The 288,358-nt window shown below is 41.9% G+C and overlaps 1 long non-coding RNA gene across 1 annotated transcript; it reads right to left on the bottom strand.

The window, feature by feature from the left end:
* Positions 1–51,002: 51,002 nt before the first annotated feature.
* Positions 51,003–271,197, bottom strand: LOC134356494 (uncharacterized). The gene is made up of 3 exons (XR_010020368.1): positions 271,006–271,197; positions 71,098–71,234; positions 51,003–51,288 (listed from the first exon to the last, which is right to left on the bottom strand). It is a non-coding gene; the product is annotated as an uncharacterized LOC134356494 (long non-coding RNA).
* Between the last annotated feature and the right edge of the window lie 17,161 nt (positions 271,198–288,358).

The following is a 288,358-nucleotide window of genomic DNA, read 5'->3' as shown; positions in this document are numbered from 1 at the left end:
ATTAGACCGTTGATACTTATCTGCAGTGCACAGTGTTTGTACTTACAGTCAACCACTTGGTCAATTTTGCTCTATCAGCACACTTCTTAATTATTATATCTGAAGCATTTAATAGGTATACTAAGTTCAAATGGCTCAAATTGTAGTGTTCTTAAAAGTGATTCCTTCAGTCAAAGGAAAATGATCTTTCATTAAAAGAAGGTTCCTGTGCTTGTGGAAAGTAAGCGATTAAATCTGAACCTTGAGGAAGCCCAAGGAAAATGCCTTCCAGTCAGTAAAACTTACCAAAGATTGCACTCTGATTCCTACTAGTGAGTCAGTACCGAATACAAGATACATTTGGATCCTGGAGAGTTGAAGGCTGATAAAAGAAAATACTCATCAAATCTGCCCTGAATAATATATAAAAAAAACAAGATTTGCTTTTTAACAGCCTTTAACAAGAGGTAGTGCTTCTGATTCCAGTCACATCTAAATGGCTGAAAATTAATTACCATAGAGCATACAGATATGGGGAACAAGTTCTGTCAAATAAAACTCAATTATTCTTAACACCAATTAATTGTTCCAGAATATCACTTTTTTAAGCACTATGTTCAAAGTTCAAATTAAATTTATTCTCAAAGTACATACAGTATATGTTACTAAAACTAGACAAAGGTTGAAAAATGCCAATGTGCCAAAAAAGACAAACCGTGTTTTATAAAGATTCCTGCAAAATGAGTCTGTAGATTGGAGAATCAATTTAGAGTAGTGGTGAATAAAGTTATCCATGCCAGTTCAGATCCCTGATGGTTGTAGGGTAATTACTGTTCCTGAATCTGATGGGGTGGGACTTAAGGTTTTTGTAGCTCCTACCTGATGATAGTCGTGTGAAGAGGACATGGATGGATGGTACCGGGCTTTGATGATGTATGTTACTTTCTTGCGGCAGTGCTCCATGTAAATATACTCAAAGGTGGGGAGGGCTATGGTTGTGATGGAAAGTATCAGGGAAATTCAGTAAGCTGTTTCTTTTTCTCAGTCATCTCTTCATACTTCACTTCAAAAAAGGAATAGGAATACTTTCTCAACAGCTCCTCCTAACTGACCATCAACACAGGGCTACCTCGGTTCCCTGCTCTGCTATCCTTCCACCTACAACTGCATGGCTAAGCACAAATCCAAACCCATTTACAAATTCACTGACAACATCAGTGTTGTTGGCCGAATCACAAGTGGTGATGAGTTAGCACACAGGAGTGAGATGCCACACCTGGTTTTTCGAGCTCATCTGTGGAAACAGCTTAAATTCCTCTCTTCAACATCTCTTTTTCCCCTTTTCAAGGTACTTCGGGTTTTTTCGAGGTCCTGACCTGCAAGTGGCACTCAAACTGTGTTTTTTTTTACGGCAGATGAGTTCGCACTCTTGGAGCTCACCGGCAGAACGTTTTCCGACATTCCCGGGTACGGTTTGAAAGATGGCCCCTCCAGGGTGCGGCTTGTAGACGACCAATTCCAGGCCAGTGTTGCTGGCGTCGCAGGGTATAGAACATCAGGATTTCACTGCAGTGGATGAATGGGTGAGGTCTGTACCTGAACGGTCACACACACTCACTCTCTCGATGGTGGGAAAGTTTGCTGCCAATTCTCCATTTGGAGAATCTTGGAATAAAAAGCAATGCGGCAGACTGTAATATCGTAACAGTAATTGTCAGTCTCCCCTTTCACTGTGAAAAATGGGCGATAGCTATCTATCCCTTGTTAGTGAGACAGAGAGAGCGAGAGAGCTATGGCATGTCGAACTGTTGGGTAAACAATAGTTTTGTTGACTGTAGATTATGGTCTCTGTTGCTTGGTGGGTGCTGACGCTTTTTGCTGAAACGGGCGGGTTGGGGAGGCTGATGCTGCTGCTTGTGCGAGGGAGAGGAGAGGAGGTTTTGGGGTTCTAACATTCTTTTGTCAGTCATACTTTTGGAATTCTGTTTTTCATGGATGTCTGCGAAGACAAATATTCCAGGCTGTATACTGTGTATATTCTCCAATAATAAACAGAACCATTTGAACCTTCTGGTGCTGCAATAATAATACTAAACTCAATGTCAACAAAACCAAGGAAATATTGACTTCAGAAAGGGGAAATCAGGAGATCATGTGCTAGTTTTCATAAGTGGGTCAGAGTTTGAGAGAATAAGCTTCTTTAAATTCCTGAAAGTTAGCATCTTGGGTGAAGTGTCCCAAGCTCAGTACCGTTTTTCAACAATGAATATCTCTTAAAAACATTCACAGGTGAACAGAATGAATGTTTAGGGTGATAAATGAGTCATGTATGCATCTTTATTCTGGATGATGTCAAAATTCTGGAGAGTCAGTAAAGCTACATTCATCCTAGCAAGTGGAGAGTCTTCCATCTTTCTGACCTGACTCACAGGTAATTAAAGGACATTTGGGGAAATCATTGCCACAGGAACTCAACCATTGACCTGCTCTTGTAGACACAGTATTTATGTAGGTGGTCCATTTGAGTTTCTGGTTAGTGATAACCTGCAGGATATTGATGAACTGGCTACTATGAATGGGAGTGCCATTGATGGCCGTGGATAGGTAATCAGTCTCTTATTGGAGGTGATTATTGCATGACACATGCATTATGCATATGTTACTTAACAATCTGTACCTGAATGTTAGTGATTTTGAGCATACATTTTTCAGGACTTGAGGAAATGATGTATAAAACTTCAATTCCATACTGTTGGAGAAGTAATTAGCGATTTTTATTAACTTTAGGTCATTATAATGACAAAATTATGCATTTTTCATCATATTTTGCTTCATTGCCCAGAGTTTTCCAGTTTTAAGACTTGATTGGGACCTTTCCTTTCATCATAACCCAACTAAATTGTCCCCAACCTGGCCCAGATTTTCCAGGGAATTGCTGATGTCTATGTTACAAATGTTATTGATTAGATTTCTATTCATAGATGTGCAAATATGGAAGCCCAAATGTATTCATGCCGGATCACTGGCTTTTTGACAAATATTGTTCAGAGATTCTGTGGTGACCAATGACAGAGAAGAGAATTGTCCATCCACTCACACGAGACTGAACCTGGTAAACTAAATTCACTTTGATTGCTAAATAGGATTAAAATAAATGTATTTGAGATTTTTTAATTTCAGTTTATTCATTTTTATCTTAAATACTTTAGAATGATCTTAATTTCTCTATCATTCTTTTGACTTGCATTTGATTGAGGAAATTGGGAGTAGCTGATTGGTCGCTGTGGTTGTCATGGACTAGTTGGGCCGAAGGGCCTGTATCCATGCTGTATTGACCCATGACTCCTAATGAATGATTGCTGAATGTTTCTCACTACTATCATTGGATAGGAGGTACAGAAGCCTTAGATCCCACACGACCAATTCAGGAATAATGGTTACCCTACAACCATTAGGTTCCTGAATAACTTCATCCACCACTCTGAGTCTGAACTCTGATCTACAGAGACACTTTCAAGGAATATTTACAACCCATCATGTCAATATTATTTTTATTTGCACAGTTTGTCTTTTGCACATTGGTGTTTTTTTCAATTTATGTATAGTTTTTCATAAAATCAAGACAATCATTATGCTATTCTGAATCAGAGTAAATTCTGTTCCACAATGCCTTAATTAGCAAAATTTTCTCTTGTAGACAGATTTATTATTCATTAATGAAAGGCTATTGATTTGAAATATAGTAGTAGCTCATTCTTCTTCTAGCAATGTTTTCTCAATTTCTGATTATTTTCATGATTTTCCAGGATCTTCTGTTTTCACCCAACATTGCTATCTTCGTAGCTCAGCACATGGAACAAAGGTGTGAGTGATCCTGCTGCCTTAATATTTTTGAACTTCTCTCCTTTAGTTTCAATCTATACACTAACATCTTTTCAATGGAAAATACATTGCTATTGGGAATGCAATAATACTCTTTCACTCTTAACTCCCAAGGCTCTATATAGAAAGGCTAGGAGCAAGAACAGAGGAAAAACTCATTACTGATGCTGTCGACAGTATTTACGCATTAGTTATAAAAAGCATAAGAGCTACTAATGACAGGAGAACAAATTAAGTTCTGCCAGAATACTTCAATAAATGTTTTCTTTAATAATAAGATAGTTTTGAAAGACTGTTAAAAACCCAACTTTTACTCTTTACTACATGACCTTCAATGTTAGGATTTTTTTGACAAAGGATGCCTTACTTGTTTTTGTAAGACCCTGTTTAGAACTTACACATGTAATATGTATTTCCAAGTGGTTAAGCTTCGTGGCGACATAGCATAAAAACAGAGCTTACGCTGAAACAATTTGAATTCCTTTCTAAGTGAAGATACTACACTATGAAACAGAACTTGGCCAATGCTTCATTTCTTAGGGGAAGTAAATCTCGTGAGTTGATCCATTGTGTGATGGGCACACCAGTAGGAATCCGTTCTTGATCAAGGTAACAACTGCGTCAACGTTAATAAGTAATTAATTTTACAAATCTGGTCACATAAGCTAACTTCAGTCACCACTGACGATGGTAAACCAATTTCTACTGAAGCAGGTCCATATGCCTCATTCTGAAAAATTTTATGAATTTTAAGTTATGTATCTGGTCTTGATGCTGCAGTCCTAATGAATAGAGGGGCAGGTTTAGCTGACTAGTTGATCTTTTCTATTTTGTTTCATCAAACTGCTTTTCCCTTCTGTCAGGTGAGATAATATGCATCCAAATTGATACCAAAGGTTGACAAATCCTACTGTATATTCCATTTTCAAATGTGGTTTAAATAGATAGTGGAAAGAGAAAGCCTTTTGATGGAATGGCATGAAGAAAATTATTTAAATCTTTACAGTTTTAAATAGTGAAATAATCGTTGCAGCATTCATGATGTAACATTATTCCTACAGAAAAAATGTTTGGAAGGCATAATCAAAATTAAAAATGCTATAAGAAACTGATATTCCAATGAAATATTTTGGATTATGCATGCAAATCTAGCTCCAATTTGTTTGCATTGACAGTAGTCAAAATGAATAATGCCACAATTTGAATACAGACATACAATCGACACAATAATATTTTAGTAGGATGCGAGGTATGAACTTAATCACCTTCATTCCAAAGCAACATTACAGTAGATTCTATTCCATCAAAGAATTCCCTTTCTCAGTCAAATATAGGGTGGAACGGAAACTAATAATGAATTAGGAAAGGGCTGCTGTGTTAATTATCTGACATTTTGTTAGGAAACTGGTAGAGATACTTTTTTAAGATTACTAAACCCAGTGTAAAGTTTGAACATAATCGGCTAAAAAATTCAACTGTCTTTCTGGCATCACATAGCGATTATAAGTACTCAGGTCCAGAGGTGAATGCTGTGAACTGATTATAACAGAATATAATATTTGACGAGCATAGTACTGTCTATGTTAGAAACCATTTTCAGGGTCTTAAAGATACAGTAGAAAGGCTGCAGGTAAATAAAGTAAAAGACCACATCAATGATTAAGTTGAGGTTAGTGAGCAAACAGCACCTCATCTAATAGGTGATATTTTTTAATTATCCATCCAATTGGGTAATGCAGCAACACTAATATTCTGATAATGAGGCACCATTCAAACATAGAATCTTCAGACCGACTAACAAGGTGCTACAATGGAGCCATACTGCTGGCTTGTTGAAGTCCATGCATACGTGAGAAATATAAAACCCATTGCAATAAATAAGCTTAAAGACCTTGGCCTCAATAACTCCTTGTGCATTTAAAACCTTGATTTCCACACTTGCAGACCACATTCAGTTCAGGTTAGCAACATCTCCTCCACAATCTCCGTCTGTGCATAGCCTCCTGCTCTACTCTCTTTACAGTGATGACTGTGACCCTAAGCACAGCTCCAATGCCACATTTAAGTTTGCAGATGACACCACTGTCATTGGCTAAATCAAAGGTGGTAATGAATCAGCATATAGGAAGGAGATTCAAAATCTGGCTGAGTCGTGCCAAGACAACCTTTGACTCAGTGTTAGCAAGATCCAGAAGCTGATTACTGACTTCAGGAGGAGGAAACCGGAGGTCCGTGTGCCATTCCTCATTGGGTGATCAGAGGTGGAGAGGGTCAGCACCTTCAAATGCCTCAATGTTTTCACTTCAGAAGACCTGTCCTGGGTCCAGCATATGAGGAAAGCACAGTAGTGCCTCTGCTTCCTTAGGAGTTTATGAACATTCGGCATTACATCTAAAACTTCACCAAACTGCTGTAGATGTGCAGTAGAGAGTATATTGACTGGTTGCATTATAGCACAGTACGGAAACACCAATGCCCTTGAATGGAAAATCCTACAAAAAGTAGTGGATAAGACCCAGTACATCATGGATAAGGCCTTCCCCACAATTTAGCACCATTCAAATGGAGTGCTGTCACAGGAAAGCAGCATCCAACATCAAGGACCCACGCCACCCAGACTATGCTCTCTTCTCGCTGCTGCCGTCAGGAAGAAGGTACAGGAGCCTCAGGACCCATACACAACCAAGATCAGTTACACCCCTCAACCATCAGGTTCTCAAATCAGTGGGGATAACTACAATCAGTTTCACTTGGCATATCACTGAACTGTTCCCACAACCTATAGACTCACTTTCAAGGACTCTTCATCTCATGCTCTCGATATTTATTGGTTTTTTTTGCTTTTTGGATTCGCACAATTTGTTGTCTTTTGCACATTAGTTGCTTGTCTGTCCTGTTGGATGTGGTCTTTCACTGATGCTATTATGTTACTTGGATTTACTGTGTATGCCAGCAAGAAAACAAATCTCGGGGTTATATATGGTACTTTGCTAATAAATGTACTTTGACCTTTGAATTACATGAAAAGCATGAGTCAAACTGAGTCAAAATAATGCTTTTCTTTAAATGGTTTCCATGGTTTTCTTGGTTTTATGGCTGTCTGTGGGTAGATGAACCTCAGGGTTGTATACTGCAGTACACACAAAAAATGCTGGTGAATGCAGCAGGCCAGGCAGCATCTATAGGAAGAGGTACAATCGACTTTTCAGGCCGAGACCCTTCATTAGGACTAACTGAAAGAAGAGCTAGTAAGAGATTTGAAAGTGGGAGGGGGAGGGGGAGATCCGAAATGATAGGAGAAGACAGGAGGGGGAGGGATGGAGTTAAGAGCTGGAAATTTCCCTTCTCCAGCCTCGTATCCCTTTTGCCATTCAACTTTCCAGTTCTTAGCTCCATCTCTCCCCCGCCTATCTTCTCCTATCATTTCAGAACTCCCCCTCCCACTTTCAAATCTCTTACTATCTCTTCTTTCAGTTAGTCCCGACGAAGGGTCTCGGCTCCAAACGTCAGCTGTACCTCTTCCTATAGATGCTGCCGGGCCTGTTGCGTTCACCAACATTTTTTGTGTGTATTGCTTGAATTTCCAGCATCTGCAGATTTCCTTGTGTTTACATTGTATACTGCTGACATTCTTCGATAATAAATGCACTTCGAATCTTTGAAACAACATTATGATATTTCATCCTTATGTACATGAACACTACGTACTGAAGATGTTGTTAGCGATGGATATGTTTAACTATTTCCCCACATTACAAAAAGATTTTGTAAATGTTATGCCAAATATTAACTACATTCATATCATTGTAGAGACAAAAACTAACTTTTCTTGATGCATGTACAAAATCCTCACAAGTTGCCATCATAATCTACATCAGCATCAGTCTTTTTCAATCTAGTTAATCATTTCAGCTCAGAAAATGATACACTATCAATAATCATATTGCCTTCCTAACTGTAATTATATTTCTTTCACCTGGAGTATCAATATGTTCTACAGATGGCAATCACTGGGGAAAATAGTGATTTGAGGCTTTTTACCAAACTATGACAAAATGAGAGGCAGAAAGAATATGTATGGTTTTTCAACAGATTCTTAATGTTAAAATAAGAAAATGAAATATGACAGTGTTAAATGTCAAAATACTAAGTGTGAGATGTCAATGTAACATGACTTTATTATGTGTCCTGTTGAACTCTATCGTGGATACACAAAAGGCCAGCTTAAGTCAGCTAAGTTAGTACATTCTGTGAAAGCATCTGAAAATGTCAAAGTTTACTGCTTCAATTTTATCTTGCCATCTAGGGAATTATCAAATTATACACCACGAGATCTACAGTATCTTACGTTCTGCAGTTTTAATAACCGATGGCAGAAATGTTGTGATTGAGATATCGAGACTGATGTCAGTAAGCATTCAGCTAAATGGCTGTGGGAATCATAACACTGGTCTTGGTGAATCTAATGTTCATCCTTTCTGTAAATGCTCAGGCTCTACAGTTAGATGGCATAATAAAACAAAATAATGAGGAATAGTTGAAATTAATAAACTAGGGAATGTGTAAGCCTTCATAGAAAGCAATGCAAGCCCCGCTATTCACTACTATTAGTTAGGAGTATATAACATGACTTGTCTGGATGGCACACAAAATGAAGTTCTATACTGCATCTTCGTATATATGACAATAATAAATCAATACCAATAGCAATTTTGGCACTATTACTGCTATTACCCAATTATGCAGCTCGGGCAGCATAACAGTAAGCTTAACTTAAAAATACACTTATATTAGAACAACTAAGTATTGGTAGAATTTATTTCATTGAAAAGTTTTTCCGGTTTGCATATAAATAAGTTCATTTCTTTTGAGAACATTAAGAATATTCCAGCTCTTAAGAGATTGATCCCATTTAGAAACTGACATTTTCATTGCTAATATGTGATACACATGTATTTAAATTATTTGCTTTTAAGGGTATCTTGCTCTATTATGGTCTAATGTTTGAAAATAAAACCTATTAACTTCCTGGTGGATTTTTATCTCACTGTGCTGAATTTCGAAAATTATAAATAAAAATGAAAGAGCAAAATCTTACATTAAGAGAACTACTTTTTAAGACTAGATTTCCACATCATTACAATCTTCCAGCTATTTTTTCTAGCCCTATGTTTACTCAACTGTAGGCATTAATATTATGTCTGTCTCTTATGTAACAACATGAATGATTGTTTCATAATCTCACTATAACCACCAATATTGTTTTACAGTTTTAGTGCACTCAGTACTGAGAATCTGGTTGTCCATAATGAAAGTGTAAAATAAACATTGGTTTATTCTGATTAGTGTCCACACTTCCCAGTTTGAATTGTGCAATTATATACAAAAAATTATCAGTGACAGCACACTTTAAAAATAATATATAGCCTTGATTAAATGTATCTGCAAATATCTAGACGAGACACTCATAGTAAAGATGAGGAACAGTGAGACAGATCAACACACACAAGATGCCAGAGGAACTCAGCAAGGCAGGCAGCATCTAGAAAGAGGAATCAAATAGTTGGCTTTTCAGGCCGTGACCCTTCACCAGGACCAAATGCTGTCTGACTTGCGGACTTCTTCCAACATTTTGTGTATGTGTTGCTCAAGATTTCCGGCATCTGCAGAATCTCCTGTGTTAGTGATAGAAAGTATCACATTCAATGGAATCATTATTTTCAAGATACTAGAATGTCTTAGAGTTACAAGTACTTTATTTGCAAATATTACTATAGTGCATCTGGTTTAAATGGATGCATGTTTTCTAATATCATATTCCTAGCAATTCCTAGAGATCTATTTTCTAAACAACAGCTATCACTGAGTTAGAATAATTGCAACAGAACTTTATCCATTTAGATTTATTTGACTCTTTATATGCACGTTATAATAAAGGAAGAATCTTGGGTTTCGCTTATAGTGGAATTCTCAGATTGAATACTTGTACAGATCTGATATCCCTTTTCATATTTTCCAATTATGAGTAGTATTCCTATGTAACATCAAACAAAGCCCTCTTGATTACATACTTGTGAACAGTTGTAACATTGGACTCTTAAGACATTATTTGAAGCTTGGCTAAATTAGGTAAAGTTTAAAGAATTGTGTAAATAACTTTTAAACTACAGATGTGTTGGGGTATTTGTTAAGTCCCAGGTTTCATGGTTTTATAATTGCCTGAGGATATGCTGCAGAAATGATACAATATGTAAATCACTCCTTATTAAACCAACCTTCCTGTGCAGTTGTCAGTCAGATGACCAATCGCCTGATTGTTTTTTTTAAAGAACAATTGAAAGCAAGTACAAGCCAGACTAAAACTCTCTGGTCATTACATTGGGGGAGACGGGGAGCTTTGAGCTACTTTTAATGAGATCGGGTGTCTGCAGGAAGATTTGAATGAGGATGGGTTGTGGATATAGCACTGGAAAATCACAAACAGCTGAATGGAGAAAAGTTGTTACAATTTCTATATGAAGACTGGAGGGGAGGGGGCAGTTAAAACAGTGGAAAATAGCAATGTCTTGAAAAACTGACAGACCTCAGTCAAGTGAACAGTCAGGCTAGATTTAAAAACAGTGTCTCAGAGGATTTCAGGGTCACAGATTCTGGTGCCAAACTTTGGAGAGAATTCGTGCCATTATTGCCTTTGTATTACCTTAGGGAAAGGTAATCAACAATAGTTTGTGAAATTTGAATCAATATCTAAAAGGTCAAAGACAAAGTTTCTTTTCTCTTATATAAAGAGTAAAAGGAAGGTGAGAGTTGGTATTGGACCACTGAAAAATGATGTTGGTGAGAAAATAATGGGGGACAAAGAAATGGCAGATGATCTTAACAAGTACTTTGCATCAGTCTTCACAATAGAAGACACTAGCAGTGTGCCAGAGGTTCATGAGTGTCAGGGAGCAGGAGTGAGTGCCATTGGTATTACAGAGGAAAAGTGCTAGGTATAGGTGACTTATCCACCTCAAAGGTCTTAAGGTGGATAAGTCACCTGGACCAGATGGACTACATCCCAGAGTCCTGAGAGGTGTTGCTGAAGAGATAACAGATGCATTGGTCATGATCTTTCAAGAATTATTTGATTCTGGCATAGTCCTGGAGGACTGAGAAATTGCAAATGTCACTTCACTCTTTAAGAAGGGAGGAAGGGAAAAGGAAGAAAATTATAGGCCAGTTAGCCTAAACTCAGTGGTAGGGAAAGTGTTTCAGCCTATTTTAAAGGATGAGGATTCGGGATACTTGGAGATTAATGATGAAATAAGTCAATGTCAGCATGGTTTCTGTAAAGGTAAATCTTGCCTGTCAAATCTGTTAAAGTTCTTCCAGGAAGTAACAAGCAGGGTGGAGAAAGTGGATGTTATTTATTTGGATTTTCAGAATGCATTTGATAAGGTGCCACACATGAGGCTGCTTAACAAGATAAACTCCTGTGGTATTACAGAAAAGACATTGGCATGGATAGAGTATTGGCTGACAGGCAGGAGGCAGTGAGTGGGAATAAAGGGGGTCATTTCTGGTTGGTGGCCAGTGACTAGTGGTGTTCCTCAGGGGTCAGTATTGAGACCGATACTATTCACATAGTTTGTGAGTAACTTAGATAATGGAACTAATGGCTTTGAGGCAAAGTTTGCGGATGATATGATGATAGGTGGAGGGATAGTGTTGAGGAAGCAACGCAATTGCAGCAGGACTTAGACAAATTGGTAAAATGGGCAAAAAAGGGGCAGATGGAATGTATGATAATGCATTTTGATAAAAAGAACAACAGTGCAGACTATTATCCAAAAAGGGAGAAAACTCAAACATCAGAGGTGCAAAGGGAGTCCTCGTGTAGGACTCCCAGAAGGTTAGTTTACGGGTTGAGTCTTTGGTAAAGAAGGAAAACACAATGTTGGCATTTATTTCAAGGGAAATAGAATATAAATGCAAGGAGATAATGCTGGGCCTTTATAAGACACTTGTCAGGCTGTACGTGGAGTATTGTCAATGGTTTTGGGTCCCATATCTCAGAAAGGATGAGTTGTCATTGGAAAGAGTCCAGAGGAGGTTCAGGAGGATCATGACAGGAATGAAGATGTTGACATATGAGGAGCATTTGGCAACTTTGGGCCTGTACTCACTGGAATTTAGAAGAATGCAGGGGGATCTCATTGAAACCTACCAAATGTTAAATGGACTAGATAAGTTGGACGTGGAGAAGATGTTTCCTATGTTGAGGCTATCCAGAACTAGAGGGCACTGCCTCAAAATTGAGGAGTAACCTTTTAGAACAAAGGTAAGTAGGATTTTTTTAGCCAGAGGGTGGTGAATCAGTGAAATGCTCTGCTACAGACTGTGGTAGAGGCCAAGTCCGTGGATATATTTAAGGGGGAAGTTGATAGTTTCCTGATCAGTCAGGGCATCAAAGGATAAGGCGAGAAGGTAGGTGTATGGCGTTGAGTGGTATCTGGGATTAGCCGTGATGGAATAGTGGAGCAGACTCAATGGGCTGAATGGCCTAATTCAGCTTCTATGTCTTATGGTCTAACAGAATCTTTTAAATGTATTTTTCACATGTGCATTCCTTTTATATTTGAAGTTATTGTAATCCTGGGAGATATAGAATACTAAAATGATGATTAATCCTTAAAGGTGAAGGTGTTAAAGAACCCTATTAGAACCATATTTCAATATTACTAAACCAGACTAGAAATACATTTGTATTCCAACTGCAAGAGGTGTTGAATACAGAGCAAAAATCATGTAAAGGTCAAACAGTTCATGACAAGAGTGGCCAGCAGCTAAGCAAAAGTACCAGCCTATGAAATCAAAACCGAGTGATTTACCATAAGATTATAGAACTTGTCAAAATAAAACATACAAAGCACCCACATTCAGTGCAGTTATTTCAAGTGTGCTTCAAGGCTATGTATAGAATTGGATTGTATTCTAATTTTCATAACTTTGCAGTACTTGGCTACAATTACTTAACATTTGTGTTGTAAACAGCTGTGTAACTTATATCAATTATTTAAAGCATCTATATTATTTTCTTTTTTAAAATATTATTACTAACTGTGAGCATATTTTCTTTCACTCTTTAATTATGTCCCAAAGACTGACAACCCAACCGTACATTTAAATTATCTCAAGAACCAGAGAGAAAAATTAGCATCCAAATACATCTATTAAAATAATTTATTCTAATTTTTCCTTAAGTGTATGTAAAGGCGTGCAAGTAAATATTGGCTTAAAACAAACAAGGCTGAATGTGAAAAGATTGTTATTGTAGGTCACTAAATGGATAAATAGAATGGTGTTTTAGGGAAGGCATTTTGTGACACTGAATTACTACTTCGTGAAATGATCATGTCCATAGAAATCTGCAGATTCTAAAATGGACCAACTGCTTGAAATTACCTCTTGATTCTATAAAAATAAATTAGGCTATTCTTAGTTACCTAGACTCAAATTGTAAGGAGAGTTTTCCAAAGCAAGAACACTGTAAGTACTTATTCCATTTAATTTACATTTCTGCAGGTATTTTCTGCATCAGTACTTGCTCTGGAGATAGACATGGAGACTATAGAACTAAGGCAGAAGAGTAGTGAGGTCATGGACCATATCTGATTACAGAAGAGGAGATGCTGGCTGCCTTGAGGTGAATTAGAGTGAATAAATTCCCAGGACTGGATAAGGTGATCCCTCGGACCTTGCAGGACGTAGGGAAGAAATTGCAGGATCCACGGCACAGATATTTAAAACATCCTTAGCTACAGGTGAGGTGCTGGAACACTGGAAGATAGCTAATGTTACATTGTCATTCAGGTAAGGGCCTATGTATAAGCTGGGAAAGTATAAACCAATGAGCCTGACATCAGTCAAAAGTAAATTATAGGAAGGTATTCTCAGGGGGCCACCCCCCTTCACCATTTCCCAGTCCCATTTCCCTCTCTCACCTTATCTCTTTGCCTGCCCGTAACCTCTCTCTGATGCTCCTCCCCTTTTCCTTTCTTCCAGGGCCTTCTGCTCTCTCTTATCAGATTTCCCCCTTCTCCAGCCCTTTATCTTTTTCACTAATCGACTTCATAGTTTTTCACTTCACCCCTTCCCCCTTCCAGTTTCACATATCAACTTGTATGTCTTCCTCCCCTTCCCCCACCTTCTTACTCTGACCTCATCTTTTATCTCCAGTCCTGATGAAGGGTCTTGGTTTGAAACGTCGACTGTACTCTTTTCCATAGATGCTGCCTGGCCTGCTGAGCTCCCTCCAGCATTTTGTGTGTGTTGCTTGGATTTCCAGCATCTGCAGATTTCCTCTTGTTTGTAAATAATTATTTGGATGGGGATGGTCAACGTGACTTTATGCATGGTAGGTCATAAGTAACCAATGTAATAGAGTATTTCAAGGAAAATAACAATAAGGTTGAAGAAGGAAAGGCTCAGGGTATTGTCTATATGGACTTTAACAAGGCCTTTGAGAAACTCCCACATGGGAGAGTGGTCCAGAAGGTTCAGTTGCTGGGTATCCAGGATGTAGAGCCAATTAGATTCAGCATTGGCATAGTGAAAAAAAGCTAGAATGATGTAGTAGATGTGTGTCTCTCTTACTGGAAGCCACAGACTTGTTTCACATCTATATTAATGATTTTGATAATAATGTAGTAATCTGGATCAGTAAGTCTGCAGATAAGACCAAGATCGAGGGCGTAATGGACAGAGAGGAAGACTATCAAAGCTTACAAAGGGATCTGGACCAGCTAGGAAACTGGACTGAAAAATATCAGATGGAATTTTAATGCAGACAAGTATGAGGTGTGGCACTTTGGGAGAACAAACTAGGGTAGCAGTGAATGGTAAGATTCCGAGGTGTGAAATGGAACAAAAGGACCCAGGAATACAGACCATAATTCATTGTAAGTGCCACCTCAAGTAGAAAGGGTCATGCAGAGAGCTTTTGGCATATTGCCCTTCATTAATCAAGGCAATGAGTACAGGAGATGAGATGTTATGTCCAAGTTGTGAATAAGACCAGAACTAGAGGACATAGATTTAGGGTGAAAGGCAAACTATTTAAGAGGAATCTGGGGACAACTTCACTCAGAGGGTGGTACAAATGTGGAACAAGTTGCCAGTGGATCTGTAGGAGCAGGCTCATTTGTAACATTTAAGAGCAGTTTGGATAGGTACATAGATAGGAGGAGTTTAGAGAGATATGGTCCAGGTGCAGGTCGATGGGACTACGTAGAAGATCAGGTCTGTATGGTCTAGATGGGTTGAAGGGCCTGTTCCTGGCCTATAGTACTCCGTGATTATGTCTGCTGCTTCATTCTGCGCCACCAACGCATTATGTTAACAACACTAGTATACGGGGATGTCATGTTTGTTTCCTACAACATAATTTAAGGGTATGTTTATTATCCATTGTAAATTATTTTACTTCATTATTACTCACACCATCTATTAGCCATGGTGCAGTGTAAAAGAAAAGGACTTCCTTTGTAAATAGGCTTTATAATACATTACGTGAATAATCAAATAAGAATTGATGGTCTCATTATGGCCAATATGAGAAGAGTGTCACCCTCAGAACGCGGTTGACTAGACCTGCATAATGCAGTGTTAATGGATTTGGAAACAGTATTTTCTCTTTTTTTGAGGTAGCAGATTTTTTTGAAGTGTCACATAGATGATAAAGAGAGTAGAAATATACGCATGTGGTCTGAATAATCGCATGCCCCCAGAGGAAGCCAGGTCCTCATTTCCATAACTGATTTAAGGTATTACCCTCCACAGCCTACGCATCCATTTCACCAAGATTAATTTTAGGTTATAAGAGCTCTTGGTTACAAATACATGGTTAGGCAGGGTGGAGATGTGTGTGTGAGGAAAGGGCAATCTGAGAGGGTCTGCAGGAGTTCCAGTGAATTATTCAGATCCAAAAGGAGGACCACTTGTATTCTCAGTAAACCTGAAGACTCTTTTGTGATCACAGATAAAAAGTTTCTCACTTACTTAAACATGGCCCTTAAATTCACACAAACCATTCCACTGCACGTGATTTTCATAGATGTGTTTGCTTTACAGCTGAAAAAGAGGCGATACAATATTTATAGCGAAGAGAGTGGCGTACTTACTGTCTGTGGCAGAGTGTACATTTTGTAAAGAGCTTGATGGGTCAAGTGATTTGTTTGTTGTTCTACTGAAATTATTGTACAAGTTGAAACAGGTCAAATACTTTGATTAAGTACATCAATAAAAGAAGTGTTCTGATGTTATCACTCAATTGATGGACTCACCTTATTATTATTAAAATTGTAAGAATAAAAGAAATTACAATTCTACTTCATGGGAATCATTTAAGATATTGATTAATTAAATAGTTACATTTAGGAAAATGTAATTTACACATTATTATGACACTTAATTAGGTATTAATTTTGCCATTTCTAACCAGAAAACAAGTTGGAGTGGGGCTTTGGAGTTCTAATGCTTTAACCGTCATTCATTCTTTGGGGCACTCCTCGTTTCATGGATGTCTGTAAAGAAAAAAAAATCAAGATGTATATTGTATACATTTCCCTGACATTGAATGGAAACCTATTGAAGTGGATAGAAATGAGGAATCTGGTGTTTTTCAGGTGTAGCTGTGCTGCTGGAGATTCATTCAGAATATATCTGTTGTGACCATTTTAATTCTTGCTTGCAAGGCACCAACATCCTTTCCTGAATAATGCCGCAAAAACCCTTGTATCTCAAGATCTCTGTTTAGTGTTTAATTTTCCCTATGTTTTAAGATATTTCTGAGCAGATTTTAATAAAAGGCCTCTAGCTAGAGAAAATGCATAATTGTACCGTTATCATCCTAAGTAGGTTTCCTATCAGCAGTTGCCTGCAGCTTAACTTTCCGATTAAGCCCAAAAGCCCACACGCAGATTTCATTTTTGCTCCTGCAACCACTTTGATAAACTGACAGTGGCACTGCAGCTCTCCAAACATATTCTGTTTTCATTAAATGACTAATCTAAAACCAATCAAGCAAGCCACATGGAGCTACGGTCCTGAATAACAATTATTTTTCCTCCCACTCCATCACAGTAATTCAAATCCATGGTAATTGGTGGAGTCCAACTGACCCACTATTTCTGCACAAAACACTTGTTTCGGCTTGCATCCTCAGTCAAAGCACATCCTAGGCCAAAGCACAAGATGTTTCCCAGCAGCCTGCCTCAGGGTGTACATCCTGACCCTGGACACCAGTCAGTAGGAGCAAGTCACAAACATGAAGATCCAACATCGATAATTAGTTTTATCATTCATCCCAAGGTGTCACAACATTTGTATACCTGGGTGCAGACTGATGACTACAAATGAGATGAACGTATGGTATAAACAGTATGCTACGCAGCCAGCAGTGCGTCTCAACAGCTCTTACTGCATCAGCTTCCTGTATTAAAACCCAATTTGTCATTGTCATGCTGTGGTGAACATAAGCTCCCACTGTGGCTGACTGGTCTTTGAAGAAATAAGTTTAGCAAAGATGAATTGAAGGAGACTGTGCTCTGCTCTACTGCAAGATAATCCATTCTCCGACAGACAGCCCATTAGTTTTACTGGTGATTTTAGGCTCCAGGCTCTTGAAAGTTGTCACTACGTTTAGTCACTTTAATTGTTCTGTTAATGGATTCAAAGTCACTGCAGGGCTTCCTGAGATACCAATTTACACGTTAACCCATCATCATCAGAAATTGGTGAGGATGCTGCATGTACTAAGTTACCAAAACAGTATCTGATCAAAATACTATCAGGTTATAGCTGATCAAAAACAAAAACAGCTTGAAATTTCACTGTTTGTAGCAATAATTGCAACATACATGTTCATCATCTGCACATCAGGACTTCAACAGTCCACTGGATCTCTGCCAGAATTGTTTGTGTATCAAAATATTTCTCTAAGTACTTGATTATGAATATGAATAGTTATACCAGCTGTTTCAACTTCCCTCATATTATGGTAGATGAAAGCTAGCATCAAAAACCTGCAATCGTCTATTATTTGCTCTTTCTTGAATGTTAAGGGTTCTGATTAAAGATACAAGCATTTTCCACATGATAACAGGGAGCATAATCTGTGTGAAAACGAAAGCTCAAAAGAAGTATGAATTCACAGACATAACCTGCCATAATTCCATTACTAAAGATGGGGTTTCAGGGTACTTGGAGGCACATGATAAAATGGGTCATAGACAGTATGGTTTCCTCAAGGGGAAATCTTGCCTGACAAATCATTGGAATTCTTGGGGAAATAACAAGCAGGATAAACAAAGTCAGTAGATGTTGTTTACTTGGATTTTCAGAAGACCTTTAACAAGGTGTTGCATCTGAGGCTGCTAAGTAGATAATAGCCCATAGTATTAAAGGAAAAATGGAAAATTTGGGGACTGGCAGAAGGCAAAGAGTGGGAATAAAGGAGGGCTGTGGTAACTAGTGGTGTTCTGCAGAGTTCTTTGTTGGAACTGCTTCTTTTCATGTTATATGTCAATGATTTGTATAATGGATTTGATGAACTTGTGGCCGAGTTTGCAGATGATACAAAGATAGGTGGAGTTGAGGAAGCAAGGAGTTTGCAGAACAATTTGGACAGATGAAAAGAATGGGCAAGGAAGTGGCAGCTGGAGTATAATGTATAGTCATGCACTGCAGTAGAAGGAGAAAAGACAGACTATTTTCTAAACAGGAAGTAAATTTAGAAATTGAAGGTGCAAAAGGACTTGGGAGTCTTTGTGCAAGATTCCATAAAGGTTAATTTGCAGGTTGAGTCAGTTGTAAGGAAGCCAAATGCAATGTTAGCATTCATTCTGAGTGGGCTAGAATATAAAAGCAAGGATGTAATGCTGAGGCTTTATAAAGCATTGGCCAGACTGCACTTGGAATATTGCAAAAAGTTATCTAAGCAAGGCCCTTAAGCCATGCTGCCCAACAATTCCCGAATTTTAATCCTAGCCTAATCACAGGACAATTTACAATGACCAATTAACCTATCAGCCAGTACGCCTTCGGACTCGGGATGAAACTGGAGTGTCCGGAGGAATCCCACGCAGTCACAGTGAGAACGTATAAACTCCTCACAGGCAGCGCTCAGAGAGTGGAGGTTGAAAGGTTCGTGATCAGGAAGGGTGTCAAAGGTTATCGGGAGAAGGTACGTGAATAGGGTTGAGAGCAGTAATAAATCAGCCATGGTGGAATGGCGGAACAGACTTGCTGGGCCAAATGGCCTGTTTCTGCTCCTATGCCTTATGGCCTTATGGGCAAAGATACCAGGCAGACAGGAGAAAATATTCAAGGCATGTGACCCTTAAAAAATATGTTAAATTCCACCAACCTTAGGTCTTCCTAACCCCTGACTACTCCAAATGAAGGAGGAACATCTTGGACGGAAAAGAGAAACTTGATGCCACAGAATGACTGTGCAAATGGCAGAAGGAGTGCACCCCCTCGTAAACCACCAGATCCAATATGTAGCATCTGCTTTCTGAGATAGAGCTCGTGAGTCACATATTAGCATTTCCACCTCAGAACCCACCAAACCAGATTGGAAGCAAGTCATTCTCAATTCTAGTTGTAAAAGTCATCACGCAAAAGGAATTTCTTTTTCATATGTTAAAAAAGAGAGAGCAAGCTCATGGTATTGGGATGAAGGATATTTATGATCATAGTGAATAGCAAAGCCTGATGGGAGTAATGGCCTGTTCTAGCTCTTGTTTCTCTATGTGTTCTATCTTTTTATGATCCCAAGGGACTATCTAGGAAGCAGGAAGCATTTCATGATTTTTAAGCAAATTCTTGATTGAATGGATGGAAATGAATGCAATACTAGTGAATGCTTTACTCAAAGATGAAAAGACTGGTAAAGGGAGGTAATTTCTTTATTTTATTTCCATTTCCTGCTCATCACAGATGCAGACTGAAGTGTTACGATCCAGCAGAGAGCCAAAGCTTTCAGCAGCATTTGACAGGCCAGGTCTGCCAAAGGTGAGATATAAACCTGTCAAATTCCTGGGAGTAAAGCTTCCTGAAAGGGAGCTGATTTTTACATAGAGCAGCTGTCACATCAGTTTAATACTCATGTGGCAAAATAGTTGAGAAAATATTCCACCATTTCAGCTGTACTTTATTTTTTTAATGATGAACCTTTAATCTTTGAACTGTATAGAATTTCGTAACATCATAAAAGAAGAATTTTTAGACCATCAAGTCTGAAAGTTAGAGAAATCCCATCAACCCATTCTACCACCCCACCCCCAACTCCCCACTCTTTTTCCCTGTTATCCATTTTCACACACATGCAAGTTTAATACCCAGTCTGCAATTCTCCTCCTAACCACCTCCACTAGTGCAATATACATTTTAATTAACATACCACCATTTCATCTTTCATCCAGCATATCATTAGAATACCATAGAAAGCTGGAGTATTTGGAGTAAACTAACACACCAATTGGAAGAACATGCAAACTTTATACGTATAACTAGTACCAGAGATTGGAATTGAAAGGGAAAAATCAGTGGTATGACTTCTATTTTGAAGATGAAGTAGCAACAAATCTGCCTTAATTACTTCTAATAAGAACCTACAATAAAAGTTCTATCCTGTCAAAAAGATAGCTTCTCCACAAAGTACAAATTAAATAGGCATTTCAGTTCATTCGGCAGTAATGCTAAACAATCCCAGAATAGCAAAAAGAGCATGGCTCATTTTACTATGAGTTTTTAGAGGTAGAAATATAATAATGAAATACGATTAAGATCATTTCAATCTTCTTGGTATTGTGCCATTTTTCTATCCTATTTTTCAACAAAAGGAATTTCATTTCGCTCTTCTTATTGAGGCTGTTTCTGGAATATTCTGTTACATGTGTTCACCAATGTATATGTATATTGATATAAGATTCCCAGATTAATTATTCTATAGACAGAAATAACTGAAAGTGCAGGTCCTAGGTTTCTATTCTGAACAATTCACCTGGCAGTGAAATACAAACTGGATTTCTGAACACATTAGACAAGATAACACTGCAGGAAAAATCAATAATATGGCTTTACAAATCACCATAATCTAAATGTTTTGGTTTTATTAAGGATAGAAGCTGGTGGACTTGAATGCATGTTCAAGAATTCAAGAATGCGTGTTCTTGAATCTGCCAGTAGCATTCGATCTGTCTCATCTGTAATTTCTGGTACTGGTTAAGAATGATAAGGGATTGAAATCTGAGTTTTATTGAAAGCAACACAAACAAAATTCTGGAGGAACTCAGTAGGTCAGGCAGTATCTATGGAAATGAGTAAACAGTCAAACGTTTCAGGCTGAGACACTTCTTCCGGACTGGAAGGGAAGGGCAGAAGATGCCAGAATAAAAATGTGGAGGAAGGAGAAGGAGAATGAGCTAGAGAGTGAAGGTGATAGGTGAAGTCATGTGGGTGGGAAAGGTAAAGAGCTGGAAAACAAGGACTCTGATGAATAGTGGACAATGAGAGAAAAGAAGGAAGGACACCAGAGGGAGGTTGATAGGCAGATGGGAAGAGGTAAGAGGCCAGAATAGGGAATAGAAGCGGTGGGGTGGTGGAGGAGAAAAATTACCAGAAGGAAAAATCGATATTCATGCCATCAGGTTGCAGGCTATCTAGACAGAATATGAGGTGCTGCTCCTCCACCCTGAGAGTGGCCTCGTTGTGGCAAAAGAGTACACTATGGACTGACATGTAGGAACGGGAATGGCGATAGGAATTAAAATGGTTGGCCATCAGGAAATTTCACTTTTGGTGGATGGACTATTCCCTAATCTGGCCCTTTATCTCTTCTCCTCACCTGCCTATCAGCTCCACTTAGTGCCCCTCTTTCTTCCCTTTCTCCCCCACTCTCCTCTCCTATTAGATTACTTCTTCAGAGCTTTATATTACCCACTCACCTGGCTTCACCCGTCACCTTATAACTAGTTCTCCTTCCCCTCCCCCTACCTTTTCATTTTTGTGGCTTTCCCCCTTCCCTTCCAGTCCTGGTCTCGGCCCGAAACGTTGACCATTTATTCATTTCCACAGATGCTACCTGACTTTCTGAGTTCTTCCAGCACTGTGTGTGTGTTGCTCTGGATTTTCAGCATCTGCCAAATCTCTTGTGTTTGAAATTTATTGAAGTAGTTTCAAACTTGTACTACAATTGGTGAACTATATCACAAGGAACCACCATTGCTATAAGTGGAAGATAAAACTGGTAGCCAAATATCTCTGGGTCTAGTCCAATAAATACTTTCTTATACTTGCTCTAATGTTTTCCTAGTGGTAGTTTTGCTAATTTTATAGATGAATTGGACGGAATGATAAATTTACTTATGTTGTAACAATATTTTGCAAACATGAATATGTCAGCATATATTGTCCAAAATTTTGAAAGAGCAGGGCATTTCATGGAATAACGCATTAGTTAAATTCCCTTGATCTACAATTCACAAAGTTTTTGGACCCAATTTGCTATAAGTATGTCCTGACAATAGCACTGGGGCAACAGATCATCTGGGGCCATATTAAGCAGTTGGAATAAACATCTATATAAAGAAGTTTTGTTTTTATTATTAAAACTTTAGGAAGATTTAATAATAAAGTTTTGTTTTTATTATGGAGTTTAGTTTAATCACTTGACTGATACCAAAATTGGAAAACCTCCTGATTATTATGTTAGAGTAGAGTGTCCTCTGCTGGTTAAATTATAGTAGCCTAGAATGACTAGGTTTTTCTTACATCCATGTGAAACAAAAATGAACCAAACTATTTATCAATTACTGTGAAGACATCTTTGTCAGAAAAAATGTAAAATTTATGTAACTCAATGAGACAGAAGATCACCCCCCCCCTCCAATACTATCTAAGTGACTACTACAATTTTCCATTTGATTAATGAGTCCATTGCTATCTCAGCTATACAGTGCAGGTGATCATACAATGCTTTTGTAGTCTAACACATACTATTATTGAAAAAATCTAATTGAGCCATTTATCAAAACTAAATAAAATGGTTCCTTGAAGTATATAGTCGTCAATCATTTTCTATTATCTTCCAGTCATTAATAGTTATTTGAGACTTTCCACATGAGACAAGCAGCACTGATTCAATACCTTTCTCTGGTAACCTTTTGAGCAAGCAATGGGCTTTTATAACATGGGAATCAATTCTACTAATATTCATTGGCCAGCCTGTTTCAGGACTGTAGCGTTGAGCTACAAGCACTCTTTAACCATACAAAATTTAGTATTCTGGACAGTACTTGATATGAAACAATATCATGAAGTTGTCATATTTTACTATCATCCTTTTTGATTGGTTATGTAAATATCTTTAGAACCTTACAACACCATGACAACTAATAAGAGGTAGTATTGCAAGTTAATCCTACCATTCTGAACATCAAGGACAGATTCTTTGTTACAATTGGATAGGACACCTTTACAGGATTTTCTTTCCATTCTTCACATAATGTAGTGTTTTAGAAAATATTAAAGTAGTTTTCAAATACAGCACCTTCACAGTTCATGGCTAAGCAATGTCCTGATTCCATATTAATTTTCAGGGTTTGTCTCTGCTTCTGAACATCTTCACTAGCAGCAGGCAGTCTTAAACCAGATTTCCCAAGTAAGCTAAATGAAAAAGTAGGAGTACCCAGTACCTGGAATTAGAATTGGTTTATTATTATCACATATACAAATTACAATGCCTTGCAGGGGTGATTGATAAGTTCATGGCCTAAGGTAGAAGGAGTCAATTTTAGAAAACCTAGCACATTTATTTTTCCTACATTTACACACTTAGTCCAGCAGTCGTAGAGCATATGGATCCCTTCTTTGTAGAAGTCGCTACCTTGGACCTCCAGAAGTGGTCCACACCAGGGGTGATTGATAAATTTGTGGCCCAAGGTAGAAGGAGATGAGTTACTAACTTCAAACTTTCTGCATTTTCACTCAAAGAGTTGAACTGCACATGCATATAACGAGAGCTGTATAACTCATCTCCTTCTACCTTAGGCCATGAACTTATCAATCACCCCTGCTGTTGACCACCTGGAGGTCCAAGACGCTCTCGTTACATGCACGTGCAGTTCAACTCTTTGAGTGATAATGTAGAAAGTTTGAAGTTAATAACTCATCTCCTTCTACCTTAGGCCACGAACTGATCAATTACCCCAACTTATCAATAACCACTTCTACAAAGAAGAGATCGGTTTGCTCCACGACCACTGGACTAATTGTGTACATGTAGGAGGGGACTAGTTGAAAAATAAGTGTGCTAGGTTTTTTTAAAATTGACTCCTTCTAACTTAGGGCACGAACTTATCAATCACCCCTCGCAGATCAATTCATTGCACAGTGCATTGAGATAACATAACGAATGCAGAATAAAGTGTAACAGCTACAGGAAAAGTGCAGTGCAGGTTGACAATAAGGTGCAAGATCATAACGAGGTAGACTGTGAGGTCAAGATTACCTGCAGAATGGATGAGATTTTTTTTTCTAAAAATGCATCTGTCGATTTTTTGGGGTAAAAGTAGTTCCCACCTTTTCAAACTTCATCACATAAAAATAGCTGCAATCTTGAAGAGCAATAGAAAAGCAGGCTTTCTTCTTTTTTTCTGATGTAGAAAGCTCTATTGTCCTGGGTATGACTCTAAACTGCAACCGGTGATGAGGCTCCAACTGGGGGCTTTCAGAGCTTTGGGGAAAGTGGAGTTACCCCTTAGTCATTCATTGCTCCCGGGGACGCTCTGACCCAGAACGGTAGCACCTGCTCAGGATATGGGCGAAGGCCAACGGCAGATCTGGCAGGTTCAATAACTGAACTTATGACGGAGAAGGCAGATGAGCTAGGACCTCAAATGTCAACGGCTATAGTACAGGCAGATAAACATTTGGGAAGAGAAATAGCGATTTCCTTAGTTCGCTCAACGGTAGGCAATAGCAAACCACTGTTGCTAGATACTAGGTTTCCCAGAATCTATTTGCTAAGAAAACCATGGTCAAACTCACAAAATGTATCACACAACAACAGTGTCAAGAGGATCTTCAAGACAATTCTGAAGATGCTTCGATCGGTAAGGTTGATTCTGGCCAGCAGGGGATCCCTGACCGTCAACAAGCTACTGCTCATGAAATTTAAGTAACACAAAAGAAAGTTATTGCCACTTGGAATGTAAGAACCCTATATCAAGCAGGAATTTTGGACAACGTGATAAATGAAATAAAAAGACTAAATATTAATATCATGGGAATTAGCGAAGTTCGTTAGATAGGTGCTGGAACAAGTCAGAATAGAAATAAAACACTAGTTTATTCTTGTGGAACATCCCATACTAATGGAGTAGGAATTCTTTGGATGAAAACATGGCAAAAAGTGTTTTAGGACATTGGGCAATATCAGAAAGAGTGCTCCTTGTTAGATTCAGAGGACAACCATTTGATTTAGCAATTATACAGGTATATGCACTAACAACAGATGGCACAAATGAGGATATAGATAAATTCTAAGAAGAGCTGGAACAAGCAAAGAATGGATTCAAATCTCAAGATATTGTTATTGTCATGGGAGATCTAAATGCTAAAGTAGGACAAGATGCTGATGGAAATACCATAGGAAAATTTGGACTAGGGGAAAGAAATGAAGGAGGTGAGAAATGGGTAGAACGGTGCAAGATGAATAATCAGGTCATTATGAATACCTTCTTTAAAAACCATCCAAGACGCTTATCGACCTGGAGAAGTCCAGGTGACAACACTAGAAATCAAATAGACTTTATTACGATAAACCAAAGATTTAGCAACTCAGTGACTCAATGCAAAACATATCCAGGTGCAGACTGTAATAATGACCATCACCCAGTAGTATATCATTTGAAAGTAAAACCTAAAAAATTAAAGAAGCAAAAACCTTAACAATCCCTTGACTACTGGCAATTAATTAAAGAAGAAACATAAGACAAAAAATTACAATTGAAGTAAAGAATGGATTTCAAAGTCTAGAAATAGAATCTGTTGAAGATGACAGCAATCATGTAGAAATGAAATTTAACTCTCTAAAGGATGCCTTGGTAGATTCAGCAAAGTCAGTGACTCCTGAAAAAAGAAAAAAGCACAAAGAATAAATGGATGACAGATGAAATCAAAAATCTAATGGAAGAAAGGAGACGGAAGAAAGCAAATCCTATAGAAGCAACATATATCAAAGTTGCTGGTGAACGCAGCAGGCCAAGCAGCATCTATAGGAAGAGGTGCAGTCGGCGTTTCAGGCCGAGACCCTTCGTCAGGACTAACTGAAGGAAGAGTGAGTGAGGGATTTGAAAGCTGGAGGGGGAGGGGGAGATGCAAAATGATAGGAGAAGACAGGAGGGGGAGGGATAGAGCCGAGAGCTGGACAGGTGATAGGCAAAAGGGGATATGAGAGGATCATGGGACAGGAGGTCCGGGAAGAAAGACGGGGGGGGGGTGACCCAGAGGATGGGCAAGAGGTATATTCAGAGGGACAGAGGGAGAAAAAGGAGAGTGAGAGAAAGAATGTGTGCATAAAAATGAGTAACAGATGGGGTACGAGGGGGAGGTGGGGCCTTAGCAGAAGTTAGAGAAGTCAATGTTCATGCCATCAGGTTGGAGGCTACCCAGACGGAATATAAGGTGTTGTTCCTCCAACCTGAGTATGGCTTCATCTTTACAGTAGAGGAGGCCGTGGATAGACATGTCAGAATGGGAATGGGATGTGGAATTAAAATGTGTGTCCACTGGGAGATCCTGCTTTCTCTGGCGGACAGAGCGTAGATGTTCAGCAAAGCGGTCTCCCAGTCTGCGTCGGGTCTCACCAATATATAAAAGGCCACATCGGAAGCACCGGACGCAGTATATCACCCCAGTCGACTCACAGGTGAAGTGATGCCTCACCTGGAAGGACTGTTTGGGGCCCTGAATGGTGGTAAGGGAGGAAGTGTAAGGGCATGTGTAGCACTTGTTCCGCTTACACGGATAAGTGCCAGGAGGGAGATCAGTGGGGAGGGATGGGGGGGACGAATGGACAAGGGAGTTGTGTAGGGAGCGATCCCTGCGGAATGCAGAGAGAGGGGGGGAGGGAAAGATGTGCTTAGTGGTGGGATCCCGTTGGAGGTGGCGGAAGTTATGGAGAATAATATGTTGGACCCGGAGGCTGGTGGGGTGGTAGGTGAGGACCAGGGGAACCCTATTCCTAGTGGGGTGGTGGGAGGATGGAGTGAGAGCAGATGTACGTGAAATGGGGGAGATGCGTTTAAGGGCAGAGTTGATAGTGGAGGAAGGGAAGCCCCTTTCTTTAAAAAATGAAGACATCTCCCTCGTCCTAGAATGAAAAGCCTCATCCTGAGAGCAGATGCGGCGGAGACGGAGGAATTGCGAGAAGGGGATGGCGTTTTTGCAAGAGACAGGGTGAGAAGAGGAATAGTCCAGATCGCTCCCTACACAACTCCCTTGTCCATTCATCCCCCCCATCCCTCCCCACTGATCTCCCTCCTGGCACTTATCCGTGTAAGCGGAACAAGTGCTACACATGCCCTTACACTTCCTCCCTTACCACCATTCAGGGCCCCAAACAGTCCTTCCAGGTGAGGCATCACTTCACCTGTGAGTCGACTGGGGTGATATACTGCGTCCGGTGCTCCCGATGTGGCCTTTTATATATTGGTGAGACCCGACGCAGACTGGGAGACCGCTTTGCTGAACATCTACGCTCTGTCCGCCAGAGAAAGCAGGATCTCCCAGTGGACACACATTTTAATTCCACATCCCATTCCCATTCTGACATGTCTATCCACGGCCTCCTCTACTGTAAAGATGAAGCCACACTCAGGTTGGAGGAACAACACCTTATATTCCGTCTGGGTAGCCTCCAACCTGATGGCATGAACATTGACTTCTCTAACTTCCGCTAAGGCCCCACCTCCCCCTCGTACCCCATCTGTTACTCATTTTTATGCACACATTCTTTCTCTCACTCTCCTTTTTCTCCCTCTGTCCCTCTGAATATACCTCTTGCCCATCCTCTGGGTCACCCCGCCCCCCATCTTTCTTCCCGGACCTCCTGTCCCATGATCCTCTCGTATCCCCTTTTGCCTATCACCTGTCCAGCTCTCGGCTCTATCCCTCCCCCTCCTGTCTTCTCCTATCATTTTGCATCTCCCCCTCCCACTCCAGCTTTCAAATCCCTTACTCACTCTTCCTTCAGTTAGTCCTGACGAAGGGTCTCGGCCTGAAACGTCGACTGCACCTCTTCCTATAGATGCTGCTTGGCCTGCTGCGTTCACCAGCAACTTTGATGTATGTTGCTTGAATTTCCAGCATCTGCAGAATTCCTGTTGTTTGCGTTTAAAATCCTAGAGAATATAGGTCCTTAGATAAAAAAGTTAAAAGCTTATGTCAAAAAGCCAAAGAAGAATAGTTAAACCAGGAATGTGAGCAAATAGAAAGAATCCCTATTACTCATCCAAAAAGGTTACATCAATAAATCAAGAATATCACTGGTAAAAAGCTCCTCTGTTCTTCAGGTGGATGTTTGAAAGCAAAGGACGGTACCACTATCATGGAAGAAGATGAGATTATGAGCAGATGGACTGAGTATATTCAGGAATTGTTTGAAGACGATCGAGGAGAAAAACCAGAGATTAAGAAAAACATTGAAGGTCCAAGTATTTTAAAATCTGAAGTTCATAATGCAATAAATAAGATGAAGAAAGGAAAGGCAGCAGGTCCTGATGAATTAGTAAGAGAATAAATTATCGCCCTTGAAGATTATGGAATTGAAAAACTTACTGATTTAATCAATGACATTTATGAGACTGGAATAATACCAGAAGAGATGAAAAAAATCAGTACTTATCACTCTTCCTAAGAAACCTGGAGCAACAGAATGTGAATTACATAGGACCATAAGTTTAATGAGTCATAGCCCCAAGGTACTTCTAAGAATTTTGATGACAAGAGCTAAAAGTAAGATACCAGCTGAGATAGGCAAAGGACAATGTGGTTTTGTGAAAGACAAAGGTAAAAGACATGGCCTTAGAAAAGACGTGTGTGATTGGACTGCAGCCTGTGTGGAGTGCCAGTGGGCAAAAATTAACCATCATGTCTAGGTGCCATTGGTACCTTTTGCAGTCCCTGAGTAACAGTTTGACCAAGTCAATGTGGACCTGGTTGGTCCTCTTCACCCCCCCTCACCCCTTCCCACAACTTCATGCACTTCCTTACCATGGTGGATCGTATCACCAGGTGGCCAGAGGTCATTCCCCTAACATCGACGTCAGCCGTAGGCGTGGCTCGGGCGTTCATCAGCACCTGGGTTGCTCAGTTTGGCACCCCAGCTGATATTTCCTCTGACTGCGATCCCCAGTTCATTTCAGACCTCTGTGCTGGAATGGCCCAGAGCCTGGGGCGTTAGGCTATCACAGCATATAAGGCACAGTCCAATGGCCTAAGCAAAGGGTTTCGATGCTCCTTAAAGGCTGTTCTGAGGGCTTCCCTGACTGATGAGTGTTGGCATGATCATCTCCCAAGAGTCCTGCTGGGGCTCATAACAACTCCAAAAGAGGACGTGCAGAAGTCTGCAGCTGAATTGATATACAGTTAGCCATGATGAGTGCCAGGTCTTTATATTCCTGACCCCATGACCGCTTTGTCAGCCTCTCGACTGCGATGCACCCTCTTCAGTCAATTCAATTCCTTTGCACCTCTTTCTACCTCGCAGCATAACGTACAGCACTCTTGGGTTCCTGTTGACCTAAATACTGCCTTGGTTGTTTTCCTCTGCCATGATGCACACCAACGTCCCCTTAGGCCCTCTTACGATGACCCATTCTGTATTTTGGAATGGAGAGAAAAGACTTTTGTCATGGATAAGAGGGGTTAACCTGAATGTATTTCAGTAGTTCGCTTTAAACCAGCCCACCAAGCTTTGGAGGATTCTGTTACCTTGCCCCTGCTGTCATGACATGACCACGAGTGTGTCAACACACCTCTGGATGACCCAGAGGTACCTGCTGTTCCTCCACCCTTGTAACACAGGACCCAAGACGGTCAGCTCATCCAAGCTCCAGACAGGCTCACAATGCTGCTTTTAGGGAATTCTGGGGGCCCTGTGTAGGGTAACGTAATTGGTGGAAACATACATAATTCACAACCACCAACGTTGAGTCGGGGTTCCCTCTAAGGGGCCGATCAGATGTGATGACTTAATCATGTAAGGGATTTTTAGCACACTTTGTGTTCAGGTTTTGGAGTTTAATAAAATGTGTTACAGTTTTTTCTTAAACATAAAGTGCCTCACTTGATTTTATTTGCAGAAACCTACAGTATAACTTAATCTGCTGGGCATGGCCTACTGCCCTGCATTTCATGACCCTTTATGCCTGCCTGCTCAAATTCTGAATCTGTAACTCATCGACCAGATGACCTCAACAATTTGGCTTCACAGCAGTTCTCTCCTCATCCTGTCACTGATTTTCTCCTTGTCCTATCCATCCCTTCCACTACCTTATCTACTATTTAAAGCTAACCTGCTTTCTCTTTGACTTAGCACATTAACTTGATTTCTGTCTCCACAGATAACGCCTGACTTTTTGGGTGTTTTGTCATTGGTCTAACACTAGCTTGAACGAGATTTATGATGGTGGCCAAAATAAATGATTTTTCTGAATATTTTAATTCTTCTGCTCTTTTCAACGTTGTATTGTTTCTGAGTAATCTTTAGAGTATTATTCATTCTGACAGTGATAAAAAAACAAAAAATAATCATTTGCGTTGGTCACCAACTAAATGGATTCATAAGCATGGCTGAGTATATTTTCACACTCTACTAGATTATGAAATGATAATCAAATAAAAATAAACTTCAGCATAGATAGAAGCAGATTTACAGCCAATAAAAAGTGTGCCTTCTGCAGGATGACAAGCTATGAATATTACCTGTAATGCTAATGAAATTATTGGAACTACACTGAAACAGGTTCATCCACTGATAAATATCAGATGTTAGAACAATCTCCCTGGAGAAATACCTTCAGCGATGGCCAGCAGAATAGTTAACATTTAATGAACAGTGGATGTTTCTTTAATTTATTATTGAAGTTAGCAAATTCAACACTGTTCTTATTGATGTGAACTTGAAAAACCCTCAATGCTTCAGAACACTTTTGTTATTTTAGACCAAATGATATTTCACTAAATTAGCATTTTTTCATAAAGATTTCCTCCTTTTATATTTCAAGAGGATTCACGTGGCTGTCAACAATATGTGTAGGCTGACAGTGGCAAGTAACAGTCATGTCAATGACCAAGATGAAATCTAACATCCTATCCTTCTCACAGATTTCTCCTTCGCTTACAGTATATCCTGGGCGTCACCATTATTCAGAAACTCATCTGAAGCAAACACATAAATAGCACATCAGAGACTGAGTTTTCTACTTAACACCATCTATACAGGCATAACTCCAGTGTGAAGGAGCACTTTCCACTTGCCTGGCTAAGTCTAGTTCAAACATTTCTCAAGGGGCCCAACATCTAAGACAAAGTAACCTGCTTGACTGACACGCTATCCACTGCCCTAACCATTATTCCTATCATCACCAGGCCATAGTGGCTGCAATGTACGGTACACCACCAAGATGCACAAGAGTCACTTCCCCAGTCTTCTCCAACAGCATTTCCCAAATATATGACCTGTTATAAGAATTACCTCTTATAACAATAATCAGTGAGGTACAGAGAGATCTGTATTTACTGACAAGTACCTTTATTGTATAAACTAACAAGTATGTGAATTCATATAATAAATACCTTGCGTGCACACCCACAAAGTATCCTTGACTCTCCTGAATAGTCAAAGAATAGCAAAGGTATTAGCTGGGCACAGGAGTCTACGCTGGCCAGGTATTCCTTGTAGTCCTGATTCACTCACCATGTGTTTCACGCAGGGTCGCCCATGCTCGTATCTGCGATGGTTATTCTTCAAAGTTACCACTGCCAGCACACATGAAGCAACCACTTTTATATCCACTCCTTATCAATTCAAATATTGTATTCCAGTGTCATTGGCCGCAGGCCATGTGTCTGACCTTTAACACCTTTATATTGGATCTGCTCCATTTATTGCCCTCTTCCCATCAAGTGACAGTCGATAATTTATGGCTCTTTGTTCTAAATCCAGGCAGGCACCAACCCCAGCATTCACGAACCTGCATGTTATATCCAACCAAAGAACATCTCACAAATAATTTCTTATTTGGAAATTATCTCCAGTCCATCAGATTACCTGAACTATCATTGTGTCTTCTTTAAAACATTGATCGAGCCAAGCATGTCAATCTCACAAAATGGAGAAAAGGGAGTCTTCACAAAATGGCAGCCTCCATCCCAAGCATGCAGCAACAACATAGACAATTAGTCTATCAGCATTCACTGTCCTCGATTCATTCGAATTCACTGATTTCCAGACCGTTGTTCTTTCTAGCCAACAGACCGAAATCACCAGAAAGAAAAGGCAGCTAAAACATAGGAACCCAGTCACCTGAAGATTCTGCTCTAAGTTGACTTGAAAATATACTGCTGGACCTTCAGTATCTGTGGATGCAAGTCCTGGGATTCCCTACACAACCGCATTGGGGGCCTATCTTTACCATGGACTACAATGGTAAAAGAGCTGACTTACCACCATGTTCTTAAAGCAATTAGTGACAGGAAATAAACACTAAACTGACCTGCAACACCCAAATTCAGAAAATGAGGAAATCCATCTTTAGTGCTAACTTTAGCACAGTTGGTAGTAATTTCAGCGCCATGTTAAAGTTTGCAAAATCAAGTCTACACCAAAGACTAGAGCATATTAATATAGACCAGCACTCTAATACAACATTACTGCAATAGGTGGCACTTTTCAAGCAAGATGTTAAATTAATTTTTGCAAGTTATATCAGATGGATATCATAATACTATTTAAAAGAAAGAAGAACAATTCTCTTAATGTCCCAGCCAATACTTATCCTTTAATTAGTATTATTAAAAACTGATTATCTTGTCATTTTCATTGTATTGTTTGTGAGATCCTGCTGTGTACAAATGAGTTGTTTCTATATTAGAATAGTATCAACACTGATCACAGCTGTGGAAAGTTTGATATAAATGCAAATCTCTTTTTAGTGTTTTGAAATTGTACATGAGTTTGCATTCATTTTATTTTAAAGCCTTGAGCTACAAGCCAAGCTAATGCTAATTAACATTATTAACAATAATGATAGGCATTATATATGATCAAATTTGCTGTAAAGCATAGCTCATCATTATTGTCCATGTTTGCTCATTCTAAATTTAGGAATCAAATTTAACACAAAACCTGTAAATCATTCAAGTTCGAAGAAGTTAGTGAAAACTTAGAAAGCTACAATTTTTCATTATTTCATGAGGTTTATTATGATCTTTGCCATTTTGGAATATGCGTGACCTTTTTAATCTATGAGTAATGTCATGCACTGTTAACTTTTAATGTTATTTCTTAATACATGAAAGATGACAGCATATAGGAGATAGCTGATTAAAGAGCGTCTTATTGTGAAAAGTATAATTAAATAACTCCCAAATCCATTACTAGCAGTAAGGAGGATATATTTCAGACGAAATTAGGATCTCAAATGAAAAGGCCAGATAACCACTCAGCTAATTAACTATTTAATTATCATTGGTAGACTCTGCAACACACTGTCATTTTGTTTTAATCACTAAACTATTTAATATATTAAATGACAAATCAGTTTCTCAATGATTAGAGTTCACTTTATGGAATCTAAATATAGAGCACCGTGACTTCGTAAAAAGCTTCCTATCATATTTAGACAATAAAGTTAATTAGCATAATGCAGGACTTTTATAAATAATACTGACCACGCTCAGTATTGATGCGTATGAAACACTGAACTCAATTTTTGCTGTAAAATAACATCTAATAGAATTTCCTATCAACTTAGACTTGTTCTTGCATCCTTTGTCTCAAAATGATTTGCCATTATCTGCTAAAGGCCAAGCACAGTAAGTGAAAGTGGGCAAGCCAGGCTATGCACTGAATGAATGAGAAGGAAGACAAAGAAATAAATGCAGCAAGATTGAGACGCAATTCAAAGGCACATCAGACAAGGATAGAAAAATGAAGAGAAGAAAGGAAATAATAGAATAAGAGATTGAGAGAGAGAAACAAGCACAGACTAAATAAAAAATCAATTTGTCATTATTAAAACCTCAAAAATAATTAACACCCTCAAGGAAAATGATCACTTAATTAAAGAGGTAACTACTCTTCAAACAGAAGGGGTTGCAGGGGTAGTAATAGAGAGGGTTAAAAATTAGTAAAAGAGGATGCAGCTTGGACTGATGTAGTTACAAGGAATCAATGATAGAGAGAAGGGTTGATGCTGTAACTGCATCAAGATGCAGAAGCTTGTGGTTATGTGATAGCACACCACTATTGTTGGGCCTGAAACTTAGATTTGTTGTTAGCTAAGCTAGATTTATGGATAATTAAGTGTTTTATTCTGCAATCGAAACCTAGTTTTACCGTTATGTTTTTTTTGTGTAATGCTTTAATCAGAGAAATGTGACAACCAAATCTCAGCTAATTAAGTTTTCTGTGTAATAATGTATATGGAGAAGTGTTTAAGACTGTCCTCAAATGCTGTTTGGGTAGATGAGCTGGATCAGCGGAAATTTCAACAAACTCATGTTGTTTAGACACCAGTACTATGTTGTCTTTCTCATTCACCCCTACAGAAACACTTAACATTTGGTGGTGAATATAATTTGTACCTACAGTACAGTTACAATAAATTCATGATTATCAATGTGTGTTAACTTTCAATGCAACATGGTATTCAGTTGTGCATCTGGCCCTATTCTGAGATTACTACAGCATTTGTACTTCAGACCATAAGACATAAGAAACAGGAGCAAAGCTAGGCCATTTGTATTCTCAAGAGGGAGGGTGAGCAGCCAGATGTCATGGTCCATGTAGGGACCAATGATGTGGATAGGAAGAAGGAGGCGATCCTGCAAAGAGAATTTAGGGAGTTAAGTGCAAAGTTGAAGGACAGGACCTCCAGCATTGCAATCTCAGGATTGCTACCTGTGCCACGTGCTAGTGAGGCTAGAAATAGGAAGATAATGCAGCTAAATATGTGGCTAAGCAGTTGGTGCAGGAGGGAGGGCTTCATGTTTCTGGACAATTGGGCTTCATTCCAGGGAAGATGGGACCTGTTCCGATGGGACAGGTTGCACCTGAACTGGAGGGGGACAAACATCCTTGCAGGAAGGTTTGCTCATGCTGCTCCAGGGGGTTTAAACTAGATTTGCAGGGGGAGGGGAACCAGAGTGTCAGAACAGATAGTGAGGTGGAGGAGGATAAAGGTCATGCAAGAACTGCAAGTATAGTGCATGGAGTAAAGCCAGATCTAACATATAAAGAGGTTTTGAGGAAAGAGAAACAGAATAAAGGGTGTAAAGGTAGTAAGGTAAAAGGGCTAAAGTACATGTACTTCAATGCAAGAATAGTCATAGTCATAGTCATATTTTATTAATCCTGGGGGAAATTGGTTTTCGTTACAGTAGCTCCATAAATAATAAATAGTAATAGAACCACAAATAGTTAAATAGTAATATGTAAATTATGCCAGTAAATTATGAAATAAGTCCAGGACCAGCCTTTTGGCTCAGGGTGTCTGACCCTCCAAGGGAGGAGTTGTAAAGTTTGATGGCCACAGGCAGGAATGACTTCCTATGACGCTCTGTGTTGCATCTCGGTGGAATGAGTCTCTGGCTGAATGTACTCCTGTGCCCACCCAGTACATTATGTAGCAGATGGGAGACATTGACCAAGATGGCATGCAACTTAGACAGCATCCTCTTTTCAGACACCACCGGGAGAGAGTCCAGTTCCATCCCCACAACGTCACTGGCCTTACGAATGAGTTTGTTGATTCTGTTGGTGTCTGCTACCCTCAGCCTGCTGCCCCAGCACACAACAGCAAACATGATAGCACTGGCCACCACAGACTCGTAGAACATCCTCAGCATCGTCCGGCAGATGTTAAAGGACCACCGTCTCCTCAGGAAATAGAGACGGCTCTGACCCTTCTTGTAGACAGCCTCAGTGTTCTTTGACCAGTCCAGTTTATTGTCAATTCGTATCCCCAGGTATTTGTAATCCTCCACACTGACCCCCTGGACAGAAACAGGGGTCACCGGTACCTTAGCTCTCCTCAGCTCTACCACCAGCTCCTTAGTCTTTTTCACAGTAAGCTGCAGATAATTCTGCTCACACCATGTGACAAAGTTTCCTACCGTAGCTGTGTACTCAGCCTCATCTCCCTTACTGATGCATCCAACTATGGCAGAGTCGTCCGAAAACTTCTGAAGATGACAAGACTCTCTGCAGTAGTTGAAGTCCGAAGTGTAAATGGTGAAGAGAAAGGGAGACAAGACAGTCCCCTGTGGAGCCCCCGGTGCTGCTGATCACTCTGTCGGACACACAGTGTTGCAAGCACACGTACTGTGGTCTGCCAGTCAGGTAATCAAGAATCCATGACACCAGGAAAGCATCCAACTGCATCACTGTCAGCTTCTCCCCCAGCAGAGCAGGGCGGATGGTGTTGAACGCACTGGAGAAGTCAAAAAATATGACCCTCACAGTGCTCGCTGGCTTTTCCAGGTGGGCGTAAACACGGTTCAGCAGGGAGACGCATCAGGAACAAAGGTGATGAACTGAGAGCTTGGATACATACATGGAATTATGATGTAGTGGCCATTACAGAGACTTGGCTGGCACCAGGGCAGGAATGGATTCTCAATATTCCTGGATTTCAGTGCTTTAAAAGGGATAGAGAGGGGGGAAAGGGCAGGAGGGATGGCATTACTGGTCAGGGATACTATTACAGCTACAGAAAGGGTGGGTAATGTAGCAGGATCCTCTTTTGAGTCAGAATGGGTAGAAGTCAGGAACAGGAAGGGAGCAGTTACTCTATTGGGAGTATTCTATCGGCCCCCTGGTAGCAGCAGAGATACAGAGGAGCAGATTGGGAGGCAGATTTTGGAAAGGTGCAAAAATAACAAGGTTGTTATCATGGATGACTTTAACTTCCCTAATATTGATTGGAACCTGATCAGTTCCAATGGTTTAGACGGGGCAGAGTTTGTTAAGTGTGTCCAGGATGGATTCCTGTCACAGTATGTTGACAGGCCGACTAGGGGGAATGCCATACTAGATCTAGTATTAGGTAACAAACCGAGGCAGGTCACAGATCTCTCAGTGGGTGAGCATCTGGGGACAGTGACCACCGTTCCCTGGCCTTTAACTTTATCATGGAAAAGGATAGAATCAGAGAGAACAGGAAAATTTTTAATTGGGGAAGGGCAAATTATAAGGCTATAAGGCTAGAACTTGCGGGTGTGAATTGGGATGATGTTTTTGCAGGGAAATGTACTATGGACATGTGGTCGATGTTTAAAGATCTGTTGCAGGATGTTAGGGATAAATTTGTCCTGGTGAGGAAGCTAAAGAATGGTAGGGTGAAGGAACCATGAGTGACAAGTGAGGTGGAAAATCTAGTCAGGTGGAAGAAGGCAGCATACATGAGGTTTAGGAAGTGAGGATCAGATGGGTCTATTGAGGAATATAGGGAAGCAAGAAAGGAGCTTAAGAAGGGGCTGAGAAGAGCAAGAACGTGGCAGAGAAGGCCTTGGTGAGTAGGGTAAAGGAAAACCCCAAGGCATTCTTCAATTATGTAAAGAACAAAAGGATGACAGGAGTGAAGGTAGGACCGATTAGAGATAAAGGTAGGAAGATGTGCCTGGAGGCTATGGAAGTGAGCGAAGTCCTCAATGAATATTTCTCACCGGTATTCACCAATGAGAGAGAACTTGATGATGGTGAGGACAATATGAGCGAGATTGATGTTCTGGAGCATGTTGATATTAAGGGAGAGGAGATGTTGGAGTTGTTAAAATACATTAGGATGAATAAGTACCCAGGGTCAGACAGAATATTCCCCAGGCTGCTCCACAAGGCAAGGGAAGAGATTGCTGAGCCTCTGGCTAGGATCTTTATGTCCTCGTTGTCCACGGGAATGGTACCGGAGGATTAGAGGGAGGTGAATGCTATCCCCTTGTTCAAAAAAGGTAGTAGGGATTGTCCGGGTAATTATAGACCAGTGAGCCTTATGTCTGTGGTGGGAAAGCTGTTGGAAAAGATTCCAGAGATAGGATCTGTGGGCACTTAAAGAATCATGGTCTGATCAGGGACAGTCAGCATGGCTTTATGAAGGGCAGATCATGTCTAACAAGCCTGACAGAGTTCTTTGAGGAGGTGACCGGGCATATAGATGAGGGTGGTGCAGTGGATGTGATCTACATGGATTTTAGTAAGGCATTTGACAAGGTTCCACATGGTAGGCTTATTCAGAAAGTCAGAAGGCATGGAATCCAGGGAAGTTTGGCCAGGTGGATTCAGAATTGGCTTGCCTGCAGAAAGCAGAGGGTGGTGGTGGAGGGAGTACATTCAGATTGGAGGATTGTGACTAGTGGTGTCCCACAAGGATCGGTTCTGGGACCTCTACTTTTTGTGATTTTTATTAACGAGCTGGATATGGGGGTAGAAGGGTGGGTTGGAAAGTTTGCAGACGACACAAAGGCTGGTGGTGTTGTAGATAGTGTAGAGGATTGTCAAAGATTGCAGAGAGACATTGATAGGATGCAGAAGTGGGCTGAGAAGTGGCAGATGGAGTTCAACCCAGAGAAGTGTGAGGTGGTACACATTGGAGAGACAAACTCCAAGGCAGAGTACAAAGTAAATGGCAGCATACTTGGTAGTGTGGAGGAGCAGAGGGATCTCGGAGTACATGTCCACAGATCCCTGAAAGTTGCCTCACAGGTAGATAGGGTAGTTAAGAAAGCTTATGGGGTGTTAGCTTTCATAAGTCGAGGGATAGAGTTTAAGAGTCGCTGGGTAATGATGCAGCTCTATAAAACTCTGGTTAGGCCACACCTGGAGTACTGTGTCCAGTTCTGGTAGCCTCACTATATGAAGAATATGGAAGCATTGGAAAGGGTACAGAGAAGATTTACCAGGATGCTGCCTGGTTTAGACAGTATGCATTATGATCAGAGATTAAGGGAGCTAGGGCTTTACCTCTTTGGAGAGAAGAAGGATTAGAGGAGACATGATAGAGGTATACAAGATATTAAGAGGAATAGATAGAGTGGACAGCCAGCGCTTCTTCCCCAGGGCACCACTGCTCAATACAAGAGGACATGGCTTTAAGGTAAGGGGTGTTGAGGTTCAAGGATGGTATTAGAGGAAGATTTTTTACTCAGAGTGTTTGGTTCATGGAATGCACTGCCTGAGTCAGTGGTGGAGGCAGATACACTTGTGAAATTTAAGAGACTACTAGACAGGTAAATGGAGGAATTTAAGGTGGGTGGATACATGGAAGGCAGGGTTTAAGGCTCAGCACAACATTGTGGGCCAAAGGGCCTGTACTGTGCTGTACTGTTCTATGTTCCATTTGGCCCATTGTGTCTGATCTGCCAAAGTAGTAATGAACACCATAAACCTTAAAACCATATTCACAGCAAAATCTGGATCAGTATCACAACTTCTAATAAGGTTTATTATCACTATCTTATTTGACATGAAATTTGTTTTGAGACAAAAGTACTGTGCAAAGGCATAACAGTGATATAAATTAGAAAATAAATAAACGGTAAGAAATGGAATAATGAGGTAGTGTTCATGGGTTCACAGACTGTTTAGAAATCTGATGATGGAGGGGAACAAGTTATTCCTGAATCATTGAGTGTGGGCCTTCAGGATACTGCATCTCCTCTTTGATGTTTTTAAGATAAGAGGGCACGTCCCCGATGATGAGGGTCCATGATGATAGATGTTGACCTGAGGCACCACTACTTGAAGATGTCCTCGATGGTGAGGAACGCTGTGACTATGATGGAGCCTGCTGAGTCTATAACCTCTGTAGACTTTTGAAAACCCGCGTTCTGGAGCTTCTATATGCAACCAGTCAGAATGCTCTGTAGAAATTTGTAAGAGTCCTTGGTGACATACTAAATCTGCTCAAACTCTTAACAAAGTAGACCAACTGGTGTGCCTTCTTCATGATTGCATCAGTGTGTTGGGCCCAAGACAGGTCTTTGAAGATGTCTATATCCAGGAACTTAGAGCTGCTCACCACTGACCCCTCAATGAGGACTGGTGTGTGTTGTCTCGACTTCCTCTTCCTGAAGTTGATGATCAATTCCTTGATCTTGCTGATATTGACTGTGAGGTTGTCACTCAACCAGCCAATCCGTCTCACTACTGTAAGCCTCCTTGTTGCCATCTGAGAATTTGCCAACATCAATGGTGTCATCTGCAAATTTATAAATAGCTTGAGCTGTTTAGCCACACTATTGAGTGACTAAACACAATAGAATAGAATGGATGGGAGAGAGACAACTACTTACATGCAGCTCCCAAGAGAATCGTCAAATATTCCCATTTACAAGTACCACAGCTGAAATCTACAGCAGCACACTGCAGAAAGCAACATTGTTTAAAAGAACTGGCTTCTACAGAACTGACAGACTCAGGTCTCCGGACCACCATGGGGTGAGTGCAGCTAGAAGCTCAGGGGAGTTTTTCATCGTCTCAGAAAACGTGACTACTGGAGAGGACTACAAGAAAAACTGAAATACAGGCCCCAAAGGCAAACCCTCCTCCCAACCCCCACCACCATCGTTCTCCTGGCTAATGTACAGGCTTGGGAAAACAAAATTGAAGAGCTCAAATCAAGATTGCTGCACCATAGGATGTGTACTCTGCTTCACAGAGACTCTGCACTCCAGATACAGTGATCCAGCTAGGGGGCTTCACCATCCACTGGGTGAACGGGACAGCAGCATCAAGTAAAGGCAGTGCTGGCATTGTTTGCTTTATTGTTAACTTACCATAGTGCACAGATGTGGCGGCTTTATCTCAATCCTGCCCCACCACCTGGAAGACCTGACTGTCAAGTGTCGTCCGTTCTGTCTGCCTAGGGAGTTTTCCACCATCGCTTTGGTTGCAGAGTACATTCTACCCCTGGCCAACATCGGGCTGACGCTGAATAAGATCAGCACTGTGATCAACAGCCCCGAGACAGCACACGCTGATGCCTTCCCAATCACTGAGGGGTCTTCAACCAGGCCGGCTTCAAAATCTCCGACAAACTACCACCAACGTGGCACTTGCAGAACCACAGGAGCGATCATTACACCACCATCAAGAGCACTTACCAAACCCACACTTCGGCAATCCCATTCACATTTCTGCACTTCTTCTCTCAGTGTACAGGCAGAGACAGGAGGCTGCAGCTCCAGTGGTGAGGACTGTGATAGAGGAAGAGGAGTGCTTAGAGGACTGCACTGAATTGACTATATTCAGGGATTAACTTTCAGATCAGAAAGAAAATGCCATTGCCATCATCAATTTCACCAAGGCCGATGTGGGTATGTACTTTTGAGAACATACCAAGTTTTTCCAAACCAGGAGCCCTGGATTAACCAGAAGATTTGCAGTCTGCTCAGGTCTAGATTTGTGGTGTTCAAGACCAGTGATCCAGAATGCTACAAGTCTAAGGATGACCTGTGCAAGGTCATACTAAGGCCAAAAAAGGCATTTGTGTGTGAAATTATGGACACAATTAGATGCATGAGAGATGTGGCAGGATTTGCATCCCATTACTTTCTTTAAAACTAAACCTAACATTCCCCCCTTCCCCCTAACAGCATAAATGGCAGTGATGCTTCACCCCCCCCCCCCACAACAATGTGCTCAACATCTTTTATGCACAATTGGAAAGGTAGAGCAACATTATACCTGTGTGATTCCCCAGAGCATCAGGCAACCTCACTATCTCAGAGGCCAAAGTCAGAACATCCTTCAAGATGGGAACACTCTCAATGCACCAAGTCCTGATGGCGTACCTGCCTAGGTACTGACTCTGCCAACCAACTGGCTGGAGCGTTCAAGGACATCTTCAACCTCTGCCGACGGAGGTTCTCACCTGCTTTAAAAGGACATCAATCATACTGCTACCCAAGAGCAGCAGGGTGAGCTTCCTCATTGACTATCAACCAATAGCACTCAACCTACAACTATGAAGTGTTTCGAGAGGTTGGTTATTATTAGGATTAACATCTGCTGGGCAAAGATCTGGGCTGGCAGCCGTTTGCCTACCACCACAACAGATCTACAGTGGATGGAATCTCCCTAGCTCTCAACCCTGCTTTGGAGCACATAGACAAGAGCAAAACGTTCATCAGGCTGCTGTTTATCAATTACAGCTTGGTGTTTGATACCGTTGTCCCTTCAGTATTAGTCAACAAGCATCTATATCTGGGCCTCCGTAACACGCTCTGCAACTGGATCCTCGTCCTCCTCATCAGGAAACCACAGTCAGTACCAATGAGTGATAACATCTCCTCACTGACAATCTCCACAGCCATTGCATTGTACTGTTGCCACAAAGACAACAAATTTCATGACATATACCGGTGATATTAAACCTGATTCTGATTCAAGGATGCATGCTTAACCCACTGTTCTACTCTCTCTACAACCATGACTAAAATTAGACTTCTAGTTATGACCTTTGGTGAATTAATTGATAGTTTTCAACCAAATCACATCAAGTACAGGTACACACATAAAAAATGCTGATGATCACAGCAGGCCAGGTAGCACCTATAGGAAGAGGTACGGTCGACATTTCGGGCCGAGACATCGACTGTACCTCTTCCTATAGGTACTGCCTGGCCTGCTACGTTCACCAGTATTTTTTTATGTGTGTTGTTTGAAATTCCAGCATCTGCAGATTTCCTCATGTTCGCGTTTTTAAAGTACAGGTATAATCTAGTTAACAGCGTGCAATCCATTTTGTCACGTTTGTACTCTAGTAATAGTGATACTGCAAAAGATTTTACTGCAATGCTAAGGAGGATTGCCCTCATTTCTGGTCATTTTAGAAAAGATGTGGTATTTTAAAGAGGGTGCAGAAGAGACTCACCTAGATGCTGCCTGGATTAGAGAGCATGTCTTATGAGGAAAGGTTGAGCGAGCTATAGCTTTCCTCTTTGGAGGAAAGAAGGATGAGAGGCAACTTGATAGAAGTGTATAAGATCATAAGAGGCATAGATAAAGTTCACAGGCAGTGCCTTTTCTCTAGGGCAGCAATGGCTAATACCAGAGGATATCCAGTTAAGGTGAGTGGAGGAAAGTTTAGGGGAAGATGTCAGAGGTAGCTTTCCCCCCTACACAGAGGGTGCTAAATGTCTGGATTGCACTGCAGTGTTGAGGCTGATATATATTAGGCATGTTTAAGTGTCTTTTGGGCACATAGATGAAAGATAAATGGAGGGTTCTGGGCTGTGCAGGAGAGAAGTATTAGATTGATCTTGGAGTAGGTTAAGAGTTCAACACAACATTATGTGTACTGCACAAGAGTACAATGCTGTACTGTTCAATGTTCTGTATTGTATGATCTATGAGAAGTCATGGATATGAGAAGTACAGGTGATAAGGCAGAGAGTGTTTGGGGCAAAAACAAAAATGCCGGAAATGCCGGAGGAACCAGAGAAGTAGGGAGAGAACTGAGGTAGTATGAATCATTATCATACTTAGTCTGTTTGCGTACAGGAGCACCGTGCCCAGCTTTGCCCAATGAATTCTTTTTCTCAAAGGAGGCACAACAAGATGCACGGATCACTATCTACAGAAACATTTTATGTTTCATATATTCTCAGATAAGGATGGTAATAGTTACTTATAAACAAGGTGCCCACCGGGATGATTGAACCATTCCTTGAAAATTGAAGATGGCACAGAATGAGTTAGACGCAATTCTCAGATGGTGGAACATGGGCCAAAGCAGGGTAGGTCGTTGTTGACCAAGTTACTGAGCGGCACAGCAACTAAAAATCCAGAAGGTCAAATGCAAGTGGACGTGTTGCTGTGTGAGTCGAAGAGAGCATTGTTAGCCTCAAAAGGAAACCAGCGCAGCAAGACTGCAGAAAAACTGCAACGCGGTATCACATTGCATTCACAACATTGTGCACTTAGGTGTAAATGCAGAGGGAAATAGAAGAACTTAATAAAATGCCAAACTAAGGGTGCCCCCTCAATACCATAGATCAATAATAGTGCACATGAAAGAACGCACAATATTCAGTATCACCTGACACCCTGCTGCTCACATACAAGCCAATTATCCTTTTTTTATGAAATGCAAGAGGGCAGCAACTTTGTGCAGCTATGTCATGTTTATTATGGTATTCAGTGTCAAAGATATCCTGAAAATTTAACGAATTACAGATGCTGGAAACCTGGAGGAAAAAGAAGAGAAAATGCAGGAAACGCTCAAAAGATCAGGCAGCATCTGTAGAAAGTTGAACTTTTATAACAGTTGAAGTGTTTTGCACCTGGAAGTGCTAACTGTTCCTTCCCACACATGCTGCCTGACCTGCTGAGTTACACCCGTTTGTTTCTTTTTTTATTCCAAAGACATCCTATACAGAAATATATCAGTAACTTATTTCATTTTCCTGTTGGTAGATATTCTCTTGTTACAATGTAGTAGCATATCAAGAAAGAGGATGTCTCCATTAGTCTATTTACTTCATGTCACACCTCCAGCATAGAGATCTTTCCACACTATTTGCCAGGAACCTCTTTCATCATGCTCCAATGAAAAGAGTATCACTGAGTGGAAATCTCGTAAGGGTTTTCAGTGGAATAGCCTATAAAAACTAATTTCATTAATGCCAGTCTCTCTAATACTCAACTCTCTTATATTATCTACAAACCTCCCACTAATATTCTTGAATTATGACTGATGAAATCATTGTGTATTTATTTTCCCCAACAAGAAATTTCAGGTTCCATTTCCTGAATGTTAAAACATAAAATGCAATGGGTATGGCTTTTGATACAGTATATCTAGTGACACAAATGCACTAAGCACTCAGGTTAATGTATGAGGAGCTTATGCTGGCTCTGGGTCTGTACCCACTGGAGTTTAGAAAACTGAGGGGAGATCTCATTGAACCCGACTGAATATTGGAAGATCTAGATAGAGTGAAGGTGGAAAAGATGCTTCAAATAATGGGAGAGTCTAGGATCACAGGGCACAGCCTTAAATCAGAGATGAGGAGGAATTTTTTTAGCCAGAGGTGGTGAACCTGTGGAATTCATTGCCACAGATGGCTGTGAAGAGCAAGTTATTGTGTATATTTCATGCAGGTGGTGACACATTCCTGAATAGTAAGGGTGTGAGAGGTAATGTGGAGAAAGCAGGAGAATAAATCAGCAGTGATTGAATGGCAGAACAAACTCGATGGGCTGAATGGCCAAATTCTGCTTCTATGTCTTATGATCTTTATGATATGGTCACCTCTGAAGAGTCAACTCATCTTGATAATAAATACTGCCATTGACAGAAATGACTGAATGCCCAAAAAACGTTAGTATTTCTTCTAGCTTAGAGGCTGATTTTCATGATTGTAAAGATGTTCTCATAAACTTGAAATGGAGACATCTCTTTCTCCCTTATTAGGGGGAGAGAGAGAGAGAGAGAGAGAGAGAGAGAGAGAGCCTGTGGTGTGTCAGATACTGGGTGAATGAGTAGTCCTTGGGGTAATGCAAATCTGTGTCTTTCCTGTTGCTTTGCTGCATGCTTGAGTGCTCGGTGGTGGGTGCCGATGCTTTCTTTTGCTGGTGGGGGAGGTGGGGATTGTTGCTTGCTGCCGCTTACACATGGGAGGAAGGGGAACTGGGGGAGACTTTGGGGTTCTAACATTTAACTGTCATTCATTCTTTGGGGGGCACTCCTCTGTTTTCGTGGCAAACAAAAAGCATTTCAGGATGCAAATTAAATACACTTCTCTGGCATTAATTGTACCTTTGAAACAATAAATATTAACATAATAATAAATAAGTCTATACTTAGGTCACTTTCAGAGTCCCATCATGCTTTAGGCTCCAAATGAACGCATGGCTGCAATGGTTTCATGGTTACACTTGACTGAGTAACAATGTTATACACCATGTAACACAAATCATCTTGGGAGAATCCATGATGTTTTAAAGTTCCTGCTGTACACTCAATAATGAGGCTTCTGATTGAACGTAAAGTGTGAATAAATCACTAAATGACTGAGACATCAATTCTTGGCAGAAACCTGTGCAATGGCTGTAGAGTATGATAGATTATGCATACGTGCACTTTGATGCCATACAAGTAAATAGAACAAATGTATTTTTATTAAGAAATCTAGGACAAAATGCTACTAATCAATGAAAGGTAAGTTACAAGATACGGCAGGAATCTTTCAGCCTGCTGGTGGTTTTCACACATGATAGTCAGTATGAAGCTTCCATAAGAACTCAAAGCGATTTTGTGAACAGTTCTGTGTGGACAAAATTCATACATTACATTAAGCCATCAAGATTAATAATACTTGCTAAACTTGATTGTTTGATTTATTTTTGACAATAACACCAAGCAATATCTAAGAATATCACTTCATAATTTCCATCAATTCTCAGGAATGCTGAGTGGTTTACTAAATGGATCTAAAGGTATACTACATTATGAAAGTCTATTTTAAATATGTTTTCTTAAATGTTTCATACCAATACATAAAATTTCACATAGGCATATTGGCTTTGAAAAACTTGCAAGTACAAAAAGCAATTAATATGATTTTGACACTGCAATCATACACTGCCAAATCTCATTACGTGTAATAAGACTGAAAAACTACATCAATAGAATGGCATACAATGCAATTTTTCAATATAGACTAAGTGGCTCTACTTGTATATTACGAGGGGTGATTGATAAGTTCATGGCCTAAGGTAAAAGGAGTCAGTTTTAGAAAACCTAGTACATTTATTTTTCAATGTAGTCCACGCCTACATTTACACACTTAGTCCAGCAGTCGTGGACCATACGGATCCCTTCTTTGTAGAAGTCAGCGTCTTGGACCTCCAGAAAGTGGTCCACAGCAGGGGTGATTGATAAGTTCGTGGCCCAAGGTAGAAAGAGATGAGTTGTACAGCTTTTGTTACATGCACGTGCAGCCCAACTCTCTGAGTGATTATGCAGAAAGTTTGAAGTTAATAACTCATCTCCTTCTACCTTAGGCCACGAACTTATCAATCACCCCTGCTGTGGACCACTTCCTGGAGGTCCAAGATACCGACTTCTACAAAGAAGGGATCCGTATGCTCCACGACCGCTGGACTAAGTGTGTAAATGTAGGAGGGGACTATGTTGAAAAATAAATGTGCTAGGTTTTCTAAAATTGACTCCTTCTACCTTAGGCCACAAACTTAATCAGTCACCCCTTCTACATCAAATATGGCAGGCAAGGTACAGAAAAGACACAGATTTAATATTTAGGAGTAAATTGGTTTTGTGAATTTATTTCCATATCTCTTCAGAAACACATCTCAAGCATTTTCACCTTAATTGTGCTAATCAAAGGGAGTAGACCGTAAGACAAAGGAGCAGAAGTCGGCCATTCGGCCCATCGAGTCTGCTCTGCCATTTTATCATGAGCTGATCCATTCTCCCATTTAGTCCCACTCCCTGCCTTCTCACCATAACCTTTGATGCCCTGGCTACTCAGATACCTATCAATCTCTGCCTTAAATACACCCAATGACTTGGCCTCCACTGCTGCCCATGGCAGCAAATTCCATAGATTCACCACCCTCTGACTAAAAAAATTTCTTCGCACTTCTGTCCTGAATGGGCGCCCTTCAATCCTCAAGTCATGCCCTCTCGTACTAGACTCCCCCATCATGGGCAACAACTTTGCCATATCCACTCTGTCCATGCCTTTCAACATTCGAAATGTTTCTATGAGGTCTCCCCTCATTCTGCTAAACTCCAAGAAATACAGTCCAAGAGCGGACAAACGTTCCTCGTATGTTAACCCTCTCATTCCCGGAATCACTCTAGTGAATCTTCTCTGTATCTTCTCTAACGTCAGCACATCCTTTCTTAAATAAGGAGACCAAAACTGCCCACAGTACTCCAAGTGAGGACTCACCAGCGCCTTACAGAGCCTCAAAATCACATCCCTGCTCCTATACTCTATTCCTCTAGAAATGAATGCCAACATTGCATTCGCCTTCTTCACTACCGACTCAACCTGGAGGTTAACCTTAAGGGTATCCTGCACGAGGACTCCCAAGTCCCGTTGCATCTCAGAACTTTGAATTCTTTTCCCATTTAAATAATAGTCTGCCCGTTTATTTCTTCTGCCAAAGTGCATAACCATACACTTTCCAACATTGTATTTCATTTGCCACTTCTTTGCCCATTCTTCCAATTTATCCAAGTCTCTCTGCAGACTCTCCGTTTCCTCAGCACTACCGGCCCCTCCACCTATCTTCGTATCATCTGCAAACTTAGCCACAAAACCATCTATTCCAAAATCCAAATCGTTGATGTACAATGTAAAAAGAAGTGGCCCCAACACGGACCCCTGTGGAACACCACTGGTAACCGGCAGCCAACCAGAATAGGATCCCTTTATTCCTACTCTGTTTCCTGCCAATCAGCCAACGCTCTACCCACGTATGTAACTTTCCTGCAATTCCATGGGCTCTTGTCTTGTTAAGTAGCCTCATGTGTGGCACCTTATCAAAGGCCTTCTGAAAATCCAAATATACAACATCCACTGCATCTTCCTTGTCTAGCCTACTGGTAATTTCCTCAAAAGATTGTAATAGGTTAGTCAGGCAGGATTTTCCTTTAAGGAATCCATGCTGAGTTCTGCCTATCTTGTCATATGCCTCCAGGTACTCCGTAACCTCATCCTTGAGGATCGACTCCAACAACTTCCTAACCACCGATGTCAAGCTAACCGATCTATAATTTCCTTTTTGCTTCCTTGCCCCCTTCTTAAATAGCAGAGTGACATTTGCAATCTTCCAGTCCTCCGGAACCATGCCAGAATCTATCGACTTTTGAAAGATCATCGCTAATGCCTCCGCAGTCTCCACAGCTACTTCCTTCAGAACACGAGGGTGCATTCCTGAACTTGCACCAACAAACCTATTACTAGTGGTACTAGTCAGCAGAGACATATAGGCTTCCCAGTACAAATTCAGCACTGTTTTAGCAACAATCATTATTGTGGATGAGTCAATCCCTGCTTTGTCTGATACAGACAGTTTAATTACTTACGTAATCTTAAAGTGTCCTTAGTAAATGCATAAACTGTAATTGTTGGATTTAAATGCAAAATATAAATTGGTTTGGCATATTTTTCTTTCTTAGTTTCTCAAACTTGAGATGAGAGTAAGTAACAATTAAGTAAACTATCATGAAATTTTAGCCCTTAGTTGAAATGATAATTAATCACACCATACAAATATGTTGACAGTGAAATCCCATTACATTTAAATGCCTAGAATTTATATAAAGGTAAATAAGCAATAAAACACATACAAGTCAGTGCCCATTAAAGTGAGATCACATTTCATAAGAAAAATCAGTAAACATTGAATGGCTTTCAAACCAATAGATTCATAAGACATTCATCCTTTTACAAAAATATCCATTTTCAAGGTACATTTTTCTTCAAAATCTTGGCTTGTATGTAAATAATCTAAGTCAGGAAACACAATCACCTCCTCTTTTAGTAAATCCACCACTGAGAAAGATTTTAAACAAAGATTACATTGTTCCAAAAGGGATGCCAAAATGGAAACAACAGGAATTCTGCAGATGCTGGAAATTCAAGCAACATACATCAAAGTTGCTGGTGAACGCAGCAGGCCAAGCAGCATCTATAGGAAGAGGCGCAGTCGACGTTTCAGGCCGAGACCCTTCGTCAGGACTAACTGAAGGAAGAGTGAGTAAGGGATTTGAAAGCTGGAGGGGGAGGGGGAGATGCAAAATGATAGGAGAAGACAGGAGGGGGAGGGATAGAGCCGAGAGCTGGACAGGTGATAGGCAAAAGGGGATACGAGAGGATCATGGGACAGGAGGCCTAGGGAGAAAGACGGGGGGGGGGTGACCCAGAGGATGGGCAAGAGGTATATTCAGAGGGACAGAGGGAGAAAAAGGAGAGTGAGAGAAAGAATGTGTGCATAAAAAGGAGTAACAGCTGGGGTACGAGGGGGAGGTGGGGCCTAGCGGAAGTTAGAGAAGTCAATGTTCATGCCATCAGGTTGGAGGCTACCCAGACGGAATATAAGGTGTTGTTCCTCCAACCTGAGTGTGGCTTCATCTTTACAGTAGAGGAGGCCGTGGATAGACATGTCAGAATGGGAATGGGATGTGGAATTAATATGTGTGGCCACTGGGAGATCCTGCTTTCTCTGGCGGACAGAGCGTAGATGTTCAGCAAAGCGGTCTCCCAGTCTGCGTCGGGTCTCACCAATATATAAAAGGCCAAAATGGATTCCATTCTGTAATTTGCTATGTTGAATATTAATAGCCTCAGCAGAGGACAACTGAAATAGGGTTTTGGTGTAATGCACTCACAGGTCCAGTCTGAAAGATCAGAAACAAGGATGTGATAATTCTAGTAAACTGATAATCTCCCCTTTCCTGTACATAGTCCATATGGCTTTGTAGTATAGCTAGTCGAAGCAATCACCCATAATGCACTACAGATTTAGGAAATGAGTATTTATTCTCCCCAGAGACAGTTTAATCATTTAGGATGAGTTTGGACGATCTTCAGGATGTATCAAGCTGATATGATAATTTTAAGTACCTAATAGTACAACTACCAATGGATATACTGCATCAGCCTCACTGAATGTGGCATGCGATATACACTCAGTGGTCACATTATTAGGAACACGTGTACACCTGCTCGTTAATGCAAATCTCTAATCAGCTAATCATATTGCAGCAGCTCAATGCATAGCAGCATGCAGACATGGACAAGAGGACAGTTGTTGTTCAGACTAAATATCAGGATGGGGAAGAATATGATCTAAATAGATTTGACTGTGCGATGTTTGTTGGAGCCAAACGGGGTGGTTTGAGTATCTCAGAAACTGCTGACCTCCAGGGATTTTCATGCACAGCAGTCTCTACAGAGGATGGTACGAAAAGCAAATAAACATCCAGTGAGTAGCAGTTCTATGGGTGAAACTGTCTTGTTAATAAGGTCAGAGGAGAATGGCCATCCTGGTGACAGGAACGCGACAGTAACTCAAACAGGCACGCGTCACAACAGTGGTTTGCAGAAGAACATCTGTGAACATAAAACACATCGAACCTTGAAGTGGATGGATGATAGTAACATAAGATTGTGAACATACACTTAGTGGCCACTTTACTAGGCACAGGAGGTAGTACCTAATAAAGTGGTCAGAGTGTAATTTTATCAACATAGATGCGGTATTTCTTATCAATGTCAGTTAAGCATACAACCACCCATAAGAATAGGGGGAAAGAAATCACTAGTGGATAATTTCTTACATAACAAAAGAAACTCAGCTATGCAACACAAATGATTGGATGCAGACAAATTGGCATCAATTAATATTTAAAATTAGAAGTGCGATTGTTCAAGAAGTAATTTCATACCATATAAATTTCACTTAGGCTGCAACACTACTCATGATTCCAGTATAAATTGATACTGTTCACTTCCACAGCTCTGCAGAAAGTGCTCCAATTCAATTAGTAGATGCAATAATTACATTTCAAGTAATAGTATTAAATCATATTTTACTCTAGTACAAAGGCTATAGTGGACATCAATTATTTCAACTGTGCTTCTTTCTTGAATCAGTTCAGCCACTATGGTCAAACTTTAAGCCATCAGTTTGGCCTTTGTAAAGGAATAGTTTATATTTATAACTATTGTTCCAGTGTTGCCATCAGAATTAAAATAATAAATATATGGGGATAAGAAGAGATGTAGCAATGATATACTATAAACTAAAATAAGAATATGAGAATGAGAATTAGAAATTTAAATTTAAGATAGTGAAGGACTAGGAACCAAGCTAGATCAAAAATATGAAATGGTAGGAAAGCAGGATTTGTGGGAGGATGTGGGAGGACAGCTGAGATTTGAATAATCTGGAGTTTTCAGAAAGAAAATGATTCAAGTTGAACCTAAAATGACAAGAAATTTGTAGAATTTCAAGTGCAAGAGTTGTCAGAAATGGGTGGCATTACACTGGAGAAAACATGCAGTCTATCTGACCAAGAGTGCAGCTCTAAGATTCAAATGTTAAGAAGGGACTGAGGCTGGGAATGATCTAAGTGGCTGAGGCAGAGGGTAGGAGCAGTATGGAACCAATAGCAAGAGTATAGAGCTATGAGCTTGTTTAGAGGGTGTGGGATGTGTTGGGGCTAACTTTTTCAAATCGTTAACTAGAAGTTTGTGAACCACCAAAGAATGGATGGCCATCAAGCTGGCTGAAGACACAGAGGGAGTAAAATGTTCAAGCTTGCAGTGTTGGAGAGTGGGTCTATATGGAACATAACAGATCCTTTGGATGATGTTACCAAGGGGCAGAATGCCAGGAAAGAGAGGAGAGCGATGTGGTCAGATCCTCCGAGAGATACCGAAATTAACAGATGGGAGACTAGATGTTCATAGTTGAAGTTACTCTGTCTGTGATAGGATGGCTAACGCTGGTATATAACACAGAAGGAGGAAATAGAAAAAGTCACTGGAAGATCTGGAAATTGAGACTAATATTTCAGAAATAATGCTTTTATTTTGCAAAGTGGTTAGTTGTATATTGTTCCTGCACAGTGCATGAAGCTAATTAGAGAATTACAAATACCAATTTACAAAAAGTTGGGCACAGATTAGGTATGCAACAAAAGATTAGAGGTAAAACAGTGGGAAATAGGGTGATAATTCACAATGACAAAAGGATAAGTGGCAAGTTACCTCTTATTGAAGATTTTTACATCAGAGCTTTTGTGAAGATAGGACAAAGCACTTCAGTAGGTAGAGCAGTCTACAAGAGCAAGGATTAGAAATCTGCCTTCAGCAATCTCACAAGAATACAGTCATTCAAGCATGGACTGGGTCTCAGAAAGTGTAACTTGGGATAGGCACCAACATCCAAAAAACAATGGATATCCTTAAAATTACTAAAGAAGTTTTTCTTTTCAATCTCAGAAGAAGTTGACAGTGCAGCAGGTAAACTTAAGAACTGTTCAAAATAAGTAGCACACCAATTAACAACTGTCTTCATGGCAAACAGCAGTCAGATTATACCTTTAAAGCAACACATTTATATAGGTGTTATACAGGCAGAAATGGCTGTAAATTATTCACTAAGCACCCTGCTGAGTCAAAACCATAAATGAAAGAAATATCTAAGCTAATAAGATAGTCATAGAAAACCATGCACTATCAACACTTTACATTTCTCACCAATATTACACCTTTTATTTTGTTAATTCCTGATCTAACAACTTTAGCTTCAAAAATGTGGTTTCAAATAAATAATTACCTATCAATCAGCTTGCATTATCAGATATTGTAAAGATTTTAGTAACCTCTCACTGAACGTAATTATATTGAACTGCTAAATCATGCAATTATCATATTATTTAATTCAAAATGTATTGTTTAGAAGGTAGATTGTTTTACCTTGCTTTGGAATAAGATAAAATTGAAACGAAAAGGCATTATTTTATGAATGGATAACAAAGAAAAAAAATAAACATACAATTAGTTTAAAAAGATTCAGCCTGTAAATAATCCATAAGGAAGAGATTAATTTTGTCTTCAAAATTATATTTCTGCTTGCCTGTCTATAGAGGCCTCACAGCTAAATACATCACCATAGAATATAGAATTTTTAAAAAAATCAGCCAAAGTCAGTCAGCCAAGACATTATCCGATGGAACCCTCCTGAGAGTGCAGAGATATTAAGTGAGGATAAGATTGATCTCAACCCCAGCAGTCAAACCTTCAACAGATAAGAGAAAAAAAGGAAAGTGGAAGAATTAATAAAATTGATACATCTAAAGTCATTTGTGTGAAATATTGTGAGCCGCAGCATGGAGTATTGGATCCAATGGGATTTATGCCAGCATATTAGAGATCTTGATCAGACTCAATAGGATGGTTGCAGGCTGATCCCAGCTGCACATATTAAGATAAAAATATTGCTGCTGTCTACCCTCGTCTACAAAATGTTCCCAGTACCAGGAGCTAACAGTAACAGAAGGTCACCACAAATACATTCCAATGTCCATGTCAAAGTGCTGAGATGTCCACTGAAGACTAGTCTAGCTGCCATGAAGGTTCTGTGAGAAAAGGCCAGTGGCTAAGCCTCTGTGGCATTCCAGATTGATAGATTGGAACCAGATAAAAAAAAATGTCTGCTCAAAGAATGTATGTAAAGCAAATTTTATGTCACTCTGTTACAATGTGAATGGTTTTAGTGAGATTGGGAACATATCAGTACTTGTGATCTTGCAGTCTGCTTCAGTTACTCAATCCTACTTTAGTTCAATAAAAAGGGCAACTAAAAATCCAATTAACTCTAACAACTAGCACATATGTAGGGCTTTTAAAGTAGCAAAACAACCCAAGTTACCTCTCAGGAATAACATAGAACAGTACAGCACAGTACAAACTCTTTGGCTCACAATGTTATGCTAACCTTTTAACCTACTCCAAGATCAATCCAACTCTTCCCTCTTACGTAGCCCGCAATTTTTCTATCATCCATAAGCCTATCTAAGCAGATGTCCTAATTTATCTGCTTCTACCACCAACCCCAGCAGCAATGCCATGCGCTTTCTACTCTATGTAAAAATCCTACCTCTGACTTACCCCCTATGCCCACTCATAATTCACTCTGGTAGAAAAGTCCCTGGGCTGTCCACTCAATCTTCTACACCTCAATCAAAGAGCTGTTGGTCACTGACCTCCAGGCAGAATATGTTCTATCTATCACCTTCCTCTGCCTTATGAGGGCAAGCTAATTCGAAATCCATGCAACCAGTTTTCAATAGATTCCATGCCTCCTGATTTTCTGCACAAGTCTACCAAAGAGAAGCTTGTTGAACACCACACTGAAATCTATACATACCACATTAGCACTCTACCTTCATCAATTTGTTTTGTCACTTCTTCAAAAAGTCTATCTGATTTGTGAGTCATGAGCTACCCCTTACAAAGCCACATTGAGTATGCTTCTCCAAATACCCATAAATCCTGCCTCGAAAAATCCTCACCAATAGTTTGCCCACCATTAATCTATAGAGAATTAGAGAGATCTATAATTCACAAGATTATCCCTGTTACCTTGCTTGAACAAAGGAATAACATTTGCCTCCCTCCAATCTCCTGGTACTATTTCTATAGCAGTGAAGATGCAAAGATCATTCCCTTGCTCTCCTTATAAGGAAAAATACAACATTATACCAAATAACTAGAAGAACAAGATGGAGTTCAACCCGGAGAAGTGTGAGGTGCTACACTTTGGAAGGACAAACTCCAAGGCAGAGTACAAAGTAAATGGCAGGATACTTGGTAGTGTGGAGGAGCAGAGGATCTGGAGGTACATGTCCACAGATCCCTGAAAGTTGCCTCACAGGTGGATAAGGTAGTTAAGAAAGCTTATGGGGTGTTAGCTTTCATGAGTCAAGGGATAGAGTTGAAGAGTCGTGATGTAATGATGCAGCTCTATAAAACTCTGGTTAGGTCACACTTGGAGTACTATGTCCAAGTGTGGTCGCCTCACTATAGGAAGGATGTGGAAGCACTGGAAAGGGTACAGAGGAGATTTACCAAGATGCTGCCTGGTTTAGAGTATGCATTATGATCAGAGATTAAGGGAGCTAGGGCTTTACTCTTTGGAGAGAAGGAGGATGAGAGGAGACATGATAGAGGTGTACAAGATATTAAGAGGAATAGATAGAGTGGATAGCCAACGCCTCTTCCCCAGGGCACCACTACTCAATACAAGAGGACATGGCTTTAAGGTAAGGGGTGGGAAGTTCAAGGGGGATATTAGAGGAAGGTTTTTTTACTCAGAGTGGTTGGTGCGTGGAATGCACTGCCTGAGTCAGTGGTGGAGGCAGATACACTAGTGAAGTTTAGGAGATTACTAGACAGGTATATGGAGGAATTTAAGGTGGGGGGTTATATGGGAGGCAGGGTTTGAGAGTCGGCACAACATTGTGGGCCAAAGGAGCTGTACTGTGCTGTACTATTCTATGTTCTACATTCTTTGTTTTAACAAGAGCTGAGCCAAAGAGAAAGTTATGAACCAGAGATTGAAGGGTGTGAATGGAGAACCACAATGGGTAAATTCTAGAATTTGTTGCCAAGGCAGCTTAAATCTTAGTCACCAATAAGGGTTTAAATCAGAAATGTGTAGGAAGACGGAATTGAAGGAGGACACAGATCTTGGGAAATACATGGAATGAAGACATGAAGGGAGTTGGAAAGAGGAATGGACCCTTCAAGAAGCAAGACTCCTATATGGTTAGCGTACTGAAGGTGGCTAATCACCCTATGAAGTTTATATTGACTCCACCTAAGAGTGATCAAATTAGTTACACTCCCCTGTCCTTTCGCTGGAGCCCTGTGAATTCCTTCCTTTCAGATACATTACCATGCTACAATTGAACTTGTGTCCTGTTCCCCCATTTCCAAGTGACCCTGGTACTGATATCTGGGGACTAAGCTAAACACTCTCTTCACTCCGAAAAATACAACCTTTCTTTACTACACTCTGTTCAGCCACTTGGCTAATTTTCTTACTTGGCTGGAATATCTCCTTTCATTGTATAGACTTCAATCTTGAAAGCAAGGCCATAATGTAATACATTAACCAATGCTTTTGGAAATGTGTATACACCACATCAACTGCATTGTCCTTAATGACCATCTGGTGTTTAATCAAAATTATTCTGCGGTTAGTTAGATGGAGTTTGCCTTTTAATGAATCATGCTGGCTTTCTCAAGTCAATTCACGCTTGTCCAAGTGATTGCTAATTATGTCTGAGTTTATAGAACTTTCCCTATGACTGAACTAAAGTTCAGAATCAGATTTAATAACATTGGCATATTTCATGAACTTTGTTGTTTCGTAGCAGCAGTACATTGCAATACATAGTAACAAAAACCTATTAATTAGTAAGTATATATAAAAAAATAAATAAGTGCAAAATGAGAGAAAGAAATAGTGAGGCAGTATTCATGGATTCATTGTCCATTCAGATGGCAGAAGGGAGGAAGCTATTCCTGAAACCTTGAGTGCATCTTCAGGCTCCTGTACCTCCTCCTTGATGGTAGCAATGAGGAGAACATGAGAATATAGATGTTTGGAAAACAACGACCATGACCTCTACAATTCGTTCTGAATCCCTTCAGTAATCTTGGCTGCATTCCATCCAGACAAAGTCACTTATCCAATATTTCTAGTACATCTGAAACCTCTTCTTCCTCCCTCTGTTCTACTTCCTCATTAGCTGAACCTCCAGCAGTATCTTCTTCCATAGTGCAAAGCACTTTGTAACTCCTCTATACCCTCTGCCACCATGACACATTTATCGTCACTGGCTGAGCCGAGCTCAGCTTGAACCCCTGTTCTACTTGCTTTACAACACTTATGACCACATGGCTGGGCACAGGTCCAACACCATATTTAAGTTTGATGACAACATCACTGTCATTGGCCGAATCAAAGGTGGTGATAAATCAGCATATAGGAGGGAGATTGAAAATCTGGCTGACTGGTGCCACAACAACAACCTCTCTCTCTCTCAATGTCAGCAAGACCAAGGAGCTGTTATTGACCAGGAGAGAAAACTGGAGGTCCATAAGCCAGTCCTCATCAGGGAGGCAGAGGTGGAGAGTGTCAGCAACTTTTAATTCCTCAGTGTTATCATATCAGAGGATCTGCCCTGAGCCCAGTACGTAAGTGCAATTATGAAGAAAGCATAGCAGTGTCTCTACTTCCTAAGAGCTGCAAAAATTTGACATGACCACTAAAACTTTGACAAACTTCTGTAGATGGGTGGTGGAGAGTATACTGACTGGCTGCATCAAAGCCTGGTCTGCCAACACCAATGCCTTTGAACAGAAAACCCTACAAAAAGAAGCGGATACAGCCCAGTCCATCACAGATAAAGCCCTCCCCACCATTGAGCACATCTATACAGAGCGCTGTTGCAGGAAAGCAGAATCCATCATCACAGTCCCCCCACCACCAAGGTCATCCTCTTTTCTCACTGCTGCCATCGAGGTGGTGGCACAAGAGTCTCAGGACTCACCACCAGGCTCAGGACGAGTTATTATTCCCCAACCATCAGGCTCTTCGCCAGTGGAGATAACTTCCTTCAGCTTCACTTGCTCCATCACTGAACTGTCCACTCAACATATGGACTCACTTTTAAGGATGTTTCATCTCATGTTCTTGGTATTTATTGCTTACTTAATTATGATTATCATTTCTCTTATTTTTCTTTTGTATTTTTACAATCGGTCGCCTTTTGCCCATTGACTTATTTGCCTGCCCTGTTGGGTTCAGTCTCTGATTGATTCTATCATGGGTCTTGGATGTACTGAGTATGCCTGCAAGAAAGCGAATCTCAGGGTTGTATATAGTGACATATATGTCCTTTAATAATAAATTTACTTTGAACAAACTTTTCCTTGCTCGTATGCCAATAGACTATTTTCCCCCATTTCATTTTAAATTGCTTGACAGCTTTTTTTTTAATAATTACACCTTTGCCGCTCTTATTTCCTTTCTTAATTCCCATTGGAAGATAGTGTAATCAGCCTGGTTCCCACTCGTGCTGATAACTTGACAGCTGTCACACATTCCTCCTTCTGCTCTATTTCACTCAAACTTTTTGGTCATCTGAGTTTGATTCAGTTTCCTACTGATGAGAATGTACTTGATTACAGTTTTGCCTGCAAAGTCAAGATTCCAGTTTACCTGGGCCAGATCTGTTCTCACCTCCATGAAGATGGACCTTTTCCATTTGGCTTTACCTTGGAATATTCTACATCTTTTCCCGCAGTTATTCCTTTTTTTTTGGCGTGTGCCTGCTTGCGTGCAAGTCTGTGCTCGTGCGTCTGCATGTGCACATCCATGATGATGTCTTTTTCATGGCTTTTACAAGGCGCAGAGCGAGAGAGAGAGAGAGGGAGAGGGAGAGACTGTGTGACACGCCACTCCTCACAGACATTTTTGCAGTACTTTCCCTTTGTTTTTACGGGGCCGAGTTGCGATCTTGACACTCAACCCGGCACGGATGGAAAGCGTACTCGGGAGCGGACCCGACTGGTTTCGAACCCGGGAACCTCCGCTCCCGGGTCCGGCGCCGATGTCGTTGTGCCACCAGCCGGCCCACCCCCCGCAGTTATTCTAAACCGTATTATACTATGATTGCTCTTTCTGTGATGTTCTGCACTGATATGTGCTCCACTTCCGCTGCCTTCATTTCCCTTCATTACTGATGAAGGAGGCTGTCCTGAACATCTCAGAAATCATGCCCTTCTTCGCACCTGGTGGTTTTGTTATCTCAGTTAATATTTGATAGCAATTCTTCATTGCCTTCCATCTCTGATTTCCACAGTCTCCCTGCAAACGTGTTCCTCAATACATTCCCATCAATTACTGGCCAACAGAATCATCTCATTAAAATCATCACATCTCTTTTGTTTCTTTGGTCTAATCAGATGGATTCTGTCCTCATTTAATCCATGTTTCTCTGCAATATTCTCCCTAATCCACATGACTACTCACCATATTTCATCCCCATCTTTCCCGATCATCTAGTAGAACACATGGGAATTTTTAGAATCCATCCCAGCCTGATTTATTTATTTATTTATTTAAAGTTGGACAATTTTTGCTGTCAGAAAGTCAGATGACTTATTATGCCTGAACTCACCAATCTCATCTCATACTTCTTCACTGCAAACTAATTTTAGACCTTCTTGCTGAAGCCTAGATCCCTTCTGAATCTGGCCCCGTCTGAAAACTGTCTGTTTCTTGTTCTGGTGCTGTCCCATTCTTTGCAACCATTCTTTTTTCAACCCATTTTCAAAGTACTTTAAACCTCCCCAGACCAACCCATGAGGACATTGACCCCAATAAGACTCAGATTCATTTATTTCTCACATACACATCGAAACAGAATGAATTGCGTCATTTGCGTTAACAGCTAACACAAACTACGTAGGTGCTGACTGGTGTCACCACATATTCCGGTGCCAACATGGTATGCCTACAGAGCTCAGTAAAACAACACAGAATATAACAAAACAGATCAACACAACTAGCAACAGAACAGCAAAACAGGCCATTTTCCTCACTCCCACCCAACAACAGTACAGACCACCAGGCCTGCAGTCTCCAGGCTTTGGTTTCTGGACCTCTGATCGACCTTTGGGCTTTGAACTCTGGTATCAACCACTGGACTATACTGTCTGCTACAAACCTTCTGGCTTCAGGTCCCACAAAACTTGTTCCAGTGCCCAGCTGTTCAAAACCGTCTTCCTGTAGCGTCTCTCCAGCCATGGATGTATCTACATTTCCCTTCTATGTTTGTACTCAGTGGTACATGGTCATCATTATCATCATCATCAGGTGCCATGCCCAGTTTGAGCTTTGACTGCCATGGCCCACACACTCCTGTTTCGGGTCAAGTGGATCAGTTCATTGGTATTCATTTTCAGTTCTCCGGCTGCTGTCTCCATCATCATTTGTCTTTGTCTTCCTTTTGCTTTCTTCCCTTGAATCTTTCCCATAATTACTGTGCATTCTAACACCTCTTTCCTAATCAAATGTCCAATGAAGTTATGTTGCCTTTTCATGATCTCATACATTTCTCTTTTTGTGTCTGCTCTGTTCCTGACATCCTCATTAGATATTCATTTCATCCATGATATTCTTTCATTCCTCCTCAAAAACCACATCCCTGTTGCTTCAATTCGTTTCCTCATGTTACTAGATATTGTCCAACATTCTGAACTACATAACATAACTGGATAAACGTAACATTTCAGTACTCTGAGGCGGGTTGCCATGCCTAGCTTAGCAGGTGCGTGGTACAGGGGTAATCCAGAGATTACCACATATGAGGTTCTGTTTTGTCATCTTCTTCCTAGCTCCTCAAAATCTGCCTTCCAGGTTGCATCCTTATATCTGGCTGCCTCATTAACACGAATATGAAATGTGACTTCTGGCCATTCACTGCCCCTCCACAGGCACTCAATGATTGGCGGCACGGTAGTGTAGTTGTTACAGTATAGGTTACCTGGGTTAAATCAGGCGATTGCTGTGCAGTGCAACTCAAAGGGCGAAAAGGACCCATCTGCACTGTAATCTCAATAAAAGAAAAATCCTTAACGCATGGAGACAAGATATCACCCTGGAATCACGTCAGCAACTCTGCAAATGTCTAGCTGATCCGCTGTCTGTAGGATCCCCTATAACTATTGTTCCTCCCCTTCATTCCACTCTGCCTGTACTCTTTCGAGCTTTGCGATGACTAATTCCAGAAATTATGTGAAGAAAAAAAGAATTTCAGGATGTATATTGTATACATTTGTCTGACATTAATTGTACCTTTAAAACCTTTGAAATGTGCTATCCATGATACCCTCAGTCTCACAGTAGATCATGGTGATCAGATGCAAAACCAGAACTCAAGCTCCTCCAACTGTAATTCAACAAGATATAGAAAGCCCCCTGGGGTTCCCACCTCAACAGGACATCCACTCCTAGCATTTAAGGTAACCTATAAGACCATAAGATATAGGAGCAGAAGTCTGCTCTGCCTTTCAATCATGGGCTGGTCCAATTCTTCCAGTCATCCCTGCTTTCCTGCCTTCTCCCCATACCCTTTGATGCCCTGGCTAATCAAGAATCTCTTTGTATCACTACATTTGGAATTCTCTCCCCATCTAAAGAATAGTCTGCCCATTTATTTCTTTCACCAAAGTGCATGACCATACACTTTCCACATTGTATTTCATTTGCCACTTCTTTGCCCATTCCCCTAAACTATCCAAGTCTCTCTGCAGGCTCTCTGTTTCTTCAACACTACCCACTCTTCCACCTATCTTTGTATCATTGGCAAATTTAGACACAAAGCCATTAATCCCATAGTCCAAATCATTGACGTAACATTGTAAAAACAACAGTCCCAATACCGACCCCTGTGGAACTCCATTGGGAACCGGCAGCCAGCCAGAATAGGATCCCTTTATTCCCACTCTCTGTTTTCTGCCAATCAGCCAATTGACCTCTCACATGTCTATTGATTAGACCAACTAGATAGTGGCATTTCTTAACCAGAAGACATTGTAGAGCAGTGGCCATATAGATAATGGGTTAATGAAACTTGAGACACATAGGCAGCAGAGTTTCAGATGATCTTAAGTTTACGGAGTGTAGAAGGGAAAACAGTCACTTAAATCCAGGTTGATTCCAGAGATGAGAAGGTTAGACTATGAAGAGGGATTGAGTCACCTAGGACTGTGCTCGCTGGAATTCAAAAGGATGAGAGGAGATCTTGTAGAAACATATAAAATTATGAAAGGGATAGATAAGATAGAGGCAGGGATGTTGTTTCCCAAGGTAGTTGAGACTAGAACTAAGAGACATAGCCTCAAGATTCGGGGGGAGTAAATTTAAGACACATGAGGAGGAACTGCTTTTCCCAGCGAGTGCTGAATCTGTAGAATTCTCTGCCCAATGAGGCAGTGGAGGCTACCTCAGTAAATCTATTTAAGACAAGGTAGAATAGATTTTTGCATAGTAGGAGAACAAATGGTTTATGTGGAAGAGGCAGGTAGGTGGAGATGAGTCCATGGTCAGATCAGCCATGATCTTATTGAATGACAGGTCAGCTGACCTACTCCTGCTCCTATTTCTTATGTTCTTAAGGTTCCACCGAGACAAGTCTAGAGGTATAAAGGTGTGGATAGGGTTTTCAACAGCAGATTAGCAGAGGCAAAGATGAAAGGATCACCTTGAAGAGTTTTGTGATGGTATGGATTTTGCTAGAAACTGAAGCCAGAGGCGAATGAAACATCGAGCTTGCAAAAATGGACTTGTTCAGCTTCAGATAAATATCAGGGAGTGAAATGGATTCAATTATGGGAAATCGGAGTACGGATCAATGGCAGTGGCACCAGTCCTCCCAATATTTGGTTGGAGAAATTTCTTTTAACACTACACTGAATGCTGGACAAACTGATGATTAATTTGTGCTGAGGAGCTGAGAGGTGCAATTTGTCACTTTAGTAAAGGCAGAACAAAACTTAATTAAATGGATTCACACATGGAATTCCAGAAATAAGAAGCATGGATCTAAGAGAGAACAACACAGTTAGGTCGGCAGGGAAAGGGAGAGTGGAAATAGAACATCAGTGTTGAATAGAGATTATGAACACCTTTGTGTTCATTTTAAGGAACAAATAAAGCACAAATAGAACTGTTCCAGAAATAACTGTTTTCTTCAGTCTTCAAATTGCTAGGCAAGATATGTAACTTCATTAAGAACTGGAAGTATAATGTTTTGCATATTTGCATACAGGAACAATCAATGGACAGAGCCTGCACCAGAATCAGTATTAGATGTCTTAAATGCAAAGAGCCTAAAGGCATTTGGAGTCCAGTCTGGAATATTGTGAAGTATGGCTTTGCATACAGCTGACAACCATATCTTAAAGAGAATTGCATTCCAATGAGGTGAATATTTAATAATACCTCTCTGAGAATGGAGAAGGCAAGAGCAACAGGCCCTTCTTGACCTTGGTCATGATCACTGCTCTTTTCCTTCAAACTCCCTCAAGGAGTCACCCAGCACCTGCTATTAACAAGGCAGCAGCCTGGCCTTGCTGCCTTGAACCAACTGCATTCACTTATTAGGTGTTGGCTTCCTAGCGGCTGAACAATGAAAGGCAAAGTCACCTGATATTGAATTTTCATTCAGGGTGTTCCTGTTTTGAACTTTTTTGCTGTACATGCTGAGTTTCTACGGGCAACATATCTGTCTTTTTTGATTGTTGAATTCTTCATGTACCTTAAACTGTCTTATTAATGTATCTAAATTACTTTTTTTTTCTTTTCTTTCCTAAGGTACATTCCCAGAAAGTAATATGTAGATTAAATGAAATTTGATTTCTATGAAGCTCTTGAATTATCATACCATATGGTTACTCCAACAACCACTGATCCAATTTTATGTATAATTTATACACTTTGTGTTTAATCCAAGGGCCTGATTCATTTTATCAGCACACAGAAAATAAATAACCAATCTAATCTCATGGATAAGATCTTAAACCATGAACCTGTCTATTGTCTCAGCTGAACAGTAGTGATATTCAAAGAGCAGAGAATTCTGCTGGTGCCCTTGGCAATACATACCCTTCACCATGCTAAAATACATTATCAAGTTATTTAACTTGATGCTTTTCATTTCCATTTGGGCAACTTGGCTGCTGTGTTTCTGAACATTTTAGCAGTAGCGCAAGATTGAAATTATCAGCAAAGATTAACATTAAAGATGTGAACTGAGTGAAAAAAATAGCAAACTGTGCTTTGATGGGAAAATTTACACTTTCTGTGCAGCAATACTGGATATTACTGAAAATGTGACTATTTGAATTAGAGAAGATTATTGAGGCACAGTGCATATTTCAGAGATTTCTGCCCCACAATTAGAACTGAGGAATGCTCAGGGAGCAATTTAAGTCCATGCTCAATTTGTTTGTGCAGTAAAATATTCTGTACTGGATATAATTAAGTACTTTCAAGGTAGAGTGTAAAATACGAAAATTGAATTCTAGTAGGGAAGCGCCTGTGTTGCTTCATGCACCCATGCTGAGCTCGTCAATGTCATCAACTTTGCTTCCAACTTCCACTATGCCCTTAAATTCACTAGGTCCATTTAAGACTCCTCTCTCAGGGCACCAAACATTCCTTAGAGATAAGGCAACATTCCACCTGTGGATGTGTTAGGGTTGTCTGAAACCCTACGTAAATTGGGGAACCTCTTTGTTGAGCACTCTGCTCCATCCACCAAAAGTGGTATTTCCTGGTGACCAGCCATTTTGAATCCTATCCCCATTCCCATTCCAACATGTCGGCCATGACCTCCTCTTCAGCCACAATGAAGCCACCCCCAGGCTGGAGGAGCAACACCTTATATTCCATCAAGGTGATGGCACAAACATCGATTTCTCCTTGCGGTAATTGATTTTCTTTTTCCCTTCAGTCTTCACTCTTCTTCTATTCCCCACTGTAACCTCTTAACTCTTTTCCACCCTGCTATCACCCCACCTCTGGTGCCTCTCCTATCTCCTTTTCTCCCATGGTCCACTCTCCTCCTCTCTCAGACTCCTTCTCCAGCCCTTTACCTTTCCCACTCACCTAGCTTCACCTATCACATTCTAGCTAGTCCTCCTCCTTCACCCAACTTTATAGTCTGGCATCTTCCTCCCTCCTTTCCAGTCCTGATGAAGGGTCTCGGCCCGAAACATTGACCGTTTATTCATTCTCACAGATACTGCCTGAACTGCTGAGTTCCTCCGGCATTTTATAGAACATAGAATAATATAGCACATTACAGGCCCTTCGGCCCACAATGTTGTGCCAACCCTCAAACCCTGCCTCCCATATAACCCCCCACCTTAAGTTCCTCCATATACCTGTCTAGTAGTCTCTTAAACTTCACTAGTGTATATGCCTCCACCACTGACTCAGGAAGTGCATTCCACGCACCAACCACTGAGTAAAAAACCTTCCTCTAATATTCCCCTTGAACTTCCCACCCCTTACTTTAATGCCATGTCCTCTTGTATTGAGTAGTGGTGCCCTGGGGAAGAGGCGCTGGCTATCCACTCAATCTATTCCTCTTAATATCTTGTATACCTCTATCATGTCTCCTCTCATCCTCCTTCTCTCCAAAGAGTAAAGCCCTAGCTCCCTTAATCTCTGATCATAAGCATACGCTCTAAACCTGGCAACATCCTGGTAAATCTCCTCTGTACCCTTTCCAATGCTTCCACATCCTTCCTATAGTGAGGCGACCAGAACTGGACACAGTACTGCAAGTGCAGCCTAACCAGAGTTTCATAGAGCTGCATCATTACATCGCGACTTTTAAATTCTATCCCTCAACTTATGAAAGCTAACACCCCATAAGCTTTCTTAACTACCTTATCTACCTGTGAGGCAACTTTCAGGGATCTGTGGCCATGTACCACCAGATCCCTCTGCTCCTCCACACTACCAAGTATCCTGCCATTTACTTTGTACTCTGCCTTGGAGTTTGTCCTTCCAAAGTGTACCACCTCACACTTCTCCGGGTTGAACTCCATCTGCCACTTTTCAGCCCACTTCTGCATCCTATCAATGTCTCTCTGCAATCTTTGACAATCCTCTACACTATCCACAACACCACCAACTTTTGTGTCGTCTGCAAACTGGCCAACCCATCCTTCTAGCCCCACCCATTCCCATTCTGACATGTCTATCCACAGCCTCCTCTACTGTAAAGATGAAGCCACACTCAGGTTGGAGGAACAACACCTTATATTCCGTCTGGGTAGCCTCCAACCTGATGGCATGAACATTGACTTCTCTAACTTCCGCTAAGGCCCCACCTCCCCCTCGTACCCCATCTGTTACTCATTTTTATGCACACATTCTTTCTTTCACTCTCCTTTTTCTCCCTCTGTCCCTCTGAATATACCTCTTGCCCATCCTCTGGGTCACCCCCCCCCTTGTCTTTCTTCCAGGACCTCCTGTCCCATGATCCTCTCATATCCCCTTTTGCCTATCACCTGTCCAGCTCTCGGCTCTATCCCTCCCCCTCCTGTCTTCTCCTATCATTTTGCATCTCCCCCTCCCCCTCCAGCTTTCAAATCCCTTACTCACTCTTCCTTCAGTTAGTCCTGACGAAGGGTCTCGGCCTGAAACGTCGACTGCACCTCTTCCTATAGATGCTGCTTGGCCTGCTGCGTTCACCAGCAACTTTGATGTATGTTGCTTGAATTTCCAGCATCTGCAGAATTCCTGTTGTTTGCTTCTACCCCCACCTCCAGGTCGTTAATAAAAATCACGAAAAGTAGTGGTCCCAGAACAGATCCTTGTGGGACACCACTAGTCACAATCCTCCAATCTGAATGTACTCCCTCCACCACGACCCTCTGCCTTCTGCAGGAAAGCCAATTCTGAATCCACCTGGCCAAACTTCCCTGGATCCCATGCCTTCTGACTTTCTGAATAAGCCTACCATGTAGAACCTTGTCAAATGCCTTACTAAAATCCATATAGATCACATCCCCTGCACTACCCTCATCTATATGCCTGGTCACCTCCTCAAAGAACTCTGTCAGGCTTGTTAGACACGATCTGCCCTTCACAAAGCCATGCTGACTGTCCCTGATCAGACCATGATTCTCTAAATGCCCAGAAACCTATCTCTAAGAATCTTTTCCAACAGCTTTCCCACCACAGACGTAAGGCTCACTGGTCTATAATTACCCGGACTATCCCTACTACCTTTTTTGAACAAGGGGACAACATTCACCTCCCTCCAATCCTCCGGTACCATTCCCGTGGACAACGAGGACATAAAGATCCTAGCCAGAGGCTCAGCAATCTCTTCTCTCGGCTCGTGGAGCAGCCTGGGGAATATTCCATCAGGCCCCAGGGACCTAGCCATCCTAATGTATTTTAACAACTCCAACAGCTCCTCTCCCTTAATATCAACATGCTCCAGAACATCAATCTCACTTATATTTTCCTCACCATCATCAAGTTCCCTCTCATTGGTGAATACCGAAGAGAAGTATTCATTGAGGGCCTCGCTCACTTCCACACCCTCCAGGCACATCTTCCCACCTTTATCTCTAATCGGTCCTACCTTCACTCCTGTCATCCTTTTGTTCTTCACATAATTGAAGAATGCCTTGGGGTTTTCCTTTACCCTACTCACCAAGGCCTTCTCATGCCCCCTTCTTGCTCTTCTCAGCCCCTTCTTAAGCTCCTTTCTTGCTTCCCTATATTCCTCAATAGACCCATCTGATCCTTGCTTCCTAAACCTCATGTGTGCTGCCTTCTTCCACCTGACTAGATTTTCCACCTCACTTGTCACCCATGGTTCCTTCACCCTACCATTCTTTATCTTCTTCACCGGGACAAATTTATCCCTAACATCCTGCAAGAGATCTCTAAACATCGACCACATGTCCATAGTACATTTCCCTGCAAAAACATCATCCCAATTCACACCTGCAAGTTCTAGCCTTGTAGCCTCATAATTTGCCCTTCCCCAATTAAAACTTTTCCTGTCCTCTCTGATTCTGTGTGTTGCATTGACATATAAAGTTCAATTATTCACAGAAGGGGATACAGTTATTATCTACCAACTTCCGTGGCAGAAATTGGTCTAGCCTTTCCGTCGGCTCATTTTTCTTTCGATTTTTCCCCTTTTTACCAAATCCATTCTATGTAATGATTTAACATCAAAATGCCTTATAGAAATAGCAAGCTTAAATATTTATATAATAAAATAGTATGTTTAATTGTTTAAATGATAAAGTACCAATGTTTAAATCTGTTTAAATCTAAAATTCACACTGAACATAAGATTTTAGCAAAAAGATTCATATCAAAGAATATATAAATTATACAACATTTGAGACTTGTTTGCTTACAGGCAGCCACAATGGATGGAATATAAAATAATCCAATTAAAGAAAAAAATTAAAATGACTGTCACCGGATGTGCAAGAGAAAAGGAAAATAGAAAAGCACAAGATCACTCGAGCAATTGAACCAAACAATGACATTCCGAACCAAATTAAGCCCTCAGATGATTTGTATAAAGCAAGCAAAAACTAGTTTATGACTAATATGATTTTATTGCAAAATTAATTTTCCAATATATTTATTCATTTTTATTCCTATTCTTTTCTTCCTATAAGATAGAATCTTACTATTTCCTGTGAATCATTACTAGCTCTAATTTGGAAAAGAACAGAACCAGATAATTAAACTAAATAAAAATCAAATGATGACAAGCTAAAGGCTCTTGTACCTTAGGCAGATTTTATTCGCTGCAGTTTTGTTCACCATGAGGCAAGAAGAAAACTGACCACAGATATTGAAGACGTGTGTAATGAGGCAGAGCATCAAACTGAGCAAAAGTTTGAAAGGAGAGCTTTCTCCAAGTAAAGAGAGAAGAGTTTAAATTTCAGGTGCTTTGTTTTTTTAGGTATGCCTGGATGCTAAAATAAAGTGACAGGTGGTGAAAGGAAATTTTGACCAGACACCAAAAAGAACTTCACTACGTCGTAATTTTCTTTATGATATTGAATTAGAGATAAAGTTCTTTGACATGAATGGAATTGTGTGATTATTTTTAGTCTGGACATTTGAACCACAGAGTCCTGTGTATTTTCCCTCTGCGATATTGTGATAGTATGAAGAAAAAAATCATCAATGCAGGTGAGATCAATGAAGATTTTCGAGAGTAATGCTGGCAGAAATCTCTGGAGTTTTCTCTCATGTCAGGAAATTCATGACTCCAGCACAGACATACACATAGGTTCCAAACTTGCTGACAGATGTTTGTAGGGGCTTTATTGACTATGTGGCATGACAGGCAGCCTTAGCCACTGGAAGCATTGTTCATTATTTTCTGGTTCTTTTCATAAACTTGTGTAATCATATCAGTCACGGGAACTGGAATCATGGGAAATGTTCCAAACAATGGATAGATTATAGACCCCATTTTAATGAAAGCAATGTTGCACATTCTCTCAAGTATGCTTTCAATCTCAAATTACCATGGATCCAATCATTTTAGAGATATAGAGTAGTAAAGCATGATATAGGCCCTTAGCCCAGCTTGTACCAGATAAGATGGCCACCTAAACAAGTTGTATCTGTCTACCTTTGGAAGAACTGAAATGCAATTGGCCGGACTATTTAGCAGAGGCAGTGAAGAAAGCACTAGAACACACCTGAGCATAGAACGACCACCCACCCCCACCTTGCATTACAATTTTCCTGATTTCCAGGGGCACTCCTGGAAAGGTCTAGTCAATGTCATGATCATGTTCCTGGATGCAAGGCTGATGTGCAGGTTCTCAAAAACACTGTCTGAGCTCCAAAACAAGATCCAGTATACGTTACACTAGCATCTGCATAACTTAGACCACAAGACATGGGAGCAGAATTAGGCCATTCAGCCCATCCAGTCTGCTTTGCCATTCCATCATGGCTGATCCCGGGTCCCACCCAAGCCCATACACCTGCCTTCTCACCACATCCTTTGATGCCCTGACGGAACTTGTAGAAAATTGCCTGGTTACATTCTTTTCATACAAACCTGGCTAACTATCATGTAATCGGTCCGCTCTGAAATTTCAACAAACTGATATGAGATGTCACCTCAGCAGCAGTTCATCACCAATAAACTCAAACAATAAGCTAAGCTTCAGATCTCATGATAGATGTCGTGCAATTGACTTGATGAAGATGGCATAAAGGAGCCCAAGTAAAGCTGGTGAATAGACATCAAGAAAAAAAATGTCATATCCTATAAAAAGGAAGATAGGTGTGATTTAACTATCCCGGCTCCAAGGTATTACTGCAGGAGGTCCTCAGAGTAACATCTCAAGTCCAAACATCTCCAGCTGTGTCGAAGTTTAAATGAAATTTATTATCAAAGTGCATACATCTCACCATATAAAATCCTGGGATTCATTTTCTTCCGGGCAATCACAGTGAGTACAAGAAACAATATCGAATCAATGAAAGACTGCACCCAACAGGACAAACAACCAATGTGCAAAAAGAAACAACAAACTGTGCAAAGACAAAAATTAAGAGAACAAAAAAAAACATTCTTAGATAACTGTATTGTCTTCTATTCCACTCCCAGCCCCTCAGCAAATAAAGTACAGTATCCCACCATTGCATGCAGGAAAACTGTCAACATTTGGTAAGTAACACATGTGTGTATAACATAAAAGTATTAAACATCTCCAACGGAAGAGGAAGACAGACTAATCACTTACCCTTATAATCCAATGGCAGTATCATTGGTAAAATGCCCAATATCAAATTCTGGCAGACAGCATTGACTAGAAATTCTACTGGCTCAGCCACATACATGCTGTCATTACGAGAGAAGGTCAGAGTCTGTGGTGAGTGACTGCAATACAACAGATACACAAAAATTACTTCCACCTTTTGCAAGACACAAGTCAAGAATAAAATGGAACATTCTTCACTTGCCTGAATGATGGAACTCCAATGACACTTAAGAAGATTGATATCAAGAACCAGCAACCCCAACACCCTAAACATTCAATTTCCCCACCACCGGTCATGTATAATCCATACAATACAGTACCCCATTATTATTTACCGAGGCTCTTGTATCGTTGAAGCAGGCTCACGAGTCTGGCGAATGAGACAGAAGACACTGACCACGAATAAGTATATTACTCATTATTTACAAACAGTAAAAATTCAACCAGCCATTCATCTTCCCCAAGTTACAGAAACTACAAAGCTGAATATTCAAAAAACGTATTCAACAAACATCCTTAGCTAAAAGCGTGCGCAGAGCATACCTTTCCAATGATTACATACACCGCATGCCTTAAACAAAGGAAGAGAGGGCAAGCCCCTTCCACATGCTATTTGTACCTGGGACATTTGAAATGGGACACCTAGTCGCTAACCATTTGGGAAAGCAGCTACAGTTGCTAAACTAACCAATCACAATGGAAATGGCTTACAATGAGCAGAATAAGCCTTGCCTCCCACAGGACAACTCTGTCAACAGCTCTTTGACATACCTGAAATATCTATCACCAATTATCATATTGTCATCATATCAATAATTTGGATGATAATGTAATAAATTGGATGAGCAAGTATGCGAATATCACCGAGATTGGGTATGAAGTGAACAGCGAGGAAGGCTAATGAAGTCTGCAGCAGAATTCGGAACAGTTGGAAATATAGGCTGAAAAATGGCAGGTAGAATTTAGTGCAGACAAGTCTAAAGTGACGCACTTTTGTTGGACAAGTGTAGAATTTATATAGTGAATAGTAGGAGAAAGTAGAGTGTGGCAGAACAGAGGGACCAGGGAATATATATACATAATTCTTTGTAAGTAGCAACACAGGTAGGTAGGGTCATAAAGAATGTTTTTGGCACATTGGCCTTCAGAAATCAAAGTATTGAGTTGGGATGTCAGGCTGAAGTTGTATAAGATGTTGGTGAAGCCAAATTTAGAGGATTATGTGTAGTTCTGTTCTGAAAGGATACCAATAAGAATGAAAGAATACAGAACAAAATTACACGGATATTGTCGGGACTTGAGGAGTTACCTTACAGGGAAAGGCTGAACAGGCTAGGACTTTATTTCCTGGAGTAGGAGAGTGAGGAGAGATCTGCTATACAGTAGGTATACAAACTATGAGGGGATGAGGCATATAGATAGGTAAATGCAAGCAGACTTTTTCCAGTGAGGTTGTGTAAGACTAGTACTGAAGCTCGTGGGTTAAGGTTAAAAGGTGAAATTTTTAAGGGGACTTGATGTCATAGGGAGGGCGCTGATGGCAGACCCAAATGCAAGACAAAGACACTGAAGTACTAGGAACAGGAGTAGACTAGAGTTAGGGGCGGGCTAGGACTTTGGCTAGGAAAGCAGGACCAGTACAAGGAACTGGGAACTAGGAGCCTGGGCTAGGACTCCGAGCCAGAGACTGGACAGGGACCCAGAACCAGGTCTCATACACAGAACACAGAGACAGTTCCCAACATAAAGTAGCGGCAAACAGCCAGACCTACCTAGCAAAGGCGTGGACACAGAGACAGTTCCCAACACAAGGTAGCGGCAAACAGCCGGACCTACCTAGCGAAGGCGTGGACACAGACAGTTCCAAACAACAATAGACAGTTCCTTATCTAGACACAGCAAGGCTCCAGTCTTGCTCCTGCAGTAGAACTTGACAGCAATACAGGCGTGGACGCAGGCAAGACTTCAGGAGGAAGGTGAAGGGAAGAGAACAGTCCAGCAGATAAAGCTGAACCCAGGAGCTATTTATGTAGCCAGCCCAAAATGAGAATCAGGTGCCTCAATTAGAGCAGCCAAAAGAACAAGGAAAAACCGGGAAACTTGGAATAAGGAACAATGGACCGGATCGTGAACCGGAATGCGGAGTTCACAGACCGGACCATGACACTTGAGGGGAAACTCCTTCACTCAAAGGGTGGTGCAAGTGTGGAACAAGATGCCAGCGGAAATGGTGGATGTGGGTTCGATTGTTATAGTTTGGATAAATACACCAATGGAAGGGGTATGGAGGGCTATGGTCCAAGTGTCATTGATGGGATTGGGCAGAATAACAGTTTGGCACAGATTAGTTGGGCCAAAGAGCCTATTTCGTGCTGTCATGCTCTATGGTTCTATTACCACAAATGACAGGACTCATTACCGCCTGCCTGGCTAATCACAATAAACAGTAATGTAAGCAGCACAGCAGTACGTTTTGTGACGGTGGAAGAAAAAGGTCATGCCTTGGATCTTCAGTGGGGCTCTAATTCGATTTTACTAAGAAAGAGATTAACAAACCCTCTGGAACCACATGAAAAGGTGTACCTATTTGAAAAAATGTATTACCCCAACAATATACATTACAGCCATAGTAATTTACATTCCAGGGAATTTAAATTTCATTAACATTACAATGTTATTGATTTTTCTTTAATTTTTTATGTACATAATTTCCTTGCAACTGTGAAGGAGGCTATTTGTCCCAACAACTCTCTGCCAAGAATCCAATTTAATTCCTTCTCACCTCCTCTCTCCTGCAATCCCATCCACTGTTCCTGATTCTCCCATCACCTGAGTGGGCTAGGGACAGCTTGCAGTGACAGATTAACTAGTAATCATTGTGTCTTTGGGATGTCCTGAAACCAGAGCACCGAGAGAAACCCACAGATCACAGGTGAAACAATCAGGGACAACAGAAGAGCTGTTATACCACAGTGCCACTAAATGCACTAAGTGCAGGGAATCTCTTTGAATGAAGTGCCCAGACAGAATGAATGGCAACACAGAAGCACAGCTTGCAGAACTGAGGCCGCACAGGTGCATCAACTCAAATGCTAACCTGACTTCTGGGGCTGGATTTGAGGTGCTCATGGGCTGTTCTAATGGCTGATTGGATTCCCCCGAGCACCCTGGCTTCCTCCCACATCCAAAAAACATACTAGTGAGTTAATTGACCATCTTAACCCTAACCCTGGCATGTAGGAAGAGTTGCAAAACGTGCAAGTTTAAAACTTGGATTAGTGTTAATGCACGCTCAATAGTCAGCGTGGACTCAATAGGTTAGAGGGCCTGTTATTATGCTGCATTACTTTATACTTGCATGAAATGCAAGGACTGAAGAAAATCAATTCTTCACAAGACTTGCTTGAAACATAGTATGAAAAAAATAAAAAATGCTTTTTGTGAAATTTACCCTTCAGATGGATTCATAATTGGAATGAAAATCTGTCTGAACTTCAGTTAAAAAATTCAAATTGGATCTTAAGATGTTGGAAGTATATGATGGACATTAGGTAGATCACTATTTACATAAAATGCTGGAGGAATTACAGTCAATGTTCAGGCCAAGACCCTTCATCACAACAGAAAAGGAAGGGGAGAGAAGCCAAAATAATAATGTGGGGGGGGGGAATGATGTAAGAAGCTGGGATGTGATAGGTGGAAGAGGTAGAGGGCTGAAGAAGGAGGAACTTGATAGGAGAGAACAGTGGAGCAAATGGAAGCAGGTGATGGAGAGGTCATGAGGGAAGAGAAGGGGTGAGGGGTGACCAAAATTGGGAAGAAACAAACAAAACAGACAAATAATTCTCTTTTAAAAAACCAAACAAATTCACCTGGTCAGTAAGCGAGGAAATCATGGATTAAGTTGCACAGGAAGGTACCAAAGCCAAGGTCTTGGAACTTACTGATGAATTTCAAGGAGATGATACTATTGAATGCTGAGCTGTAGTTAATGAAGAGCACCATGACATATAAGAACATAAGAAATAGGAGCAGGAGTAGGCCATCCAGCCCATCGAGCCTGCCTGCCATTCAATAAGATCATGGCTGATCTATCCGTAAACTCAGCTCCATCTACCTGCCTTTTCCCCATAACCCTTAATTCCCTGACTATGTAAAAACCTATCTAACTGTTTCTCAAGTATATTGAGAGAGATAAGCCCCAGCTGCCTCCCTGGGCAGAGAATTCCACAGATAATGAAGAGACAATGCAAAGACATCTACTTTTGACCTGTTGAAACAGTTGGAAAATTGGAGCGGATCCAGGTCTCTCCACAGGCAGGAGTTGGTAAGCTTCATACCTGATCTCTCATACCACTTCATCATGGTGGATATAAGTACTACTGAGGATAGTCACAGAAGCAGGTCACCACACCTTGGGCAGGTTCTGACATTGAAGGTTCACGGACAGCATGTAGAATATCCACTTTGGATGCAACCGGATTTCAATTCCATCCCAAATTCTACCAAAAACTTTCCCCATTTTGAATTGTTATTCATTCCAAGGTTTGACTTCATATTAACAAAAAACAATTCAGCCATGAATCTAAGTCACTTGCAGCTTAAGGAAATAATGTTTGCAAAAGATATTCCTTGGCATATTTACAAGCAGTAACTCAATGTACTTGATTAATGCAACTGGAAGTGGGTGTGTACAAAAATCCATATTTAATCACTGTGTTAATCTACCACCTGTGTGGAAACTTGATTTTAAATGACTGAAAATAACATAAAAACATCAGATTTTCCAATTATATTTAAGTTAAGTAGTCAAATTCTTCACAACTCAGTCTTACAAGTCATTTAAAACTTCTTTTTTAAATGCACCTGTATCCTTGCAGTTAAAGGATCCGGCTTAATATTTGGAGTGTCTCTAAAGGCCTGTTAGAGGACACATTTAGCAGAAGTAAATCAGGCATAATTCATTCTGTTGAGTTGGGGGAGTTGACAGGGGTTGAGGTCTAAAAGATTTTGGATGTTGTTTAGATAAGGTTCACACCTATTGGACTCCCCTTTCTCCAGCCCTGGATCTCTTTCACCAATCAACTTCCCAGCTCTTCTCTTCATCTCTCTCCTCCCAGTTTTACCTATCACCATGTGTTTCTCTCTCTCTCTCCCCCCACCTTTTAAATCTGCTCCTCATCTTTTTTTTTCTCCAGTCCTGCTGAAGAGTCTCGACGTGAAACGTCGACGGTACTTTTTTTCCCATAGGTGCTGCCTGGCCCACTGAGATCCTCCAGCTTTTTGTGTGTGTTGCTTGGATTTCGAGCATCTGCAGATTTTCTCTTGTTTGTGATCTGATCACACCTAACATGATGGTTCCCAAGCCTTCAAATCCTACAGTAATTGGCCTAAAATTATACAATCCTTCGCTCCACTTATGCTGATGCAAGGCCCAAGAAAAGGATAGAAATAAACAAAAACTACAATCTAAAGTGTCTTTGCAAACAGAACTTGAAATGAATATTTAGTTGGCTAATTATGTTGGTGGTAATACTGATTACACAGAGTCTCATTATCTCTTGTGCCCTTTGACCCTTTGGCTCAGGTACATGACATTGAAACAGACACAGTAGGCCTGCAAGGAAGAAAATATTCTTCTGCATTATCTAATTTCAAGGACATGGGTCCATGCACATCTTCAACCATATTCCAAGATGACATCATTTTGAATTACACATTTTAGCATATACCAAAGAGGAGTCAAATTCAACTCTTTCCTTAGAGTGCCGAAGCTTGGGAAAACAAAAGTCCACTTCAAAAACACGTCAATTCTTTTGGGGCAAGTTTCTTGAGCTCCAGGGAATTCTGGAGTTAAGTTAAAGAAAAAATTCTGTGCTAACCTCATACTCAAATGGATCACTGCTTGCATCACTTCCATTACTGCAGATAGGTTTTACACCTTGTAGGTTTGTTCATATTAATTAACACATCCAACCTACTAGGCACAGTAGTTCATAATCATCAACTCAGCAATAGGTGGAAGTCCTTAAAGATTCATAAATGTCTCCTAAAGATCAGAGGAATTTAAAGACAATTTAAATGGACTGATATAAATAAAATCTTCAGTAAAGTTACCTAGAAAGATACCTCAAGAGCTTAAAAACACAAAACATTTAAGATAAAATTAAATTACAGAATCAGAATCAAGTTTATTATCACTGACATATGTCGTGAAATATGTTGTTTTGCATTTGCGGCTTGCAAGGCATAAAATTACTATAAGATACAAAAATAAATCAATAGTGCAAAAGATGAATAGTGAGCTAGTGTTCAAATTTCATGGACTGTTCAGAAATCTGATTGCAGAGGGGAAGAAGCTGTTCCTAAAATGTTGACTGTACACTCTGAGGCTCCTGCACCTCCTCCCTGATTGTAGCAATGAGAAGAGAGCATGTTCTCCATCTGAGGATCCTTAATAATGGATGCCACCTTCTGGAGGTATTACCTCTCGAAGATGTCTGGGGTAATGGGAGGGCTGTGCCCGTGATGGAGGTGACTGAGTTGTTTTATTTGCTAGAGGTATCATGTCAAACCCCCTAGACCATCAACTGCAAAGAGAATCCACTGCTTTTAACTTTGGTAACCACCACAAGGTAGGGAATCACATTTAAACGATCATACAACTCTCAAAGCAGCACATCACCACTGTACATGAAGATCTAAAACTCACCGGGTTACAGAGAATATACATACTGCACGTTGAGCACATACACATAGAGCTACTTAGTTGCATGTTTTCAAATACTGATAAATTCCTAGACTCAAATCTTTTTATATGAATATGAATAGATATATTTATGTTACACTATTTTCCAAAAATAAATGGATACCAACAACTCTGTTAAAATGCACAAAAGCAACAGCCTAGGAAATTTATTCAAGTTCTGAAATAGAAACCAAATCTTCATTTTTGTGAATCAAATGCAAATTGACACTATATCAGCAGTTGGTATTTTCATTATAGCACTAGTGCCAATGCCTGAAGTCTTCCCCTCCCCACCTGACATTTTCAAGATCCATTCCATGCCTTTAAATTATGGGATGAACCCACATTCATTTTTTTTCTATGTCACTTAACATTCCACTCACACCATTTGTTCCACTGCAAGCTAAAGCATTAATGGAATTTTAAACCAATGGATTGATTCATGAATTTTTTATTTACTTCTTGTGCTGCTCTCTCATAACCATTGCATTTTCCAGTTATAGTGATAAATGCCTAAAGCTGAAAATAAGTTCCTAATGTGCCCAAGTCATTAAAAGGATGTAAAGTAAATTACAAACTTTCCTCTTTAAAACACAGCTGAAAGTATTTCTACTTTGTACCACAAAGTGCAAAATTGGAGCATATACCAATTTCCTTCATTTTTCCCCTGTATCTGTTTTGCATTTAAACTTAATTTGCAGATAAATAGTGCCTGTATAGCAGAGCTGATGCTATCCAAAAATATCCTCCTGGTTTCTCAGGTCAGTATTTATTTTTAACTACAGAAAATATTTACATCTATTATCATTACTCTTATATCCACTGCTTTAATATCCTTAGCTTCACACTGAAATCCTTAGTTACCTCCACTCAGTGTTCATTTTATTAGGTACCTCCTGTACCTAATAAAGTGGCCACTGAGTATGTTTATGGTCTTCCGCTGCAGTAGCCCAACAACTTCAAGGTTTGATGTGTTGTGCATTCAGAGATACACTTCTGCACATCACTGTTTGTAATGTGTGGTTATTTTAGTTACTGTTGCCTTCCTGTCAGCTTGAACCAGGCTGGACATTCTCCTCTGACCTCTCTCACCAACAAAGTGGGTTCACCCACAGAACTGCTGCTCATTAGATTTCCTTTTTGTTTTTTTTTTGCACCATTCTCTATAAAGACTGTTTGTATGTGAAAATCCTAGGAGATCAGCAGTTTCTGAGATAAACCACCTCATCTGGCACCAATAATTATTCCATGGTCAAAGTCACTTAGATCACATTTCTTCCCTATTCTTACCAACAAGCACCTCTGCTCCGTCTGCCACAACAAGCAGGATCTCCCGGTAGCACCCACTTCAACTCTGCTTCCCATTCCCATTCGGATATGTCCATGCATGGCCTCCTCTACTGCCATGATGAGGCTAAGCTCAGGCTGGAGGAGCAACACCTCATATACCGTCTAGGTAGTCTCCAGCCCCTTGGTATGAACATAGAATTCTCCAACTTCCAGTAATTCCCTCCCCCCGCCTTCCTCTATCCCTATTTCACTCTCCCCCCTCCCTCAGCTGCCTATCACCTCCCTCATGGTTCCGCCTCCTTCTACTACCCATTGTGTTTTCCCCTATTCCTTCTTCACCTTTCCTGCCTATCACCTCCCTGCTTCCCCTCCCCCACCCCTTTATCTTTCCCCTTACTGGTTTTTCACCTGGAACCTACCAGCCTTCTCCTTCCCACCCTCCCCCCACCTTCGTAATAAGGCCTCTGCCCCTTCCCTCTTTAGTCCTGACGAAGGGTTCCAGCCCGAAACATTGACTGTTCGTTTCCACGGATGCTGCCCAACCTGCTGAGTTCCTCCAGCGTGTTGTGAGTGTTGCTTTGACCCCAGCATCTGCAAATTATTTTGTGCTTACCAACAACTGAACTTCTTGACCATGTCTACATGCTTTCATGCATTGAGTTGCTGCCACATAATTGGCTATTTAAATATTTGCATTAATGAGCAAGTGTACATGTGTATCTAATAAAAAGGCCTCAGTGTGTATATTTTCTTGTATTCTGTTTATTTTAGTAAATCACTGCAGCAATTTAAATGCTTAAATTCAGCCTGATTGATGGATCCCATCTTCCTAACACAACAATTTTCTGATTTCTCTTGAATGATGCACAATCTGATAGGCCCATTGTGTAATAGTAAAATACTTCATCAGAAAATTGATTCTTTACTTCTTGCAAACTTGAAAACAAAATTGAGGCAAACATCCAGGGAACTGAGGAAATAACCTTGGTAAAAAGAACTGACAAAAAATTGAAGCACAAGAGCGTCTGCAAATACTGGAAATCCAAAGTAACACAAACAAAGTCCTGGAGGAACTTAGATCAGGTAGTGTCCATGGAGAGGAATAATGGGCCGGTTTCAAGCTGGGATTTTGTTTGATATTCGAGCAGTAGCCATCAATTTCATATGACAGATCAGGAATGCCAATATTATTAATAAGCAATTACTATCCTGGTGATTATTTTTACAGACTAGAATGAACATCATTAGGAGCAACAGGAGTTATGAAGAGAAATGAAAGTGCTGGAAAAGCCTCAAGAGGTCAGACTTTTCAAGTGCTCCCATGTTTTCTGTTTTAATTCTAGATTTCCAAAACCTGCAGTATTTTAGTTTCTGAGAAGCATCCACCGAAAAGGACTTTGTGCTTTCTGACAGTTATAAATCGGTGTTTGCTGCAGGTATTCGCTCCGGTTGGCATTCTGGACGGAAGAGGCCTTTGATTATACCGGCTGCTTTGCCGAGGCAGTGAGAAGTACAGACAGCTACGGAGGAGACGTTGGAATTCAAACAAAACTGCTTGATGTGGTGCATGTAATGCATAATGGAGCATCCAGACTAGACAGCAGCATGGGGCTGGTGCTTAGAAACATGACAGATTTCCCAAGGTGCAAGTGAAGGAACATGGCTTCAGAACTGGTAATGGCAGGGAGGCCATTTTCTTCCTAACAGAGTCACAGGTGGCTTTGGGGGAAAACAAATGGGTCAGGTGAGCTCAAAATGTGGGAAGACTGGAAGTGTTATTGGTGTAGAAGGAGGGAGGTCTCGCGATAATGTTATTGGCACATTCATCTAAATGCCTTTTAACACACAAATGATTTAAAATCCAGGAGTTAGGATTACTGTTTGAAAAAACAAATGCTTTCTCGTGGGGAGTGAAAAGACTGAAATGATCCGAAGTTGTGATGGTAAATATGGTGACTAACAGAGGAATTGTAATTGATGAGCTGAGGTGAAACATTCCTAAAATTCTATTCCAGTGCATGTTTCCAAGTCTAAACTGTTCAGCTGTCAAAGACGATAAGGAGTGTGGCATTCTTTAATCATTGCTCTGGGAAGTTATAAAGACTCTACTACCAAGAATTATTCTATTTCACCTAACTGATACGCAAGGCATCAGCAACACTCAGAGGTCAAAGCTTCATTCTGAGAAAGAAAACACTAAAGCATTTTGAGTGATTACTATATGCTGTAGGGACTAGCAACAGTAAATCACCTTATCTTTCCAAGAGCACAAATAGATTACGGTTTCAAATTCCTACTGGATATATTTTTGTAATTATTACATTTAATTGTCTTACAAGTTTTGTCAGTCTGAAATCTGAAACTTTATGGAGGAGTATTGATAGCAGAAATAGCATTCTGATCAAATATAGCTCCCTTGATAACATTGCAGCACTCAATGCATATTCAGGCAATTAAAGACAAGCTGAGAAACAATTCAATGTCCTTTGATAATGAATAATAGTATATTAATTAGGCTTATGTATGTTTTTGTACTGAGTCATGTTGATTGTTAATATGCAAATGTCTCTCACTTATGTTCACATGACATCAGGAATTCTACCACCATAACGAATCTGAATGAAGAAGTTATGCAGTGGTATGTTGAGATGCCCGGTAGCCACTATCCTATAGACATCAGCATCAGTATTGTAATTGTTGCCATTGGGCTGAACCACACTTTTTTTTTTGACTGGATGTTTCAGAATTAGAATCATATTTATTTGCAAACTTTATTGTTTTGTGGCGGTAATATAATGCATTTTTTTTTGAAACTGTAAGCTGCAATAAGAAATACAGGTTTCCCCGCCATCCGAAGGTAGAGCGTTCCTATGAAACGGTTCGTAAGCCGAAATGTCGTAAAGCGAAGAAGCAATTACCATTTATTTATATGGGAAAATCTTGTGAGCGTTCGCAGACCCAAAAATAACCTACCAAATCATGCCAAATAACACATAAAACCTAAAACAACAGTAACATATAGTAAAAGCAGGAATGATATGATAAATACACTGCCTATATAAAGTAGAAATATTTTTCCACAATCATTACTGCACTGTTCTCCATACCGAAAATCTCACGCAAGCGCCGTCGGCAGAAAATCTCACGCAAGCGCTGTTTGCAAAAACACGGCGCAAGCGCTCTCCAGTAACCTTTAAGCCACGAAGCTGCCAAATCATACCAAATAACATGTAAAAATACACAGCCTATATAAAGTAGAAATAATGTATGTACAGGGTAGTAGCACTTACCGGAATTGGTTCAGCACCGAGCACACTGATGATGGTGTGTTAGACTGAGTCGTCACAGGCTGGGGTGGTGCAGTGGCCCCCATCCTCCAGGCTGCCGAGCAATACATTGCCGTGAAGCATGCAGGAGGGTGCAGCGGTAGCCGGGAGGCACACAGCACATCTTTAAGAAAAAAGACAAAACAAACATGCTAATTAATTAGGTGCCGATTTCCGATTGCGTCTTCTCTGATCTGGGCCGACAATTACATGTCGGCAGCACCTAATTAATTAGCGTGTTTATTTCGGCTTTTTTTCTTAAAGATGTGCTGTGTGCCTCCCAGCTACCGCTGCATTCACCGCGAATCAGTATCTGTCCGTGGCCTGGGAGTTGGGGTGGTGGGACATTGGGGTGTCATCTCATCATTGTCTGTTTCCGTTAGGGCAGGCAGGTCATCTTCTATCTCTGCCCGCCTTGATGTCGAAGGTCGAGGCTCGTCGTCTGCTGTGGCTGATGTGGAAGGCTTGCTTGACTGCTGACCCTCGTGCATTTTTCTATCACTCAGTTCTTTGTAAGGACTCAAACCATCTTACAAAATCCCCTAAACCGACGTACCCTTTCAAAATTAAAGTCGTACTTTATCATTGCAGCAAAAATCTCATGCAGTTGCTTCATGTTCAGTTCGCTATTGCATTCAGTTTCTATTGTTATCCTTTTTTCTTCCAATTGCATCAGCTCTTCATCTATCAGATCTTGGTCATGGGATGCCAAAACCTCTTCAACATCATCTTCATCAGCTTCCACAAGCCAAACTCACTTTGTCCTTACTTCGTTCACCACGATTGAAACGCTTAATTATGTCTAATTTTACGCTAAGTGTAACACCCTTACAAGCTCTTTATGGCTTTTTCCGATACCTTAAAACTCATCTTGCAGACGGCTGCTCACAGGCATGTGTTTAAGCAATGCCGGCGAGGATGCAGTTCCGAATCCGGGGAGAGCGGCTGCTCGGGGCACGCGCTGATTTTTTTATCGTGCGCTGCTTTTTTTCCGTAACAGTGAAAACACCTTCTGAAAGCGAAAACAGGGTACTAATGTAGGTCTTTTGTAACAGTGAGGTTTTGTAAAGCAAACGTTCGAAAAGCGGAGGACACCTGTATATAAAAAAAACACAGTGGATTTCAGTTAATTGGGCCATCGGTTGGTTATTTGAGGCAGCCACTTGCTTGGGACAACATTTAAAGAATAAAAGCTAATCGCCAGGATTCCCTTCATTTATCTGGGACACTATGCCACTGAAGCAGGGCAGGAGACTGTTGCTGAAGTTTCTAACTAGTGCCAGTCACGTGCATTTGTGTGGTTGTTAAACATTACACCGTGCTTAGACTGAGCAATTTTAATATGCGTCAGTTGAGTGTATTTGCGTTCAAAAAGCAGTGATTTTTGTCACTAATAGATGACGAGAAATAAAGAGCTGGACATTTCAGAATTGTTTTGCTCAATGCAGTTTCAAGCAATCCGGCTTGGAGAAGTCAGAAACCAGCAGGGAGCGAAAATGATACGATTTCACATCTTCAACAAGTTAGGGACTATGAAGAATTTGAAGGTATCGACCATCATCTTGAACATTAGAATGAAAATGAAGATTTGGAGGATGCAATCATCGAAGGCATTGTATGAAGGCAGTCCATTATTTGCATTAGGTGTGCACTGATTTTGTTTATTTATAGTCAACCAAAAGAACGTGGCAGTATACACTGGATGAATTCTTCCATCGATAATATTTGGAACCTCAGTTTTATAGTACTGTAGTTGTTAGTGTTCTAATTTCAACGATGCTAAGGTCCAATTTAATGTCAGAGAAATGCATACGATATACATCCTGAAATGCTTTTTGTTCGCAAATATTTCATTCTATATTTCATTTAAATGTATAATTTGTTACTTAGTTAAATGGTAGTTTGTCTTTTTTATACCTTTTCAACTGTTTTCATTGAACATCAGTGAATTGGGGCAGCCACTTAACTAGGGGAAAAAAACGCACCGTTCCCATTGTGTATCCACTGTAGTAAAGAGAACAAAATTGTGAGGTAGTATTCCTAGGTTCATGGACCATTCAGAAATCCGATGGCAGAGGGGAAGAAGCTGTTCCTAAAATGACGAGGGTGCATCCTCAGGGTCCTGTATCTCCTTCCTGATTTCAGTAATGAGAAGAGAGCTTGTCCTCGAAGGTGGTGGTCTTTAATGGTGGATGCCACCTTCTTACGGTGCTGCTTGTTCAAGATACTCTCACCTTTGAGTAGCATAGTTCCAATGACGGAGCTGAATGAGTTTAAGATCCCCTGCGGCTATGTTAGTCCTGTGCATATTGGACCTCCATACCAGACAGCGATGTAACATCAGAATGTTCTTCACAGTAAATCTGCAGAAATTTGCTAGTCTTTGGTGACCAATACCAGATGTTCTCACACTCCAGATGAAGTATATCCACTTGTGTGCCTTCTTCATGTTGCATCGGTATGTTGGGCACGGGATAATTCATGAGATGCTAATGCCCAGGAATCTGAAACTGTTCACTCTTTTCCACTTCTGATCTTCTGCTCCCTCAGTGAGGATCAATGAGCCTTCTCCTTCCTGAAGTCAACAATTAATTCCTTCATCTTACTGATGTGGAGTGCGAGGTTGTTGTTGCGACACCACTCAACTAGCCAAGCTCTCTCACTCCTGCATGCCTCTTTATCACTGTCTGAGATTCTACCAACAACAGCTGTGCTATCAGCAAATCTTTAGAAGGTGTTTGAGATGTGCCTAGCCTCCCAGTTGTAAGTATAGAGAGAGTATGGCAGTGGGCTAAGAACACATCCTTGATGCACACATTTATCGATTGTCAGCGATGAGAGGTTATCACCACTCTGTTCTCCCAATGAGGAAATCCAATATCCAGTTGCAGAGACCCGTGTTTTGAAGCCTGTTGATTAGTACTGAGGAGGTAATGGTGTTAAACACTGTCATGTAATCAATAGCAACATTGACGTTGGTACTGCTTGTATCCAGGTGGTCCGAGGCCGGGGGGGAGAGCCAGTGAGATTGTGTCTGTAGTAGGCAAATTACAGCAGGTCAAGGTCTTTTCTCAGGCAAGAGTTAATTCTAGCCATGACCAACCTCTCAAAGCATTTCATCACAGCAGATGTGAGTGCAACCAAGCAAACAACATTGAGGTAGCTCACCCTGCTGTTCTTTGTCACAACCTGCATGACTGAAGCCCTTTTGCAGCAGGTGAGACCTCCAACTGCAGCAGTGAGAGATTGAAGATGCCCTTGAACACTCCCACCAGTTGGTTGGCACAGACTTTCAGTGCCCTGCCAGGGACAGAATCTGGGCCTCACACCTGGCAAGGGTTTACCCACGTGAAAAATGTTCTGATGACAACCTCTAAGACAGAGATTACAGGCTTACCAAATGCTGCAGGTATTCACACAGATATAGTTTTATTTTCCCTTTCAAAACATGCTTAAAAGTCATTGAGCTGATTAGGGAGTGAGGCATCACAGCCATTTATAATGTTAGGTTTTGGATATAGGAAGTAAAATCATACAAACTTTACCACAGCTGATGTGCATCTGATTGTGTCTCTAAATTCATTCTTACAATAACCTTCTATAGGTTGTATCTGGACTTCTTGTAGATTTCCAGATTTGAATACCACAGATCTTGCCCTCAGCAAACTGCAAAACTCGTGGTTCGTCCACAGCTTCTGGTTTGGGTACGTCCAGTATGTTCTCAAAGGCATACACAGATCTTGAAATTGGTGACATCTGTGGCATGTTCATACAGATCCAAAGATATTCCCTGAATGTGGTCAGGTCCACTGATTCAAAGAAGTCCTGCAAGCATTATTCCATCTCCGTTAACCATTCCTTGACCATGCAGTTCATATAGAACTGTCACTGTGTTCTTTTTGTGAGCCAGTTCTCTGATTCTCGAGCCTGAGGAATGGGAGGTCAGAGGCCAACTGCATGGGACAAGAGACACTGGACCAACACTGAGACAAAAGCCAAATGTATTTTGCATCAAACTCCTTCACTTCACAACATAAATGATTGAATTTATGTGGTATATTTTCCCTGATTTTATTTACTTTTGTTTTAATTTATATCTGATACGTTGATAATTTAAAATAATTTATTACTTTTAAACATAAAAAAATTATTATTTATCATTAAAACATTAGAAATGTCCCATTGTCTTTTCAGGAAGGTTCATACTTGACTTGTATCCATTTGAGCTAAGAAAACCAAAAGGCAACTGATGGAAAAATATAATTTAGGTTAACAGGATGGCTGTTGAGAGGATATTTGATCTTGTGGGAGAATCTAGAACCAGGGACTCTACTGAAAATTCAGGTACCATCACTTTTTGGCATGAATGATACTGTTTTTTTGCTTTTCTTCACAGGATCACAAGTCTTTTAATGTTTCTTCCTGATAGAGCAGCGGAAAGGGATGAGGTAGTAGATTCTTGATATGCAAAGAGATTAGATTATTCAGAATCATATTGAATGGTGCAGCGAGCTCAGGAAGTTGGGTGGCCTAATTTGTATACATACCTGTTCACAATAGTGGTTCAAAGGCTTTTCGTAGCAGTGAAGAGTTAAAAGAGCTCTACAATACTGAGGGCTGGGCCTTGGGTTCTGCAGCCTGAGACTTACTTGTGACTCACAGATATTCCACCTTACTGGTAGGCTGCGGCAGCCAGATCTCCAACTCAATTGTGAGGGAAACACAGTCGGCAAGTGCGAGCCGTAGGTCACATCAAGCACAATCTAGCCCACTGTTTAGTTAACAGGGAGGGAAAATGTAACCTTCTTTCAGTCCTTCCCCAGCACTCATCCACTCCCATAACCAGCAGGTGACTGATTAAATAAAAATCTCAGATCAAACACCAGCCTAGATTAAATTCTAATAAAATCCTGCCATAAATTTAGAAGGATCTCCCATTTCTCAGTGTCACGAAGCCTCTGCCACATATAGTTGTGTGAAGCATTAATTAGTTTAATAGAAATAAACAGCATATTTAATACCTTGCTAGGTAACAACATCTAGCTAAAATATACATATACTAACCGTACCATTAGAAGATACCTTGAAAAGAAATAAAATTACAAGCAATGACATTTGGCATCAGCTCTAATAGGAAGCATTAGCCCACTTTTATTTGCATTGCCCAAGGCAATGACAACTGTAGCATTCAGCATAAACTGAGGCGATAGCAAGATAATGGCAGGAACGCCTTGCTGGTGTTGCATCTGTGCCAATATTCACAGAACAACACTAAAGACCTCAGTTATTCACGAAGCAGCTGTTACATTTTCTGTCCTCAAATCCAAAATCATTCATTGCAGGGATCTATCCATTTTAGTCATATAATGAGAACAAAGCATAAATGAAAAACTTTTTAGGCACAGATTTTCTAATAATGCATTGATATGAATTTATTATGAGATAATAAAGCTATGAAATAAGTTGCCTAATTAATTCCTTATTATTTACATTTCCATCATTATTTTTCTATAGTTCCCTTGCATTGGCCACAGAATCTACAGCCTTAGGTAGTTTTACTATTAAATTGGTAACTAGAGGTTCACAAAAAGTGCACTGTATGGTGTTGGTTGACTTACCTTGAGATTCATTTTCCACATAGAATAGTACAGGCCCTTCGGCCCATGATACTGTGCCGATATTTTATCCCGCTCTAATATCAATCTAACCCATCCTTCCCATATAGCCCTCAATTTTTCATTTGTCCATGTGTCTATGGAAGAGTCCCTAACATGGAGTATCTGTGTCTACCACCAACTATAGAATGTGGCACCTACCATTCTCTGTGCAAAAAATAACTACCTCTGACACCACCCCCCCCCCATATTTTCTTCCAATCACCTTAAAATTATTACTCCTCATTTTAGCTATTTCTACCCTGGAAGAAAGTTTCTGGCTATCCTCTGTAACTATGCCTCATCTCATCTTGTTCATTTCTATCCAATCACCTCTCTTCCCCCTTCACTCCAAAGAGAATAGCCCTAGCTCATTCAATCTATCCACATAATACATGCTCTCCAATGCAGGCAGCATCCTGGTAAATCTCCTCTGCACCCTCTCTAAAGCTTTTACATCCTTCCTAGAATGACGCAACCAGAACTTAAAAATATAACGCAAGTATAGTCTAACCAGAGTTTTATAGAGCTGCAACATTGCTTCACGGCTCTTGAAATCAATCTCACTACTAATGAAAGTCAACACACCATACGCCTCCTTAACAACCCTATCAAATTGTGCAGTAACTGATAGTAAAAAACTCCCGTGGGCATGCTAGAACAACAATTTACTGAAAAAAATCATCTTAGGTTCAAATTTGCAGGCAGCATTCAACAACAATTCAATACCATATGTTACACCCAGATTGAATTATTACAGTGTGCTTCTATATAGTTTAATTCCATTTATAATTGCTTATAGGGATGAAATTACAAAGAACAAAGTTCAAAGTAAATTTATTATCAAAGTACATATGCATCCCAACACTGCATACGCAGTAAATCTAAGAACCATAACAGAATCAATGAAAGACCACACCCTATAGGACAGTCAAGCAACCAAGGTGTAAAAGACAACAAATTGTGCAAATACAAAATACTAAATAAATAAATAAACAAACAAACAAACAAACAAACAAACAAACTATAAGTAGCGAACATGAGATGAGGTGTCCTTGAAAATGAGTCCATAGGTTCTGGGAACAATTCAGTGATGGGGGCAAGTAAAGTTGAATGAAGTTATCCCACAAGTTGAAGAGCCTGATGGTTGAGGGGTATTAACTGATCCTGAATCTGGTGGTGTGTGTCCTGAGGCTCCTGTACCTTCTTCCTGATGGCAGCTGTGAGAAAAGAGCATGGCCTGAGTGGTGGGGTCTCTGATAATGGATGCTGCTTTTCTGCAACTGCACTCCATGTAGATCTGCTCAATGGCCGGGAGGTCTTTACCCGTATTGGACTGGGCCATATCCACTATTTCTTGTGGGATTTTCCACTGATGCTTCCATAACAGGCCTGATGCAACCAATCAATATACTCTCCACCATGCATTTATAGAAGATTGTCAACGTTTTAGATATCGAGCCAAATTTTCGCAAACTCCTGAAGTAGTAATGGCTCTAATCATCATATATACTGAAGTCATGATTAAAAGTTTACCTGTTAGCAAGATCTCTGAATCAAGCAATGAAACATCAATGTGACTGAGATTTTCTACTTCTTGGCCTATCATAGTATACATAATAAATTGTGACATATAAACAACACACAGAAAATGCTGTAGGAACTCAACAGGTCAGGCAACATCTATGGCATTTCAGATTGACACCCTTCATCAGGACTGTTGACAACAGCTAACTATTTTGTCTTCATCTGGTAGTGAAACATTGTTGCCATTCATGCAATTGGCTTTTGCTTTGTAGGAGGTAATGGCTTGCAAACCTTGCCAGAGTTGTCGTGCATCTGATGTCACCTCCAACCTCGTTCGAAATTGTCTCTTCACCTTTTAAATAGCCCTCTGTAAATCATACCTGGTTTTCTGGTACAGGCCTGGATCACAGATCTAACCTTCAGCAGATGATGTACCTCCTGGTTCATCCACAGCTTTTGATTTGGGAATGTACAGTAAGTCTTTGTGGGCACACACTCATCCACACGGGCTTTAATGAAGTCAGTAACAACTGCAGCATACTCATCCAGATTCGAAGAGGAATCCCTGAATACAGTCCAGACCACCAATTCAAAGCAGTCCTGTAGGTGCTTCTGTGCTTTCCTTGTCTATACCTTCTTGGTCTTCACTGCTGGTGCTGCAGTCTTCAGTCTCTGTCTATGCTCAGGGAGTAGAAGTACAGCCAGGTGATCAGACTTCCCAAAGTGAGGGCGTGGATTAGCATGGTAGGCATTCTTGAAGATGGTGTAGCAATGGTCCACTGTGTTGTTTCCTCTGGTATTGCAAGTGATCTGTTGATGGTAGTTGCTTAATCATTTTTTCTGACTGGCCTGGTTATAATCTCCCAAAACAATGGTGAAGGCATTAGGGTGCGCTGTTTCATGCATGTTGATCCCATTGCTCAGATCATCTAAAGCCTGACTGATATTGGCCTGAGGTGGAGTGTTATACCACTACCAAAGTGTTCGTGGAAATCCCCCATGGTAGGTAAATTGGATGGCACTTATCTGTGAGATATTTCAGGTCTGGTGAGAAGAATTGGGACAACACTGATATATTTGTGCACCAAGAGGAGTTGATCATGAGGCATACTCCTCCCCCTCTGCTTTTGAGGGACTCTATAGATCTATCCTGACGGTGTATAGTAAACCCGTCGATCTGGATCGCTGCATCCGGTATGGAAGGGGTTAACCGGGATACTGTGAAACAAAGGACACACGCGGTCTTAATGTCCCTCATTGCTACTATTTCCAACTCTGGTTTTACTCAGTCACAAACATTTTCTTTGTCCTGTCTGTCCTCACTATAACTTAAAGCCAATTTTTTTTTTCTTTTCTCTTTCCCATTCAGAAGAAGGGACTTCAACTTTAAACTTTGGCCCTGAAGCTCTTTCCAGAGTTGCTGCCTGACCTGCTGAGTGGTTCCAGCAGTTTTTGTTGGTTGGCCATCATGCCCAAAGATGACTGGAGACCTGTGTGGAAGAGTTTTTAAAGTGGAAAAGCCACTGCACTGGGGCAGTTCCACTCTTTCAACCTCAGAAGTCTAGGTCCAGCGGTACAAGGGGTCATCACAACTGATATCTTCCTTGGTTGCAATTAACGACCATGACTTTTTCTGTGCCTTGTCATGCCCTTCACTCTCCATGGAGCGTTGCAGACCCACCTTCCTGGCCATTGGATCTCACCTGCCCTGTCGGCCAGAGCTGACTTTTCATGCTAGGACAGGCATGTCCCTGTCCTACCGGGGTACAAGCCAGCCAGATACTCTTACCTAGCTTAGTCCACCTGTTGAAATGATGTACCAGGGTGTGGGCACTGCCACATGCAAATAGCCACAGGTGAGAGCTGAGTGTCTGGTGGGGACCAAAGGTGAGCTAATTGCCCCAGAATGGACATAACAAGCCCCTTCACCAGTGGTGCTTCCCCTCCCTGGACACCCCATACACCCCTGTTTCTAGTAAAACTGATCTTAACTGCTATGTGTTTCTTTGTTGCACCTTATCACACATTCACACCACCAATTAACGACTTTGAATCTTTCCACAAGACACCAATTGGAAACCTCGTTCGCTATAATAACATACATAGAAGCAATTTTAAATGAGACATGTATTGATATTCTTTACCTATCACATAAAATACAGAAGAAAGCAAAGCTGACTGAGGAACATTGAGAATTTACAACTTCTGAGTCAATTTTCCAAACTTCAGATAATAAATGCCCTGACTATATTAATCGCAGCAGAGCGGCATACACAAGTGACAATGACTTGAGATATTGCAAATATAATGGAAAAATCGCCTACTTAAATGTTAATGATGAACCAATAATATTTTACAGCCATTAAACAAGCCAATTATTCATGCAACTCAAAGTGAAAGAAAAATTATTCTGCTAGGTGCAAATCACAATGAACGAATACAGTTCAAACAGGTTTAACCAAAGTGAAATCTTATCAAACGCCACGTCTAATTATCGCACCTATTGACCTGAGAAATGACCATAAAGATAGTTGTTGTATTCCATCTACCTAACCTCCACTCTGATGGCACGAACATCGATTTCTCCAACTTCCAATAATCTCTCCCCTCTTCTTCCTTCTCTCTTTTTCTATTCTCCATTCTGGTTACCCCCCCCCCCACCCCTTCTCTTCTCACCTCCCTCCAGTTCTCCCCCTCCTTCCCTTTCTTCTATGATCCACTGTCTTTTCCTTCCTTCTTCTTCAGCCCTTTATCTCTTCCTCCTATTCTCTGCCAGCTTCTTTCTTTATTCCCCCCCTACCCCACCCACCCAACCTCCTCCTCACCTGGTCTCACCTATCACCTGCTAGTCTGCACTCTTTCCCCTCATCTTTTTATTCTGTCTTCTACCCCCTTCCAGTCCAGTCCCGATGAAGGGGCTTGGCCAGAATCATTGACTGTTTAAAGAAAGATTGGCTTTATTTGTCACAAGTACATTGTAACTTACTAACACTTACTGAACTGCACATCTTTGAAGTATGGGCGGAAGCTGGAGCATCCTCAGGAAACCATCCCAGTTACGGGAAAAACAGACAAACTGCTAATAGACAGTGGCAGGAAATGAACCCCAGTCACTGGTGCTGTAAAGCGTTACACTAATTTCTACACTACCATGCCCCTACAAGGCTTTAACATTTCCAAAGATGCTGCCTGACTTGCTGAGTTCTTCCAGCATTTTGTGTGGATTGCTCAAGATTTCCAGTATCTACAGAAGCTCTTGTGTTTGTGTATGACTCAAAGTCATACTTGAGATTAGATTAGAATTATTAGTCACAAGTACATTCAAATGTACAGTGAAACACACCTTTTCACATTGACAACTAAAATAGTGAGAAGGTGCTGTGGGTAGCCGACAAGTGTCAGAATGCTTCCGTCGCCAATATAGGATGCCCACAATGATCAACAGAATAACATGCAAGACAACAGACCCAACAACAGCAAAACAAACCCCTTCCTACACCACCCTCCACGATAAGGATAACCGGCACTCATCCTTGGGGCCCACCGACACCGCAGTCCTTGACTCTGGAGATCACAGGTCTTTGCCCTCAGCACCTGCTGACCCGACCTCCATCCTCAGGGATTGCTGGAGTTCAATATCTGGATGTACTGACTGACCATGTGTCTCTGGACATTCCAAATGACCTTGGACCTCTGACCCCAGACCACACTGACTTTAGGCTCACCAGCCCTCGTCATCAAGGACTACCAACCTTGGTCCTTGACTATGAGGCATCCTCAGCCACTGCCCACCCTACCTCCATCCTCTGCCCTTTGACTCCAGAGCACTCCAACCTCGGGTTCCTTCCCCCAACTCTTAATTTACTGCTGCTAACCTCTAACATTCCCTTATCCGTGTCCCTAAACCCTAATTTGATCCCTAACTCCTGTGCTGTCCCCGAAGCCATCCCTACAAATCAAATGAGCAACACAACTGTCTGATTTCGACAACATTGTAACTCAGCACCATCTTGACTCAACAAATGTCCCTTCAGACTTTTTAGAAAGTTATTGCTTTTCACGGGATGTAATCTCATAAATAACTAAGAATACCATTATACAGTATGCCACCATTCAATTGCCAACATTTTGAAAACCAATTAATCAATTATGCCTCCAGGCCAAGAATAAGAGTCTAATTTAGTAAGATTTAGAATTGATAGGGTTTGACTTTCTTAACCTCAATAAATAACAATTTCACTGCAGGCTCCCAAGTCGGTGAAAATATATTTCCAGGATTGATAATTAGAATTCATCAATGTTTGTATAGGGGACACAGAAGACATTGGTTTGGGAAGGTGAGAATGAAAGAAAAAAAGCAATTGGACACACCCATCAGATCCCAGGATAAAGTGGCAATGCACAATCTCCCTGTACCTTGGCAAACTGCATGGCTTTGCTCCAAATTAACAGCACCAACTGATAAGAAGAACCATCTGAACTGCTTCTGGCCAAGGTCACCCACTCTCAAGTCATGCCTTCCCCTTCCCCACTTCCTCAGGAGGTGCTGAGGATCAAGTCCCTGCAATCCAGCAAAAGTTCAAAGGTTCATTTATTATCAAAGTTTACAACTCTGAAATACTTCTTTTTTCCGGGTAGCCATGAAACCAAAGAAGAAAGGAAAGACAGCATGATCATCAACCTGTCAAAAAAATGAACAAAACAGAACAGGCAAATTGACCCCCCCCCAACCCAAATCCTCCTCTCCACACAAAAAGGAAAATGAGAAAGATCAGGCGAAAACATAGAATATAAAAAATTATAAGACTGAGAAAAGTCTATAGTCCAAGTCCATATCCAAAACACAGAAAACCTGAGTAACATTCTCCAGGCATAACAGCAGGCGCTCACGTCTCCAGGTGCCTCTGGTGAAGAGTAAACCTGCAACCTCAAGGACAGTGAGGAAATGGTCGGAGGAGGCTTATGAGGCGCTCCAAGGTTGTTTTGAGGTGACAGACTGGCAGGCACTCTGTGAGCCACATGGAGAGGATATTGATGGGCTCACAGAATACATCATGGATTACATCAACTTCTGTGTGGACTGCAATGTTCCGACAAGAACTGTCCTTTGTTATTCAAATAACAAGCCATGGGTGACAAAGGGCACTAAGGACATCCTGAACGCTAAAAAGAGGGCGTTTAGAGATGGAAATAGGGAGGAGCTGAGGGCAATACAGAGGGGCCTGAAAGCCAGGATCAGGGAGGCTAAAGACAGGTACAGGAGGAAGCTTGAGTGGAACCTCCAGCAGAACAACATGAGAGAGTCTGGAGGGGGATGAGGACCATCACTGGGTTCCGGCAAACTAGCAACAGAGGAGCTGAGGGCAGTGTGGACAGGGCCAACGAACTTAACCTGTTCTTTAACAGATTTGACATTGTGACCCCTGCCCATCCCCACATGAGCCATCTGTTGTCAGCCCCCAATCAACACATGTTCCACTCTCCCCTCCTACTCCTCCTCACAGTCCCCCACCCTGCTCTCATGACTATACCCCTCCCCCACACAAAACCACCACGGTGAGCTTCACGGTTGAACAGGTGAGAAGACAGCTGAAACGTCTCAACCCAAGCAAGGCTGCAGGACTGGATGGTGTCAGTACCAGGGTGCTCAAAGCCTGTGCCCCTCAGCTATGTGGAGTACTTCACCATGTATTCAACCTGAGCCTGAGGCTCTGGAGGGTTCCTGTACTGTGGAAAACGTCCTGCCTCGTCCCTGTGCCGAAGACGCCGCACCCCAGCGGCCTCAATGACTACAGACCGGTGGCATTGACCTCCCACATCATGAAGACCCTGGAGAGACTTGTTCTGGAGCTGCTCCTGCCTATGGTCAGGCTACACTTAGATCCTCTCCAGTTCGCCTACCAGCCCCAACTAGGAGTTGAGGATGCCATCGTCTTCCTGCTGAATCGTGTCTACGCCCACCTGGACAAGCCAGCGAGCACTGTGAGGGTCATGTTTTTTGACTTCTCCAGTGCGTTCAACACCATCCGCCCTGCTCTGCTGGGGGAGAAGCTGACAGTGATGCAGGTGGATGCTTTCCTGGTATCATGGATTCTTGATTATCTGACTGGCAGACCACAGTACATTTGCTTGCAACACTGTGTGTCCGACAGAGTGATCAGCAGCACCGGGGCTCCACAGGGGACTGTCTTGTCTCCCTTTCTCTTCACCATTTACACCTCGGACTTCAACTACTGCACAGAGTCTTGTCATCTTCAGAAGTTTTCGGATGACTCTGCCATAGTTGGATGCATCAGTAAGGGAGATGGGGCTGAGTACAGGGCTACGGTAGGAAATTTTGTCACATGGTGTGAGCAGAATTATCTGCAGCTTAATGTGAAAAAGGCTAAGGAGCTGGTGGTAGAGCTGAGGAGAGCTAAGGTACCGGTGACCCCTGTTTCCATCCAGGGGGACAGTGTGGACGTGGTGGAGGATTACAAATACCTGGAGATACGAATTGACAATAAACTGGACTGGTCAAAGAACACTGAGGCTGTCTACAAGAAGGGTCAGAGCCGTGTCTATTTCCTGAGGAGACTGAGGTCCTTTAACATCTGCCGGACGATTCTGAGGATGTTCTATGAGTCTGTGGTGGCCAGTGCTATCATGTTTGCTGTTGTGTGCTGGGGCAGCAGACACCAACAGAATCAACAAACTTATTCGTCAGTCCAGTGATATTGTGGGGATGGAACTGGACTATCTCACGGTGGTGTCTGAAAAGAGGATGCTGTCTAAGTCGCATGCCATCTTGGACAATGTCTCCCATCCACTACATAATGTATTGGGTAGGCACAGGAGTACATTCAGCCAGAGACACATTCCTCCAAGATGCAACACAGAGCGTCATAGGAAGTCATTCCTGCCTGTGGCCATCAAACTTTACAACTCCTCCCTTGGAGGGTCAGACACCCTGTGCCAATAGGCTGGTCCTGGACTTATTTCATAATTTACTGGCATACTTTACATATTACTATTTAACTATTTAGGGTTCTATTACTATTTATTATTTATGGTGCAACTGTAACGAAAACCAATTTCCCCCTGGGATCAATAAAGTATGACTATGACTACGACTAGGAGCAGAGCGATCAAAAAGCAGGCAGCTGGCAACCTTCCCCCTTCTTAATTCAAACCATCACTAGTCACATAGACACACTGCAAATATGCATTCTGATTGATGTGAGCAATTTCCTAACCATAAACAACTATTTTATCTGTTGAAACTATTAACATATATAGCCAAATAAATGATGAGAGGAAACATAACCGAGGTGCATAAAATGATTGGTGAAATAAAAAAGGACTATTTCACTTTGCAGAGCTTTGGAAACATTTCAACTAATTAGCAGATGAATAGGTAGCAATGAAGATTTTTTTTTCTCACCAAAGGAGATGGTGGGAGTCTGGAACTCACTGGCTGAAAGGTTGTTGGAGGCAGAAATCACCATTAAAAATACTTGAGGACCTGTTACCCTAAGAATCCTGATCAAGTGCAGGAAGATGGAGAAGGCTGCATAGATTTTGATCAGCCTGAATACAATGGGCCAAATGGTTTCCTTCTGGTCATAAATTTTCTCTAATTCTGCATTCAGTTATGCAAGTATATCAGCAATATTCATTGTAAATATCAAGACATCTGTTGATCATGCCCTAGTGCAGTCATTGCTTTCAAACACTGGAGCACATTTACCAGCAGATTAGCTAAATCCTCCAGAAGGTATAAGTGGGGATAATAATCTATCTAATGATTTTCTGTGACAAGCCTTGAAGAGGTTTAAACCTTGCTTGTTTGCTTCTTTGAATAATTGCCCAATTTCCAGCCAAGTTTTCCATTAAACTGTTCATATGTAATCTTGTTATTGGGCAGATTAATGAAAATAGATCTAAATGTTGAATGATGTCTCAGAAAAAGAGGTTGCTACTAATTGTATAATTCCCTGCATTTTTACTTTGGTCATCACTTTCAGTTAATTAGACACAGAAGATTTATAATTACCACTAATTATGCAGTATTACTGCCGTGCTGGAAGGTATGAAATGGCTACAATTACAATGGGTGCCTGTCCCAGATGTCCATGATCTATTCATCCTTCACTGCATAACTGCCAAACTCCAATATTTGTATTAAATCTATTTCATATCCCGCCTTAATGACAAAAGTAATTAACACAAGTCATATGGAAATACTGAACAACAGGGCATTTTAATCATGCGCCAGATATTCAGCCCATTATAGGGTCATCGTAGTTATCAATATGTGACAAGTTAATGCTTCGTAATTATAAGAGCAGCAGTAAAGCAATTAAGGGAAAGTGTGGGATTAACATAATCCCTTGATTGCTGCAGTCTGTCTGGAAATATGTGCTGGATAGCTTTCCTGTATCACAAGATTTAATCAGTTTTGAATCAACAGTACTGAGTCAGATTTTTAGTGAATTCTGATTTTAAGAGTATAGATCCATGATGTGTGTTCACCACGATTAAGGAAAATGGAACCAAGAGTTAGAAATGAATCTATTTGATAAATTAGCAAGTCTTATTCTAATGTGAAAGATCAGAATTTTTATTTTTTTTAAGTTACCTACAATTTAAAATGTTATTTATTGCTACATAATTGCTCATCTCAGTTATTGCAGATTATGTTGCTGGCAGTAACACTATTCTTCACAGGACCGTATAAATTTAAGGCACAGGAAGAAATGATTCAGCCCATCAATTCCATGCCATGTGAAAGAGATTAGTTCTGATTATGGCACCTCCCAGTTCTTGGTCCCATTCCTGTTTCCCTCTCTCACCTCTTCTCCTTACCTGTCCATCACCTTCCTCTGGTGCTCCTCAACCTTCCCTTTCTTCCATGGTCTTCTACCCTCTCCTGTCAGATTCCCTGTTCTCCAGCCCTTTATCTCTTTCACCAATCAGCTTTCCAGCACTTTACTTCACTCCTCCCCCTCCCCTGGTTTCACCGATCACCTACCACTTTGTACTTCTTCTTCCCTCACCACCCCCGCCCCCGACTCTAACTTCCCATCTTTTTGTCCAGTCCTGGTGAAGGGTCTCAGCCCGAAACATTGACTGTATTCTTTTCCATAGATGCTGCCTGGCCGGCTGAGTTCCACCAGCATTTTGTGTGTAATGTCTGGATTTCCATCAACTGAAGACTTTCTTGTCTCAGTTCTTGGTCTGTTGCTTTGTAGCTCGTGGAGCACCTTTTGTTCACTGAGCGAGCGACTGGTTTAAAAACAAACCACCCTACCCATCACAATATTCACTGTTTCTTCATACTTTGCATACATTGCTTCTGACAGTGAAGTTAAAAAATCTTCACCCAGTGACATGCCCTTGCTTGTGCAGTACTAGAATTTTTTTTCCAGTCATGTTTAAACAAATTATCTATGAACTACACTGGTTATAAAGCCACAAAATATCCAGTTAATCAGCTTGAATTTTATTAATTCTGAGAATATTTCCCAGGAGGGAAAAATTGCATGCCATTTAATCCCATACTATTCAGTGTACCAACTACAATAGTTTCAATCGGTCAATTAAATTCTAAGTTTCTTAGTTCATTCAGAACTCACCACCCACACCAAATTATGATCACAAGCTAGGAGAGAAACAAGAGAAAAGATACTTAGCCAAAATGAAGACACAAAAGACTACAGATACATACTGCTGGAGGAAATCAGGAAAGCAAGCTGAATTGTAGGAAAAGGATGAGAGAGACTGTTTTGACATCGAGGCAGCATTTGTCTGGGTTTGCTGTTAAGGAGCTTCATTGAAAACAATGCTGATAGAGATCAGAGGAAAATGTCTCCATCAGCTTATCATAATGAGCACAGAGAACACTGCTGGAGATAAATCATCACAGCTCCAAGATAATTTCCTCTGATCTCTATCAACTTTGTTGGCAATGAAGCTCCCTAATGATACACCCAGACAAATGCTGACTTGATGTCAAAGCATTCCTCAGGACAATACCCTAGGGCCATCCATCTTCAGATACTTCATGAATGGGTTCATCATGAGATGAAAGCTCAGGGTTATCAAATGTTGTGTAACCTCCACGTTCGATTTGCATTTCCTCAGATAAATTAGTGGCCCACAACACATGAAAACAGATACAAAATGCTAGTGGAACCCAGCAGTTCAGGCAGCATCTATAGAAACATTAACTGTTTATTCTTTTCCATAGATGCTGCCAGAGCTGCTGAGTTCCTCCAGCATTTTGTGTCTGTTACCTTGGATGTCCAGCATCTGCAGAATCTCCAGTGTACATGCAAAACTACACAGTATTCAGTCATGGGCTTATACCTTGTAGGAGCCATACAAGTCACACAGTGATCACCTCCGAAAAGGGAGGGTTTCGCCTCCTCTCATCATTCAGTGGTTCAGTATTCCTACCAATCATTATCATTGACTGGAAACTAGAAATGTCTACACTAGACAGAAAACTATGCAGCTACTATTGTTACAAAGAACAGGTGAGAAGCTGGATGTCTTGCAATAAATGTCTCTCTGCCTGAAACCTTAAATTTCTTCTCTCATCTATAGATAGATAGATAGATCACTGATCCCAAAGGAAATTACAATGTCACAGCAGTATTACAAGTGCACAGATATACAGATATATAAACACTAGAACAGAAGTAATAATAAAGGCATCTGTTAGTCTTGCAAAGACCATGGATCTGCGCCTGGAAAGTCTTCACTCTCCAGGGCACAGGTCTGGGCAAGGTTGTATGGAAGACCAGCAGTTGCCCATGCTGCAAGTCTCCCCTCTCCACAACACCAATGTTGTCCAAGGGAAGGGCATTAGGACCCATACAGCTTGGCACCAGTGTCGTCGCAGGGCAATGTGTGATTAAGTGCCTTGCTCAAGGACACAACACGTTGCCTCGGCTGGGGCTCGAACTCACGACCTTCAGGTCGCTAGTCCAATGCCTTCACCACTTGGCCACGTGCCCACGCAGAAGAGAAGTAAGAGAGAATAAAAAATAAGTTAACTCAAACAGCCTAACAGGAGGGTTCATCACTTCCCCGGCTGTAGGTTGAATCATTACAGAGCCTAATGGTCAAGGGTAAGAATGACCTCATACAGTGCTCTTTGGAGCAGCGCAGTTGTCTTAGTCTATTACTAAAAGTGCTCCTCTGTTCAGCCAAGGTGGCACGCAGAGGGTGAGAAACATTGTGCAGAATTGCCAGGATTTTCCATCGGGGTCCTTCATTCTGCCACAGCCTCCAGTGTGTCCAGTTTGGCTCCTATAACAGAGCCAGCCTTTCTAATCAGTTTATTGAGCCTGTTGGCATCACCCATGTTGATGCCATTGCCCCAGCACACCACCACATAGAAGATTGTACTGGTGACAACAGGCTGGTAGAACATGTGAAGGAGGGGCCGGCACACTTCAAAGGACCTCAGGCTCCTCCGGAAGTGGAGCCAACTCTGGCTCTTCCTGAACACAGCCTCTGTGTTGGTGCTCCACTCAAGTCGGTCATCCAGAAAACAAGTCCTGTGATTGATGGAGCACTCTCCTTGGGTTAGATTAATGCAGCTCCAATAACATTGAGGAAGCATGATGTCACGTATAGAACCTGCTGGACTGGTAGTCCATCCATCCACTACCTCAATCATTCAGTACTTTTACTAATGGTACAAAGTTTGGGACCTCTGCCATCAAATGTGATACAAAGTTGGTAGCACTAAGGTAAAGTCTGAAAACAATACAAGTGGCCCCCTTGGGACAGGGAGTACAGGAGCTGGGATGTTTTGTTGAAGATATATAAGGCATTGGTGGGCCAAATTTAGAGTACCGTGTGTAGGTCACCTACCTACAGGGAAGGTATCAATAAGCTTAAAAGAGTGCAGAGAAAATTTATAGGGATGTTTCCAGGCTTTGAAGATCTGATTTATATAGAAAGGCTGAATAGGTTAGGACATGGGCAGAGTTAGGACAGTGCCCAGTGTCTGCCTCTACAAGCTCATCTGTGGAAACAGCTTAAATTCTTCTCTTTAATGTCTCTTTTTTAACTTTTCAAGGTGGTTGGTGTTCTATCAAGGTCCTGATCTGCATGTGGCACTCAAACTGTGTTTTTTTACGGTGGATGAGTTCTCGTTCCAGGAGCTCACCGGCCAATCATTCTCCAATATTGTACAAGCACGGCTTGGATGATGGTGCCTCCGGGGTATGACCCTGCAGACAACTGCTTCCAGGCTGGTGTTGCAGACCGAAGCGCCGCAGGAGATGGAACATTAAGATTTCATTGTAGTGGATGAATGGACAGAGGTCTCTGTAGTCAAGTTCGTTCTTTCTCTCCCTCTCTCTCTGTGGGAAATGTTTGCTGCCAATTTTCGAGTTGGAGAATCTTGGAATAAAAAGCGATGCAGCAGGCTGTAATATCGTAACAGTGACTGTCAGTCTCCCCTTTTACTGTGAAAAATGGGTGATATCTCTCGAGGGAGAGGGGGAAGGGGAGGAAGAGGGGAGAGGAGAGAGGGAGGGAGGAAGAGGGGGAAAGGGGGAGGGGGAGAGGGAGGGAGGGGGAGAGGGGAGGGAGGTAGAGTGAGGGGGAGAGGGGGAGAGGAAAAGAGGGAGAGAGGGGGATGGGAGAGTGGGAGAGGGGGGAGAGGGGGAGGGGGAGAGAGAGACACGCACACTGTGGCATGTCAAACTGTTAGGTGAACAGTAGTTTTTGTTGACTGCTGATCATGGTCTTTCTTTGGGTGCTATGCTCTTGCTTGCTGGGTGGTGGGCACTGATGCTTTTTACTGAAACGTGCCAGAGGAAGGGGGAAGTTGATGCGTTGAGGCTTGCTACTGCTTGTGTTTGTGAGGAGGAGAGAGATTTGGGGTTCTAATGTTTTTTTGCCATTCATTCTTTTGGGGCTCTTTTGTTTTTCATGGATGTCTGCGAAGACAAGTATTTTAGGTTGTATATTGTATACATCCTCTGATAACAAACAGAACCATTTGAACTTTATTCACTCGAGCACAGGAAAATGAGGAGAGATCATGTAGAGGTACACAAATTATGTTGGGTTTTGATAGGGTGAATGTATGCAAGCTTTTCATTTCAGGGTGGGTAAAGCTAGAACTAGAAGCCATAGATTTAGCTTGAAAGGGGAAAGGGGAATCTGAGGGGAAACTTCTTCACTCAGAGGATGGTACAACTGTGAAACGAGCTACCAGCAAAAGCGGTAGATGTGGGTTCAGATGTAAAATTTAAGAGAAGTTTGGATAGGTAAATGGATGAGGGGAATGAGGGGGTTTGGAGGGGTATTGTCTGGGTTCGGGAAGAGGGAGCTAAGCAAAAGATGGGGCAGCATGGTAGTGTAGCCGTAAGCATAACACATTAGAGCTCTGGCCTTCCACATTCCAAAAACATATGTGTTAGGGCTAGTAACTTGTGAGCGTGCAATGTTGGCACCAGAGGCATGGCAACACAGCTGTGCCCTCAGTGCATCTAGAACCACGTTGGTCATTGGCACAAACAACACCTTTCACTATATGTTTAGATGAATTGATACAAATGTTACAAATAAAGCTAATCTTTCAAGATCAAGACAGCATGGACCAGATGTGCTACAGTACTGCATGACTGATAAAGACACAAACTGATATTTATTTCGTTCAGGCCATGATCATTCTGCAGGCATAGAATGAAAACCCTTGATCCACTCTCAGTTCAGGAACATTGCAGCCAAAGTGCGGTCTGGAGGAAGGGCTGCACAATCTGCAAAAGTCTTAATATAAATCGAAGGTAATAGGAAGAAGACAAATTCAATCACTGTAATAGAACATAGTACAAATCATTCATTCATGATTCATACATTAAGTTGTTGTTTGCAGAAAGTGATTGTGAAGCAATCTGCTAACTCAGTGGTCCTAGATTTCCCGGCGTGATTTGCATTAAGAAGTATTACCTGTTTCCATTTACTCATACAAATGTTAGAACTAGAATATCAATTATTACTGCACCTAGTGCCTTCACTGTGCCCCGATGTTTGCAGCATTAAACTATATCATCTATTGAAGAATAACTGTGAATTTTATCTCTTATGGTGCAAGAAGCCAAGGGTTTCAAATGGATGACTGTGTATTTTCTACATTGTTACCATTTTGCAGGAACAATTAATCAAAATCAGATTTATTATCACCAGCATGTGTCATGAAATTTAAGTATTAACTTAGCAGCAGCAGTTCAATGCAATACAGAAGAAAAGAAACAATAAATAAATAAATAAATAACTGTATATGTATATTGAATAGATTAAAAATCATGCAAAGACAGAAATAACATATATTTTAAAAGTGAGGTAGTGTTCACGAGTTCAATGTCCATTTAGGAATTGGAAGAAGCTGTCCCTAAATCGCTGAGTGTGTGCCTTCAGCTTCTGTATCCCCTACCTGTTGGTTACAGTGAGAAAAGGACATGCCCTGGGTGCGGGGGGTCCTTAATAATGGATGCTGCCTTTCTGTTAACTTGGGACAATTGAGATAATAAAGGAATACGAGAACTGGAGCAGAGTCATAGATTTAGGATAGGGGTTTTTGTAGGGTCCGATATCAAGAAGAGCAGATTAAGTCAAATAGTTTCTTCCCATGCAAAACAAAATGCTGGAGTAACTCAGCATTTATGGAAATGAATAAGCAGTCGCTGTTTCAGGCCAAGGCCCTTCTTCAGAACTGGAGAAGAAGGAGGAAGATGACAGAATAAAAAGGTGGGTGTAGGTAGTTTCTGTAACTTTTTGTGCGAACAAAGGATTGCTATAGTTGAAGACAAAAGAGACCATCTAGCAAATCAATTAAATTTGAACAGTAACTGATAGCAATAACATCACATTATATATATAGATCTTTTAACAAAGCAAGATATCCCAAGGTTTCACAGCAGTATTAGTTCAACCTCAAGCTGGTCTAGGAGATAATATGGAAGATGACCAAGATAACAATGGAACTAGAGATGTGTAGTCTCAGATGCACAGGCAAAAGTGGAGAGGGTTTGAATGATGGTAGGATCAACCATTCGCTCCTACAGCCATGCTGAGAAGAGAACTACCTTTGGAAACAGTCAACAATAAGATATTGGACCAAATGGCTCAATTGGCAGACCAGAGATAAGTGGGTTACAATTAAATTCTGTGGCACTCTACTTGAATATGACTTCCTGCTCAATTTCTAAAGAATCACAAATCACCTACGAAAACTGGTGCTCCAAACCATGATGGTATGGTAGAAGCACGTAAGGGAAGAGAAGAGCAACCTAAAATTGAGCTCATAAAGAAGTACAAATTGTTAAAATTGATAAGCATAATCAAAACAGAAAACAGGCTCAGAAGGTGGAATAAATGTAATGAACAAATGTAATGCCTTCTATGCCCACTTTGGAAGGGAGAATATAACTGCAGCCGTGAAGATCCCTGCTGCACCTGGTGACTCTGTGATCTCTGTCTCAGAGGCCAATGTTCGGCTGTCTTTAAGGAGGATAAACCCTCGCAAGGCGAAAGGTCCCAATAGAATATCTGGTAACGCTCTGAAAACTTGTGCAAACCAACTGGCGGGAGTATTCAAGAAGATTTTCAACCTCTCACTGCTACGGGTGGAAGTTCCCACTCGCTTCAAAAAGGCAAAAATTATACCAGCGCCTAAGAAGAATAACGTAAGCTGCCTTAATGACTATAACCCAGTAGCACTCACATCTACAGTGATGAAATGCCTTGAGAGGTTGGTCATGACTAGACTGAACTCCTGCCTCAGCAAGGACCAGGACCCATTGCAATTTGCCCATCACCACAGTAGGTCAACAATAGATGCATCTCACTGGCTCTTCACACAGCTTTATACGACCTGGACAATACAAACACCTACATCAGGATGCTGTTCATCAACTATAGCTCAGCATTTAATACCATCATTCCCACAATCCTGATTGAGAAGCTGCAGAACCTGGGCCTCTGTACCTCTCTCTGCAATTGAATTCTCTACTTCCTAACCGGGAGACCACAATCTGTGTGGATTGGTGATAACACCTCCTCCTCGCTGATGATCAACACTGGTGCACCTCAGGGGTATGTGCTTAGCCCACTGCTCTACTTTCTCTATACCCATGACTGTATGTCTAGACATAGCTCAAATACCATCTATAAATTTGCTGATAATACCACCGTTGTTGGTAGAATCTCAGATGGAGATGAGGGGGTGTACAGGAGTGAGTTATGCCAGCTAGTTGAGTGGTGTCGCAGCAACAACCTTACATTCAATGACAGTAAGATGAAAAAGCTGATTGTGAACTTCAGGAAGGGTAAGATGAAAGAACACATATCAATCCTCATAGAGGGATCAGAAGAGAAGAGAGTGAGCAATTTCAAGTTCCTGGGTGTCAAGATCTCTGAGGACCTAACCTGGTCCCAACACAAGACAGCGACTATACTTCATTAGGAGTTTGAAGAGATTTGGTATGTCAACAAATACACTCAAAAACTTCTATAGACATAGCGTGGAGAGCATTCTGACAGACTGCATCACTGTTTGGTGGGGGTGAGGGGCTACTGCATGGGACCAAAAGAAGCTGCAGAGAGTTGTAAACATATTTGGCTCCATCTTGGGTCCTAGCCTACAAAGAACCCAGGACATCTTCAAGGAGTGATGTCTCAGAAAGGCAGCATTCATTATTAAGGGCTTCCAGCACCCAGGGCATGCCCTTTTCTCACTGTTTGCATCAGGTCGGAGGTACAGAAGCCTGAAGGCACACACTCAGCGATTCAGGAACAGCTTCTTCCCCTCTGCCACCCGATTCCTAAATGGACATTGAACTCGTGAACACTTCCTCACTTTTTTAATAAATATTATTTCTGTTTTTGCATGATTTTTAATCTATTCAATATATGTATACTGTGATTGATTTACTTTTTTTTGTCTTCTTCTGTATTATATATTGCATTGAACTGCTGCTGCTAGGCTAACAAATTTCATGACACATGCCGGTGATAATAAACCTGATTCTGACTCACATTGGCTACATCTGTTAATCAAGCAGTAAACACGATATAACTTCAGTATTGCCATATGCATCATGAACTGGTAGCTGATGAAGTGACTGGGAATTTTTATATTCTCTCTTAAGTACTGATGTACTATCATACTACATTAGAATTATTTCCTATCAGTAAGATGCAAAGTTTAGGTCATGTTGATTTGCAAGTGTACCCCTACTCTAGCTGCAGGTAATAATCGTAAAGGATTAGAGGTTGACGAAGTTGAACCTTTGGTTCCTGGTTCACTGTGAAAGTGATTCAATGTGATTGACTGCTTAAATAAATGAGGAGATCACAACTGCTGGACATCAGCAACCCCTTTGAGTTAATATCTGAAACTACCTGACCTTTGAAAAAGGGGGACTCCACATAGCAGAGATCTCCAGTCCTATGTGGCAGATCTTTTTAAAGTCAATAACGGGCATATTATGGCTGTTTAAGCTTTCTTGATGAACAAAGAATAGAAACCATAGCCCTACAAAAACTAAGACTGTTAATCAGAACATCAGTCTTTCTTATCCATTCTGGAGGCTCCAAACCTAAAGTTTACTAAAATATAACCCTATTCAGGCAAATTTTTCTTGCTAAAAGCAGTGAAGGATGGTGTTATTGTGAAGGATTGTTTTTGTAACTCCAAAAACTAATTACAAGAAAAACACGGGAGTCCAGGATAATGTTTCTACTTCGTTTTACTTCAGTGAGGCATGCACATATGATGTGGTAGCATAATTATGTGTGCCATTCACGTACTTTTACATATAGCCCATAATGAACTATGTAAACAAAGAATGCTTAATCAAACAATGCACTTACAACATTACTGAAATATTAAATACACAGCACTCCTCCCTGTTTATCTATGAACTGCAATGCAATATAGCAAGGGTCCCCAACCTTTTTCGCACTGCGGACCGGTTTCATATTGACAATATTCTTGTGGACCGGCCGACCGGGGGGGGGGGGGGGGGGTTGGTTTGCCAGCGAACAAGAGTAGCAGTCAAATACGTTGGGTTTACCCCAAGAAAGACTACAATGACCATGAAGCCTTGCGTGGGCACCAGTGCGCACGCGTGTACGTGCCGGTTTTTTTCTACAAATCATTTTTGGCGATTCTGTTCGGGGGGGGTGTTAATCACGAACACAATATAGGTGATAAGTGGCTAATACATTCAATTTTGTTTCTAAAAGGGTTTATCTAATGAATTTAATATTAAACACAGAGCGCATATTTTCCTCGCATGACTATAGCGATAAGTCAATTATCAGGGGAGCTTGAAGTAAGTGTTGAACGAACTTCCAGTAGAAGTGGTAGAGGCAAGTTCAGTATTATCATTCAAAGAAAAATTGGATAGGTATATGGACAGGAAAGGAACGGAGGCTTATGGGCTGAGTGCAGGTCGGTGGGACTACGTGAGAGTAGCGTTCGGCATGGACTAGAAGGGCAGAGATGGCCTGTTTCAGTGCTGTAATTGTTATATGGTTATATAAGTCAATAGCATCACAACATTTTAAGTAACGTTTGGATATTAAACACACAGCACATATTTTCCCCGTATGAACATATAAAATCATTGCAACACACCAATATCGCTGAATCAGTGGGAGCCCTGGCCTTGTTTTCCTGCAACAAGATGGTCCCATCGAGGGGTGATGGGAGACAGCGATACTCGAAGGAGGTTCCTTATGTCGAGTCTATTCCACAATTTAGTTTTCGTTGCATTTATTTCAGAGATATATTGGAAATGGAAGCAATGTTTTCAGTGCTTTCATGGCTATCTCAGGATATTTAGCCTTGATTTTGATCCAGAATGCCGACAGAGATGTTATGTCAAACATGCTTTTCAGCCTGCCGTCATTTGCAAGCTCAAGGAGTTGATCTCCTTCCTGCGCTGACATGGATGACACGTGTGTAATAACCTCGCATGCGTTCAAGCTCAACAGTGGGCGTTACAGGAAATGAAGAAAGGTGGAGCTGACTCCTATCGCCAAATCATATTGTTTCCTCACAGCCCGGTAGTGCATGCTTTGCAGCCCGGTGGTTGGGGACCGCTGCAATATAGAATACATCTCAACTTATATACATATATAGCATATATACAGGGTACTATATAATACAATCATTATATAGATATCCACAGCATAGTAAATATTAAATTATCATATTCAGGCCTAAAAATTTGATCACTATGGAGGATTTCTTATTCGTGAGATAGTGTCTTTCCAGACAAGGGGTGTCACTCTGCTTGGCAAGCAAGTCTTATGGTGTGAAGTAATCTTAGGTTCTGAAGCTTTCTCCCTGGTAGTTGTAGGAGCTGACTCTGGAACTGCAGGAAATAGTTCAAATGTTCCAATTATTTTATTCTGTTCCTACCAAATTTAATCTATTTTGAATTAAGGCTTCAGCATCTTAAGACCACAAGACATAGTAGCAGAATTAGGCCATTTGGCTCATCAGCTCTGGATCCGCCATATGATCATGACTGATTTATTATCCTTCTCAACCCCGTTCTCCCTCCTTCTCCCTGTAACCTTTGGCACCCTGACTAATTAGGAACATGCCAGCCTCTGTTTAAATATGCTCACTGACCTGGTCTCCACAGCCATCCCTGGCTTTGAATCCCATAGACTCACCACCCTCTGGCTAAAGAAATTCTTCCTCATCTCTGTTTGAAAAAGATGTCCGTCTATTCTGAGGCTATGCTCGCTGGTCCTAGACCCACCTACTACAGGAAATATCCACTCCACGTCCACCCTGTTTAGGCCTTTCAATATTCCATAGGTTTCAATGAGACCCCCCGCCCCCCCCCACAACTGTTCTAAACCCCAGCAAGTACTGGTCCAGAACCATAAAATGCAATTCATGTGTTAACCCTTTCACTCCCAGAAACATTCACGTGAGCCTCGTCTGGACCTTCTGCAATATCAGCGCAACCTTTCTTGCATAAGGAGCCCCAAATAGTTCACAGTACTCCCAATGGGCTATAACCAATGTCTTATAAAGTCTCAGAATTACATCCCTGCTCTTATATTCTAGTACTCTCAACGTGAATGTTAACATTGCATTTGCCTTCCTTACCACTGACTCAATCTACAAATTAACCTTTAGGAAATCCTGCACAAGAACGCCAAACTCCCTTTGCATCTCTGATTTTTGAATTTTCTCTATGATTAGAGAATAGTCTACACCTTTATTCCTTCTACCAAAGTGCATGAACATAATCCTCCCTACTCTATATTTGATCTGCTACTTCCTTGTCCATTCATCCAATATGTCCAAGTCCTTCTGCAGACTCCCTGCTTCCTCAACACTACCTGCTCCTCCATTATCTTTGTATCATTTGCAAACTTGGCCACAAAGCCATGAATTCTGCCATCCAGATCATTGACATGTAGTGTGAAAAAAGCAGTGCCAACACCATACCCTGCAGAACCCCACTTGGCACAGGCAGCTACCCAGAGTAGGTTCCCTTTATTCCAACTCTTTGCCTCCCACCAATCAGCCAATCTTCTCTAACAATTGACTCTGCTCTCCTCAGCTGATCGATGTGTCTTCTCCAGATGACATCAGATGCAACCTCCACTGTGTAGGAGAGTGCTCCGGTTGTGTCCTTAATATTTCTAAGTACCCACTTTTGATCACCTCTGTAGACCTTCACCAGGACTGCTTGTCCAGGAGTGAATTATCAAACCTCCTTAATTGAGAAGCCTTAAATTTGTCTCAGCTGTTTGTTCTGCATACTCCTTCTGAGATTGGGTTTGACAACTAGAAACAGCATAGCTGGTGAGTTGTTGGTTGTGCAGTGTAGTGAATTGCAATATACATTGCAATTTCATTCATGCTCACTTTCATTCCTGACTGCAACTCAATTGTGTCTCTGGCTGCTGTTTCCATTGATACAGGAGTTTCAACTACTCTTTTAAATACAAGTTGTGCTTTAGTCAGCAGCTATTTTTGAATGTTTTCTTGTAAAATTCCATAAACTAAGCAATCTCACAGTGCCTCATTAAACCCATCACAGAACTGACAATCTTAGTGACATTGGTTGAAATAGACCCACCTTCCTTTTGATTCCACTTATGAAACCTAATGCATTTTGCAATCAACAATGGTTCTAAATGTTCCTGCAATGCTTTCATGATATCAGCAAAGCTCATTTCGGCTGGATTGGTTGAAGCAGTCAAACTTCTAAGCAACCTGTATGCCTTTCCACCTATCACACTCAATAACACTGGCACTCACTGTCCATTGGCTATTTCTTTCACTTCAAAATACTGTTCAATTCATTCAGTATACATCACGCAATCAGTTGTACAATCAAACACATCTACCTTGCTGATACAGCCAGCCATTGCTGCTTTTCTGTATTTACTGTATCCTTATTATTACCCAGTACTCATTGTTTATGAATCTATGAATCTTGTCTTTCTGCCTTTTTTTTTTAAACTTAACAATCTCAATGTGCTCCCAAAGAAACACCTGCTGCCCTTTTTTAACTCAACAGTCTCTCCCCTTCTTCCGAAAAAGAAAGACATGCTACACTTCAACAGGTAGATAGTCATCTCAGGTTCGTTTCAAAACTACCTCTTCACCACTGTTATGTTTATAACTTCAAAAACTAATTAAAAGAAAAATATAGGTGCCCAAGATACACGTCTATATCATTTTACTTTACTGAGGTGCTGTTATGACATGATGGCGTAATGACTTACACCATTCAGATATTTTTTACATATAACCCATAATAAATTGTAAACAAACAGCATGCTCAATCAAACAATACTTTTACAATATTAACCAAATATTACTGAAATATTAAATATAAAACAGATGGTACAACTACACTAATTGAAAATGCAGGAGTATAAAAACATCCCTGTAATTCTCAATACATTTAATTGTCACCAAGGTGCTAGGCTTGCATGCAGTATGTATGTAATTTTTAAAACCTGTGCTGGGTATATATTTTATGAACACCTATACTTTACATAAGACCATAAGAGGAGCAGAATTAGGCCAATTCAGCCCACTGATTCTACTCCAGCATTCCATCCTGACTGTTTTATTATCCCTCTCAACCCCATTTTCTTTCTCCCCATAATCTTTGACGCCCTTACTAATCAAGAATCTATCAACCTCTGCTTTAAATATAGTCAATGGACTTAGCTTCCACAGCTGTCAGTTGTAACGAATTCCACAGATTCACTATCCTCTGGCTAAAGAAATTTCTCCTGGTCTCTATTGTCAATGGGCATCCATCTATTCTGAAGCTGTGCCATCTGGTCCTAGACTCACCCACTATACTTCATTACAAGTTTGCAAAGATTCCACATGACATCTAAAACTTTGACAAACTTCTAGAAGCGCAGAATCAAATATCGCTGTGATGATTGTGTGCTCTAGTATCAATTATTTGGCAACAATAAAGTATAATGTATATTGACTGGTTGTATTATGATCTTGTATAGATACACTAATGCCCTTGGATGGAAAATCCTATTCCATCGCAGGTAAAACCCTCCCCACAGCTAAGCACATCTATATGGAGCGTTATCACAGAAAACCAGAATCCAGCAAGTACCCCAGCATTCAGGCCATGCTCTGTTCTTGCTGCTGCCAGCAGGAAGAACGTACGAGAGCCACAGGACCCATACCACCACGTTCAGGAACTGTACCCCTCAACTAACAAGCTCTAGAACAAGTGAGGATACTTCACTTGCCCCATCAATGAACTTTTTCCACTACTTATGGACTCAATTTCAAGGACACTTCATCTCAGATTCTCAATATTTATTGTTTATTTATTTAGTATTATTATTAATTTTATTTTTTTATTTTGTATTTGCACAGTTTGTTGCCTTTTGCACTGTAGTTGCTTGTCCATCCTGTTGGATGGGTCTTTCATTGATTCTGTGATGTTTCTTGGATTTACTGAGCGTGTCCACAAGAAAGCAAATCCCAGGGTGGTATATGGTGACATACATGTACTTCCATAGTAAGTTTACTTTGAACTTTAAACTATAGGAAACATCCTCTCCACATCCACTCTACCTAGGCCTTTCAATATTTGATAAGTTTCAATGAGATCCACTGCATTCTTCTAAACCTCAGCAAATACAGGCTTTTTTCCACCCCAGAATCAGTCTTGTGAGCCACGTCTGGACCCTCTCCAATACCAGCATATCTTTTCTTATACAAGGGACCCAAAACTGCCCACAATACTCCAAGTGGGGTCTTACCAATGCCTTAAAAAGCCTCAGCATGATATCCTTGCTCTTATATTCTAGTCCTCTTAAAACAAACGCTAACATTGATTGGGCTTCCTTGCAATTGACTCAACTTGCAAGGTAACCTATAGGAAATCATTAACAAGGACCTCCAAGTTCCTCTGCACCTCTGATTTTTTTAAATTTTCTCCCTGTTCATAAAATAATCTATGCCTTTATTCCTTCCACCAAAGTGCATGACCATACACTTCCCTGCACTGTATTCCATCTGCCACTTCTTTGCCCATTATCCCAGTCTATCTAAGTCCTCCTGCAGAGTCCCAGCTTCCTCAACACTTCCTGCTCTTCCACCTATCTTTGTATCATCTGCAAACCTGGCCACAAAGCAATTAATTCCATCATCTAAATCATCGATACATAACATGTAAAGAAGCAACCCCAGCACCAACCCTTGCAGAACATCACTAGTTACCAGCAGTCAAGCAGTAAAGGTCCCCTATATTCCCTATCTTTGCCTCCTGCCAGTCAGTCAACTTTCCTGTAATACCATTGGCTCTTAACTTTTTAAGTAGCCTCATGTGCAGTACCTTGTCAAAGGCCTTCTGAAAATCCAGGTAAACATCCACTGACTCTCCTTTGCCTATCTTGCCTGTTATTTCCTCAAAGGTTTCCAAAAAAATTTGCCAGGCAAGATTTCCCTTTAAGGAAACCATGCTGACTTTGGCTTATTTCATCATGCGCCTCCAAATACCCCAAAACCTCAACCTTAATAATGGACTGCAACATCTTCCCAACCAGGCTAACTGGCCTGTAATTTCCTTTCTTCTGCCTTCCTCCCTTCTTAAAAGTGTGGACTGACATTTCCAATTTTCCAGTCCTCTGGAACCATTCCAGAATCTAATGGTTTTTGAATGCATTCACAATTTCTTCAGCTCTCTCATTCAGAACCCAGATTGTAACTTTCAGCTAAAATCTAGTTGGTCTCTGAATATTCTGCTTTAGTAATAAAGCAAGCTTCACAAAACAATTTCACAAGGATTGTTACACTAACCTATGCACAAAATGATTCCAGGAGAGATAACCTAACATAAGTAAGCAATGTTTAAAACGCAGATGAGAACTTATCTCACTTAAAGAAGTCAACTAACCCAATATTTCATGTGATGAACTTCTTATCTGGGATATTTTCTAGTGACTGGCTGCTGAACTGGCTGCCAAATGGCCTGATGGTAGCTAATCACAGATGGGAAACTTCACTTTTTCATATCATGGAACTCATAACTTCTTGAGCTGTCTTGGCCTAAATATCCCATGATGCAAAGAGACTCTATGTTTATTGAAACTTATTCCATATTTGACTGCAAACTGTAAGCTTCAGCTATTAATTTGCAAGTAGACAAAGTATCCAAGTTGTCTGAAACTGTATGAAATTATGTCAAGCACTGATGAAATTTGAGTTATTTTCACAAATTCCTACCCCTTCACCTCCTCCAGACTTGTTCATCACCACGCATAGATCAAAACCTTTGGCCAATATACCACTGCTTATAGGTTGGGAAAATAAATTACACCTTTTTATACCCACGTTATTTAGTTATGAGTACCAAGCAGTTTTCAGGAAATAAAATGAACAATCAAAATCTGAAAGCTGATTATAAATTCCTGTTTTGATGGAAATAAACATTTTGAACCCCAATCATTGTTTCTTTTGGCATTTAGCACTTGTATCTTTGTGGATTTTGTACTTTATCGTCTGTTAAAATAGCATTGCTAGACTCTTTGTGGCTGCTTATGACTTGCACTGCACAGATGGCATGTTACAGCGGTGTGCAATTTCAAAAGCTTTTGCAAATATTCTAAAAGCTCAGTGTGAAATATTGCAATAAACTATGCAACAGAATTGGAAACTGCAGTATATATATTCAGTCAAAAATGGTAACTCTTTTTAGCAAAGAATTCTACAGTTAAGTGAAGGTATCAATGAGATCCTGCTGGCCAAAATATCCTCTTGTCTTACATTACATGGAATTGATCTCATCATACTGAATTCTCCTGTGATGTTCTTTGGTAGAAAAGAGTCTGTTCAAAACACCACAGGAGGTCATATTCCATACTGATTCATGCACCTTTTCCAACAATATATTTTTCATGATCTTAAAATTAAATTATGCTCTGAATTTTTCTGATTTGAAGCAAGCATTTTGCACCTGATGACTTTTGGCACTGTGTTTTTGCTCTTGAGTGCTCATCATGATCATTTTTTTAAAATTAGAATTTATAATAATGTCTCTCAAATGTGTAATGACCAATTTTCCAATAAAGGTCTTTTTTAAGACCATAAGACATTGCAGCAGAATTGGGCCATTTAGGCCATTGAGTCTGCTCCGCCATTCAATCATAGCTGATCCTTTTACCCCCTCCTCAGCCCCACTCCCCAGCCTTCTCCCCATAACCTTTGATGCCCTGGTCAATCGAGAGCCTATCAATCTCTGCCTTAAATATACCCAAAGCCCTGACCTCCACAGCTGCCTGTGGTGACAAATTCCACAAATTCACCACTCTCTGGCTAAAGAAATTTATTTGCATCTGTTTTAAATGGACACTCCTCTAACCTGAAGTTGTTCCCTCTTGTCCTAGAACTTTATTACTGAATCATTTGGTGTGTTGTAATATTGTAGATCAGGTAGGCAGTAGCTCAATAGCCCATTCACTCTTAGCCCAGCATCACCTGGCCAGGAAGGATAAGATCCTAGTTAGATTTTGGCTTTACGAGGGGTGATTGATTAGTTCATGGCCTAAGGTAGAAGGAGTCAATTTTAGAAAACCTAACACATTTATGTTTCAACATAGTCCCCTCCTACATTTACACACTTAGTCCAGCGGTCGTGGAACATATGGATCTTGGACCTCCAGAAAGTGTCCACAGCAGGGATGATCGATAAGTTCATAGCCTAAAGTAGAAGGAGATAAGTTATTAACTTCAAACTTTCTGCATAACCACTCAAAGAGTTGAACTGCATGTGCATGTAACAAAAGCTGTATAACTCATCTCTTCTACCTTAGGCCACAAACTTATCAATCACCCTTGCAGTGGACACTTTCTGGAGGTCCAAGATCTGTATGCTCCACGACCGCTGAACTAAGTGTGTAAATGTAGGAGAGGACTATGTTGAAAAATAAATGTGCTAGGTTTCCTAAGATCGACTCCTTCTACCTTAGACCACGGACTTATCAATCACCCCTCGTATAATTCATACAGAAATATTCATTATACTTTGCTTACTGTTTTTATTCTGTTCAGATCATTGTGGGTTTTGAGATGAAATATAGAACATCTCTTTGCCTCTTTTTCTTTCCAAGAGTGTTTTGTTTTTCCTAACACAGATAAACCAGACATACTGATAAACTACCACATCAAGTATGTGGACAGCGATGAACAAAGGCAACAGTCAACAAACACCTTGAAGAAGTTTACTGATCTTCAGCATTTAACAATAGTTTAGGTTTTTGCACTTACCCACAGCATAAAATACTCCATTCAATTATCTAGCAATTTTAATTTAAAAACAGTGGAGAGAAAATTCAGATAACTACTACATTGTCAATCACAATGAAGCTGAATGTCCACAATGGCAAGTTGAAAATTTACTTCAAAATGTATAAAGAATATTCAATTTAATAGAAACAGTAAGTGCTGGAAATACTCCGCAGGCCAGACATCATCTATGAAGAGTTCTGATGAAAATTTATTGATGCAAAATGTTAATTCTATTTCCAAGTAAGAACTTTCAGTTTATATTTCAAAGTTGCAATTTTTACCTTTCAATTACCGAGAAATTTTCCAGTTAAATTGGCACCATTATACAAATAAGATAAGAAACTATATTTCAAAATAGTCATACTAGCAATGATCATTCATGGACATTTTAAATTTCAATTTGATCTAGTATCTATAAAACTTGTGATAGGTTGTAACATTAAATAGATCTGCTAAGTTATCATTTAGGAATCATGCAGAAAGAATTCTGCAATGAGTATCCAGCTGCAGTGAGATTGTTATACAGAAAGTGATATTGAGCATAGGATTTGGAATAAAGACTCATCATGACAGAGTTCATAATATTGAACAGAATGTTAAAGTGAATGAAAATCACACTATTTTAAAATTTTCTTTTAGAAAAATCACCAATGTAATGTTTTTTTGATTTATAATCATACAAAGTTTGCAAAATAATCATCAGTCATGGACCAAGTATTTTAATTCTTCTGAAGGCAATTCAAATACTCCTTTATGAGGAGATCTAAAATGCATTATTAATTTAGTTAATTAGAGCACTTTGAAAGCAATATCCAGCGTATTAAAAACCTGTCCCCTGTGTCCCAAGGATAGTATTCACAACTGAAATCTTGCAGAACTATGACTAAAGGTTACTGCTAGATGCAATCTACACAGGTTGTTATATTAAGCCCTTGATTTTAATTACCAGCACCTCTTAGGTAAAAGAGCCCAGTGAATCAGAAATGAAATTAAAAATCAATTCTCCCTTGATTAGCATTTGCCAGCCATTATTATTAGATGATGATTAATATGAAATGTGTCAGCATTCCATGAACCAGACTATTCAGTAAATTGAAAACCAATCAAATCACGTATAAATTTCAAGATCCTTCCAACCACAACAAATCAAGAGTCTATACTAAATGAAGTGAGCAAATGTTATCAAAAATAACAACCAAGCCCCTTTCAAAAGCAAAACTTTCAACCGATAGATTTTCCACTTATAGTATACAAGCACAAGCTAAAGGTTTCAAAATCATATTATAAAATTCCATCTTACACTATATCACAAGCAGCCTTCTCCAGAGAAAGAAGGATTAGTCTTTGTATTCTCATATTACCAATTTCACCTCCGATTCAGTCTGTCATAGAAACATAGACTTGCAGTTTCTTCAGAGCTATTGCCGTCAACTTCTGCTGAATTTGAGAGCCATACTTCAAAGTTTGATGAGGTTGTTGAATTAAGAGATTTAGCACAAAGGCTGACTGTTGTCTAATTGGACATATTAAGGGACTGAGGATAAGGATTTTAATAATTTATCATCAATCTCATTCAGCATGCTGAAGTAAAAGAACCCTATTTGAAATCAGTGCATGTCTGTTCAGGTCTCTGTTATACCCATGTAATCTCTGGGATGTTCAAAATACTCCTTCATAATTATAATCCACTATCAACAATATTTCCAAATTCTGACATCATGGCCTTCTGGGTAGACCCACACATTTTCTACCAGTGTCTCTCTCACATTCTGACACCTTCTGTGACAAGAGTCCTTGATGAAGATGAATTGGACACAAATGCTGGATATCCAAAACAAGGTTTGAGACATGGTATTACACTGGATCTGAGCTCAAAACAAACGCTAGACAATATCACAAGTAGGCTTGCAATTGAGCACCGAGCTACGGTCCAGATGTTGCTTAAATACTCAATTCTTGGCACTTGAAACATAAGACAAAAGACCATAGGAGCAGAATTAGGCCATCTGGTCCATCGAGTCTGCTCCGCCATTCAATCATGGATGATCGTTTTTTTTTAATCTCCTCCTCAACCCCAGTTCCCAGCCTTCTCCCCATAACCTTTGATGCCATGTCCAGTCAAGAACCTATCAATCTCTGCCTTAACTACACCCAACCTCCTGGCCTGCACAGCTGCATGTGGCAACAAATTCCACACATTCACCACCCTTTGGTGAAAGAAATTTCTCCGCATCTCTGTTTTGAAAGGGCGCCCCTCTATCCTGAGGCTGTGCATTCTTGCCCGAGACTCTCCCACCATGGGAAACATTATTACCAATTAGCAGGGCCACATCCAGGGAGTATGAACATCTAAATCCCGGAAGCTGGTGTGGTTGGGGGCATCCCATAACAAGAACCCGTCCCCAACAGCCGACTCCTGACAGCCCTGATTGCTGGTAGAGGCGGTGATGGTAATTGTGGACGAAAGATAGATCCAAGATGCCACTTTTAGGCACCCAGCACCTCTCCACAGCTCCAAATCCTTCCCAATCTATGAGATATTGCCAAACTCCTTGATCAGTCTGAGAGTCCAAAAGTCTATTCACTGTGAAGACCTGTTCCTCCTCGATAAACCTAGGTGGAGGTGTTGCTAAGGAGCTGGAGCAGACGGGTTTTACTTTAGAGTTGTGGAAAGTGGGATTGATCTTTAGGATCTTGGGGAGCTTCAAGGTGTAAGCCATCAGGTTTACTCTCCTCGGGATTTCAAAGGGTCCAATGAACTTAGACACCAACGTTCTAGATTCCACTTGGAGATGCAAATCACTGAGCAGACAGCCAGACCTGTCCCCAGGTTGTAAAGCAGGTCTTTGTCTTCTCTTTTCGTTTGCCTTGGTTCCGCTTTCAAGGTAGATTCCAGCAGAATCTTTCTTGGCCTAATCCATCTTTACTTGCAACGTTTGATGAGATCTTCGGCAGCAGAACCCCCAACGTCGGCCTCTTGTTCCGGAAAGAGAGGCGGAGGATAATCACACTGGCACGCAAACGGTGCCATCCCATGCGCCGAATGGTGTAAGGTGCTCTGGGCGACCTCTGCCCACATAAGTGGTCACACTACTTGTCTGGTCTTTCCAAGGTCAGGCAGCTTCGGGTACGTTCAGAATTCTGGTTGGTCTGCTCCATCTGGCCATTGGACTGCTGGTGAAACCCAGAGGAAATGCTTGTTGTTGACCCTATCAGTTTGCAGAACAACTTCCAGAAATGTGACATAAATTGTGGACCACGATCCAATACAATGTCCACCGGGAATCTGTGGATCCTGAAGACCTGGTCCAGGACAATCTCAGCCATCTCTGCCGCCGACAGTAGCTTCTTCAAGGCAATGAACTTGCAAGCTTTCAGAAACCTATCGACAACTACTATGATGACCAACTTCCCCTTAGATGGTGGGAGACCCATGACAAAGTCCATGGGGACGTGTGCCCAAGGTCTTCCTGGAGCAGGTAGGGAGTGGAGTAGCCTGTGAGGTCAGGTACAGGGTTCCTTGTTCTGGGCACACACCTCACATGTCTGCATGTACTTCCAAACCTCTTTCATCGTTCTGGGCCACCAATACCTCCTCTTGATAAATTCGAGGGTCCTGCCAATACCTGGGTGTGTGGTCAATCTTGACAAATGTCCCTATTGGAGTAAATGGGACCGGATTGAACTTGGGACAAACAGCTGACCGGGAGAACCATTCTTAGGAAACTCACTTTGTGCTTCAGCCTTGTGAACAAGAACGTCGATTCGCCAGTGAATTGGCACTACCACCCTGGCCAGAGGCAGAATGGTGGTAGGTTGTTCCTCTCATTCCGGTTCATCAAGCTGACAGGACAGGGCATCTGGCTTCCGGTCGGTAGGTCAGGATGAATTCAAAGCTGTTAAAGAACAAATCCCACCTGGCCTGCCTTGGATTCAGCCGCTTGGCCTCCTGAATATAAGCCAGGTTTGCGTGTAGTGTGTGTAGTCCAAACAAAAAAAGGGTTCTTGCCCCCCTCTAATCAGTGACGCCATTCCTCCAAAGCTAAATTAACCGTAAGAAGCTCCCGGTTCCCGATGTCATAGTTCCTCTCTGCCTGGATAGCCGCCTGGAGAAGAATGTGCACAAGTCCGGTTCACCAATCCGCTTCAATCATCCAGACAAAGGGGTACATGGATTTCTTAGTTAGCACCGTCAGCAGAGCTGCCACCGAGCTGAAACTCTTGATGAACTTCCAGTAGAAGTTAGCAAACCCCAGGAATCACTGGACCCGTTTGATACTGGATGGTGGTGGCCAGTCTCTGACTGCCTAGGTCTGGGTAGGGTCCATCTTGAGATTGCCATTGGAGATGATGAAACCCAAAAATGAAACAGTCGTCATGTGAAACTCTGACTGTGTCAACTTGACATAAAGTCCATGTTCTAGAAGCCTCTTTAAAATGTTGCTGATATGAGTGACATCCTCCGCTATGGACTTAGAGAAGATTAGGATACCATCCAGGTAGACAAAAACATACTTATGGAGAGTATTCTGGAGCACAAACATTTATAATAACTTGGAAAATGGGTGGAGTGTTTGTAAGGCCGAAGGGCATAACCAACTACTTCTAGTGCCCTGTTGGTATATTGAATGCAGTTTTTCACTCATTGCCTTCCCTAATATGGAGCAGATTGCATACACTCTGTAGGTTTAGTCTTGCAAATACCCTCGCTCCTTGGAGCGTCTCAAAAGCCATATTCATGAGTGGAAGGGGGTAGCGATTCTTGGCTGTTATGCGGTTTAATCCCCTATAATCAATGCACAGCCGCAGGCTTCCAATCTTACTTTTGTACAAAGAAGAAGCCTGCACTGGCGGATGAGTTGGAGGGCTGATTGAAGGCCATGGCAAGAGCTTCCTGTATATACTTTTCCATTCTGCTTCTCTCTGGGCCTGAGAGTGCGTACAATCGACACCATGGGGGACAAGTACTGGGCAGCAGGTCTATCGCACGGTTGTAGGGTCGGTGCGGAGGAAGAGTTGAGGCCTTTCCATTGCTGAAGACCTCTCCCAAGTCCTTGTACACAGAAGGGATTTCAACCAGCCTGGAAGTTACTATCTCCTTCTGCCTCTCTTCGAGGATGACTCCTGAGGCTTCTTAGTTGACAGGGGTGATTCAACAGACCTGCGAGTCCTCTCCCTATGCTCACAAAGTTCCTTCGTAAGAACAATGGCTGCAAGGCATTACAGAAGGTTCTTCCGCCCCCTCCCCCGGCCCTGGGAACAGGTTTCAAGGATCAGCGTATGGAAGGCTCTCCCTTCCTTAGGACCTAGCGAGTGGAAGCCATAAGTCACAGGAGAATCTGAGTGTCGGAAGACCATGCCGCAATGAACCTCTCTTACAATGACCGGATCACAGTCCACGGATGGGTAACGCTGGGACAGCCAGAGGTGCCTGAGGATCAGGGGTATGAGTGGAGAGTCAAAAATATGGAAACTAATGTCTTCCACATGACCCCCTATCCTCTGCTGGATCTGCCTGGAACCTAGCAGATGGCCGTCCAAGGCAGCGGTGGGCAACGATTAACTCAACTCTCGCAGTGGTATGTTGCTGCCCCCGAGTCCACAAAAACCTTCACCTACCTCAAGTTCTTACCCCAGGTGAGCTTCACCTTCAGCACGAAACCAGAATCTGTGGAACTGGGAATAGTGGCCATGACTGTAACAATCCTCCCCGACACTAGATGGTCCTCGTAGTTTCCCGATGGTTGCAGCCTGGGACATTAGACCTGCAGGTGACCCGTTTCCCTGCAGTAAAAGCAGCAACCTTGCCTCAGACACCAGGATGGGAAATGGAGAGGGGGTGAGGTTGGGGGGGTGGGGTGCTTTATTGGACATGTTCCCAGAAAGGATACATGGCTGTTGTAACACATGGTCAAGGAGTGGGAGAGCATCAGGGATCACAGCGGGGCAGCGGTGAGAAAGAGTTTCACTGAACTCCCACTCCTCAGCGTTCTTTCTCCAATCCTGCTGAAGGGTCTTGGCCCAAAACAGCAGCTGTACTTCTTTCCACAGATGCTGCCTGGCCTGCTGAGTTCCTCCAGCATTTTTTGTGTGTTGCTCAGATTTCCAGCACCTGCAGATTGTCTCTTGCTTGTGGTATGAATTTCCAAATGCTCATAAATCCTATCCCTAAGAAATCTCTCAAGTAACCTCCGTACCACTGGAACAACATTAGCTACTCACCAACCCCCCCGGGACCTCACCTGTGGCCTGTGAGAAGACACAAAATATAGGTCAAAGCCACAGCAATCTTTTTTCTTGCCTCCCTTAATAATCAGCAGTATACCCCATCAGGCCCTGGGGACATATCCACCTCAATACTCTTTAAGAGACCCAGCTCTACCTCCTCCTTCAGTTTGAAATGCTCCAGCATATTAATATGCTTAGCACTGATCTCCCTATCCTCCATATCTTTCTCTTTGGTAATTACTGACATGCAGTACTCTTTAAGAACCTCACCCACATCCTCTGCAGCCAAACTAATGTTCCTCTCTTTATCTTACCTTCTCCCTATCCTCTGAAAGAGTGGTCTACCCTCTCCCAAGTTATCCCTTTGCTCTTGATGCGTGTATAGAATGCGTTGTGATTCCCTTTAATCTACCTCCCACGGATTTTTCATAGCCCCTCCTGGCTTTCCTAATTCCCTCCTTGAGTTCCTTCCTGGCTTATCCTCAAGTGCTCTGTTTGATTCCAGCTTCCTAAACATTACATACTTCTCTTTTTCCTTCTTGACTAAATTCATCACCTCTCCAAACAAACAAGTTCATCTTACCTTGCCATCTTTGTCCTTCCTTCTGACTGGACCATACCTGTCCTGTACTCTGTGCAATCAGACTTTAAACACCGTGCACATGTCGGATGTGGACTTGATGAAATACAGCCATTTCCAATTAATTCTCCCTAGTTCAAAGTTTCCAATGTTCAAAGGTTCATTTATTATCAAAGTATACAACTCTGAAATTCTTCTTCTCCTGATAGCCACGAAATCAAGAAAGAAAAGAATGGCAGTACAATCATCAATCCCCAAATCCCTCCTCCTCACACAAAAAAAACAAAACAAACATCTCAGCCCCCAAATTCCCTCTCCCCTGCACACAGAAAATGAGAAAGGTTGGGCGAGAAACACAGAACATAAAAAACTATAAGACTGAAAAAAGGTCTATAGTCCAAGTACATATCCTAAAGGTAGAAAACCTGGGCAACATTCTCCAGGCACAGTGGCAGCCTCCCCTCTCTGAAGCTGAGCGATCCTACCAGCGATCAAAAGGCAGTCTCCCCTCTCCATAGCAGAACAATCCCAGCAGCGATCAAAAGGCAGCCTCTCCTCTCCGTAGCAGAGCGATCCCACCAGCGATCAAAGGCAGTCTTCCCTCTCTGAAGCTGAGCGATCCCACCAGCGATCAAAAGGCAGCCTCCCCTCTCCAGCAGTGATCTCACCAGTGATCAAAAGGCAGGCAGCCAACACTCACTTTCCACATTCACCTCGATATTCCAATCTCCCTCGTTGCTTTATTTGATGAAAACTGGAAGCTTTAATCACCAAAAATGAGTCGAACATTGGTTCGTGCCCCACAGCCGTCCTGCAGCATTCTTGCCACAAGGTTCACGCATGCTGCCTCTCAGACTGCCGAGTGCTGAAACATCCAAACGATCTCCAAACAGCAAATCACAGGCTCCAACAGTTCCAGAGTCACATTCAAGATGAAGAACAAATGTACGACGTAAAAGAAGTGAAATATATGGTTTCACGATCCATCCTGAAGATGTTGACCAAAGGAGCATTGTACGTAGGCGACATCTTGACCAGAAGTGCCTAATTCATACCTAATGCTTTTGTAGTTTGCCCTGTGTTATATACCCATAGGGTTCATTTTTTCTGTGGACTGTCACTTTAACACACTGAGAGAATGAGACTGACTTTTGGATTTCTACTGACTGCAAAATTGCTTTGTTACTATGGTGACAGAGGTGGAGTTATTTGATGGACAATGATGTTTATGGTTTCTCGCGGCTTGTTTTGAATAAGCAAGGTCAGATGATCCTCTTACAGACAGACACAGAGAGACACATGCTCAGAGTCAAGATGGATTCGGTCAATGGAAGACACCAGTGAGTCGGTATTTCACTGGAAGCTGGTACCCCTGTGGCAAATCACTGTTGGAGTTATTTTTGTATGTCGTGGAACTGGATGAGTGGCTATCACATTGGGGGTAACCTTGTGGAATCTACAGGTGTGTCTGCCCTTGCCTGGGTGGTAGTTTTCCCTGGAAGAGGGTCCCCTTTGTGATAAGCTACTGTTGGTGATAATCCATACGTGGACTCGGTTTGAGTATCCTGTGGCCACCACTGTAGGATGTCCCGTAGCTGAATTCGGGTGTGGTACCACTTGTGTTGAAAGGATATTCATTGAAGATCACTGTCGGTGATACTTCGTGTGTGGAGTGGAACAACTTCAGAGATAAAACCTACTGCTATTGTTATTTTGTATTGCTGTCGTGGAATCTGTGGAATAGCGACGTAATTGCCTTCTCACAACATTCGCCTTTGGATTACAAATACCTTGCATTAATTAACCTGAGGATTGAACTGAGCTTTCTTACCACACCACTGTAAGGCTGTAACTCTTGCCACCTGAGCTTGAATAAGTTTGGGAACTTTATCTATACACTATATATGCATAACACTGCTAACTTTTGATCACCTGGTTAAGTTACTATATTTAGTAGTTGCTAATAAGATAGTGATTGTTAACAGCAAAACCAGACTCCAGGTGTGTTCAATTGCTGCTGATACTTTTACAGGGTTGCGTGTACATGACACCTGCTCTAATTTAATACTCTCCCGCAAGGTCCATACTTATCCTTATCTATAACTATCTTAAAACTTCAGGAGTTGTGGCCACTGTTCCTAACTGTTCGCCCAATTCACCCACTTGTCAGTTACCTGTCTGAGCTCATTACCCAACACCAGTTCCAGAGCAACCCTTCCTCTTGTTGGACTATCTACACATTGATTTAAGAAAGCCTCCTGGATGCACCTAACAAAATCTGCCCCACCTAAACCACTTGCACTGTGAAGGTCCCAATTTATATTAGGAAAGTTGAAGTCACTATGACAACAACACTAATGTTTTTGCACCTTTCCTTAATCTGCCTGCATTTCTGTTCCTCACTATCCCAGTGGCTATTGAAGGGTCTGTAGTACAATTCCTTCAGAGTGATTACACCCTTCCTATTTTTGAGCTCTGCCCTTACCAACACAGTGGACGAGCCCTCAATTATGTCCCCGCTGAATGCAGTTGTGATATTGTCCCTGATTAGTAGTGCAACCTCCCCACTTCTTCTACCTTCCTCCTATCCTTTCTAAAACATTGAAACCCTGGTATATTAAGCACCCATTCCTGTCCCTCTCTCAACCAAGTCTCTGTAATTGCCACAACATCATAGTTCCATGTACTGATCCATGATCGAAGTTCTTTACCTTTACCCATAATACTCCTAGCATTAAAATCCACACACTTCCAACTGTCTATCCCATTGTATCTATTGCTTTGCTCATGCCTGTTTTTTTTTACTGGCTCTGACATCTACCTTCCTCTCCATCCACTTGGTGCTCGGGTTCCCATCCCATTGTCAAACTAGATTAAACCCTCCCGAGTAGCACTAGCGAACCTCCCAACCTCTGAAGCAGTTTCCTGCAATGCCTCAGCAGTAAAAGTGGCAAAGCTGGCCTCAGTGTTACTGGCCCCTCAATGCAGGTCACACTAAGGGCATGGGAGAGCAGAATGGCTGCAAATTTGGTCTCATTTCCATGTTATAATTAAGAAAATCTTTTTCCATCTCCATAAAATTCCCCTAATCTGCTTTATTTCAGCACACCTGTGGTGCAACTCTCATAAAGTCCTTTATTATCTCATGCCTTATTTTTCCAAAACACTTTTGGCTGCCTCCCCATCCTTCATTCCACTCAATTCAAACTTAAATTCATCTGAGCTTCTTTTGCCCATTTCCTAAACCTATTTTGAGATCCTAGAAAGTGCCAGAAATGTTTTTACAGTCTAGTAGCTTGTTCTAAATTATATCACGCAGAGAGATTCCATCATTTGTGGTGCTCCTGTGCTTTGATGTTTACCATCCTCATGAGCCAGATTTAGTAAGTAGCCCTTGTCCCAGAGTACCCATCCCTGAAATCTGGCTGAGTGATGAAGATACACTGCAAGATTGAGAAAGTATGGCTGTTGCCTTCCATCCAGCACAGTTCTGGAGATAAATGATCACCACTTCTCCAGACGTCATCAGCCCTGCATGGAAAGAGTGTGACTGTCTAAGGCTGTCAAGTAGTGCACAATGGATCAAGCCTCCTGCTACTAATTTTTACGGTGACATTGAACTAAATATTATCCCACTATTAACTCCCTGCTTAATGCAATTTTACAGGTGCAAGTCAATTTCATGCACACTAACATTCAGATTTTATATAAATACAAAACATGCACAATAAATTCAGTGGAAATGATGTTACATCAATATGAAGGATGTTTTATATAAATTCTTTATGCAAACGTTGATAATCAGTATACAAACATTGCTATGCAATAATTATACATCTAGGGGAAAGGATGTTAGCAACAAAAAAAGACAGTTTGCAAATTCTATTAGCTGAAAAGGGGTCTTAAAAAATCTAAGTTGATTGTGGTTACGTTCCTAATGGTGGCTTTTCAATCACAACAGAATCTATAAATACTACAAGAGAACTGTAGGTATAATCCTCCAGGATGTCAAGATACTCAAGGTGATTTACAACCAGATAGTTATAAGTGTTATTGAAATATAAGAGATACATCAGAGCACAGCAAATTCTCAGTTCCTTCATGAATGTGGCTAATGAGCTTAATACTAAAACCTGTATTATATGTTCAAATCACTGGATTGTGAACCTACAACCTTCTCCCTTACAGCTGAAAAAATCTTCTTCCTACCGGACATATTGCTCTTTTTGTGCTATATTAAATGTCACCATTGTTTCTGCTGTGCCACAGAAGCAGGAACAGAAATTCACGTGTACCTCTATGTGATACTTCCTCCCCCCACCCCCCTTTTCTTTCTTCTATGGCCTTCTGTCTTCCGCTATCAGACTCCCCCTTCTCCAGCCCTATATCTCTTTCACCAATCATCTTCCCAGCTCTTTACTTCACCCCTCCCCCTCCCAGTTTCACCTATCACCTTGTGCTTCTCTCTCCTCTCCCCCACCTTTTAAATCTACTCAACATCTTTTATTTTCCCTCCAGTCCTGCCGAAGTGTTTCAGCCTGAAATGTCAACTGTACTTTTTTTCCATAGATGCTGCCTGACCTGCTGAGCACCTCCAGCATTTTGTGCATGTTACAAAGTGTTATCTGGTCCTCACAAGTCACCATTTAATTCAACATATTCCATGCTGCAGTGAATGAATAATAAAGCCAAAGGTATTATTCATAAGGAATAGTAGAAACCAGATGAGCAACAGTTCTCTGCCCAACTGCTGCCCACAATGGTATGTAGCTGAAACTGAACAGTGTGTTAACAGTCACAAACAAGGGAAATCCGAGCAACACACACAAAATGCCGGAGGAACTCAACAGGCCAGAGAGCATCTAGGAAAAGAATACAGTCAATGTTTCAGGCCAAAGCCCACTGTCCTGCCGATAGGTTTTGGCCTGAAGCGTCAACAGTACTCTTTTCCTATATGCTGTCTAGCCTGCTGAGTTCCTCCAGCATATTGTGAGTGTGTTACCAGTGTTCGTGCACAATATTGTCACCTTCTACATCACTAATCAGCTTTCATTCTCACATGAATTATCACAGATATGAAATCCTGCTCTAGTTTTCGGCTTATTTCACATTTAGCAGATATGTTGGTCAAGGAGTCCATTAAAAAAGGAGCAGCAACAAATATGAATTTCCTGTGGTTCTGGTTCTATGAGCTTTATAGAATTACCTTATTCTCAAATTGGAATCAGCAGCTATTTTTATATTTATTATTGATCTGAACTTTCATTTGAGACGTTGCCATTTCCATAAATGACAACATGAAGTCTATGGATCTGAAGATACAGGAGGGGGATCTTACTGTTAAAGATCTCAGATGAGGGTTGAGTTTGTGCAAGGAAGAAGAATAATGCTCATTTGACATTCTGACTGAATACATTCTCTTTAAAAAAGATTGTCTATCAAATTAGTGGAGTAAGAATTTCATAAAAGTGTGTTTGTAACTAATATTATAGTATCATGTTATCCACTTAATGCTGGCAATAAGATTTATTATTTAATGAGTGGCTACAGACTAGTTTAAATTCATAAGGGATGTAACTAATGCAGAGTTTCATTCTGCACGCTTCTAACTGACTGTATCATGCATAATTATCATCTTACAACTGTGAAATATCTTAACTTTCTGATGAAGTGAGTGAGCACATTCATCCTATAAAGCAATTGCTTTTTAATAGACTGATGATTTAAAATTACCCTTAAAAAAACTAACACCAATGTGCCTCAAAATTACTCACAAGTATAAATGCAATCGTGACATCAAATTGTTTCAATCAAATGAACCCAGCAATCACTATAACTAATGATTGTTCTAAATTTATTATTTTTGGCAACTTCCAAGGATCCATTTACAACTGAAAATAAACTGGAAATCAGGAGCGTTCTTTTTTTCAAGGAGCAAGTGCGCTCAAAAATATAAAATGGTATTTTTCAACTATAAATGACTGGAGATATTTAATCAATCAATATGTCATTTTGAACAATAACCAAAGAATAAGGGAGCATTCAGACAAATTTGCTCAGAGTAATCTTGTACAGGTGTTCCTTTCTCAGCTGCATAAAAAAACCTCCCACAGCTTGTGCTCTGATTAGTAAACTGTGGATCTGATAAGAAATGGAGAAGAGACTCAGGAATAGAAGCTCTTCAGATAAACCATTCACATAATTTTACTTTTCATCATCTCATTCAAGAGCCCAAGTCATCCATTAGTTCCTGACAACATGGTCAAACAGTTCACTGCCTGAGATCTGCTTCAGCCAGCTACAATGTGCCTTTCCATTAACTGGAGGAGACCAAGGTCAGATGCTAATTTAAGCAGTGGTTACCCAACACTCATAGTTTCAGGAACAGTTTCTTCCCCTTTCCCATCAGATTTCTGAACCTGACCTCTACCCCCTTGTCATCTTTTGCAGTATTTATTTATTTTTGGAACTTACAGTAATTTTTATGTTCTTCGTCGTGTTGTTGCCATAAAACAAAAATTTTAATAACATATGTCACTGATTAGATTAGATTAGATTCAACTTTATTGTCATTGTGCCAAGTACAGATACAAAGCCAAAGAAATGCAGTTAGCATCTAACCAGAAATGCAAAGAATAGTGTTATTTGCAAAACAACTGCGAATAAAAAGTAAGTGCTACAGCACACAAATATAAAAGTACTGAGACAGTACAATATGGGTGCAATACTGCTTAACGCTGTGATGTGAGATTCAGCAGGGTCACAGCCTCAGGGAAGAAGCTCTTCCTGTGCCTGCTGGTGCGGGAATGGAGGCTCCTGTAGCGCCTACTGGATGGGAGGAGAGTAAAAGGTCCATGGTTAGGGTGAGATGCATCCCTGATAATGCTTTTCACCCTGCCCAGGCAGCGGTATGGTAGATGTTCTCAATGGTGGGCAATTGGGTGCCGGTAATCCGCTGGGCAGCTTTCACCACACGTTCGAGTGCTTTGCGGTCCGATACGGGACAATTGCATACGATGCAGTTGGTGAGTATGCTCTCAATGGTACAGTGGTAAAAGTCCGTCAGTATCCTGGGACAGAGGTGAGCCTGATTGTAAGATATTATGAGATCAATAAAGAAGGGATCCACACTGCCTTTCTCCTGATATACTTTGACCTTGCTGAACCTCATCTAATTTTGAAATGTTCAACAATTTTGTCAAGAATAGATTGAAATGTTCATTTTCATCTCATTCTAGTGTACCATGTTTTCTCAGAAAATCTGCTTTCATCAATAGTAGAAAAATGTCTCCCATTCCAGAACTGTAAGTGATTTATTCGGAACAAGATGCTTCATGTACTAATGGACATCCAGGCAGTAATATTCCAAGTGTCATGGAGAGGACGCCCAGATTTTTAGTGCTCTTCAACCTCGGTTGCTGTGGTCCCATTCTCACTATACAATATTTCCATTTCTCTTTATTAAACGAGAGACTTGTATGGCTTATGTTTTTCAGCAACAATTAAAACTGAATGTCAGAAAAATTATGTTCAATATAACTCCAAGATATCACAGAAATGAACAACTTTTAACATTTTCATTGGTAAAGAGAAGACAAAAAGATTAATCGTAAGATTACATCAAACACCATCCATGAATATGTATTTGCACAGCATGTTGCCATTTCTCAGCAATGGCCTGCACTCACCATGCCAACCAGGAAGCAGCAAAACATTTTCTTTCAGGCCAATTATTAAACTAATTATTCATTTCCATAGATGCTGCCTGACCTGCTGAGATCCCCCTGCATTTTGTGCGTATTACATTAAACTAAATTGATGTTTTTTACTTTTAGGTAATAGTCATAAAATAGAAAATCATCAGACATGGACGAACAATAAGCCAAGAATTAGGTATAAAATTCCTTGTTCAAGGCTGTAGGTATTATGGGGGACATTAAGTAAAGATAGGTATAGGCGGAAAATTCTGTAGCACTTGGTTTGTGAGGCTAAAGGCATCGATACTAACAGTGTAATGAATGCACAGGAGCTCAGAGAGTAATAAGTGTACACAGCAATATGGGATTGGAAGATATTGCACAGATCTGGACTGGCAACACCATCAAATTACATTATCGCTAAGAAGAGAATTTAAAATGTTATGCATTGGTGTATTTTGTACATGAAGGTCAGCAAGTGAGGTAAGTAAGTGATGCCTGTCAAGAAGTCTGGATAGCTGAAGTTTAAAGAAATTGGAGAATGGGATACTAGAAAGGAAAAGAAATATATATATATATAACAGTTCCAAGTGGCAATGAGAGAGCAGGAATGTGGTCATCAATCTGCTTGCAACTTTAAGAGGAAGAATCGGAATCAGATTTAATATCACCGGTATATGTCATGAAATTTGTTAGCTTTGTGGCGGCAGTACAATGCAATACATAATAGTACAGAGAAAGTGTGATTTACAGTAAATATATATTTAATAGTTAAATTAAATAAATAGTGCAAAAATATTAGTGAGATGGTGTTCATGGATTCAATGTCCATTTAGGAGTTGGATGGTAGAGGGAAGAAGCTGGTCCTGAATCATCGAGTGTGTGCCTTCAGGCTTCTGTACCTCTTTCCTGATGGTGGCAATGAAAATAAGGGTGATGGAGGTTCTTAATGATGGATGCCATCTTTTTGAAGCATCACTCCTTGAAGATGTCCTGGATACTACAGTGGCTAGTTCCCATGGAGCTGACTGAGTTTACGACTCTCTGCAGCTTATCTCGATCCTGTGCAGTAGCTCCCTCCTTCCCCCCACCCCCACCACCATACAAGATGGTGATGTAGCCAGTTAGAATGCTCTCCATGGTAAATCTGTAGAAACTTGCGAGTATCTTTGGTGACATACCAAATCTCCCCAAACTCCCAATGAAATATAGCCGCTGTTGTGCCTTCTTTGTAGCTGCATCAATACGATGGGTCCAGGATGGACCCTCAGAGATGTTGACACCCAGAAACTTTAAGTTTCTCACTCCGTCCACCTGATCCCTTTATGAGGTCTGGTGTGTGTTCCCTCGCCTTACCTTTTCTGAAGTCCACAATCAGCTCTTTGGCCTTACTGATGTTAGTGCAAGGTTGCTGCTGCGACACCCCTCAACTAACTGATACATCCCACTCCTGTACGCCCTCTCATCACCACCTGAATTTCTGTCAACAATAGTTGTATCACCAGCAAATTTATAGATGGTACTTGAGGAGTGCCTAGCCACACAGTCATGGGTATATAGAGAGTAGAGCAGAGGGCTATGCACACATCCCTGAGGTGTGCTAGTGTTGATTATCAGTCAGGTAGAGATGTTATTTCCAATCCGCACAGTTTGTGGTCTTCCAGTTGGGAAGCTGAGGACCTAGTTGCAGAGGAAGGTAAATAGTACCTCAGTTCGTACAAAGAAGGACACCAAAATTGAAAAGAGCCTTCCTACAACTCAGCTGACAAAAGCTGGCACTAAACAATGCCAGCGACCCAGGTAGAGTTTATGGAGCTGCTAAACAACGTGATATCTTATGAGAATTCATAATAATCGGCTCTAATTGTTAAAGAAGCTGGAGCTCATTTAGGTTATTTGAAAACCTTAGACAATCAAATCGGCCAGATCTTACTGATCCAGGCCCATACTTGAAACACATAGTTGTCACCCAAATTCACCCAGGCCAAATGCAGAGAACCACACTTGTATCAGCATTATATTAAAGATAAATTACTTCAAAATTACTTACCTTATTCTTTCTAAATCCTTGTCTAAGACTTCTCTCTCTCTTTTTGATGGAGAGTGAGAGCCTGCTGGTCCTTGAGAGGGGGTGCTTGGAGAAGCAACATGGAAAATTGTAACATTGGAGCAATAAGATGCTGGTCTCTGATTTTGTTGTTGCAGGGATGATGGAGGGAGAGAGAGAGAGCCTGTCTGAGATACCCGTCCTCGGTTATGGACTGTAGTTTTGATAGACTCTAGATTAAGCTCTTTTTGGGTGCTTCTTGCATTGTAGGGGGAGGGGGCATCGGGGCTACTGCTGGTGTAAGTGGGGGTGGGGAGGGGAGTTGCTGCTGTTGCTGCTGCTTGTGAGAATATTGGGGGGGAAGGGAGTCTTCGGGGCTTCAATATTTCTATCATTCATTCTATGGGGTCTCCGGTTTTGTGGATGCTTGTGAAGAGTACAAATTTCAGGATATATACTGTATACATTCTCTGATAGTAAATAAACCTTTGAGCCTTTGAAGTGAATGGAATTTCCAAGTTTGGCTGGAGCAAGACACAGAAGTTGACTCCCCAATGCAGCAAAGTGACAAAATCTAGAGGTAATTATGGCATCATTTGTCTCTCAGCAAGTCCCATCATTAGAGGGTCTGTACATGCTTGGTACTTACTTCCATTGAAGTGGCTGAGATTCAGCCATCGCCTTTGAAACTACCAGCCACAGCCATGAAGATTCACTCAAGCAATCTCCTTTTTTTTTTTGCTATGTGCCATCTATGTGATTTGGAGCACATTAGAAACCCAGAATACTTAGAGACTACAATCTCTAAAAAGGTCCACTGGCCAGAGGCCAGAGTGAATAGCAGGTACGTCCATGCAGTATTATTCAAACTTCCTTGTTACATCACATTAAAAATCACTTGCGGGGACCACAGCTCTTCATCAAACAGCTGTTAATCCATTTTCAATGAATGGAACTAAATTAGAGGGCACCAAATGTCATTTACTAATGCAAATTATGTACAGCTTCATAGTAATGGCGTAACATGTATACATGTAAAAGAAAAGGATCGGTTTTGTTATATAGTGATGCTTAACATAGTATTGTAGAATACTTAAAGTATAGAATAATACAATATATAGGTGGAGCTATAGTCATTTTAAATAATCCATTACTGGCAGCTCTAACTCAGATTCCAATTTTATTTTGAAATACTATAACCATATTGTACGATTTATGCTGTCTGGATCATCCTAACGATTTAACCAATGCTGAACCTGGTCATGTTGTTTGTAATGGACTAGGTTTACATTGCATTTGCTACATGTGTGTGCAACCCAGCAGTAAGTACAGTTATTTATTCAGAAACTAACAATATTTGCAAATATCACAAAGCAAATAATCTGTGACCTTGAATTTGTATAGACTGCTTACACCAGAGCAAGCTGCAAATTAATAAGCCTTCTGTATATTGAGGCACACCATGGTACATTTATTTAATCCTGTTTCATGATGCTCTCCAGCACAATAGAATGTTTTAAATAGATGTATAATAGGAGTTCTGGTGCACACTCATGCACAAAGCGCCACATCACAAAGGAGCAGTGGATGCCTGTAGCATGAGTAATCTCAAGAAATGCATGAAATAGAATTCATAATTTTTAACCAGATCATGTTTCTCATATTGCGAACAAGTGAAAAATCACATTGCAACATCTTTGAGAGTAGACAAAGGGCTATTATTAATACAAGGTCATTTTCTGACAGTCTCTGCAGCCTTATGTGAAGAAAAACAGATGAAAAGATGAAAATTCAGTTATCAGCATTAAGCAGCCCAGACCAGCATTTTAAAAATGATCATTTTGAGAAAGTTATTATATCTTTATTTTATAATTTGCTCCTATAATTAAGATGGCAGCAACTCAAAGGGACAAAACCAAACCAGTTTGCTGACAAAATTATTTTATTCACAATGAGAAAGTGATTAATGCAAAGTTCACATAAAATGTTAAAGCACAAACCCACCCAGGACACAACAATAAAGTGCAGCACACACAAAATGCTGGAGGAATTCAGCAGGTCAGGAAGCATCTATAGAAATGAATAAACAGTCAATGTTTCGGGCCCAGACCCTTCATCAGGACTGGACAGGAATGGAGAAGGATCCAGAATAGAAAAGCTAGATAGTGATATGTGAAGCCAGATGGGTAGGGGAGGGGGATGAAGTAAGAAGCAGGGTGATGATGGTGGAAAAGGCTAAGAGCTGGAGAAGGAGGAATCTGATGGGAGAGTAGAGTAGAGCATGAAAGAAAGGAAAGGAGGAGGAGAATATGCACAAAATTTTGAAGGAACTCAACAGGACTGGCAGCATCTATGGAAAAGAGTACAGTCGATGTTTTGGGCTGAGACCCGTCAGCAGAACTGGAGAGAGAAAAAAAAAGAAAAGAAGATCAAACAAGAGAAAATCTGCAGATGCTGGAAATCCAAGCAACACACAAAATGCTGGAGGAACTCAGCAGGCCAGGCAGAATCTATGGAGAAGAATGCAATCAGCATTTTGGGCCAAGTAGGACTGGAGAAAAAAAGATTTTCTCTTGTTTGAGGAGAGGCATGTGAGATGTTGCTCCTCCAACCTGTAAGTGGCCTCATCGTGGCAATAGACCGACATGTCAGAATGGGAAAAGCGATAGGAATTATAATGGTTGTCCATTGGGATATCCTGCTTTTTGTGGATGGAGCAAAGCTGTTTGACAAAGTGGTTCCCTAATCTTACCATTGTCAAGGAGGCCATATCGGGAGCACTAGATATAATAGACGACCTCAAAAGATTCATAGGTGAAGTGTTGCCTCACTTGGAAGGACTGTTAGGAGTCTTGAATGGAGGTGAGGGAGGAGGAGAATGGGCAGATGTAGCACTTCTTCTGCTTGCAGGGATGTGTGCCAGGAAGGAGAGGGAGAAATGGAAAAGGGAAACACAGAGGGAGCAATCCCTGCATAAAGCAGAGGATAGGGGGAGATCAAGATTTGTCTGGTAGTAGGACACCACTGAAGATGGCAGGAGTTGTAGAGAATAATATTCCAGATGCTGAGGCTCATGGGGCGGGGGCAAGAGGGAGAGAGGTGTCAGAAATGGATTAAGTGAATTTAAGGGCAGGGTGGCAGTTGGAGGCAAAGTTGATAAAATTGACGAGCTCAGCATGGGTGCATGAAGCAGCACCAATGCAGTCATCAATGTAATGCAGAAAGAGTTGCGGAGCATACCGGGGAAGGAACATGCCCAATGAAAAGGCAGGCCTAGCTAAGAGTCCATGCAAGTGTGCATGGTTACACCTTGAGTTTGGAGAAAGTAGAAGGAGCCCACAATAAAGTCACGCTTCTACTTTATGCACTAGTTTGGTTCCGTGGCATCCTTTGGATCTGAAAGCTTAAGATTCCAGAGATCTGACACAAATTCCAGACTGGCATTTCCAAGCAGCATAGAAGTAGTACTTTGTCACCAAACATACAGCACAGAGGAACCTCAGGACTCCCACAACCAAGTTCAGGAACAGTTACTACCCCTCAACCATAAGGCTCTTGAACCTAAGGAGATAACTTCACTCAACTTCTCTTGCCCCATTCCTGAAATGTTCCCACAGCCAATGTACACACTTTTAAGGATTCTTCATCTCCTGTTTTTAATATTAATTTCTCATTTATTTATTATTATTATTTCTTTTTGTATTTGCACAGATCATTGTCTTCTGCACTTTGGTTGACCACTAAAGTTAGGCAATCTTTCAAAGATTCTGTTTTGTTATTATTCTATGAATTTATTGAGTATGACCACAAGAAAATGAATCTCAGTGTTGCATACGATGACATATATTGTACGTACTTCAATAGTAAATTTACTTTGAACTTTCAGATGCCACATTAACACAGCTACCTATTCAATATCCAAGGTAAGATCTTCCAGACCATTACGTAGCTACACAATACACTAAAAAGAGGGATTTATTTTGTGGCATGCAGAAGCTGTGCACAAATTGGAAACCATGTCAGATTACACTGTAGGCATGGTTCAAAAACAATTAGTTGTAAATTTTTGAAATAGCCCAAAGCACGTACATTCTTCAAAAGGTGAAGCGAGGAATAAATTACATTTCAGAATAAATAACGTTAATGAGAAAAAATGCAGGTATAGCAAATTCTACTCACCTCTGAAATGTCATCTGAGCACAGTGGTATAGTAATATCTTTGCTTTATTGTGCTAAATGCACATAATAGCTTGCGTGTTAAACTTTGGTTCCGAAATAGAGTTCCATTGGTTTGAATGGAACCAAACTTCAGAAGCAGATTTCCATGCAGATGTTCCGCCATATCACATATTTAGTGCATGTGGCCCCAGATGACCTTTAACTACTGCATCATTGATAGTACAACAGTCACTCAGTAATGTACTAAAGGGTTAGTCTGGATTTTACATTCAGTTTTTCTTTTCATTGAACCTTTAACACACAACCTTCCAAATGGTTCAGGACTAATTTTTTTGAAAATGTCAAAGCAATAAATCTTGGCAGAATCTGTTTATTTTTGGCCTTTTTAATTTAGATGGCAATAATTTTGTGGAACAAGCAGAACACATAAAATCAGCAACAGTGCAAAGCAAAGACAATAGATTTTGTGCAGGTCATAATGGTTTAGAATGCAACTCCCAATCACCAGCATGCATTTTAGGTCTTATGTTGAGTAATATTACTTGAATGGGAAATTTAAGATACTCACAAAAAAACTCAAAATTAATTGAAGAATTTACAACTTGCATTTTTTGTTATCTTTATTAACCCCATCACCTATGGTCTTGCACACACAATCTACTCCAGACCCATTGGAGAAAGAGCAGTAAGATTAGCCCAGTCAGCCTTTCAGACCTGCTCTGTCACTCAAAAAGTTTACTGCTGTTCCTCTACCTGAATAGCATATTCCTGCTCTTTACTCACTTCCTTTGGTCCTTCCCTGTCCAGCAATCAACCTAAAGTATCTCATTTACATTCAGTGAGGATTTCCATAGACCTCCATAGGGTGAATTCTACTTCACTACCTTCTAGTTGAAGAAATTTTGCTCCTCTCAGTACTAAATATCTTACTCCATATCCTGAGAGAGTGATTCTTGTGTTAGACATGTATCCTATGCTCCAAAGGCAGGGCATAGATCATTCTTCCTTTATCCAGCCTATCAAAATACATCACAATTTTGTACGTATTCTGACCTATTTGCTCTTCATATGACAGTCTCAAATTCCCAGGAAGCAGGCTCATGAATCTTCATTAGACGCCCTCTGTGACAAGCCTATCTCTTCTTAAGGGTAAAAACCCCCATACCACTTACCTTCTCACCCAAATGTGTGCTTTCAATGCCTGTTGTACAAGAAAACCCAGCTCCCATTGTATATCAGGATCACTCAATTTGTCACTCTTTCAATAATACTAGTGAAACTAGTCTAAAATGTAACTGAAGGCTGGAAAGTGGCTGAAGACCAGAGGACACTAATGTAAAAGGGCTCCAAGGAAGAGTTAGGGAACAACTTGAATCTCACATCAATGGTGGGAAAGCTACTCAAGGAGATTCTGAAGGATAGGATCTACCAGCATCTGGAAAAGCAAAGTCTGATCAGAGATAATCAACATGGCATTGTGCATAGGAAATCGGATCTCTCAAATCTGTCTGATCAAGAGGATTGACTAGGAGGGAGTGATGGACATTTTCTACACGGGCTCTAGCAGGGTCTCTGATAAAGTCTGGAATATTAGATCACATGGATCCAGTTGGATACAAATTCAGCTGGTGGTAGGAGTCAGAGGGAGGCAGTGAAGAGTTATTTTCAGACTGAAAGCTTGTGCTCGGTGGTGTACAACAGGGATCGGTATTGGGTCATCTGTTTCAACAAGCTATATGAGAACACAGTTGTTGTGGTTTCTTAAGTCTGTGGTTGACAAGAAAATTTGTATTAGTTTACAGTGAAAGGGTTATCTAAGATTACAATCGGTTTAGATCAACTGGGGAAATGGGATAAAGAACATCAGATAGAATTTAAATCCGACAAGAGCAAGTTAAACCAGGCATAATTTGCACATTAAATTAGACCATAGGAGACAGGAGAAGAATTAGGCCATTTGTCCCATCGCGTCTGCTCCACTATTTCATCACGGTTGATCCAATTTTCCTCTCGGCCCCAATCTCCTGCCTTCTCCCCATATTCCTTCTTGCCCTGACCAATCAAGAATCTATCAAACTCTGCCTTAAATATACATAGAGACTTGGTCGCCACAACTGCTTGTGGCAGAGAATTCCACAGATTCGCCACTCTCTGGCTAAAGAAACGCCTCCTCATCTCCATTCTAAAAGGATGCCCCTCCATTCTGAGGCTGTGTCCTCTGGTCTTAGACTTCCTCACCATAGGAAATATCCTCTCCACATCCACTCGATCGAGGCCTTTCACCATTTGATAGGATTGAATGAGGTCACTCCTCACTTTTCAGAAGTCTAGTGAATAGAGGCCCAGAGCCATCAAATGTTCTTCATATGACAAGCCATTCACTCCTGGAATCATTTTCATGAACTCTCTCCAGTTTCAGCATATTCTTTCTAAGATAAGGGGCACAAAACTGCTCACAACACTCCACATGAAGCCTCAGCAGTGCTTTATAAAGTCTCAAAAAGTGGTAGGGTGTTTCAGAGTGTGTAGAAAAGAGTAAACTAGCAGCAAAGGTACATAGTTCATCGGAACACAGATAGAATGGATGATGAAGAAAGTGCTTGGCATGCTTGCCTTCACATGTCAGGGCAGTGATGACAGAAGGTAGAATGGCATGTTACAGGTGTACAAGTTATTGGTGAGACCACACTTAGAACAGTGTATGCAATTCTGGTCTCCCAGATATTGAAGAGACGTCAATAAGCTGGAATAGGTTCAGAAATAATTCACAAGGACGTTACTCGGATTTGAGATATGAGGAGAGACTAGGATGTTTTCCCTGCAGCATAGGAGGCTGAGCGGTGACCTTAGAGGTTTATAAAATCATGAAAGGCATAGGCAAGGTGAACAGTCACAGACCTTTTTATCCTAGGGAACAGGTGTTTAAAACTAGATGGCATACATTTATGTAAAAGATTTAAGAGAAATCTGAGAGACAACTTTATCCGCACAAATGGTGGTGGGTATATGGAATGAGCTGCCAGAGGAAGCTGTAGAGGTGGGTGCAATTACAATGTTTAAAGGACATGGATAGGAAAGATTGTGAGGGCCATGGATAAAACACAAGCAAGTAGGGCTAGCTCAGGAAGCTATCGTGCTTAGCACAGACGAGTTGTTCAGAAGCCTCAGTGTATAACTCCTTGACTCTATCCATAGAAGATGACTAACATGTTAGGAATCATCACTTTCGATATTAAGAGCATTCCTGCTTGCATGTGTAAACTTACAGTATTGGAATGAAGTGTAACACAAGGTCCTTGTGCAGGATTCCCTGAGGTTTCATTTGCAGGTTGAGTCAGAGGTGAAGAAGGCAAATGTGACATTAGCATTCATTTCAAGAGGACCAGAATATCAAAGCAAGGATGTAATGTTGAGGCTTTATAAAGCACTGGGGAGTCCTCATTTGGAGGATTCTTAGCAGTTTTGGGCCCCTTATCTGAGAAAGGATGTGCTGACATTGGGGAGGGTTAAAAGGAGGTTCACAAGGATGATTCTGGGATCGAAAGGTTTGTCATATGAGGAGCATTTGATGGCTCTGGGACTCTCCTCACTGGAATTCAGAACAGTCAGGGGTAACCACATTGAAACCTATCGAACGTTGAAAGGTCTCGATAGAGTGGATGTAGAGAGGATGTTTCCTATGCTGGGGAAGTCTTAGACCAGAGGACACAGCCTCAGAAAAGAAAGCATCCTTTTAAAAGGGAGATGAGGAGGAATTTCTTTGGCCAGAGAGTGGTGAATCTGTGGAATTTGTTGCCACTGGCAGCTGTGGAGGCCAAGTCACTGAGTATATTTAAGGCAGAAGCTGATAGATTGTTGCTTAGTCAGAGCATGAACAGATACAGGGAGAAGGCAGGAGATTGGGGCTGAGAGGAAAAATGGATCAGCCATGATGAAATGGTGGAGAAGATTCAATGGGCCAAATGGCCTAATTCTGCTCTTAAATGGTAAGGAAGAAAGTATACCAATGCAGAAAAAAAACACAAGATTGCTACAGATGAAGAAGACTTGACTCAATTAGCTCTCATCTCTGTCGGTATTACGATTATCACATTGCAGTATGTGGATACTACAGGACAGCAGGAGTGGGGTGGAGATGATAAAAATATTTATCAAGGCTTGGTTTAGTATTTGAGGTTTGATGAATTACAAAGCTTTTACTAAAAGTGTACAAGGATTTAACTGAATGTCTAAAAGTGAAGTATTTGATAACTACAAGCACGCCCTTGCCAAGATGTAATAACCTCTCCCAGGTATATTTCTCCAGAGAAGCTGCAATTTCTTTACATTTTCAGGAGTCCTCATCAATCGGATTGACATTGATCTCACAGCCTGAGCATTTTATCACTACATTTTCAATGACAGCAGAATCCATGGAAAATGACTTAACTTCATTGCATCTTTTGGCTGTTTAGTAGGAATTAATTGCTCTCGAGGTTTTGAAGTAACTCTTGGGAATACACGGCTAATACTACATCCCAAGAATTCAGAACAGAAACCTGCTGTGAAACATACTTTAACATAGTAAGTTCAGAGCTATCCTTATTATATTCCTTTCATTAAATATAATGTGCTGTTTTAATGCATTTAAATTGCAAATGAAATAATACAATTACATGACTCTAACTGGTAGCATTGCCATCCGGTTAGCCTAACGTCGGTGGTGGGGAAACTGCTGGAGTCAGTTATCAAAGATGTGATAACAGCACATTTGGAAAGCGGTGAAATCTTCGGACAAAGTCAGCATGGATTTGTGAAAGGAAAATCATGTCTGACGAATTTCATAGAATTTTTTGAGGATGTAACTAGTAGAGTGGATAGGGGAGAACCAGTGGATGTGGTATATTTGGATTTTCAAAAGGCTTTTGACAAGGTCCCACACAGGAGATCAGTGTGCAAACTTAAAGCACACGGTATTGGGGGTAAGGTATTGATGTGGATAGAGAATTGGTTAGCAGACAGGAAGCAAAGAGTGGGAATAAACGGGACCTTTTCAGAATGGCAGGCAGTGACTAGTGGGGTACCGCAAGGCTCAGTGCTGGGACCCCAGTTGTTTACAATATATATTAATGACTTGGATGAGGGAATTAAACGCAACATCTCCAAGTTTACGGATGACACGAAGCTGGGCAGCAGTGTTAGCTGTGAGGAGGATGCTAAGAGGATGCAGGGTGACTTGGATAGGTTGGGTGAGTGGGCAAATTCATGGCAGATGCAATTTAATGTGGATAAATGTGAAGTTATCCACTTTGGTGGCAAAAATAGGAAAACAGATTATTATCTGAATGGTGGCCGATTAGGAAAAGGGGAGGTGCAACGACACCTGGGTGTCATTATACACCAGTCATTGAAAGTGGGCATGCAGGTACAGCAGGCGGTGAAAAAGGCGAATGGTATGCTGGCATTTATAGCAAGAGGATTCGAGTACAGGAGCAGGGAGGTACTACTGCAGTTGTACAAGGCCTTGGTGAGACCACACCTGGAGTATTGTGTGCAGTTTTGGTCCCCTAATCTGAGGAAAGACATCCTTGCCATAGAGGGAGTACAAAGAATGTTCACCAGATTGATTCCTGGGATGGCAGGACTTTCATATGAAGAAAGACTGGATGAACTAAGCTTATACTCGTTGGAATTTACAAGATTGAGGGGGGATCTGATTGAAACGTATAAAATCCTAAAGGGATTGGACAGGCTAGATGCAGGAAGATCGTTCCCGATATTGGGGAAGTCCAGAACGAGGGTTCATGGTTTGAGGATAAAGGGGAAGCCTTTTAGGACCGAGATTAGGAAAAACTTCTTTACACAGAGAGTGGTGAATCTGTGGAATTCTCCGCCACAGGAAACAGTTGAGGCCAGTTCATTGGCTATATTTAAGAGGGAGTTAGATATGGCCCTTGTGGCTACGGGGATCAGGGGGTATGGAGGGAAGGCTGGTGCAGGGTTCTGAGTTGGATGATCAGCCATGATCATAATAAATGGCAGTGCAGGCTCGAAGGGCCGAATGGCCTACTCCTGCACCTATTTTCTATGTTTCTATGTTTCTATGTTTCTATGAAGGATTAGAAAAAGCTGCAGAGGGTTGCAGACTTAGCCAGCTCCATCATGGGCACTAGCTTTCCCAGCTAAGAGCATATCTTCTAAAAGCAATGCCTCAAAAAGGTGGCATCCATCATTAAGGACCCGCATTACCCAGGACATGCCCCTCTCTCATTGCTACCATCAGGGAGGAGGTACAGGAGACTGAAGACACACACTCAATGTTTTAGGAACAGCTTCTTCCCTCTGCCATCAGATTTCTGAATGGACAATGAATCAACCCTTGAGAACTGCATCTCTATGTCTGTACTATTTATTCTTTTAGATTAGATTATGAAGACACGCAGTCCTCTTTTATTGTTATTTAGTAATGCATGTAATTCATTTAGTAATTCCTCCGGTGTGATATCACAAAACACAGGACAGACCAAGACTGAAAAACTAACAAAACCACATAATTATGACATATAGTTACAACACTGCAACAATACCATAACTTGATGAAGAACAGTCCATGAGCACAGTAAAAAGTTCAAAGTCTCTCTAATGTCCCACATCTCACGCAGACGGGAGAAGGAAGAAAACTCTCCCTGCCATGCCCGACCACAGTCCAACTCTGAGTCGTCCGAAAACTTCGAGCTCCAATCAGCCCTCTGACACCGAGTACCAAGAGCCATCTCTGCCGAACGATTCGACCTCAGCCTCGGTCACCAGCAGCAGGCAAAGGCAGGGACTTTGGGGCCTTCCCTCCGGAAGATTCTCGATTGCACAGTAACAGCAGCAGCGAACTGGCGTTTCAGAAATTTATATATTTCTTATTGTGATTTATAATTTATAGTATTGTTATGCATTGCACTGTACTGTACTGTTGCCACAAAACAACAACTTTCATGACAAATGTCAGTGACATTAAACCTGATTCTGCTTCAGATTCTGGAACATACAGTAATTGACACAAAAGATCAACTAAGAACACAAATAGCCCAAGTGTTTTCTATTTGCTGCTGATTCAGTTATGTTTTCATTTGTCAGCACTGTCCTAGTCAGAAGCTCATGAACTCAAGGAAGGATGGGTGGTGAAAAGAGTCAAGGACAGGCAGCAAGCAGCTGATAAACACAACATGCATGGAGTCGTCAGTGCTCTCAAGGTAACCTATGACCCAATCACCCCAAAGAGCCATCCTACTTAGATCCACGAATCAAAGAAAGCTTATCAAGGATAGGCAGGCAGTTAGCACCCACTGAAAGGAGCACTTCAGACAACTCCTGAAAGGAGACTATCTTTGGAACAGGCGGCCTTGATGCCATCCAGTGTGCTATTAATAATTTTGATACTACTCAAACAAGGCAAGAGATTGAACAGCCAAGTCAACAGCCGAAAACCAACAAAGTCTCTGGAACAGAGAATTACCTGACAGAGTAACACACACAAATTGCTGGAGGAACTCAGCAGGTCAGGTAGCATTTATGAAAATAAATAAACAGTCGACGTTTTGAGCCGAGGGCCTTCATCAGGACTGGAAAGGAAGGCAGAAGATGCCAGAATAAGTTGGTGGGGGAGGGGAAGGAGTACAAGCTAGAAGGTGATAGATGAAGCCAAGTGGCTGAGGGAGGGGGAAAGAAATAAGAGGCTGGGAGGTGATAGGTGGGCAAGCTAAAGGGCTGGAGAAAAAGGAATCTAATAGGAAAGGATAATGGACCATCAGAGAAAGAGAAGAAAGAGGACTTTGAACACATTCTCCGCAATTTCTGCCATCTTCAATGGGACCCTTACCATCAAGCACGTCTTAATCTCCCCCCCACTCTCCACTTTCTGCAGGTATCGCACCCTCCATGATTCTATTTCCCTCAGCCCTGCAAGTGGCAGAAGTTCAACACATGCCCATTCACCTCCTCCCTCACCTCCATTCAGGGCCTCAAACAGTCCCTTCACGTGAGGCAGCAATTCACCTTTGAATCTGTTGGGGTCATCTATTACATCTGCAGGCTCCCCTACATATGTGAGACCCAGTGTAGACTGGGAGTCCGCTTTGTCGAACACCTTCCCTCCATCTGCAAAAAGCAGGGTTTCCCAATGGCCAACCATTTCATTTCCAATCCCCATTCACATTTTGACATCTTGGTTCATAGCCTCCTCGTCTACCATGATAAGGCCACTCTCCGGTTGGAGGAGCAACACCTTATTTAGGTAGCCTTCAACTGATGGCATGAACATCAATTTCTCCAACTTCCAGTAAATCCCTCTTCCATCCATTTCATTTCGCCGTTCTGTCCCCCTGACCTCTTCTCCTCATCACTTATTACCTCCCCAGAGGTCTCTGCTCCTTCCCTTTCTCACAGAGTCCACTCTCCTCTCCTATCAAATTCCTTCTTCTCTGGCCCTTTACCTTTTCTACTTATCGCCTCCCAGCTTCTTACTTCAGCCCTCTCCCCCCAGCCCCACCCACCTGGCTTCACCTATCACCTATCACCTTCTAGCTTGTCCTCCTTCCCCTCCACCCCACCTTCATATTCTGCTACCTCCCCATTCCTTTCCAGTCCTGATGAAGGGTCCCGACCCAAAATGAAACTAATTATTCATAGGTGCTGCCTGACCTTCTGAGTTCCTCCAGCATTTTGTGTGTGTTGCTCTGGATTTCCAGCATCTGCAGAATCTCTTGTGTTTATGAACTCCCGACAGAAGTATTTCGCGAGAGAATCCTTGCTTCCTCTGGAAAAAGGAAAGCATTCAGGGATCCAAGAGAAACAATAATCATGACCAATTTTAATAAAGTCTGATTGTAGTTTTACAGAGAAGCCTTCAGTCTGTTTTGTCACAGGAAAGTTAAGTGGAAGTACACTGCTAGATCTTATTCTTAGTTAACCTGCACCTCATGTGTTTCTTCCTGAAGGCAAATAATAATTTTAAATGAATCCTCCTCTGTTGTGTGTGAGAGTCTTGGCTGTCATGTGGTGTAATACATGAATGTCATTGTAACTTTAACCACTCAGTCTCCCACACTTTGAAATGAAGAATCAGATTGTTACAAGTAGAGCAATTTATTTGAGTACTGCATTCCTATTCTGAATACTATCTTACATATACATCAACAAGATTCAATTCCCACCGCTGTCTATAAGGGGCTTGTACGCTCTCTCTGTGACCACGAGTTCCACCCCACCCCCACCCCCACCCCCACAGTCCAAAGACTTAGGTGGGTTAATTGGATATTGGAAATTGTCCTGTGATTAGGCTAGGATTAAACTGGGAGATTGCTGGGTATTTAGAAAGGTATTCCAAGATGATGGGGCTCCTTAATGATGGAAGTCTTCCCCTCTTAAAGATGTCCTTGATGGTTGGGAGGGTTGTGGCTGTGATGGATTTGGCTCAGTCTAAAGCTATGTGTTGCCTCTTGGGATCCTGTGCATTGGAGGCTCCATACCAGGCTGTGATGCAACCAGTTGAAACATTCTCCATTGCATATCTGTAGGAATTTTTGGTGATATACCAAATCTCCTCCAACTCCTAATGCAGTAGAGCTATTGGCATGTCTTCTTTGTGATTGCATTCATGTATTTGGCCCAGGATAGATCCTCTGTGAAGTTAACACCCAAGAACTTGAAGCTACTCACCCTTTCCATCACTGACCCTTCAATGAGACTGGTATGTGTTCTCGCGACTTCCCCTTCCTGGAGTCCACAGTCGGCTCCTTGGTCTTGCTGATGTTGAGCGTGAGCTCGCTGTTGCAACACCACTCAGCCAGCTGATCTATTTTGCTCATATATGCCTCCTCGTTGCCATGTGAGATTCTACCAGCAAAAGTAATGAATTCGGCGAATCTAATTTGTGGAAAAAGTGATCACTAGCACAGTTCAAGGGTAAAATTGATTTTTTAAAAATAAATAAATAAATGTTGCTAAGCTGGAAAAGATGACTAGAGAAGTGTAACAACAATTCTACTTCGGACCAATCAGTAAGAACAATCAAGGTGCCATCACAATTATACCACAACTGTCCTTTCACCATTCCACACCTATTCTTAGTTGCAGTCTCACCTGTACCCCATATTCTGCTTCCTATGCAAGACAAATAATATTTTTCTTTCTTTCTTTTTAAATCTTTTTATTGAGTAAGTATACAAAAAAGGTAAGCCATATAAACATTAATACAATGTTAAAGTATAATAAAATTCCAAAAGATAATAATACCAAAAAGAAAATACTACAAACAATGTAATTTAAGCATAAGAAACCAAGATAACATAATAGTATACTAGATTTTATATATATCAATGGAAAAAAAGAAAAAAAAAACCCCAAAAAAAAACCCACCGTGCAACTAAAATAATATTTTTAAATTAAGCCACCTCTGTGAGAGTCTTGGCTTTCATGTGGTACACTGCATAAATATTGTAACATCAACACCTTAGGTCTCCCAGACTCTGAAATAAAGAGATTGTAACTAGGAGAGCAATTCATTTGAGTACTGTATTCCCATTCTGAATACCATCTTACATACACATCGTGTGAAACCAATGATTAATATGTTATATTTCAGTAGGTTGGAGGAGCTCACCAACACCTTGAATGCTAAGGCATCCAAAATGCCTCCGTCTGATAATTGCTTTACTATTCCAACAGTAGATTAACAACTGATTTGGTCCACCATCTATTTCATCTGTGCTCTAATCAAGCCTTGACAGCAGGAGAGCTGTATGAAAAACCCATAATCTTCCTATAATGTTTATTTTATGCTAAAATGGCATAAATAGCAATTTTGCACAATTCATATCCCATTACCACATTGACTGATATTTTTCTGCGTCAGCGATTGTATCAACACCATTTGTCTACAAGATTAACCATTAGAGTAAAATTCTGTTTATACTGATGGTTGAGATGAGCATAAAAGATTGCAATGTGGCAATAGAAAAGATTTTCTGTGTCTTGGACAATATTGTTGCAGCCTGAAATCATGATGTGATAGTAGTTACTGAGATTGTAAATATCATAAACACTGAAGTTCCAATTAATGTATTATTTCAGAATCAGTTTTGTATGTTTCCAATGGTTGCAAATACTTTAAGGTAACACATACACACATTCTTTCATAAGTTTATATCCATCTCTGGCTTTTTATTATCTTAACACCTGCAAATGACTTTGTTAGTTCAACTTTGCAACAAGGCTGCACAACTCATGTACTGTATTCCACCTTTTTTATAGTGTGTAGAAGCAGACCTAGCCTTCCACATCATTGTCAACCATTATCCCTAATCCAATTAATTATTAGTATTAGTAGTACATTAATTCTATCTCCTTCTATGCCTTGCTTATTCAAGTACCTGACCAGATGCAACTTAATTTTTCTTGCTGTTCCTACCTCCACCACCTCCTCTGGCAGCTCATTTCAGATACCAATTATTCAGTATGAAATATGTACCTTTCAGATCCTGTTCAAACCATCTCCTTCTCACCTCAAATCCATGCCTTCTAGTTTTAGATGCCTTTAAGATGGGAAGCAGATGTTGGCTCTCTACGTCACCAGGTTAGGGAAGTGACATAATGGAAGAGTTCTGCTATTTCTAGAACACTGATCAACAAAGAAAGGCGTGGGAAATTTTGAAAAATCTCTTTTTTTTAAACCTAACCACTCAATTATTTCCCCAACAATATTTTCAATCATATATTATTTAACCCATTTAAATTGCATAGTTAAGGGACAAACAAGAGAAAACCTGCAGATGCTGAAAATCCAAGCAACACGCACAGAATACTGGAGGAACTCGGCAGGCCAGGCAGCATCTATAGAAAAGAGTACAGTCAATGTTTCAGGACGAAACCCTTCAGCAGAACTGGAGAAAAAAGCTGAGGAGTAGATTTAAAAGGTGAGGGGAGTGGGAGGGGAGAGAGAAACACTAGGTGATAGATGAAACCTGGAGGGGGAGGGATGAAATAAAGAGCTAGGAAGTTGGTCAGTGAAAGAGACGGAAGCCATGGAAGGGAAATTTTTAAGGAAAATTTCTTACTGGCTGCATTTCCCTAAAGGCATACAAGAAATTTCAGATTTCAACACTGTCAGTTTTGATTAGTAGGCAGTTAGCTCAGAAAAAAAAATCAACTGAAGATAGAAAATAATTCCAAATTATTTGTATGAAATCATTTTGGAAAAATTTCAATATTATTTTTGCTTATAAAACAGTAAAAGACAAGCTAGAATTTAAAATTGTCTGGGAGTTAGATGCTAGTTAATTATCCTCATTTATGTCCCCCAGCTATAGAGCATGATGTAGTGTTTTCTGGCATGCTGATATACCCTGAAGCAGTAGGTTAAACCATCCAGTAAAACTCCTGGTGCAATCATGAAAATTAAACATCTTAACAACTGCAAATTAAACACTTAAGGACTTAACACTCCAACTTAAATTCTGCCATTAAAATTGAAACCAAATATAAAAATCTCATTGTTTAGGATTACTGAAATTCATAATTTAAATAAAACCAACTTATTAATCGCTGAGAAAACTTGAACTAGAAACCCCTATGAAGTTGAAATTTGGTTATCAAAATAGTTTATTTCAAGCTTCTAATTTAAAGAAACGAAAGAAAATCTGGAAATATACAAAGGCCTACAGGGCAAGTCTTGAGAAGGGGAATTGTGGTGTTGGTGGTTATTAGTAATAACCTCTTAAGGTTAAACTAGTTACCCCTGCAAAAGATCTTCTGACAGATAATCTATTTTCATTTAATATACATTCACCAAATGAAATTGAAATTTTTGTCATGTTAAGTTATAACAAAGATGCCTGGGGTAGATCAGCCATCATGGCCAAATATCCTGTGCCTAGATTTTCATGTTCTTCCTCTGCACTTGATGTTAATTTAATGACCAACACATCTTCAGGATGCGTAAGGAAACCACAGAACATGCCAAAGCACATAGTCATGCGAAGAATGTGCAAGTTCCACGTACTGAGCTTTGGAAGCCAGGTTCAAACCTGGAGCTAAGAAGAAACATTATGACTAACTACACCATTGAGACTCTGCATGAGCTACAAATGCCACAGGCACATCATATTTATAGGCAATGTGCAGTTCGAAATATGAATCAAGATGTCTGCAGTCATCTGTATTAGCTTAGTGTTGTGCTCACTGATTCAGCTGCAGTATCTAGTAGGTTAAGAATTAATTGGTTTCAGAAGTCACTTCCGATTTTACTTAACAAAGATTGCAGGTAATTTGAAACTAATTCACCAACAGGAAACTGGTGGAAATGAAAAGAACATTAAAATATAGAAGCAGGGAAAGGGCATTATTCCACAATGCTAACTCCACGGCAGCTGGACTTTTCTGCATTATTTCCATATCAGCAGATTCTTTTAAAATCTAAAAATCTGCCAGTCTCAGCCTTGAAATTGAGCCCCCACAGGCCTCATAATTCCAAAGATTCATTACCCCCTGGTTAAAGTTAATCGCTTTTCTTGGTGCCCAAGGTGACAGGCTTCTTTATCTTGTGAGGAGCAAGTGGCAGTGTGGCTGACAAGCTCCAAAAGGAATCATTAACTGTCATCAAAGACAGATCAAAGGGACATCTCAAGATGTGCAAACACTGTCACTATCACCTCCTCGCTTCTCACATCATTCCCTTCCCTGCCCACCTACCAACCGAGCATTCCCCTCACCTGGACTCAACCATTATCTATGAGTTTATGCTCCTCCCCCTTACCCCATCTTATTTCTCTGGCTCCTGCCCCTTTCCTTTCCAGTCTTGATGAAGGGTCTCTGTCCAAAATATTGACTGTTCATTTTCCTTCATAGATGCAGTACAAATTTACTTTTGGTATCAATAGTTCAAAAGCACCAAGACTTTCTAGACCATACTACAAATAGTATACTCACATATTCATATGAGCTGGGCTGCATGGATGTTTCAGTTTATCTAATGATCAGATAGGAATGGATGATCAGCTCTCCCTGTTCAATCCTCCAAGTACGTGATCAGAATTCTTCATTCCTTACCTAGCCAACTAGCATCTTGGGATTCTTTCCCTTATACCATACTTCGGGCATGCAGTCACCAACTGTTAACCCTTGTGCCTAATTCCTAGTCATTGGCCTCTTGACCTCTGGCAGCTGACATAAGATGAGAAAATAAGGAATAGGAGCAGGAGTAGGCTATCTGGCCCGTTGTAAGATCATGGCTGATCTGGCCATGGACTCATCTCCACCTACCTGTCTTTTCCCCATAACCCTTAATTCCCCTACTATGTAAAAATCTATCCGACCTTGTCTTAAATATATCTGCTGAGGTAGCCTCCTCTGCTTAATTGGGCAGAGAATTCCACAGATTTGCGACTCTCTGGGAAAAGCAGTTCCTCCTCATCTCTGTCCTAAGTCTACTCCCCTGAACCTTAAGGCTATGTCTCCTAGTTCTAGTCTCACCTACCAGTGGAAAACAACTTTCCTACCTCTACCTTATCCATCCCTTTCTTAATTTTATATGTTTCTATAAGATTTCCTCTCATTCTTCTGAATTCCAGCAAGTACAGTCCCAGGCAACTCAATCTCTCCTCACAGTATAACCCCCTCATCTCTGGAATCAACCTGGTGAGCCTCCTCTGCATCACCACCAAAGCCAGCATATCCTTCCTCAATTAAAGAGACCAGAACTGCACACAGTACTTCAGGTACAGCCTGAGATTGTCATGACAACCACAGTCATATTGACTTTTCATTATCCTGATCAGCTGCTTGTTTTTAGAGGGTCTCATTTTTCAGTTTTGACCACCCCTGGTAGCTAGCTGTCTTGTCCTTTGCATCTTAGGAAGGTAAGTGGGGATTGCCTTATCCTGTGTTCTCTTTACTCTCCAAGAAACCAATCTAATTCTATAATAATTTCATAGTTATTTTGCTTTCTTAATCCTTCACTCTTGCCCACAATTTGTAAGTTTGTCCAAATTTATTCTTATCCTGTTTCAATTTAGCTACGCATTATGTGTAGCTACCAAACTCTGCTTTCCTGGGGTACTTGTTTTGCTCAGATCTGTTTATGTATTCCCTCCAAACGTATGGGTCAGGTATAGTTCACATGTTCTAGAAATCCCTTAAAGAGATTGGGTTTGTAGGCTGTAAAAGTAACAGAATGGCTAATTGGAAGAGTTTGCCAGCAAGAAGGTTAAGTGACAATATGGCCAGAATTGGAATCATTGGGTTTGAATTTGGGGACAGTACTGAATTTAATGTCATTCAGCGAATCACACTGAGAGAAGATATTTAAAACCTGTAGTAAAGCCAAAGCCTGCAACATTTGAAAGTGGAAGGAGAGCAGGCTATGGCAGAGAAAGTCACAGTGTGGGCTCCTTCTGCAGTAATGTTGGACTTTTTTCCTCTGCACATTTTCCTATCATTTAATTCTGAAGAGACTGTGGATGTGAAAAAAAATGAGGATTTATTTCAGCCAGTGACCTCAACCATTCACATATTATTTTACAATAGTCAGGGAGTTGTACAACACTGAAGCAGGGTCTTCATCTCACCGAGTCTGCACTGGCCAAAAGCCTATTTACACAAACTATATTTTATTTTCCCCATCTTTCCATAAAAAATAGAAACATAGAAAACCTACAGCACAATACAGGCCCTTCAGCCCACAAAGCTGTGCCGAACATGTCCTTACCTTAGAAATTACCTAGGATTACCCATAGCCTCCTATTTTTCTAAGCTGCATGTACCTGTCCAGGAGTCTCTTAAATGACCCTATCGTATCCGCCTCCACCACCTCCAGCAGCCCATTCCACGCACTCACCACTGTCTGCGTAAAAAAACTTACCCCTGACATCTCCTGTGCACCTACTTCCAAGCACTTTAAAACTGTGCCCTCTCGTGCTAGCCATTTCGGCCCTAGGAAAAAGCCTCTGACTATCCACACGATCAATGCCTCTTATCATCTTATACACCTCTATCAGGTCACCTCTCATCCTCCAAGGAAAAAAGGCCAAGTTCACTCAGCCTATTCTCATAAGACATGCTCCCCAATCCAGGCAACATTCTTGTAAATCTCCTCTGCACCCTTTCTATGGTTTCCACGTCCTTCCTGTAGTGAGGTGACCAGAACTGAGCCAATACTCTAAGTGGGGTCTCACCAAGGTCCTATATAGCTGCAACATTACCTCTCGGCTCCTAAACTCAATCCCATGATTGATGAAGGCCAATGTACCATATGCTTTCTTAGCCACAGAGTCAACCTGTGCAGCAGCTTTGAGTGTCCTATGGACTCAGACCCTAAGATCCCTCTGATCCTCCACACTGCCAGGAGTCTTACCATTAATACTATATTCTGTCATCATATTGACCTACCAAAATGAACCACTTCACACTTATCTGGGTTGAACTCCATCTGCCACTTCTCAGCCCAGTTTTGCATCCTATCAATGTCCTGCTGTAGCCTCTGATAGCCCTCCACACTATCCACAACACCCCCAACTATTGTGTCATCAGCAAATTTACTAACCCATCCCTCCACTTCCTCATCCAGGTCATTTATAAAAATCACGAAGAGTAGGGGTCTCAGAACAGATCCCTGTGGCACATCACTGGTCACTGACCTCCATGCAGAATATGACCCATCTACCACGACTCTTTGCCTTCTGTAGGCAAGCCTGTTCTGAATCCACAAAGGAATGTTCCCTTGGATCCCATGCCTCCTTACTTTCTCAATAAGCCTTGCTTGGGGTACTTTGTCAAGTTCCTTGCTGAAATCCATATACACTACATCTACTGCTCTACCTTCATCAATGTGTTTAGACACATCCTCAAAAAAATTCTATCGGGGCCGGCTGGTGGCGCAATGATATCAGTGCCGGACTCTGGAACGGAGGTTCCCGAGTTCGAACCCAGCCGGGTCTGCTCCTGAGTACACTTTCCATCCGTGCCGGGTTGAGTGATGAGATTGCAACTTGACCTCGTAAAATAAAGTGGAAAATGTTGCGAAATGTTTGTGTGAGGAGTGGCACACCACACAGTCTCTGTCTCTCGCTCCGCACCTTGTAAAGGCATGAAAAAGACATCGTCTGGCCAACATCGCACACGCACGGACGCACACACGCGGACGCACAGAAGCACAAGCACGCGCCAAAAAAAAAATTCTATCCGTCTCGTAAGGCACGACCTACCTTTCACAAAGCCATGCTGACTATTCCTAATCATATTATGCCTCTCCAAATATTCATAAATCCTGCCCCTCAGGATCTTCTCCATCCACTTACCAACCATTGAAGTAAGACTCACTGGTCTATAATTTCCTGGGCTATCTCTACTTCCTTTCTTAAATAAGGGAACAACATCCACAACCCTCCAATCTTCTGGAACTTCTCCCGTCTCCATTGATGATGCAAAGATCATCGCCAGAGGCTCAGCAATCTCCTCCCTCGCCACCCACTGTAGCCTGGGGTACATCTCGTCCGGTCCTGGTGATTTATCCAACTTGATGCTTTCCAAAAGCTCCAACACATCCTCTTTCTTAATATCTACATGCTCAAGCTTTTCAGTCGGCTGAAGTCATCCGTACAATTGCCAAGATCCTTTTCCGTAGTGAATACTGAAGCAAAGTATTCATTAAGTACCTCTGCTATCTCCAAGTCCCATGAGATTCTACCATTCACCTGTGCTAAAGGCAATTTGAAGTGGCTAATTAGTGTACTAGCCTGCGTAAATTTGGTATTTTTTTTTGGAGATCATTCTAGCAAATGCTTACAGCCCATCCTTACCCTGCATTGTCAATTTCACACCTAAATCATCATCACAACATTTTGATAACCTGTTCATTTCTGCATAATTTTAGAAACACACAGATTCATGCAGCCTTTCATGATGGATATTTCTTGGTTTAAACACAGGTTTAATCATTTGCAGGCATTTGTTATGGTTTACCCTTTAAAGCTGTACAGAGAGAAGCTCACACATCTCAATTTCTCTTATTCCTCCTCATCTCTGGTCTCTCCCAGTCACCCAATCACTCCCAAGCCCAGGCTACTGCTAGCCCTCCTGATCTCTACCACTCCAAAGTGTAGCAGGGTACAGTTACTCTTAATTTACACGTTACCCTTGCTGCAAAACATATATCAGTGAGATACTTAAGTCAAAAATGTAAAATCTTTAATGAAACATTTTTTCAATATAGTCTAGAATTTCAGTTGGAATTCCACTGATAATTGTGTCCTGACTTCAGTAGATCATCAAATATGTATAAGAATATTTCATGTCCTCTCCATTATTTTCCATTTCAATTCCTTAAAATTCTAATAGTCAAAGCCTTTGAACAAACCATTTCCATGTTTATTCAACATTCAAAGATTCTGGTATCTTCCCTTTTCCTTTCCAGTCTTAAAGAAAGATCTCAGCCCAACAGGTCAACTGTTTATTCATTTTCATAGATGCTGCCTCACTTTCTGAGTTCCTCCAGCATTTTGTATGTATAAGTATTGCTTTGGATTTCCAGCATCAGCAGAATTTCTTGTGTTTAAAGAAACATTATTGATTTATGGCTCACTCACTAGACAGTAATGTTTAGTCACCAATCTCTGTGTAAAATCACCTTAATAGTTATGTGAATTAGTTCATTGGAGCTTTATATTCTTGCATGAGCAATCTCCTTGTCACACATACAAAATGCTGGAGGAACTCAGCAGGCCAGGCATCCTCTCTGGAAAAGAGGACAGGCAACGTTTCAGGCCAAGACCCTTCAGCAGGACTGGAGAAAGAAAGATGAGGAGTAGAGTTAAAAGCTGGGGGGAGTGGTGAAGCAAAGAGCTGGAAAGTTGATTAGTGAAAGAGATACAGGACTGGAGAAGGAGGAATCTAATAGGAGAGGACAGACGGCCGTGGAAGAGAGGGAAGCACCAGTGGGAGAAGATGAGCAGGCACAGAGATAAGGTGAGAGAGGTAAAAAGGGATGGCACCTTCCCCATCTACTCCTCATCTTCTTTTCTCCAGTCCTGCTGAACGGTCTTGGCCCGAAATGTCAGCTGTATCCTTTTCCGTAGATGCTGCCTGGCCTGCTGAGTTCCTCCGACAATTTGTGTGTGTTGCTCCTGATCAATTTCTTTTAGGAACCAGCCTCTCCTTACAAGCTAAAAGGGTAAACTCCAGTAACTTATTGAAAGTTATTGAAGTTATTACAGATAAGTATTATTTGCATTTTTGCTATTTTAGCTCCCAACTCAAGAGCACAATATTCAGTAAAACAAAGTATGCCACTTAAAACATGATATAGAAGTAATTTACTCACAACAATGTGACAGCAGAACCTAACCTGTGGTATTACTATTTCTCATTGTGTGGCTAATGTTTACAATTATTTAAGTGCACAGTGCTCCAGTTAATATTAAAATTTGAACCATCTGCATGGCACTAAAGTTAAAAGGGAAATTAAAAAGCAAAATGTAAAAAATATGCTTTTGTAAGATTAATGCTTCTGTAATTTTTTTTTAAATGGGGAGACAATTATGTTTATTAATCAACTTTGTGAAAGGTAATGATTTGGTAAAGGTACTAGTAAGAATGTTTGAGTGTTTTCCTGATCACTCCAGCATCCTGTCCACTCTATACCAGGTTACAATTTACATATTCTTCAAACTTTCATCACCACAAATTGTACTAATGTGTCAAATTCTAAGCAAGGTTGTGCTGTAGGCCTCCACAAGATGGGTTGCAATTGTCAAAGCTTATTTCGTGGGTGACCTTTCACGGTCATGAAGGGGAAGCCGCTGCTGATGAACATAAAACAGGACCTCTTATGAAGACAGGAGACAGATCCAAATATCCTTGGCGTAGGTTTTCAGTATCTGTCACCAAGTGGTTAATTTGCAGGATCACATAAGGAAGAAAAACAGACATGAATATCAACTGTAGTAACTGTTTTGATTTCGATATCAAAACTGGATCAATCACTCCAATATGCCTCCTAATCAAAGTATCAAAGGGGAGAGTGGGACACAACCCAATGGTCTGCCTTGCTTTTACAAATGATGCTGAAATTTGGCGTTTTAGAACGAGACTGAGCCTGAATTGTATCTTAATGTCACCAAGCGACACCGGTTGAATGAGTCGTTGAAGAACATCATCATTGAAGAGTTATTTCTCCTTTCATCGTGGAATACAAATCTGGGCCTCATTAGGTGAAAAGGCAGAGATAAGATGCACTTCACTCTTTAAGATCATGGAAGAAATGAACAGTTGCCTTATCTCTAACGTTAATAAGGTCAACGTTAATTGCTTGTCACGGCTTTGAAATAGCTAATAAGAAAAAATCAACTTCAAAGCATTTTGCTTTGATATTTGTGCAGTTTGTAAGGATCATGAATGAGGCACATTTAAATATGAATTTACGATTTTCCCTTAAAGTACTTCACCTGCAGTTGTTCCTGCCTAGCATCCAGTGCCAGGTCTTTGAATAAAAATATCCCCAGTAGCTGTCCGCTGGCAGCAGTGCTCAACCGGCAAACTAATCTACATATGGCTGCTGGTCCTGTTCGCAAAGTAACTCACAAAGACAAATTATAGTGTCAAAAATGAGCTCATTAAATATTCATATCAGATTGTTGTGCTACCCTTGGTTTCTTAAGTGCTCATCCCTCTTGCCACCTTCTGGCTTCAAGCCCTTAGGGTCCCTGCAGAATCTGAAGGTGGTGAGTACTACAATGATGATAAATGGTATATGCTTATTCTCACAGAGGAAAGACAAGTACAGCTTTGATCTGCGCTTGTGCATGTACAAAATGTATAGCTTTAATCGCTTCAGATAAGATAAGCTATTGAAATGAACCATGATATTTACCCATATACTTTCCTTTTGAAATAGCAAGATTATAAAATCAACCTTAATTTCTTCCCTGTTTTTGTTGACTCGACTGCACACCATTTTAATGATCTTGTATAGGCCACACATTTTCAGTCCTGGTGTTTGGCTTGTGAGGAGATATCTTTCCTATATGGGGGCTGTTGTCCCATATACACATTCACATTCAGTGTGACCTGTGTCAACTGAGAAAAGCTGAGGCTCTGGCTACTGGGGCACCGTGGAGGATGTTGTCATTTTACCAGCTCGGTCACCAGCATGTAAATAAAAATAACATTCATCAATTAAACTAACCATGAATATGTGTTTCTAATGCAACACAACACTAGATGTAAGTGCTCTGGGAATGGCGTGCTTTATTCATTTATCATCAAAGGTGTACTTCTGTCACTTCTCTGGATGTTTTACTCTGTTTGATTTTCTAGTGGTATTTTGCAATATAATTTTGAATATGGTTACAATCATGCTTAAAACATGAAATAACAAATTTTCCAAAAAAAATAGATTTGCTACCTTTTCAAATGCTATCTCAGTCTACCATGAATTAATCTGTGGCCTGAGGTTCACACTTAGTGTTGCGTCTAATGAAGCAACACACTGTTTTTTCTCTAACAAGTCGCCGTGTTAAATGAAATGGTTGGTTGAACAGTCAGCTAGTCCAATTCACCAGAATAGTTTACCAAAACAGGTGTTTAAAATGCTAGAAATGAATTAGTCTAATATTGTGCTATGAATTTCACATACTGTACCTAGAAATTCCAGAGGCTCTCAAAGAATATTGTTCTATAGCATAAAAAACTAGTTGCAATATGCCACCTAATCCTTCCATCCTGCAATCTTTCCTTTCTGGAGGATAGCCAAGACTTGAACTAGGTATTTGCTGGCAAAAGCAGTGCTCCAAAGTTGTGGTGGTGTAGGGGAAGGGAGAGATCTAGATACCTTGTTCCACTTTGAGCCAACTTGCATCGACTATGAAGAAGCCTTCCTGCTCTCTCCATCAGCAAGATCCAATTGTGAGATCCTCTCTTACTCCTCCCATTTCCTGGTTTCTTTTTACTGGCTATTACCACTCTCCACTCTCATTCCTGATGCAGGATCTCAGCCTAAAACACCCTTTCCCCAACCGATGCTACTCAACCTACTGAGTTCCTTGAGGACATTGTTTCTGGCCAAAGTTGATTGGAAGGGGACATTAGCAGGAATGACCACAGAACAGCAATGACTAGAATTCTGGAAACAATTCAGAAGGCACAGGATAGATTCATCCCAAAGAAAAAGTGAGGATGAGGCAATCATGGCTGACAAGGGAAGTCAAAGCCAACATAAAAGCAAAAGAGAGGAAATACGTATAATATATCAAGAATTAGTGAGAAGCTAGCGGAATGGAATATGTTTAAACACTAACAGAAGGCAACTAAAAAAGCAATAAGGAGAGAAAAGATGAAATATAAAGGTAAGCTCACCAATAGTATAAAAGAGAATATCAAAAGTTTTTTTCAGATATACTGTATAAAGAGTAAAAGACAGACAAGACTAGACATTGGACCACTGGAAAATGACGCTAGAGAGATAGGAATGGAGGACATTGAAATGGCGGACAGTGTCAATCTTCACTGTGAAAGATACCAGCAGTATGCCCAAAATTCGAAAGTCTCAGGGGATAGAAGTGAGTGTAATCACTATTACTAAGGAAAAGGTGTTTGGGAAGCTGAAAGGGCTGAAGATGGATAACTCAACTGGAATACACCCCAGGATTCTGAAAAAGGTATCTGAAGAGATTGTGGATCTTTTGAGAATCACTAGCTTTGGAATGGTTCAGGAGGATTGGAAAATTACAAATGTCATTCCACTCTTTCAGAAGGGAGGGGGCCAAAAGACATGAAATTATAGGCCAGTTAGGCAGACATCAGTGGTTGGTAAGATGTTGGAGCTCATTGTTAAGAATGAGGTTTTAGGCTACTTGGAAGTGTGTGATAAAATACACTGAAGTCAGCATGGTTTCCTTAAGGGAAAATCCTGTCTGACAAATTTGTTGGGATTCTTTGAGGAAATAAAAGGCAGGATCGACAAAGGCAAGTCAGTAGATTTTGTTTACTTGGATTTTCAGAAAACCTTCGACAAGGTGCCACACATGAGACAGCTAAACAAGATAAAAGCTCATGGTATTACAGGAAAGGTACTAACATGGGTATAAGATTGTATGACTGGCAGAAGGAAAAGTGTGGGAATAAGGGGGACCTTTTCTGGTTGACTGCTAGGGAAAAGTGGTATTCCACTATCGTTCACGTTATATGTTAATGGTCTGGATGATGGAATTGATGGCTTTGTGGCCATGCTTATGGATGATACAAAGATAGGTGAAGGGACAGGTGTATTGAGGAAGCAGGGAGTCTCCTGAAAGACTTGGACAGATTCAGAAAGTGGGCATAGAAGTACCAGATGGAACATGCACCTCGGCAGAAGGAATTAAGGTGTAGACTATTTTCTAAATATGGTGCAAATTCAAAAATCAAAGGTGCAAAGGGACCTAGGAGTCCTTGTGCAGGATTCCATAATGGATAAGTTGCAGATTGAGTAGAAGGCAAATGCAATGTTAGCATTCATATCCAGAGGACTAGAATATAAAAGCAAGAATGTAATGCTGAGGTTTTATAAGGCATTGGCCAGACTGTACTTGGTGTGTTGTGAGCAGTTTTGGGCTGGCATTGGAGAGGGTCTGGAGGATTCATTCCAAGAATCGCATGAATAATTCTGGGAATGAAGTGGTTAGCGTATGAGGGGCATTTGATGTCTCAGGGCCTGTACTCATTTGAATTTAGAAGAATAAGGGGAGATCTCATTTAAAACTATAGAATATTGAAAGGCCTAGATCAAGTGGATGTGGAGAGGATATTTCCTATGATGGGAAAGTCTAACACTATAGGTCGCAGCCACAGAGTTAAAGGATGTCCCTTCGGAACAGAGTTGAGGAGGAATTTCTTTAGCCAGTGGTAAATCTGTGGAATTCATTGTCATAAACTGCTGTGGAGGCTAAGTCAATGGGTATAATTAAAACTAAGGTTTTTAGTTTCCTGATTAGAAAGGGTGTTAAAGGTTATGGGGAGAAGGCAGGAGAATGGTGTTGAAAGAGAAAATAAATCAGCCATGATAGAATGACAGAGCAGAGTCGATGGGCCAAATGGCCTAATTCTTACATATTGTAGACTTATGGTTTTAATGTGCAAACAGTAAACTAAACCCTGCTGATAATCACAGCATCTGCTAATGTGGTATTATGACAAGTGCTAACATTTCAAACTGTTGATGCAGTCCAGCATCATTGTCAAATAAATCCAAATAAAATCTCTTTCCCCTAACGCAATGCATGGAAAATTGCAAAAAGTAATCCTACCCTGGCCAGCCTGCCGTCTTTCTCCTTGCGTAAGTGTGAGCATGTCCGAAACTCTGCTACTGTTGACTGATCACTGCATTCAATCTCACAATGTGCTCACATGTCCCTATTTTCTGCAATCTGCCCCACTCCTACATCTTTTGAAATAGCCATGATCCTTCCAATCTCGACTCTGTGCATCTTTCATCTGTATCAGGAGTTCCTAACCTGGGGTCCATGGCATAAAAATGTTGGGAACCCCTGATCCACATTAATGATGATTTCAGCTTCTACTATTGAGGCCTGAAACTCCAGTATTCTTTCCTGATTGTTTTTTTACATTTTTTTTGTAGTCTGCTTGCTATGTACCTCCCAAACTATACATCATCTGGAAAGGAGCTTAATCAGATCTTCACTGTAACTTAACTACATAGTTAGCAATCTTTCCCCTTTATCCTACCCATCTCTCCCCCACCTTCTCTGCAACCTAAAGTCAATGTGTTTTCTTCCTTTTCTAGTTATGATGAAGATTCCTGGACTTGATACATTAACTGTTTTGCTTCCACAAATGCTGCCTGCCCTTTCGAGCATTATTTGATATATTTTTTCATAATTCCACCATCCACGCATTTTTTTATTTTTATTCTTTCCCCAGACTGTTTTGTTTTCCTGAATTTGCTACTCTCATTTAAATACCCTGTTTAAAATCTGTTTTAAACAACTGTTTCCTCACCTGTCTCAATCTCTATTTTTTGGTTTGTGTCATTTTTTTTGTCTGATTATCTTTCTTGAAGTACATTGGGAAATTTTCCTTTGATAATGGTGCAGTATAATTGCAAGATGCCATCTTCTCTTCAAAGATCAGGCAGTCACGGTGCCAACTATTTAATAGGATTGTGAATTCTGACTCCATCAGCCTTGTGTAGCATAGAGCCAACTAAATCAGGTTGAGTTATTGATTTTTTGACCCTTTCTACTATAGACGCAGCGACCACCAATCCATAAATGTGGTTTACAAACTTCTCTTCAAGTCAGCCTCACTTGACCTGCTGAGTGTTTTCAGCAAACCCTTTTTGTATAACAGTTGCGATCTTAGTTTCAAAGTCCTTGGCCTTGCTGGGTGAGCTTCGTTAATTTACAAATAATCTATAGTATTTATCAGTCTAAAAGATTTATTTGAAAAAGAGAGTTTTTTTTGGTGTCAGCCCTGTTGATTGCCTTTGAACAAGTTTCAGTTGCACTCAAGTTCAGGTAACGCCTGTCTGGAGTCTGGATGAGAGGAAGCTGTATAGGGAATAGATTGTCTCTCTCATTAGGAGTGCCCCCACCCTTCTTACCTTGCTGAACTCTCCAGCACAAATGACATCTGAATGGGCTTAAAATGCGAGTGAAAGGCTGACAATGACTATTTATTGCCAACAGAACACTCAAATGGTCAAAGTCATTAACCCGGGCTGCCTCACTGATTATGTCACTGCAACAGAAGGCATTGGACAGGATTATGCTTCCATTTGGGCTGCATTCCATCCACCCTCTATTACTCAGGTCTGACTTCTGCATCTGTGCTCTGCCGTCTGGAAATAGTGACTGCGCCGCAGGTTACCTGACTTCCTGCCCCTTTGGTCGCAGAGCCATGTGGCTGGTATATCTTGTGCTCATCCTTTCAGCATTACACCTGCCAGGGCTGAATACTGTATATAGTGCACTTCCATTTATTTTTGCCAACCTTGATGGAAAAGGTAGATGGTTTGTTTTCTTCTTTGTCTCGAGTGATAATTAAGGTTTAAATTAATGTATATCAGTCAAATGTGTCTTTGAATGTGTTTATTTTTTAAATATTTTATTAGTTCATCTTTATTTATGTATCTCAGATCATCAGGGATGAATCACCTACTTGAAAAGGCTCCTGACATTTTTGAACTGTCAGAAAGCTGTCAGGGTGGTCCAGAGCAAAGAGTCTGTTTCAGTGATCAGAAACTCGGGCCCTTGCAGACTGCTGTTGTGGGCCTTGGGGCCATAGATAGTTAGGACAATCACAGGAGTGCATGGGAGTGAATGCAAGACAAGCTGGAACAAGGTGTTGTCTCAAATTAGTCCTGACAAGCCATTTAATTTCTAAGGGATTTATTGGGTTGCAGTGAAGGTTGATGAGAAAGTAAAGTCAATTTTAAGACTTTGTGTTTTGTTTACTGCTTTAATATTTAAGAGTGCTTGAAGGGATTGTCTATTTACAATAAATGAAATTTCAGAGACATTTTTTATTTAATGATTTTAGTTCCTCCACATATAATTCAAGTTCCTATTGCTATTCTGAGATTCATTGTTGAAATCTGGCCAGTAAGATAAGGTCTCCACACCCAAGTTAAGCAGGTTTGAAAACAAGATAATCACAGGCAGTCACAGACCAATATAGCTAATATATGGTGTGATACAGTGAAGCTTGAACTGATTGAATTTTTCTCTATGTACAAATAAAGTAGGTGTATATAGATAGGAGGCCCTCCTATAAAAAAGAATACTTTCTGAATAACCTTGAACTATTGATTCTCCTTAAAATTTCAGAGTAACCATATTGCCTTAAACTTATTATGATTTGCTTTGCTAGCTTGTTCACTTTCCGCTCCTCAGAACTCAGTCATCTTGAGATGGATTCCACCAGTCTGAAGTTCTCCAAAGATTTAACCTACCAGTGGTGCTTTGCATCTCAACAGGGAAGAGAGCAGATGTCAGGCTTTTGGACTGTGAGGTACCAGAATGGAACGCCAGTGGGGACTCTCACTTCCAAGAAGCATCTTCATATTGCGACCAACTGCAGTAAAAGTGATTCTTCTCTTTCCCAATGAGGTATCCTCTGCAAGACCTTTATAACTGTGTGCACATCATACACAGTAATGTAATGGATGGCCCAATTTGCAAAAATTAGCAACATTCTTCAATTTAGTTTCACTGTCATTCCTTTCACATTTCAAATCCTTCTTTAAACCCTTTCTTATTACCCAAGCTTTTAATCAAACGAATCAAGACACTTATGTAATTTACTGTCAATTTTGTTTGATTTATATTCTGGTGGAGCTCTTTGGAGATGATTTTCTATAATGGAGCTGCTATAGAAAGGCAAATTGCTATTGCTGAATCATGGTCTAATAACCCTTTTTCCCCAAGGACAATTCCCAGAAAAGGCCTCAGGTGGAATTGCTGCTTGGCAAAAACAGGAGTCAGGATGTGTCACGATAAAGGGCGCTCAGTCACATTCATTCATTTCACACTTCTTTTCATGACTAATTTTACTCCACCTCGGAAACTTCAACCAGGTCTTTTTCCCAATAAAGTAATAAGACTCAAATCTGAGGAAATTTACTCTTTCATCATTCACCGCCCTGGTACAGGGAGAACAGAGAGTCAATCTTTTTGAAAGACAATTCCACCGAAACAAGCCGGGCAGAAAATACTTTAGAAAATAATTAAGGTCATTACTGGTCATATGTATAGTGGTATTAGAGCAATAAGCCTGTTCTAAACAAAAGGTTCTGGTAGATTGTCTTGTGTCTGGTGCTGTCCCCACAGAATACTGATTCATTATAAGGCACTTGGCATGAAGGAGAAATATTTCACTAAACAAAAGTACTTGAAAAGAAACTACTACTACTACTACGTCGACTCAGGCCTAGGGGGCCGGCGTCGGGCACGATGACGGACTCTCCACTTCTCCCTCTCCCTCATCAGTGTGTTCAGTTCATCTACATTAGCCACGCCGCTGTCTTCTAGGAGCGTGTTGACCATAGTCTTGGGAGGACGCCCAGGGTTCATCCTCCCGTGCTTGGGCTCCCATATGATGACTAGGCTGGCAGGCAGCTCAGGGTGGCGTAGACAGTGCCCTGCTATTTGCAGTCTTCTCGCCTCAATTTTAGTGGTGGGCATCGGTACGTTATAGAGCTCGATATTCGTCATGTGCTGTTGCCAACTCACATCAAGAGCCATCCAGAGCATTCATGTATAGCAACCATCTATAGACTTTCGCATAGCCTTGGTGAATGTCCACGTCTCGCATCCGTACATGAGAATGGACTCTATGACTGCTATGAAAATCCTCTTTTTAAGCCCTCTGGTCAGGTACGACTTCCAGATTTCTTTCATGTCGTTCATAGCCCTCCACGCCAGCGCCTTCTGTATCTTTATGTCCTTCTCCGAACTCATCTTTCTTGACCCAAGGACTTGTAGTCAAAGACTTCCTTAATGGTATCATTCTCTACGGTCTTGAGAGTATCTTCGTTGCAGTTAAACGCCATGTCTTTTTAGCATTTAGAAAAGAAACAGAAAGACTAAAATCATCAAAACTAGCTAGTCTAATGATTCTGGGCAGTTGACTGATTATGATAAAATTGTGCTTGCTTACTGAGCCAATAAAAGTACATTATTGGCACTTGACTAATGACAGAGCAAAAGGTAGTGTCCTCTTTAGAGATCATTTTCATGGGAATGCATCCTGCATGAAGAACATGTGTTCCTGGTCATTGTCATTGTCATGATAAAGGTCATTAATGATGATTATAGTTTTAGATGAGGAGGGACATTAATACCCCAGGCAGCATATCAAAATATGCAGAAAATTCTTAAGGGTATCATAGCCAGGGGAGATAGTGGAGATAACCTCCCACTACCCATTAAATGCTTCCAATGGCATGTGTCTCAAATAGCCTTGACAACCAAGTCCAGCTCCTGACCTTCACATGTGACTTAGCTACTAAGCCTGACGGAACTGTTTCTGCTGACTGGTTACTGTCACCTTAAAACCAGTTACATCGAGTAGATGTGTCTCCTCAGCAACGGTTGGCAGCTCTTGCAGGCTTAAGGCTATACACATTTGTGGGGAAGGATTCAGAAATAAACTCAATGGAAAATCCAGAGCAGGAGTCCCTAAGGCAGTCCTATGTTGAGTTCAACGCTGACTGGCAACTCCTGCAACTCTGCTGGTGCAAAACTGCAACAGTCTTTGATGTTCCTTTGGATTTATCAGCTGCATGGAGATGGGGAGCCTGTTGTATGAACAGCAGCTTGTTCTCCATATTGTACTGCCATGGCCTGCATATCAAGTGGACAGCTAGGACACAATATCCATGGTCAACTCTGACCAATAAAGAGCCTCAACTATCGAAGTAGCTTCAATATCTCTTTTCCTTTAATTAAGCTATCTGTATTTCTAACAAATAACCTTTTTTTCACTATTTTTGATTAATTCTCAAATATTGATAGCTCCCTCCACCTCAGGTGACATTCATTAATTTTTAAACAATATATTTTGCTTTCCTTCCTCAATTGGGTGCGGTTCCTGAAGAGGCTAGGAGGTTTTTAACAGTTGTGTGGTTAGTTCCTGATATTCACTACATTACCACAGAAACATTATGGCACAGATAGAGACTCCTCAAAGCATCAGTCTGTGGAGCAATCTATCCAACCTCACCCCCTCACCCTTTCCACAGAGCCCTGTAAATTATTTACCTTGAACAACTTTCCAATTCTCTTGAGAAAGACCTGTTTGATTTAGCTTTCAATTTACCTTGAGGATTCTCAGATGATGGGGATATTGCATGACTATGGCAATAAATGGAGAAATAAATAATGAATTCTCCATCAGCTTTTATTCTCTACTTAATGAACATGATGAGCATAACTATTATTTCTTTTCTTTTAAAATGTGGAATACAAATTCAGTTTTAAACATTATAAAGGAGCCTGTTTTTTAACATCTGGTGCAGTATTTGTGTAGGAGTTTACAGTGGTGTGTGTACTTTCTAACAAGCCAGATGCTTTCTAGATACCTTAAAGAATTTCAATGTTCAAATAAAGGCTGAAATGCATGCAAATCATGATTTCTAGCCGCTTACAATCCAGTTATATTGGGCACTGTATCCTCCCATCTTAATGGCACCTTCCATGCTGTATGTAGAAAAGAGCTATTAAAGGGACAGATGTAAATGTAATGATCTTCCAGTAGTTGTTCACAGTTAAATTTTTAAATGTCTTTTTACTTTTGCTTTATGTCACACCTTTTCTTTAGTTATATCCATTTTTCTTGCAGCACAACCTATTGACTATACTGTTGGAAACAGAGGCAGCAAAATCAGCAAAGTTCCCAACTTTAATTGATGATTTCGAAGGGAAAATGGTTTAAGGATCAGGCATGAAAATCAATTAAATTATAAGCACTCACTCCAGCTTGATCCTTCCAGCAGCTCAAAGCAGAACCCTACACTGATTGGCATAGCAGTTTAATGTCAGTTTTACTCTCTAATTGCCCCAAGTGTACTATTTCATAGTTAACGTAGAAAAAGTGAAAAGCAGTAAGTTATCAAGGTAAACAAACATACTCACTGCACACCACACCTCACAACTGGAAGCCTTGGCATTTCTACCTGGCAATGAGTGGCAAGAACTTTGCTGACTCTATCTGATGGATAGATTCTGATTACAGAACTGCAGTACCAGAGAATAGGGAACAGTACAGCACAGGAATTGGCCTTTGAACCCCACGATGTTGTGTCAAACTAACTAAACTAGTAACTCCAATCTGCCTACACAAGGTCCATATCCGTCCATTCTCTGCACATTCAGTAAATTTTATTATCACAGTACATACATGTCACCATATGCAACCCTGAGATTGATTTTCCTGTGGGCATACTCAGCAAATCTATGGAATAGTAACTATTCCTGTAGTAACTATAACAAGATCAATGAAAGATCAACCAGAGTGCAGAAGACAACAGACTGTGCAAATGCAAATATAAATAAATAGCAATAAATAACGAGAACATGAGATAATGAGATAAAGAGTCCTTTTCGTGAGATGATGGTAGGAACATTTCAATGATGGGGGCAAGTGAGTGTAGTTATCCCCTTTTATTCAAAAGCCTGATAGGCAAGATCTTGAACGAATACTTCTCATCAATGGAAGCTAAAGAATTCAGAGAAAAGAATAGTGTTGTCTTGGAACACATCCACATTAAAAAGATGAGATGCTGGCAGTCTCTAAGTACATAGAGGTGGACTCCTGGAGTCTGACCAGCAGTATCCAAGGAGATTGGTGGAAGCTAGGGAAGAAATTACTGGAGCCCCAAGAGTTATTGGTATTGCCATAAGCCAAGGTGAGGTACCAGAAGATTGGAGGTTGGCTAATGTTGTGCCTTTACTTAAGAAGGGCAGCAAGGACAAGACTGGGAGCTACCGGCAATGAGTCCAACATCAGTGGTGGGAAAGTTACTGGAGGAGATTCTGTGCAATAGGATCTACTCGTATCTGGAAAGGAAAAGACTGATCAAGGATAATCAGAATGGCTTTATGCATAGTAAATAGGTCTCGCAAACCTGATTGAGGTTTTTGAAGAAGTGACCAGTGGTGTCTCACAGAGACTGGTGCAGAATCCACCATTGTTTGTCACACATATATATTATTTGGATGGGAACGTAAGTGGCATGATTAATAGGTTTGTGGATGACACCTAGATCACTAGCTTTGTGATTTAGTCCGGAAGAAGGGTCTTGGCCTGAGACGTCGCCTGTTTATTCATTTCCATAGATGCTGCCTGACTGGCTGAGCTCCTCCAGCTTTGTATGTGTGTTGTTTTGGATTTCCAGCATCTGCAGAATCTCTTTTTCTTTATCACTAGCATGGGTTTGGTTCAGTGAATTTGGATGATTCTACTTCTCTTTTCCTTTTACAGCCTCTCCACACCCAACAACCCCACCCCTCACGTACAATACCTAACTCCTAGCAACTAACTCAGTATCAACTACCAGGAATAATTAACCAATTTTTTTTTAGGCATCCATTAGTCTCATGAGACCATGGATTTGCACCTTGGAAGATTTCCAGGGCACAGGACTGGGCAAGGTTGCATTGCAGTTGCCCATACTGCAAGTCTCCCCTCTCCACGCACCAATGTTGTCCAAGGGAAGGGCATTAGGACCCATACAGCTTGGAACCGGTGTCGTCGCAGAGCAATGTGTGATTAAGTACCTTGCACAAGGACACACACGCTGCCTCAGCCAAGGCTCGAAATAACGACCTTCAAATGACTAGACAAACGCCTTAACCACTTGGCCACACGCCAATTATAAGCTTACAAAATTCCTATTGGTCAGTACGGTTGAAATTTAAATAACCATTTGGGTTCATTTCCCACTGTTAGGGTAGAAAATGGAGAATGTACCTTAGAAAGCAGCCAGTTTGAACTCATTTTACATTAGATTAGGAGAGCTTAAACCTAAGAGTCTAGGAGGAATGAATTGTGAGATCAGAGATTAGGTCTTTCTACCCTCTAGAGAAATATCACCCACTCCTTCAGTATTTTTAAAGCTGCATATGAATACCTACAGTAACATACAGAAGGAAAAGGGATTTCAATGAAATGGATATAATGAATGTATTATTTTCCTTTCAGATTTATAAGATAAACACATTGTTTTTTTTGCCACTAAAAGCAATCATTAAGAGGCTCACCTCAAGGTCCCCAATGTCCCTTCTCCCCACTTAAATTAATGTTCATGCAAGATAAAAATGGCAAATCTCTTGACGGAGCAGCACACATTAAAGTGTAGATCAAATTCAACTTAAATTAGCTCTATTTACCAACTAGGGGGAATGAGACAATTCTTTGCTGATTTACTTAGAGTTTGAAACAGGTGTAAACCATTCAAACAGAAGCCAGTGATTTGCAAAATAATTATGTTCTGAAGAAAGCAGCCGAGGAAGAGATTGGATTGATTATAACAAATTGTTTCCATGAATAGGAAACATATTCTGCCTTCCAAGTAGCTGAACAGCAACACTTAACTGAAAGTACATTACACTAATTTAAGAAAAATAAAGCATTTCTGATTTCTATTCAGTCTTTTCGAATAGCTTTTATTGTATGTCCAGTTGCATTTTACAGCTTTCAGAAAAGGATTCTTTATCTCAAGTTATGTTATCCTATCTTAGGGGACAGGCTACTATTTAGAAGACCTATCTGAAGGTAATTTATTTTTAGAAAAACGAAGCTAATATTATACATCATGCAAGGACTTACAGTACCTTTAATCTTTAGAATTTCGACTAACTCAATTTTGGCACCATAATTTTATAACAAGCTATTCTTTTAGTACTATGTTAGATTTTTTACATAAACTTCCCATCAAATATGCAGCTGTATTTAAAATATAATTAGTGACAATTTTTTATTTGCTCTAATGAATCTTCAATTATCTCCAAAAACCTTCTCTACACCCACTGCCACTTCTCCTCCTACCTCAGTAATTCTTCTCCTACCTCACTAATTGAGAGTTTGAGCTTCAAACTTCTTACAGATCTATTTGGAAAATTTTGCAAATAAAGGGTCAAAGGTTCATTGATTATCAAAGTTGCATCTCTGAAATTATTCTTGTCCAGGTAGCCTCGAAAACAAGAAAGGAAAGAATAGCAGAATGATCATCAACACCCAGTTCCCTCCTCCCCGCACGAAAAAAAATGAACAAAAACAGAACAGGCACACATCTAAAACAGAGAAAACCTGGGTAACATTCTTCGGGCACAGCAGCAAGCCTTTCCATCTCCGGCAGCAAGCGATCCTACCAGCGATCAAAAGGCAGTCTCCCCTTTCCCGTAGCAGAGCGATCCCCCCAGTGATTAAAAGGCAGTCTCCCCTCTCTGGTAGCAGGGTGATACCCTAGTGATTAAAAGGCAGTCTTTCCTCTCAGTAGCAGAGCAACTCCACCAGCGATCAAAAGGCAGGCAGCTGGTGCTCACCTTCTGCATTCGCCTCACTGTTTCTATGTCGCTTTAATCAGCAAACAATAGAAGATTTAATCAGTGAAACAGAGTTGAACATGGACTCATGTCCCCCACAGCCTTCACACCACGAGGTTCACGTATGCTGCCTCTGCCTCTCGGAGACAGTAGAGCAGTGAAATAACCAAACAATCTCCAAGCTGCAAACCACAGGCTCCAACAGTTCCAGAATCACATTCAAGACAAAAAACAAATGTAAAAGACATAAAAGAAGAGAAATATATGGTTTCATGATCTATCCAGAAGATGTCAACCGAAGGACCGTTGCACATTGACGCCACCTAGACCAGGGGTCCCCAACATTTTTGGCACCGCGGACCAGTTTATTATTAACAATATTCTTGCGGACCGGCCTACCCGGAGTGAGGGGGGGCGGTAAGGTTGCCAACTGACAAGAGTAGCAGTCAAGTACGTTGTGTTTACCCCGAGAAAGACTACCATGACCTTGAAGCCTTGCGTGGGCACCTATGTGCGCATGCGTGTACGTGCCGATTTTTTTCTACAAATCGTTTTTGGTGATTCTTTTCGGGAGGGGGGGTGTTAATCACGACCGGAATACAGCTGATAAGTGGCTAATACACTCAATTTTGTTTCTAAAAGGGTTTATCTAACGAATTTAATATTAAACACACAGTACATATTTTCCTCGCATGAATATAATGATAATTCAATTATCAGGGGAGGACGGGGAGCTTGAAGTAAGTGTTGAACAAACTTCCAGTAGAAGTGGTAGAGCCAGGTTCGATATTATCATTTAAAGAAAAATTGGATAGGTATATGGACAGGAAAGGAATGGAGGGTTATGGGCTGAGTGCAGATCGATGGGACTAGGTGAGAGTAGCGTTTTGCACAGACTAGAAGGGTCGAGATCGCCTGTTTCCGTGCTGTAATTGTTATATGGTTATATGGTTATATAAGTCACTTATAAGTCAATAGCATCACAACATTTTAAGTAACATTTGGATATTAAACACACAGCACATATTTCCCTGTATGAACATATAAAATCATTGCAACACACCAATATTGCTGAATCAGTGGGAGCCCTGGGCTTGTTTTCCTGCAACAAGATGGTCCTATCGAGGGGTGATGGGAGACAGCGATACTCGAAGGGACTTATGTCCAGTCTATTCTGCAATTTAGTTTTCGTTGCATTCGTTGCAGAGATATGTTGGAAATGGAAGCAACGTTTTCAATGCTTTCGTGGCTATCTCAGGATATTTAGCCTTGACTTTGATCCAGAATGCCGGCAGAGATGTTATGTCAAACATACTTTTCAGCCCGCCGTCATTTGCAAGCTCGAGGAGTTGATCTCCTTCCCCCACTGACATAGATGACACACGGGTAATGACCTCACATGCGTTCAAGCTCAACGGTGGGCGTGACAGGGAATGAGGAAAGGTGCAACTGACTCATATCGCCAAATCATATCATTTCCTCGCGGCTCGGTAGCACATGCTTTGCGGCCCGGTACCGGTCCGCGGACCAGTGGTTGGGGACCGCTGACCTAGACCGAAGTACGGTTCACCACTTTGAGCATGTATTACTCTTTGATATAGAGGGAAAGACAGCTGTTTATATCCTAGCATGGAGAACAACCAAGCAAAGACACTCAAAGCGTAACTAAATTCCGTTCCATTGGACAAACTGAGGAAGTCAAGAGTTTAATGCAAATGATGTTATTCTCACATTTTGAGGTTCAATTTCTGACATCTCATAGATTGAAGAGCAGATATGCTAAGAAGGAAATAGTTGTCCTTTCACAAGCAGTGACCTCCATTACTGATAATATTCGAAAGGAAAAGTAAAATCTTCCTTTACTATTTGTAAAACATCTGATGAATGCATTAGAGGAGCTAAAAGAAATTTTGTCAGTTAGCTCTGTGATACTTAGAAGAATTATAATCAGGTATTCGCGTTCTCCTTAGTCTCTAATTCAGAGGCTTTTACTGCACTCACATTTTTTATCTCTTCATTTTTTCCCCCAGATAACTCAATTTACTTTGTGTGTAATCTACAGTTTCTGAAGTAAAACACCCCAAACGTTTTTGAGATTTGTAATGTGTGCTGCCAATTGAACGTTGAGTGAGAGTGAAAGAGTAGATCAGGCTATGAGGACATGGATCTGTGTCTGTCAGATGATACTGGAGAGGCAATGAAGGAAAGGAATACACACCCAGGCCAGGGTAGAGTGGAAATTGTGAGGCAAGTGTTATGTTGTTTGTGGTTCTCTCTCATACACAGTCCTTCCAGGTTATTGTGGTCAGCATTTTACAAGGTACAATTAAAGAAGCTTTGGTGAGCTGATGTAGTATATCTTGCAGGCAGTTCACACTTGCACCACCAGGCAGGTGGTAGAGGTGATGAGTGTTTGTTTAATGGATAGAATACTAATTGAATCGGAATCAGAATTCTGATTTTGAATCCCTTTGCAGCTGCACACAATAGGTCACCACATTCTGACGCCACCTTGATTATCTTGATTGATCGAATGGGTTTATTTATCCTTCATATTGTTATTTGCCGTAAGTTTAGTTGGAACTCCACTCTAGGTAACTTCTCCATCATGCGCCTGCTCTGAGGTGAGGACCTCCGTCAGGCAGAGTTGACCATGGATATGGCATCCTGGTTGTCTAGGTATGCTAGCCTGGGGAGTACAATATGGAGAACAAACTATTGCCCGTGTAGCAAGCTCCCCCCTCTCCACCCATCTGATGAACCCAAAGGAATGGCAGAGACCGATACCGTTTGGTACCAGCAGCGTCGCAGGAGTTGCCAGTCAGTGTTGAACTTATGTAGGACTACCTTAGGGACTCCAGCTCTGGATTTTTTCCTTTGGGGTTTACTCCCGAAGCCTTCTCCATGAGTGGAGATTTGAGATCAGAGCTTTCCTTCTCCTAAATGAGCTGCCAACTACAGATGATGAGCCCCATCTGCCTGAAGCGACTGGTTTTAAAGCACCAGTGACCCTCCTTTGCCCCTTCTCTTGTCAGTAAAAGTTATTCTGCTGGGAACCACATGTGAAGGCCAGGAGCTGGACTTGGTTGTCAAAGGCTACTTGAGGCCTGATATGCATCATGTAGGTTGTCAAAGGCTACTTGAGGCCTGATATGCATCATGTAAATGGCAGAAAGATTTTGACACCTAAAATGGATTAAGTCAGCTCTTTTGTCTGGGCTATGAGGAGCCCAAACTGTGCAATGGGGAGCTGTCCTCACATACAGGTGCTGTTTGATAGGATTTTGCGGACAGGTTACATATGAGCAAGTTTTCACTGAGTCAGACTGATGTTAATAGTGTACTATGGTGTATCACATTTAACTAGAAATAGCTCTCAAGCACAGATCTTCCGCATTACAGACAAGGCGCATGTTCTTTGATGTGAACAGCATTCTGAAGTATTTCTTAATGTCAACATGAATAATAAATGCAGGTCTGGTAATGTTCGCATCCACTAAAAGGAGAAGCAAACTATACGGTGGTCATTCCATTCATCACTGTCGTGGGCAGATGCACGTCAAATCTCAGTCCTGAAGAAGCGTCTCGGCCCAAAACGTCAACTGTTTACTCTTCTACATAGATGCTGCCTGACCCATTGAGTCCCTCCAGCACTTTGTGTGTGTTACTTTAGAATATGGAAACTGAGGAACAATAAACAGAATGCTGATAGAACCCAACTGGTCAAGCAGCATCCTCCAGGAAATGTAGTGGAAGCTTGACCCAAAAGCAGAGAAGCAGGGATGATTTAGCAATAAACGATATTTTACTAATAAACTGCAAAATAACAATCCACAAGGGGCCGCAAAACAAGAGAGACTTCATGTGAGAAGACAACAATGTAACTGAAGACTAGAAGCAACTGGCTGAGGCTGGAGTTGGATGAGTGAACAAGGGACTGTGGACGAGAGCTGGGTTTAAGTAAGCTGCAGGTGATCAGTTGAAAACAAGTGACATGTCACAATGGGGAGCGTTGGGAGCAAGGGTGGACCCAAAGGCAAGACACATCTTGTGAGGTTAACGTAATTAAGTTAATTGCTCGATACAAGCAGAGCAAAGCAGAAGCAGGAATGGGGTACTGGACAAGAACTCAGGCCTTGGACTAGACTGGGATTAAAGGTCTGGGCTAGGACTCAGAATCACGGACCGCCAGGGCCAGGACTTGGCACTTGGATGCCGCCAGGGCCAGGACTTGGTACTTGGATGCTTCCGGGGCCAGGACTTGGTACTTGGAGCCTCCGGAGCCAGGAACTCTTCTTATTCACGGGACATACACAGACACAGGACATAAAATACTGAGCCGGGAATCCTCCTAAGACATAGAACGGAGTCGGGACTCTTCTTGACACAGGGTCAGGACCCTTCCAGGGTACAGGGCTGGGATCCTTTTTAGATGCACGACATGGATACAGAGACCACACAACAATGAACAGAACTATAATTGGGCTCAAGTACATAATGTACTGGTTAGGCTCAGGAGTACATTCAGCCAGAGACTCATTCCACCGAGATGCAACACAGAGCGTCATAGGAAGTCATTCCTGCCTGTAGCCATCAAACTTTACAGCTCCTCCCTTGGAGGGTCAGACACTCTGAACCAATAGGCTGGTCCTGGACTTATTTCCTGACATAATTTACATATTACTATTTAATTATTTATGGTTTTATTACTATTTATTTATGGTGCAACTGTAATGAAAATCAATTTTCCCCGGGATCAATAAAGTATTAACTATGACTATGACTATGACTAAGTACACTCTAAGCCACGGCGAGCTCTTGACTCACCACAGCGGGTTAACTTAGACTGACCCGTACTGACAAGGGAAGGCAGCTTGCTGGCACTTGTTCCGGGAGGAGACTAGGCTTGCTCTGGCCAGATGGCATTGGCTCGCAGTACCTTTGGCAACTTCGCAAACACTCTTGCATTGAACGGCAGAAAGCCATATAAACTGTCGGTTCAGCCAAGACTAAATTGCCTCCAATCACCAAGCCCGAGGGACACGGGAAAACAGGGAACCAAAGGTAAACACGGAGTCAACGGTCCGGATCGTAAGATAAACAAGGTAAATTTAAAGGGACCCTGATTCAGACCATGACATGGCAGGTGACTCCTGTTAGCTGGCTAGAGACTGAGAGGTGCCTGCTTATACAGTCCAGACAGGAACACCCCTCCCCCATTTTGGCCAGCTCCCAATGGCCGAGGTTGATCTGCATTAGGACAGCGGGACTCCTTGATGAACGATGGGTCCAAGGTGAAACTGGATAGCATCCAAGACCTCTCCTCTGGGCTGCACCCTTCCAAGTCGACGAGGTACTGCACACCCAATCCACGTTGACATAAATCCTTCAACCGCGAAACGCATACAATGGATCACCTTCCACCATTCTTGGTTCTGGGGATGCAGGCTCATGTGAGTTGAGCAGTCCAAGGACAATGGGCTAGAGGCAAGACACATGGAAGATAGGTATGGCCCTGAGGGATGGTAGCAGCTGGAGATGATAAATGACTGGGTCGATGCAATGGGTGACTTTGAAGGGAACAAATAAACCAGGGCAAGAGTTTGGGGAAGTTGGTGTGCAAGTGCAGATCTTCAGTTGACAGCCAGACACGGTCCCCAAGCTGGAGTACTCTGGCAGGGCGGTGATGGTGGTTAGCTTGGAGGCAATAGTGTGGTTGTCAGCCAGGTTGGCTCTTCATGAAGCACTTCAAATGGTGACAAATTTGTGGCAGAGGAGGTGTGTAGATTGAGGGGCAGTTCACCACAGAGCAGATATTTCTTCCATGTGGAAGTGTTAGAAGCCTCACAGAAACTTCTCCAATTGCTGATTGGCTCTGTCTGATTGAACATTGGTCTGCAGATGATAGCCAGAGAACAAGCTCACTGAGATGCAGACGAGGGAGAGAAGTGGGCCCAAGGCACACCAGAAGCAGGAGAAGTATTGTGGGCCCCAGTGTGATGCAAACCTGAAGGAAACCTGGAAGTGAACTACATATTGGAGAACCAGGTCTGCTATCTCAGCAGCTGACAGGCGTTTGGGGAGGGCACCTTGGAGAAATGGTCCACCACTGTAAGGATCACCATGGCCCCATTGGAAGATGTCAAACCATAATTAAATCTATAGCAATGTGGGACCATGGGCATCAGAGGACCATTAAGGAACACAGGAGCCCAGCAGACTACTGGTTGGAGGAATTGGACTAGGCACATTGAGGGCAGGCAACAACGAACTGACGTACATCTGGGATCATGGTGGGCCACTAGAACTGGCACTGCAGAAAATGCGGAGTCTGTCACATGCCTGGATAGCTGCAGAGGGGCGAGAAGTGGGCCCAAGGAAGTGCCTCAGAGTGCACGGCCATCGGCACATGCATGCAGTTGTGGAGTATGTCGGCTGGAGCACACTTGCAAGATCCCAGACTATCAGGCCGAGGATCTGCAAGGATGGAATGATGGGCCGAGGATCGATCTCCGTTTCAGCTAGATCGAACTGTCATGACAGGACGTCTGCCTCCACGTACTTGGAACTTGGTCAGTAAGAAGTGGTGAAGTTGAAAGGCTCAAAGAAGAGGGCGCAGTGAACATGATGTGGGTTGAGTCAGCGGGTCTGCTGAATGAATATGAGGTTCTTGTGGTCAGTACAGGTCAGGAAGGGCTCAGGGTTTCCCATAAGCCAATGTCTTTATTCCTTCAAGGCCCATTTGATGGCAAAGTGGCTCCCTGTCTCCTACTCCATGATGGCACTGTGTAGAGTTGACTTACCCACGAAGAAGGCACAGGGATGTGTCTTCTGATCCGGTACTCACTGGGAGAGGATGGCCATGTCAGCTGCATCCACCTCTACCACAAAAGGTCCAGAGGGTTTGGATGGCAGAGAATGGGATTGGTGGTGAAGCGTCTCTTGAGTTCCTCGAAAGCGTGGTCCATTGCAGCAGACCAGGTTATCCATGAGGTAGGTGATTTGCTAAGGGAGGTGAGAGCATAAGTCATTTGGCTGTAGTTCCTGGTGAAATGGTAGTAGAAGTTGGAAAAGCCAAAGAAATGCTTTAGCTCTTTGAGGAAGTATGGTCAGGGCCTTTCAATGACAGCGCACACTGTCACTGGGACCACAGAGTGAAAGGACGTAACCCAGGAACGAAATGACTGGGGTGTGGAACTGTCATTCTTCTAACTTGCAATTCAGCTGGTTTTGAAGAGATGCTGAATTACTGAACGAACAAGACTGATGTGGTCTTGCAGGTCCTTGCAACATATGAGGATATCGTCAAGGTAGATGAACAAATACCTGTGTAAAATGTCTCAGAGGATATCATCGATCAAGGCTTGGAAAGCAGGTGGACTGTTGGAAAGTCCAAAAGACATCACTATGTATTCATCGTGGCCAGTGGGTGAAATGAACACCATCTTCCACTCATCTCCCTGGATTTACATATTCCATAGATCTTATGTCTTATGCCTTAAGGCATAGATTTAATTTGGTGAAAATTCGGGCCCTGTGAAATGTTTTGAATGCATTGTCCATCAAGGGGAAGGGGTAGCAGTTCTCAATGGTGATTCCGTTGAATCCATGGTAGTCGATGCAGTGGGAGGAGGTCAATCTCACAGCCGTGTAGTCTGTGGAGTGGTAGGGTGCTGGTTTCACTTCTACTGAAGGCAATGGTTAAGTCACGGTATTCCTCTGGAAGGTTTTGTGAGGTTGACTCAGCTGACTTCACCTGGAAGTGGTCCAGCAGGTGGGTTCCCAACTCAGCCGCAAGCTGGATGATCAGGCAAAGTGAGGGTCATGAGTGGAGAGCCAGGGGTAACCCAGGATAAGAGGATGTTGGGTGAATCAATCCCGAGGAATTGGATGGATTTGCAGTGCTCTTTGATGCTTATATGTACATGTCGTGTGCGCATTCTGACCATCCCAGACACCAAGGACGTCTGTCAATAGCCATGATGCAGAAGTGGTGGGAGACTCTGTCGGGAGTCCAAGCCACAAAAACAGCATTTTGTCCAGAAAGTTGCCTGCTGTGCCGGGCTCCACCAGAGCCTCCCGTGTGCATTGAGCCATCAGGGCGTGGACGAGGACAGGGACAGTAAGTCAGGCTATGGTGCTGGAACAAAGGGCTGGGGGTGGGGTGGGGGGAACTTACCAGGTAATATGCCCCTCACCTCTCTCTAGTGGTGCTGTTTTCCCAGACATGTCGGCATTTGATGCGTGGGTGATCAGTTTGCAGTAAGCTCACAAGCTGTTTCTCCACTGACACTAACACACTCAGGGCATTAAGGGAGCTCTCCCTACCCGCATGGGTTCTGGGGCATTAATGATGAGGATCCTGAAGCCTGAAGTGGCTCTAGGAATGGAACTGGGTTCTAGTTGAGGATCTGGAGGCTTGTTCCACAAGACACTTGTCAATTTGGAGGTCCAGAGTGATGAGGCTTTGGAGGTCAGTGGACGTCACCCGGGTAGATAGCTTGCCTTTCAAGCGCTCCGAGAAGCCATGATGGTAATGGCCAGCAGCACATCTGCACTCCAGCCACTCTCCGCCATGACGGTCCTAAACCCTATGGTGTAGCCCAGCGCCAACCATGATCCTTGACGTAGGCAAAGCATCCAATCCATTGCCCCCTCTTCACTTCCCAGATGGTTGAAAACCCAGCACACCTCAGCAGTGAATTTCTCATATTTATTGCAAATGGTGCTTCTACTGTCTGCTGATTTCATGATTACATTCCATATGTTAGTTTTCAATTAAATTCCACATATTTTATTTTTTACTTTCATTTAATTTCCCTAGCTATTGTGACAGGTTTCAGACTCACTTCTCCTGATCAATGATCCGGTTCTATTATATAATCAGTTGAGTAATTTGACCCTTACGTTGCCATAGCCATCAAGTTGTCAGTAATCTCAAGTTTATTGTCAGTTAACTATATACTATACATGTATACCGTCAAACGAGACGATGTTCCCCTGAGCCAGGGTATAAAGCACAGTAGTACACATAACAGACATGTAACACACGATAACTCAGGAAAGTAAGGATAAAATCTACAGAGGAATTATTCATAAATAAATGAAGTAAAGTGCATTAAATAAATACCGTCAGGTACAGAACAGATGAACTGGTAACACTTTGAATGCGACACGGCAGGGAGCTCAGAAGTCTAATGGCCTGGGGGAAGAAAATGTTTCCCATCCTGACCATTCTTGTTTTTATGCATTGGATGGTAGAAAGTCAAAGAAGATGGGTGGGATCCTTGATAATACTAAGGGCCCTGTGCATGCAGCACTCCTGATAAATGTCCCCGATGGATGCAAGAGAGACTTCAATGATTCTCTCAGCCGTTCTCACAGTCCTTTGTAGGGACTTTTTAGATTATCAGGACACTCAGTCCTCGTTTATTGTCATTTAGAAATGCATGCATTAAAAAATGATACAATGTTCCTCCAGAATGATATCACAAGAAACACAGGACAAACCAAGACTAAAATTGACAAAACCATATAATTATAACATATAGTTACAGCAGTGCAAAGCAATACCATAATTTGATAAACAGCAAACCATGAGCACGGTTAACAAAAGTCTCAAAGTCCTGATAGCCTCATCATCTCACACAGACAGTAGAAGGGAGAAACTCTCCCTGCCATGAACCCCCAAGCACCGCAAACTTGCCGATACAGCACCATTGGAAGCACCCGACCGCAGCGGACTCTGAGTCCATCTGAAAACTTCGAACCTCTGACCAGCCCTTCGACGCCGAGCACCATCCTCTGCCAAGCACTTCGACCCCGCCCCGGCCACCGAGCAACAAGCCAAGGACTCGGGGCCTTCCCCTCCGGAGATTTCGGACCACACAGTAGCAGCAGCAGCGAAGCAGGTATTTCAGAAGTTTCACCAGATGTTCCTCCATGCTCTCACGTCTGTCTCCATCAAATCAGGATTGTGCACGGCACCCTACTTGACAAATAACAAACATCACCACCGGAATGGCCACTGCGAACTGCATCGTGCCACCATATTCTCCTTTCCTCCAGTCTGTAGTAACTAGTCTGATGGTCTGATGCTCGCCTGCTCCCATACCAGATGGAGATACAGCCTGTCAGGATGCTCTCAATGGTCCTCCTATAAAATTCAGTTAAGATGGAGGAGGGAGAGCCTTGCTAGCCTCAATCTTAGATTTCTTGTTCAGGGAGGTGACGTTAAAACACCAGGTGAGTTCTTCTGTGATGTGAACTCCCAGGAAACTGGTGCACTTAACTCTCTTTGGAGGAGCCATGTGTTCACAGAGGGGGATAGTTCTTCTGCACTTTCCTGAAGCCCACAATGATTTTCTTGGTCCTCTCCATGTTCTGACTTCGGTTGTTCTTCTCACACTAATCCACCAACTGCTCCCCTTTCTCTCTGTACTCCGACTCATCATCTTTGTTGATGAGGCCAACCACTGTTGTGTTATCCACAAGCTCGATGACACAGTTTGAGTTGAATCCTGCGACAGAGTCATGCATCAGCATTATGGACTGAGCATAGCCTTTGGGGAGTGCCAGTGATCAGCATAATGAGACTAGAGATTTTGCTGCCGACACAGACTGACTGTGGCCTTTTGGTTAAGAAGTCCAGGGTCCAGTTGCAGAGGGAGGTGTTGAGACCCAGTGAAGACAGTTTCCCCTTCAATTTCTGGGGTATGATGGTGTTAAATGCCAAACTGAAGTCTATGAACAGCAGACTGGTATATGAGACCGCATTTTGCAGGTGGGACAGGACAGAGGCTATTGCATCATCAGTGGATCAATTCAAGCAATAAGCAAACTGGAAAGGGTCCAATGTAGACCAGTCACTCAGAGGATTTCATAATGGTTGACGTTAGTGCCACCGGACAATAGTCATTTAGGCAGGTTACTGTCACCTTCTTTGGCAATGGAATGATGGTTGACTCCTTGAAAATCGAGGGAATAATGGACTGTTCCAGAGAGATGTTGAACATATTCATCAGCATCTCCATCAGCTGGGCTGTGCAGTCTTTCAGAACCCGAGCTGGTATATTATCGAGCACTGCTGCTTTGCATGTGTTGACTCTGGCCTCACCTCGTCTTCAGCCAGACTGAGTGTCTGCTCCCCTGAGGGGAGGGGTGCCTTCCTCACCAGCATTTTGCTCTGGTCATCAAACCAGGCGTAGAAGACAGTCAGCATTTTGGGCAGTGAGGCATCCTGGTCACTGACGTGTAGTCTGTAATCCCCTATGCTTCCATGCCATGGCTTCTGATTTGCCCTCACCCGGATGCGTTTCATGATGGTAACATCCTCAGTACACAGCTGGACACAGAATCCACATGTTCCTCAGTATTAACGTGGTTGCCATGGGTAGCAGTCTCCCTGAACATTCTGCAGTTCATGTTTTCAAAGCAGTCCTACAATGCTGAGATTGCCCCCTCAGGCCAGATTTTCACCATCTTTAGAACTGGTTTGGCCCATTTGATCACTGGTTTGTATGCTGGAATTAGCATTACAGATGAGTGATCTGACAGCCCAATGTGGGGTCGAGGAAATGCATTATATGCAGCTGGTATAGTAGTATAAACCAGGTCTATTGTACTTTCACCTCTGGTAGCAATGCCAGCATGCTGGTGGAATTTAGGCAGGACTGCTTTGGGGTTTGCATGGTAAAAATTACCAGCGACAATGAAGATACCATCAGAGTGTTTGGTTTGAAAGTCACTGATGGTGCTGTATGCCAGTCCCTCGATATATAAAAAGGTCTGCACTTCACAAAAATTAACTCACTCGTCAGTGAAAAATGGACTGTCACTGCTAAAGCGTCCACCAGTTCTTACTTATGTAAATACAGATATCGCCACCTTGCCTGAGATCACTGGATTCCTGGCAGGCTGGAACATGATAAGAACCTCCGGCCGGATGGCCACGTCCGGTATCAAGCCCTGAAGCCAAGTATCCATGAGAATGAGTGTGCAGATGTTCTTCATCTCTCACTGGTTCAGTCTCAGGCACAGGTAGTCCAGTTTATTTTCAAGTGAATGGACATTTGCCAGTAAGAATGATGGGAGGGCAGCCTGAAGTGCTCCAGTCTGAGCCCCTCCCAGATACCAGAGCACTCCCCCTCTCTTGCTTTCTTGCTCAATGCTTTCGATGGCAGCTCCCGCGGATGTCTGTAACAGGCAATAGCGTGCACAGTAAACCCAGGCTGCGGAGCTCATCTGTAGTCCAACAGCTCACTGGCGAGCTGGAATTGCTGTGCACGACATATTTAATAGCCAGTAGCACTTTCAGATCATAACAAAGACAAAAAGGACATGGATGAACTATTACAGCTGGAGACAGAGTGATTGCTTCTTCTAAATGCAACACCATCTGTGTAACCGTGCACCTGAATGTGTCACCATCTTTACTCTCCTCCAGCCGGTGAAGATCCAGATTCGGATAAAAATTGATGCCCATTATGTAGATATGGCCACTTTTGTTTCATCCTACTTTGTGGATATGTGAGAAATCCCTGAAAAAAAGCCTCTTTTAAGGAAACTGCCCCTAAGAAATTGTTCCTTATTGCAAATGTGTCCAGACATGTTGTAGAATAAATCATAACATGCATACCAAAGCAATGCGTGTTCTGCTGTGAAATTCCACAACCTTTAATTTTCAAAATATTTTGTTTCAGTTGGATAGACACTAATGAAAAGAATCTGTGCAGTAATATCATCTAATAGAACCAATATTATAACCCAAGTAAATTCCTCAACACTACTATTTTAGCGGTTCAGCTACCTTTAATACATTCTGTTTAGAAACCATCTTATCAATAGCCAAACTGCAATCAATTACTCCGCTTTTTCCATTAAGTCTAGTTATAGCAAAGTTTATTCAAAAACAAAGCACTTATTTTCTACTCCCTTTTTTAAAAATGGCATGAACGCAGTTGTGTAATGTCCACTCTCAAATTATAATGCCGGACTTGGCAAGCAGAATCACATGATCAGCAACGATACATCTTGACTGACATTATCTCTTGCTGGGCAGAAAGCAATTTATGAGAAAACTCTGCAATTTAGTACTCCAGGGATTTAAACATTTGAACAGCTAATTATTTTCTTTCCAAGTAACTGCAGGATTTGTCACTTGAGGAATTTAATTTTCCCGTTCAGTTTTTTTTCACCTTTCATTTACTACTGAGAACTGAAATTTTAATTGATGGTCTGCATTCCCTTTTGTTAATACAGCCCATAGCTTTTCAACAGTTGGTTATACTGGATCCTATTACAATCAAATGTTTGTTTTGTTTGCTGTCTTTCATTTCTTGCTGTGCTTTAAATGAGAACTTACCCAATTCTGAATGAAGCAATTTCACACAGGAAAATAGGTACGTGCTGGGCTGTGGTTGCATCTCCATAGAATTGAAGTTTCAAAATATCTGTGAGTACTTTACCCAGTGTCTTGATTGGTGTGTTTATTAGCTGGTTGGCATTTTTCAGATTTACCTTTAAGCCACATCCAAAATGTATCAGACTTCTGAATATCCAGCCCACAAATATTGAATTTTCATGCAATTATAAATTTAATAACCTAACTTCTCTTGAAAAGAATACTGTTTATGTAGTCTATGCAATGGAAAGGAGAGTGAATTTCCAACTGCGTGCTCTGAAAATGCTGAAACGTTTCAATTATGAAAGGGTGGTAAGGCACAAGTTCACCAATAACACCCCTCAGCAAACTGCAAATTTGCAGATGACAACACTCCATGCAACAGTCCTATCAGGAAGTTCTGGGAATATGCAGCAGGAGACTCCAATCTTTTTTGTGCATTTTTCATAATATTCCTACAGGCAGCAAATCGGTGTTGCAGACAGTGCATCTGTCTCACAACTCCAGCAGCACAGGTTCGGTTCTGACTTCCAGAGCTGACTGGATGGAGTTGGAACATTCTGTCTATGACCCACATGCTCCAGTTTCCTCCCACATGACAAATACATGCTGGGTCTTAGGCGAATTGGTCAGTGTAAATTGCACCCAGCAGTGGTCAGGTTAGGATAGATACCGGCATTGTATGAGAGAACAGCTGACAGGAAATAAATGGGGAGAATTGGGATTGCTTTGAAAACATCCTAGACTGAATGGGTCGATCAGCCTTCTTCTATATTCTAAGTAAGTATAAAGTGATAGATTCCACCTCAAGTACACCATTCTTTGGAAATCATATCAAATATTATAAAGGTGAGAGTATTGGCTAGAGCTTCATGAGTTTATGCTAGAAGAATGCAGAACAGGTGGGTTATACCATCAATCAGCAGGAAACACTGCACTAAATCACTGTTGCCAATGTTCTTTCTAGTTCCAACTCCAAAAGCGTTACTACTGAGCACACATCAGCATCAGGAAGCACAGACCACCAGAACTAAGAAAGTAACTTCTTGGCTCCTTTTAGCGTCGTTGTTGATTGGCCATTTCTGGCCATCCTGATTCTTAAAGCCTTTCCATTAATGTTCCAAGTTGTTGAATGTTACAAGGAGTGACAGGGGAGGTACCAGAGAATACTTTGGGATTTTGCGTAAACCAGTTACTCTCAGACATAGGTGCACCAGCAGGTATTCTCTTCGGCATACAGCATGGCTGGTGGAACAAGCAGAGGGGATAAATGGCAGGACCAGCTGCTGAAACAGGGAGGTGAAAGGAAACCATATCTATTCTTGAGTGTGCAAATCATCATCTTGTACTTGAGAGAGAAACAACATGTGAGGTACCTGCACTTTGCTGAAACCTACTTGCTGCTGTAATCAGAGTAGTGAAAGGATTGCCTGATAGTAAGCCTTCATGTAAGCTATTCTTTCCAGGATAATGCTGTAGAAACTGGGGTCACTAAATCTTCTTACTCAAAGGGAGTTGAGTTCATCATATAACCTCATGCCAGAAACCAACAAGAATAGAAGGTGCATGATAAAGGTCATAGACCTCCCCATCGTGCAACTATAATGCAGCTGGTTAGAAAAAAGATCACACTGTGGCGACCCACTTTCTGGCACCCACGAACCGGCTCACAACAGCGCGCGCAGGCAGAGGGCCGGCCCCAAAAAGGGCGCCAGGCCATCTTCACCAGCAGGGGGAAAATCCCGCGCGCGGAAAGGGTCTGGGAATATGCATTCCCCACAGCAATCCCGCCCAGGGAGGGCAGGAACGGGAAGGCTTTAAAGCAGGCCGCAAAGTCTGAATAAATCTCTTTCATCGCAACTCTAACTCACCGACTCCGTGTGGTTATTCTAGCGCTGTGTGTAGCACACCGCTACAATTGGTGACCCCGACGGCCCAAACGATATTTGGACCAGCGATGACCGACGCTGCATCTGTTCACGCAGTTTTGTTAAAACTGCCAAGCTTCTGCACGCTGCGACCCCAATTATGGTTCGAACAAGCAGAAGCACAATTCCACATTCGGCAGATAACCTCGGAGTCCACTCGCTACTACTACGTGCTGAGCTCACTCAATCAGGAGACAGCTGCACAAGTTGAGGAGTTTATACAGTCGCCCCCGGAGGACGGCAAATACACAGCATTCAAAGCCCTGCTCATAAGGACTTTCGGACTCTCACGGCGCGAACGAGCTGCCCGCTTAATGCACCTGGATAGTTTGGGAGACAGGCCGCCGTCAGCATTAATGAACGAGATGCTGGCCCTGGCTGAAGGACACAAACCCTGCCTCATGTTTGAGCAGGCGTTCCTAGAGCAACTGCCTGAGGACATATGCCTGCTGCTGTCCAACACAGATTTCAGCAACCCCCGGGAGGTGGTGGCCCGAGCAGATGTGGTGTGGAATGCCAGGAAAGAGAGAGGGGCATCCGTCGCACAGATCACCAAGCCGCGTGCCCAACGACAGACCAGACCAGGCCCGGCAGCAGAGCCTACAAAACCCGGCGACGGGAGTGAGGAGCCCAACGAACAATGGTGTTTCTACCACCAGCGGTGGGGCACAGAGGCCCGCTGCTGCAGACCACCCTGCAAATTCCCGGGAAACGCCAGGGCCAGCCACCGCTGATGGCTACGGCGGCTGGCCATCAGGACAGCCTCCTGTACGTCTGGGACAAGCAGTCAGGACGCCACTTTTTGGTCGACACCGGAGCGGAGATCAGCGTCATACCTCCAACGAGTTACGACACCCGCAACAGAGAACCGGGACCCACCCTGAGGGCCGCAAATGGCAGCACAACACGAACCTACGGCACCCGCACGGTGCAGCTACAGTTCAGCTCCAGCCGGTTCACGTGGGACTTCACACTGGCCGCCGTGGCCCAACCACTCCTGGGGCGGATTTTCTGCGAGCCCACAGCCTGCTGGTCGACCTGCAAGGGAAGCGATTAGCCCATGCCAAGACTTTTCAAACGTTCTCCCTGGGTGAAGCCAAGTTGCCAGCCCCACACCTGGACTCCATCACGCTGTCCGACGATGAATTCACCAGGGTCCTGGCGGATTTCCCATCAGTACTGACACCGCAGTTCATGGCAGCCATGCCCAGACACGGAGTACAGCACCACATCCCGACCCAGGGACCACCCCTCCACGCCCGTGCTCGAAGGCTTCTCCCGGACAAGCTCCGACTGGCGAAGGAGGAGTTCAAGAAGATGGAGGAATTGGGGATCATACGACGGTCCGACAGCCCATGGGCCTCCCCCCTTCACATGGTGCCCAAGGCAACGAGGGGCTGGAGACCATGCGGTGACTACCGCAGACTGAATGAGGCTACAACGCCAGACCGCTACCCTGTGCCACACATTCAAGACTTCGCAGCAAACCCACACGGCGCAAGGATCTTTTCCAAGGTAGACCTCACCCGGGGATACCATCAAATCCCTGTACATCCGAACGACATCCTCAAAACAGCACTTATCACCCCGTTTGGACTTTTCGAATTCCTCCGAATGCCGTTTGGTCTAAAGAATGCCGCACAGACTTTCCAGCGGCTAATGGACGCGGTGGGACTCGGCCTTACAATCAACCCAGCCAAATGCCAGTTCGGACTCGACACCATCGACTTCCTGGGCCACAGGATTACTAAAGACGGGGCAACCCCGCTGTCCGCCAAGGTAGACGCGGTCTGCAACTTCCCCCGACCCAACACAATCAAAGGCCTGCAGGAATTCGTGGGTATGGTGAATTTCTACCACCGTTTCCTCCCCTCAGCAGCCCGAACTATGCGACCCCTGTTCACTCTAATGTCGGGTAAGGGCAAGGACATTACCTGGGACGAAGAGGCCGCAACCGCTTTCATTAAAACCAAAGAGGCCTTGGCAAACGCCGCGATGCTAGTGCACCCCAGAACGGACGTTCCTACTGCCCTCACGGTGGATGCATCCAACACAGTGGTCGGTGGAGTGCTGGAACAACTCATTGAGGGCCGCTGGCAACCCCTGGCGTTCTTCAGCAAACACCTACGACCACCTGAACTCAAATACAGTGCTTTCAACCGGGAGCTATTGGCACTATACCTGGCAATCCGGAATTTCAGGTACTTCATAGAAGGTAGGTCCTTCACCGCGTTCACAGACCACAAACCGCTTACCTTTGCGTTCATGAAGGTGTCCGACCCCTGGTCGTCCCACCAGCAGCGACATCTGTCCTACATCTCCGAGTACACGACGGACATCCGGCATGTCTCTGGAAAGGACAATGTCGTAGCGGACGCACTTTCCATACCTACCATACAGGCCCTGTCCCAGGGGGTGGACTATGCAGCGCTGGCAGAGGCACAGCAGGCAGACACTGAGATCCACAGTTACAGGACTGCAGTCTCCGGTTTGCAGCTCCAAGACCTCCCCGTAGGTCCAGGTGAGAGGACCCTACTGTGTGACGTAGCTACCGGCCAACCCCGCCCCGTCGTCCGAGCAGCCTGGCGCTGGCGGGTTTTCGAGTCCATTCACAACTTAGCACACCCCTCCATCAGGACAACCGTCCGGCTGGTCGCCAACAGGTTCGTGTGGCATGGACTGCGTAAACAGGTCAGTGAATGGGCCAAAACGTGCATGCAGTGCCAAATGGCCAAGGTGCAGCGGCACACCAAGGCTCCACCGCAGCGGTTCGAACCCACCCGCCGGAGGTTCGACCACATCCATGTGGATATCGTGGGGCCCCTGCCAGTGTCACGAGGAGCGTAGTACCTCCTAACTATGATAGACCACTTCACCAGATGGCCAGAGGCAGTCCCGCTCACTGACACCACCTCCGAATCCTGCGCCCGAGCACTGATCGCAACCTGGGTAGCCCGCTTCGGGGTACCGGCCCACATTACCTCCGACAGGGGCGCCCAGTTCACCTCCAGTCTGTGGTCAGGTATGGCCAACCTTTTAGGATCTCAGCTACACCACACAACTGCCTACCACCCACAGTCGAATGGACTAGTGGAGCGCTTCCACCGTCACCTGAAATCGGCTCTCATGGCCCGCCGGGAGGGGCCTAACTGGGTGGACGAACTTCCCTGGGTCCTGCTCGGAATCCGCACGGCGCCCAAGGAGGATCTGCACACCTCGTCGGCCGAGTTGGTGTACAGCGCACCCCTGGTCGTCCCAGGAGAGTTCATACCAGCCCCAAGGGGGCAAGAGGAAGAACCCACAGCAGTCCTGGACAGACTACGGGAGAGGCTTGGTAACCTGGCCCCCAAACCCACTTCACAGCACGGACAGAGCCCGACCTGCGTACCCAAAGACCTGCAGAACTGTAAGTTTCTTTTTGTACGACGGGGCGGACACCGGGCACCGCTACAGCGGCCCTACGAGGGGCCGTTTAAGGTGATCAGGAACAACGGGTCCACGTTCGTGCTGGACATTGGGGGGAGAGAGGAGGTTTTCATGGTGGACCGACTCAAACCGGCCCATGTGGACTTGGCGCAGCCGGTCCAGGCTCAGGCACTGCGGCGCAGGGGCAGACCTCCCAAACAGAGGCCGATCCAGACTGTGGACATTGGGGGAGGTATCACCGGTTCTGGGGGGGGGTTATGTGGCGACCCACTTTCTGGCACCCACGAACCAGCTCACAACAGCACGTGCAGGCAGAGGGCTGGCCCCAAAAAGTGCGCCAGGCCATCTTCACCAGCAGGGGGAAAATCCCGCACACAGAAAGGGTCTGGGAATATGCATTCCCCACAGCAGTCCAGCCCCAGGGAGGGCGGGAACGGGAAGGCTTTAAAGCAGGCCGCGAAGTCTGAATAAATCTCTTTCATCGCAACTCTAACTCACTGACTCCGTGTGGTTATTCTAGCGCTGTGTGTAGCACACCGCTACAACACTTGTCTTTCACTGATAAACAAAATAATGGAGGCTGTTGACGATATTCACTGTCTTCAAAGACAGCAGCTTCAGTCATTCAATGCAGATGCTCTGTCCTTTATCCAGTCCAAGCATCACTTCAGGAAAGCTAGAAATGTTATGTCCTCCAAAAGAGATTGCAAATGATTAGACAGTGTTTCATATTCTGAATAAGCTATTCAAGACAGGCAATTATTATCCCTTCAGCTGCCCAGGCAAGTGTATAGCAGAGAGATTGGAGAGTAGATCACAGAATATAATTTACAGAAGTGAGTTCATTTTAGAGTACATCAGGAAGAATCCATAAAGCAATAATAAGTGACCTGGCAAATTACCCATAATACCTCAGTCAGACCCAATTTTCAAGGCAAATGTATTTATTTTAAGAATATTTTACGAATGTCTTTATTCATTCTAGAAAGTGATATTTCAAGCATTCCAGTCTCCCCAATTTCCCGCATCACTTTGTAGGTCACTGAGAATGTATAACTAAAATATGTGTTCCTTTGTGTCTGCTCTGCCATTCAACCAAGGTCGCTGGTGCTTTAGTAGTATTACACTACCTGCTATCATACTGCGCTACCCCCACTAGCTCACACTAGTTCAGTGGACTAGCAACCTAAATATAATTCCATCTGTGAAACTCTTTTATGTACTGCATAGAATACATTGTGCAGTGAAAATATTTTCAGTCCAAGACCTACTTCAAATCTTTGCTATTAGTTAGGAGGAGTGCCTGCAATAATCTTTCATTCCCTTCCAGATATTTTCCTCTTTATTTTTCATTTCTCTCTCAGTTGTTTTGCCTTTCCTAAGAGATTACACAGCTACTGAGGAAGGAAAGGAAGCATGTTTGTGATGTTCCATGAATGGGAAATACTTTCTATGGACCTGGCTGCCCATCATTGTCAAATGACCAAGGTACGCTTTAGCTAGGTCGGCACTGCCTGTTTCTGAATTTATAATTTAACAATGAAGGTGAAGAGATATCCAAGGGTTTAAACCAAGATTGTGAGGTGTAATTGTGATTTTGGTGTGACAAGATTCAACAATTCCAGAAATAGGACTCAGGAAGGATAAGTACTGCCACGAATGTGTATTGCTATGAATGAAAAGGCCCATTACTTGCTACTCATTCTTTTTTCAAAAGAAACAATATTGTGTGAAAAGAAACTGATACTTGTTATTATCATCACAAGTCATAAACATTTAGTACACATCTGCCCTGTCATACCAACAGTTATTCATTCCTCCTTTAAAAACATTGCAAAAGTGCACAGAAAGGGAAGAGGAAATTTATCACTGCATTAAATGGGTATAAGATGACCTGGAGCTTGTTACAGGGAGGATATAGTTATTCTCATTTTATGAGAGTATCTATAACTTGGAGATCATCCATTTAAGACAGAAATGAGGCAAAATCCTTTCTCTCAGAGGATGAAAGGCTAGAGAGCAGTGGAAACAGAATCTTTGCGTATTCCTTTGACAAATAAATTTTCGACAGGTAAGTGGGTAAAGAGTTTTCAGAGGTAAGCACAAATGGAGAATTGAGCCAAGAGTTGAGTTGGCCATGTCATTAACGCTGGTCACCAAAGCCAAACGGATCAATTCTAAGCCTAGCTCAGGGTGAGATTACCAGACATAAAGGAAAATGTTCAAAGATGTATTCAAAGCTTCCTTGAAGAAGAGCAACATCTCCAGTGTCACCTGGGATCCTCTGGCCCAATGGCCACTCAAACTACAGAAAAGGTGAGATTGAGAATCTTGATTCCATGCATAGGAAGTACACGAAACCCTGCTAATCAGCAAATCTACCCACATTGTGTGCCATTTCTTTCCCCACTGGCGAAAAATTCTGAAGTTCCTACAGTGGCCTCATCAGTCACGTCAGGACCCACATCAGTATAGAAGCAAGCCTTCCTCAATGCCTTCAGACTACCTAAGAAGAAGGACAATCAGAAGAAGTCACATTTGCAGGCCTTCAGTACCTGCTGGAACTTACAACCTGACAACATTGCAACTACATTTAAACAGTTTCTTGCCACCTGTGGTCACATCTTTTTACTCCAAATTGGGATACTTAAAATATTGTTAATCTAGACTAAACTATGAATGAATATCTACAAGGCAATTCTGTAGCAACTCTTTGCCTTTAAATTAAATGAGTGTGGATTCAAAGCACTCCTGAGACTCAAGGACACAACTAAGATAAAACCTAAGTTGTGTAGCAGCAGAACTGATCTGTCCAAGTTTCATTCTGTAAGATTAAGAAATTTTTAAAAAAACCTTCGTCTGCTATGTCAGTTTAAATACGTCCATGAAATTATTTAAAGATGGGACTTTCTCCCTATACCTGGCTAATATTTACCTCTCAACCAGCTACTAAAACCAAATCATTAAGGCATCCGTTAGTCTTGAGAGACCATGGATCTGCGCCTGGAAAGTCTTCACTCTCCAGGGCGCAGGCCTGGGCAAGGTTGTGTGGAAGACAGGCAGTTGCCCATGCTGCAAGTCTCCCCTCTCCACGACACTGATGTTGTCCAAGGGAAGGGCATTAGGACTCATACAGTTTGGCACCAGTGTCATCGCAGAGCACTGTGTGATTAAGTGCCTTGCTCAAAGACACAACACGCTGGCTCGGCTGGGGCTCGAACTCACAACCTTCAGATCGCTAGTCGAATGCCCTAACCACTTGGCCACGTGGTTATTTGATTACTTATCTCACTGCTGTCATGCGAACCTTACTCTGCACAGCTTGCCATATTTTCGTACAACACAACAATGAATAAACTTTCAAAATTATTTCAGTTGATGTGACCTCTGAGACTACAAAAGGATTTCCATTGTTTAATTTCTATATGGCCGGTGAATGCTTCATTGATTTTTTATTAAGAAGATTAACAAAATCTTAACAAGGATACAAGCAGTTTCCTTGTTGTGGCACCTGCCTTCTCTAATGTAGTGTAAAGCATTAAAGTAAAATTGTTGTTTACTCCGAAGACCCTTCCAATATAATTCTGAAAGCCTCTACAAAAATGGCACTACTCAGAGGCAGTGAAGCACAAAACAGTGTACACAAAAACAACACCGACACCTTCACAACCAAAATTATGTTTGCATTTTATGCTGCTATTTACCCCTTCACAATACAAATTCAGGCAGATTAGCATTTTCTCTTAACTCAATATTTTCCCAACATCCAAATAACAAACAAAAAGGCATGTTAAACTAATCTGGGAATAAAAGTGCCAAATGACACAGGAAAAGGTCATATTCCCTTACAAACATAGAAGGGAGCCATTTCAGATCATCATGTCTATGCCAACTCATAGAACAATCCCTGTCGCCAATTTTTTCCTTTAACCTATTTATCCCACATTCCTATCATCTCCACCCCCCGTTCTACCACGCAACTCATCAACCAACCAACCTATATGTCTTGGAGATGGGAGTGGAAACTGGAGACCCATAGGATATGCATACGATCACAGGAAGAACTAGCAAACGGGACACAGAAAGCAACAGAGTTCAGGATTGAACACTGCCCTATTGTATCTTTTATTAGAAGAATGCTTAATAATTTTAAACAGTGATGATTTTAAACAGCAATAATTTTAAACAGTAATAATTTAAGCAGTAATTTTCAATCCAGTGACTAAATCATCAAAAATCTCTGAACTGCTGCAGACAAACTATTGTTTCTGACCAACAGTTGAACTCTGGCATTTCTGAAATAACATGTTATTCAAATTCCAAGATTATTTCTTATGTATGTCATAAAATTCCAGTCTTTGATGATATTCCTGATACGTAACAACCATATAACTATATAACCATATAACAATTACAGCACGGAAACAAGCCATCTCGGCCCTTCTAGTCCGTGCCAAACTCTTACTCTCACGTAGTCCCACCGACCTGCACTCAGCCCATAACCCTCCATTCCTTTCCTGTCCATATAGCTATCCAATTTAACTTTAAACGACAACATCAAACCTGCCTCAACCACTTCTGCTGGAAGCTCGTTCCACACAGCTGCCACTCTCTGAGTAAAGAAGTTCCCCCTCATGTTACCCCTAAGCTTTTGTCCTTTAACTCTCAACTCACGTCCTCTTGTTTGAATCTCCCCCACTCTCAATGGAAAAAAGCCTATCCACATCAACTCTATCTATCCCCCTCATAATTTTAAATACCTCTATCAAGACCCCCCTCAACCTTCTACGCTCCAAAGAATAAAGACCCAACTTTTTCAACCTTTCTCTGTAACCTAGGAGATGAAACCCAGGTAATATTCTAGTAAATCTTCTCTGTACTCTCTCAAGTTTGTTGACATCTTTCCTATAATTTGGTGACCAGAACTGTACACAATACTCCAAATTTGGCCTTACCAATGCCTTGTACAATTTCAACATTACATCCCAACTCCTATACTCAATGCTCTGATTTATAAAGGCCAGCATACCAAAAGCTTTCTTCACCACCCTAACCACATGAGATTCCACCTTCAGGGAACTATGCACCATTATTCCTAGATCCTTCTGTTCTTCTGCATTCTTCAATGCCCTACCATTTACCATCTATGTCCTATTTTGATTAGTCCTACCAAAATGTAGCTCCTCACATTTATCAGCATTAAACTCCATCTACCATCTTCCAGCCCACTCTTCTAACTGGCCTAAATCTCTCTGCAAGCTTTGAAAACCTACTTCATTATCCACAACTCCACCTATCTTAGTATCATCTGCATACATACTAATCCAATTTACCACCCCATCATCCAGATCATTATTATATATGACAAACAACATTGGACCCAGTACAGATCCCTGAGGCACACCACTAGACACCAGCCTCCAATCTGACTAACAGTTATCCACCACTACTCTCTGGCGTCTCCCATCCAGCCACTGCTGAATCCATTTTACTACTTCAATATTAATACCTAACGATTGAATCTTCCTAATTAACCTTCCGTGTGGAACCTTGTCAAAGGCCTTACTGAAGTCCATATAGACAACATCCACTGCTTTACCCTCGTCAACTCTCTTAGTAACCTCTTCAAAAAATTCAATAAGATTTGTCAAACATGACCTTCCATGCACAAATCCATGTTGACTGTTCCTAAGCAGACCCTGTCTGTCCAGATAATTATATAGACCATCTCTAAGAATACTTTCCATCAATTTACCTACCACTGATGTCAAACTCACAGGCCGGTAATTGCTAGGTTTTTTCTTAGAACCCTTTTTAAACAATAGAATAACATGAGCAATACACCAATCCTCCAGCGCCATCCCCGTTTCTAATGACATTTGAAATATTTCTGTCAGAGCCCCCGCTATTTCCACACTAACTTCCCTCAAGGTCCCAGGGAATATCCTGTCAGGACCTGAAGACTTATCCACTTTTATATTCCTTAAAAGTGCCAGTACTTCCTCTTCTTTAACCATCATAGATTCCATCACTACCCTACTTGTTTCCCTTACCTTACACAATTCAATATCCTTCTCCTTAGTGAATACCGAAGAAAAGAAATTGTTCAAAATCTGCCCCATCTCTTTTGGCTCCGCACATAGCCGTCCACTCTGATTCTCTAAGGGACCAATTTTATCCCTCACTATCCTTTTGCTATTAATATAACTGTAGAAACCCTTTGGATTTATTTTCACTTTTCTTGCCAAAGCAACCTCATATCTTGGAGGGAGGAGAAGATGGTGACGCGACACGGCGCGCGCGGCCCTTCCGAATTGATATTGATATGTGTTAACTAGGGGGCCATGCACAATCCTGATTTGATGGAGACAGCCGTGAGAAGCACAGAGGAACACCTGGAGAACCTTCTGAAATGCCCGCTTCCCTGACGCTGCTACTGTGCGATCAAGAATCTCCGGAGGGGAAGGCCCCAAATCCTCGGCCTTGCCTATTGCCTGTTGCTGGGGCTGGGGTCAAAGCGCTCGGCAGAGATGGTACTCGGTGCTCGGTGTCGGAGAGCTGGTCGGAGGCTCGGAGTTTTCGGATGGACTCGGAGTCGGACTGTGGTCAGATGCTTCCAGGATGCTGCATCGGCAAGTTTGCGGCGCTGGAGGTTCACTGTCTGCATGAGATGATGGGACTTCCGAGAGACTTTGAGACTTTTATCGTGCCCATGGTCTGTTCTTATCAAGTTACTGTATTGCTTTGCGCTGTTGTAACTATATGTTATAATTATGTGGTTTTTGTCAGTTTTTAAGTCGGTTTGTCATGTGTTTCTGTGATATCATTCTGGAAAAACATTGTATCATTTCTTAATGCATGCATCACTAAATGACAATAAAAGAGGACTGTGTGCCCTAATAATCTAATCTAATCTTCTTTTAGCTTTTCTAATTTCTTTCTTAAGATTCTTTTTACATTCTTTATATTCCTCAAGCACCTCTTTTACTCCAAGCTGCCTATATTTATTGTAGATCTCTCTCTTTTTCCGAAGCAAGTTTCCAATATCCCTTGAAAACCATGGCTCTTTCAAACTTTTAACCTTTCCTTCCAACCTAACAGGTACATAAAGATTCTGTACCTTCAACATTTCACCTTTAAATGACCTCCACTTCTCTATTACATCCTTCTTATAAAACAAATTGTCCCAATCCACTCCTTCTAAATCCTTTTGCATCTCCTCAAAGTTAGCCTTTCTCCAATCAAAAATCTCAACCTTGGGTCCTGTCCTATCCTTCTCCATAATTATATTGAAACTAATGGCATTGTGATCACTGGACCCGAAGTGCTCCCCAACACTAACCTCCGTCACCTGACCTATCTCGTTCCGTAACAGGAGATCCAACACTGCCCCTTCTCTAGTTGGTACCTCTATGTATTGCTGCAAAAAACTATCCTGCACATATTTTACAAACTCCAAACCATCCAGCCCTTTTACGGAATGGGCTTCCCAGTCTATGTGTGGAAAATTAAAATCTCCCACAATCACAACCTTGTGCTTACTACGAATATCTGCTATCTCCTTACAAATTTGCTCCTCCAGTTCTCGGTCTCCATTAGGTGTTCTATAATACACCCCTATAAGCATTACTACACCTTCCCCATTCCTCAATTCCACCCAAATAGCCTCCCTAGACGAGTTCTCTAATCTATCCTGCCAAAGCACCACTGTAATATTTTCTCTGACAAGCAATGCAACACCTCCCCCTCTTGCTCCTCCAATTCTATCACACCTGAAGCAACGAAATCTAGGAATATTTGGTTGCCAATCACACCCCTCCTGCAACCATGTTTCACTAATAGCTACAACATCATATTTCCAGGTATCAATCCATGCTCTAAGCTCATCCACCTTTCTTACAAAGCTCCTAGCATTAAAATAGATGCATTTAAGAAACTCTCCACCTCTTACTCTCTGTTTATCCCTAATGGTGCAAACAACTTTGTTATCTTTTTCTTCCTTCTCCCCTACATCTTGGGTCTGAGTGCTCCCGTTCTCTGTCCCCTGTCTATCCTCCCTCACACACTGTCAACTAGCTTTCTCTATTTGCGAACTAACCTCCTTTCTCCTAGTCTCTTCAATTTGATTCCCACCCCCTAACCATTCTATTTTACAGTCTCCCCAGTAGCCTTCGCAAATCTCCCCGCCAGGATATTGGTCCCCCTAGGATTCAAGGGCAACCCGTCCTTTTTGAACAGGTCACACCTGCGCCAAAAGAGGTCCCAATGACCCAGAAACTTGAATCCCTGCCCCCTGCTCCAATCCCTCAGCCACGCATTTATTCTTCACCTCATTACATTCCTACTCTCACTGTCGCATGGCACAGGCAGTAATCCCAAGATTACTACCTTTGCGGTCCTTCTTTTCAACACCCTTCCTAACTCCCTATATTCTCCTTTCAGGACCTCTTCCCTTTTCCTATCTATGTCATTGGTATCTATATGTACCATGACCTCTGGCTCCTCTCCCTCCCACTTCAGGATATCTTGAACACAATCAGAAACATCCTGGACCCTGGCACCGGGGAGGCAAACTACCATCCGGGTCTCCTGACTGCATCCACAGAATCGCCTATCTGATCCCCTGCCTATCTGATCCCCTAACTATCGAGTCCCCTATTACAACTTCCCTCCTCTTCCTTTCCCTACCCTTCTGAGCTACGGGGCCGGACTCTGTGCCGGAGGCGCGGCCACTGTTGCTTCCCCCAGGTAAGCTGTCCCCCCCCAACAGTACTCAAACAGGAGTGCTTATTGTCAAGGGGCACAGCCACTGGGGTACTCTCTAGTACCTGACTCTTCCCCTTCCTCCTCCTAACCGTGACCCACTTGTCTGCCTCCCATGGCCCGGGTGTGACCACCTGCCTGTAACTCCTCTCTCTCCCTGACCAGATGAAGGTCATCAAGCTGCAGCTCCAGTTCCCTAACGCGGTCCCTTAGGAGCTGCATCTCGGCGCACCTGGCGCAGATGTGGACGTACAGGAGGCTAAGAGACTCCAGGACCTCCCACATCTGACACCGAGAACAGCAAGCTGCCCTCACACTCATACTTCCCCTCTCCTCGAATAACAGAGAAAATTGAAAACCAGACCTACTTTGCCTCGTCCGGTTCTGCCTAAGCTCGCTGAGCCAAAGCCCTTAAGCCTTCACTCTGCTCCTGGCTCACTCCGCCGCCCACAAACAACGCTGCCCACTGTATAAGGCTGTGTTCCTTTTAAATCTTCCGCGCTCCACTGCCCGACGTCACAGGCCTGCGCAGTCTCGCCTCTCTGAACTCCAATGAGAAAAAGAAAAAATCAAAATGGCTTCTGCCACATTCTCGCTCCAATTCTCAGGCTTCTTTCCCCGAATTAAACCCGAATCAGGATTTCTGACCTTTTAAATCTTCCGCACTTCACTGCCCAACGTCATACGCCTGTGCAGTCCCGCCTCTCTTAACTCCGATGAGAAAAAGAAAAAATCAAGATGGCTTCCGCCACACTCCCACTCTGATTCTCAGACTTCCTTCTCTGAATGTACTCTTCTGTATTCTGAAGATGAATTATTTTTAATATTTTATTCTCCTTTTATTTTTAGTATTTAGATAAAATATTTTACTTCTTTTTATTTATTTAGAGATACAGCACAGAAAAGGTCCTTCTGACTCAACACGGCACAGCACCCAGCAACTCGCATATTTAACGCTAGCCTAATCACAGGACAATTTAGAATAACTAATTAACCTACAAATTGATACATCTTTGGACTGTAGGAGGAAATCAGAGCATTAGGAAGAAACCCACGCAGTCACAGGGAGAAGGTATAAGCTCCTTACAAGTGTACACTCTATTGTTAGATTTGGATTTGCTATGGAGAAAGACAAGTTGACATTTTTACATTTATATTCTCAAAAACTGCATGATTAAATATCACAAATTAGAACTGTAGCTATTACAAAAAAGGAACTAATACCAACATGGTCAAATCCTCACTCTGGTGAATGAGAGGCCTCAGCCCAATACCTGCCATGTCTTAAGAATTCATGAGAAACATCCATGAAGGGCAAATTCAGTGAATGGGTCATCAGGTAGTTCATAGCATACTGACTATAAAAAGATGCTATTATGCATGAGAAGCTTGGGACTTTGATCAAATCTCCCACCTCCATAGCTCATTTAAACCATCACACCTTGCAGTGTCCTTCTGATGCAGAACATCATACAGGTGTTGATCAGTTAAGACCACCACAAATTCCATACAGTGCCAATCATCTATTACAAGCCCTTGTTGTCAGCCTTGTTATATTCTTCTAAAGCTCCACAATCTTGGTGTTGATGCAGCCATCATTAACACAACCTGTGGCATCATGCCACTTGTGCACAAGGTAGTTTCTTCTATCTCTCTAACTCCTGCACAATGTGGCCATGGTACCTGCTATGACCTCTTACAGGCTTTGCTGCTACTTTAGAACTATCCCTGGCAGATGTCTTCCTCTCATCAGTGAGTAATATAACATTGCTACAGGACTTTGTGGCTGCCAGTGTGATTTCAAATGATGTGTCACTGAAGCAGAAGGTGGTTTTAATGCTTCTGCCATTCATTTTCTCCATTGTGCAGCCAGCTCTAGAATTCATTGAACGTCAGGCTTGTAATGTGTCTTTAAATAATGGAGTTGAATCGCACATAATGTTGTCACAGCCGTTCACCCGAATTGGTTGGTAACACCATGACTGACAAACATACTGTAGTAAATGGTTCTCCCACTCATAGCAGGCTCCTGTATACCCTACCCCGTCAATTCCACACACAGGAAAATTAAAGATTGGTGTTTATTTTATAACTTTATAGTTGGTATACCAAGTCGCATGCTTCAAAAGAAAACTGAAAACTACAATTGCATTGATAAATTTTTGCAAACTTTGTTTTGCTTCTAAGTCTGACTTTCCAATTATGCCCAGCAAATCTTTACCTAATGAAATGACAGATCAATTTATTGAACAATGTAGTGTTCTAAATATTGGCTTATTAATTGAAAATAATTAAACAATCTAGTTTGCTACATCAGACCAAGATGATAAGAAATTAAACCATAGTGCGTTGTTCTTTTCTCAAATGCAATATAATCAAACTCATCAAATAAATAGTTAAACCAAGCAAGCCACAACAGTACATCAGAACATGGAGGATCCAGATGTAATTGCCAAGGTTTTTGGATTAGTACATTGGCTCAGCCAGATCCCTCTGCATTTTCCCATTCACTGTTACTTATGACCCTATTCCTCATTTTGCCCATTATTTCATATTCTTGTCAAATCCTAAGTGATAGGCTGGCTTGCAGTCAAGTGTTTCTTTTGTATTAATTATAGAGTCATAGAAAAGTATAGCACAATGAAACAAGCCCTTCGGCCCATCTAGTCCATGCCGAAACATTTAAAATGCCCAGTCCCATCAACCTGCACCCGGACTATAGCACTCTATACCTTCCCATCCAGAATCAGAATCAGAATCAGGTTTATTATCACTGGCATGTGACGTGAAATTTGTTAACTTAACAGCAGCAGTTCAATGCAATACATAATCTAGCAGAGAGAGAAAATAATAATAATAAATAAAATACTGTATAATAATAAATAAACAAGTAAATCAATTACATATATTGAATAGATTTTTTTAAATATAAAAAAACAGAAATACTGTATATTAAAAAAAGTGAGGTAGTGTCCAAAGCTTCAATGTCCATTTAGGAATTGGAAGGCAGAGGGGAAGAAGCTGTTCCTGAATCGCTGAGTGTGTGCCTTCAGGCTTCTGTATCTCTTACCTGATGATAACAGTGAGAAAAGGGCATGCCCTGGGTGCTGGAAGTCCTTAATAATGGACGCTGCCTTTCCGCTCCCTAAAGATGTCCTGGGTACTTTGTTTGTAGGCTAGTGCCCAAAATGGAGATGACTAGATTTGCAACCTTCTGCAGCTTCTTTCGGTCCTGTGCAGTAGCCCCTCCATACCAGACAGTGATGCGGCCTGTCAGAATGCTCTCTACTGTACAACTATACAAGTGTTTGAGTGTATTTGTTGACATGCCAACCTCTCAAAACCTTTCATCACTGTCGACGTGAGTGCTACCAGGCAATAGTCATTAAGGTAGCCCACATTATTCTTCTTAGGCACTAGTATAACTGTTGCCTTTTTGAAGCAAGTGGGAAATTCTGCCCATAGCAGTGAGAAGTTGAAAATGTCCTTGAATATACCTGCTAGTTGGTTGGCACAGTTTTTCACAGCCTTACCAGGTACACCATCGGGACCTTCTGCCTTGTGAGGGTTCTCCCTCTTTAAAGACAGCCTAACATCAGCCTCTGAGACAGAGATCACAGGGTCATCAGGTGCAGCAGGGATCTTCACAGCTGTAGTTGTGTTCTTCCTTTCAAAGCGTGCATAGAAGCATGTACCTATCCAAACTTCTCAAACATAGAAATCAAAATCACATCCATCACTTGTGTTGGCAACACACATCAAAGTTGCTGGTGAACGCAGCAGGCCAAGCAGCATCTATAGGAAGAGGCGCAGTCGACGTTTCAGGCCGAGACCCTTCGTCAGGACTAACTGAAGGAAGAGTGAGTAAGGGATTTGAAAGCTGGAGGGGGAGGGGGAGATGCAGCTTTCAAATCCCTTACTCACTCTTCCTTCAGTTAGTCCTGACGAAGGGTCTCGGCCTGAAACGTCGACTGCGCCTCTTCCTATAGATGCTGCTTGGCCTGCTGCATTCACCAGCAACTTTGATGTGTGTTGCTTGAATTTCCAGCATCTGCAGAATTCCTGTTACTTGTGTTGGCAGTTCGTTCCACAGACTCACCACCCTCTGAGTGAAGAATTTTCCTCTCATGTTCCCCTCAAGTATTTCACCTTACACCCTTAACCTATGACCTCTGCTGCTTTGCATTCCCCACAAGCTGATAACTGTTGAGATTTACCACGCCGAAAGCTGAATCATAGTTTAAAATATGAATGCTTTTAATTCATTTGTTTTAATTACATTGGCTAGGTTTGCAGAGAAAGAAAACCAGAAGGAAAGTGAAGTAAATTGTTCCTTTGCCATCTTGCAAAATATTCTATCACCACAGTACATCCAACACATTATAATGAATAATTATAGGCTTTTATGGATATGGAGTTAACTCTGTTTGCAACACAGAATTTTTCACCTTCTTGAGAGTTCAAGAGTGGCTCCACAAAATGGCCTTAACTTTTATAGATTATATAGGAAAGGAAAGGTACGTTGCATCTGGAGTTTCTTCGGTTAGTGGATAATTTCCCTCCACACCTCTCTGACATAGTGGGGAACCATGTACGAGACAAGATATGGCAGTGGTTTGCCATCGCCTTCTGCAAGATGAGTTTCCAAAGAGATCACCAGCTTGTAACCCTGCAGGGAGCCGGCTGGATTCCAACTCGGGACCTTTTGTCCCGAAGTCCAGTGCTGATGCCACTACGCCACCAGTATGGAGAGCAGAAATTTGAAGTCATTATGAAGGGCCTTGGTCTGAAATGTCAATTCTTTATTCATTTTCATCGATGCTGCTTGACTTGCTGAGCTCCTCTGGCATTTTATGGGTGTTACTCTGGATTTCAGGATCTCTTGTGTTTAGAGTGTGAAATTCAGCGGAGTGGGAATTCTTTGCAGAGAGGGAAGGAAGTGTTGCTTCTTGTCTCTAACAGCAACAATAATTAATTTAATCCATTTACCCTGAAATAATGCAATTTACACATAGATACAAAAATGGAAGCAGGCCAGCTGACCTTCGAACCTGGTGTTTCATTCAATATAGGCGATTACCTGTCTCAATGTCATATTCTTTCTCTCTTCCAATACTTGATGATTTTTACATTGGAATTTATCTATCTTATTCTTAAATATAATCAGAAACTTGGCCTCCACTGCTCTCTGTGGGAGACAGTTCAGTAGGTCATTATTCACCAGTGTGAAGAAATTTCTCCTGAAATCATTCCTACATCTCTTGGTCTGTAACTTGAGATAGCAACTTCTCCTTCTAGAGTCTTATCTGGGATAAAAAAAAACCTCTCCAAATCAAGACTGCTTAGCCCTCTCAGAGAATTTTGTAAGTACTAATTAGATATCCCAAACCTTTTGTTCTATGCTCCAGTGAATACAAACCTGATCAACTTCACCTCCCCTCATGCAATAACCCTGCCATCTCAGGAATCAATCTAGTGAGCCTTTACTACACATTTTCCACAGTGCATATATATCTTTTCTTACATAAGGGGACCAAAGCCACACAGTGTAGTCCCACCATAGCCCTGGATAATTGTAGCAAGACAATCTTACTCTTCCACTCAAATCCTGACGCAATGAGAATTTATTCTTCCACCATCATGATCCTGAAGGTGTGGTCACTGTTGACCAGAAAGGCAGTTGAATCAGTATATACGTAACTTAGTAACAAGAGGGTCAAGGGCTGTATACTCAATAGTGTGTGGCTCATCTTCTAGCTCCAAAATCGGTTTCCACTCTCTTCTGAGGATGTGATACAATGCTTCACTTGAATGGCTGAAAGCAGCTGCAATGTTGTTCAAGGACAATACCAATACTCAGAAATGAACCTTTCATTAACACCCCTCCTTCATTCCCAGGGCTCCCTAGTGGAGACATTTGCAGCAACAAATCCCAGAAGCCCTAGCCATCCCGAAGGATAAGGGCAACAGGCAGATGGAAATGCCATCGTCTCAAAGTTCCCAACTTTCCTAATGTAAACATATTTCCTCATTTCTTCATCATCACAGGGTCTAAATATAGAACTCCCTGCCTAATAACTCTGTGGGATGATCTTTACTCACTGCTCACTGCATTTTCTCAAGAGCTTTTAGGGACAGGCATTCAGAGCTGCCCTTGCCACTGATATCCACATCCCATGTTTGACATCATAACTGAAGAGCTCTGTAGAATCAATCAGTCCTATTTGCTGGCTCAACAGGCCATAAGCTAAGACTGATCAGCTGCAGTTCTTGGGATGTCATATAAGAAAGATATTTCTTCCTTTCATTTCAAGCAGTCTGAAAATTTTTGCAAATATCATCTTTTCAGTGATAGAGTTCCTTTTGTCCCATCCCATGAGCCTTTGCATCCAACACATCATGCTCTGCAAATTCCACCATCTCCAAAGGGATTCTACCACCAAACTTATCTTTACCTTCCCCTTCTCTCTGCTTTTTGCAGAGATTGCTACCTTTGTGATTCCCTTGATTATTTGTCCCTCCCCACTAATCTCCTTCCTGGCACTTATCCCTGCAAGCAGCAAAAATGCGACACCTGCCAATCCACCTGCTCCCTCACCTCTATTCAGGGCCCCAAACAGTCCATCCAGTTGAGGTAACACTTAACCTGTAAATCTGTTGGGATCATCAATTGTATCAGATGTTCCCGATGCAGCCTCCTCTACATTGATGAGACCCATCGTAAATTGGGGGACTGCATTGTCAAGCACTACCGCTCCATCCACCAAAAACAGAATTTCCTGATGGCCAAACATTTTAATTCCTATCCCCATTCCCGTTTCAACATGGAAGTCCATGGCCTCCTCTTGTGCCACAATGAGGCCACTCTCAGGATGGAGTAGCAACACTTTATATGCTATCTGGGCAGCCTCCAACGTGATAGCATGAACGTTGATTTCTCCTTCTGGTAAAAAAAGAGCTTCCCTCCCTCTTCCCTTTTCTTCTATTCCCATTCTGGCCTCTTACTTCTTCTCACCTGCCTATTAGCTCCTCCTGGTCCCCCTCCTTCACTTTCTCCCATGGTCCACTCTCCTGTCCTATCAGATTCCTTCTTCTCCGGCCTTTTACTCTCCCCATCCACCTAGAATCACCCATCACCTTCTAGCTGGTCCTCCTTCCCCTTCCACCACCTTTTTATTCTGGTGTCTTCCCCTTTCATTTTCAGTCTTAGAGAAGGGTCTCAGCCTGAAACATCGATTCTTTATTCCCTTCCATTGATGCTCCCTGACCTGCTGAGTTCCTCCAGCATTTTGCACTTGTTGCTTTGGATTTCCAGCATCTGCAGAATTTCTTGTATTAAAAATTCATAAGTGTGTTTTTAAATGCCAACCTTATCATCAAGTAAACTTTCAATACTATTCAGATTAAAACAATCGTGTTACTTTAACATGAAAATATCAGTTCATATGGATTGAGGTAGTGCCTAACCTGTCATTTCTTCCCCATTTCAGTCAATATGTTTTACATAAAAGCAGGTTAGTGAAAGATTACCAAGTACAACAGAGGAAATTACAACATAGCTTGGAATAGACATCATTCATACATTCCTTGCTTTTATAGTTTTGTTTCATTCTTCAGAAAAACATACGTTTTGCAAAGTCATTCTAGAGTTTAATTGCACAGAATTTAGTAGGGGTGTGTTTGTGAATCCTGCTTGTGGAAAATCAAGGACATTTGGCAATGGTCTCCAGAATTCAGTTGCACCAAATGAAATCTATATTTTGGCTCAGTTAACTGTATGTTTGAATGGAAGCCATTAAAAATGTTGACAAGGAGACAGATTCTGGAAAGGAGTAATAATAACAGGGTTGTCGTGGTGAGAGATTTTAAGTTCCCAAATATCGATTGGCATCTTCCTAGAGCAAGGGGTTTAGATGGGGTGGAGTTTATTAGGTGTGTTCAGGAAGGGTTCTTGACACAATATGGAGATAAGCCTACAAGAGGAATGGCTGTACTTGATCTGGTATTGGGAAATGAACCTGGTCCGGTGTCAGGTCTCTCAGTGGGAGAGCATTTTGGAGATAGCAATCACAATTCTATCTCCTTTACCGTAGCATTGGAGAGGGATAGGAACAGACAAGTTAGGAAAGTGTTTAATTGGAGTCAGGGGAAATATGAAGCTATCAGGCAGAAACTTGGAAGCATAAATTGGGAACAGATGTTCTCAGGAAAATGTACGGCAGAAATGTGCCAAATGTTCAGGGCATATTTGAGTGGTGTCCTGCATTGGTACGTTCCAATGAGACAGGGAAAGGATGGTAGGGCACAGGAAACATTATGTACAAAGGCTATTGAAAATCTAGTCAAGAAGAAAAGAAAAGCTTATGAAAGGTTCAAAAAGCTAGATAATGATAGAGATCCAGAGGATTATAAGGCTAGCAGAATGAAATTAGGAGAGCCGGAAGGGGCCATGAGAAGGCCTTGATTAGCAGGATTAAAGAAAACTGCAAGGCATTCTGCAAGTATGTAAAGAGCAAGAGGATAAAACATGAGAGAATAGGACCAATCAAGTGTGACAGTGGAAAAGTGTGAATGAAATCGGAAGAGATAGCAGAGGTACTTAATGAATACTTTGCTTCAGTATTCACTGTGGAAAAGGACCTTGGTGATTGTAGGGATAATTTATAGCGGATTGAAAAGCTTGAGCATATAGACATTAAGAAAGAGGATGTGCTGGAGCTTTTGGAAAGCATCAATTTGGATAAGTCTCCAGGACCGGACGAAATATACCCCAGGCTACTGTGGGAGGTGAGGGAGGAGATTGCTGAGCCTCTGGCGATGATCTTTGCATCATCAATGGAGACGAGGGAAGTTCCAGAAGAATAGAGGGTTGTGGATGTTGTTCCCTTATTCAAGAAAGGGAGTAGAGATAGCCCAGGAAATTATAGACCAGTGAGTCTTACTTCAGTGGTTGGTAAGTGGATGGAGAAGATCCTGAGAGGCAGGATTTATGAACATTTGGAGAGGCATAATATGATTAGGAATAGTCAGCATGGTTTTGTGAAAGGCAGGTTGTGCCTTACAAGCCTGATTGGATTTTTTGAGGATGTGACTAAACACATTGATGAAAGTAGAGCAGTAAATGTAGTGTATATGGATTTCAGCAAGGCACTTGATAAGGTAAGACTCATTGAGAAAGTAAGGAAGCATAGGATCCATGGGGACCATGCTTTGTGGATCCGGAATTGGCTTGCCCACAGAAGGCAAAGAGTGGTTGTAGACAGGTCATATTCTGCATGGAGGTCGGTCACCAGTGGTGTGCCTCAGGGATCTGTTTTGGGACCCCTTCTCTTCGTGATTTTTATAAATCACCTGGATGAGGAAGTGGAGGGATGGGTTAGTAAATTTGCTGACAACACAAAGATTGAGGGTGTTGGAGGGCTGTCAGAGGTTATAGCAGGCATTGATCGAATGCAAAACTGGGCTGAGAAGTGGCAGATGGAGTTCAACCCAGATAAGTGTTGGGTAGTCCTGACGAAGGGTTCTGGCCCGAAACGTCGACCGATATTTTCCACAGATGCTGCACGACCTGCTGAGTTCCTCCAGCGTGTTGTGAGGGTGGTTCTTTTTGGTAGGTCAAATATGATGGCAGAATATAGTATTCATGGTAAGACTCTTGGCAGGGTGGAAGATCAGAGGGATATTGGGATCCAAGTACATAGGGCACTTAAAGCTGCTGTGCAGGTTGACTCTATGGTTAAGAAGGCATATGGTGCATTGGCCCTCATTAACCGTGGGATTGGGTTTAAGAGCCGAGAGGTAATGTTACAGCTATATAGGACCCTGGTCAGACCCCACTTGGAGTACTGTACTCAGTTCTGGTCACCTCACTACAGGAAGGACGTGGAAACTATAGAAAAGGTGCAGAGGAGATTTGCAAGAATGTTGCCTGGATTGGGGAGCATGCCTTATGAGAATAGGTTGAGTGAACTCGGCCTTTTCTCCTTGGAGCGATGAAGGATGAGAGGTGACCTGATGGAGGTGTACAAGATAATGAGAGGCATTGATCAGGTAGATAGTCAAAGGCTTTTTCCCAGCACTGAAATGGCTAACACGAGAGGGCACAGTTTTAAAGTGTTTGGAAGTAGGTACAGAGGAGATGTCAGGGGTAAGTTTTTTATGCAGGAAGTGGTAAGTGCGTAAAATGGGCTGCCGGCGACAGTGGTAGAGGTGGATACAATAGGGTCTTTTAGGAGAATCCTGGATAGGTATTTGCAGCTTAGAAAAATAGAGGGCTATGGGTAACCCGAGGTAACTTCTAAAGTAAGTACATGCTCGGCACAGCATTGTGGGCCGGTGGGCCTGCATTGTGCTGTAGGTTTTCTATGTTTCTACGTAACATTTGTTGATCCAGTTCTGATGTAGATGTTAGTACAGGATTGTAAATGTTGCTGAAAATTAATTCAGCCATCTTTGTTGTGCCATCGTTTTGGGATTGAATTTGTCAAGATTTAAAATCGTTCCTTCACATTATGCAAAACTCTATTTAATCCATAATTGATCCAATTGTCTACTTTTGGACCATCTGTTCTGTAAATTGGAACATCTAGGACTCTGATTTATACCATTGCATTTAGTTCTTCTATCCCGGCCCTTGCACAAAAAAAGTCATCCTTGTCACTAGGTTCCATTTATTTCCATTCCATTTTCAGTAAATTTAGCTTCCTTAAAGTCACAGACTTGTGATCAAAAACTAATATTCAACACCTTTTAAAGGAGTTATATGGAAAGTGAGGACTGGACCGTAGGGGTAGGGGTAGAAGATTTGGAGGTAACAAAATCAAGAATGAGATTTCAGCAACAGATAGCCTAAGGCAAGGTCGAATTACAGAAGGGATACATATATATATATATATATATATACACACACACATAATAATACAAAGATGGGGAGAAGGCAAGCAATGAGGAAAATACAGTTATGTGAGTGGACCAAAGGTTGGCAATTGGAGTATTAATGGGAATTATGCAAAGCTTTTCACTTGAGGAAAAGAATAAGAAATAATTCGGAAAGTTTCTGTACAAAAGGGATTTAGGAGTTCTCATTCATAAGCATGGAGAGTTAGCAAAGACAAGCTTTCTGTACAGTAAGGATTCAGGAAGGTAAATAGATTGCTGGCTTCTATCTCAAAAGGGCTGGGCAGTCAAAGTAGGAAAGTCTTAACAAGTAGCCAAAGCTACTTCTAGAGAACTGTGAACAGTTTAGGTCTACTTATTTAAGGAAAGATATATTATCAATGGAAACCATTCAGAACGGTTTCACTTGGATAATCCCAGATAAGATTTGATTTTTTTTTTGAGGAAAGATTGAACAGATTGCTCCTTACTCGTTAGAGAGTATAAGAATGAGAAGTGATCTAATTAAAAAGTATAATATTTTTAATGAGTTTGAGTGGGTAAATTCTACGAGATTGCTTTCCTTTGTAGGATCAGAGGACACGGACAGCATCCATATAAGACTGAAATGAGGTGGGATTTCTTCTTCCAAAGAGCTGTGCGACTTCAAAATTCTTAGCCTCAAAAAAAATCTGTGAATGGTAAATATTTGAATTTCTTCTTTTTTGGGATCTAAGGGTTGTGGGGAGAAGCAGCAATCAAGACTTGAAAAAGTTGTATCAGCCTCGATCTTATGGAATGGCAGGGCCAGTACTGTTCCTACATCCTGTGGTCTTAGGTTAATTGAGAAGGTGCTTCAGCTCATACCATAATGGCATATAATCGTTGTGCTTCCACCATATCTTTGCTGAAGGCCAAGATAATACAGCTGTTTTAGACAACCATTAAGGACATCAAAACATAGAGTCAAGTTCAAGTTCAAATTTAATTGTCATTCAACCAAACATCAATCCCCTCTCAGAGGGTGGAGCTTAGTTATGACGGCACTAAACAGCGATTCCTTTGTTGCATCTTTGGAAACAGCTCTATTTCTATCTTTGATATTTTTTTTCCCTTTCAAAGTCCTTTTGAAGACCCTGACCTGGAATTACACCCTGACTTTGGTTCTTTGCACGAATGGGACCCGCTTTCAGGGCCTCACAACCGACTGCTTTTCGATATCTCAAGGACGCGGCCTGGAAGGCGAGCGCGCCTTCAGGGTTCCGGGCTTTCGTGGCTCTGGAGCTGGGCTGATTCAAGGCTGGTGCTGCCACCTGATGCATCGCAGGAGAACATGGAAGATCGGAAGCAGCGGGCTGACTGCCCGCTGTGAGCCCAGAGACCCGAGTTCTTTCCACAAAAGGCTCATAAAAAATGAAGCAACAGACTTTTAACATCATAAATCAGCGAGTTGTTTGTGCTGTCTCCCCTCTCACTGTGAAACGGGAACACCTCTCTTTCCCTTATTAGGGAGAGAGAGAGCCTGTGGTATGTTGAATACCGGGTGAATGAGTAGTCTTTGGGGTACTGCAAGTCTGTGTCTTTATTGATGCTTTGCTGCACGCTTGCGTGTTCGGTGGGGGCTGCTGATATTTTTTTGCTGGTGGGGGTGGGGGGATGGTTGCCTTGCTGCTGCTTGTGCGTGGGAGGGGGGAGCTGGGGTGAGGGGGGCTTTAGGGTTCTAACATTTAACTGCCATTCATTCTTTGGGGTACTCCTCTGTTTTCGTGGATGTTTGCAAAGAAAAAGAATTTCAGGATGTATATTGTATACATTTCTCTGACATTAAATGTAGCTACTGAACCTATTGAATACAGCCAGATGGAAGAGTGTTATTCCAGGGCCAAGGTGCAGAGCATAGTACCAACAGTCACATACAGCACAAGGTACATATAGTAAATGTAAGATATCAATAATATACAGTCACACAAAAACACATATAGTCAAAGACCTTGAGTCCATGAATGTTGCAGGAGTCTGCACTCAAACAAAATACAGCTGGTGTTCTGCCGAGCAAAGACTCAGGAGCAGTACTGAACTCAGCTTGGATGCTGTGCCACACTGGTTCTGGTGGAGTGGGCCGACTCTGACACCTCTCTCCTGGGCAGCCGCAAACAGGAGATACCACGGCTTGAGGCCTATCCTCACTACAACCAAGGCCACGCAGCTCCCCTGCCATCGGCCAATAAATCAGCAAATCAGACTTGCAGCATTCCACATTAACAATGTCCAGCAGGGTCTTGTGATCACAAGAAAAGCGACTGAGATCCCCTGCTGCTAGACTGCACACTGCCTTCACATACTGACTCCTCCGATGTCTCTCTGACGCAGGCAGCAGTATGGTCTGCACCGTCCAGCTCGTTCACTTTCCCCGCCCGTGAGCAACTTGATGCTGAGTAAACCTGCAGTACTTTAAGTTTTTAATATCCAACAGGGTTTTGTGATCATAAAAAATAAGTTTAAAAGGGGCAATAACACAGTTGGTTGACCCCATAGAGACCACTGCAATCAAACGCACCGCCATTTTACTGGAAGAGAGTCATAAAACACTACAGCACAGAAACAGGTCCTTCAGCCCATCTAGACCATGCTGAACTATTATGATGCCTAATTCCATTGACCTGCAGCTGGATCATGGACCCATCTCCACTCATTCTCATTCATGTACCTGTCCAACTTTCTCTTAAGTGTTGAAATCAAATCTACATCCACCACTTCCACTGCAGTTCATTCCAATGAGTGAAGCTTCCATTCTGTTCTCCTTAAATACATCACTTTTCACCCTTCTAACCTCAGTGGAAAAGGCATGCTTGCATTACCCTATCTATACCCTGCATAATTTTGTATACCTTTGTCAAATCTTCCCTCATTCTCCTATGCTTCAGGCAATAAAACCCTAACATATTCAACCTGTCCTTATAACTCAGGCCCACAAGTCCCGGCAAAATCCTTGTGACTTCTCTCCGCACTATTTCAATCTTGGTGATATTTTTCCTATTGTTTGATGACCATAACTGAACATAATACTCCAGATTAGGCCTCATCATTGTCCTGTACAACATTAAGCTGGAAGGGCCTGTTCCATGTTGCGTCTCTAAATAAATAAATAACATCCCAATTCCTCTACTCATGACTTGGATCTGTGTTAAAACTTCTCTTTATGACCCTAACCACCTGTGTTCAGGGATAATGGATCCTCTTTCCCCACTTTCCTCTGTTCTCCTCACACTTGTTTGCATTAAATTCCAACTGCCATTTTTCAGTCCATTTTTCCAGCTGGTCCAGATTTTGCTGCAAACTTTGTTAGCCTTCCCTGCTGTCCATGATGCCCCCAATCTTGGTGCCAACCATAAATTTGCTGCCCCAGTTTACCACATTATCACCCAGATCATTGATAGAGATGACAAACAACAAACAGGCCTAACATCGATCCCTGCAGCACTCCACTGGTCACAAGCCTCTAGTCAGAGAGGCAACCAACTTCTACCAATCTCTGGCTTCTCCCAGAAAGCCAATATTTAACCCAGTTTACTATTTCATCCTCAATGCCAAGCGACTTAACCTTCTTGATCAACCTCCCATGCAGAACTTTGTCAAAGGCTTTCCTAAAGTCCATGTAGACAACATCCACCCCTTTTCTTCATCAACTTTCCTGGTAACTTCCATGAAAAGCTCTCTAAGATTGGTTAGATATGACCTACCATGCATAAAGCCATGTTGTCTATCTTTATTCAGTTCCTGTCTATCCAAATACTTATATATTCATCCCTTAGAATACCGTCCAATATCCCTTAGAATACCGTCCAATAAGTTACCCACTACTGCTGTCAGGCTTATTAGCTAATACTTTCCTAGTTTATCCTTAGAGCCTTTCTTAAACAACGGAGCATCATTAGCTGCCCTCCAATCCTCCGGGGCATCTCCTGTGGCTAAGGACGTTTTAAATACCAATGCTGGGGTTGCTGCAATTTCTGCACTAACCTCCCACAAAGTCCAAAGGTATACCTTGTCAGGTTCTGGGGATTTATTCATCCTAATTTACCTCAAAACGGCAAGCACTTCCTCCTTTGTCATCCATATGCGGTCCATGATCCCACTGCTGTGCAACCTCATTTCTATGAACTCTATGTCTGCCTCCCAAGTAAGTACAAATGCAAATATCCATTTAATATCTCTCCATCTCTTTCAGCTCCGTGCATAGACAATGCCCAAAAACTAAGTTTAGAAAGTATACTCACATAAAAACGCTCAATTCACATTTTAACTTTAATTTCTTTTTTTGCTGTTTAGGCGAATGAGAAGTGGTTTTATGGTTAATATTCACTTTCTATGCCTTTTGCTCATGTTTGCTGGGCTTGTTTTCTAAACACACAGCAAGTGCCACTTGTAAAATCAGAAGTATTTCTTAGTAAACTTCCAACTATTGTTTAACTTCCAGTCACAAATGGAAGTCAGTCTGCAGTTCTTAAAATGTAAATGGCAAGCAGTAATCAGCTTGAAGTTAAAACAAGGTATTGACCATAGAACAGCTTTGAAGATGGTCTGTTTGCAAAAGCAGATGCTAGTCACTGCACCTGCTTTATTATTGATTAAGAGTAAAGTATAAGACAATGGGTTGTTTAATTTGAGATGTTTCAAATAGACTAGCTGACTGTTAGGTTGCTTAGTTCAAAGATTAGCTTCACAACATTTACAGCATTAACTGAGATCTGTGTCTCCAAAAATCTTCTTAGACCATTTGTGTTTAAATGATCTCTGAGGAAATACTATATACAGTATGTTTGAAGTAACCAAAGTGGGAGAAAATGGATATAAAAGTAGAGAGCAGTTCAAGCTTATTAGGAATGGGGTAAGGAACAACAAAAAGCAACATCATAGAAAGATGGGGTGAACTAGCATCCATTCCTCTGGCTTAGATTTCTACAATGGATGACTTCTTCAGCTTCATTAAGGTATGTTGGTATAGTTTATAGGAATTGTACTTGTGTTCTGCAAATCCTTTGTATTTTAGAAATACTTTGTGCTTTGTGATTTATGTTTAAGAAGAGTTTTGTATTTTGCAAATGTTTTGTGATTTGGAAATCTTTTGTAAGATAGAAACCCTCTGCAGGTTTGAAATGCATTTTAGAATGTTGTTTGGATTTAAATGCACATTACTGAAAATAAACCAGCTGTGTTTTGAACAATTTTGTTAGCTGGAAGTCTCTTCTCCTTGGTAGGGAGAGGAAAACCACCAATTGACTAGTGGATATTGGCAGCAAAACTCACCATGGAGAATAAACAGGGAAGTAAACTAGTTTTTGAAGATTAGGTAATTACAGTATAAACAACAGGAATTCTGCAGATGCTGGAAATTCAAGCAACACACATCAAAGTTGCTGGTGAACGCAGCAGGCCAAGCAGCATCTGTAGGAAGAGGTTCAGTCCACGTTTCAGGCCGAGACCCTTCGTCAGGACTAACTGAAGGAAGTAAGGGATTTGAAAGTTGGAGGGGGAGGGGGAGATCCAAAATGATAGGAGAAGACAGGAGGGGGAGAGATGGAGCCAAGAGCTGGACAGGTGATAGGCAAAAGGGGATACGAGAGGATCATGGGACAGGAGGTCCGGGAAGAAAGACAAGGGGGGGGACCCAGAGGATGGGCAAGAGGTATATTCAGAGGGACAGAGGGAGAAAAAGGAGAGTGAGAGAAAGAATGTGTGCATAAAAATAAGTAACAGATGGGGTACAAGGGGGAGGTGGGGCCTAGCGGAAGTTAGAGAAGTCGATGTTCATGCCATCAGGTTGGAGGCTACCCAGACGGAATATAAGGTGTTGTTCCTCCAACCTGAGTGTGGCTTCATCTTTACAGTATAGGAGGCCGTGGATAGACATGTCAGAATGGGAATGAGATGTGGAATTAAAATGTGTGGCCACTGGCAGATCCTGCTTTCTCTGGCGAACAGAGCGTAGATGTTCAGCAAAGTGGTCTCCCAGTCTGCGTCGGGTCTCGCCAATATATAAAAGGCCACATCGGGAGCACCGGACGCAGTATATCACCCCAGTCGACTCACAGGTGAAGTGTTGCCTCACCTGGAAGGACTGTTTGGGGCCCTGAGTGGTGGTAAGGGAGGAAGTGTAAGGGCATGTGTAGCACTTGTTCCGCTTACACGGCTAAGTGCCAGGAGGGAGATCAGTGGGGAGGGATGGGGGGAACGAATGGACAAGGGAGTTGTGTAGGGAGCGATCCCTGCGGAATGCAGAGAGGGGGGGGGGAGGGAAAGATGTGCTTAGTGGTGGGATCCCGTTGGAGGTGGCGGAAGTTACGGAGAATAATATGTTGGACCCGGAGGCTGGTGGGGTGGTAGGTGAGGACCAGGGGAACCCTATTCCTAGTGGGGTGGCGGGAAGATGGAGTGAGAGCAGATGTACGTGAAATGGGGGAGATGCTTTTAAGAGCAGAGTTGATAGTGGGGGAAGGGAAGCCCCTTTCTTTAGAAAAGGAAGACATCTCCCTCATCCTAGAATGAAAAGCCTCATCCCGAGAGCAGATGCGGCGGAGACGGAGGAATTGCGAGAAGGGGATGGCGTTTTTGCAAGAGACAGGGTGAGCAGAGGAATAGTCCAGATAGCTGTGAGAGTCAGTAGGCTTATAGTAGACATCAGTGGATAAGCTGTCTCCAGAGACAGAGACAGAAAGATCTAGAAAGGGGAGGGAGGTGTCGGAAATTGACCAGGTAAACTTGAGGGCAGGGTGAAAGTTGGAGGCAAAGTTAATAAAGTCAACGAGTTCCGCATGCGTGCAGGAAGCAGCGCCAATGCAGTCGTCGATGTAGCGAAGGAAAAGTGGGGGACAGATACCAGAATAGGCACGGAACATAGATTGTTCCACAAACCCAACAAAAAGGCAGGCATAGCTACGACCCATACGGGTGACCATAGCTACACCTTTAGTTTGGAGGAAGTGGGAGGAGCCAAAGGAGAAATTATTAAGAGTAAGGACTAATTCCGCTAGACGGAGCAGAGTGGTGATAGAGGGGAACTGATTAGGTCTGGAATCCAAAAAGAAGCGTAGAGCTTTGAGACCTTCCTGATGGGGGATGGAAGTATATAAGGACTGGACATCCATGGTGAAAATAAAGCGGTGGGGGCCAGGGAACTTAAAATCATCGAAAAGTTTAAGAGCGTGAGAAGTGTCACGAACATAGGTCGGAAGGGATTGAACAAGGGGTGATAAAACAGTGTCGAGGTATGCAGAAATGAGTTCGGTGGGGCAGGAGCAAGCTGAGACAATAGGTCGGCCAGGACAGGCAGGTTTGTGGATCTTGGGTAGGAGGTAGAAACGGGAAGTGCGGGGTATGGGAACTATAAGGTTGGTAGCAGTGGATGGGAGATCCCCTGAGCGGATAAAGTCGGTGATGGTGTGGGAGACAATGGCCTGGTGCTCCTTAGTGGGGTCACGATCGAGGGGTAAATAAGAGGAGGTATCTGCGAGTTGTCGCTGTGCCTCGGCAAGGTAGAGGTCAGTACGCCAGACTACAACAGCACCCCCCTTATCGGCGGGTTTAATAATAAGGTTAGGATTAGTGCGGAGGGAGTGGAGAGCAGAGCGTTCTGAAGGAGTGAGGTTGGAATGGGGACAAGGTGCGGTGAAGTCGAGACGGTTGATGTCCCGTCGGCAGTTAGCAATAAAGAGATCCAGAGCAGGCAGAAGACCAGAGCAGGGTGTCTATGAAGAAGAGGAGGGTTGAAGACGGGAGAAGGGGTCATCGGTGGGGGTGGAGGAGCCCTTGCCGAAGAAGTAGGCTCGGAGACGGAGGAAGAAATTACAGTATAATCTCCCTTTGGTGACAGTACTTGTGGCTATTTTTATCTGACAGGGCTTAAGGACTTCATTTGAGTTTAGAACTTTGCGGTCAGCAAACCCAATAGCATCGCAATTTTATTGAAACACTTAAGTTCCATAGGGGGCGGTCATTTAAAACTGAATTGCATAGGAGTTTCTCACAGAGGGCAGGGAATATCTGGAATTCTCTGTTCCGGGGGTGTTGAGGGTACGGCTCTGAGAGTACTAAAAAGGTGGATTTTTGTTTGAAAAAGATCAGAGAACTGAAGGAGATGGGAACAAGCACATGCAGAGGGATGAGACCTAGGATAGATCAGCCATTAACGTATGGAATGGTGGGACAGATTTCAGGGATAAGGTAGTTTTTTTCTTGCTTCTGTTTTTCGTGTTCTTAATTTAGCACTATTCTTTCCTTTGCTTTGCAAAAGGGATTTAAATTGTTAGTCACTTTCTAAATGAATATTTTTAATGTAATTTAGAATATGTACATAACTCACTCTATGGCAATTGAGTGTGTCTATAACTTAAACAATTTTCTGCAAGTTATCCAAGTTCAGCACATAAAAAGTTTTGAAATTCAGAACTTGTTGACTCAGGTCATGTCAATATTGATTTTCTTAAATAATTATTGATCTGATGGAACAAACAGTCACTTCTGGTGCATCTGAGCTCGCCAATTCGATGTAATTCCCCGGGAAATTTTAGAGTAAGTAGCATTGGAAAAATGAAATTTCCAAAATTTGCAGATTACACCTTCTAAGAAATTCTTCGGTGATCCAAAATGTTTTCCAGTAATGAGAAAAGATATGAGGAAATGTTTTACACCACTCCTCTCCGGGACCGCATTAAATCTACAAATGTACCATAAATGGCAGAGTTCCAAAGGATATGCAGGAACCTGAGTAATTTGTGCAGAAATCACTGCAAGTGAGAGGGGACGTTGAGAATATGCTCTCTTTTCAGAAAGATTTAGGCATTGCTGGCAAATCTGGCATTTATCTCCAAATGCTCTTAAGAAATTGATGGTGTGCCACCTTCTTGAACTACTGCAGTCACTCTGAGGAAGAAACTGTGCCACCATGTGGTGGAGGAGGTAATTGCAGGACATGGGCCAAGTGATGATGAAGGAATTGTGATATATTTCCAAGGCAGGATAGACTGCAACTTGGAGGGGTACACACTTTCTTTGTCTTGGTGATAGAGATTGGGCATTTGGGAAATGCTGCTGGAGCAGCTTCAGTGACTAACTTTGTAAATAATGAACACTGCAGCCACCAGTCTCAAAGGCATAAACACTCAGCGGGGTGCATCGCATACCAAAACAGGTTGTTTTACCTCAGACGGTGATGCAAGAGACTGCAGCACCCGTATTCTGGAGCAACAAACAGCCTACTGGAAGACGTCAGTTGGTTAGGACTGATGCAGGGATTCAGCCCAAAATATAGACAATTCCTCTCCCCCCACAGATGTTGCTTGAACTGCTGAGTTCTTCGAGCAGTTGGTTTTTATCCCAGATGTTGTCAAGCTCCTTGGGTGCTATTGGAGCTGCATTCAGCCAGGCAAGTGGAGACTATTCCACCACATCCTTTTCTGATGATGGAAAGGCTTTGAAGTTTCCCAGCCTCTGATCTATTCTTGCGACACATTGTATGCATGGTTGGACAACTTTAGTTAGGTGAGTGACTCACTGAAGGTAATTCCATTAAATGTGAAGAGAAGGTAGTTAGATTCTCAGCTGTTGAAACTGTTCATTGCCTGGCATTTCTGTGGCATAAATGTTACCAATTGCCTATCAGGCTGTGAATGAATATTGCCCAGGTCTTGCTAAATGCAGGTATGGGCTAGTCCATTTGCTTAGGAAGATGCAAATGAAAGTGAACATTGGTCAATTATTAATAATTGTCCTCAAGCCATTGTTCCTTTGTCACTTCCACTGGCTGCAAAGTTGATCCCACCACAAGCCACATCTTTCCCTCACCACCTCTCTCTGCTTTCCACAGGAACCACTCTCCCCATGATTTCCCTAGTTCACTTTTCCCTCTGTACCCTAATCCTTTCTATCCCCAGAATCTTTCTTCCACAACCTTTGGACACATTACATCTATCCCTATGCTTCTTACCTCGTCACCATCCAACGACCTAAACAGTTCTTGGAGATTCATATGTACCTCCTCCTACCTTGTCTCTTGAACTGGAACTCCCAATATGGCTTTTCTAAGCCCAGACAAGGCAACCACTTAGCTGAACACCTGTGCTCAATGTACAATGCAACATCCAATTGCAAGCTATTTCAAATACCCCATATCCCCAAACTAACGTGTCTGTCCTCACTCCCTCTGTTTCTTTCACTCACTTGATCCCAGGTCTTCTCACATACCCTATCTTTCAAAGTCACCCATTCCCCTGTTTTCCAGTTTCTTTTCTTTCCTCTCCTCTGCCTGGTTCCATCTGCCTATTACCCCACACTCACCTCACCAGATCCCCAATCTCCTCGTCCTCCTATTTCCATCCTCCCACCAAGCCTGCTTCACACATCAGCTTCCTTCTACGTCAGATTCTATAATTTGCTGCCCTTTGTTGCCTCCAATTACATCAACCAGCATTTATTGTTAATTGCACCTTTCCACAAAATCAATCATCCACATAATATACACACACACACACAGATATCGGTCTGTATCTGTTAGAACTTTTGACTCTCTCTTTCACAGGCTCTCACTCTTCTCACCTGTCTCTTCTCCTCTCCCACTCTGTATCCTTACTCTCTCTCTCTTTTCTGTTCCCCCCCTCTCTCTGCCTCCTTTCTCTCTCTCATTCCCCTCTCTCCCAATTTCCCTCCCAGCTGACTCCATCTGGCCATCAACCCCTCCTGACCCAGATCCACCTATCACTTGCTAGCTTCTGCCTAACTCCTCCTTCTTACCTCCTCCACTTTATATTCTGAGTCTTAATGCATGGAAGCAGCCCAAAATGTTGACTTGCCCTTGGCCTCTGCAGATGCTGCCTGACCCATCAAATTCCTCCGGGAGTTTGTTTTTGTCCAGATTCCAGACTCCTGTGTCTCTGTTGCATCTCCAAATCTAACTTTATGATGGAAGAAAGGTCATCAAAAGAGCAGCTAAAGGAGGCTGGGCTCAGGACTCAGCCATAAGAAAATCCTCCAGTGATGTCCCAGAGCTGACATGACCGACTTCCAACAACCAGAACCATCTCAGCTTGTTAGTAATGCATCTGGGAGCCTGTGATGCAAAATTAGAGGCCTCAGGTATATAATCAGGAAGTTGTGCTAAACTGTCACCAACAGTTAAAATGCACTTAATGGCTGTTTGGACACAATACGAACACTGGGTCCACTTAATTCTGGGAAGCATGCGGGTGCAGTGAAGACTTCTCAGGCAAGTCCGGGAATGAGTGATTTCAGGCATAAGCATAGAGTGGAGAAAATAAGTTTATTCTCATTTAGCGTAAAGAAGATTGAAGCGAGGGTTCATGGAAGTGTCCGTGATCATGTCTGAGTTAGACAGGGTGAGTAGAAAGAAGATATTCCCATTATCAGATGATTCAATGTAAGGGGGCATAGATTCGAAATTTTAGCCAAAAGATATAATGGATGTATGAAGAAAAAGGGATTATTTAAACAGATGGTAATTTGAACTTGAGCACTCTGCCCATACGGGTGGTAGAGTCAAAATAAATGTGGCTTAAGTGGAACTGGAGATATGCCGGAGAGAAAATAATTTATAGGACTGTCAGGAAAGAATGTGGACTTGAAACTGATAGGGTTGCCCTTCTTGGGGCCAGTCAGCACAATGGTAGCAGACTGACTGGTGTCTCTCTGTGCTGTAGATGATTCAATGTAATATTGTCTTGGAACTCTCCTTCTGAGCAGATTGGGTACTCAAATCCGGGTGTGCAAGTTGAACTAAGGATCTTCGAAGTCAAAAGTTAGATTAATTCCAGCTGAGAAAGAAAGAAAACAATTGAAAATTACTAAAGACTTCTGAAAATACACAATAAAGGAAAGAAGGCAAATTGAATCAAAATGGTCTCATCTGGCTGTCATCTATGAAACAATATTTTAATCAATATTACGGATCATTTAGCCATTTTAGAAATGATCCAGTTTTCGATTTCATTGATTTCCTAGGCAAGTGCACATTTTTTCACTCGGGCCCTCAGTTTTAGAGGCAGGCTTTCCCAAAATGGAAGTGTTCAGGGAATCAACACAAAGTGGGGAGAGTATAGCAGGCAGAGAGAATCCTTACCCCCATTCTCAAATACCTAGAGGATATGACAAAAAGAAGACAAGTTTTGGAAACTTCTCAGGCAAACATTAAACAATGATTATAATCATCGATATTTTTGAGTTATAGAAACTACACTTATTTTAAACACAACTTTAAAATGCAAATCATACAAACATATAAAATCTTTTAAAACATGCTACTTCTAACTCTGAAGTAGATATGAGCCAGGAATGCTGATAGTAGGAAAAAGAGCCATTGCTCAAGGCAATCAGTCTGACAAGTTGGGTATTTCGTAGCGCAGTTCTGAGTGACTTAAAATTTGCCAGTCATTCTATATCTATTTCAATTTGGATTTTTCAGTGTTAGGTAAGGTTCGTGATTCATGGTCTCTCCAACTGTTCACAGCAAGAAGATCGTTTCTATAAGTAGACCGTCGTATTCTACAAGAAGCACGTACATCCTTTGCACAACATGAAGAAAGTAGAATGCCATGGGGCTAACAATTATCATTTGTCATGGCGTTTCATATCAAAGGCCACAGTACATTTTATTAGAGAGAAATCAGCATACCGCTGAAGGGTAGCATTTAAGGTAAACTAATAGTCTAATTTGTTCGCCAGAAATAAGTAGGTTGCTGTCGCACTCAAGTGTGTAATTGTGCTGATGCAGAAAGTAGGGATTAGCAAATTGTGCAGATAGACCTGGGGCATGCGTTGCACCCAATCCAGCCTGTCAATTTTCCAGCCAAATGCACTTGTGTCCTAGAACCCTTGAGCACATTACATGCCATCATCTCATTAACACAGCAGATTGCATGCAAAAGTATTGAAATAAATATTTGGCTTTAAAACAGTGGCAACATTTTTCACTTTAAAGCTGCAGGAAGTTCCGAGCAAATAATAAAGTGTGGCAGATCAGCTAATGAAGACAGGTTTCAGATATTGCTTCCACACTGCAATGCTTACATTGATTGCAAAAACATATTAGTGAATGCTTCTGAAACAAAGATAATTAGGAAATATTTATTTATTCATCGTTGCTAAGAAAGGCTAATGGCTTGATGCACATTCAGTAAGACACCGTGTAGAAATGAGAAGGTGGCCTTGGGAGGGCAGAGTGCTTGGAGAGGGTGCATGAGAGCCTATTAAATACGCGAAACCTGGAGATTATTGCAGTCGAGATATTAAAATGTGATTTGTTTGTTTGCCAGCTAATTAGTGTGAAAAGTTGTGATAGTATGTAGGGCAACTTACCTTGATCTGTCCAATTTAAAGAAACGATGTCAGATGAGGGGCCCTGATCCAAAATATTGACCGTCTATTTGCCTCTGTCGATGCTGATTGACCTGCTCTAATGCTTTATGTGTTGTTACAAAGTCAAAGATTCCAGCATCTGCAGTCTCTTATGGCTCCATTGTCAGCTGCGGTTCAGTCAACAGTACCCTCATCTCCGAAATTCCAAAGTCTGTATCCCACTGTAAAGATGTCTGGTCAAATATCTCGGCTACCACTTCTGGACAGAACTGACAGGGGTTGCCATTGCTCAAGGCAGTCATCAAAGTACTAAAAGGCTGCTGCACTGCCAAACAGAGCAAGTATTACTGACAGAATGTTACAGAGCTGGAAGTATTGACTACAGTACTCAGTGTGTGCTGCCAAGCTAGAGATATTGATTACAATACTGAGTGTGTGTGCAGAGCTGGAGGTATTGACTACAGTACTCAGTGTGTGCTGCCAAGCTAGAGATATTGATTACAATACTGAGTGTGTGTGCAGAGCTGGAGATATTGACTACAGTACTGAGTGTGTGTGCAGAGCTGGAGATATTGACTACAGTACTGAGTGTGTGTGCAGAGCTGGACATATTGACCACAGTACTGAGTGTGAGCTGCAGAGCTGGACATATTGACCACAGTACTGAGTGTGAGCTGCAGAGCTGGAGATATTGACTACAGTACTGAGTGTGTGTGCAGAGCTGGAGATATTGACTACAGTACTGAGTGTGTGCGCAGAGCTGGAGATATTGACTACAGTACTGAGTGTGTTTGCAGAGCTGGAGATATTGACTACAGTACAGAGTGTGTTTGCAGAGCTGGAGGTATTGACTACAGTACTGAGTGTGTGTGCAGAGCTGGAGATATTGACTACAGTACTGAGTGTGTGTGCAGAGCTGGAGGTATTGACTACAGTACTGAATGTGTGCGCAGAGCTGGAGATATTGACTACAGTACTGAGTGTGTTTGCAGAGCTGGAGATATTGACTACAGTACTGAGTGTGTGTGCAGAGCTGAAGACATTGACTACAGTACTGAGTGTGTGTGCCAAGCTGGAGATATTGACTACAGTACTGAGTGTGTGTGCAGAGCTGGAGATATTGACTACAGTACTGAGTGTGTGTGCAGAGCTGGAGATATTGACTACAGTACTGAGTGCGTGTGCAGAGCTGGAGATATTGACCACAGTACTGAGTGTGTGTGCAGAGCTGGAGATATTGACCACAGTACTGAGTGTGTGTGCAGAGCTGGAGATATTGACTACAGTACTGAGTGTGTCTGCAGAGCTGGAGATATTGACTACAGTACTCAGTGTGTGCTGCCAAGCTAGAGATATTGATTACAATACTGAGTGTGTGTGCAGAGCTGGAGATATTGACTACAGTACTGAGTGTGTGTGCAGAGCTGGAGATATTGACTACAGTACTGAGTGTGTGTGCAGAGCTGGACATATTGACCACAGTACTGAGTGTGAGCTGCAGAGCTGGACATATTGACCACAGTACTGAGTGTGAGCTGCAGAGCTGGAGATATTGACTACAGTACTGAGTGTGTGTGCAGAGCTGGAGATATTGACTACAGTACTGAGTGTGTGCGCAGAGCTGGAGATATTGACTACAGTACTGAGTGTGTTTGCAGAGCTGGAGATATTGACTACAGTACAGAGTGTGTTTGCAGAGCTGGAGGTATTGACTACAGTACTGAGTGTGTGTGCAGAGCTGGAGATATTGACTACAGTACTGAGTGTGTGTGCAGAGCTGGAGGTATTGACTACAGTACTGAATGTGTGCGCAGAGCTGGAGATATTGACTACAGTACTGAGTGTGTTTGCAGAGCTGGAGATATTGACTACAGTACTGAGTGTGTGTGCAGAGCTGAAGACATTGACTACAGTACTGAGTGTGTGTGCCAAGCTGGAGATATTGACTACAGTACTGAGTGTGTGTGCAGAGCTGGAGATATTGACTACAGTACTGAGTGTGTGTGCAGAGCTGGAGATATTGACTACAGTACTGAGTGCGTGTGCAGAGCTGGAGATATTGACCACAGTACTGAGTGTGTGTGCAGAGCTGGAGATATTGACCACAGTACTGAGTGTGTGTGCAGAGCTGGAGATATTGACTACAGTACTGAGTGTGTCTGCAGAGCTGGAGATATTGACTACAGTACTCAGTGTGTGTGCAGAGCTGGAGATATTGACCACAGTACTGAGTGTGTTTGCAGAGCTGGAGATATTGACTACAGTACTGAGTGTGTGTGCAGAGCTGGAGATATTGACTACAGTACTGAGTGTGTGTGCAGAGCTGGAGATAATTGACCACAGTACTGAGTGTGTTTGCAGAGCTGGAGATATTGATTACAGTACTGAGTGTGAGCTGCAGAGCTGGAGATATTGACTACAGTACTGAGTGTGTGTGCCGAGCTGGAGTTATTGACTACAGTACTGAGTGTGTGTGCAGAGCTGGAGATATTGATTACAGTACTGAGTGTATGCGCAGAGCTGGAGATATTGACTACAGTACTGTGTGCGCAGAGCTGGAGGTATTGACTACAGTACTGAGTGTGTGTGCAGAGCTGAAGATATTGACTACAGTACTGAGTGTGTGTGCCAAGCTGGAGATATTGACTACAGTACTGAGTGTGTGTGCAGAGCTGGAGATATTGACTACAGTACTGTGTGCGCAGAGCTGGAGGTATTGACTACAGTACTGAGTGTGTGTGCAGAGCTGGAGGTATTGACTACAGTACTGAGTGTGTGTGCAGAGCTGGAGATAATTGACCACAGTACTGAGTGTGTTTGCAGAGCTGGAGATATTGATTACAGTACTGAGTGTGAGCTGCAGAGCTGGAGATATTGACTACAGTACTGAGTGTGTGTGCAGAGCTGGAGGTATTGATTACAGTACTGAGTGTGTGTGCAGAGCTGGAGATATTGTCTACAGTACTGAGTGTGAGCTGCAGAGCTGGAGATATTGATTACAGTACTGAGTGAGTGTGCAGAGCTGGAGGTATTGATTACAGTATTGCGTGTGTTTGCAGAGCTGGAGATATTGATTACAGTACTGAGTGTGTGAGCAGAGGTGGACATATTGACCACAGTACTGAGTGTGTGTGCAGAGCCGGAGGTATTGACTACAGTACTGAGTGTGTGCGCAGAGCTGGAGATATTGATTACAGTACTGAGTGTGTGTGCAGAGCTGGAGATATTGACTACAGTACTGAGTGTGTGTGCAGAGCTGGAGATATTGACTACAGTACTGAGTGTGTGTGCAGAGCTGGAGGTATTGACTACAGTACTGAGTGTGTGTGTAGAGTTGGAGATATTGACTACAGTACTGTGTGCGCAGAGCTGGAGGTATTGACTACAGTACTGAGTGTATGTGCAGAGCTGGAGTTATTGACTACAGTACTGAGTGTGTCTGCAGAGCTGGAGATATTGACTACAGTACTGAGTGTGTGTGCACAGCTGGAGGTATTGACTACAGTACTGAGTGTGAGCTGCAGAGCTGGAGTTATTGACTACGGTACTGAGTGTGTGTGCAGAGCTGGAGGTACTGGCTACAGTACTGAGTGTGTGTGCAGAGCTGGAGGTATTGACGACAGTACTGAGTGTGTGTGCAGAGCTGGAGATATTGACTACAGTACTGAGTGTGTGTGCAGAGCTGGAGATATTGACTACAGTACTGAGTGTGTCTGCAGAGCTGGAGATATTGACTACAGTACTGAGTGTGTGCGCAGAGCTGGAGGTATTGACTACAGTACTGAGTGTGTGTGCAGAGCTGGAGATATTGACTACAGTACTGAGTGTGTGTGCAGAGCTGGAGATATTGACTACAGTACTGAGTGTGTTTGCAGAGCTGGAGTTATTGACTACAGTACTGAGTGTATGCGCAGAGCTGGAGATATTGACTACAGTACTGTGTGCGCAGAGCTGGAGGTATTGACTACAGTACTGAGTGTGTGTGCAGAGCTGAAGATATTGACTACAGTACTGAGTGTGTGTGCCAAGCTGGAGATATTGACTACAGTACTGAGTGTGTGTGCAGAGCTGGAGATATTGACTACAGTACTGTGTGCGCAGAGCTGGAGGTATTGACTACAGTACTGAGTGTGTGTGCAGAGCTGGAGGTATTGACTACAGTACTGAGTGTGTGTGCAGAGCTGGAGATAATTGACCACAGTACTGAGTGTGTTTGCAGAGCTGGAGATATTGATTACAGTACTGAGTGTGAGCTGCAGAGCTGGAGATATTGACTACAGTACTGAGTGTGTGTGCAGAGCTGGAGGTATTGACTACAGTACTGAGTGTGTGTGCAGAGCTGGAGATATTGTCTACAGTACTGAGTGTGAGCTGCAGAGCTGGAGATATTGATTACAGTACTGAGTGAGTGTGCAGAGCTGGAGGTATTGATTACAGTATTGCGTGTGTTTGCAGAGCTGGAGATATTGATTACAGTACTGAGTGTGTGAGCAGAGGTGGACATATTGACCACAGTACTGAGTGTGTGTGCAGAGCCGGAGGTATTGACTACAGTACTGAGTGTGTGCGCAGAGCTGGAGATATTGATTACAGTACTGAGTGTGTGTGCAGAGCTGGAGATATTGACTACAGTACTGAGTGTGTGTGCAGAGCTGGAGATATTGACTACAGTACTGAGTGTGTGTGCAGAGCTGGAGGTATTGACTACAGTACTGAGTGTGTGTGTAGAGTTGGAGATATTGACTACAGTACTGTGTGCGCAGAGCTGGAGGTATTGACTACAGTACTGAGTGTATGTGCAGAGCTGGAGTTATTGACTACAGTACTGAGTGTGTGTGCAGAGCTGGAGATATTGACTACAGTACTGAGTGTGTGTGCAGAGCTGGAGATATTGACTACAGTACTGAGTGTGTGCGCAGAGCTGGAGGTATTGACTACAGTACTGAGTGTGTGCGCAGAGCTGGAGATATTGACTACAGTACTGAGTGTGTGTGCAGAGCTGGAGATATTGACTACAGTACTGAGTGTGTTTGCAGAGCTGGAGTTATTGACTACAGTACTGAGTGTGTTTGCAGAGCTGGAGTTATTGACTACAGGACTGAGTGTCTGTTTCATGCTAGGTTAACGAATCACTGCACTGAGGGAATGGTGCAAAGCTGGAGGGAGAAAACACCATTCTGATGGGGTGCCACAGTGCAGGGAGCAATCCCACCATCTAACTAATGGAAAACATCACACCCTGCAGCAAATCTGTCATTATTATGCTTCAAGGGATCTTCTTAATAACATGATAATCATAATACAACTCTGAGTTGGATTGTGCTTGTTGCAGGAAAAATCTTTAAGCAGCATGACCATCGTCAGTGAATTTGTAAATGGCCTTCTGGTTTATAATAATATAATTTATATTTAATAAGGGGATTCAAAAAATGTTATGTACCTCTAATACCCATGTTGAAGTACAATAGTCAAAATCAAAATCAGCGAAAATTTATTATCAATGTATGAAATTGTTACCATGTGCTAATTTGAGATTCATTTTCTTGCAGGCATTTACAGGAAAATAAAGAAGTATAATGAAAGTTATGAAAATAAAGAAATATAATGGAAGTTATGAAAAGCTATGCATAAAAGAAGGCAAACAGCCAATGAGGAATAGGGTATATACAATCCTCGTTTGAAATAGACTGATGCTTCAGACTAAAGAAATTTCACCAAGAGTCAAAATTAATATCAAGAAATGTGATTATAAGCTCAACAAAGTGATCCCCATCAACAGGGATCACCTCCAGAGCACGCACACAGCTACTGCTGGAGCTCAGCAGAGCGTTGCCAAACAGCTGCTATAGCAACCAACACAGTCCAATAAAAACAAAGACACAGATGTACATTATCATCGCCACTGCGCCCTGTATTAACATATTCACACACATCCACTCACAAATGGTCGATGAGAATGATTATATCTCTGCATTTTAATTCTTGTAATGAATCACAGTCAAGTGCAAATCCAATGGGACTGCGCCCTGAATAACCCTTTAAAGATGATGACTATATTCCATGCACATAATTAGGTTAACCGTCAAGCCTCTGCAGGTTAGCAACAGCATCAGTCCACGTGATTAACATAGTCTTGAATGAGTGCATTTATTCATCTATCCATGTATTCATATTGATTCGACTTTGTAGAAAATCACCAATAGTATGACTTACAATAACTTTCAATCACCTAATGCTAATTATACTGAGCTTAAGTGTCTCATTTTAAAGGATCTACTTGTGTCTCTTATGTTCCAGATTTGGCTTTAAATGGAAGACCAGTAGCAATAAAAGAGAATGTTTGACACCCGAAAATATTTTCATGCAGATTACATTCTCTTTCCCTCCATTTCATTGCCTCCTATTTGTCTCTGCAACTTGCTTGCGTTCACGAGCCTCTGTGTAATGATTAAGTCTATTGGTACATACCTTTAAGGGTTCCCATTTTTCTTCCATACACAAGGATCCTGTGCTGCTTTATAGTAATTTTCATCTCTTTCCTTTATGCACATTTTTAAATAAGACAGCTATTTATGGATTCCTTCTGGTTTAAAAAAAATCCTTCCCCCTCCTATTTCCCACTCTGTCCTCTTACCTCTTCTCACCTGCCTATTACCTCTCCTCCTCCTTCCCTTTCTCCTATGGTCCACTCTCCTCTCCTGTCAAATTCCTTTCTCTCCAGCCCTTTTATTTTCCTGTCCACCTGGCTTCACCTCTCACCTTCTGGCTATCCTCCTTCCCCTCGTTTCCGCAGATGCAGCCTAACCTGTTGAGTTCCTCCAGCAATTTGTGTTTGTTTGCTATTCATGTATTTTCCACCAAATCCTGTTGTTTTCAATATAGAGTTCTGTAAACCTTCAACAAGATCATTCTTGGTCTTTGGTAAATTTTCATCTTGTTTTTGTTTAGTTTGACCTTCATTCATTCAAGATTGATAATTGTCAGTCTCCGGTGCCCAAGTGTTCAGAAAACAAAATGACTGCTACTCTGGATCCAACGCAGCATAAAAAATATAATAAGCATAAACAACAAAACAAAAGAAACACAATAAATGTAACTACATAAGTTTAGCATATGTTAAATAGACCAATTATATGTAAATAAGGTGACACTAGGCACAGGAGTGTCTGTACATAAGGTGACTCTGACAGGAAATCATAAAGCAGTGGTGGGGGGGGGGTGAGTCACGGTGGGCTGGGTTAATGGTGGAGATGTTGATCAGCCTGATGGGAGAGTAACTGTTTTTGACTCTAGTGATCCTGGCACGGATTCTGCGTGATATCTTCCCTCATGGGACAAGGATAGATCTGGTCCTAGGGTTGAGGTTCTTAACTGGAAGAAGGCCAAATTTGAAGAAATGAGAAAGGATCTAAAAAGCATGGATTGGGATAGGTTGTTCTCTGGCATGGATGTGATCGGTAGGTGGGAAGCCTTCAAAGGAGAAATTTTGAGATTGCAGAATTTTTATGTTCCTGTCAGGATTAAGGGCAAAGTGAATAGGAATAAGGAACCTTGGTTCTCAAGGGATATTGCAACTCTGATAAAGAAGAAGAGGGAATTTTATGACATGTATAGGAAGCAGGGAATAAATAAGGTGCTTGAGGAGTATAAGGAGTGCAAGAAAATACTTAAGAAAGAAATCAGGAGGGCTAAAAGAAGACATGAGGTTGCCTTGGCAGTCAAAGTGAAGGATAATCCGAAGAGCTTTTACGGGTATATTAAGAGCAAAAGGATTGTAAGGGATAAAATTGGTCCTCTTGAAGATCAGAGTGGTCGGCTATGTGTGGAACCAAAGGAAATGGGGGAGATCTTAAATAGGTTTTTTGCATCTGTATTTACTAAGGAAACTGGCATGAAGTCTATGGAATTAAGGGAAACAAGTAGTGAGATCATGGAAACTGTACAGATCGAAAAGGAGGAGGTCCTTGCTGTCTTGAGGAAAATTAAAGTGGATAAATCCCCGGGACCTGACAGGGTGTTTCCCTCGGACCTTGAAGGAGACAAGTGTTGAAATTGCAGGGGCCCTGGCAGAAATATTTAAAATGTCGCTGTCTACAGGTGAGGTGCCGGAGAATTGGAGAGTGGCTCATGTTGTTCCGTTGTTTAAAAAAGGATCGAAAAGTAATCCGGGAAATTATAGGCCAGTAAGTTTAACGTCAGTAGTAGGTAAGTTATTGGAGGGAGTACTAAGAGACAGAATCTACAAGCATTTGGATAGAAAGGGACTTATTAGGGAGAGTCAACATGGCTTTGTGCGTGGTAGGTCATGTTTGACCAATCTATTGGAGTTTTTCGAGGAGGTTACCAGGAAAGTGGATGAAGGGAAGGCAGTGGATATTGTCTACATGGACTTCAGTAAGGCCTTTGACAAGGTCCCGCGTGGGAGGTTAGTTAGGAAAATTCAGTCGTTAGGTATAGAAACATAGAAAACAGGTGCAGGAGTAGGCCATTCGGCCCTTCGAGCCTGCACCGCTATTTATTATGATCATGGCTGATCATCCAACTCAGAACCCCGCCCCAGCCTTCCCTCCATACCCCCTGATCCCTGTAGCCACAAGGGCCATATCTAACTCCCTCTTAAATATAGCCAATGAACTGGCCTCAACTGTTTCCTGTGGCAGAGAATTCCACAGATTCACCACTCTCTGTGTGAAGAAGTTTTTCCTAATCTCAGTCCTAAAAGGCTTCCCCTTTATCCTCAAACTGTGACCCCTTGTTCTGGACTTCCCCAACATCGGGAACAATCTTCCTGCATCTAGCCTGTCCAATCCCTTTAGGATTTTATACGTTTCAATCAGATCCTCCCTCAATCTTCTAAATTCCAACGAGTACAAGCCCAGTTCATCCAGTCTTTCTTCATATGAAAGTCCTGCCATCCCAGGAATCAATCTGGTGAACCTTCTTTGTACTCCCTCTACAGAGAGGTGGTAAATTGGATTAGACATTGGCTCAATGGAAGAACCCAAAGAGTGGTAGTAGAGAATTGCTTCTCCGAGTGGAGGCCTGTGACTAGTGGTGTGCCACAGGGATCAGTGCTGGGTCCATTGTTATTTGTCATCTATAATGATCTGGATGATAATGTGGTAAATTGGATCAGCAAATTTGCTGATGATACAAAGATTGGAGGTGTAGTAGACAGTGAGGAAGGTTTTCAGAGCCTGCAGAAGGATTTGGACCAGTTGGAAAAATGGGCTGAAAAATAGCAGATGGAGTTTAATACAGACAACTGTGAGGTATTGCACGTTGGAAGGACAAACCAAGGTAGAACATACAGGGTTAATGGTAAGGCACTGAGGAGTGCAGTGGAACAGAGGGATCTGGGATCTGGGAATTCCCTAAAAGTGGCATCACAGGTAGATAGGGTCGTAAAGAGACCTTTTGGTACATTGGCCTTTATTAATCAAAGTATTGAGTATAAGAGCTGGAATGTTATGATGAGGTTGTATAAGGCATTGGTGAGGCCGAATCTGGAGTATTGTGTTCAGTTTTGGTCACCAAATTACAGGAAGGATATAAATAAGGTTGAAAGAGTGCAGAGAAGGTTTACAAGGATGTGCCGGGACTTGAGAAACTGAGTTACAGAGAAAGGTTGAATAGGTTAGGACTTTATTCCCTGGAGCGTAGAAGAATGAGGGGAGATTTGATAGAGGTATATAAAATTATGATGGGTATGGAGTGAATGCAAGCAGGCTTTTTCCACTGAGGCAAGGGGAGAAAAAAACCAGAGAACATGGGTCAAGGGTGAGGGGGGAAAAGTTTAAAGGGAACATTAGGGGGGGCTTCTTCACACAGAGAGTGGTGGGAGTATGGAATGAGCTGCCAGACGAGGTGGTAAATGCGGGTTCTTTTTTAACATTTAAGAATAAATTGGACAGATACATGGATGGGAGGTGTATGGAGGGATATGGTCCGTGTGCAGGTCAGTGGGACTAGGCAGAAAATGGTTCGGCACAGCCAAGAAGGGCCAAAAGGCCTGTTTCTGTGCTGTAGTTTCTATGGTTCTATGGTTCTATGGTTCTATAGGAGTGAGACGTACAGTCGATGAACAGGGTGGGATCCTTCATGCTATTACTGGCCTTTTCCCAGCACTTTCTGTATTTACTGCATGTCCTTGATGTTGGGTAGATGGGCAGTTTACTGCATTGGGCAGTTTTAACAATCCATTGTAGAGACCTCCTGTCCTATGCCTTGTGTATAGTAACTACAGAGCACTATCGAATAATTAGGCTTTCTCATTTTCTGCAGTGCCCTTTTTCACACCTGGCAATTGGATTAACCATCTTTGATATAACTATAAGAAATAGAATTCTCTCCCGCCTGGTTTCACTCCATGCATTCTCATTATTTTGATAGCAACTCAGTAATTACAAAAGTGTTTCTTTCTCATTTCTTGAATTTAGGAAATTACTTACCAATCTGACAGACCCAGTTGCTAAAGTTAAAATTTCAAAGGACGTCTCTGCCTGCCACTTAATGATAAAGATAGGGGGGAAAAAATCATCAAAATTTGCAGATAATCCTCAAAATGTTATTTTCTGTATTTCTTATAACCTTAATTTCTGTATAAATACCTCAGTGAATACAGTAATTTTCCTTTCAGTAGTGATATTCTTACAACTCATTCCATGCACTGAGGTATGGTAATTCTACAATCAATTTTTTATTTCTATTTACTACGTAATGTCCAATTGTATTGTTCCAGTTTTGCACTAGCATTTTTAAAGCTTATTATTTTGACACTTAAAAATTTAGTAAGGGGGAATTACTGACTTCAATGAGTGGCAAAACTATAGTTTTGATTGAAGTACCTTTTTATCTTCACTAAAGTTTAGCTCCCTCTGTTACTACTTCGATCCTCAGCAATGTCACTGTGATAAAAGAGAGACTTCATGTATTTTTCAGATGACTTGTTTTATAATACATTTATGTATCATGATGTTTATCCAATCTCATTTATCTGCAGTCAAATCTGTTAAAATAATTTTAAATAATATATATACAGGTGGAGTTTTCATATCATTGATGTCCCTGGAAGAATTTAGGAAATTACTTACCAATCTGACAGACCCAGTTGCTAAAGTTAAAATTTCTATAGACATCTCTGCCTGCTACTTAATGATAGACAGAGGAAAAAAACTCATCAAAATTTACAGATAATCCTCAAAAATGTTATTTTCTGTATTTCTTATAACCTTAATTTCTGTGTAAATACCTCAGTGAATACAGTTTATTTCCATCACCCATAATGAATAGATTGATAGAACACTGAGCAATTATTTTGCTTAATTTTAAAGTATATTTAGACTAGTTAATATAAACAGGGTAAAAGATGGAGAAAAGCAATGAAATATTATACAGAAAAGGAGAGGGTAAAAAACTTCAAATTTCTCGGTGTTTTCATTTCAGAGGATCTGTCCTGGCTCCAGCACGCGTGCCATTACAAAGAAGGCAGGTCAGCGCCTCTACTTTCTTAGAGGTTTTTGAAAATTCTGGTTGTCATTTAAAACTTTGACAAACTTCTAGAGATGCACAGCAGAGAAGTATACTGACTGGTTGCATCATGGTCCGACATGGAGACACTAATTCTCTTGAACAGAAAAGCCTACAAAAAGTGGTGGGATACAGCCCTGTCCATCACGGATAAAGCCCTCCTCAGCATTGAGCACATCTTCAAAGAGCACTGTCGCAGGAAAGCAGCATCCATCATCAAGGACTCCCACCATCCAGGCCATCAGGAAGAAGGTATAGGAGCCTTAGGTCCCTCATCACCAGGTTCAGGAACAGTTATTAACCCTCAACCATCAGGCTCCTGAACCTGAGTGGATAACTTCACTCACTCCAACACTGAAATGATTCCACATGCTAGGGACTCACTTTCAAAGTCTTTAAAACTCATGTTCTCAATATTTATTAATTGTTTATTATTATTAATATTTTGGGTTTTTGTATTTGCACATTTTGTTGTTTTTTGCACATAGGCTGTTCTTTGTGTGCAATTTTTTTTATTCTATTGTGTTTCTTTGTATGTACTGTAAATGCCTGCAAGAAAATAAATCCAGGGGTAGGTAATATATACGGTTAAATATATGCACTTTGATAATAAATATACTTTGAACTTTGGTTACCAGAATAAAGTTAAATTCCTTAAAAAGATTTGTAGAAGTATCAGTACATTTTTTATTTAAACTGCTAACATTAGAAGCTTGTCCCTATACTTTTCTGAGTAAATCTTAGACATGATAGCATTGTTGCGAGCTTATATAATTGATCATAATTCCTAAAAGAAGGAATTTAAACAAAACATAGCCATCTTGGGAGCTCTTGGTTTCAATTGAGCTGTTAGGGAAAAATGCTAAGGTATTTCACTGAGAGGGATCAAGGTGGAAGGGAAGAATTAGATATCACATTCTTGTACCATCTGGGATCTGCTCGATCATCATTCATTTAATGATCCATGATTTACCAAAATGCAAATAAAATAGGTAATCCTGCTTCACAAATATTAGATTTGTGTCTAACAATTCTTTGGCCTTAATGTTTTTGGTCACCTTCAAATATTTCATATCCATGTTCTTTCCCTTTTCTTGAATTGAGGTATAATTTTAACACAAGACTAGTTCTTTTTAAAATGCTTCAGTAACTTAAATATAACATTAACCCACTGTGTTTTTTAACTAGTTCCAGATCAGGATGGTTGATTCCACCACAGTGCTGGGCCAAATGAAGTTCTCAGCCTAAACATCAAACTCCCCATTTCCTCCACAGATGTTGCCTGACCCACCAAGTTCTTCCAGCTTTTTTTTTTGCTCCATACTTCAGCACACTACAGCCTCTTGTATCTCTGCTATCTATCCTATTGGTTTGTTCTATTCTGCTCACTCTTTAATCTTATAAGTAACCAGGAATAAAGCACTTGTGTAATCACTCTTCATGACTTTATTATTGGGTCCTGATATAATTCAGAGCAAACTTGCTTCTGAAGTAACACACATCAAAGTTGCTGGTGAACGCAGCAGGCCAAGCAGCATCAGGAAGAGGTGCAGTCGACGTTTCAGGCCGAGACCCTGGCAGACAGAGCGCAGTAGGTGATATACTGCGTCCGGTGCTCCCGATGTGGCCTTTTATATATTGGCGAGACCCGACGCAGACTGGGAGACCGCTTTGCTGAACATCTACGCTCTGCCCGCCAGAGAAAGCAGGATCTCCCAGTGGCCACACATTTTAATTCCACATCCCATTCCCATTCTGACATGTCTATCCACAGCCTCCTCTACTGTAAAGATGAAGCCACACTCAGGTTGGAGGAACGACACCTTATATTCCGTTTGGGTAGCCTCCAACCTGATGGCATGAACATCGACTTCTCTAACTTCCGCTAAGGCCCCACCTCCCCCTCGTACCCCATCTGTTACTTATTTTTATGCACACATTCTTTCTCTCACTCTCCTTTTTCTCCCTCTGTCCCTCTGAATATACCTCTTGCCCATCCTCTGGGTCACCCCCCCCCTTGTCTTTCTTCCCAGACCTCCTGTCCCATGATCCTCTCGTATCCCCTTTTGCCTATCACCTGTCCAGCTCTTGGCTCTATCCCTCCCCCTCCTGTCTTCTCCTATCATTTTGGATCTCCCCCTCCCCCTCCAACTTTCAAATCCCTTACTCACTCTTCCTTCAGTTAGTCCTGACGAAGGGTCTCGGCCTGAAACGTCGACTGCACCTCTTCCTAGAGATGCTGCCTGGCCTGCTGCGTTCACCAGCAACTTTGATGTGTGTTGCTCGAATTTCCAGCATCTGCAGAATTCCTGTTGTTTGCTTCTGAAGTGCCTTTGGAGTGCTTGTACAAAGATTGCATATTTGGCTGACACATCACAACCTATCCTTCTGTTCTACTGTTTGTTTTCCCTCTTTCTTTTCTTATTCACACTTCTGTGGAGCAGGTACCAGAATGTTTGTTGTCCCTTTTCTGTCCCTGGTGGGATCGTGTTGACCAGTGTCAGAACCGTTCAAGTGTCAACTTTCAAAATGTTTTACACAGTGAAATAAATTTAACTCATCATGACAGCTCTGGCAGTTTGGTCAGAAACCCAGAATAAAAGTTTAATCCTCTGGTGTGTTAAGCAGGTAAACATCCTGCAGGAAATATCAGCACTGATACCTACAAATCATGCTCACAGTGCATTGAGAAGTTATACCTAGCCCCAAGGGAAACATCCTTTTTTTTTTACGTCCTTGTTTCAGGGGTGCATACATGGCCCAGCAAAGACACTCACATGACCTCCATCTGCTGCTTATCTGTTGTGGCACTACTAAGATCTTACGGCAAAAGGAGTCTTGCCAGCTGTCTGAGGCAGCAGCAGTAATGGACCGCTGCCAAATGCTGCTTCATAATTGAATATGTACTCAACCTAACTCCCTGTGAAGTCACGTTTTCATATGTAATCATTTATACCAGTATAATTAGAGGTTGAGCATTCTACACCCAGTGGCCACTTTATTAGGTACACCTGCTCATTAATGCAAAATATCTATTCAGCCAATCATGTGGTAGCAAATCAATCCATAAAAGCATGCAGATATGGTTAAAAAGTTCAGTTGTTGATCATACCAAACATCAGAATGGGGAAGGAAAATGGCCTAAGTGACTTGGTGCCAGACAGGGTGGAGTTCAAGGTACACTCATTATTAAAGTATGTACATGATAGACAACCTTGAGATTCGTCTTCTTACAGGCAGTCCCAAATCGAAGAAACACAATGGAATCCAGTAAAAACACACACAACGAAGACCATCAAACAGCCAGTATGTGAAAAAAAGAACAGTTTATGTGAACAATAAAAGAAGTAAACAAAAAGCACACAGAACATGAACCGCAGAGTCCCCGGAAGTGATTCCACAGCCACGGAGCCAGTTCAGCGCTGAAGGGAGTGAAGCCGGTAGAGAAGTCCAATAGCTACAGGCCTCTGCCACAGAGCCAGTTCTATGCTGAGGCAAGTGCCACTGGTTGCAGGCCAAAGCTGCCAAGGTGAGCAAACCCTGCAGAGCAGTAAGCTGAACAGCCGCCCATCCCCTGCCCTCGGCCCCAACTCCTCGATCCTCCCAATCTGGCTAGCTGTTTAAATAGGCCAACCATCAGTTCGTTTTAGGCTGTCGGGCCCTGGCCCCGCCAAGGCTGCTCCAACAATGGCTGTCACAGCCACACCTGCACTCTCAAGGGTCCAGGCTGCCAAATCCCCCACGACACCACAAAAATGCCCAGTCGTTCAGGCAGTTCAAAAGGCTGTGGAATGCAGAAATCATAGTCCAGAAAAAGTGTAATTAATAGAATAGTTAGTAGTTTTGCTTACTGCCTATAAAGCATTGCTGTGTCTCACCTGCGATCTCTTTACCCATCAAGTTCAATGAAGGCAACACTAAATCACTTAACCATGTTTTACAACAGTGGTGGGCAGAAATGCATTGCTGAATGCACGATGCATTCAAACCTCGGAACGAATGGGCTACCGAAGCAGAAGACCACGGACGTGCATGTGTTTCCATACGACAAATATTAAATTCAGTTCACCACCTCTGATATCTGTATTCTGTACTTTATACTTCTACATGGGGATAATAGGCACGTGAAGTTTTCACATTTCGTTAACATTCTATACAACAAGTTCTCTCCAAGGTCATTTCTTTGCCATGAAATTAGAAGGTATCTCTGTGGTATTCTTCTAATTACATTATACATGCTACAGTTGGTTTCTACGTCTATACATGTGGGAGACGGAAATTATCCATGATGGATACTCCTAGTAATCATCGAGCAACCCCAGCTGGGAGGTATTTCCACATAACAATAGAATAGCCATCTGAAGTGATCGAAAGCTGAGAGAAAGATCAGCGCTGGTAAAGAAAATGGAGGGCCCAGTGAAGAGATCACATCATTACCTTAAAACAATTAAAAACTAAGTAGAGAAATTGACAGAAATTGAGCTTACGGCACCGACAGTTCAAATTTAGTTTCTTGTCATTCAACTGTGCACGTGTATACTGACAAATGAAGCAACATTCCCCCAGACCAAAGTGCACAAAACAGTACATGTAACTCACACCCACAACACATGAAGTGATATTACCACAGATAAATTAACAAATAATAAGGTGCATTTATGAAAGGAAAACTGTTAATCAGAGGAACTAATAGAGAAGAGTTGGGGATAAAGAAACATAGATGGATTCAGAATTCAGAATCAGAATCAGGTTTATTATCACAGGCATGTGTCATGAAATTTGTTAACTTAGCAGCAGCAGTTCAATGCAATACATGATATAGAAGAAGAAAAAAATAAATAAATAAATAAATAAATAAGTGAGTCAATTACAGTACACTTATATTGAATAGATTAAAAATCATGCAAAACCCAGAAATAATATATATTAAAAAAGTGAAGTACTGTTCAAGGGTTCAATGTCCTTTTAGGAATCAGATGGCAGAGAGGAAGAAGCTGTTCCTGAATCGCTGAGTGTGTGCCTTCAGGCTTCTGCACCTCCTACTTGATGGTAACAGTGAGAAAAGACCATGCCCTGGGTGCTGGAGGTCCTTAATAAGGGATGCTGCCTTTCTGAGACACCGCTCCCTGAAGATATCCTGGGCACTTTGTAGGCTAGTACCCAAGATGGAGCCGACTAAATTTACAACCTTCTGCAGCTTCTTTCAGTCCTGTGCAGTAACCCCCTCCCCACCCCACCCCATACCAGACAGTGATGCCGCCTGTCATTGGATTGGTTGCAATGTAAGCATTATAGGTAGCCTGCATTAACGTTCTTTGTATAAATATCCTGAAGACATTTTAGCTGTAATTCTGCTTAGAATGTTACATGGCTCATAGTGGTAAAATTATGAGGAGAGATTACAGAAGAAAGTATTCTATTCCTTGCTAATTAAAAGTTTAAGGAGTGATTTGAATAAAACAAACTAAATTAATGTTTTCAGGGGTTGGAGAATCAAGTATTCTTAAACATAGAGCCAGACCTCTGAGGAGTAAGCATTTTTTTTAAAGCTGTGGGTACTAGAAATGTAGAATTTTATAAATGCTGTAAGTACTCAACAGTTAAGGTGGTGTAAAGAAAAACTGTTAGGGTTTGGGGTCCAAGACGCTTCATCAGAACTTAGAAAGAGAGAAAACAAATGGGTTTCCTGTTGCAGAGAATGTTGGAGAACAAGGGAATATCTCTTTCAGATCAACTATGACTGAGGAATCCTATGTACTATGGGTGATGTTTGACATTGAAGAAGTGAAAAGCCATTATTGCTCTTTACAGTAAATCTCCAGCAATATGCTGCATGATTGTTTGGAAATCCCACTATTTCGACATCTGACCCACCAGGTGATGTTTGCCATGCTCACCTCCAACTAAATGGATTCTTGGTTCTAAATTTTCCTTCCAGCTCACCAGAGCCCAGATTCCCATGCTCCCATCCAACTCACTGGGGCCCCCATTCCCACTCTCATTCTATTCCTCGGTCCTGTTTCTTGTGCTCCCTTTAAATATCAGCTGGAACATATATTATCATATTGCAAAACATCTAAAAGTTGAATTAAAGTTGTTCAGGAATATCAAAATATCAAACAAGAATCTTGAAATTTTAACAGTTCACCGCCACCAAAGTCTCAAGCATGCACGCTTACTGGTGTTCTATACTTCTGCCTAAATATTTTCATGAAAGGCTCTACATTATGCAGACAATCAATTTCAATGAAGATAAACATGCACAAGATTCAAGATTCAAGATTATTTAATGTCATTTTCAGTACACGAGTGCAAAGCAGAACAAAATAATTGTTAGTCTGGAACCAGTGCAACACAAAAAAACCAATAAGATAAAGAACACAAAAATTTAAAAAACAATAAATATAAGTACATAAGATTGCGTATGCAAAGATTGATTGTCCATGAAGTGATGGCAGGCGCAGGAATGCCTGCATATAAGGTGACTCTGCCAGGAAATGATAAAGTAGTGGTGGTTGGGGTGTGGAGGGGTGGGTTAGTAGGTGGGTGGTGTTGATCAGCCTTCCTTCTTGGAGAAAGTAACTGTTTTTGAATCTGGTGGTCCAGGTGTGTACACTACATGGATCAAACAGTCCATGAGCAGGGTGGGTGGGATCCTTCATGATGTTACTGGCACTTTGCCAACACCTTTCTGTATATATGTCTTTGATGGCAGGTAGCCTGGTGCCGATGATGCATTGGGCAGTTTCGCCTACCCGACTTAGAGCTTTCCTGTCCACTGCAATGTAGTTTCCAAACCATGCAGTGATGCAGCTTGCGAGGGAGCACTCTGTCGTGCATCTGCAGAAGCACATGAGTATAGATGTGCAAAGTCCAGCTCTCTACAGCCTCCTCAGAACGTAGAGGCATTGGTGAGCTTTGCTGAGTGTGTATAATGAGTTCTGGAACCATGTGAGGTTGTGTGAGGTGTGCGCTCCCCGGAGATGTCATAAAAGGGGGCGCTGGGAACGGACCCAAATGCAAGACACAGACACTGAAGTACAAGGAACAGGACTGGACTAGAGTTAGGGACTGGACAGGACATAGACTAGGAGCTGGGACTTTGATTAGGAAAGCGGAACCAGGACAAGGAACTAGAAACTAGGAGCCTGGGCTAGGACTCCGAGCCAGAGGCTGTTCAGGGACCCAGAACCTGGATCTAGACTCGGGCTCAGACTCCAGATTTAGGCTCGGACAAGATGTGGCTACAGGACGAGGAGTGGCAAAAGGACTGAACGTGGGACTCCTGGACAGAATGAGGGAACCCCAGCACTGGGCTGGGCGAGGTATCCTGGGCTGGGCGAAGTACTCCTGGGCTGGGCGAGGCACATGGACAGGACGAGAACACGAAGCTTTGACTTGGTCGAGGGAGAACAGCAACGCAGAGCCTTGGTCGAGAGAGAACAGGAACACAGAGCCTTGGTCGAGGGAGAGACAGGAACATGGAACACAGAGCCTTGGTCGAGGGAGAGACAAGAACATGGAACACAGAGCCTTGGTCTTGAGAGACAGGAACATGGAGCACAGAGCCGGGACTCCTCCTTGGGAACAGGACGTGGGGCCGGGACTCATTCACAGAATGCTGAACACGACGAGGTGGTTCCCAATACAAGGTAGTGGCAAATGGCTGGACCTACCTAGTGAAGGCATGGACACAGAGATGGTTCCCAACACTAGTTAGCGGCAAACAGCCGGACCTAGCTAGCAAAGGCGTGGACACAAGAGACAGTTCCCAACACAAGGCAGCAGCAAACGGCCAGACCTACCTAGTGAAGGTGAGGACACAAAGAGACAGTTCCAAACAATGAAAGACAGTTCCTTACCTAGACACGGCAAGGCCCCGATCTTTCCCTGGTGTTTGAACCTGACGGCGTTACAGGCGAGGACACAGGTGAAGGTAGCAGGCAAGGCTTCAGAAGGAAGGGGAAGGGAAGGGAACAGTCCAGCAACTGAAGCTGAACCCAGGAGCTGTTTATGTAGCCAGCCCCAAAATGAGAATCATGTGCCTCAATTAAGGCACACAACAGGACAAGGGAAAACTAGAAAACCTGGAATTAGGATCGACGGACCGGACTGTGAACTGGAATGCGGACTTCACGGACCGAACCATGACAGGAAATGGAACTGCTCTCAGTTTCCACTGCTGTGCTACCGATGTAAAGAGGGGTGTGAGTGGTGTGAGTTCTCCTGAAGTCAAAAATGATCTCCTTTGTCTTGTTGAAATTGAGTAAGAGGTTATTTGCCTGGTACTAGGCCCTGAGCTCTTCTACCTGCTGCCTGGAGGCTGCCTCATTGTTGTTGGTGATAAGCCACACCACAGTCATGTCATCGGCAAACTTGACAATGTGATTACTCTGGTATCTGGCCGTGCGGCCATGTGTGAGCAGAGTGCACAGCAGTGGGCTCAGGTCATAGGCCTGGGGCACTCCTGTATTGAGGATGATGAGGAGGGAGGAGTGGTTGTGTATCCTGACTATCTGAGGTCTGTTGCTTAGGAAGTCCATCACCTGTTTTTAAGTGGTGTATTTAAACGAGGACTAGGAGCTTGTTCACCAAGGTCTGCGGGACAATAGTATTGAACACCAAACTGAAATCTAGAAATCACATTCTGACATCAGTGTCCTTGATTTCTAGGTGTGTTAGGGCCAGGTGAATGTCAGATGCTATGGTACCTGTTGTAGAGTGGTTCTGTTGGTAAGCATACAGGTAAGTGTTCAACATGGCAGGAATGGAGTTTTTGATATTGCCATTATCACATGAGCACAAGGACAGCTACAGAGAGCTTCTCCATTGCCTTGATTCTTATCTTGACCATAACTTACACTCTGATTTTCCACAGGCTTTCCTTAAGCAGAACCAACTTACCGGAACTGAGAACTGAAATAGAGACAAATGCAGGAGGCTCTTAAAACATACGGGAAATGGAAGGGTATAGATGTTGTAGAGGCAGAAGCAATTAGTTCAGTTGGGTACTTGAGTACTAATTCAATTAGTTCAATATAACATTGTGGGCTGAAAGGCCTGTCCTGTGCTTTACTGATCTCTGTTCTATGCTCCCTATATTCTAACTCCTACACTACAAATTAAGTCTTTAGTCAGTAAGCGAAAATAGTCTGGATCTGATTATATATCACTTGATTGGACTGTCCTTCTATGCGTACTTCATTAGTAAACATAAAATTTTGTTCAAAACAAAAATATCTTCATAACAAAAGTAGAAGTTTCTTGTTTCTACTTAGAAGTCCACAACCACACGCTGTCTTAGATGACTGCTGCTACTAGGACAACCATAATTCTTGACAGCAGAATAAATTGAAGGAGGCACTTGGTAGCATAATGGTTAGCACAACACTATTACAGCTCAGGGTACCCTGGAGTTTGGAGTTCAGTTCCAGTCCTGTTCTGTAAGGACTCTCTGTATGTCCTCCCTGTGGAATATGTTGTGTCTGTGCACAACTAGATACCAATTAAGTAAAAGCACGCATGTGGGAGATGGCTTTAACTGGTATAATCACATTGCAGCGAGAGAGAGAACAATGTGCATGCGTAGATAACAGTGCATGCACAAACAAATGATCAATATGCAGTGCTAAGGGGGGAGTATTCATTGCTCTAATAGAAATAGATCGATACATTACACTTCCTCCCCCTTTAGGTTAATGCAACATAAACTCTATATGTACAAAACATTCTATTTCTCCTTCATAAGCCCATAGTCCAAATAAATATGCTTTCACAATAACAGTCCATAACTAACTTCACCATTCTAAAGGTTCAACCTTTTGGGGTGACACTCCGTTTCTTTCAAAATAGTGCCTCTGTTCTGGACCTGTGGAGTGGCATCAGGTTTGGCAGGTGTCTTGTCCACGATAACGTTCTCATCACGCCTCTGGACCTATGGACAGGCAACAGTTTGGTGGGTGTCTTGCCTAAGACAATATTCTCGGTTTCTGGTGTCATGTTGCTGTCAGTGATGTCATCTCTGAGAGGTATGTCCAGAGACTGTAATGTTTCTATCTTGTTAGATGCAGTCGACTCAAGTGTGTTCTTTGGTTGAGCATCCAGTACCTGGTCCACACGTCTAATCTCCACCAGCCACTTTGCTTTTTAGCAAAGTCTGTGGATGATATGATGATAGGTGAAGGGGTAGGTAGTGCTGAGGAAACAATACAATTGCAGCAGGACATAGACAAAGTGAAAGAATGGGCAAAAAAGTGGCAGATGGAATACAGTGTTGGGAAATGTGCAATAATTCATTTTGGTAAAAGGAATAATAATGCATATGATTATCTAAATGGGGAGAAAACTCAAACATCAGAGGTGCAAAGGGGCTTAGGGGTTCTTGTGCAAGGCTCCCAGAAGATTAATTTACAGGTTGAGCCTGTGATAAAGAAGGCAAATGCAATGTTGGCATTTATTTCAAGGTGAATAGAATATAAAAGCAAGGAGATAATGTTGAGCCTTTATAAGACACTGGTCAGGCAGCATTTGGAGTATTGTCAACCGTTTGGGGTCCCATATCTCAGAAAGGACGTGTTGTCATTGGAGAGAGTCCAGAGGAGGTTCATGAGGATGATTCCTGGAAAGAAAGGTCTAACATATGAGGAACATGTGGCTGCCTCGGGACTGTACTCACTGGAATTTAGAAGAATGTGGGAGGATCTCATTGAAACCTACTGAATGTTGAAAGGACTAGATAAGGTAGATGTGGAGAGGATGTTGCCTTTGGTGGGAGTATCCAGAACTGGGGATAGTCTCAAAAACAGAGGTAACATAGAACATAGAATAGTACAGCACAATACAGGCCCTTCGGCCCACAGTGTTGTGCCGACCCTCAAACCCTGCCTTCTATATAACTCCCACCTTAAATTCCTCCACATACCTGTCTAGTAATCTCTTTAACTTCACTAGTGTATCTGCCTCTACCACTGACTCAGGCAGTGCATTCCACGCACCAACCACTCTCTGAGTAAAAAACCTTCCTCTAATATCCCCCTTGAACTTCCCACCCCTTACCTTAAAGCCATGTCCTCTTGTATTGAGCAGTGGTGCCCTGGGGAAGAGGCGCTGGCTATCTACTCTATTTATTCCTCTTATTATCTTGTACACCTCTATCATGTCTCCTCTCATCCTCCTTCTTTCCAAAGAGTAAAGCTCTAGCTCCTTTAATCTCTGATCATAAAGCATTCTCTCTAAACCAGGCAGCATTCTGGTAAATCTCCTCCTTTCCAATGCTTCCACATCCTTCCTATAGTGAGGCGACCAGAACTGGACACAGCACTCCAAGTATGGCCTTACCAGACTTCTATAGAGCTGCATCATTACATCGCGACTCTTAAACACTATCCCTTGACTTATGAAAGCTAACACCCCATAAGCTTTCTTAACTACCCTATCCACCTGTGAGGCAACTTTCAGTGATCTGTGGACATGTACCCCCAGATCCCTCTGCTCCTCCACACTACCAAGTATCCTGCCATTTACTTTGTACTCTGCCTTGAAGTTTGTCCTTTCAAAGTGTACCACCTCACACTTCTCCGGGTTGAACTCCATCTGCCACTTCTCAGCCCACTTCTGCATCCTATCAATGTCTCTCTGCAATCTTCGACAAGGCAAGGAGGATTTTTTTTTAGCCAGAGGTTAGTGAATCTGTGGAATGCTCTGCCACAGACTGCGGTAGAAGCCAAGTTTGTTGGTATATTTAAAGTGGAAGTTGATTGTTTCCTGATTGGTCAAGGCATCAAAGAATATGGCAAGAAGGCAGGTGTATGGGGTTGAGTGGGAACCGGGATCAGCCATGATGGAACGGTAAAGCAGACTCGATATGCTGAATGGCCTAGTTCTGCTCCTATGTCTTATGGTCTTATGAACTCCTCAATCTCCATTTGCAGACAGGCCTGTGACAAGTCAATCTTTGAAAACCTCTCCCCACCTGCCAAAGATGCAAAAATGTCTTCTATTCATGGCAGGGGATACTGCACAGTACACAGCACTGCACTGATGCTCACCTTGAAATCCCCACATACGTGAACAGCTCTGACCTTCCCTTTCTTGATCACCGGGACAATGGATATGGCCCAATGCTCCACTCAACCTTGGAGAGAATTCCAGATGCCTCCAAGCTCTGCATTTCAACATCTACTTTAGCACATAGTGCATAAGGCACTGAATGTGCTTTATGGTATCTTGGTGTTGCTGTTTCATCCAGTTCAAGTCTGGCCTTCATGCCTTTGGGTTTACCAATCCCTTTCTCAAACACCTTCTCATTAGCATTAAGCAGTTATGCCAGTCTATGGTTAGTATTACCATTTCTGACAGTGCTGCCTGTTAATGTTACACTGACAGCTTTGATTGAGTGCCAGTCTAGTTGGTTTTTTCTCAACCATTCACATCTAAAAAGTACTGGCCCTCCACGTTTCAATACATAAAGCTCTAACTGTAGTGTTGGCCTCCATATGTCACATTTACTTTCAGCTTGCCTTTGGGAGTCACTTTTTTTGCCTGTGTAATTCTTTTGCATCACTGATGTCTTCTCTAATGATATCTTAGAAAACAGTCTGTGGTAGTCAGGCTCTGGAACTATGGACAAAGCTGGCCCTATATCCAACTCCACTTTCACTTTTAATCCAGACACATCTATCATGATCCAGATGATTCTGTGTTCTGCTTCAGTTATACTATGCAGTTTTAGGCATGACAGTTCACCTTTGTCAGACTCTATGTTGTCTGATTCTGTTTTACATTCAGTAACCTTATGCATTTGCTTAGTTTTGTGATTGAGACTTTTCACTCGGTTGTGCATTTTGTCTGCCTTGCACACTGTCTCTATGTGACCCTGTCTGTGATGCTTTCTGCAGACTTTTTCTTTGAACCAACAGTCATTTGCATTATGGGTGGATTTGCCTGATCAGCAACATCTTTGGCTTTTTGCAACATTCAGGGCCATTTTCTACATTTCACATTGGAAACCTTTTTTCTGTAGTTCTACTGCAACCTTTGCTGCAGTCTCGAATGATATTGCAATAGTCAATGCTCATTCTAACTTTAGCTCTTTTTCTGCCGGTAGCCCGTTTTGAGTGCTTTGACTATGCAGGCCACATACAAGCCTGTCCCTTAATGCATCAGAAAGTTCATCTCTGAAGTCACAGTACTGGGAAAGTTTGCACAGTTCTGCAATGTATTCAGAAGTACTTTCATCTTTTGACTGGTTCCTTCTGTAAAATCTAAATTTCTCATCCATCGGTTTAAGGCTCAAGAGATTTTGTAAAATTGTAACAATTTTGTCAAACCTCTTGCTTGCTAGCTTTGCAGGGGTTACTAAGTTACATAAGAGACTGTACATTCTTGCGCCCATTAAGCTAAGAAGTGCAGAGGCTTTTTTTTGCTCCTCCACATTGTTTGCATTACAATACTGTTTAACTTTCTCAATATGCAACTCCCAGCCTTCATTAGTGCTATCAAATTTGTCAACTTTCCTGACTGAAGCCATCGCCATTATATTGTCACATTAAACTCACGCATTCCTTTGTTAGTGTCCATGATGGCTTTCTCGGACTGTTTTGTCTCACAACTGTCGGTGAAGTTCGTGATACCTTCTGACAGTCAGGTTCGTAGTCATCATCAATTTGTTGTAATGGTGCACAACTACATATCAATTAAATAAAAGCACCACATGGGAGATGGCTTTAACTGGTGTATTCACGATGGATGGATAGAGAGGGAGAGAGGGAGAGAGGGAGAGAGGGAGAGAGGGAGAGAGGGAGAGAGGGAGAGAGGGAGAGAGGGAGAGAGGGAGAGAGGGAGAGAGGGAGAGAGGGAGAGAGGGAGAGAGGGAGAGAGGGAGAGAGGGAGAGAGGGAGAGAGGGAGAGAGGGAGAGAGGGAGAGAGGGAGAGAGGGAGAGAGGGAGAGAGGGAGAGAGGGAGAGAGGGAGAGAGGGAGAGAGGGAGAGAGGGAGAGAGGGAGAGAGGGAGAGAGGGAGAGAGGGAGAGAGAACGAAGCACATGTGCAGACAACAGATCAATATGTACTGCTAAGGGGAGGGGGGCATCATTACTATAAAAGAAATAGATCCATACATTACAGAATGTATGAGTTTTTCCCGGTTCCTCCAGTTTCCTCCCACAGTCCAAAGACATACTGGGTAGGTTTATTTGTCAGAGTAAGTTGCCCTGTGGTTAGTTTAGGGTTAATCGGGCTTGTCAGGAGTTCCTGGGGCGGCGAGGCTCGAAGGGCTGTAAAGGCTGTATCACTGAATAAAAAAAAATAAACCTGGAGGAATTTATAATGCAAGGAAAAGGGTCCAAAAAAAAAGCAGTTACCTTTATGCTTTTTCGTGATGTCTCCCAAGATATTCAAATAATTATGAAAAAAATAATTCTATTTGTGCACTGCAAATATGCTTCACACTTGGTGACAAGCAAAGCCTGATATGGTGTACCTTTTATGCAGGATTTATAAAATCATGAACAGAAATGGAGCATTTTTCTCTGCCAACAATCTCCAAATAAAACCTAAGAATAGAATTAGCAGCAATCCATATTCCAACCAAGCTAAACCGAATTAAAGAATCAATCACAATCAAATTTTATGAGTGGTTTCAATTTTTCTGCCCTCCAAAGCTTAGCTGTTAATTGGCATGTACGTGTGTAAATCAGTTGAAAAGGACAATATAGCACTGGTGTTCGTGCTGCTGTCCCACAGCTTGAGTGATCCAGGCTCAATCCAGACTTGGTATGTTGCCTGTGTGGTGTGTGCACGTTCTCCCTATGAATACATGCTCCTGTTTCCTCTCACTGTGAGGCTAACTGAATACTGTAAATTGTCCTTGGTGCAGGAGAACCAAAGGGTATTAGTGAGAAAATGTGAGAGAGGGAGACAGAAGCGAGAAGATGGATGGGGACACACAGTGAGACCCAGCATAAACTTAATAGGCAAATTGTCCGCATCCCTTGCTGTAAGGAATTATGTCTAAAACCTCTATTAAATCCCAGAAAAATGCCCCCTTCTGCCTTACCACTATTATTCAGTTTAGAAAACAAGATTTTTGGTTCAGAGCGTTTGCTCAGGGCTGAACTGACCAACCTGCATGGCAAATACAAATACAACTGAAGCAAAAAAGAAACTGCAGGTGCCAGAAATCCAAAACAAAATCAGAAAATTATGGAAGCACCCAGCAAGTCAGGCTGCTTCACAGTTCTGACTCATACTTCACTGATTGCAGTTTTTCATCAAAAAAAATCCTTTCTTTCAGATGTCAAAAGATGTAAATTTTGATAACACTTCAATTCAAAAATTGCTCTGATTAAGAACACTAAAGATGCCAGGTTCTGGCACAACAGAAATTAGACTGAGAAGGAAAGAAAATGCAGGTGACCACAAGTTGTGGGCAACAGCAATACTAAATAAGTTAATGAATCTTCTTTAAGAACTTTCTGATTGAGAACATTTGGTCTATAAAAGTAGCAATGAGTGAAATCAAGAACTAACAGTTTGATTCTTTATCTGGGCATTGGTTACAAAAAAGGCCCTTGGCAACCGATGGATCAGGAGTTCCTTCTGTGTATTACAGGCCTCGCACTGCAGAATTATATTCTGGTGGAGCCAGAGTCTGAGTTACATACCTCAAACATGAAAGGAGCAGATGGATGCTTGACAGAGGTGCAAAAGCGAACAACCAGTTGGAGAGAAGTGTGGTTTAGGAACTGGGAGAGAAGTCAAGATGCAAGACAGCAAGAGAAGGCAACTTAAGAACATAGAACATAGAATAGTACAGCACAGTATAGGCCCTTCAGCCCACAATGTTGTGCCGACCCTCAAACCCTGCCTCCCATAAAAGCTCCCAACTTAAATTCCTCCATATACCTGTCTAGTAATCTCTTAAACTTCACTAGTGTATCTGCCTCCACCACTGACTCAGGCGGTGCATTCCACTCACCAACCACTCTCTGAGTAAAAAACCTTCCTCTAATATCCCCCTTGAACTACCCACCCCTTACCTTAAAGCCATGTCCTCTTGTATTGAGCAATGGTGCCCTGGGGAAGAGGCGTTGGCTATCCACTCATTTATTCCTCTTATTATCTTGTACACCTCCATCATGTCTCCTCTCATCCTCCTTCTCTCCAAAGAGTAAAGCCCTAGCTCCCTTAATCTCTGATCATAATGTATACTCTCTAAACCAGGCAGCATCCTGGTAAGTCTCCTCTGTACTCTTTCCAGTGTTTCCACAACCTTCCTATAGTGAGGTGATCAGAACTGGACACAGAACTCCAAGTGTGGCCTAACCAGACTTTTACAGAGCTGCATCATTACCTCGCAACTCTTAAACTCTATCCCTCGACTTATGAAAGCTAACACCCCATAAGCTTTCTTAACTACCCTATCCACCCGTGAGGCAACTTTCAGGGATCTGTGGACATGTACCCCCAGATCCCTCTGCTCCTCCACACTACCAAGTATCCTGCCATTTACTTTGTACTCTGCCTTGGAGTTTGTCTTTCCAAAGTGTACTACCTCACACTTCTCCGGGTTGAACTCCATCTGCCACTTCTCAGCCCACTTCTGCGTCCTATCAATGTCTCTCTGCAACCTTTGACAATCCTCTACACTATCTACAACACCACCAACCTTTGTGTCGTCTGCAAACTTGCTAACTCACCCTTCTACCCCCACATCCAGGTCATTAATAAAAATCACGAAAAGTAGAGGTCCCAGAACAGATTTTTGTGGGACACCACTAGTCACAATCCTCCAATCTGAATGTACTCCCTCCACCACGACCCTCTGCCTTCTGCAGGCAAGCCAATTCTGAATCCACCTGGCCAAACTTCCCTGGATCCCATGCCTTCTGACTTTCTGAATAAGCCTACCTTATGGAACCTTGTCAAATGCCTTACTAAAATCCATATAGATCACATCCACTGCACTACCCTCATCTATATGCCTAGTCACCTCCTCAAAGAACTCTATCAGGCTTGTTAGACACGATCTGCCCTTCACAAAGCCATGCTGACTGTCCCTGATCAGACCATGATTCTCTAATTGCCCAGAAATCCTATCTCTAAGAATCTTTTCCAACAGTATTCCCACCACAGACGTAAGGCTCACTGGTCTATAATTACCCAGACTATCCCTACTACCTTTTTTGAACAAGGGGACAATATTCGCCTCCCTCCAATCCTCCAGTACCATTCCTGTGGACAACGAGGACATAAAGATCCGAGCCAGAGGCTCAGCAATCTCTTCCCTCATCTCGTGGAGCAGCCTGGGGAATATTCCGTCAGGCCCCGGGGACTTATCCGTCCTAATGTATTTTAACAACTCCAACACCTCCTCTCCCTTAATATCAGCATGCTCCAGAACAACAACCTCACTCATATGTCTTCACCATCATCAAGTTCTCTCTCATTGGTGAATACCGAAGAGAAGTATTCATTGAGGACCTCGCTCACTTCCACAGCCTCCAGGCACATCTTCCCACCTTTATCGCTAATCAGTCCTACCTTCACTCCTGTCATCCTTTTTTTCTTCACATAATTGAGGAATGCCTTGGGGTTTTCCTTTACCCTACTTGCCAAGGCCTTCTCATGCCCCCTTCTTGCTCTCCTCAGCCCTTTCTTAAGCTCCTTTCTTGCTTCCCTATATTCCTCAAAAGACCCATCTGATCCTTGCTTCCTAAACCTCATGTATGATGCCTTCTTCCACCTGACTAGATTTTCCACCTCACTTGTCACCCATGGTTCCTTCACCCTATCATTCCTTATCTTCCTCACCGGGACAAATTTATCCCTAACATCCTGCAAGAGATCGCTAAACATCCACCACATGTCCATTGTACATTTCCCTGCAAAAACATCATCCCAATTAAATTCATTTTTATGCACACATTCTTCCTCTCACTCTCCTTTTTCTCCCTCTGTCCCTCTGAATATACCTCTTGCCCATCCTCTGGGTCACCCCCCCCCCGTCTTTCTTCCCGGACCTCCTGTCCCATGATCCTCTCGTATCCCCTTTTGCCTATCACCTGTCCAGCTCTCGGCTCCATCCCTCCCCCTCCTGTCTTCTCCTATCATTTTGCATCTCCCCCTCCAGCTTTCAAATCCCTTACTCACTCTTCCTTCAGTTAGTCCTGACGAAGGGTCTCGGCCTGAAACGTCAACTGCACCTCTTCCTATAGATGCTGCTTGGCCTGCTGCGTTCACCAGCAACTTTGATGTATCATCCCAATTAAGTTGGAGTTTAAGATACCTTAGTAGTGAAATAAATGCCTTGCATAATTAATAACTGTTTGCGTTATTACAGTTATCATGCATTTCCATTGAGGTATACATAAACTGGGCACTGCAGGCAGAAGGGTGACATTAAGAGGACAATGACCTAGAGTAAGTAAAACAATGTGTTCAGATTTGCAGGCAATTCTGCAAATCCAACAATTACAGAGCAGATGCTAGATCAAAGGTGTATGAGTTGACATGAAGAGATGAGTTATTGGAAACACTAATGATTCCAGCCACAGAATGATTTAAGAAATGCTTGTCGTGAAAGGTTTGGTACATAAAGAGACTTGAGTAAGTTTAAAATCAAACATGTAGGGGTTAGCATAATGCTTTACAGTATCAGCAACCTAGGTTCATTTCCCACTGCTGTCTGTAAGGATCTTGTTCATTCTCCCTGTAACTGGGTGGATTTCCTCCGGGTGCTCTGGTTTCCTCCCACAGTCTAAAGATGTACTGGTTGGTAGGTTAATTGGTCATTGTAAATTGTCCCATGATTAGGCTAGAGTTAAATCAGAGGTTGCTGGTGGCTCGAATTGAAGGGTCTATTCCACGCTGTATCCCAATCAATCGATCAGTTAAGTGAGTAGGCTCATATACTATAAGTGATGAGCTATTTGGGTGAATGAGACTTATTTCCTTGTGAAAAGGAGCATAGTGTGATGTACAAGTATAAGTGGACCATTAAGAATTAGCTGTATCATCTAGTGTGACATTAAAGTCTTTGTTACCATGTCCTGACCTCCATCTCCACAATATACAGCGCAGTATTGGATAAGTCAATTGTTCACTCCCTTCCCCATCTGGGAGTGAGCTGTATTGCCCAGAAATAGGCCGCTTGGCCCACCACATCCATACCAATTCTTACACCTGCTAACACTCATCCCATTTGTCTGCAGTAGGTCAGTATCCTTCTGGGACTTAACAGTTCAATGTCTATCCGAATCCTTCTTCAGAACAGTGCTTCCCAGGCATAGTGTTCCAGAAATTAACAACTGTGTCCAAAATTTACCCCTCAGAGCCCCTTTAAAGCTCCTTTCTCTCAACTTGAAACTGAACCCTATTGTTCTGTACTATCATAGGAAAGAAATCTGATTATCTATAAGCTAGAACAATAGAGAACTGCTGTGCCCATTGAAGGATATTTTGTTGTTAGAACCACCTCAATCTGAGAGAAAGGACAGAGAAATACAGAAACTGTAAGCAATGCTGTGCCTAGCTCACCAATAAAGCACAGTAATTCAAAGAGGCATGTGTGGAGTACTGACATACCTACACACTGAGGGGGGCATTCAACAGGAACAGAAATGAAGCAAAATGAAGCAAAATTTGGAAAATGGAAAATTTTCCAAAAAATGGGAAAAAGCAAAATGGAAGAAATGAAGCAAAATTTGAGGCACCTCATGCTAAAACTGTTGGTGGGGAAGGGAGTGGACAATTGACTTATCCAACACTGTGCTGGATATTGTGGAGATGGAGGTCAGGACATGGTAACAAAAACTGAAGAGTTCATGGGGCCTCCCCAGAGGAAGTAGAAGCTTCCTTGTGTGGGATTACTGAGAAACCCTTGCTCACCAGTGCATTGAATAACAATCCACTGTTGCCTCCTATGGCTGAGAAAAACAGTTATGGAAAGGCCTGCCCTCCAAATGAGCACACAAGTAGGCCGCCTTCACCCTGTATGGGCCAACTTCCCCAGTCGTGCCACACAATTTCATTGTTAACCAGCAATGTTAAACGTGTTACACAAGTACTTGATGCTAATGCTACCTGCCCGGTGGCCTTTGTGTATGGGTGCAGCACGAACACAGATTCTTCATTCAACTGCATTCAGAATGCATCAGGTGTGCTTGTAAACTTCTGTCAAATTTATCAATCAACTTCATTTCAATGGCTATATCATGAAAAAGATTCTCCAATGCAGTTTGGACACATGACATTCTATCATTGATTATCTCATTCTTTTTGCCAAACTGGGCGAATGTTAAATATGCAGTTTATAAGCAGAACTAACATCATGCATGGCAGCAATGCCTCAATGATTCCCAGATGAGCTGAAAGACTTTGAAAAGGAGAATAAAACTACTTCTATGCAATTCCCTGCAGGATCCATGACCCCGTGATCTCTGCCTCAGAGGCCATCATCAAAACACCTTTTCAGAGGATGAACCCCTGCAAAGTATCAGGCCCTGATGGCGTACCTGGTGGCATTCTGAAAACCTGTGCCAACCAACTGGTGGGAGTGTTCAAGGGCATCTTCACTCTTCCACTGTTGTAGGCAGTTTCCCACCTGCTTCAAAAGGCCGACAATCATACCAGAGCCCAAGAAGAGCAGTGTGAGCTGCCCCAACAATTACCACCCAGTAACACTCAGATCTGCTGTGATGAAGTGCTTTAAGAGGGTGGTCATGGCTTGAATCAACTCAGACCTAAGCAAAGGCCTGGACCCCCTGCAATTTGCCTACAATAGATCTACAACAGATACGAACTTCACTGGCTTTCCACTCGGCCTTGGATCACCTGGACAATAGGAATACCTACGACAGGCTGCTGTTTATTGGCCACAGTTCAGCATTCACACAATCATGCCCTCAGTTCTAATCAAAGAGCTCCAAAGCCTGCGCCTCTGTACCTCCCTCTGCAATTGGATTCTTGACTTCCTCACTGGGAGACCACGGTCTGTGCAGATCAGAAATAACCTCCCCTCCTCGCTGACAATCAACACTGGTGCACCTCAAGGATGTGTGTTAGCCCACTGCTCCACACCCAGGCTAGGCACAGCTCAAACGCCATCTACAAATTTGCAGACATCACAAATATTGTTGGCAGAATTTCATATGGTGAAGAGGAGGCATATAGGAGTGAGACAGATCAGCTGGTTGAGTGGTGTCACAGCAACCATTTTGTATTCAACATCAGTAAGACCAAAGAATTGACTGGGAACTTCAGGAAGGGAAAATCGAGGGAACACACACCAGTCCTCATCGAGGGATCAGAAGTGGAAAAGGTGAGCAGTTTCCCTTTCTTCAGTATTAACATCTCTATGGATCTAACCTGGACCCAACATATTGATGCAATTACAAAGAAGGCATGACAGAGGCTATATTTCATGAGGAGAATTGGTTTATCACCAAAGACGTTCATAAATTTCTACAGATGTACCGTAGAGAGCATTAATTGCCTGCGTCACCATCTGTATCGAGGGGCTACTCCACAGGATCAGAAAAAAGCTGCAGAGAGTTGTAAACTCAGTCAGCTCCATCATGGGCACTAGTCTCCTAACATCCAGGAAACCTTCATAAGGCAATGTCTTAGAAGGCGGTATCCATCATTAAGAACATCCATCACCACACAGGGTGCCCTCTTCTCATTGCTACCATCAGAGAGGAGGTATAGGAGCCAGAAGACACACACTCAATGTTTCAGGAACAACTTCAAAGTTCAGAGTATATTTATTATCAAAGTATGTATACATTACACAGCCTTGAGATTTGACTCCTAACAGGCAGCCACGAAACAAATAAACCCAAAAGAACTCATAAAAAAGACTGTCAAAATCCCAATGTGCAGAGACAAAAACAATAAACGCAAGCAAACAGCGTTCTGAACTGATCCACAGAGAGTCCGTCCCCAGACCCTTAGTTCAGCATGGAGCAGAGCAGCGAGCTGAATCAGCCTGACCCTCATTTTGGGCCCTAACACCCTGACCTTTTCAATCTGGCCCAGCGCCTAAATCATCGTCCAGACATCGGGTTCAGTTGCCTCAGTACGCTCTGGGGCCTGGACCTCGCTGCCTCGATTCACCCTGTACCCGACCTTTCCAATTCAGCCTGTTGCTTAACTCGGCATCTGTGCATCGGGTTATGTTGTTTCAGTACGTTCTGGGGCCTGGACCTCTCCGCCTCGACTCACCCAGTACCCGACCTTTCCAATTCAGCCTGTTGCTTAAATCAATCGAACCTCTGGTCTTCCTCGCTCTCGGCAACGGGCCCGCTGCCTCACCTTGCCTCAGTTCTGCCACATCAAACTGCCTCCAAGTCTGAAGGTAAGTTACAGACTATTGCTAGCAATGATCATTTACTAGAAAAAAAGAGCGATTAACAAAGTATTTACTGTAGTTGTTCTCCTTGCTTCATCTGCCACCAGCCAGAAATTGCTGAGATTCGCCTGCTCAATCTTAAACTGGAAGGCCCTTCACCATCGGATTTCTGAATGGGCAATGATCCACGAACACTTCCTCAGTATTTGACCCCCTTTGTTTTTGCACTACTTATTTAATTTAATTTTATTTATTATAATTTATTGGTTTTACTACTTGGTATTACAATGTTCTGCTGCCGCAAAGCAACAAATTTCGTGGCATATGCTGGTGATATTAAACCTGATTCTGATTATTATTTATATCACTTGCATTGATTTTTAAAGATAACTTCACACTTGACAGGATGTAAGGTCAATTCACTCAGTTTTTGACAGTCTGACTTCCACAGAGCAAGTATATAATGCAGCAGTGCTTCAAACTGTAGCAAGCTTCTGCACATAAGAAATGTCATTGGAGTAGCTCATGTGAATTGTGTCCAACCAATTCACATTTCAAGTTTATTCTTCAATAAAATTGCACTGACTCGGATTTTCTCACATTGGAATTAATGTTAGTCACAAGGTAAGGTAATCAACAAGGTACTTGGCTTCTAAATTCAACTTTTAACTCACAAACATGAAGAAACAATGGGTTAGAAGTAATTTCATAACAGGGATTCATAAAGGTAAACAAATTGTAATTTTTAAAGTATAGCATAAACAAAATTGGGACAGCTTAGAATGCTTTCCACTCTAAAATCTATTTTATGTATTATTAAATATACACATACAATATACCAAAAGTGTAATTTAAACTAGTTTATTTCCATTTCATTCATCTAACTTTTCATTGTTTCCACTAATTCCTTAAATTTTGTTAAAATTATACCGGGCAGTGGCATGATGAATAATTTTGCAGTAATATAATTTACCGTGATTGAGAAATGAGTGTTAAATCATTGTTGTTACCAATCTGCAGCAATATAAAATGATTGCTCTGGCTGCTGTGCTCCCTGCTTGTTAATATGATGAGCCAAGGCTTTGGGCCTACTCTGGGCTGCTCTGGGGTTCGGACCTGAGGAATCAATTTGGGTTCAGAATATTGTTTGATTGCTTCAATTGTTTGCCTGATTTCCTGATTTGTTGGGGAGGGGGGGTCCCTCCTCTTGCGCATCAGGTGTTGGTCTTTTATTTTTCTCTATTTTTTTTTCTTTAGTTGGGTTCTTTAGGGTTCCTTGCTTTGTGACTAACAGTAAGCAAATAAATCTCAAAGTTGTACATTCTTTGATAATAAGTGTACTTTGAATCTTTGATCAGGAAACGTAGAATTAGCAACAAACTACTGGTAGATAATGATCAATCATGTAGAATTTCATCCCCGTTATTAGTACGAAAGGCATCAATATATTTAGATTAGCACTCTTCTGGCTTTTCTGAATGTAGCTTCTCGCTTTTAAAACTGGAGACAATAGAGGCTTTATTTTTGCAGCATTATTTCCAAGTTGATATTTCTCTTATTAAACTGCTCTTGGGCCTCTCCCTATCAGATTATAAATGGCAAAATTAGTAAAGTTATTTTGGGTGTGTATGCCTGAGTGAGGAAAGAAATATCCAATTCCTTCAGAGAGCGATCTCAACATCATGAGCTGGGAGAAGGTATGAAAAAGCTTTTGTTATTTGTGCTTTTGGAATTTATGTGGCACAAAAACAACTATAACAGAAATGTTGACAAATTCATCATTTCCTCATTCCTCACAGTCCTTTCATGTAGACTCTAGAGATGAAATGTAATGCAACACTATGTGACTATAAATCCTTCTTATTAAGTCTGTGAAAATAATAAAAAGAGATTTTGAGCACATTCTGTATCTGTGATATATACTAACCATGTATCGCTGACTAACACATAAAGAACTTGCGTTAAAATGTGCCCTTTGGGGAGAAATTGATGTTGTCCTCATTGTTTCCTAGAGGCAAGAAGGTATTTGTAGAATGTAAGAAAAGAAAGCAACAAGGACAAAGTGGATATAAAAGCACTATTTGGTCCAGCTGGATCATTAGCTGCCCAGAATGGCTGGAAGACCAAGATTTTCCCTGTAGAAGTGGGATGCGGGGGATTTGTTGCTACATCTACAACCAGCCTATTGAAGAAGATGGGGGTGAGGGGTCACTCCTTCCAACAAGCAATCAAGTCCTTGTCAAATGCAGCAGAATAAAGCAGCAACTGGATTTGAATTAAAAGGAAAGACAACAACTGGGCTGCAAGATGAAGACAGGAGGGTACGGAACTGAGGGGGGTGTATTTGGGCGCCAGGTAGCACCGTTGAGCCCTCTGGAGACGTTGTGGGCTTATTAACGAAACGTCAAAGAAGGAGGGTGCCCACCTGATGACACCGATGACATACCTACCCTCCCTCCTCGTCACCACTCCAAGCCCACTGCCAACATCGAGAGTGCCAACTTACCATAGGGATTGAAACATCAAGTCCTAGTAGCTCTACTATCAAATAGTGGAGACAATACAGCATCTACAATCAAGAAAAGCACAAACATGCATTCAGTAAGTGTCAGAGAGGAGCTGATCATTTCTTGATTCTGGGTGCAGTGTACATCCACTCCAGGTTAAGACGGAGTTCATTTCCAGAGAACTCTTTGTAACCTGAACAGTTCACAAGGCAGATTAGCAGCTGCCTGGGGGTTAAAATGCAAGTTGTCTAAGGGAAACACATAGTTAAACAAAGGCATTTAACTCAACTATTCAGCTTTCTCTGCAAAAAGCAATAATATTGCTGCAACCATCAGGCCAGGCAGCATCTCTAGGAAGAGGTGCAGTCGACGTCCTGACGAAGGGTCTCGGCCTGAAACGTCGACTGTACCTCTTCCTAGAGATGCTGCCTGGCCTGCTGCATTCACCAGCAACTTCTATGTGTGTTGCTTGAATTTCCAGCATCTGCAGAATTCCTGTTGTTTGCGTTTAAATATTGCTGCAAGCTCGGTTCCCACATGGCAAAAGATCCCTGCAAATTCACAGCAACCAACAAACCCATCCCAGTGGGTCTGCCAGACACTTGTTCATATGTACAAATGTCCATAATTCAGGCATTTGTAACCTGGTGAGGACCTGTACTGTTCAAACAATACTGATATTTACTTAGCTGCTGATTTTGTCAGTAAACTTAGTCACTGACTTTCAATAGATTCTATCGTAAAAAATACTTTGTGCGGTTAAGTGTTCATTTTTGTTTTGAAATTGCAAATAAAAAGAAAATTACTTTTTGTACTGGTGTTTGCATTTTTCATTCATTTCAAATGCTTATTAAAGTTGAACTTCAACAAGTTAATGAGAAAAGCCTTTCTAAGTCAAAGCCTGAATATATCCAATAAGCCAGCCATTCCAACATAATGGTATCACTACTTAATGTGAGATCTCTTAATATTTTCTGTACATAAATTTAGAGTAGTTTAATTGTCCTGTTATTTACTTTGATCAAAAGATGAATCATACTTCAATATATATTTGGTATAGTGTAAAACCCCATACTGAAGATAGGATTTATAGTAATAATGAGATTGCTACTCATATTTTGCAGCATATTGACTTATTTATTTAAGCCCATCACTTCTACTGGGTCATAGGCCACTGACAGCAGCTTGCCAGAGCCCTTTGTCCTAGGTGAAGATCCTTCCTCTCCAAAGGGATGAGTTCTTTGGAGCTTCTGTTGGTAGTTGTGTACCACTGAGTTTTTGTGGGGTAGGTTGCTAACCCCATGGCCAACTCTCTTCGTTTATAGCTGGGCTTGCTTTTGTCTGTGCCCGAGTTATGTTATACAGCATCCCTAACTTAAAAGTTCAGAAGAAGGGATAATCACTTGATGAATGTAATGCTTCAGTTTCTCTATCATGAATGGTGACTAACTCTAGGGAGGTGAGAACACAGCTAAAATTCCTTCTGTTCTTGTTCATTCATTAACAGCATATCTGATAGCGCTATGCATCTATGTAGTAAAATAGTTGCATTTAGATTAATATACTTCTAATTAAGACATCACTAGTTGAGTGTCCCTACAAAATCCTTCAGAGGAGTGATAATCTACACAGTTTTTCAAAAATTAACTAATATTACATTTGAAAGAAATCAACGAATAACATTTCTCACTTCCCAGGTGGCTATTCTCATTAATGAAACTATCAGAGAAGATAAATTGCTGGCAGTCCATAAGTGACATTTCACACAGGTAGGGATGCACTATCTTTAAACAAACTGGAAATTTAGTGTATTAGGCTAGGGCATTAATAGCTGGCCGTGGCTATATGCAGGCTGTTATTTTACTTCCAATGTTAAACCAAACCAACACTGTTCTACATTTTTTAAATCAGAAAAGAATTATATAGTTGAAATGTTTATCATCAGTAAAATCTAGATTAGGCCATTGCATAATCAGGTTTGCTCACCTAGTATGCTTTCTGTTCTTTCCCATGGCTATTTTACCCTACAGCTTGTGCTCCTGTGGACTGAATGACCCTCCAGACCTTAATACCACGGCTAGGATCAAGCAGCCCTAGCCTGAGAGAGAAAATATTGTGGTTTACTCTCTTTTGACATGTGACAATTGTCAAAGGCCTTCACACCTTTTCAAAATGTACCCAGTGTTCAGAGGCTTGTAAAAATGACTCAAAATTAGAAGTTAATAAATATAATTAAAACATGTTGAAGTGACAGATTTCTAAAAACATTACAATTTAAGAAAAAATAACTGCATCACAGCTCTGCACAACTGATCTCTCCTCCTTGATTCTTTGCTAAGTCCACCTGTGCAACAAGATAGCACATGACCAATAATGACTAACAGCAAGATCCAACTCTGATGAATATTCACTGTCCAGGGCTGGGGGCTCTTCTTGTCAAGATCAGCATTCTAGCATAGCAGTTGACACTTGTAGAGATCAAAGAGATGTTTTGAGTAGGTTAAACTTCCAACCAATATTCTTTGTTCAGCTTCATATAATAAACAGGATTCAGCCTTCAGTTCTTAATATAAATGGAAAGTAGTAATGAGTCTGAAGTTAAAAGGAGAGCTTTGGAAACAAACAACGCCATCTATAGAGCATAAGCCAATGACCCACAGTGCAAAGCTGTTTGCTTAAGAGATGCAGTGTAAGACAATGGAGTTGTGTTAATTGGGCTTGTATTAAACCAGACAACACTGCCTAAGTTATTTAGTCAAGGACATTTGCAGATCAGATTGATACTATCACTGAGCACATCAAATAGCTGATCTATCGAAAGTTGGAGAATTTGAGCACTCAGAGGGTCAGCATTCACAGCATTAATTTTGGGGGTGTTTAGGAACTCTGTTGCCAGAAGTTTTTGGGCCAACTGTTTGAAAAGGTATCTGAAAAAATATCATATGAGTGTGACATCACCTAAGGGCAAAAAAACAACAGTATAGATATTAGACAGCAGTCAGGCTTGTTAGGAATGGTTAAGTAACAGAAAGAAGAATGACAGAAAGAAAGGGTGACTAGAATCCATTCCTCTGCATTCAATTTCTGCAATGGACTACCCATTCTCTGAAAATTGTTGGTATGTCTTTTTAACTCATAGGAATTGTACCTGTCTTTTGGAAATCTATTGTGTTTCAGAAATAATTTTTAATGTGGTAATCTTTTATAAAATGGAAAACCTCTGTGAATTTTAAATCCGCAAACACAAGGAAATCTGCAGATGCGGGAATTTCAAGCAACACACATAAAAGTTGCTGGTGAACGCAGCAGACCAGGCAGCATCTCAAGGAAGAGGTACAGTCGACGTTAAATGTTTTTTTAAGAATTTTGTCTGGATTTAAACATGTATCACTAAAAATAAATTAACTGTGTTTAAACCACTTTGTTAGCTGGAAGTATCTCTTCCTTGATGGGGAGGAGGATGCCACTCAGATAGTGGGTAGTGGCAGCTAAACTCAACATAGAGAATAAACAGGGAAGTGACCTAGCCTTTGAAGACTAGTGAGGGTAACCATAGCTACCTATATCAGATAGAGCTTAAGATCTAATTTCAGTTTAGAATTTTACAGACAGCAAATCCAATATCATCACACAACTCATTGCATCAATGGTGAAATCTAATTCTGGATAGAGTTACTAGTACATAATAATTTTAAAGTTAATTAATTCTAGGAAGAGAAAGATATTCAGAAACATATTGTAAATTATGTCTTCCATAAAATGTGAACAAATTGCTTCAAGCTGCCTTGGCTCTACCAGCCATGATCTCAGCACATTCGTCATTTATTAGAGTCAGTGAGAGGAAGTTGATCAACCCTACCATCATTCCTGAGGCGAGGCTTCAGGAGTAAAATGGTGTAAGGCCCCAAAGCATTGTGCTGAGTTCCTATCTCTGGCTTCCTCTGGCAACTTTTCAAAATTATAACAATATTTCAATATCTCTGATATGCAGACATTTAAAAACTGTAGATTGCTTTAATAATCATTTAATAAGATTTTTTTTTAATTAAAAGTAACAAAAATCAAAATAAAATAAAATAGTAATAATAATCCATCCCTTTCTTCTCCTAATGTCCAGACCAGTAATTTTAATTCAAATGTTTATGTAAAGCTAGGGAATCCCATCAAGACTAGGCTCTACTATTGGAGCCCAACAATAGAGTAAAAAGATCAATACATTAGTATCTTTCTCACACTTACAGGCAAGTTCAAGATTTACTTCCCCAGGAGCAGTAGAACACCAGCAATTCACTTGAGGGCTGATGGCCACTTATCAACTTATTTTAGCTCTTTGTAATACACAGTCATTAAGGGTTTTTAAAAATCTTCAGAAATTAATTCATATCATGGATTCAAGGCAATGTTCCTGGTCTTATAAATCAACCAATTTCACAGGCTGTGGAGCTGAATCAGTGAGGATTAGCAGATAGCATCTGTTAAAATCGGCACAAATCAACAGTGTTAACAATAAGATCATCAATTTAGTAACTTCTCATTATTGTCTTCTTAGCTCTAAGACTTCAAAGATTGATAATCTGGATAATTTGAATATTTCGCAAATAGCCACAGCAGCAAAGATGGTCTCTCTCTTAATCTCCACTGAGGAATTCCAATGATCAGTAATGCACAGCTAAATTTTTCCACTGCCAACCAGAAAGTCCTCTTGTTGAAAAGCAGCTTTTATCTCTGCAGTATGCAACACAGTAAGAGAAATACTTCAATTTTTCCTGATAATCCAGTATTTAGTGTGTATTTTGGAAAAAGTATGACAAATGCAAATTATGGAACCATGAAACACACACAAAATGGTGGTGGAATTCAGCAGGCCAGGCAGCATCTATAGGAAGAAGTACAGCTGACATTTTGGGCAAGACCCTTCGTCAGGACTAACTGAAAGAAAAGATAGAAAGAGATTTGAAAGTGGGAGGGGGAGGAGGAGATCTGAAATGATAGGAGACAGAAGGGGGAGGGATGGAACTAAGAGCTAGAAAGTTGATTGGCAAAAGGGGTACAAGGCTGGAGAAGGAGAGGATCATGGGACAGGAGGCCTAGTGAGAAAGAAAAGGGGAAGGGAGCCCAGAGGAAGGTGGAGAGCAGGCAAGGAGAGATTGTGAGAGAGAGAACAAAAGAAAGGGGGGAAATAAAAATAAATAAGGGATGGGGTAAGAAGGGAGGAGGGGCATTAACAGAAGTTAGAGAAATCAATGTTCATGCCATCAGGTTGGAGGCTACCCAGAAGAAATATAAGGTGCTGTTCCTCCAACCTGAGTGTGGCTTCATCTTGACAGTAGGGAAGGCCACAGATTGACATATCAGAATGGGAATGGGACGTGGAATTAAAATGTGTGGCCACTGGAAGATCCTGCTTTACCTGGCGGACAGAGCGTAGGTGTTCAGCGAAACAGTCTCCCAGCCTGCGCCAGGTCTCACCAATATATAGAAAGCCGCACTGGGAGCACCAGACACAGTATATCACACCAGCCGACTCACAGGTGAAGTGTCACCTCACCTGGAAGGACTGTCTGGGGCCCTGAATGGTGGTGAGGGAGGAAGTGTAAGGGCAGGTGTAGCACTTGTTCCGCTTACAAGGATAAGTGCCGGGAGGCAGTGGCATATCTAAGGTACGGCAGGTATGGCACGTGACCTGGGTGCCACTTGAAGGGGGGGCGCCACTGAGCAGTTTCTACTAAAGTCAGACAAGCCATCCTCGGATAGTGAAAAAAGAATTTTCTTCAGATGTATGATCTGTCTTTGATTATCATGGGTGAGAAGCACTAGGATGGCCTTATTTCAGAGCATTGTGTAAGAAGACCATGAAATGTTTCTTCACGAAGAAGGAAAGTAGAGCTGAAGGACAGAAGAGACGAAGGTTGAAGGCGAAGGAAGCCATGAGGTCGAGCAAGTTCTTCATGCCCTTCTTTGAAAAGCCCGGAACAAGTAGTTCGACACATTCCATGGAGTCACCTGCACCTGCTACAAGTTTGTTAGAATCCCAAAGCGGATCAAGCACAAATGTGTCACAAGTCGAGGAGGAAGTCAAGTCAGGTAAATCCGAGTATGACGAGATTCAGAGTGAGGCTGCCACAGAGAGCGTGGACGTGACGTGGGGAGGACGATGGTGGTGGTGGTGATGTTGAGTTTATTGACGAGATTTTACCTGACAAGATTGAACCTGACGACACTGAACCTCGTGAACTGGATGGTGTCGAAGAGCCTTGAACTTTCATACCAGAAGTGATTGAACAGCATGACATTGGGCTTCTGAAGTTCGACAAGGATACTGGAAAAGCAATTCTGCCTGACGTGTTGAGAACAGAAATAATAAAGCTGGGTTCGAAGTATTTCCAGAACAGTGAGGGGCCTTTCCTAACAACAAATAACTGGTCAATGAACAAAACTTGGTTCAAGAGGAAATTGGGAAATGGTCGTGGTGAGGGAGCGACTCGCTCATGGCTGGTCTATTCCCCTTCTAAAAAGTCTGCATTTTGTATCTATTGTCTTCTCTATTCCCAGTCAGACCATCAATCCTGAATGGAGCAGGAAAGTGCATTCAACCAGTGGAAAGCACCTGAAAGGATTAGTGTTCATGAAAATGACAAGAATCATCGGGAATGCTTCACACAGTGGAAAGAAATGGAAAGCAATTTAGCTGGAAACAGAGGAGTTATTGACGCGGTATTTCAGTCACAGATTGAGGAGGAAAAGCAGAAGTGGCGTGATATCTTGACGAGAATCCTTCACTGCATAAAATCCCTTGCGACTCAGAACCTGGATTTGCGAGGACACAGGGAGTCACTTCAGCTAGACGATGACTCCAATGTGGGAAATTTCCTTGGCTTACTGAAACTAATGGCCATCTTTAACCCTGTCATGAAAGAACACCTCACTCATTCGGAAAGTCATCCTGGATCCACGTCTTATCTTTCACCGGGTATCCAGAACGAATTCATCTACATGTTGGCATTCACTGTTCACCAGAGTTTACTGAGAAGCAGTTGTAAAGCCAAGTACTATGGTCTCATGTTCGACTCGACTCCTGATCAGGCACACCGTGAGCAGATGTCAGAAGTAGTGAGGTTTGTGGAAGTTGATTTTGAGAGGAAAACAGTCCATGTTAGACAGTCCTTCCTTGGTTTTATCGAGATAAGCCAGAAGGATGTTGAGAGCCTGGTTGAAGACATCTTGAAACAGCTAGAGAAGGAGGAAATGGAGCTACAAGATTGCCCGTCACAGTGCTATGACCACGCTGCTGTGATGGCTGGACACAGAAGTGGTATTCATCAAAGAATAAGTAAGAAAAACAACCTGGCAGTGTTTGTGAATTGCGACAATCACTCACTCAACTTGGTGGGTGTACATGCAGCCAAGCAGGATACAATGATGGTCACATTTTTTGGAACCATCGAAGCTCTCTACATGTTTTTCTCTCATTCAACACAGCACTGGGAAAAACTCAAAAACGCTGTGCCTGTAGTTGTTAAGTCAGAGTCCAAAACCAGGTGGAGTGCAAGGACAGAAGCAGTGAAGCCCATCAACAAGTACCTTGAGGAGATACTTCAAGTTCTCCAGGACATGATAGACAATGAAAACGAGACCAGTGAAACAAGAAGTGATACAAGGCAGCTGTACAATCGCATGTTGAGTTACGATTTTCTGATTTTGCTAGGATTTTGGAACAAAGTACTCATTCGCATTGACAGTATTCAAAAGAGGATGCAGGATCCTAGCATGATCTTCCATGATGCTGCCCTGGATTTGAAAACCCTTTGAGATCATTTTTATGATGAAAGAGAAGTGTTGGTCAGTGAGTCACTCAAAGAAGGAGTCAGTCTCTGTCTAGAATGGAATATTGAAGTTGAAAGATGTCAGAGACGAAAAAAATGAATGGCTGTTGAGAACTCGAGAGACGCTGGGTTAACAGCTAAGGAGGAAATGGAAAGAGTCATGAAGGGAACACTCGACCGTCTTCACAGAGAAATGGACGAAAGGTTCGCTCCTTTGCACGACACTGACACCAAGTTTGGGTTCCTTCTCAATGTCGAGGGACTGTGTTATGGCGCTGACAGTAATGATCTTAAGAAGAAGTGCAAAAATTTGGGCAAATTGTACAGCTCTGATGTTGATGGACAGCAGCTATATGAAGAAATTTTGAATTGCAGAATGTTGCTATCAAGGCGGGTCAACATGAGAATATCAAGACTTGAAGAGCTTCTTGAATTTATTGTTCAGTATGGAGATGAGAGCGTCTTCCCCAATCTTCGCATTGCTGTTCAGATAATGCTAACCATCTCCAGCTGTGAGAGATCATTCAGCAAGTTAAAACTAATACTTTCGTATTTGAGAGCCTCCATGCGTCAAGGCAGACTCTGTGATCTTGCTCTGCTGAGTGTAGTAAGAGAAGAAACTGAAAAAAACTGACTTTGATCATATCATAGACCAATTTGCCTCAGTGAAAGCAGGGAAGGTGCAGTTATAATTTTCATGTAGCGCCATAATTTGTTAATTAAAAGATTAGCGAGCTTGACTTGTATTTTTGAGCTGATATTATGGTAAAGTTATCTAAAAGATGGGTGTCAGATATTTGGACAGTGGCGCAATTTCAGTGCTTGCCATAGGCACTATTTTCCGTAGATACGCCCCTGCCGAGAGGGAGAACGGTGGGAAGCGATGGCGGGGGACGAGTGGCGAGGGAGTTGCGTAGGGAGCGATCCCCGTGGAAAGCAGAAGGAGGGGGGAAGGTGTGCTTGGTGGTGGGATCCCATTGGCAGTGGCGGAAGTTACAGAGAATTATATGTTGGACCCAGAAGCTGTTGGGGTGGTAGGTGAGGACAAGGGGAACCCTATCCCTAGTGGGGTGGCGGGAGGATGGGGTGAGAGCAGATGTGCATGAAATGGGAGAGATATTAAACCATGATTTCATTTGCTCTAGAAAGAAAGAGGCTATAGATGAATGGTATGTCAAAAATTGGCTCTTCATCATTAAAAACATTCTTTTAAATGAAACCACTTTTTACCAGGCATCACTAGAAACATGGCTGGTTAGCTCCTCACTAATGACAAAACCACCTTTCTCGAATTCCATACATCTAGGGGCAATATGACTTGGATCCCATCAGACCAGGAGAGCCGGGATATTTCAACCACCTGCACCCAATCTAAGTGAATACTGTGTAAAAGCTGCCCACTTGAAATTACCCGTCGGCAAGTAGTAACAGATTGTACACCACATACGGTTATAAAGTATATTTACAAATTTCAGCTTTATCAAACAGTTAGTAGGAAAAGCAAAAGAAAAAAAATAAAAAGGGACCATTACAGTTAACCCAGTCCAAATGTGCACGTAAGTTGGAGCTCATCTTGGAGTTGTCTTTAACCCACGCGCTGGACACACAGTCTGTGTGAAAGCACACACCGCCTTCTGAATGTCGCTCAAAATCCATCTCGAATGAATGGGCTCCCCATGGGAGTATTGGTCCTTCCTGTTTGAAGCCATTCATCTGCACAAAGCACCTTGTGCAACAGGGACAGCATCCTCAGCCATCTTCCCTCCAGTCTTTTCCCATCTCCCGCCAAAAAGACCTTGACACACACCTGTGTCCATCACAAAAACTTCTCCGTCCAGCATTCTCTAGAACCTTCTCCCAATTCCACCATCCTGATTGGATGACCCTACATTCTTAAGCATGAACATCACATCCCCTTATCTTTAGCTTAAACCAAAACAGGCTGAAAGCAGAACAGACTGCTCTTACAGAAATGCTAAAATTAAATACCTACAGCATAGCAGTAAAAATCTTAACCAGGGCATTACACTCTCCCCCCCCCCCGCCCCCACCAAAAGTAGTGACATCTTCATGACTTTGATGTTTATCAACCCGACATTAATAATACAATTTTCAAAAGAATTTCATAATATCCAGATCTCCAATCCATTTGTAAATGGAAGTGACATATCTAGGGGGATAGATGCAGCACTCTACTCCATTGGTATGTCATAGGTCAGCCTATCTGGGGTTTCCTGACTCTTTGAGACCTCCTTATACCATCTTTGGCTCATCCAATTTCAACCATCACTTGTGACCCTTCCTGTCTATCACTCGTGTCTTCCGGTGGCTCTGGTCCCACTGTTCCATACCTGAACTTAATTTCCTTCAGTTTAAGCAAGTGCTGCCAAACACCTTCAACCTCCCCTGATGCCAGCCAATGAGACCTCTCTCAGAAAGGTGAGTCCTCAGTCGTTCTGATAGTGTGGCAAGTTCTCTTGAAGTAATCAGCGTCAGTCGTATCAGTAGAACAGGCATCTTCGCATCCCAGCATCTTCTCAGGTAATCTCCTTTTCCATTTTCCTGGCATTTCGGCAAACTTGGGGTTCCTGTCACTCTAGCTACTCCTCCAGGATGTAGTGTGACAGGTTTAGACTGGGTGTACCACACAGTTCCTTGTTTCTGCTCATCATCCCTCTTAGAAGGAACTTGCACCTTCTCAAAAGCAGCTCTGAACACAGGGTGAATGAACAAGATTTTCTAAAGGTTCTCCCCATCTCTCTACTTGCACACTCCCATGAGCCTTCTCACAATGGAAGTATTTGTTCCCACAAGAATGGAAGATCCACCCTTTTCAACTGGATCTGAGCAGATCAACACTGATATTTCAATAGTCTCAGTTACTCCAACATCTGCTTCCGAAAACTCCAGTTTCAACGACAGGTAACCTGTCATGGGTATGCCCCTGAATCTCAAAGGCATCGAGTGGGTGTGCCAAATACCGGATGCAAAAGGATCTATAAAGCAAAGTAACTTGAGAACCTGTGTCAAGTATGGTTCTAGCATAAACACCTTTAATCCATATGGATACATCAGAACTTGGTCCCACTAAACCTCCGAAATAGTGTTCCGCACTTTAGCATTTCCCTTGATACACTGATAGGAACATATCCTCTCCGAAACGCCTGCCCATTCCTTTACTGGGTCTCTCCATAGTTTTACCTCCTTTCTTCGCCGTTAGATTAACCATTGATTTACCTTCCAAAGATTTTCCTGTCTTTCACACTCTCGCTTGAAATGTCCGCCATCTCCACAGTTGTAACAGAAAATACCAGTCACTTCCCTGGTCAAGGGATCCCGCTCAGTAGCGGCCTTCATCCTGCTACATCCCACCAGTGGGTCCAGCTTCCTAACGGCCTTATCATGCTTGGTGGCAGCACCAGCCAATATCATCTGAAATACCTCAGCCCTCAGATCGTTCACGACATCCTGCAAAAACCCCACTTGTGTGGCTTCAGGGGCCTTTTTAGCAACAGAGATTACTACCGAGGGCTTTGCCCTGCTGGCGGAGCCTCTTGCTCCTCCATCACGTTTTCCTTCTAACTTCTGAGTAACTTGGTAAAAGATGGAGGATGGCACATCTTGCGGGTCACGCAAATATGTACAGCAATCGTGTCATGTGACAGCATGCCCTTCACAACTTGCCCCACCCTCAAACAATTTCTCTCAGACAATTGAATGCCCCCTTTGTGGCACAAACAGTGCAGCAGCTTCTCCAACCTGAAAATGAAGGCAACTTCTCTTCCTCCTGAAATGTGTCATTCTAAGATCGGCAGCACTTCCAGCGGGGCCAAAAGCATCTTCCAGAGCTTGCAGCTAGTTAGCTGACATGGCTAATGAAATTTCTGCCTATATGAGCCGCTGGACCCTTTAAGCCAGGGGTCCCCAACCTTTTTTGCACTGCGGACCGGTTTAATATTGACAATATTCTTCCGGACCGTCCGACCGGGGCGGGGGGGTAGGGTTGCCAAAGAACAAGAGTAGCAGTCAAATGTGTTTACCCAAAAGACTACAATGACCATGAAGCCTTGCGCGGGCACCAATGCGCATGCGCGTCGTGACCTGCCGCTCTTCTCACACACCCCCCCCCCCCCAAGCAAATCCTTTTTGGCGATTCTGTTCGGCGGGGCGGGGATGTTAATCAGTACCGGAATATAGGTGATAGGTGGGTAATACACTCAATTTTGTTTCTAAAAAGGTTTATCTAACGAATTTAATATTAAACACAGAGCGCACATTTTCCTTGCATGGATATAATGATAAGTCAATTATCAGGGGAGCTTGAAGTATTGAACGAACTTCCAGTAGAAGTGGCAAAAGCAGGTGCGATATGATCATTTAAAGAAATATTGGATAGGCATATGGACAGGAAAGGAATGGACGGTTATGGACTGAGTGCAGGTCGGTGGGACTAGGTGAGAATAGCTTTCGGCACGGACTAGAAGGGCCGAGATCGGTTATTTCCGTGCTGTAATTGTTATATGGTTATATAAGTCAGTTATCAGTCAATAGCATCATAACATTTTAAGTAACGTTTGTATATTAAACGCACAGCACATATTTTCTCCTTATGAATATATAAAATCATTGCAACACACCAATATCGCTGAATCAGTGGGAGCCCTGGGCTTGTTTTCCTGCAACAACGCCGTCCTATCGAGGGGTGATGGGAGACAGCGATACTCGAAGGGGGTTCCTTATGTCCAGTCTGTTCCGCAATTTAGTTTTCGTTGCATTCATTGCAGAAAACTCCGCAGAAAAATGTTGGAAATAGAAGCAACGTTTTCAGTGCTTTCGTGGCTATCTCAGGATATTTAGCCTTGACTTTGATCCAAAATGCCGACAGAGATGTTATGTCAAACATACTTTTCAGCCCGTCGTCATTTGCAAGCTCGAGGAGTTGATCGCCTTCCCGCCCTGACACGGATGACGCGCGGGTCATGACCTCGCATGTGTAATGTCTGATCAGTGGCCGTGACAGGGAATGAGGAAAGGTGCAGCCGACCAAATCATATCGCTTCCTCGCGGCCCGGTAGCGCATGCTCTACGGCCCGGTGGTTGGGGACAGCTGCTTTAAGCTCTCTACCTGTCTCTATTTTTTCATATTATCCGAGCACTGCCATTCATTCAGTGACTGGAATGTCTGTTCGCCCAAGCCTCATATTCTTCTTTTCCATTGGGTGTGGGCTTGGCCCCAGAGAACACTCTCAGTCTACAATACCTTTGACTCTCTTCAGATACGTATACTTCTGCATTATCAACCTGTGACGTAATAGCTGAAACGAACTCAGATTTTAAATCAACTGCTAAAGGACTCATTAGACCATTCACATCAGACAACTCCTTCCTCTCACTCCGCAGAAATGACAGCAACTTGTCTTTGACGTCTCTGCCCCCAGCTACGGGAAATGGACCCAATTCAGCACCCTCTTCTCTAAAAGTATGGATGGACAATGGCCCTGCTTATCCAGGTACCCCAGGCATAATAGGCAGATCACTCCCATCACATCATCACTGGTCTGAACTAAAATGACAACTTTGCCTGCTGTTTCATCAAGCTGCCGTTCCTTGATCATGGCTTTCCCTAAGTATTTCAACACTACGTAAAACCCTGATCAACAATTCATCTGGGCTGCAAATATCCACCCCACTCCGAACACAAGCCTTAGTTACAGGTAGTCTGTTTGAATCGTGCGGCATCCATAATCACGTACCTTAATCATTGTCTCAGACAAGACACAGGCTTAAACACACAAACTACTTAATCAATTCTCAGAGCAATCACACAGTATTCAGTGAATCATCTCCCAGATGAGCCCCCATAATGAAGCCCCTTTTTACCGGGCATCTCTAGAAGCTCGGCTGGTTAGCTCCTCACTAACAAGCCAATGGACTCAGTGATGAGAAAATCACCTTTCTCAAATTCCATACATCTAGGTAGGGTCAATATGATTTGGGTCCCACCAGACCAGGAGAGCTGGGCTATTTCAACCACCAGCACCCCAGTCTGAGTAAATACTGTGTAAATGGGGCTCCCTTGCAATTACCCATCAGCAAGTAGTAACAGATTGTACACCGCGTACAATTATAAAGAAAGTTTCTTTATAAATTTCAGCTTTATCGAACAGTTAGTAGGAAAAGAAAAAGATAAAACTGAAAAGGGCCCATTACAGTTAATCCAGTCCAAATGTACACATAAGTTGGAGCTCATCTTGAAGTTGTCTTTAACTCACGTGCTAGACCTACGAGCTGTGTAGGAACACAAACTGCCTTCTGAATGTTGCTCAAAATCCATCTTGAACAAATGGACTTCACCCACAGGAGTATTGGTCCTTCCTCCTTGAAGCCATTCATATGCACAAAGCACCTTGTGCGACAGGATCAGCATCCTCAGCCACGTTCCCTCCTGTCTTCTCCCATCGCCCGCCAAAAAGACCTTGACCCACACCAGTGTCCGCCACAAAAACCTCTCCACTTAGCATTCTCTAGAACCTTCTCCCAATTCCACCAACTTGATTGGATGACACTACATTCCTAAGCATGAACATCACAACCCCTTATCTTTAGCTTAAACCAAAGCAGGCTGAAAGCAGAACAGCATAGAAGTGTGAGATATTAAAAATATTCTACCAACTCAATCTCCTGATGAAGGAATTTGAGGTGCCTGTGTGTTGCTTGTGACCTTTAAGTTTGGACACCCTGACACTGTGGCATTTTTTCCAGCTGGCTTGTTTGAAGCCAGAATACCTCAGTAAGGAGAAATGAGGAGAACTGCAATCATCAGCATTTCTGTAGATCTACCTCAGGACTAGTATTTTGTATAATAACCATTTAAGTATAATGCATAAGCCCCTTATTCATCATCTGATTAAAAACCTGGGATATATTTCAGATTAGATCTGCCACATTCAGAGCAATTATTATGCTGTCCAAAAGTGATATTTTTTAATGTGTTCCCTTTCAAAATGATGCTACTGCCAAGAAGGATTAGCTTTCTGTTTGAGGTCTTATCTCCACTACAGCTTCAGGTGAAGAAGCTGCTACGGGGGCAAGCTGAACAATAAAAAAGTTTCCTGGACAATGTTTGAATGACATCACAGTCTCAGACAGGAATTCCCTGATCATTAGGTACTTAAATTAAAATGCACTTTTTGTGAAATTATCAGCATCAGAGATCACTAACCAAACCACAACTTCAATTTATTTTCAGTGTGGAAGCAACTGCTCTACAATGGTAATAGTTTACAACATCTTGTATTCCCACTGTCATGGTTCCAATTGACAACACAGCAAAATCTTGCTTACTTGATGCCACGATTAGTAGATGTCAGACTGTTGATAAGACTTGCAGTATCTTAAGGAGCCTGATACCCTTTCCACAGACACATTGCGATGTGAACTAGTTGACTATTTTGACAATCACTGCTACAAGTGATCTTTGCTTCCAATCAATCCCCAACCATAATGTCTCATTACAGGCAAGGCAGTCAAGGCCAGGAAGGGAAAGGGAAATTGTTCTCATTTTCAGGTGCCGGGTTATACACTAGAAGAGTCCAGAGTTCAGTGATATTTAACTGGAAGAAGAAGTAGGCTTCTGAGAGCTCATGTACTGTACAGAGAAATGTGAAGAGTTAGAATAAGCATCTGTCACAGGAAAACAGCCACAGAATTTATAACAAAATATCCAGCCAGCCACTAGCTTGACACAACTACCAGTAACTAAATTAAAACATTGTGAACCATTAGTCTAAAATATACAAGAAATCTCCAAGTATAGTCAATATTAAAAGTTGAACAATACAAAATAACTCCTCAAGTATGTAAAAGTACCTACTTTTGAAAACATGAAAGGAAACAATATAAAGTAGAAATATAAAATTGTTCACAGGCATTACAGTAGTTATATTTAAAAAGGATTTTATTTGCTGTAAAATATTCTAGCTTGGTTTAATATTGTGCAATGTGCATGCATGGACCACTTTATTAGGTGCACCTTGCTTGTTAATGCAAATATCTAATTAGCCAATCATGTGGCAGCAACTCAATACATAAAAGTGTACAGACATGGTCAAGAGGTTCAGTTGTTCAAACCAAATCTCGGGATGGGGAAGAAATGTGAGCTCAGTGACTTTGACTGTGGAATGATTGTTGGTGCCAGATGGGGTGGTTTGATTATCTCAGAAACGGCTGATCTCCTGGGATTGCGTTTACAGAGAATAGTGCGAGAAACAAAACAGCATCCAGTAAGCAGCAGTTCTGAGGGTGAAATGCCTTGTTAATGAGAGAGATCAAAGGAGAATCTGGTTCAATCTGACAGGAATGCAAGAGTAACTTAAATAACCGTATATTACAACAGTGGTCTGAGGAGAGCAACTTTGAATGCACAACACGTTGAACATTAAAGTGGATGGCCTACAAATCAGAAGACTATGAACATACACCCAGTGGCAACTTTATTAGATACCTCCTGTACCTAATAAAGTGGCCATTGAGTGTATGATATAAATGAAAGGGTTTTCACATTTGCTATCTACAACAGAAGGGGAGAAAAACAATAAAGCATATGCTATTACAGAGATGCTAGTACGTGCCTGTGAATGTGAGAGGGAGCCACGAGAATCCATCGCATAAACAAATGCCTTTCCCAAGTGTATCTGCATCTTTCTCTGTTCTATTGGAAGTAGTATAAATTATAATCTTGAGCCATCTGCCGGTTTGTGGTTAACAGTACTGTTGTTTTCCTTGGCTATTTGAGATGTTTACGATGTCAATATATGCACTTTTCTTTTGTTGAAAGTAAAGCATCAGTTTTGGCTCCAGCATTAAGCCTAAGATTCTGTTGTTTACCTTGGCAGCAGCTGCGGAATTTTTCACACCAACTCAAGATACAGAGCCTACCACTTCTAAGTCCAGAATGGTAAAGAGCGAATCGCTTTACCTTTTCTTTTATTATTTCTTTAGTTCAGAAGGGGAAACTTTTAGAAATTATAATCAATCTAAGAAAACATTAATAGATACTTGGAGAACTCTGAGTTAATACAGGAGAGCTAGTGTGTATTTGTTACAGGCAAATCGTGTTTATCTGACCTTACTGAATATTTTAAATAGTTAATAATAAAACTGCTGGTGCATGGCCAGGTGGTTAAGGCGTTGGTCTAGTGATCTGAAGGTTGCTAATTGGAGACTCAACTAAGGCAGCGTGTTGTGTCCTTGAGCAAGCACTTAACCACACATTGCTCTGCGACGACACTGGTGCCAAGCTGTATTGGCCCTAGTGCCCTTCCCTTGGACAACATCGGTGGCGTGGAGAGGAGAGACTTGCAGCATGGGCAACTGCCGGTCTTCCATACAACCTTGCCCAGGCCTGCACCCTGGAAACCCTCCAAGGCACAAATCCATGGTCTCACGAGAGTAACAGATGCCTATATTAATAAAACTGGTTAAAGAATCACAATAGCTGTCATTTATATGATCTTCAAAGGCTTTGGACAACATAAAAGGCTGGTTAACAAAACTGAGTCCACTGGAAGTCAAGGCTTGCTGGCAATATGGATAAAAGAAAAACAATTGGCCTAAGGACTTAAAACAGGTAGCCAAGGTATTAAGTTCTTTTGCTGACTGAAGGTGAAAAGGCAGCAGTCTTCCCCAGGGGTCCGAATAGGACCACTGATTTTTTTTTTTGTCTTCGATCATATGTTAATGACTTGAAATAACAACATGTTATTTCAGAATTTGCAAATGACACCAAGCTTCAAGTCTGGAAATTAATTAGGGTAGTAACAAAGACAAAGAATGCTGGAAATCTGAATATCTCTTATGAAATTCAGGATTTGGAATACTTATTTCTTTCCCTCTACAGATGCTGCCTTACCTATTGACCATTTCCAGCACTTTCTGCATTAATTTCAGACTTCCAGCATCAGCATTCTAGTCTTGCACAGAGGACACAATGGGCAGAATGGACAAACAAGTAGCAGACAAAATTTAGTCTAGATTTGTTTGAAATGTCAAAGGTCACAATGGGATTTAATAGCATAAATTTACAATAAAGGAGCAGAAGACACAGATTCAAAGATTTAGACAAAAAGATACATGAGGTATGTGAGAGATGGTTAAGACACAAAACCTACTACTCATTACAAAATGGCCAATAGGGATTTTCAAAGAGAAATTGCATAGGAATTAAAAAAAGTATTTGCAGGTTAATAAAAGGGAAGAAAACTAAATACTCAGCAGAGAGCTGGCTTAGACCCAATGGACAACTGGGCTACTTTTGTGCCATAATGATTTTATAATTCTATTAATTTTTCAAAAACTAGTGCAGCTGTGAATTTCTCATTACTATTCTTTGCACAATTAACTCTTCTAAATTGGCTTGATGCTGCTCAAAAATCTTAAATTACTTCATGCTATATTTATGTTCATTTATACATATAGTTATGTTCATTCAATTTGAACACCGTATAAACAATTGTAACAAAACTTATTTATTCTCTATATTAAATACCATTTTTTAGTTTCTTTTATGAGAATATTCAGAAGAAAGTTATATTGGACAACAGAAAGTAACTTCAATGAGAGGAGAGACAACAGGGAGCTAAGTTTGTTAGCACTTTATGGAAATGGCTCAATAGGTCCAAGATCTTCAGTAGATGACACCTCAATTATTAGGCAAGGTCAACATGGCTTTATGAACAGAATATCTTTGCTTTCAGAATTGTAAAATTAGTCAGCTCCATCTTGGGTACCAGCCTCCGTAGTATCCGTAATATTCAAGACTTCTTCAAGGAGCGGTGTCTCAGAAAGGTGGCGTCCATAATTAAGGACCCCCATCACCCAGTGCATACCCTCTTTTCACTGTCACCATCAGGTAGGAGGTACAGAAGCCTGAAGGCACCCACTCAGTAATTCAGGAATAGCTTCTTCCCCTTTATCATCTGATTCATAAGTGGACATTGAACCCATAAACACAACCTCACCTTTTGAACTGAATTGAATAGACTTTATATCTTACATCCTTCACATATATGAGGAGTAAAACTCTTTACATTATGTGTCTGTCTAAATGTGCAAATTATAGTAATAGTATGCACAACAGGACAGTCAATAGAACATAGAAATATAATTGTATCTGCGTTAATTAATCAGTCTGATGGTCTGGTGGAAGAAGCTGTCCCTGAGACTGTTGGTCTTGGCTTTTATGCTGTGGTACCACTTCCCAGATGGCAGCAGCTGGAATAGTTTGTGGTTGGGATGACTCAGGTAACCAATGATCCTTTGGGCCCTTTTTACATACCTGCCTTTGTAAGTGTCCTGAATAGTGGGAAGTTCACATCTACAGATGCGCTGGGCTGTCCGCACCAACTTCTGCAGAGTCCTGTGGTTAAGGGAAGTACAGTTCCCATACCAGGGAGTGGTGCAGCCAGTCAAGATAGTCTCAATTGTGGATTTATACCAAACTCATGCCAAACTTCTTCAACTATCTGAGGTGAAAGAGGAGCTGTTGTGCCTTTTTCACCACATAGCCAATATGTAGAGACCACATGAGATCCTCGGTGATGTGTATGCCGGGAAACTTAAAGCTGTTCACCCTCTCAATCCCAGATTCATTGATGTCAATAAGGTTAACCTGTCTCCATTCCTCCTATAGTCCACAACCAGCTCCTTTGTTTTCGCGATTTTGAGGGAGAGGTTGTTTTCTTGACACCACTGTGTCAGGGCGATGACTTCTTCTCTTTAGGCCAATCAATGTAGTATGGTCAGCAAATTTAATTAGCAGATTGGAGCTGTGGGTGGCGACACAGTCATGGATATACAGAGAGTAAAGGAGGGGGCTTAGGACACAACCCTGAAGGCCACCTGTGTTGAGGGTTAGAGGGGCAGAGGTGAGGGAGCCCACTCTTACCACCTGCCGATGATCTGACAGGAAGTCCAGGATCGAGCTACACAAGGTAGTGTGAAGGCAGAGGTCTCTAAGCTTCTTGTCAAACCTGGAGGGAATTAAGGTGTTGTATGCTGAACTGTAGTCCAGGGATACCATTCTCACATAAGCATCCTTCTTCTCCGGATGTGTAAGGACAGTGTGTAGAGCTGTGGCTATTGTGTCATCTGTCGATCGGTTGTGTCAGTAGGTGAAGTGTAGGGGTCCAGTGTGGGTGGCAGCAAGCTGCAGATTTAGCCCTTGACCAGCCTCTCAAAGCACTTACTTATTATTGAGGTGAGTGTGACAGGACACCAGTCGTTCAGACATGTTACCTTGCTCTTTTTGGTGCAGGGACAATGGTGGATGTTTTGAAGCAGGAGGGCACTCTACACTGGGAGAGGGAAAGATTAAAAATATCTGTAAACACACCTGCCAGTTGCGCTGCGCAACAAATTAACAAATTTCACTACACATGCCAGTGATAATAAACATGATTTTGATCCTGATCCTGATACTCTGCAGATGCTGAGGTCAAAGCAACACTCACAACACGCTGGAGGAACTCAGCAGGTCGGGCAGCATCCGTGGAAACGATCAGTCAACGTTTCGGGCTGGAACCCTTCATTAGGACTGTCTTTTGGTGCTCTCTGTGCACGTTCTTCCAGTGACCAAGTGGATTTTGCCCAGGGTTGCCTGGTTTCCTCACATATCACAAAGGTGTGCTGGCTGGTGGGTTAACTTTGAGTGCTGGAATACTTTAAATGCGCCAAATGGCCTCATCTCTGTTGTAATACATTCTGACAGCAAGAAAATATGAGCCCCTGTCTTCTCAGTGGCAGCCACTGAGTTCGCTGCCTTTGTGTCTGCCATGTGGTGCCTGCCCTCAGGGGCTGACACACTTCTCTGAATGCAGCAAACAGAGCTAAGGAATATTGCACCAGCTCTGCTTTACCACCTGCTTCTGTGTGTATTCCACTCAAGTGTTATTTTACATTTTATTTTGGAAAATTTTGTCATTTTTACAGGAATCCAATTTAACATTAGCAATAAAAGCAACAATAATTTAGCACGCCAAGCTGAGGCGTAAAAGTCTACAAAAAGTTAAGCAAGTAGTGAAATTGGTGGCAGATGGGAAAAAGTAAGGTCACTCTTTGATGATTTCATTACAGGGGGTTACTAGTATCTGAAACTTATCTAAATGTGCCAGGTTCATGAACTGGCTTTCAACAGAAAATCGTGACTATCACTTTAAAGCAGGATCAAAATAGCTTTTAAAGGGGAGGGAGAAAGATTGTACAAGATACTAGATGCAAAAGTAGAAGGAGCAATCTGAAATTGCTGAATTCACTGCAGTGCCCTGAACCATTCTTACCCCAGCAGAGATGACAGGACACTCTACCACACTTCAGGCAGCCATTAGCTTGTATTACTCCCATTTAGTGTTCTGAACTCAGTGCTAATGATGTCGGTCTCTTCTATGTTAGGGGCATTCAATGCAGAATGGGTAACTGGTTTGCAGAACACCTCTATCAAGGACAACTTTGAGCCTCCATTTCTCTGTCTCATTAATTCTACGTCTCATTTTCCCTCTGAGTCTTCTGCCTTTGACCTCTTACATTGGTCCAAATAAGCTTAAGGAATAGATTCCCTTCATCTTCACTCACACACCGTTGTGTTCAGGATCAGCAATCTGATAAGTCACTGTTAGACTGGTTAGTTTGTTTATCCTGAAGGCAGTATGTATGGGGTTCCAGAACTTACAATAATGATGATGATTGCAGCATTATAGAACATAGAACAGTACAGCATAAGAACAGGCCCTTCAGTCCAAAATGTTGTGCCAAACCTAATAATTTAGTAAACAAATGGCCAACTATGCCTATACAATCTCCACAACCCTCCATTTTCCTCACATTCACATATCTGTCTAAATGTCTCTTAACAGTCCCTAATGTCTCTGCCTCTACTGCCGCCCTAGGTAGTGTATTCCAGGAACCCACCACTCACTGTGTAAAAAAACTTGCCCTTAACATCTTTAAAATTTACCCCCTATCACCTTAAATGCATGCCCTCTGATATTAGACATTTTAACCCTGGGAAAAAGATATTGTCTGTCTACTCCATCCATTCTTCTCATAATCTTATAAACGTCTATTAGATCTCCCCTCAGCTCCACCATTCCAGAGAAAACAAGATAAGTTTGTCCATCCTCACATCATAGTACATGCTCTCTAATCCAGGTAGCATCCTAGTTAACCTTCTCTGCATCCTCTCCAAAGCCTCAACAATCTTCCTATAATAAGGTGACCAAAAGAGCATACAGTACTCCAGACGTTGCTTAACTAGAGTTCTATAAAACTGCAACATAATTTCCTGACTTTTGAATTCAGTGCCTTGACTAATAAAGACAAACGTGCTACATGCCTTCTCACCCACTCTGTTAACTGTTTCGCCACTTTCAGGGAGTATGAACTTGGAACCCAAGATTCCCCTGCTCATCAACACTTGCCTGTCTCTTTATATTTGACCCACTTCACACTTGTCTGGGTTAAACTCCATCTGCCATTTCTCCACCCTTTTCTGCAGCTGATCTATATCCCACTGTATTCTTTGCCAGTCAACAGCACTATCCACAGCACCACCTATCTTTGTACCGTCTGCAAGCATATTAACCCACCCATCTACATTTTCATCCAGGTTACTTATGCAAGTCAAAAGAGCGGAGGTCCCAGTACAGAAAACCATCAGTCACAGACCTCCAGCTGGATTAAGTCTCTTCAACCATTACCTTTGTAAGTTCCTTTGTCATTGAAGAGCTGCCAGTTCTGAATCCAAGTAGCCATTCACCTTGGATTGCATGCATTTTAATCTTCTGTATGAGCCTCCTATGAGGGACTTTGTCAAATGCCTTATGAAAATCCATATAGACAACATCCACAGCTCTACCTTCAGCTATCACCTCGTCACCTCGTCAAAACTCGCAATCAAGTTAGTAAAGTTACAACGTGCCCTGCACAAAGCCATGCTGGATCTTCCTAATTAGGCCATGTTTTTCCAAATTTTCATAAGTCCTACACCTAAGAATTCTCCCCAATAACTTCCCTACCACTGACAAATAACTCACCAGTCTATTGTTTCCAGGATAATCCCTGGTTCTCTTCTTGAATAACAGAACGACATTAGCTACTCACCAATCCTCCAAGACTTTGCCTGTGGCTAGAAAAGACACAAAGATGTTAGTGAAGGCCACAGAAATCGCTCCTCATTTACCTCTCTCAATATAACCCCTGGGGACATATCCACCTTAAGGCTCTTAAAGAGACCCAACACTACCTCTTCCTTTACTTCAAAATCCACCAACATATTAATGCACTTGGCACTGATCTTCCTATCCTCCATGTCCTTCTCATTGGTAAATCCTGATGTGAAGTACTCAATAAGGACCTCACCCACATCCTTTGTATCCAAGCAAATATTCTCCCTTTTATCCTTGAATGGTCCTATCCTCTCCCTAGTTATCCTTTTACTCCTAATGTGTGTATAGAATGCCTAGGGATTCTCTTTAATCCGACTTGCGAAGGACTTTTTATGGCCCCCCCTAGCTTTCCTAATTCCATTCTTGAATTATTTTCTGGCTTCTTTCTCATCCTCCAGGGCTCTGTTTGACTCCAGCTTCCTAAACTTCACATACTTCTCCATTTTCTTCTTGACTGAATTTATCACCTCTCTCAACATCCAAAGTTTTCTTACCTTGCCAGTCTTGACCTTCCTTCTGACTGGACCATAGCTGTGCCCTGTACTCTGTGCATTTGGCCTTTAAACTCCCTCCACATGTCAGATGTGGACTTGCCCAAAAACAGCTCTTCCCACTTAACTCTCCCTCGTTCCTGTCGAATGCTCTTGTAATTTGTCCTGCTCCAGTTTAATCCTCTCCCACAAGCTCCATATTTATCCGTATCTATATCTATCTTAAAACTTAAGGAGTTGTGGTCATTGCTCCTAACTGCTCACCCACTGAAAGTTGGGTCATCTGGCCATGCTCTTACCCAACGCCAGATCTAATACGACCCCTCATCCTATTCGACTATCTACATACTGAACTTATAAAAACCTTTTGATGCTCCTAACAGATTCTGCCCCATCTAAGCCATTTGCACTCAGAAGTTCCCAGTTTATATTAGAGAAGTTGAAGTCCCCCGTGACAACAAGTCTATTGTTTTCACACTTTTCCTTAACATGTCTGCATATCTGTTCCTCAATGTCCCAGCGTCTATTGGGGGGCCTGAAGTATAATCCCATCAGAGCGATTACACCTTTCCTATTCTTCAGTTCTACCCACATGGACACAATTAATGAGCCTTTCATTGTGTCCCCATTATGAGCACAGCTGTGATATTCTCCCTGATTATGAGTGCAACCCCCCCCCAACCTCTTTTACCTTCTGCTCTATTTTTTCTAAAACTTCGCAACCCTGAGACATTAAACACCCATTCCTGTCCCTCTCTCAACCAAGCCTCTATAATAGCTAGATCATAGTTCCATATACTGTACTGATCATCACTTCTTCCCATAATTCTCCTCACATTAAAATACAGACACTTTAAATTATCTATCCTATTGTATCTATTACTTTGTTCCTGCCTGCTTTTGCTAGTCCTGACATCTACCTTCCCTCCACTTCCTGACCTGGCTCTCTGGCTCACATCCTGCTGCCATATTAGTTTAAGCCCTCTCGAATAGCACATGTAATCCTTCCGGCCAGGATATTGACTCTCCTCGTTCAGGTGCAATTGGTCCCTCTTGTTCAGGTTACCAATGCCCCAGAAGAGGCTCAAACTCTAACTCTGCCCATGGCACCAGTGGCTCGGTCACTCATTCTCCTGAAATATCATCCTCTTCCTGCCCTGAATAGCACGTGGTGCCGGTCGTAATCCAGAGAATACCGGTATGTTTTGTAACTCCAAACTATAAAAACTATAATTGAAAGGAAAAGAAGAGAGCTGGGAATGAGAATCTATCTTCATTTTTACTGTAAGTGAGGTGAGCACATGTGATGTGGTAGCATCATGATGTTTGCAATTCACTTATTTTTACATATATTGAATTATTTAAATGAAGAATAATTAATCAAGCAATACATTTACAGTATTACTCAAATACTACTGAAATATTAAATACACAACTATAAACTCCAACTCAATAGAGAATGCATCTTAACTTACAGTATATACACAGCATACTATATAATACAGCTACTATACAGACACCTATACCATACTAAATCTTATGTTGTCCCATCCAGGTTTAAAGATTTAATCGCTGTGGAGGCTTTCTTACTCTTGTGGGATAACATCTTTCCTGAACAAGGAAATCACACTACTTGGCAGTTGAGACTGTAACTGTGGAACAATCTCAGATTCTGGCAGACCCTCCATTATGGTTGTAGGAATTGAATCTGGGACTGCAGGAAGTCGTCTTTTGGACGTGTTGGCATCCCGAACAGTGTATGGCAAGCCTCACTGGACTATGTGGATCATAATGTGTGAGTATAATGTCTGACATCACCATTATCTTTACCTTTTTGAAAGCCATCTCATACTGATTTGTCCATTGCCAATTCTTTCCAATCTGTAGTAAGGCGCTCAAAGGGGTGGAGCACAATAACCAGATTTGGCAGGAACCTGTTATAATAATTGACAAATCCTGACAGACCCATTCTTCTAGGCTACAGGAACCACTGTTATTCCCCATGGGTTCCATTCAGCTTTGGAAAGAATTCCTTTAGCCACCATGCAATCCATCTGACTGTTTTTTTTAATCACGGATGGTATAAGGAACCAGGTGGGCTTTGTAAAACCTGAATGTGGCATTTTTATTTGACACTATTTTACGCTAGATATGTCCGAGTTTTCTATGACCATCCTTGAACACTGCTGTGGTATCATCCAATACCTTTCTTAATTCGCTTTCAGTTGACTCTATTACAGAGGATGTAGTATGCAAATAGTGGCTGGATCTTCAATCAGGTTGTAATCGTCTCAGCCACTCACAACTTCACAATTCCAGTACTCCTGTTTTTATCACAAACAAGCCCAATGTTGCTTGTTGGTTGTTGCATTTCACTGTTACGAATGTCATTCCCACAATAGTTATCTTTTCTCTAGTGTAAGTTCTTTATTGGATATCTTCAGGCTTCTGTTCAGTATCATTGAAATGCCATTCAAACCCATTTTGTGGAATGCCTGAAACAGCTGAGCCAGTATCCAATTCCATTTTAATTAATTTGCTTTTTGTGCAAGCTATATTACTTGTCTATTGTTAGTTTACACATTGTAAATCTCAGGGCTGCTTAGTCCTGTGTCACTCTCACCATTGTCAGATTTTTCATCAACAGAATGCAGATTAGTGTTCTTTTTGAAACTGCAACTTGACTTTTTATCTTTTTCTCTTCCCTGTGCAGTCCATGAAATGTATACACAAGCCTAGACCTTGTAGCCTCAACAGCTGGTGTTCTATCTCAAGAAGAACATCTGGCCTACAATTTAAAATACTTGTTTCAATAGATGTCAAAACCAAGAACGAATCAGAGCACTAAGGTACATAATCAGGACCTACTTCTTCGAGTCATTCTCAGACATGAATACTGATACCTTGTCTGATAATCTTTTCTTAATAGACACCTCAAATTTTGGAATGTGAACAGACACCTGAACAGCCTGTCACAGGACCTTTTGAACCATCTGTGTAGATATGTAGGAAGCCAAGATGTCTGCTTCGCTTATATTGCTGAACTTCCTGTGCCCTGATATACGCTTACTCATCATCTTGATCTTTTCCTCAAGGCACAAATCAACCTCAGGCAAAGGGAAAAACCATGGGAAGTGACAGAAAGGGGTGCATTGGTACCATATTTCACATTAAGCAATCCAAGATTTTATGCTTATCAATTCCCTAATTCCCTCTGTGTGGCGCGTGGCCAAGTGGTTAGGGCGTTGGACTAGCGATCTGAAGGTCGTGGGTTCAAGCCTCGGCCGAGGCAGTATGTGTGTCCTTGAACAAGGCACTTAACTACACAATGCTCCAGTCTACCCAGCTGAGAATGGATACCAGCAAAATGCTGCGGGTTAATCTCGTGATAGACTGGCATTCTATCCGGGGTGGGGGGGAGTCTCATACTCTCAGTCGCTTCACGCCATGGAAACCGGAATAAGCACCGGCCTGATGGGCCACAAGGCTCGTGACAGACTTTAACTAAAAAATTCCCTATCCACCCAAAACTGAAGACTTCATGAATACATGCTACTAATGTTGCCAATATTAGACAACCAGCTTTATGTCCTCTCATCCAATGAACCATTTGAGAACTCATTTCATGCAATTATATCTGTTTGATTCCCAGCAAATCACCAACCTGCAGAACAAATTCTGCTTAATATCAATAAACTGAAAAGACAAGGCCTCAAAAAAGTCAACAAAACTTAAAATGCTCTGCAGTCATTGGATTACATTTGCCTGAATTGGTTTTAGTTTCATTAAAAACACACAGATTTGCAGCTGGTGATGTTGTTTCCCACAGTTTGTTTGGATCCTCGTTCAGATGATATACATCAATGACAAATTCTGTCTTTTACTTTTGTAATAAATGTGTTCATATCACAGTATTTGTCTTTGTTTTAATCCTTATATTAATCTTATATTAATCAAACTATAACTCTTTTTTCATACTTTGTAAAACCAGCAAGGAACTGAACAGAATAACGGAAAGCAAAACAATTTGTTTTGAACGTTTATGGAGCTATTTCTTGTTTTGCACAATTAATACAGAAAATGTGTGAAATTACCTTCTGCAGTTCGAAACTGAAATGTTTTATAAAAATGACAAAATGTGTCCTTAATTTCGAGACATTATTCTGTCCTTTATGACAGCCAATAGCTATTAATCTTGAAATATGTTTGGTAATAACCACATGGATGCAATAAATAGCACAGTTGGTGCTTGGTGGACACTAAAATAATTATAGTGTGATTTGAACACAAATTTCAGATACAAGCTACACCAGGTCACACAGGCATGCATTATGCATTGTAATTCCAGTACATTTTCAACTGCAATCAAGTTTCTCCAATCCCTTTAACAGCTCCTAAAGCTAATAAAATAAGCCTTGTTGATCAAAGAAACCATTAGAAGCTTAAAAGCTATTGAGTATTGTTGTAAAGAATGTATATTTGAAATAAAGCAATATATTCTGATTGTACTTAATATTGAGTTAGAGACATCTGTGATCATGTTGACATAATTATTTTATGTTGAGGGTTAATTTTGTTCTGGTTCTTTCAGCACACATATGACAAAACAAAGAAGATGATAAATTATAATTTTGCTTTTAGACACTTTATTCAGGTAAAACTGATCTTATAGAACTTTTCAATTTGCTAAAGATCTAACCTCTTTGAGAATCATGATGAAAACCTAATTTATTCATAATAATCTCATTTTATGCAGATAGGTGATGCTTTATGTGATAAGCATCAGTTAAGAAACCTTGCTCTTGCCCTTGCTCCTGGTTCATTATCTTAGTTCCTAAAATAACATACTTACACTATTTGTTCTAAAACAGATTATTACACAATTACAAGAGTACATTCGAAAGGAATAGATTCTAGATATGCTAAAATTTTGCCATCCTGTATGTTTGCATTATTTTTAAAAACAAACACACCATGCTGTAGTAAATTCCAGCACCTGGCATCATTTATTTTATTACATATGTGTTTGCTCAGTTTCATAATTCAAAAGTGTGAACTATTAAACTATGGTGCCGAAAGTTATTTTGCCATGAATGTCTGATAGCAAATAGAAGTTTCTTGCTTCTCTAGATCTTGTAAGAAAATATGTCTGATGCAGTGTGGCATTGCTTTGTTTTTTTTTCAATATACCAATTAGAGGAAGGGGTGGCAGATACATCTCTATCTCCTCGAGCCTGCAGGGCACCCTTGGGCAAGGTGTAGCACCAGCTTATCCCCTCTAATAAGGGTCATGTGAAACCATGGGAGCAGCGGGTGGATCGTCATATGACAAGCTGGTGCATATTACAAGTCCGGCTTATGCGACCACTGATGCCAAGCAGACAATCTCTGAAGAGTGTTGAC

The sequence above is a fragment of the Mobula hypostoma genome, chromosome 14 (genome assembly GCF_963921235.1).
Source record: "Mobula hypostoma chromosome 14, sMobHyp1.1, whole genome shotgun sequence".
NCBI lineage: Eukaryota > Metazoa > Chordata > Chondrichthyes > Myliobatiformes > Myliobatidae > Mobula > Mobula hypostoma.
The sequence above is the reverse complement of the archived record's forward strand: the minus strand, read 5'-3'. Positions and strand labels throughout refer to the sequence as shown.